The 277,907-nt window shown below is 38.8% G+C and overlaps 50 protein-coding genes across 61 annotated transcripts; 26 read left to right on the plus strand and 24 right to left on the minus strand.

Annotated features, from left to right (window-relative positions):
* Positions 1-2,758: 2,758 nt before the first annotated feature.
* Positions 2,759-4,285, minus strand: BDCG_16373 (uncharacterized protein). Its single transcript, XM_045425616.1, has one exon. It carries the CDS (start codon positions 3,235-3,237, stop codon positions 2,875-2,877), a length of 363 nt encoding a protein of 120 aa, XP_045279618.1. The 5' UTR covers positions 3,238-4,285; the 3' UTR covers positions 2,759-2,874.
* BDCG_01507 lies at positions 4,169-13,156 on the plus strand. 2 transcript variants are annotated; one of them, XM_045417016.1, is made up of 5 exons: positions 4,169-4,997; positions 5,202-5,636; positions 5,720-7,691; positions 7,778-10,394; positions 10,481-13,156. In XM_045417016.1, exons 3-5 carry the CDS (start codon positions 5,875-5,877, stop codon positions 11,108-11,110), a joined length of 5,064 nt encoding a protein of 1,687 aa, XP_045273949.1. In that variant the 5' UTR covers positions 4,169-4,997; positions 5,202-5,636; positions 5,720-5,874; the 3' UTR covers positions 11,111-13,156. The 2 variants fall into 2 exon arrangements, with proteins under 2 accessions (XP_045273949.1, XP_045279619.1); XM_045417017.1 differs by having other exon boundaries at positions 4,281-4,997; positions 5,202-7,691; positions 10,481-12,921.
* BDCG_01506 (uncharacterized protein) lies at positions 4,307-5,074 on the minus strand (the record flags this gene model as incomplete). The annotated part of the gene is made up of 2 exons (XM_045417015.1): positions 4,307-4,968; positions 5,031-5,074. 2 exons carry the CDS (start codon positions 5,072-5,074, stop codon positions 4,788-4,790), a joined length of 225 nt encoding a protein of 74 aa, XP_045273948.1. The 3' UTR covers positions 4,307-4,787.
* Positions 13,157-15,039: 1,883 nt separating the features above from the next.
* BDCG_01508 (uncharacterized protein) lies at positions 15,040-17,806 on the minus strand. The gene is made up of 2 exons (XM_045417018.1): positions 15,776-17,806; positions 15,040-15,630 (listed from the first exon to the last, which is right to left on the minus strand). The coding sequence occupies exon 1, from the start codon at positions 17,715-17,717 to the stop codon at positions 17,490-17,492; it is 228 nt and encodes a 75-aa protein (XP_045273950.1). The 5' UTR covers positions 17,718-17,806; the 3' UTR covers positions 15,040-15,630; positions 15,776-17,489.
* Positions 17,807-18,375: 569 nt separating this feature from the next.
* BDCG_01509 (uncharacterized protein) lies at positions 18,376-19,634 on the plus strand (the record flags this gene model as incomplete). Its single annotated transcript, XM_045417019.1, has 4 exons — positions 18,376-18,500; positions 18,643-18,878; positions 18,931-19,130; positions 19,473-19,634. The coding sequence occupies 4 exons, from the start codon at positions 18,376-18,378 to the stop codon at positions 19,632-19,634; spliced, it is 723 nt and encodes a 240-aa protein (XP_045273951.1).
* A 2,744-nt stretch (positions 19,635-22,378) lies between these two features.
* BDCG_01510 (uncharacterized protein) lies at positions 22,379-22,957 on the plus strand (the record flags this gene model as incomplete). The annotated part of the gene is made up of 2 exons (XM_045417020.1): positions 22,379-22,429; positions 22,625-22,957. 2 exons carry the CDS (start codon positions 22,379-22,381, stop codon positions 22,955-22,957), a joined length of 384 nt encoding a protein of 127 aa, XP_045273952.1.
* Positions 22,958-24,296: 1,339 nt separating this feature from the next.
* Positions 24,297-25,474, minus strand: BDCG_16374 (uncharacterized protein). The gene is made up of 3 exons (XM_045425617.1): positions 25,365-25,474; positions 25,123-25,301; positions 24,297-25,057 (listed from the first exon to the last, which is right to left on the minus strand). The coding sequence occupies exons 2-3, from the start codon at positions 25,144-25,146 to the stop codon at positions 24,758-24,760; spliced, it is 324 nt and encodes a 107-aa protein (XP_045279620.1). The 5' UTR covers positions 25,147-25,301; positions 25,365-25,474; the 3' UTR covers positions 24,297-24,757.
* Positions 25,475-26,001: 527 nt separating this feature from the next.
* Positions 26,002-26,181, plus strand: BDCG_16375 (myb-like DNA-binding protein FlbD; the record flags this gene model as incomplete). The annotated part of the gene is made up of 1 exon (XM_045425618.1): positions 26,002-26,181. One exon carries the CDS (start codon positions 26,002-26,004, stop codon positions 26,179-26,181), a length of 180 nt encoding a protein of 59 aa, XP_045279621.1.
* Positions 26,182-26,206: 25 nt separating this feature from the next.
* Positions 26,207-27,166, plus strand: BDCG_16376 (uncharacterized protein; the record flags this gene model as incomplete). The annotated part of the gene is made up of 1 exon (XM_045425619.1): positions 26,207-27,166. One exon carries the CDS (start codon positions 26,207-26,209, stop codon positions 27,164-27,166), a length of 960 nt encoding a protein of 319 aa, XP_045279622.1.
* Positions 27,167-30,903: 3,737 nt separating this feature from the next.
* On the plus strand, positions 30,904-32,906 carry BDCG_01512 (uncharacterized protein). Its single transcript, XM_045417021.1, has one exon. The coding sequence runs from the start codon at positions 31,381-31,383 to the stop codon at positions 32,185-32,187; it is 807 nt and encodes a 268-aa protein (XP_045273953.1). The 5' UTR covers positions 30,904-31,380; the 3' UTR covers positions 32,188-32,906.
* Positions 32,907-33,306: 400 nt separating this feature from the next.
* BDCG_01513 (arsenical-resistance protein) lies at positions 33,307-37,064 on the plus strand. Its single transcript, XM_045417022.1, has 6 exons — positions 33,307-34,411; positions 34,485-34,739; positions 34,794-35,473; positions 35,553-35,695; positions 35,763-35,849; positions 35,938-37,064. Exons 3-6 carry the CDS (start codon positions 35,194-35,196, stop codon positions 36,592-36,594), a joined length of 1,167 nt encoding a protein of 388 aa, XP_045273954.1. The 5' UTR covers positions 33,307-34,411; positions 34,485-34,739; positions 34,794-35,193; the 3' UTR covers positions 36,595-37,064.
* Positions 37,065-37,206: 142 nt separating this feature from the next.
* Positions 37,207-39,640, plus strand: BDCG_01514. 2 transcript variants are annotated; one of them, XM_045417023.1, is made up of 3 exons: positions 37,207-37,651; positions 37,711-39,570; positions 39,618-39,640. In XM_045417023.1, the coding sequence occupies exons 1-2, from the start codon at positions 37,511-37,513 to the stop codon at positions 39,043-39,045; spliced, it is 1,476 nt and encodes a 491-aa protein (XP_045279623.1). In that variant the 5' UTR covers positions 37,207-37,510; the 3' UTR covers positions 39,046-39,570; positions 39,618-39,640. The 2 variants fall into 2 exon arrangements, with proteins under 2 accessions (XP_045279623.1, XP_045279624.1); XM_045417024.1 differs by having other exon boundaries at positions 37,714-39,570.
* On the plus strand, positions 39,570-41,720 carry BDCG_01515 (the record flags this gene model as incomplete). 2 transcript variants are annotated; one of them, XM_045417025.1, is made up of 2 exons in its annotated part: positions 39,570-39,969; positions 40,286-41,505. In XM_045417025.1, exons 1-2 carry the CDS (start codon positions 39,702-39,704, stop codon positions 41,503-41,505), a joined length of 1,488 nt encoding a protein of 495 aa, XP_045273955.1. In that variant the 5' UTR covers positions 39,570-39,701. The 2 variants fall into 2 exon arrangements, with proteins under 2 accessions (XP_045273955.1, XP_045279625.1); XM_045417026.1 differs by lacking the exon at positions 39,570-39,969 and adding an exon at positions 40,044-40,176 and having other exon boundaries at positions 40,286-41,720.
* A 638-nt stretch (positions 41,721-42,358) lies between these two features.
* Positions 42,359-42,897, minus strand: BDCG_01516 (50S ribosomal protein L29e; the record flags this gene model as incomplete). Its single annotated transcript, XM_045417027.1, has 4 exons — positions 42,359-42,394; positions 42,488-42,590; positions 42,748-42,799; positions 42,891-42,897. The coding sequence occupies 4 exons, from the start codon at positions 42,895-42,897 to the stop codon at positions 42,359-42,361; spliced, it is 198 nt and encodes a 65-aa protein (XP_045273956.1).
* Positions 42,898-51,046: 8,149 nt separating this feature from the next.
* Positions 51,047-53,120, plus strand: BDCG_01517 (ATP synthase subunit delta, mitochondrial). The gene is made up of 6 exons (XM_045417028.1): positions 51,047-51,610; positions 51,706-51,728; positions 51,878-52,008; positions 52,127-52,215; positions 52,321-52,410; positions 52,508-53,120. Exons 1-6 carry the CDS (start codon positions 51,479-51,481, stop codon positions 52,538-52,540), a joined length of 498 nt encoding a protein of 165 aa, XP_045273957.1. The 5' UTR covers positions 51,047-51,478; the 3' UTR covers positions 52,541-53,120.
* On the minus strand, positions 52,623-56,506 carry BDCG_01518 (uncharacterized protein). Its single transcript, XM_045417029.1, has 3 exons — positions 55,878-56,506; positions 55,425-55,789; positions 52,623-55,341 (listed from the first exon to the last, which is right to left on the minus strand). The coding sequence occupies exons 1-3, from the start codon at positions 56,026-56,028 to the stop codon at positions 53,650-53,652; spliced, it is 2,208 nt and encodes a 735-aa protein (XP_045273958.1). The 5' UTR covers positions 56,029-56,506; the 3' UTR covers positions 52,623-53,649.
* Positions 56,507-56,709: 203 nt separating this feature from the next.
* On the plus strand, positions 56,710-58,954 carry BDCG_01519 (cystinosin). The gene is made up of 4 exons (XM_045417030.1): positions 56,710-57,206; positions 57,305-57,322; positions 57,452-57,890; positions 58,048-58,954. The coding sequence occupies exons 1-4, from the start codon at positions 57,166-57,168 to the stop codon at positions 58,459-58,461; spliced, it is 912 nt and encodes a 303-aa protein (XP_045273959.1). The 5' UTR covers positions 56,710-57,165; the 3' UTR covers positions 58,462-58,954.
* Positions 58,516-64,235, minus strand: BDCG_01520. Of its 2 annotated transcripts, none has more exons than XM_045417032.1 (4): positions 62,407-63,755; positions 60,518-62,051; positions 60,196-60,393; positions 58,516-60,096 (listed from the first exon to the last, which is right to left on the minus strand). In XM_045417032.1, exons 2-4 carry the CDS (start codon positions 61,801-61,803, stop codon positions 59,979-59,981), a joined length of 1,602 nt encoding a protein of 533 aa, XP_045279626.1. In that variant the 5' UTR covers positions 61,804-62,051; positions 62,407-63,755; the 3' UTR covers positions 58,516-59,978. The 2 variants fall into 2 exon arrangements, with proteins under 2 accessions (XP_045279626.1, XP_045273960.1); XM_045417031.1 differs by having other exon boundaries at positions 58,659-60,096; positions 62,420-64,235.
* Positions 64,236-64,525: 290 nt separating this feature from the next.
* BDCG_01522 (uncharacterized protein) lies at positions 64,526-65,900 on the minus strand. Its single transcript, XM_045417033.1, has one exon. It carries the CDS (start codon positions 65,526-65,528, stop codon positions 65,163-65,165), a length of 366 nt encoding a protein of 121 aa, XP_045273961.1. The 5' UTR covers positions 65,529-65,900; the 3' UTR covers positions 64,526-65,162.
* A 1,186-nt stretch (positions 65,901-67,086) lies between these two features.
* BDCG_01523 (aminoglycoside phosphotransferase) lies at positions 67,087-69,049 on the minus strand. Its single transcript, XM_045417034.1, has 3 exons — positions 68,715-69,049; positions 68,333-68,628; positions 67,087-68,252 (listed from the first exon to the last, which is right to left on the minus strand). The coding sequence occupies exons 1-3, from the start codon at positions 68,811-68,813 to the stop codon at positions 67,553-67,555; spliced, it is 1,095 nt and encodes a 364-aa protein (XP_045273962.1). The 5' UTR covers positions 68,814-69,049; the 3' UTR covers positions 67,087-67,552.
* Positions 69,050-69,980: 931 nt separating this feature from the next.
* Positions 69,981-72,016, plus strand: BDCG_01524 (dUTP pyrophosphatase). Its single transcript, XM_045417035.1, has 4 exons — positions 69,981-70,560; positions 70,676-70,807; positions 70,930-70,970; positions 71,073-72,016. Exons 1-4 carry the CDS (start codon positions 70,029-70,031, stop codon positions 71,151-71,153), a joined length of 786 nt encoding a protein of 261 aa, XP_045273963.1. The 5' UTR covers positions 69,981-70,028; the 3' UTR covers positions 71,154-72,016.
* On the minus strand, positions 71,395-74,456 carry BDCG_01525 (pyridoxal kinase). The gene is made up of 6 exons (XM_045417036.1): positions 73,801-74,456; positions 73,706-73,716; positions 73,359-73,438; positions 73,027-73,239; positions 72,816-72,933; positions 71,395-72,689 (listed from the first exon to the last, which is right to left on the minus strand). Exons 1-6 carry the CDS (start codon positions 73,852-73,854, stop codon positions 71,840-71,842), a joined length of 1,326 nt encoding a protein of 441 aa, XP_045273964.1. The 5' UTR covers positions 73,855-74,456; the 3' UTR covers positions 71,395-71,839.
* Positions 74,049-76,711, plus strand: BDCG_01526 (phosphoribosylglycinamide formyltransferase). The gene is made up of 2 exons (XM_045417037.1): positions 74,049-75,161; positions 75,266-76,711. Exons 1-2 carry the CDS (start codon positions 74,751-74,753, stop codon positions 75,554-75,556), a joined length of 702 nt encoding a protein of 233 aa, XP_045273965.1. The 5' UTR covers positions 74,049-74,750; the 3' UTR covers positions 75,557-76,711.
* A 632-nt stretch (positions 76,712-77,343) lies between these two features.
* On the plus strand, positions 77,344-80,869 carry BDCG_01527 (uncharacterized protein). The gene has a single exon (XM_045417038.1). It carries the CDS (start codon positions 78,682-78,684, stop codon positions 79,996-79,998), a length of 1,317 nt encoding a protein of 438 aa, XP_045273966.1. The 5' UTR covers positions 77,344-78,681; the 3' UTR covers positions 79,999-80,869.
* A 1,074-nt stretch (positions 80,870-81,943) lies between these two features.
* BDCG_01528 (protein mesA) lies at positions 81,944-85,757 on the minus strand. Its single transcript, XM_045417039.1, has 4 exons — positions 85,585-85,757; positions 84,725-85,475; positions 84,604-84,664; positions 81,944-84,536 (listed from the first exon to the last, which is right to left on the minus strand). Exons 2-4 carry the CDS (start codon positions 85,375-85,377, stop codon positions 82,890-82,892), a joined length of 2,361 nt encoding a protein of 786 aa, XP_045273967.1. The 5' UTR covers positions 85,378-85,475; positions 85,585-85,757; the 3' UTR covers positions 81,944-82,889.
* A 121-nt stretch (positions 85,758-85,878) lies between these two features.
* On the plus strand, positions 85,879-87,406 carry BDCG_01529 (calmodulin). The gene is made up of 3 exons (XM_045417040.1): positions 85,879-86,067; positions 86,139-86,610; positions 86,705-87,406. The coding sequence occupies exons 1-3, from the start codon at positions 86,065-86,067 to the stop codon at positions 87,145-87,147; spliced, it is 918 nt and encodes a 305-aa protein (XP_045273968.1). The 5' UTR covers positions 85,879-86,064; the 3' UTR covers positions 87,148-87,406.
* Positions 87,407-87,555: 149 nt separating this feature from the next.
* BDCG_01530 (cell cycle arrest protein BUB2) lies at positions 87,556-89,829 on the plus strand. The gene is made up of 3 exons (XM_045417041.1): positions 87,556-88,316; positions 88,384-89,150; positions 89,258-89,829. Exons 1-3 carry the CDS (start codon positions 87,798-87,800, stop codon positions 89,379-89,381), a joined length of 1,410 nt encoding a protein of 469 aa, XP_045273969.1. The 5' UTR covers positions 87,556-87,797; the 3' UTR covers positions 89,382-89,829.
* BDCG_01531 (MYND domain-containing protein) lies at positions 89,678-92,280 on the minus strand. Its single transcript, XM_045417042.1, has one exon. It carries the CDS (start codon positions 91,975-91,977, stop codon positions 90,040-90,042), a length of 1,938 nt encoding a protein of 645 aa, XP_045273970.1. The 5' UTR covers positions 91,978-92,280; the 3' UTR covers positions 89,678-90,039.
* Positions 92,281-93,584: 1,304 nt separating this feature from the next.
* BDCG_01532 (WD repeat-containing protein) lies at positions 93,585-98,297 on the minus strand. The gene is made up of 5 exons (XM_045417043.1): positions 97,581-98,297; positions 94,722-97,456; positions 94,374-94,651; positions 94,062-94,181; positions 93,585-93,967 (listed from the first exon to the last, which is right to left on the minus strand). Exons 1-5 carry the CDS (start codon positions 97,736-97,738, stop codon positions 93,959-93,961), a joined length of 3,300 nt encoding a protein of 1,099 aa, XP_045273971.1. The 5' UTR covers positions 97,739-98,297; the 3' UTR covers positions 93,585-93,958.
* Positions 98,298-99,438: 1,141 nt separating this feature from the next.
* On the minus strand, positions 99,439-101,774 carry BDCG_01533 (uncharacterized protein; the record flags this gene model as incomplete). Its single annotated transcript, XM_045417044.1, has 2 exons — positions 99,439-101,556; positions 101,685-101,774. 2 exons carry the CDS (start codon positions 101,772-101,774, stop codon positions 99,439-99,441), a joined length of 2,208 nt encoding a protein of 735 aa, XP_045273972.1.
* Positions 101,775-107,676: 5,902 nt separating this feature from the next.
* BDCG_01534 (6-phosphogluconolactonase) lies at positions 107,677-108,474 on the minus strand (the record flags this gene model as incomplete). Its single annotated transcript, XM_045417045.1, has 1 exon — positions 107,677-108,474. One exon carries the CDS (start codon positions 108,472-108,474, stop codon positions 107,677-107,679), a length of 798 nt encoding a protein of 265 aa, XP_045273973.1.
* A 6,069-nt stretch (positions 108,475-114,543) lies between these two features.
* Positions 114,544-114,840, plus strand: BDCG_16377 (uncharacterized protein; the record flags this gene model as incomplete). Its single annotated transcript, XM_045425620.1, has 1 exon — positions 114,544-114,840. One exon carries the CDS (start codon positions 114,544-114,546, stop codon positions 114,838-114,840), a length of 297 nt encoding a protein of 98 aa, XP_045279627.1.
* Positions 114,841-156,022: 41,182 nt separating this feature from the next.
* Positions 156,023-156,633, minus strand: BDCG_16378 (uncharacterized protein). The gene has a single exon (XM_045425621.1). The coding sequence runs from the start codon at positions 156,576-156,578 to the stop codon at positions 156,114-156,116; it is 465 nt and encodes a 154-aa protein (XP_045279628.1). The 5' UTR covers positions 156,579-156,633; the 3' UTR covers positions 156,023-156,113.
* A 48,553-nt stretch (positions 156,634-205,186) lies between these two features.
* Positions 205,187-205,415, minus strand: BDCG_16379 (uncharacterized protein; the record flags this gene model as incomplete). Its single annotated transcript, XM_045425622.1, has 1 exon — positions 205,187-205,415. One exon carries the CDS (start codon positions 205,413-205,415, stop codon positions 205,227-205,229), a length of 189 nt encoding a protein of 62 aa, XP_045273974.1. The 3' UTR covers positions 205,187-205,226.
* Positions 205,416-207,734: 2,319 nt separating this feature from the next.
* BDCG_01537 (uncharacterized protein) lies at positions 207,735-209,047 on the plus strand. Its single transcript, XM_045417046.1, has 2 exons — positions 207,735-207,982; positions 208,140-209,047. Exons 1-2 carry the CDS (start codon positions 207,901-207,903, stop codon positions 208,610-208,612), a joined length of 555 nt encoding a protein of 184 aa, XP_045273975.1. The 5' UTR covers positions 207,735-207,900; the 3' UTR covers positions 208,613-209,047.
* A 497-nt stretch (positions 209,048-209,544) lies between these two features.
* On the plus strand, positions 209,545-215,608 carry BDCG_01539 (RNA binding protein). 3 transcript variants are annotated; one of them, XM_045417047.1, is made up of 6 exons: positions 209,545-212,026; positions 212,205-212,463; positions 212,558-213,135; positions 213,228-213,384; positions 213,444-213,639; positions 213,718-215,608. In XM_045417047.1, exons 3-6 carry the CDS (start codon positions 213,055-213,057, stop codon positions 214,769-214,771), a joined length of 1,488 nt encoding a protein of 495 aa, XP_045279630.1. In that variant the 5' UTR covers positions 209,545-212,026; positions 212,205-212,463; positions 212,558-213,054; the 3' UTR covers positions 214,772-215,608. The 3 variants fall into 3 exon arrangements, with proteins under 3 accessions (XP_045279630.1, XP_045279629.1, XP_045279631.1); XM_045417049.1 differs by having other exon boundaries at positions 209,612-212,904; positions 212,995-213,135; positions 213,718-214,643; positions 214,791-215,608; XM_045417048.1 differs by having other exon boundaries at positions 209,675-212,330.
* On the minus strand, positions 215,202-219,528 carry BDCG_01540 (pre-mRNA-splicing factor cwc22). Its single transcript, XM_045417050.1, has one exon. It carries the CDS (start codon positions 219,324-219,326, stop codon positions 216,492-216,494), a length of 2,835 nt encoding a protein of 944 aa, XP_045273976.1. The 5' UTR covers positions 219,327-219,528; the 3' UTR covers positions 215,202-216,491.
* Positions 219,529-219,706: 178 nt separating this feature from the next.
* On the plus strand, positions 219,707-220,156 carry BDCG_01541 (dolichyl-phosphate mannosyltransferase polypeptide 2, regulatory subunit; the record flags this gene model as incomplete). The annotated part of the gene is made up of 3 exons (XM_045417051.1): positions 219,707-219,709; positions 219,771-219,851; positions 219,977-220,156. The coding sequence occupies 3 exons, from the start codon at positions 219,707-219,709 to the stop codon at positions 220,154-220,156; spliced, it is 264 nt and encodes an 87-aa protein (XP_045273977.1).
* Positions 220,157-221,495: 1,339 nt separating this feature from the next.
* On the plus strand, positions 221,496-226,168 carry BDCG_01542 (uncharacterized protein). The gene is made up of 2 exons (XM_045417052.1): positions 221,496-222,293; positions 222,419-226,168. The coding sequence occupies exons 1-2, from the start codon at positions 222,103-222,105 to the stop codon at positions 225,552-225,554; spliced, it is 3,327 nt and encodes a 1,108-aa protein (XP_045273978.1). The 5' UTR covers positions 221,496-222,102; the 3' UTR covers positions 225,555-226,168.
* Positions 225,233-227,906, minus strand: BDCG_01543 (HD superfamily hydrolase). Of its 3 annotated transcripts, none has more exons than XM_045417053.1 (2): positions 225,462-227,864; positions 225,233-225,363 (listed from the first exon to the last, which is right to left on the minus strand). In XM_045417053.1, the coding sequence occupies exon 1, from the start codon at positions 227,578-227,580 to the stop codon at positions 226,690-226,692; it is 891 nt and encodes a 296-aa protein (XP_045279632.1). In that variant the 5' UTR covers positions 227,581-227,864; the 3' UTR covers positions 225,233-225,363; positions 225,462-226,689. The 3 variants fall into 3 exon arrangements, with proteins under 3 accessions (XP_045279632.1, XP_045279633.1, XP_045279634.1); XM_045417054.1 differs by lacking the exon at positions 225,233-225,363 and having other exon boundaries at positions 225,410-225,613; positions 225,706-227,864; XM_045417055.1 differs by lacking the exon at positions 225,233-225,363 and having other exon boundaries at positions 226,188-226,457; positions 226,526-227,906.
* A 1-nt stretch (position 227,907) lies between these two features.
* On the minus strand, positions 227,908-230,565 carry BDCG_01544. 3 transcript variants are annotated; one of them, XM_045417056.1, is made up of 4 exons: positions 229,464-230,565; positions 229,189-229,401; positions 228,196-229,071; positions 227,908-228,130 (listed from the first exon to the last, which is right to left on the minus strand). In XM_045417056.1, the coding sequence occupies exons 1-3, from the start codon at positions 229,570-229,572 to the stop codon at positions 228,932-228,934; spliced, it is 462 nt and encodes a 153-aa protein (XP_045273979.1). In that variant the 5' UTR covers positions 229,573-230,565; the 3' UTR covers positions 227,908-228,130; positions 228,196-228,931. The 3 variants fall into 3 exon arrangements, with proteins under 3 accessions (XP_045273979.1, XP_045279636.1, XP_045279635.1); XM_045417058.1 differs by having other exon boundaries at positions 227,908-228,133; positions 229,464-230,479; XM_045417057.1 differs by having other exon boundaries at positions 227,908-229,071; positions 229,464-230,479.
* BDCG_01545 (fanconi anemia group M protein) lies at positions 230,115-234,628 on the plus strand. The gene has a single exon (XM_045417059.1). It carries the CDS (start codon positions 230,984-230,986, stop codon positions 234,440-234,442), a length of 3,459 nt encoding a protein of 1,152 aa, XP_045273980.1. The 5' UTR covers positions 230,115-230,983; the 3' UTR covers positions 234,443-234,628.
* A 69-nt stretch (positions 234,629-234,697) lies between these two features.
* Positions 234,698-236,531, plus strand: BDCG_01546 (F-actin-capping protein subunit beta). Its single transcript, XM_045417060.1, has 5 exons — positions 234,698-234,854; positions 234,948-235,327; positions 235,524-235,793; positions 235,886-235,933; positions 236,029-236,531. Exons 1-5 carry the CDS (start codon positions 234,826-234,828, stop codon positions 236,100-236,102), a joined length of 801 nt encoding a protein of 266 aa, XP_045273981.1. The 5' UTR covers positions 234,698-234,825; the 3' UTR covers positions 236,103-236,531.
* Positions 235,465-237,839, minus strand: BDCG_01547 (uncharacterized protein). Its single transcript, XM_045417061.1, has 2 exons — positions 237,628-237,839; positions 235,465-237,567 (listed from the first exon to the last, which is right to left on the minus strand). The coding sequence occupies exons 1-2, from the start codon at positions 237,697-237,699 to the stop codon at positions 237,073-237,075; spliced, it is 567 nt and encodes a 188-aa protein (XP_045273982.1). The 5' UTR covers positions 237,700-237,839; the 3' UTR covers positions 235,465-237,072.
* Positions 237,840-237,891: 52 nt separating this feature from the next.
* On the plus strand, positions 237,892-243,816 carry BDCG_01548 (transcription initiation factor TFIID subunit 5). The gene is made up of 6 exons (XM_045417062.1): positions 237,892-237,936; positions 237,988-238,364; positions 239,055-239,193; positions 239,250-239,293; positions 239,346-240,160; positions 240,225-243,816. The coding sequence occupies exons 2-6, from the start codon at positions 238,191-238,193 to the stop codon at positions 241,297-241,299; spliced, it is 2,247 nt and encodes a 748-aa protein (XP_045273983.1). The 5' UTR covers positions 237,892-237,936; positions 237,988-238,190; the 3' UTR covers positions 241,300-243,816.
* Positions 241,391-243,999, minus strand: BDCG_01549. Of its 2 annotated transcripts, XM_045417063.1 has the most exons (6): positions 243,533-243,999; positions 242,814-243,325; positions 242,670-242,760; positions 242,329-242,576; positions 241,980-242,207; positions 241,391-241,898 (listed from the first exon to the last, which is right to left on the minus strand). In XM_045417063.1, exons 1-6 carry the CDS (start codon positions 243,757-243,759, stop codon positions 241,879-241,881), a joined length of 1,326 nt encoding a protein of 441 aa, XP_045279637.1. In that variant the 5' UTR covers positions 243,760-243,999; the 3' UTR covers positions 241,391-241,878. The 2 variants fall into 2 exon arrangements, with proteins under 2 accessions (XP_045279637.1, XP_045279638.1); XM_045417064.1 differs by having other exon boundaries at positions 241,391-242,207.
* Positions 244,000-244,709: 710 nt separating this feature from the next.
* On the plus strand, positions 244,710-247,242 carry BDCG_01550 (mitochondrial integral membrane protein). Its single transcript, XM_045417065.1, has 2 exons — positions 244,710-245,116; positions 245,220-247,242. Exons 1-2 carry the CDS (start codon positions 244,958-244,960, stop codon positions 246,636-246,638), a joined length of 1,578 nt encoding a protein of 525 aa, XP_045273984.1. The 5' UTR covers positions 244,710-244,957; the 3' UTR covers positions 246,639-247,242.
* BDCG_01551 (nuclear protein localization protein 4) lies at positions 246,796-249,872 on the minus strand. Its single transcript, XM_045417066.1, has 5 exons — positions 249,582-249,872; positions 249,384-249,514; positions 247,843-249,325; positions 247,658-247,769; positions 246,796-247,512 (listed from the first exon to the last, which is right to left on the minus strand). The coding sequence occupies exons 1-5, from the start codon at positions 249,681-249,683 to the stop codon at positions 247,508-247,510; spliced, it is 1,833 nt and encodes a 610-aa protein (XP_045273985.1). The 5' UTR covers positions 249,684-249,872; the 3' UTR covers positions 246,796-247,507.
* A 75-nt stretch (positions 249,873-249,947) lies between these two features.
* BDCG_01552 (minor allergen Alt a 7) lies at positions 249,948-252,007 on the minus strand. The gene is made up of 5 exons (XM_045417067.1): positions 251,710-252,007; positions 251,177-251,658; positions 251,017-251,102; positions 250,510-250,906; positions 249,948-250,422 (listed from the first exon to the last, which is right to left on the minus strand). Exons 2-5 carry the CDS (start codon positions 251,201-251,203, stop codon positions 250,321-250,323), a joined length of 612 nt encoding a protein of 203 aa, XP_045273986.1. The 5' UTR covers positions 251,204-251,658; positions 251,710-252,007; the 3' UTR covers positions 249,948-250,320.
* BDCG_01554 (short chain dehydrogenase/reductase) lies at positions 251,351-254,566 on the plus strand. Its single transcript, XM_045417068.1, has 2 exons — positions 251,351-251,374; positions 251,523-254,566. The coding sequence occupies exon 2, from the start codon at positions 253,142-253,144 to the stop codon at positions 254,126-254,128; it is 987 nt and encodes a 328-aa protein (XP_045273987.1). The 5' UTR covers positions 251,351-251,374; positions 251,523-253,141; the 3' UTR covers positions 254,129-254,566.
* The last annotated feature ends 23,341 nt before the right edge of the window (positions 254,567-277,907 follow it).

Raw genomic sequence — 277,907 nt, forward strand, 5'->3', positions numbered from 1 at the left:
AGCAGATCTATTTAAAAAATTATGTTCTGATCTTTTATAAAGAGAAAAATAAAAGAATCTTGTTTAAATAAGTGGAATGAAAGCTGGCAGAAACAAAAGAAGAGTATACATTATTCAAGATTTGAAACAAAACCCAAGTGAAAATCTTGTTCAATTAAATGTAAAAAGAAAATATTCTCATCTATAATACAGCTGAAACTAGAACATGGCTATTTCAAATCTTATATACAAAGATTTGATGATAGATTTGACTCAATAGAATGCTCATTCTGCAATATAAATGAGAATTCTGAGCATATTGTAATACACTGTGCATTATACAATAGTCTCAGAGTCAGATTGAAAGAGAAGTATGATCTAAATCAATTAAATATGAGATTCTTATTCTCAACTGAGACAGAAATTAAATACTTAATAGACTTTCTATCAGAAACTCAAGCAGCTATAAGAAAATGACTAAATTCAGAATTATCTGAATATGAAGAGGAGGAAATCAATCAGATATAGTCTGTTAAAACAGCTATATACTCTCTTTTAATAATTTATTTTGTTATAGTCTCTCTTTACTTTATCTTTTTCTTTATCTTTTTCTTTCAATTTCTTTCTATCTATCTATTTAATGTGTCTATCTTTGAGACTGTGTTCTTTTTCTCTTTTCCTTTATCATGATATTATCAAATGGTTTCAAAGTATCAAAAGATGTTAAAACACTACAATTTGTAAACAGTTTTTGTATTCTGGGCTGAAATTTTCTGATTTTGCATATCTGAAATTGATGAATGTATAATAGTTAACTTTACAGACATAGGAAAAACCCTGAGAACTAAAAGTTCTCAGGTAGATATCATAGTCTCTGACTGCATACATCTATAATTGAAGAATAATAATAATAATAGTAATCACTGAATAAACTGAATGAGACTGAATTTAATCTTCAGTTTTAGTCTTATTCTGATTTTGAAAGAATAATTATCTTTTACTATTTATTCTGAGAAATTACTCTTATTTCACTATTCTTGAATTAAATCTAGTTATTTTTCACATTATTTCTGAATGAAATAATTTATTTTCAGCTTTTTTTAATACTCAGTTCTGATGAGACTCATACTAAGAAATATATGAGATCAGATTAAATGAGATTAAATGTGAAATTCATAATTTCATCAGTCAGTCTATCTTGATATAATCTCAACATCTGTATTTTCTTCTGTATAATTAAAACTTGACCTGTATTTAACATTATATAGAAACTCATTATAAGCTCTGCTTGTATATAAGTATAATAAAAGAATAATAATAATAATAATAATTAATTAATCTAATTACACAGTATTAAAATTAGATAGTAGTCTTATACTGTCTCAGTAAGACTTACTATCTACTCTTATTACATTTCTAAAATAAGATTATCATTTTCACTTCTTAATTTAAGTTCATTTTATTACTTTAAATAACTTTAAATCTTATTTAAGTATTATTAAAAATCATTACTTTTTAAAAAATTAAAAATAGTCTAAAAAAAACCTTAAAATGTGTAAAAATAGTAACTTTATACTAAGAATGAGACTAAATAAAATTAAATAAGATCAGTTTCTTATTTTTTCTAAGTTATAGTCTTATTTTAAAATCTGATAAATAGTTACTTTGTATATTTTTTTAATAATTAGTCTTAGTGAGATTCATACTAAGAGATGTATAAGATTAGATTAAATGAGATTAAATATAAAATTTATAGTCTTATTAGCCAGTCTAGAAATAATTATTAATATTATTATTCTTTTATTATACTTATATACAAGTAGAGCTTATAATAGTAAGTTCTTACATAATATTAAATACAGATAAAATGCTAGTTATATAGAAGAAAATACAGATATTAAGACTATATTAAAATAATAAAAATATAGAAAGTATAAATGAGTAATAATTTAATATATATAATAATAACTTCTCAGTTCAGAAATATAGAGTAATTTATTATAATAATTTATACATTTCTATATTTATTAAAAATCTGAAATGTATAAGTTTTGAATTTAATATATTCTCTACAGATTTTAAATCTATATATCTTGATTTCTCACACTGAAATAATATTAAATAACTGTATTAATTATTCCGCTATCAGAATTATAGCAATTAAATTAGTTAATACTAAACTTTATATTTTTATTAAATATCTATTTTAAATTTATGAATTTCTCTTTCACTTTATTATAGTCTAATAGATAATTTATAGACTTATATACTTATATCTTACTCATAGTTTAATAAGAGATGTCAGAATCAGACTAATGAAAAATCATTATACAATTCACAGCAGCTTTGATATACTTAATAAAAAGAGAATAAATGTTAGTATTTAACTGTATTATTCATCTCTTAAGAGCTTTCTTCTAAGTGTTATTCAATGTTCAATTGATTGAAGCTCTTATAGTTTTTGATTTGTTTTCTTTAATTTATTTTATCAAGATTATATATGAAACTTTAAATTCTCATATCATCTTTGCAATTTTTAGTTTGTAATCTACTTTTAATGTGTCAATGGTGTTTTGAAGCTGAGCTTCAGTGAATTTAGATGATTTAGATATAATGGCGGTGATTAATGAATACTTGAAGATGAAGAATGATGATAATTACAGTTGCAGTGATATTACAGTTACACTGGGGTGCACTCACTAATGGTAGTAAGTTGCGCTTGGCACGGTTACTACTACTAGTTACTACTACTAACTTGCACTGCTTCTACAACTCATGGTTCAACAGCCAAGATTTGCATTGAATTAAAATATATTCATGCTGTCTCTATAATACACCGAGATTTTATTTTACAAGTCCTTCAGATAGTGTGATTTAATAATTACATGATGGTTATTAAAATCCGCGGTGTACTTGGCAACTAAGCAATAATAGGATTCTATGTGCGCCAAGTATTTCGTGAGCGCAGTGGTTGCAAAATCCGTCTAATGTCGAGATTTCTCGAATCCTCGGGGAGCTATGTGGGGAAGAAGTCATGGCATCAGCATCATGTTTGTTCTGGGAGGCTCTGTGGAGCCGTCGCCCGCATTGGATTTTACTCAAAAAATTCCAACAGTTTTCCCTGGGGGAAGGAGGAGGATGCTGATAGCAGGAAGGAAGTCGTTGAGCTGGATATGATATATGATTCATTCCTCTGCAGCATATCCAGGGCGACGTCCGTCCCTGGAAAACGGGAGTGTACCAACTTCGCGGGCCCATCGATCTTAAGTTTTGGTTAGGGAAGTTGGCTAGAATCCCGTGAGGATGTATGGACTTTTACAATGGCTGAGAGAGAGCCCATACAAGTGTCATGGAATCTTCCACTGCATAACATCGAAACATGCACGGGTTGGGTTATTCCGATCTAGTCGTAAATGGTAGACTTGACCGCAGACACTTGCTAAGATATTTTGGTGAGCCGTTGGTCGTTTTAATTTTTAAATTTCTTCATCAATAATAACGGTTTTGCCCAGCAGCCAACCCGGCCCGTCGGTCAACACCTACTGCGTAGAACAAACCTGATAAATCAACTGTCCTGTTCTCATCGAGTTTCTCAGAGGTTATCAGTTGCCTGGGGACTCTTCGCTGTTGAAATGGGATTGGGCTGGCCAACGAGTCAACAACTTCATTCCGATGATTCATGACATGGAAGGGCAGCAGGCTCAGCCTCTCTCGAAACAGATACGTGCATTGCATTATTGGGCACAACGTAGGGCTCAAAACATTTTCGAACTTGAAACCCCTTTCATCAAGTCTCAAGCAGGTAAACGTTAGCGATGTCGCGATCTCCTAGATGTCTGTTTTGAGTTTTCCGTAGAGAACGTTGCTTTTTTTTTTTTTTTTTTTTTATCTATATTTTTTATTAGTTACTGCTTTTCTCGAGCGGTGTTGTCATTCGATGGGGCTGGCCAAGCCAACAATCGACGCTTGGGCTCCAGCAGGCTCGAAGGGGACCGGGTCTCCGCAGCCAGGGAGCCCCATAACCAAGCCCTAAAAGGGCCGCCAGTAACAGTCCCCAGCCTAGCGCTCAAGGGCTTTTGACTAGCCCGCTAAACCCTGCCGAGGCGGCCGCCTCCCTGTCCCACCCCTTGTGCAGAAGGCTGACCCCCCTCCGTTGTCGCCCAATGGCTACAGCCCAATAAGCGGGCAGCGCACCCCCCCCCCCCAAAAAGGCCATCCGTTGGGTTGGTTGGCTGCAAGTCTGCAGGTTGGAAAACGACGGGTGTTGACCTGCAAGTTGTGCGTACCTTGGTTTGTCCACCAGAAAAGCCAGAGCAGAGCAGGTGAAGGGGTCTTCAGTTGGCTGTTGGCGGCTCCAGATGACCAAGGCCTTATAGCCAGCGGCGTTGTGGGTGTGTTGCCACTGGCCCACTGGGTGGGTTGGACAATCATATGGGTGGTCGGACGGGGCTTGGTTTCAAAGTTCAGGCGCGAGCTAACCCAGGCTAAGCAAGCCTCTTGTCAAACCCCGGTGGATCCCAACCCACCGCAATCCACTCCAGCGCAACATCCACTACACACCCACCCAAGACATGCAACAACATCCAGCAAAAGATCCTCTCCACCACGTTGTCAATCATCACGTTCTCTCTGCTCCTGTTTCCCTCTCTCTATCCGTCTCTCCGACTGTGGTTCTCTAACTCTGACTCTCTCTGACTCTATCTGCGGTCACTATTCCTCAACTTCTGCATTCCCCACCGCATCTTTCTCCTCTTAACACCGGCTGCCATAGCCACCCTCGATCCCTTCTATTGATTGCCCTTTGCCCGTTAGATTTCCAGTTGATCCGTTTTCCACCTAGCATCGACCTCGTCTCTCCGTTGAATACCGCTATTATTGCGTTTCACCCTCGTAGATCCTTCGGCTTTAGCCTCGTTGGGAGCCTTCATATTTCCCAATATCGCGTTTAACCAGACTCTCCGTCCCTCTCTCTCCTCCACCGCCCTCGCTCTATATATATGTCTCTGTAGTTTTTCGAGGTGAGTGTGGATGACTTTGACCCTTTAGCACACCCACCGGGGAGTTGATAGGCAGCGATCCAAAAGTGCGCCTGCATGATCTCTGGTCACCCTTGGCGTCTCCAGCTTGCTTTTTTTTTCTTCTGACCGCGCCCTTCGTCACTCACTATTTACTCTATTTGCTTCTCATCTTCCATCAACCACATCTGACGTCTATCTCCAAAGGGCCCTAGAAATATAATTTCTTCCGCCTCGCTGGGTATTATCTGTTTTCTCCAGGACGCCTGTAACCTGGATTCCTACACTTAAACTACAACTCTTCTCTGCGTCCACTTCCGCTCTTACATATCCTCCGAACATCGCTCCGAATTCGAATTATCCAGACATCTGTCGAAAATTTACTCCAGACCCCAACCAGCGCTTCCGGCTTGCTCGTATACCAGTTGAAGTGGGTTTTACGGTTCGCCGGACCCGAGACTATAGTCCTTCAGTCGCTCGCTGCTGGTTTGGCGTGTTTTGCACTACGCAGCAGGCCGGGCAATCAATCAATATATCTATTCCAATAGACAGCCTCATCACACAACTATAGCCGAAAACTTTTTGGACAATATTTTGGAACCAGCCATTACCGTGGAAGCTACCCGTCGTTCGTTGTGCTTTGTAAGGGAATGAACTTCATGGATTGATGTGGACTATTTTGATTGGCGTTTAGTGCCCTTTCTAACACTACTGAGTTTGACTAGCCATGGCATGATGCGGTGTCTGAAACGATCAAAAGAACGGTTTTGTCGATAAAGAGTTGGGCAGGCTCCCTGTTGTCCGTTGCTCTTGTCGATCGTTTCTTCCTTTTCCTCTACCCTTCGAGAGAGTGTTCCCCCTTCTTCCACAGACAAGAGCCATGTTACCGTCTGTGGCACAGCAGTCACACCACTTCCTACATCACCATCTGGACCATCAGCCGCCTTTCGACCCATTAGATCCTCTCTATGATCTGGCCGGCAACTCCTTGCGATCGGCTTTCCGCCAGGGTCAGCAGTATGGATACCCAGACCAGCAGCAGCATTCGGTGATGCTACGTCAGCGGGTCCAATACCAGCGACCCATCCAGCGACCAAATGGTCAAGATTTGACGACCGCGTCTTTGGTTCAAAATGGAAACACTGTAGAGAACACGCTGAGGCGGAAAACGCCCAACGGAACGCTGGCGGCTGGATACGACGGCACACTTGGTGATCTATCTATTCAGCGTCCAGCGTTAAAGCATATTTTGGTTTCATCATTGGATAATGGCCAGCCTATATCACCACACTCCGCTCTTCCAACTGAGTCATGGCAATACAAAAGCCTCGAACCGCCTCCGGCGTCCCAATTTCAGAATTTCCCGCCAACCTACAAGTACGAGGGAACCAGATCCACCGGCCTTCCGAGTGGTATGTCCCAAAACACCAATGGCACAAGTTGGATTCGGTCCTTGCACTGTCCGCCTGGCATCGATTCAATGCTAAATCAAACAGCATCGCTGCTTCCGTCACAGAGGTACTATATGCAAAATGGCCCTCCCATCCCGACGGTATTGGCTTCTTCGTTGCAGTCTAATCTTGGCCCAACCGCCTCCGGGGGGGCTGGTCCTTATGGACCCTATTGGCCTGATGGTGCCTACATCCCGTATCGACCTGCTGCGTCTCGCGATGCACGATACCAATCGACACCCGCATTTGGCCCTGTTCAAGATAACTCCGCAGCTTTTGCGTCCCTGCAACAACCCTTTAATAGACAGTCCCTCCCTTCCACGGACCTAATTACTCTAGGATTTTCCTGGAACCCCTTACCAGCCCAACCAACCCAACAAAATCTGCATCAGTTGTATAATTCGGACCCAGTCGTCCAGGAGTCGTTTCCTCGCCATTCGCAACAAAACCAACTAGATACGTTTTGGGAGCAAAATAACGCTCCTTACCACACTAGATCGGCGCAAAATGCACGACACGATACGCTGCAGCAAAGGCAACCCCAATTAGATAACTTCAACTGGCAAGCTCTACCGCAACAGAATGCGTTTCAACGGTCAACGGCGGACGTTAGCTCAAGACCAAGGAATACTGAGTTTAAAGAAAAGATTCTCTCCTGGGCACATAGTGTATATGTTGACCTACTTACTTCACTTCACCATACTAGAAGGAAAAATGCCGCTCTAGGGATCCAAGACAATAATGGCCGTTCCAAACCGAATATATACCCCAAACCCCCAAGACAACCGGCTTCTGACTTCAGCTCACAGTCTGGTAATGCGGATGCTACTTTTCCAAATCAACAGTTCCTTCGAACCCATTCTCGGCCACTGGACTTGATGACACAAAATCAGATGGATGGCAAACAATTTCCTTTGCGCAATTCTACGGTGCCCGGGAACAATCTCATGCGGAACTACCACGACAAACGCGTTAATTTCGGTCAGCATTCGAATCACCGGTTAGCGGATGCTAATGGATTTGATAACCTTCGGCCGATATGTCGCTCTTCCGGTGCTAATGTGTACAGTGAGGCTTCGGTGATGGAGAATGCTGCGTCTGCCCTGGAAATCCTCTCTAGCCTTTGCCTCGAAAGTGGATGGGAATGGATTGATGGAATGCTTGTTGGTGGATGTCTCGCTTACGGCCTTGGGGATTATGATAAAGCCCTTAGGTGGTATACTCGAATACTTAATAAGGATGCTTCGTACGTCTCACCCCCTTATTATTGCTGCTGTGATAGTCGAACAGCCCATTTTGCGTTTGTTGTCCTAACATTTCTCTTTTTGATAGGCACGTTGAGGCGATATCAAATCTTGCGGCGACACTTTTCGCTCTTGATCGTCGTGAGGAGGCGCTCAACCATTGGCTACGGGCTGTCAAGCTGCGTCCAAGTTATTTCGAAGCTGTAGAACACCTCATTGGTCTCCTCTGCAGTAGTCAACGGGGTAAAGAAGCAGTTAATATCATTGAATACGTTGAAACAGCTCTGCGGGTTACGGCGAATGGAGAATGCTTCAAGATGGACGGTCTTATCAGCGAAACAGACAGTGAAACGGAGAGCAGAGAGTCGAGCGTTTCAACTACAGAGTCCATGGACAAAGCAGCATTTGATTATGAAGCGGAACCTGATAGTCCTCCTAGCTTCGGTGCTGGTACAAACAAAAATGCGGCCCCCGGTTTTGGATCAAGCGGATATGCTATACCTGGCTGCGATAATGGAAGAATACTTGCTCTAATACACGCAAAGGGTAATATGCTCTATGCCTTGGGTGATAATAGCGGGGCAGCGTCCGCCTTCGAAGATGCCATTCTCATCGGAGCAGGGAGACGGCGGCGTGGAATTCGAAGTCTTATCAGCCTGATACTGTCGGCTTTTGAGGAGGACAATCGTCATAATTTCCCCGCACCCTCGCAGCGGCGCGACTCTACCAACGCACTGCTTCTTTACCCTGATAAGGCACTGCAAACAGCGACACTCGTTTTCCCTCCCCAAGGGAACCTCCCTGGATTCCAGCACATCCCCGACGGGATTGCCAAAAAGGCAGCTATTTCTACTACCAGCAACTCGTTGCTCTCTTTGGCCAAAATCTATCAAGATGGAATGTCTTCCAGTTCAAGTCTTGGAGGCTCAAAACCCTCTACGGGAGTCCGTGATATTCTTGCTCTTTATTACCTTTCTCTATCACTCCAGCCCAGCCCATCCACGGCCAACAACGTCGGAATTTTGCTCGCGAGCATCCAGCAGATTGGACCACCTAATCCGTCCCATGCATCTGGCGAAAACCAGCTGCCGGATATCCCTGGAGTTGTTCCAGGGAGCGGAATTGCTCTTGCCCTGGCTTATTATAACTACGGGCTGAACCTTGACTCGAAACATGCTCATCTCTATACGAACCTTGGCAGTCTTTTGAAGGACATTGGACAACTCCCAGCCGCAATCAAAATGTATGAACAGGCCGTGCAATGCGACAGTAAATTCGACATTGCGTTGGCCAATTTAGCCAATGCTGTTAAAGATTCAGGGCGGATTAACGATGCGATTGGTTACTATAAAAGGGCCGTTGCTGCTAATCCTGAGTTTGCAGAGGCAGTTTGTGGTCTTGCAAACGCATTGAACTCGGTTTGCAATTGGAGTGGCAGAGGTGGGATAGCAACTGGCAATGGTGCCCGCGACCGATGGCATGTCGATGACAAGGGGATGCTTCGGGATGCGAAGGAAATGGGAGTTGATTCCGGCTGGATTAAACGTGTTGTTGAAATCGTGGATAAGCAGCTCAAGGATGGGGAAACATGGGGAAGTGGTGTGCTAGCTTCCATGCCGCGGGACCAGTTCGGGCTTAGTTTAGCTCTCGTTGGCAAAGACTCGGTTTTGAGCCATTACAATGCTTCTTTGAACGCTCTTCTGAGAAACTGGGCGGGAAAGAAATGGGAAGGCTCGAGAATTGTGAGGCTCGTCGAACGAGCGATAAAGTGGATCGGTTGGCGTTGGTATCAGGATCGATACGTTCATGGCAAAGAGTATCCCCCCTCGAAATACTCCCGGCCGCAACTCCCAGCTAGTTTAGCCGCTCCCAACGCCCCGACCGTTTTACCGTTCCACACTTTTACATGCCCCCTTTCAGCAAAGCAAATCCGTCACATTTCGCAACGCAATGGTCTGCGAATATCGTGCTCGACACTTCGATCTCCTTGGCTGCCTGGAACGGTGTTCCGCCCTCCCCCACCACCTAACCCCCATTTAAACGTCGGGTATGTTTCATCAGATTTCAACAATCATCCGCTTGCGCACTTGATGCAGTCTGTTTTCGGCCTCCATAACCCTTCTCGAGTCAAGGCGTTTTGCTATGCAACAACAGCCAGTGACAACTCCGTGCATCGAAAACAGATAGAACGTGAAGCCCCTGTTTTCCGTGATGTCAGCAGCTGGCCTGTGGATCGACTAGTGGAACAAATCGTCAATGACGAGATACACATTTTGATAAACCTAAATGGTTATACCCGTGGAGCAAGGAATGAGGTTTTCGCCGCCAGGCCGGCACCAATACACATGTCATTTATGGGATTCGCGGGTACACTAGGCGCTGAATGGTGCGACTATATCCTTGCGGACCAGATTTCAATTCCTCCTGAAACCCTCGCTCCAAGGAAACGCATTACTCGGGTCGAAGATCGGTTGGTAGAGGAGGATCATGGCGAAGACCTCGAAGATTGGATCTATGGAGAGAGGATCGTTTTTACCCGTCATACATTTTTCTGCTGTGACCATCGCCAGAGTGCTCCAGATTCGCAGGACAGGCGGTTGACCTGGGAAGAGGAGCAAAGTAACAGGTGGAAAATGCGCAAAGAGATGTTCCCCGATCTCCGTGATGATGCCATAATCCTTGGTAACTTTAATCAACTTTATAAGGTATGAAAACTTCCCGCTATTCAAAAAATGCTTATCCCTTTGGACCAATTTCTCAAATGAAACTAACAATTTTCGAATCGCTTTAGATCGAGCCAACCACGTTTCGTACCTGGCTACGTATTCTTGCCCACATCCCGAACGCAATTCTCTGGCTTCTTCGGTTTCCAGAACTTGGAGAACACAATCTCAAACAGACAGCTGTTGCCTGGGCCGGCGAGGCCACGGCCTCCCGCATCGTTTTCACCGATGTCGCTCCCAAACATGCACATATTTCTCGTGCTCGCATTTGTGATTTGTTCCTTGATACCCCTGAATGCAACGCCCACACAACTGCGGCCGACGTCCTCTGGAGTGGTACCCCACTTCTCACCCTCCCCAGATATAAATATAAAATGTGCTCCCGCATGGCTTCCAGCATCCTCACCAGCGCCCTCCCGCAGACTGAAGCTGGTCGCCAAGCTGCTCATGAGCTCATTGCATCTTCAGATGAGGAGTATGAAAAACGTGCTATAAGTCTTGGCCTGGATCTGAGATATGAACTGGGTGGCCATGGTCGTGCTAGGGGGAGACTGGTTGAATTGAGAAAAATGCTTTTCCTGAATCGATGGGAAAGTAAACTCTTCGATACCAAACGATGGGTGAATGATCTGGAAGATGCGTATGATGCGGTGTGGAGGAAGTGGGTAAGAGGGGAAGAAGGCGATGTGTGGCTGTAGTATTGCGGGGCCTTTTAGGACTGGCTATCAGCGCGGAATTTCGTTACTCTCCAGCCCTGATCGTTACGCACGGATGCTCATTTCGCTATTTATAGGATCACCATCGCTTGGCCTTCGAATCATCCAACGTTTCTCCACACCCCTTACTTCTCCATCTGGATCATAAGTGCGTTTCATTACACCTTTATTAAATCTACCTTGTGATATTTCATGTTTTATTCCCTTTGTTATCGTCACACTTATTTATCGCCACCCTCCTACCTCCTGAAACAACGGGGCTTTGTTTTATGCTAAAACAGTTTTTGTCGATTTTCCCTTTTGTTGTACGACTTCTGGAAGAAGCGTATCTTGTCTGCCAACGGCGTTATCTATTTAATCCTCTATGTATGGCACTTTGGGGCACAAACAGGATATATAGCATGTATTGGACATGGGACTTTTAAGAGCTGGGATGGCATTTTGTCGGGGAAAACATGACTGGAAATGGCAAGCAGGGTGGGCAATATTCTCTGAGCGCAATAAGTTTTTTATCAAATTATTTTTGCCTTGGAGAGTTGACTCCATCCCTGCTCGGCTCGTTTACTTTGTTTTGGTTTGATTTAACTAACTCTTTAGTTATCCTTACTATTTTTATAGTTTTTCGATTTTTTTGGGCCCTCTTATTCATGTATTCTCTCCCACTACACCCTTCTTGGGATAGAGATCCTGTTTTTTGTATATTGAATTCTCGTCCTGGCTCTGCTTTTGCTTCTGCTCTATACCTGACCCCAATTTAACGGGTGTTACTATTTTGGGCGATTCTCTGTTATTTTGCCCCCTTCAGTTGGGTTTAATATTCCCTTCGGTTATCCTTATAACCCTTCTTCCGCCGTCGCCACAACAACATGGTTCCAACTACATCAAATCATGACTGTCAGTTCCAGAGACTCTGGGAAAAATAAGAAACATCATCGTGTCACATCTGTTTTGTTTCCTGGCAGGTAGGATAAGGTACTTAGCCACCTGAACTGTCCAACCAAAAAGGAAAAAAGGGAGGGGGTTATCAGTTAGCTGCCAGCTTGTGGCTATCATTCTAATTATTTTTGTGATGATACTGATGAGTGATGATGAATGATGAATGCCTATTTGAATATTGCTGCGAGTTGGGCATGCTCTTCGCTGTCTGGCTATTTAGTTACCCTTTGCGGGGCGAGGCGTTTGATTCTCTTTTTTGATTTATATGGTTATACTTTTACAATTTGTGATTGATGGGCATATGGATTTGAGCATATGGTACCTGGATTCTATTTTTTTTATTTTTTATTTTTTTCCTTTCTGCCTTCTGTTTCTAGCTCTCCTTTTTTCACCCCTTGTTGTACTCCATGGAACTGGATCATAGGCCCCCTTGAGTTCTTTTGTTTTTTTTACCTTTTTATCTCAGCATAATAGATTACGGATCGCCAGCTTCGCAAGATGGGAAATGGCTATGTTAGGAAAAGAGGGGGGGAAACCAGCCCCCCCCCCACCCCCCTTCCCCCTCAATTAAATATGGGAAATTTAAGATTTATTTAAGTCCTTGACTGAGTAGATAGAAGATGAGTTGGTGGTTGGTGATCGGGATGGGATACTCACTCCTATTTCCTGGTTCTATTTTATTTTTTCTGGAACTTTGTGTATTCGTACACAGAAAAGTAAATGCCTGGCGGTCGGATGGGATTGCTAAGATGTCAATTGTTTGATTATTCGATGGCAATATAAGCTATATCCACTATATATATATAGGTAGATCATTGATTCGTTGTGCAGTGTGTCTCTGAGGCTTTCAAAACTAATTCGACGAAATCTCTTCTTAATATTTGTATGTCTATATGTCTTCTGATTTTCTTTGTACACGGCTTTCTCTCTTCTTTCTAATCATCCCAGACTTGCGCAGGGTGCGTGGTTCCAGCATCCTAGTGTTATCTTATATGTATGTATATATATATATCGAACGAGAGATGCATAAAAATAGATGTGAGTTTGAACGAATGTGTCTACATGTATGTACCGATGCATGTTTTTGTGGAAATATGGCCTATATATCTGGGTTCAATTTAATCTATGTCCGCTTTTACTACGTGTACTCTTGAACATCTGTCGAGTATATTTTTAGAATTATAGATATTTTGATGCATAAATAAACATTTCTTATGCGTAGGACAACAAAAAGGATCCACTGGAGTTTTGTTAGAATATAGAGAAAGAAAAAAGGAAAATCGTAATTCACAAGTTTTTTGCATCTACCCGAGTGCTGTTATTCGGACGACGTATCGTAATAAACGGATGGGACACGGAAGAAAGATACATGGCAACACAGCATTCTTCTTCCCCCAAACATCTTCTGATAGTTATCACGCATATCACATGTCGCAAATATAGTCGCCCCAGGCATCATATACATGTCAAGATAACAACGTGGGAAACATCTCACAGAGGCTCGTGGCGGGCAGTTTCGCGCATTCATGTGCGATTGGCTATTGACAAGGTACTCACTCAGTACACAAGTATTCGGCAGAAAGAGCGCGATATGCCTGGACGGTGGTGCTCTTTCAAGATCTTAGATCCACCACTTTGACAAAAGGAGCAGCAGGTTCCGAAGCTACAAATTCAGGCTCTGATTTTCTGCAGACTTGCGCGTTCAGATTCGCACTTCGTACATGAAGATATTGGACTTGGGCTCATTGAAGTGCGGATATACGCGTGATTCACACAATGATAGCTCCATGAGAGGAGAAAGCATGAAAACAGGGGTAAATAACGGGCAATCTAGCAGACTATCAAAAAAGATCTATGCCTGCGACCTGTGTTCGGGCGCGGTAGCATTTCATGTAAGTTAATGGCTAACTCCGAAATCCTGAAACAGGAGAGCGCATTTGATCTGTTGTTAGAGGTCCAGTTCGTACAGTCACCAGGCATCCAAGACTCCTAATCTCCCCGTACTGCACACACTGCACGCTCATAGCAAGCAGGAAGCAGACACCCGTGGACCTGGACAATCCACGACGTCCTCAAGGGATCTCGGAGCGCAGCACGTGATATCTCAATTCTAGGTACTCATATCCGTGAGCTGCGAGATATCAGGACACACAAAAAAAGTGATTGACATCGGCAATGTGACTAGGAGATAAGATTTGCCTCCTCTCCAGCAGCACATTCATGCAGAGCCAGAGCCAAAACAATTCGAGGGTCGTGGGGACACTGTGGAATCTCCACGTACTGAAAAATCATTCCCAGAAATCGGCATTGCCAGGTGCCCCCTTCAATGTTTGAGAAATGGAGATCAAAACCCTGGACAAGGCTGTCCAAGGTATCAAACCAAAATAAAGGAAAAGGAGAGAAAAACCAAAACAGCCTGCCCCGTCCTCCACACCATGCTCGCCGATAATGTACGCTGTATGTATGTTCTTAGTGGAGTCCATCAGCAGCTGAAATAGGGCGTCAAGTGGATCATTTATCGAACAAATCGGGAACCCCGAGGCAGGGGGATTATTGATTCACGACGGGTGTGTGGAAGGGGTTCGTTGATCGTGCAACATGGCTGGCTGCCCAAGCAGGGCCACCTAACGTGTGATGTTTATGGAGTCTGTTTCTTGAATTGGCTGGCAGGTTGGTGAAAAGTAAAAAAAAAGCCCCTTCGACAGTCCTCGTATGGCAGGTGTGAGGTGAGCTAACTACGGATACACCCTGTCTAGTTTGTGTACTGGGATCAACCCCTCTCGATCGCCAACGGCGGCCTCCTGTTGGACCATATCTGATCCATGTGGCTACCTGTGCATCGGGTTTAAACAAGGTTGAAGCAGGCCCAACTATCGGGTTTTCAGCTCCAGTGCCAAACTACATTTCTCTTCACCTACCTATCCGCTTTAGTCCACACCGTAGTTACCCGCTCCTGTGGATTCTCTATTCTATTACTTGCTCTGGATAGGGAAACATAACCATACCGAGGAAGACATGCATGTAGCATCCTAGCTCCAGAAATCCGACTGACTATTCGTTCTTGCTATCATAACTGTAACGTCCATCCGGCGGCAAGAGATTTTAATTTTGCCACCGTATTTCTTTTCCTAAAGACTGGATGAGAATACGTCACGCCTACATGTGGCATTGTCGGAGTTGGTTAAAAAGAAAAAAAAGAAACCGTTTTGCATAATTAAGCCACAATGTGGTATTTTACATGTCCAGTAACTATCCGACTAATTGTGCATACAAGCTAGGAGGGAACAATTAACGTGCCCTTGAGAATAAAGCCAACGGACATACGTGCATCGCATCGTTGCATGTGTCAGCCCTTTCCGACCGACCATCATTTCTCATCCTGATCCTGCTCAACGGTGAAAATAATAAATACCAGCCTAACAGGGGAGGGGGGGTTTCTGAACGAATGCCACCGTTTGCTGGACGTCCGTCCTGTATGTTCTCCTTGTGGTCTAGATGTGGGTCGACTCGCTTGTCTTGAAGACCGTTTTCTTAGTTACTACACATATTGGCTGGGGTATCTGGGTCTACCATTATTAGCGACCGGAAGTTAGACCGTTAAAAAGCACTGAAATGGGCGCATTTCTCGTCTAACCCACGTTTTGAAAGCAGGCAACTTTCTATGCGTTCCTTCCCTTTTGGGAGTAAGGTTTAGGACCGGCTGAGGCTTACCGACTGGAGTTTTTGATGAGGAAAATTGATCGTCAACCTTTTTTTCCCCCCATCTTTTCGACAGAACCGGGATCAGTTGTTGAGGGCGCGCTGGCTCGCATGTGCAGGATGTCAGCAAATCCAGAGCCCCAGAACTTGGAAGCAAGGACGTGGTACTTGGGTGGGCTTCTATCTTCTTGCACAATTTTCTCCGCTTTCATCAGAAAATGATTTGAGCAGAGCTACGGAGTAGAGTTGCTGATGAATCGTCTCCGCCCGTTTTCTCTGCTAGCTAGCACCTTGAGATTTATCCGAGCCACCAACCAATCGCTTATCGAGGCGAAGAGATCGCTTTAGAACACGCTAATAAAACCATAGCCACAAAGCTTCCCCCTCATGGCATGGTCGTCGCTTCCATCACTTGGGAACATCGTGCAGTGTCTAGTCCTTGATTTGAAATGTCACAATCCCCTCATCGATCAGCTGGTTCGTGAACAAGAAAACTATCCAGCCAAGGTGACCCTGTTGGAAGCTGCCTTAGCGTGACGCAACTGTTGCAAAAGCGCGAGTAACTGTTGGGGGTCCCGGGTCCCGGGTCCCCCTACCATCAGTGCACACTGGTGGTGATTGAGCTCTTTTGCCCCAGTGGCCCAACAGGTTATGAGGCCCTTTAGCATTGAGTCCCACTGGGTGTGTGCCAACATGCTACACAGGTTCAAAGCCAGGAAGGATTAAAAACCCCAACATCAAGATCTTGCCTGGACAAATTCAGTGCCGCATGGAGAGTCAGAGAGGCCCTAGGAGTGAGCCCTAGGAGTGATCTCAGAGAGTTCACTGAGAGGAGCTAGTGCTCTGTGGTAGCTGGCACGGGGGGGATATTGGGGGGGCCCCAGGTCCCCTCTACTATCAGTGCACTTAACAGGAGCAGATCTAAATTGCTATTTTTAGGAACTAGTCGGCAACCGCTTTTCTCCCCCTCCCAAAACGGAAAATTCAGGAGAAAGCCGGGGTGAATGTTGCTGGGTTTAACCCGAACTATCAAAATGGAAGCGATAACACGATTATTGAGCTTAGCTCCAGCTTTCGCCAACCCAGGTTACAGGAGTCTTTTGGAGTATGAAAGTACGATACGCGTATATTTTCCCTCCTCCCCCTCCGCTTGTTCACCAGCCAGAGGGGGGCGCCGTGCCTACTATCAATGATGGTTTCCTTCAGCTTGAATACATTCCATCGGAAGGACATTTCTCCGCCCGTAGTCTGCGAGAGAGCGTTGAATGACCTTTCAGGCGATAGCAATGCACGACAAACACAGAATCTAGAATGGCTTGGACAATGTGCACCAGAAATGGTGGAAGCTAAGGCATGGAGGGAGATGCCTCTATCAAACAGGGTTCATTCCTCCTGTTCGCGCTGCGATTATTGAGCCAAGATATGGGGCCCGTGTTCACGTTTTTTGGAAACCATTACTGCAGTGTGGCCAGACGTTGACAATGAAGGATTGTAGCTAGGTTAGAAGGGGTTGCAGTACACCCAGTGAGCTTTTCTGCGAGGTAGACATGTGTGCAGATTGTTTACTTGTCCGTGTTACTCCGCTGAAAGGTAGCCGGCTGGTGTGTGTGACGTGGCAAAATCTGGAGAATGTGATAAGGCTGTGGCAGTACAGTACTGCATTCGGAAATTCACTGCGCCATTCATGTGTGCGGGATGTACGCACTCAATAAGTTACGAGGAGATATCACGTTGTGCATCTCAGTGGCAAGTGTCCGATAGTAGGCATGTACATGCACATGTATAGGATGCCTAAGGCTTGTGATTGCTCTGCCAGATCTGAGCGCATACTTACTTCCCTCCTGTGATCGAAGCCCTCGACTGAGATGATCCAACTTCCGTGGAATACAGCCAATTGCGAACCTGCCAAGCCAACTGGTTCCTCAGTATCTCTTAGCCGATAGGTGGTAGGCATCTCGTTCGGTTGCCTCGAAATCAATAGCACAATGCCAATAAATGGATTCAGGAGATGTGGTTGGCTGAAATATGGATAAACGAATGGCTAAATGTAGGTTAGCGGGTGAGCTACGAAGGGGAATAGGCGACGGAAAAGGTGGTTACAGCTCATGTGCTGAGAAATAGATCTAGGGAGGAGAGCTAAACAGCATCTAGGGGTGGCAAGATTTGTCAAATTATCCCTCCAAGGGGTTTTTGAAGAGAACATACAGGGGTAGTTTCTCAGGGTTGGTTTTGAAAATTACCTCTTTTTTTTTGGCAAAAAGGGGGATGAATATACCAGGGCATCCGAGATGCGCGCAGCGAAAGCCATGCTGTTGGTATCCGCCTTTGAAACAATATAGGATAGGTAGTTATTCTTCGGCATAGTTGTAGCTGATGGCATTCCGTTGGGAGAGAGGAGTCGGAAGACGACATGGCCAAACACCGGCCAAAACCAACAACTTCGAACTCAAAGAGTTCTGCATCCGTGCATCCACAAGACTTGACACCGCTAGTCTAACTATTCATTCTGATCCTCATGATAAAAATGAGCCTGGCTTGGGCACTCCCCCGCATGGAACCGGCTTTGCACAGGCACAACGAATCTCCAGCACTCTGTACTGTCCAATATCAAAATGGCGGCATTTAGACCTCGGCCAGTCAATGCACATTGGTTCATCCTAGTACTTGAGAAGTTGAGAGCCCCTGAGGGACAGGACAGATGTGACAAATCTTTTCTTTTGGGGTCGATCCGCTTCATGTTTGCGTGACTGTGTCCTCATCCTGATAATATCCATCGGTAATCGCCGCAAAGAGGAGCATATCATTACCTCTCTTCAAACAAAAAAAAAAAAAAAACCCGTCTACGCCACTCGCGGCGGGTTGCGCTAACGATCCGCCAGTCAAATTTTCGAGGGACTCGAGCCCGGCGGACTGGCGACTTTGCGCGTGTCAAAGCATCGCGCTTTGGCAGTCATCAGCAGCCATCATCAGTATAAAATATCCGGTCAAGCTCCGCCTCGAAAATTGGACTCAGTTTTACCAACCAATGATATCGCCTCTACAGATGGGACCAAGGTCATCAGCCAATTATTGGTGCTCTCTGGAAAACGGTTTTTCGAAGAACCTTTTAAGGTTTGTAAGGTTGAGCAGGTTTTGTCCGAATAATTGTTATTTGCGCCGTCTGCTAGTTCGAGGTCTCAGGGCAATATTCAACGACCACATCGCTTTTGGCCTGAGCGTCTATGCGGCAACCCATTTCAACAACAATGAAAGTCAGGTTGGGTTCGGCTTTGAAAAAGATGCGCAAGGGAGGAGAACAATTGTCAGAGCTGGCCTGGAATTATTTCATATCCTGGAAGCAGCTGAGATCGATTGCAGAGAGCCAATAGTAAGCAAGGCGCCTCAGCGAAGCCTGAAATTTTCCTAGCCTGCCTCAGGCGGCAAATTGTGGCGTCCGCAACTCTTCCTTCGCAGTTCCACTCTGATCAGCCACAAGTGATCCACCGAGGCGTTGGCGGTTGAATGCTGCTAGGTGATGTGGAATACCAGACGCCCCGCAGCCGATCCTCAACGAGTGGTCAACACGATGCCACCTAGGTGTCGTTGCTCAAACAAAATTCGAAAGCCATTATTGGCCAATCCCATGCGTGATGGATAGTTGTATGTACCTAGGTATATCTAAGCTAAGACGCCACTGATTCCACCAATTGGTCCGGCTAAAGAACTGCAGTCAGCAATATCTTCAGCACCCCTCAGGAAATTTAATCGAACTATAGTCGCATCACTACAAGCGCGCCAGCGATTATCCCTCGCCAGAGAACGACTGGATGATTTGGTGGCCCAGCTCCAGTTGTGCCGGCGGGCCAGACCTGCTGTCAATATTGCTCAATAGTGATTCGACAAATCTTTTCGCGTGCACGGACTGGGAGACTTTTTTTTTTTACTTTGACTTTTAAAGTGCAACGGTGCAGTTCTAGCGCTCCACCACTCAGATGCTTTCCCCATAGCTCCTCAAACACTCAAGTCACGGCCCACGGGAGTACAATACCCCAAGGCCAGCTCGGTTTTCCTCGGCTAAGAGGATGCTCGAGAAAGAAAGCTTCTCTTTCCACTACTGCCGCCATCTGCCACATCATGTATGTTCCCGATTCGTGCAGGATGAACCTCATATTAAAAGCCGATCGTTCGATTCCTTTTATTCTTCCGACCCTGCAATAATATCCTCAATTATGCATGGGTTTGACGAACGGTTGCGCTTGGTGCGGTGTGCTAAACAATAATTGCTTTTAGGTCCATATGGCTTGGGGATCAAGCTTCCAATTTCCTGAAATGGAATAGCAACTCTCATGAGGTTGAAAGAATGAGAACATAAAGCATGGTGACCCATGTTGCTGCCATGCATGGATTGAAGGGGGGTTACGCATAGTATTGAGAAGAATACCTAGTACTTTGGGTGAGGAGTAGCGAATTACTGGGACCAAAACCGCTCGGCAAATCATCAGGGGAGAACAGCAACCCAGGTCAGCGGCTTTAAAGACCAATAATAACCTAATAGTTTCAGCAGATAACATGAGGAGCGAGAAAGAAATTGTCTTGGATACCCGTTTTCCAGTTTACCTTCAATGGTCTCTGCAGCAGATCGCTTTTTTTCTTTTTAGAAGGCCTCAGATCTGAAAAATGCGGAGTCGTTGATTACTTTCTGCCAGAAGCAACTGAACCGGGGGAGCCGTTGGTTCCAATAATGGTTGCATCCACCAAGCAAGGCACCTGGAAACGGCTCCTATAACCCGGGCGTATGGAGGATTTACTAACTACGGTTGCAAAATAACGACCGTCATCATTTCCGACTTTGGCCCAACTAAAACGCATGATCAATGCTTCAATGGCCATTCGAGGAGGACCATGAATTGATGCGAATGGCAGGCCCCCAGGCGGCTAAATCGTACCAGGATAATTTGACATTGAGCATGGAACTAAGGCGGATTACCAGTAGAATTGAGGAAACCAGCTCTCGCAACGTATGCGTAAAACAACTTTTGATTTTCTTAGTCAACAAGCATTGCAACGCCAATAAGCACTAGCAAGCCTCCACCATCCCAAACGCAACGGCTGAGTTGACGATTCTCGATATGGCCCTGTCGGAACACTCGGTCTCTTCCCCCTCCCGAGAAGGAGAAGAGGGAGTGATCATATCAAGGAAGCCTCATCCAATCAGCCGCTAGTATAAGTGTCTCGGGACGTTTTCATGACCTGCATCTGCACAGAATATAGGTGTGAACTAGCTGTTGGGACTCCTAGCTCAATCAACTCTCCTTGCGTGTCAAGGGGATGATTCCGTGGCCAGTGGGGGAACTATCATAGTATCGCGCAAAAAAAGCCCCATCAACACGACACCTTGGAAAAGAGGCATTGGTTCAGCATGGAGAAATCCTACAATCTGGTAATGAGGGGGCCGGGTTCCCAGGTTATATCCCTTCTTCCTTTCTCTCGAGTCTCTGCTAGTAATTTCTCTCGCCGCATTCCAGGGTAGAGACCGTCAACACTCTGATAGCAGTGAAACCGACTTTGGTTTGGAAACTTCCCGAAGCAGATAGCCAGAAAACAAGGTGATGCTTGATAGCTAATTAGCACAGATAAAATACGCCTTAAGTCGGAGTTAAATCCCTCGCTATGCTACTATGGCGGTCTAAGAAGCTAGCCTAGGTATGGATGATGCGCTGATCACTTTATTACAGGCCCATGTAACATCATGTCAGTGGTAGCAAAAAGAGTGGATTTTCCTTTTGCAGCCACAGTGAAGGCTCGGTAATGTGTATCGATTTTGTGGTGATGGCTCAACACACCCCCAGGAAATATACAGTCTTCGCCTGATAAATGATGATAATGATAGATATATTTGCACGTCTACCTGCACATTTAAGACGTGCAGCATATTAGCGACCAGAAATCGTTTTCTACGCAGTCTAGTGACAAAACATAGCCTGATTTAGCTACACAGCTCAGATTGACCCTGAGTTTCATGGTCGAATAAGAACCGGGCACCATATCCCTGCAAACTCAGACGGTCTATGACGATTGATTAAGCGATCTTCCCCGCCTAGTTAGCGCTTGAGGGTCGCCGGCTGGCACTAAAAGTCGTTCAATTTCGAATTTTTGAATGTTCGATCTACCCGATCAGAAACTGATGTTTTCTCGGCGCAGCAACGCTTGTTGCTAGCTTGCTCCACAGGAATGGCTGGCCTGCTGGTCATCTCACGCTAAGGGTGATGGCTGGCTGAAACGGTTGAAAATCGCATGGAAACTCCGCGCTGTAAAACAACGCCTTTTTCCCTCTTAGCTTTCATTTCTTTTTCCTGTGAGTGGAATCAATTGCACTGGAGTGGAAGTCGTTGGGACAGTTGCCACCAGCACCAGAGAAAGAATTCATGCGCAGGAACAGGGGTCTTTTTGAGTCGCTTGTCTCTACTACGGACTGGGCCAAAGTTTGCGAGTATCTCAATTGAGGGGGGGCGAATTGGATTTCTGTCTCGCAGTGTCTAGTTGTGGCTGTGACCACTGACCAGCAACATACCCTGGTCAGCTCAAAAAGTTGCGTTCTTCTAGGCTACGGTTGTGGTTGTGTCAACTTCACCGAACATGTCAAGGAAAAGAGAAAGAGATTCGGAGCAATCAGCCATCCCTCTAAAAGTATGTACAGTAGTTACATTACATGTACGGAGTACCATCCATCCGTCCCTGAGCAGAATTAGGGCCCCAGCCATTGGCCGCTCGGTCCAGGACTCTGGTGTGGCACCTCGACCAAATCACGTATATCTCGGCATCATCATCCATTATTGGCTGCGCTCTCGAGCTCCGGTATCGACGCTAACTGGCTGTTGTTAGGCTTTGCTGCCTTTGGACCCCACCCACTGGCGCCCTTGGTCTCTATTCCTGGGGCTAATAAATCCTTGTGATGTTCAAGCGGGTGAGCCGTGGAAGGGCCAGGGAGATCCTCCTTTTTCATATTCTCTCGATTTTCGCAAAACATCCTTTGGCGCCCGGAGGCTCGCACCAGCGCCAGATCCATGCACCCGAGCCACAGTGAGATCAGGAGAGAAAGGGGAGGGAAGGGAAAAAAAAGCGATCGCCATCCTCAAGCCGGCTTTGGTCCTTTCTCAAAGCATTGCGGCTTTACAAGCTGTTGGTAGCAACGGGTTTGCTTGTGCTCTAAGTTAACTGTTAATCCCTGGATTTCGTCTGAGCCCCATCCTTTTTTAGGCCTAGTCCTTCTTTCTTAAGTTATTTTTGAAATCAATGTGAATCATAATTTGTGTATTGGATTATTTTTTCCTCAGAGCCCCGTCATCGAGCACAGTACATGCTCCCCAATGCCCTCCAGGCCAAATATGGCAGCATTGTCCGCTTTGAAATCGGCCCCCAGACTTCGCAACAAGGCCATGAAATTGCGCAACTTAACCACGAACGGGTAATTGGAATGCAATCGTACTGATGAAACTTTGTATGACGGCCAGCTTTGATGGAAAGATGACTATTACCACCCCCTTGCTGCTGAATAATGAATCAAACCCTTTTGATGAGCTGGACTCAAAACCAAAATTTCCAAGTTTTCCTTTCACTTTTTTTTTCTTTCTCTTAGATCTCAGCATCATTTATTTCCATCACGAAGCGTTTCAGGAAGTTAAGAATTGTCATTGACGTAGTTGACGTAAAGAAATCGGACTTGGCTATTCCGTATAGTATCTGGACATACTATGGACAGTACCCTGTTTGACACCAGCCACCCAACCCCACCAACCCAACAACAAACAGCCAGCTACCAAAGCAAGGTTGTCAGTCCCGTTGCTCTTCTTCCTCCTGCCAACAGTGTTTATCAATCGGTTCTGGGAGTTTGACGGTAATGCAAGAAAGCCATCACCAACCCAGCCCACCCGAGATCTCCCTGTGAAAGAGGCGAAGCCGATGGTGGGTTCGAGTCAAAGAACCACGCTATTCTCAAACATGGGTATATGCTGCTTTGTATGACCCCGGGGAGGGGGAGGGGGGGAGAATAATAATAATAGTGTTGGGCGGCGTTTCCGAATCATCGTGCAAGCATGGCTGGCCCCCTGCATGCCTGAAGTGAACATGAGGATTGCGATAGTTCCACGCCTTACTTTCTTCCTCCTCCTCCTCTCCTCAGAGAAACGAGAGTGGCTGGGATACTGTGCCGATTCCTGGCAGATTTCTGTATGTACTGTACTTACTTGTACCTTCGGCCCCTAGTACGCATTTGTCAGATTATCACGTAGCAAAGAGTGAACAGCGTAACCAAAAGAAGAACAAGAAGAAGGAAAGTAAAAAAAAGCAAAGGGGTTCTTCCCGTCGGCTGCACCCTGTCACTGGGACTGGGAAGAAAACAGGGGGTTAGAACTTAGCAGGAGGAGGGAAGAAGTTAAGTTACCATTAATCATGTTACCAGACCATCGAGCCCAGACGCAGGGCGTTTCTTTTTTTTTTATTTATTTATTTTTTTTTATTTTTTTTTTTTTGCTTTTATATTATTATTGTTATAATATCGTCTCCTTTTTTTCGCTTCGTTTTGCTAGCTCAAGCGCAATGGAATCCTGACCCACGGCCCCTTAGCCGCTAGACTGCCAGTCTGCCAGTCGCAATGGTCCGCCTCAACCGTATTTCGTGCACAACATCCATTTTGCTAGCCTACCCTTGTTGCGAATCATCGCATCCCTGTTTTACGATGGCAAAACGCAAGTCCCCACGATCTGGAAAAGGTGTGTCCGTGTGTGTGCCATAAGGAGTGACAGCCAACCGGCGTATGGTATCATTGGTAGAGGCTGTTACTGTACGTAACGACCGGCGGGAACCTGGGCCTTCAACCCACAAGTCGATGAAACTAACTGCTGAATCAGTTTTGAGCTTTGTGGTTCCTGTTCTTGCTCCCTTTTTTTTTTTGGCTTTCTTTAATAATATTTTATGCTTTATGCTTCTTTTTTCTTTTTTTTTTTCTTTTTTTTTTTTTTAAACAGTGCATGGCTCGGCTTCGTTGGGTGGTTGGTGGGAACCCTCCTTTTTTGACTTTTGCCCCCGTTCCCTGTCTCGTCTCTGAGTTCGATGTTGGCTTGGATCCCCCAAAACGGACGACGTAAAGTTAAACTGTGTACGACTAAAACTGTGTGAAGGTGGTAGTAGGTATGTATAAGGTGTGCAGGCATTGCAGGCACGAGAGGTGTGTTTTCTGCATGTGGCTATTATGTATCGTGCAAGTAGTCTGCAAAATACATACATGGCATCATCATCATCAGCATCATCATCATCACTCTGTGTGTGTGTAGTTAGTCTGTCTGTGTCTGCGCACGTATCCAAGTACATGTACATGTACATACAAGGCGCATATTCTCGTCTGGCATCTGCTTCAGCTGTTATCTATCCAACTCTCCCCTCCCCAACCCCCCCCTTTCAGGTTGAGGAGTTACATGATACATGCAAGGAGGAGGGACATAGGCCCTGCTCTGCCTTGTCTCCCCCCCAACATGTCTTCTTTTGCATTTCCTAAAAAGGGTCCCTTGTTTGCTTCTTGTATCAGAAAAGCCGAAGAAACTTCCAGTTTGCATGCTTCAAAACGTACCTTCAAGCGCTTCTTTTACATCTGCAGTGTTGTTTGAAGATCCATTTTCGCCTCGTGTCTTAAAAAGACTCAAGCGTGACGATCTCAGATCGAATCTGGCTTGTGGGGTTCTGTCATCAGCAGCAGGAAAAACAAAGCAAAAAGAAACTTTGATAACTAACTAACTCCCCTTCCTTCGCCCCAAGGCCCTAAATCAGGTTGGTCTAGTTTCGTACACTTGTATCGGCTTGTTCTGTCCGGCGCACTATATATGAATCCGCCCACGCCCACCGCCCACTCGTGAGTTGAGACGCTTTTCCCCTCTTGCGCACTCCGCCGAGTGAGTGGGTGCTTTGCTTTACTTCTTCTTGTCCTAGCCACGCCCCATCCATCTATATAATAATTTATTATCATGATAATACCCTCCCATTATTACTCCCCCTTTAACTATAGACCTACCTATCTATATCTATTTCACGTAATTATTGTATTATTGGGCAGGGAGACTAATTCGCTCCTGCTTAGAATTAATACTTACATCTTCTTCACCCTTCTCCTCCTGAAACCACAGTGGAGCTACGCTTCTATTGGCGGGACTATCAAAGCAATTGTTTTATACCCGACCATACTTGGTCCTTTTGTGCAATCCTTTGGAACGATGGCTCCGGCTCAACGACGAGGGCCTTGGGTACCTGAGGAGGATCAAACATTACTGCAGCTGGTACGCAGTCAAGGTCCGAATAACTGGGTGCGCATCTCACAGCACATGCAATATCGATCACCCAAGCAATGCAGAGAACGATTTCACCAGAATCTGAAACCTACACTTGAATCATGAGCCTATCTCGGTTGAGGAGGGCCTGATGATCGAGAGGATGGTGCACGAGATGGGAAAGCGATGGGCGGAAATTGCACGAAGACTAGGGAACCGAAGCGACAATGCCGTTAAGAACTGGTGGAATGGATCGATGAACCGGAAAAGGCGGGGATTAGCAATTCAAGCCAGAGAGAGCCTTACGCCATCTTCCCGCACATTGAACGGTCGAGTCGAACCTCCTTACCCCAAAAGTTCCATGGCGATACACGGCCCGTGTGATCGAAGCCATTACCAGGATCCGAACTTTTCCACTCGAACATCGTCCTGGGTGTCGGTTTCTCAACGTGGGCAGCAGCAACTCCCTCCCAAATTGCTATGCCCTGAGGCCGACGGAAGGCAACGAAGGGAGCCATGTTCGTCGACTGAGTATGAATACGGATCTCCACTGGGATGGTCGAGGCAGATGCTTGACCACCGGTCTCCGATCAGAAACCACCGCCATCTCAGTCCAATCGTCACATATATGCCTCCTACGCATACGGAATTACCTCTCATGTGTTCTCCTTCTACCTCCGAAATGTCAAACTCGACCTCAGCCGGTCCACCCTCAATGGTTTCTGATCACAATTCCATCTGTTCTGCATCTCCTCGAACCGCAGCATCCCCTTCGCTAAATCCAGTGCCTGTCGAAATTCACCCAGGACAAGACGAACGGCGTAGAGGCAGTGCCCCGACCTGTCGATCACCTCCCAACCCGACAGGCCATGACGAAAATTACCACAGCTCTAAAAACGCTGAATATCACCTGGAACCAGCGGTTCCACGCCGATGGGCCCCAGATATCCCTGCTGCATACCCTCAGGAACCTTCACGGCCCCCGCATTGGAAGCACCAACACTCTAATTCCGCCCCTCATAACCAGCTTCCTCCGGCTTCAGAGCCGCGAGCTCATGTCCCATCCCCACCTCGAGACTCGAGAATGGGGCTTGAGACGCTGTTAAATTAATACCCACCTGATTCAACCTTCCAAATTTCTTTACATACTTCATCTCATTTTTAATGAAGCTTTGTAATTTTTCCTTGTTTCGCAATTTTCCTTTGTTGCTGAAATTTCCTTTTGGGTTTCCGCTAGTCGGCGGGGTGTATTTTTGGTCGGCATTTTGTTGTTTTCATCATTCTTTTGGCCAATACGATACGAGGGGAATATGGATTTCTTTCTTTTTTCATATATCACCAGCGCATAATGCCTACCATCTATCTACATCATGATTGCTATATTTTCCTATCTTTTCCTTGCTTGATATGCGGCTTCTAGAGAGCCGCCCGCCGAAAGCGTTCTTTTCTTTCGCGTTATTCTGCACATATACGTTTGAAATTATTTCAGTACATATTTGTTTTTAATTTCCTTGTGTTACTGGCGGAAATGGCATTTGCTCGTGGATTTGGGACGAGCCCGGTGGAAAAAGTATAAGGGCTGGCGGGCGGCATTTGTTTTCTGCTATTTTCACCCTATTTTAACCATCAATTATATTTTCTCTTTACCAGCCCCTTGTTGGGTTTTAATTTATATATCTATTTTCATTTTTCACGCTGCTATCTTGTATTACCACCATTATATCCTTGTCACCACTATTTAAAATTTAATATGTACTGTACCAGCCAGTACATGCATTGTGTTTTTTAACTTTCAATCTCGGGTTGACAGATTCGAAAGTTCAAAAGATCTTCTGAACCCTTCCATGCCACATGCCGGTAGCTCTAACCGCGGTGTTATCTAACTCCAGTCAGTTACCTCATTCTTGAGAACTTACCCTTTCATTCCCTTGCTTACTCAAATCTGACTTGTTCTACAAAACTCACTTCTGTCTACATTGGTTGCCCGCAGCCGCCACGAAACGCCCCATAACCATTCTTTCCTCCGAACTTTACCCTCAGAAAGGCGCGGCGGGATTAAACGGTGTTTGAATCTTTAGAATCAAACTACACTATACCTAATCGCCCTCCCCTTTGGCACGCAGGGCGGCATTTCAAAACGGCATTGGAGACGAGCCACCCTCTAACCCTCCCCCTTCCCACCCAACGTGTCTTCTTTGTTCGCTCCTTGTTCCTCGTTTCGCCGTTTCTGCCATTCCGAAACGAATAAGCGGCTCTTCGTTTTTGCTGATCTTCGCATATTCCGAAGCATGGGCTGCAGCTCTAACCTCGGCGGATTTAAAATAGTTAACCAACCCACGGAGAAACAACGCCCAGAGCCAAAAAGTAAAAATAAAATATCGGAACTGCAACCTCCAGTTTCTTCCTGTCCACTAAGTTAACTAACAAAGCCGCTATGGCATTACTAATAGTTGTGTGTTAGCTAACTAACCCTGTTGCTTTCTCTCCTTCTCATTCCCAAGCCCTTTCCAAGGCTCAGCCCAGCTAACTCCTGCACTACATGTACGCAAATTGCATCTCCTCGTATATGCGTCTGCTGTGGAAGGCTGTAAGAGGGGAAAGAGAACAAGGCAATCGATCCGTTGTCTGATAAACAAACACTCCATCATGAGAGCTCTCGTATATGTAAGTCTGTACTGTCTGTGCCTCTGTATGTATTGAGCCATTTACTTTCCGAAGGACTTAGGCCCTCTTTTCCCCGTAACACAAGACGCACAGAGGGGGAGCGTGGAGAACTCTGGCACATATTTTATGCGGTGTAACCGTCGGCATTTTCCTATTAATTCCTTTATTTAAATATATATATATATTATATATATATATTGTTTTAAAATGGTTTTTATTTGTCGTTACTCGTTACGGAGTAATTAGAAGCAAGAAATGGGAAATAAAAGGCAAAAGGAAAACCACTGGAGTTTCCTCCATACATTTGGTAACTAACGACGTGTTACTTGGATTGAGTGCACTAGATCTACTTCCTTCCTGCAAACTGCCCGTTTGGGTTTCTTGTTTTCAGGCGCCCAGATCTGTCAAAGGGGAGAGGGCTTTGGTGCAATTATTCCGTAAAACAAAACCTTTTACTCGCTATTTTTAATAGCTTCACTTTATCCCGTTTATTTGTACGCCGAAGGGTCTCCGAGAAGTCGGGTTCATGCCAAGCACTTGCTCTGTTCTCATTGTATGTATGTACACTTTTGTAGAAAAAGTAAGTAGTGATTGTTACCACTATGAGTATTATTGCATACCTCAATTCGTCAGCTGCTTGTTCAATTTGCATTTTTTATGTCTCATATTGTTGTATGAATATCGGCTCTTAGTAGTACCCATTGATATCAAACGGTAACAATAGCGATACATGATAGAAATGACAAAGGTTGGCGGGACATTTTGTCTCCGGTCCCATCCGTAATTCTTGTTCAAGATGGAAACAAACGGCATTCAGTTTCCGTTTTTGGAATACGGGGTGTCTTCTGTCAATGGCGGGGTTAGTTCGCGTTCTTCTGGGGGGCAGCTTGGGGGTGGGGGGGGGGTCCTTGCGTCCTACTTAAACCACTATAATTGTTGCGCCAGGATAAATGATTTCAACGGCCGAGGGAGATGGAGGCTAGACCTATCAAAAAAGTTGCATTATCTATTTAATCTCTTATCTCCATTAGGATTATCAAATTGTTGAACACGCTTCAGCGATCACGCCCGAGTCTGTGTAGCGGTTTTTATTTTTATTTTTATTTTTTTTTTTTGTGCATCGGTGCACAGAAGCGTGGAATGTACCGATACAATGCGTAGAGCTCTAAGTTACGGAGTAGGCTCTCGGACTTTTTTTTACGCAGGTAGCAGGTAACCAGCCATATTGCCCAAGGCCCTACGCCGTTTGGATGATAATAAAATAGTTAGCGGGGTTTCGCGTTCATAGAGGTGATATGATGAGATGATTGGGATGTGTTCAGGCGATTGCAATATTCCGTTTCTCCCCTCCCTTTTCGCCAACCAACCCAGATGAAGCGGGAGGGACGGACAAGGTCAGTTTATCCTCAGTCATGTACATGTACACTACTTCCATTATCGACGATGCAAAGAAGTGTACTGAAACTCGTGCTAGGTGGTCCATGCTGGGCATATTTATGACGTTACACACTGTCTACACCTTTTCTAGAGTAATAGTTGGGCCGATAAGGGACACAGAACACATTGAGCACCCCATTCCGCGTCTGGAACCATTGTGTGCGGGAGCCAGGGTAAGGCGGATAAGCCCGCAGTGATCATACCTTCCTCGGATTGGGCCAGGATAGTTCCGTTCCGTCCGTGGGGAAATAAAACGGTATAATGTAACATGTAAAAAAATGGCATTGGCAGTCGAATCGCATTATTCATGCACAGAATCGAATATGATGTCAGACAGACGAGAGCATTACGAGTATAGGGAAGATGTGATAAGAGACATGGGTTTACGGCAGGGACTCAAACGAGGCCACGTTTTCAGAATGCAGCTTGCTCGAAAAAGCGTTTATTCTCGGTCTATAACAACAGAGTAAGGCGTTTGCATCCTCTTTTCTTCCCGCTACGCTATGTTTACATGTTTACTTGCCCAGAATCTGATAGAGGTTCAATAAAATAGAGTTCGAGATGTGGAGAGCTTCTTCGGTGGAGCATCATCATACGAATCCTAATTGGCCTAAACATCCAGAGAACTGATTAAGGTGTACCAAGGGCAATGCTAGCGCAACTTAATTTGGACGTTGGAGATCCTCCGCTCCCGCCCGTTCGAGATGGTGGGTTCTGCCTCGTGTGTCAGAGTCTGTGAGCGTACAACCTATATCAAGCGGTTGTATATCTGTGTTTGGCATTTGCATGGCTTTTCCCGGGAGTACGAAAACTTCCTATCGAAATACCCCTTTGGGACGGCGCCCCCTTTCCTGTGGAACTCTCCAACGCTTTTGCTTGCTAGACCCAGGGCGCTTAACATTGCCACGCCTGATGACAAACAGTGTATCTCAAGGCCCTCCACATGACAAAATGCTATCCAAGCCATGATATACTGCACGTTCCTTATCGAGTCAGTTGTGCTACTTTGTTGGCAATTAGTACATGACGTAGGTGGGGGTACCTCATAATCTTACCGCTCAAGGCTCGATTAGGCAGTTCGACACTGTCCTTTTTGTGCTCCATTCAAAATATTTCGGCGAATGATATTCTACCACCGCCGGATTTTGGAGTGCCAAAATTATACATGCGCATAGTAACGGGTGTATAGCTTTTTACATCCAATTCTGGACCGGAGATGGGTCAATGGAAGCAAAGACCGAGCAAGCAGTTAGCCGCAACAAACGAACGCCACGGTCCATTCAACGAATTTTTAAGCTTTATCTTTCATTGGTCCAATTTACCCCGCGAGGTGATAACCAAAAGATCAGCCCTGGGGAACAAAGAAACCTTCGGCGGATAGTGGCTGAAGAACCCTGGTTCTGGGACCAACGGGTCAACGCCCATGGGAATCTGCGCCTGAACTGCTCTCGGGGGACGCCCAGAAGTTGTATTGTTCCAGATATCTTTCACTCATGCGCACCTTGCATAGGAACCAGGAAACAAGGGTACAGCGTACAGCCGATTACAGGTGAGAAATACCCTAGTGGCTGTCACGAGAATGTAGACCCAATCAGGGTATTTGCTGTTGTGCCTTGCATATCACGACGGGTGGAGATGATAGGTTGGAAAATTAACCTGGCGAGGCCAATCCTCTTCCACTCTTTGCTCCATGAGCCATTTTTGGAGGACGGGGGAGGGAAAAGAAACGGTAAAACCAATTCAGCTATGTATTGTCGTTTTTATTCTGCCAATTATCCATGCTCCAGCCGTCAATCACCATGCCGGTTAACAATAGCTGCTTGCATGTACATGTACATGTACGTTCGCATGGCGAGGAAGATAATGCACATGAACGGCCTCGCGACTATTTACCCCCGTTTGACTGATGCACGATTCACTACGCGATGGCCGAAATTCTTCTTTGAAGGAGCTGACATACAGCTGACAGCTATCCGGGCATCGGCTATTGCCACGCATTCTGTCATTGCGTACTCTCTCAGTCCATACTAGAGATCGAGGCCTCTTTCTGGATCTTTTCCAAATTTGTCAGCGGTAATTCACGGATTGGAGATCTCCAATTAACCTGGTATTCGGAGCCGTTTTCCGCTCCCATAGTCATGGAGCTGGATAATACCAGTTTTTCGGTGTGGCTAAACGCTATCTCTCTTTGGGTATTCAATGAGCCGGAGACAGAGAAAATGAAAGTCAAGCCTAACTTCCAAAGTTCTTTCTTTGGTTCGATTGAACTCACTATGTTTTTGTCTTCTGTGACTTTGGTCAAACAAGTATTAAAGAGGTCTGAATACTTGGGGCTCTTCGCACTACTTTCGCAATGCGAGCAGACCAGTGAGCAGGGCCAGGTAGCGAATAATATCTATTTCCACCTATATAGTTACAGATGTTTGGTAGGCTGACATATAGTTCGATGGTCTCAAATAGCAATTTCCGACTGAGTCGCTAGTTGTTTTGTATTTGTGGCTTTGTATACAACGAATCCTTTGAAACTTGGTAGTAAAAGATTATCAAAATTATCAAAGATGTTGAGTTTCGGGGGAAATCACCAACTCTGTCCGTGCGACTGAGAATAGGATTACGGCAAAATTCTTTTCATTATCAAAAAAATTTCCTATTCACAAGCTTTATTGCGCCATGAATGAACAGGCTTCTGTTTCATTGATATCTGTATGTTATGAGAAACTTATCAATCTACGAGCTTTATTGCGCCATCAGTTGAGGACGATCATTCTATTCAAGAGCTTACTGAACAATTTCCTCTTTTGACTTGTCAGCTGCGTACCTAGAACCTCTGTATACACTACCCGGAAAACCAGAGTTTTCTGGATTCGTCATCTAACTATTCATGATTCGCAAAATGGTTTCCGAATATTTCTTCGACATACACGAACATGCAATACAGGTAGATTTTTAACGGTTCTGTTCCCGTATTAACTGCCTAGCTCTCATCCAGCGTTGAAGGTGCAAGGAATCCTAGTAAACAAAGTTCATACTATTACAACATAAAAACTTTATTTTTACTCGCCGCTTACTTTATTTAGTATCTTAACTACCTCATGACTAAAGCTTAAATTCTGAGAAACCAGCAACAAAGCAAGATTAACGGCTGTTTCCCGACGGGCAGCTGACTAACTACAAGAAAAGAGCTGCATCAACCCTAAGATCAGTCACCTGAGGAGCACGTCAATCCAGTTCGAAAACCCGTTGCTCAGAAGAAAATCGTTTCTCACTAATGGACTAATGGCCCAGATGTTAATATGCCATCCTCGTGAAGCCAGGACTGACGGATTGTCGATACCCTCCCAGTGCCACCCAGTGAGACAAGGCATAACGTACCCATAAAGCGCGGCATGAGAGATTCCATCTCAAGGTGCCAGGCAATCCACCTCGGGATGGGCGAAAAAGCCTCGACTCCCACAGCGTTTGTGATTGAATCAGCATTCTCCACGCCGCCGACTTGGCTAACGTACGTTCCATTTTAGCCAGCAAGATACCACTCACTATCGAATGTACACGTCGTACACTATGCCTTCCCACAATTTCAATCACTCTGAACGGACGAACATTTATTACGTCAATGAAATAGAGAGAGTGTATCCGCCCCCACACGCAGCCACTGATGTGATTAAACAACATCCGTCCGGAGAGCGTCCGATGACGTTTGGGAAAACTTGTTGGATGGTCGACGCCACTTAGTGCTATAGGTTCAAAGATAGATGGTGCGCTTGAAATCAGGCTTTTTAGGGACTTGTTCGTAGTTGGACCTCGAAGAAAGAAGCACAACAAGTACATTCATGCGTGCTCCGTTCCTAGGTATGCGTGAGAAAGATATAGACATAGAACGGAGTTTGGAACATATGATACCTAGCCAGCAGTCTCCGGCATCAAATCAGTTTTGCAACGATGCCATATGCCCGCCAAACTTCTAACTTCTACGAGGTGGGAGAAAAATGATGTGGGTCATGTCCACCCGAAAGTACGCGCGCTTGAGCAGCTGAGCAGCTGAGTATCTGTTGTGATGGTCGTATCTGGGTATTACTAGAGCGACATACGCAGTAGGAAGCTAGTAAGGTTCTGCATGCCATGAAGGCCTCATCTGGAAATCAATTGCGTATTCATAGTATTTGTTCTCCTGTTACGTGACTCCAGACGAACGAGTTGTCGAGAAAAGTCGGCTTACCTAGGTTTAGAAATGCATTTATATCAAATAAAAAGAAAGGTATGGTCAACTTACCACTAGAAAGAACATTCGCACAGCAAATCGTAGCCAACATTTAACTTTCCCATGGCAGAAGTTCTATTCGCATCCATCTCTGAGTGGACTTATCCTCCCAACTCCAAATAGTTCGATTACTCGCTCACAGACAAGACTCACAATTGGAAAATAAACTATTTATCGGCGCAATCTGCGTTAATGTTGAGACAGGTAATCTCAGACGCCTTATTCTGTACCTCACAATCATTGCATTTGCAGGTCGATAAGCGAAATGTCCCATACAAAACAGCCATCATTCGACCAAAGAAAGAGCCTCACAACGCGAAATCCTGTAAGGAATGACATTTCCTCCCTTTTTCTTCTCAGACGCTCACAGTACAAGCAGCAACTCATACTTGTAGACGTTGGCTTTGATGCACGTGGGCGGAATATGAATGATAAACTCGGCTATCTCCCCCCTTAGTGACTATGCCCTTAGTTCGACAAACCAAATGCTTTTGGTGAGCTATCTTCGTTCCGGGCAGGTCCCTCGGGCATTTTCAGGCTTGTAGTAGATGCGTTGTTGTTGTGTCCTGAAAAAAAAAATTTAAGGTTGCAACCTAGTGGGTGTCAGTGAGCTGAACAGCCAATCATGGCTCCTGAGTGACAATCCACCACACGAAGGAGTATATGTATGATGCATTAGTACATGTACATCCACGATTTCATATTCCCTTACTTTGAAAAGTTCACAGCTGTTTCCTATTCCTGGGTCAAACCAAGATTTTTGTCGTCTTTAACTCACCATGTCCCCTTCAGGACATGACACCAATACAGATGAAACACAGATAAATAATCCTCAGGGAATAGTAGAGTCTTCACAACCCAACGTCGAAAAACAGGGCATCGTCGAACCGGACAAGGCTGTCAAGGTGTCCTTGTTTAAGGGCCTTGGGATTCTCGATCGATTTCTTGCACTATGGATATTCCTTGCGATGGCAATCGGCATTATCCTTGGTAATTTTGTCCCCAACACTGGTCCAGCGTTGAGAAAAGGAACATTTGTTGGTGTTTCCGTCCCCATTGGTATGTTCAGGGCATGGCTTTCTTTTCATTTTTCCTTTACCTTCCGTTTCTTTTAGCCAGGTGCTGATGAGGTTTTAAGCAATTGGTCTTTTGGTCATGATGTACCCGATCCTATGCAAAGTGCGCTATGAATCTTTGCACCGCCTCTTCCAAACTCGCCAAATATGGATCCAGATTTCTTTCAGCATTTTTGTCAATTGGGTCATTGCCCCCTTATTAATGGCAAGTGTCGCACCCTCTCTCGTGTGGTCAACAGAACATAGTGGCTAATATGCCATGTCGTCTTTAGTTGGCTTTGGCTTGGGCTTTTTTGCCAGATAAACCGGAGCTTAGAGAGGGTCTTATTATTGTTGGGTTGGCAAGATGCATAGCAATGGTGGGTAGAGGAAAACTCCACCATTATAGCAATTCACGCAAGCTCCGGTTAAAGCTAACGGGTTGGCATCGTGTTCCGTAAACTGTAGGTTTTAATTTGGACGGCCCTTTCTGGCGGTGACGGCGAATATTGTGCTATCCTCGTGGCTGTCAATTCGCTGCTTCAAATGGTCCTCTTCGCGCCACTTGCTATTCTTTTCATCAATATAATCGGCAATTCTGGCAGCCAAGCCACACTATCTTACTCGACTGCAGCCAAAAGTGTTGCAGTTTTCCTTGGAATCCCACTTGGAGCTGCGATCGTGACTCGATTTAGTCTACGGAAACTAGTCGGTCCGGCTTGGTATGAATCCACGCTCTTGAAGTGGATGAGTCCATGGTCTCTCATAGGCCTCCTCTTCACCATCTTCGTGCTGTTTGCCTCCCAGGGTCGGCAGGTTGTTCATCAGATAGTTTCAGTCGTCAGAGTCTCGGCTCCTTTGATTGTCTATTTCGTCATCGTATTCTTTGCGACTTTATTCGTCACCTACAAACTTGGGTTTGGTTACAAACTCTCTTCCACGCAGAGTTTTACTGCCGCCAGCAATAATTTTGAGCTCGCCATTGCTGTTTCTGTTGCGACATTTGGACCCAACAGCAACCAGGCTCTAGCATCAACCGTCGGACCACTGATCGAGGTGCCAGTGTTGCTCGGCCTAGTTTACGTTGTTAAAGCAATCGCGAATCGGGTGGGTTGGAAAGATTGACATTGGAGAAGCCCCTTCGAACATTCGAAAGGATAGGAAAATAGGAGTTGGCTTTGGTCATTGTGACAGTGTTAGATAATGGTTTTCTCAGCGCGAAGGTACTTTCAGGCCTTGATTTGATAATCTAGCGGTTAATGGAGAGACATAAATGTCATTACCGAAATGAATATAAGTAGACTCCAGCGATACACACCTGATTTCACTCTCCCCCATTGGCTGATAATGATTATATGCCCTGTGCCATTTCTAGTTCAATATAGCTAGAAGGTTAATAATTATTTGAGCGACAAAAGGGCGGCCATCCTCCAACCCTGAGAAAGCATTGGGCCCAATCGATAACCATGTAAATTAGTCGAATGACAAGGGTAATTACCGGGTGCCATTTGTGTAGAACATTGGGGCAAAAGAGCTCAATCATCATCATGCTATGGCAACAGTTTATGGTTACTTTGTCTCTCTTCTGGTTTGAAATTTTGAGTTGACTGTTCTGCAAGCCCTTAGGCCAATTGCTTATCGAGCGACAAATAAAGAAGAGCACCAAAAGAAAAAAAATTCATCGCGATAATCATCGAAACAGTGGTATCTGAATTGTTACTATTTGAATGATCTTATCGTATGTACACGCCATGAATATCATTTGGGAGCAGAATTTGGAGGTTGAGGACAACATGACATAAGCAATGACATAATGGGCAACTAGCTTGAGAAGCTTGCGCGCTAGTCTGTTTTTGGAACGCTTGAGCTCACCCGTGTGACGACAAAAAGGCTTCATTGTCAGCAGCGATATTAAACACCAACATACATAAGTGGACGCCTTTCATCAATTGCCCTTTGGCAATTCTTAAAACTAGTATCATCACAGCATCGTACACAACCATATTACAACTTGGTTTAAGAACTTTTGTGCTTTGTCAATATGGAGGTGGCTTCTTCCCTTCACCCGCAGCCTACCAATGGCACAAATCTCAATCCCAGCATGATAGATTCCTCCATGGATATCGACATGGACCTTGATCTAGGTCCTTTACCAGAACCAGAACCAGAACATGTTGGAATTGTTAGTATAATTCACACTGCTCTACTATCACTGTATCTTTCTAATAGCTATCTGTATAGCAGGCGCAAGTTCCATCAGTTACGGCAGAAGAAGCAGTGGCAAGCTCTCACCTCAACGAGGAGCCTCAGTTTGAAAAGGTTCACATCCGGGGAGTTGATGAACTTACCACAGAGGATCTAAAGCGGTACTCAAGTGAGCATTTCGTGACAGAAGAACTCACCCGGATAGAATGGATCGACGACACGTCTGCAAATCTGGTGTACAGCTGTACCGACATCGGGCTACAAGCGCTGGCTACATTTTCACAACAAAATCCCGAGGAGGACCCGTCGCCATTACATTCATTGCGACTACGGACGGCGAAATCCCTATCTACACACCCAGAGTCGGTTTTGCAAGTACGAACAGCGGTGAAGACAGATCGAAAAAGGCAACGAGCCCACGAATCTAGTCGTTTTTATCTTATGCATCCAGAGCATGATCCCCGCGAACGAATGAGGAGAGAGTTTGCCGACAGACGGCGTAGCGGTCGGCGGGACGATAGTGAGAGTGATTACACCAGAAGACGATTCGATGACAGGGAACATAGACGAAGACGGGGTCGTGCCAACGAAGAAAATCTCAGCGAGAGTATGTACGATGATGACGGGGGCCGGAGTAGAGAGAGGAGCGGCTCAAATGAAGGCAGGTTGAATGGAGATAGAGGTAGAGATAGATCGAGACGTGATAGGCGAGATACGATTGAACTTTTTCCTGATGACGGCCCTGGCTCGTCAGGGCGACTTCGGGATCGTAGCGCTTCTCCGCTTAGAATGGAATTCGACCAAGACTCAACGCTAGATAGCCGGGAACGGACCCGTAAATCATTCAGAAACCGCTCTCCAAGAAACAGCCGAAGCAGAGATCTAATGTCACGGGCTAACGAATACGCTACTATCGATGACGGCTCTGGGCGTCCTGAGCTATTCCCGAATAAAACAACATCCAGCTACCTCAAAAGGGAGCTTTTCCCCAAAAAATCCACCTCGAGCAACCATCGCCGTTCGGATGCGTTCGATGCTGCGGACGAAACCGCAGATCTATTTCCTAAACACATGCCTGTTCCATTGATGGATGGCGCCAGTGGTGGCGAGGCATCCGGCAGATCAACAGGTCCGGTTGAATTATTTCCAGATAAAAGTGACAACAATGGTATGAGCATTCATGTTGCTGCCTCGGAGGACCAGGGGATCTCTATACGCGGTGCTGCCCAAGGAATATCTATCAAAGGTGCTGCCTCCGTTAGAGAGCTATTTCCTTCCAAGTATAACAGCAATGAGGGGAAGGAGCTGTTTTCTGACAAGCTTCAAGGCCGAGGGGGCAAGCGTAGGAAAGCGGAGGATATGTTCTCCTAAGGGAATTGACGTTTTTGCTCTTTATTTCCTCCGTTTGCTCGCGATGATTTGATGATAGGTCAGATGTTTGGACAGATAAATATATTTTTATTAGTTTTGTTCCTGTCTCTTCCTTTCGCTTTGGGTAGTTAACTATCATATTCCTTCTGGGTCAATCTGACATGAATTTTTTAATAGAGAGGGTATATTATTAATTTTTTTATTTGTATTTTGGCAATAAATCTCTCAGTTCTCCAGTATGGACAGTGGGTTGTGACGCCATTTAGTAGATACAATAGTTATTAACAAAGGCAGCACGGGGTGCTTCCAACTTCCAAGCGTGAACCTCCATTCCCAGAATCAAAGACTCTTGTCGGAATCATACGCAATTTTCAAGCAATTTTCAATACTATAATTACGTGGTGGACTTCTAAGCCAGTGGTGGAAGATGAATCTGGCATTTACCAGACTCATCAAGCGCCTAGCTGCCGAGAATACGGTATAAATATACAACTATTTCGCCATGTTCCGCTTCATCCTGTCATGGTACGGCTTTTTTGCCTCCCAAGCCTCCCCAGACTGATCATCTCTAGGAAACAAGCCAAAGTTAAAACGGGAAGATGCAAATACTGTAAAATACAGAGAGCACTGCAAGAAATTTCAAAAGGGACTCTCCAATGTCCTCATCTCCATCTCCCCGTCCGCCCTCTTTATCACCATGCGTCCTCGTAGCTCGGTTCCTCAGGTCCAACAATTACGAGCAAACACTAGCAGCATTTCTCGAAGAAACGGGCCTGCCGCCCGACTTAGGTCTCTCGGCTTTGGAGCCAAGGAGTGAGGATTGGACTATTGAGAAAATTCTGGAGGAAAAGATGGTTTTTGATAAATCCCTGGAATTTGAAAGAACTGCCCATGAAGAAGGGCAGGATGGGTGGAGCATTCCTGGTGAGTTTTTCTTTTTCTCTTCTCTCTCTCTCTCTCTCTCTTTTTTTTTTTTTTTTTTTTTTTTTTTTTTTTACAAATTTCGACTTTAAGGAATATTTTATATATCCTCGAAATTTTCTTAATACCCAGATCTTTCCGGCTAAATGTGCTTTATATTCTCGGTTTGCACTCTGTCGCGCCTTGATATATGTTACTGCTGGACGGCAGGTCAGTTTGTTATCCTTATAACGACTCGACGATCCCAAGCTTCATCCCTAGAGTAGAAGAGGCACTCATCTACTTATGTCAGTAAATCATGTACTAAACCAGACCCTAGCACCATCGACACCAAACATCATTGAGACTCCAAGCAAGTCGAACCTAGTCACCGTCACTGTTCAACCCTATATAAAATCATCAGAAGATGGCCATCCGGAAGAATCGTCAGTGATCATTGCTTCGGGGGCGGACAAGCGCGTGAGTCTCTATGAAGTTGACGCCCCCTACTCTGTCATATCTACATTCAAAGACCTAGTAGATTCCCCTCTTCTTTCTGGCACCTGTCTCTACGATGGCGCATACCGAGCCACGACAACGATGTCCGGGCAACTATTGCTATTCCAAGGACAGAAAATTATAGCATCCAGAAAAGATCATACCAAATGTGCCGTAGCGGTGGTGGCGTTCCAGGAAGAGCAGCCGATATTCCAAACCACGTGGCTAGCGACGGCGGGGTGGGATTCGAGAATATATATCTACCGCATCACAATCCCAGATGTAGGTGCGCAGCTCACAATCGGTGAACCGCTAGCGGTTATCAAAACGGCCACGGTACCGGAGTGCATTCTCTTCATGCGCAGCCAGGGTACGGGGGATCTAGTCCTTCTGGCCTCTGTAGCTGATTCAACAAACCTATACTATTACCTCGTCGAATCGCCCCTTAACAGGCTCGAAAGAGGGCATAGAACGATCAACAATCAACCGCACGAATGCCCACTTCTTGGAAAGCAGGATCTATCACCACACTCGAATGCATGGGTTGCGTTCTCCCCCGCCTGTTTTGCTCTTAGTCCGCGAGACCCAACCCTTCTTGCTGTCGCGACGTCAAGCCAGCCGTATATGAAACTCATATTTGTGCGGATTCTCATGCCATCGGCATCACCATCTACACCGCCTGAACGTAGGCAAAGCTCCGGCCAGCGGGTGACACAGGCATTACGCGCGATGGCAGATCTTGGCATCCATAATCGAGAGGACGCTGCCATCCTTGCTCAAGTGAACACGATGGCGCCACAAACAGCATATTCTACCCCGCAGGTTGTTTGGAGGCCCGACGGGTCTGGGGTTTGGGTTAATGGAGAGGATGGGGTGATTAGGGGTATAGACGCTAGGACGGGGAAGCTGGTCGTGTCTTTGACAGGAGGACATGAACCTGATACCAAGGTCAGGAGTATCTGGGCAGGTTGGGTTCGCTTGAATGACGGAGAGAATGAAGAACGGCTGGTTAGTGGTGGATTTGATAAGAAGTTGATTATGTGGACGCCAGAGCGTAGATAATGAATCCAAACCTGAAAAACTTTGTGCATAATGCTGCTCGGGTAAGACTACTTTGGCTCAAGAGAATAGCCCGAGTTTGCCATTAATATATTGGACACTACCAGAGCGCAGGTATCGTTGATATGTGTGTAGATTAAAAGTGGAGATGGAAACCGATGAAATCAGTGTTTTAAAAAAAGTAAACATATAAAAGAAGTAATAATCCAATTGCAAAACATTATGGATAATATAATATATACGTAGTATGTAGCACATCTGTCCATGCACCTTCGCACCATGGGGAGCAAGGAAAAAGGTGTTTGGTAATTAGACGGCAGGGGAATTCGATATCGGCACGAAAAGATAATAATCCTTCAGCAATTGGGCATGGAGAAAAGATCCACTGCTGTACACACATATGCCTGTTTTGTCCCACTAGAGGAAAGGGACCATTCAGAGGAAACGCGCTTACCGGTCGCGAGAACCGCTGACAGCCGCAATGAACCGAAAACCGTCGACAGATTTGTGAAAGTAGCCGGAGAAAAGGAATGGTATTTAGAGACCAGGGTACAAGGTTCAGTTCCGTGGCATTGTGAGCGAACCAAGCTGCCTTCGAATTGGGGAGAATAGTGTCATTCCAACTGCCACCGCTGATCTAAGGCATGGAGCACGACACATACTCCCGAACTCACATAGTTATCAGCTTTTTGGACAGACGTGGAATGAAGCTAGAAGAAGGAAATTTCCGCAGAAAGGCTTAAAGCATTTTCAGGGTTCTCCGATTTTCGAAGCCAGGCTAAAGATCTATCGACATAACACATGGAAGTATAAAACTGGACCGTGACCCGGGAAACAGAAAACAAAAAGAAGTCGTTTATGCGGATTCTCTCTTGCCCTCCCTCATCTCCTTCTGTAATAGTGTGTCAGTTGATGATTTTGAACTGGGTCAGGGAAATACATGTCCTTCATGTGGATGTGAAGTGTCATGAAATCAAACACGTACCAGCGCCTTCATGGTACCATGCAGAGCATGTCTGTGGTTCCGTCGGAACTTAGGATCTGTGCCCCTGAGGGAAGGATAGCGGTGGGTCTTTGGCTTTTTGATCCTGTTAAGAAGAAAGGTCCAGAAATCAGCATTTTGTCCCTTCGCGATGTACCAAAGTAGAGATCATCTGCAGGCAACTTGTAGCTCGAGCTGTCACAATATTCCAGAGGAATATCGAATGCAACATATATGAAGCGGGAAACAAAATGTTCACGTACCCGTTCCGGTGGGCTTTCTTGTTCACCGTTTTCTGCGAGCTGTTCTTGGACTCTGTTACGGAGCGAAGTTGTCAGTACGCAAGGCTCAGCATGCAAATAATGGTGACAAATCTGACAGAGGTAGAGACACGGATGATACATACTGGCCATTTTGACGGGATTGTCGCAACAGAAGCGCTGTTGGAGTCGTAGCTGTGTTGACGGAGGTTGGACTGCCAAATGCTGAAGATGCGCTCGCTTAGGGCGGGAGATTAGTTTGTGTGGGAATGGATGGTTCTCGCTTAGTCACGTGGGCTCTCTCAGCATCCGTCCGACTCTGCGCAGGAAGCAGAAAACTTGACCTCGCTAAGTGCGCCACTTGACCTCGTTACATAATCATGACCCCGACCTCGCACAATACAGTAATAATCAGTTGGTAATTGACTTTCAATCTTTCAATCCACTCATAGTCTCATTGTAAGAAATCCCGCTCCTCGCGGATCCTTTACCCCTATTCCTATCTCTCATGTAACCAATAGGGCTAGCGGCCCTTGGCTACACACAACTATATAGACTGGAGTTCATGAATACTATTCACAACTCAGCTTGAATACTATTATACATTTAATCTCTATATTTATCTTTCTACTATGAACACTTCTAGTAGTTAACAGTATATATCATGTCAAGCTGTAAATATCTGAATAATTGTCTGTAAGTACTTATTCTTACATTTCAAGCTCAGTCAGTCAGCAATTATCTGTTATAACTGAAAGAACTAGAAACTTATATACTTTAATCTCTATAAACTCTACTGCAGACACTTAGAAGCAGTTACTCAAATCATGAATAATCTCTGTAAAAGAAGTCTTAGAGAACTTATCAATTACTTACAGAATATTATTCTCTATATCTGTGATAGAGAAATTCTTCAAATTCATAAATAAATCAATCTTAGTGAAGAATATTCTTAAGTATCTTTCACAGAACTAAGCTATTTTTCTATAAGAAATACTTACTGTCTGTAAATACTCTTAAATCAAGTCTCTAGACATAATCTTCAGAGATACTTATAAACTGAAAAGAAACTTTCTCAAGTTATAATTACTTAAGATTATCTATTGAATCATAATCTATAAAAGCTTTTATAAGTTTGTATTTGAAATTAACTTATAAGTCTGACTGTGTGATATAAAAGATAAAGAAGCTGTTATTTATATAATAACAGATCTCTATTATACTGAAGTTAAGAACTGACTGAATTATCTAGAGAATAATTATAAGAGATTCTGATAATCTATTCTCAAGACTTATTTAGAGAATAAGTTAAGAGACTCTGTGAGTCAGACAGAGAATATCTGAGCTGTAATTATTAATATTAGAAAAAGAGATGAGAAATCTGATAAAGACTACTTACAGCACTTTATAAAATTATAATATGAATTGAGATCTGTGAAAACAGAGCTCTGAAATAAGATCTGAATAATGATATTTATAAAGAAGCTGAATAAAGATATATAGAATAAGCTTATTAAGTAAGACTCTAAGTTCTTAACTCTGAAGAAACTGATAACTCTTATTTATTACTTATGAATTACTGTGAGAGTCACAGACTTATAGAGAGTGAACTATTAACTGACTCTGTAAGAGTCAGAATAACAGAGAACAGATTTATCAGAAAAAGATAATAAAATATAGAGAGATTTATATCTGACTGCTAAGTAGAGAGAAAGAGCTTTATAAGCTTTTATAAACAGAGTGTATAATAGAGAGATTAAGAAAAAGAGACTCTACTTTATCTGTTCTAAATCAGAATATCTTCATATAAACTATTCAGATAAATTAAAATAGAAATTTGAGAAGTTATAAACAGAGTCAGTAATAGTCTTTTTAAGAGTTTTAAAGCTAATATCTGAATCTGTTACTTCTTCAATGAAAATACTTACTTATAGAAAGAGACTGCACTGCAGTACTACTGCTCTATAAGTATAAGAAGTATTAATGAACTCAGAATCTCAGGTCACTGTGATATCTTTAAAGCTTATGAAGTAAATGAGCTGAAAGATAAAGATTGAAAACCTGCTCTTATAATAAGTAGAATATGAGAACTCAGATCTGAGAGCTGAGAAACTTATAAGAGTCATTTTTGAATTACAAGATCTCTCTGAAATCTGAAGAAGATTTGTGAAAACTATGATTATCACAGATATTATAGATAATATGTATTTAAGACTTATATAACTTTAAAGACACAATCTGCACATAGCTGTCTATAAGTCAGGTTTATACTTTTAATCAGTGTTGACAGACTCACTTACAGAGATAGAAGCAGTTAATACTATAGAGTTAATTAGAGAAGATAAGCTCATCTATATAATAACTTTATAAGTATCTGAGAATCTCACAGTTATGAAAACTGAGCTTCAGATATTAGAGAAATACTGAGATCTTATAGAGATGTTCAGTTTAACTAAGATAGCTGAGCTTTCTTCTCACTATAAGAAGAATCTGATAATAAATTTAATAGAAGAGTAGAAACTCTTCTGAGAATTAATTTATAAACTCTCTTATTATAAGACAGAGATCTTACAGATCTATGTGAAGAAGAATCTAAAGAATAACTTTATTTAATCTTTATAGACCTCTGTAAGAGCTTCTGTGATATTTGTAAAGAAGAAGAATGAAGATCTTAGATTATATATAGACTACTATGATCTGAACTTCAAGATAATAAAGAGCTGCTACTTTCTGTCTCTGATTGAGAATGTAATTAACTATCTTATGAAAGCTATTATATTCACATAACTGAATATGATTAATATATATACACAGCTATAAATACAGTCTGAGAATGAATAAAAGACTGTCTTTAAAACTGCACTGAAATTGTTTGAATATTTAGTAATGTCTTTTAATCTGATTAATATCTCTGTAGTATTTCAGTCTTTTATTAATAAAACACTTCACATATATCTGAATGTCTTTATAATAATATATCTGAATAATGTGATAGTATACTCTGTAAAGAAGAAAGAACACACTGAGTATATGTAAAGTATGTTAAAGATCTTAGATGAGACAGAACTGTATATTAAGCTTATAAAGTGTAACTTCAGTGTCTGTTAGATTAATTTTCTAGAATATATAATTACTATAAATAATATTCAGATGAAATCTTCACAGATTAAGACTATTCTATTATAACTAAAGTTAACTAGTATTTATAAGATTCAGATCTTTCTGAGCTTTGTGAATTTCTATAGACAGTTTATCTTTATATTCATGAGAATCTTCTTGACTCTTATAGATATACTGAAGAGTGAAAATAAGAAGAAGTCATTCTATGAATGAAGAATGAAAAGATTATTAAGAAGAGAGAACTGTGAGAACTTTCTTATCTCAAAAGCTTACAGAGTCTTTATAAGATTAAAATAGATATTCATGAATACAGTGATACTGTTTCACTTTAATCTCTTACTCTTAATTAGATTGAAGACAGATGTCTTCTTCTTTATAATTTTAGAAATAGTTTTATAACTACAGTTAAATAAGAACTGAGTTTCAGTGATCTTTTTCTTATAAAAGATATAACTCACAGAGATTAACTATGATATTTATAATTAGAAGCTTTTTATAATAGTGAAATTCTTTCATCACTGATATCACTACTTTAAGAGTCTTATAACAGTGATTACTATTAGAACTGATCATAATAGCTTATAACAGTTTACTTTAATTAAGAAACTCTCACAGTGACAGATTCACTGAACTCAGAGACTAAGTGAGTTCTGATTTAAGATAGAATATATTAAGAGAACTAAGAACTCAGCAGATAGATTCTCTCACAGATCAGACTATGTTAAGAAGATCAGAGTAACAGACATAGAGAGACTAGAGAAGATAGAAAAGCTTTATAAGATGCTCAGACTGAGTGTTATAAAGAGATTGACTGAAGAGTCTCTCAATCTCTTATAAGAGAAGAGAGAAGAGAAAGAGAAGAAGTCTGTATAACTACTTTCTATAACACTGAGAGTTAACACTCTGAGAATCTCTGTGAGAATTCTTGAAGAGAGTATCTATAATCTGAAGAGTTTGTGAGCTTTGAGAAGCACTGTAGAAAATCTGATATAAGAGAAAACAGAGTATAAGTCTTTATAAAATCTTCTATTCAGATTGTCTGAACTGCAACTGAAGAATGAATATACTCAGTATATTTAAAAACTACTCACAGCAGAGATCAATTCTGCAGAAATAAAGAATTAAAGAGATTTAAATAATCTCTTATAAAGAGAGAGCTGAATTTATGTATCTGTAAATGAGTTTCTACATGTAGAACTTATTAAAAGGTATTATAACTCTTCTCTAGTGAGTTATTTTATAGATACTAGAACTTATAAGTTGCTTATAAGAAAATACTTCTAATCAAAGATGTGAGAACTTGTAAAGAAGATAGTAAATTCTTATACTATTTATCAGAGTTTGTGAGTAGTATGATTCAGATTATATGAAGAACTTACTTCTCTATTCATCTTATAAAAACCTTAAAAACAGCTAGAAATGAATGCTCTTGTGAGTCTCTCTAAAAGTAAGAATATATATAATACCTGCTTTGACAGTGTGCTGATAATAGTGAATTACTTTATCAAGATAGCACACTTTATACTCATCTATAAGAACTTGAAGTTAAAGAATTTAACTTATATCTTTATCTGTGATGTGATCTGATTGCATGAATTATCTGTGAACATTGTCTTAGATAAAGAATTAATCTTTGTAGAAGAGTTCTGATCTAATCTGATAACTATACTGAAGATCTCATAAGATCTAAGTACAGTTTTTTATTAACAGACAGATAATCAGATAGAATATTTGATAAGTATATTAAAACAGTATCTGCAGTGCTTTGTCAATTATAATCAGAATGACTGAGTGTATTGATTATTACTTACAGAGTTCATGTATAACAACTTAAAACATGTCAGCACAGATAAAACTCTCTTTGAAATGCTTACTAAGACTTATCTGTGAATAATCTTGATGAACCTGTGAGAGTACACTATAGAGTGTGATAATGCCTGTGAATGAGCTGAGAGAATTCAGAAGATTCAGAAGAAAGTCTATAAATTCTTGAAAAAGACTTAAGAGTATCAGAAGAGATACTATGACTTCAAGCATATTATAAAGAGTTTTAAGAAAGATAATAGAGTCTGACTGAGTCTAGAAAACATTATTATATAAAGATCTAGTAAGAAGCTGAATCTCTTGTGAATAAAGTCTTATAAGATTGTGAAGAAAGTTAGTTCACAGTTCTACAGATTGAAACTGTTATCTAGTTTACAGATATATAATGTTTTTTATATCTCTTTACTCTGTGAATATAAGAAATTCTTAGAAGAGAACTCTGTGACTCATCACTCTGTCTACAAAGTACTAGAGAGTGAAAGAGAATATCAGATCAAAGAGATTATTAACTCAGAGAAGTGAGATTGTAAGCTCTGATTCAAGATTCAGTGATAAGAGTATTCTGATAAGATGAATAAGTTTACTTAGAAATTATCTGAGTAGATAAGATATCTGCAGAAGCTGAGACATGACTTTTATACTATGAATTTTGATAAGTCAGAATAGTGCAGTCTTTGCTAAGAATCTGATTGTGATAAAGATATTAACACTGTCATTTGTAAATTCTAGTCTATAAGATAATGAGTTTCTACTGAGATGAACAGTCTGCAGTGTATATAAGAAAAGAAGAAAATATATTCTTATTAAAGCTAAAAAATAAGAAAATAAACAGAGCTATGAATACAATTTAGAGACTAATAAAGAAAAAATAAAGAAAACTCACACTTACATCATTAATACTCATGACACTTAATTCTCTTATAACTACTAATTTTTCTCTTCAAAGAAGCAGAGAGTATTATATCTGTAGTACAGATAATTATTACATTTGATATAAAGACTGTCAGAAATACACAGACTTCAGAGAAGCTGAATATCAGAGTATATATAGTTATAGCAGAATCTTAAAGACTGATTATCTGCATATATAATCAGATATTTCTTATGAAGCTGTGTCTACTCTCTCAGTTATACTGAAGTATTCAGTCTAAAAATAATGAAGATATGAAGAGAGAGCTCATCTACTCAGATTAACTTTTATTATGAATTCATGATATTTGTATTGTCTTAATTACTCAGATTTTGTGAGTATCTGAAGACTTATCTTTTATTAATAATGAGATTGCAGAAATGCACTGCAGTGTGAGAATCATTAATAGAAAACCTAGACATATTTGTATATACCTGGTCAGAGATTGTGTGAGCAGAGAGAGAGTAATTATAGGTCTATGAGACTGTAGAAGACACTGACAATATCAGAAGCTTTACAAGAACTGTCAGCTAGAGTCTGTAAGAAATTACTTATGAGAAGACTTATAGCAAAGAGAGAGACTGCACTGCTTAAAGTCAGAAGCTGATCTGAGAAAGAAATGAAGTGAGCTGCTGACCTGAAGATCAGATGCAGTGACAGAGCTGAGAGAAATGAAGATACAGTTGTGAGTGACAGTGTCTCTGCTTTATCAGCTGATAAAAAGTAATTAGAGAAGTTATAAAGACACTCACAAGAAGCTCAGCAGTGATCAGATATTATTTATAAAGATATTGAAATTAAAAAATTTTTATTCTTGAGAAGTTCTTGAATTAATATATGAATATTGTCAGAAACACTCTCTCTCTGTCATCTGAGTGAAAATACTTTGTGAATAAATGAGAATACTTACAGTTTGTGAGAATGAAAGCTGTTATAGAAAAAGAGAAAAGAAGATGAGATTCTATGAATAGATCTGAAATATTTATACTACTCTAGAGAGATTTGTTTACACTATAAGTGATTCTATAGAATAGTCAGATCACTCTAGTAAATAAGAGTGATTATGAATTACAGATCTGAATCTTTCTATATAACTATAAAGAGTGATTGCAGACTGCAGATATCTTGATTCTATAATTCTATAGAGTTAATAAAAGAATGAAAAATTTCTCACAATTCTACAGTATCAAAGAGCAATGATTTATAAGAATAAATGAAAGATTAACTTATAAATATTTCTCTTTGATAAGAATAATCTCATAGAGAGTGATTCATCTGTAAGATAAATCTATGTAATAGTTATATAAGAATCTTGTGAAAATGATTGAGAGTCAATCAGAACTCTTCTATATAAAAGATATGAGATGAATCTGTGTAGTAGTTAGAGAAGAATCTGTAAATTACAAAGAATCTCATGAAATAAGAAACTGAGTGACAGACTCTTTTCTCTTTATAATAATAAGAGATTTTTCCTCACTGAGATTTTTTATAGATGTGAAGAGTTTTTAGTAAGTATTACTGCAGTGCTGAGCTGACTATGAAGTCACTCAGTGAAAGGCTTCACAGATGAAGCCTTAGAGAGGAAGAAGTATATAAGAAATCTCACTTCTCATGAATTCTTTATCTCTATTTCTATCTCTTACATAATCAATAGAGCTAGCAGCTCTTGACTACATATAACTATATAGACTGAAGTTCATGAATACTATTCACAACTCAGCTTAAATGCTATTATACATTTAATCTCTACATTTATCTTTCTACTGTGAATACTTCTAGTAGTTAACAGTATATATCATATCAAGCTGCAAACACCTGAATAATTGCCTGCGAGTACTTATTCTTACACTCATTCATTCAGCTCATCAATCAATCAAAGCATGTATAGCTGATTCATAATCAATTAAATGAATAGATAAATTCATATAGAATATAAAGAGATATTTTACAGAATTTTAAAATATATCAAGATAAAAATATTTAATAATTGATTTTAAATTGATTTTAAATTGATTCTAAATTGATTTTAAATTGATTCTGAATTGATTCTGAATTGATTATAGTAATAAAAATAGATTTAATCTATATATTTAAGTAATTAATAATTGATTGAAAATCAGTTGATAATCAATTCAGTATAAATTATATAAATACTTACTTTATTATTAAATTCAAGAATAATTTCAGTATTAAATTGATTTTAAATTGATTTTAAATTGATTTTGAATTGATTGTAGAATTGATGATAAATAATTGAGTGGTTTCAAATTACAAGAAAAGATGTATTGAGCGAGGTCAGGTAGTGGCACAGGCCACATTTGCGAGGTCAGCTTACATAACGAGGTCAAGTGGCGCACTTAGCGAGGTCAAGTTTTCTGTATACACGACTCTGCGCCAACAATGACAGCAACAAAATGTATGATAAAATTCAATAATCAATGCTTGCATTTTGCACCTAGAAATGATACGGATATGTAAAGAAACCAAGTATAAGAATAACTATTTACTGTCTCCTGAGTGTTGTAACATAAAATCACCTGCAATCCTAACATTTTGAGAGGCACTCTTTGTGCTCACCAAGACTTTGTATAAACGCCCCGGGGTGGATCCCGATCTGCCCGGACTCAAAAGAAGTATCCAATATATCTGTAACATCGACATCTAAGACCATAGACCACGATCTTTGATTTTAGAATTATTTGCATCGTGCAAGCATCTAGGCGAACGGAGTCTGCTCTTTCTACAAATCACGTGTCAGCCTAGCCGCATTCGTCCATCTATCCCGAACTAACCAGCCCCAGCTTTCCAACGACCTCAACTTCTGCTCTGTGCAAGACACGCCTCTCCATCTCACATTCCTCTCCTTCCTCCAATTGCACAATGAACTCTTTCCGATTCGCACGGGCTGCTCTCAGAGCAAGCCCCTCTGCATTCAGAGCTCCGCTCCAGCGGAGAGGCTATGCCGATGCCGTGGCAGATAAAATAAAACTTTCCCTTGTTCTCCCGCATGAGGTATGTCTTCTTCCTCCATTCGCGATGCCAGAGCCCAATTGGATACATTATGGTTCGTCATTGGTGACATTCTGCTAATATTATTTGATGTACAGAGCATCTACAAGTCGACGGATGTGTATGTTTTACATCCCCCGCTATTTCCATTTCTTCCTCACTACTCGTTTTCCCCACTGGAACGCCGGAGTCAATGCCAAAATCAAACCAAAAACGTCCTACGTATATAAATCAGAATAAAACTAACCATACGATTTGTCGAAACAACAGCGTCCAGGTTAACATCCCGGCCGAATCTGGTGTCATGGGTGTTCTTGCCAACCACGTCCCATCCATCGAACAATTGAAACCCGGTCTCGTCGAGATCATCGAGGAGTCGGGAGGAACCAAGCAATTCTTCCGTACGTCTAATGAACGTTTTTGAACAATTACTTTTTGAAACGTAAAAGGAGAAGGGAGAAATTATGCATGTTCGCAATGACGATTCTAATATTTTACCTATTTGTTTTTGGCATACAGTGTCCGGCGGCTTCGCTATCGTCCAGCCCGACTCCCAGCTGAGCATCAACGCCGTCGAGGGATTCCCCCTGGACCAATTCAGTGCAGAGGTGAGGAGAAAAACACCCCACCCCTAAAGAACAGCTCGTCTGCAGACATCCATGCATGAATCCAGCGCAAAGGAAGCTGATTTAAAATCGATACCAAAAAACCAGGCCGTGAAAGCGCAGATTGCCGAGGCACAAAAAATTGCCAACGGCAGCGGCAGCGAACAAGATATCGCTGAGGCAAAGATCGAGTTGGAGGTACGGAAAGCAAACCCCACTTGAATAATAATCCCCATATCTGCTGCAACCTCGGAGAGAAGCCACACAGCTAACGTGATTATTTGATTGAATACAGGTGCTGGAGAGCCTGGAAGCTGCGCTCAAATAGATCCGCTTTCTGTACATAAAATAACATTTCCCACCACCCTACCCCTTGTCAAACTAACCACGCCTGGAATTTTTTCCCCTTTTTTTTCCATTATAAAGCGTTGAGCAATGTAGAATTAAAAAATCCAGCAACCACTATCTACTTACATGTCTTCTGTTCAATGACTAAACTTTCAGTTTTAAAAAGCGCTTTATATCTCTATCCTTTGATCTCTCTATATCACTCCTAGCAATCTTTCTAGCGGAACCCTTTTTTTTGCCCTCTTCTCTGTAACTCAGTCAACAGAACAAGTTACATAAAAACTTCTTGTGTTTCATCTTCCGCACGAATTTTAGTAATCTAGTATGAAAAAGCATCACTTCCACTACATTCTTGTTCAGCCATTTATATCTACGCAAATTTTCCGCTCATTTTAATCTCAAACGCATATACATTCTTTTAGATGCAACATATCCTCTCGAAAACTGAATAACAATTGAGTAATGAAAAGAAAAGTTGAGTAATAATACAAAGCACATAAACAGAAAAGATATTTCAATACGAGAGACGCAGAAAGAAAAATGTGAATATAGATGCTGAGATTGATTCTCTAAAGTAGTGTCATGGATCCTGCGCAAAGGAGTTTTTGAGAGCAGTGGGGGGTTGCCAACTTGGAAGAACAGAGAACAAAGAGGGCGAAGATATTCGCAATACAGTGTACGAAAATGTAATGATGAACAAGAATGCCGAGCCAAACTTGGTGTGTTTGGATATCTAGCTTTGATGGGGTATGTAATCGCATCTCTGTATATTTGGAACATGAACGCAAATATATACCTACCAATAGTGGCACAGAATAGAAATAACAAGACTAAATACGGAAGAAGAAAGGCCGGTAGAAGGAATAAAAGCAAGGGGGAATTTGTATAGTTACATTGGAAGTTAGTCATCCAGATCCATAATACGTAAAAAAGAAAGGGGGCGTCAAAAGGCATCAAAAGCGTAGAAAACATCACAAACATAGAGAAAGCTCTCAGAATAAAAAGTCCAAAGATAACATCTCAGAAAGGGAAAAAAGTTGGTAAAGGGGGGGGTTTGCGCAGAATAAACAAACGGATGAATAAACCTTCTCAAGTAAACTCCACATTATGCCTCCCCTGTCTCGACATCGTCCTCCTTTCCGCTCTCCTCCGCTCTCTCTTACTGGCATGACTGCTCAAATCCGTACTACCAGGAGGGGGAGAGGTGAGGTAACTTGAAGGAGTAACACCAGGTATAGGCGGGGGAGGCGGTAATGGGCCAGAGTAACTACTACCACCAGGTGGTGGGACACCGGTGTAGTTCCGGATTGGCGTTGGTGTTGGTGGGCCTATAGTCGATGCTGGCGCGGCAGTGGAAGCACCGCCACCAGCGGCAGCAGCAGCAGCATCCATATCCTCCTGCTGCATGCGTTCCCGCTCTTCGACGCGGCGCCAGTGATCATCCGCTCCCTCATGGCCTGATAGGGAGCTGACACTCCCATGCCGTTGGCGACTAGAGCGGCGAGGATCCTTCCTCTTTGCTCTACGTGACGCAGCTGCTTCCTCTGGTGTTAGGCGGCGGAGCGTGACGCGGCGGCCTTTGTCATTGTGAAATTTTACGTTGATGGAAACGGGCTCGGAGTCGACGGATTGGTCACGACCCCGGCGTCGGCGGCTGGAGTTTGCTGCTGTCGCAGTCGCTGCTGATCCTGCTGATGATCTTTGGGGCTTTTTACCATCACCACCAGCGCCGCCAATTGATGTTACAGTGTCTGATCCAGAGACGGTACGATTATGATGATGATGACGATGGACGGGAGGTACAGGAGGGATATCACTTGGAGGGGGCGCCACGTGGGGGTCTGTACTCTCTGTCATTTCCGTGCTGAATGAGTATCTCCGCCCTGGGGTTCTACGCGACGGCGGAGGTTGGCCATCGCCTGTGTATCTCCGTTGATTTGCGCTCTGTCTCGCTCTTCGCTCATTTTCGATATCCTGCCGTCGAAGCTCTTCGACTCGCTCTTGCTCTTTTCTCTCGCGACTTTTGAAAATTCCTCTCAGCGCGGCAAATGCACCTGCGCCAAAAAGAGCGTTACGGACCCCGTGGCCTCGTTCGCTCTCTTCGAAATACCCGCTGTCAGTATATCCTATGCTTGGTGGGCGGCTAGGAGGCCCATCGTATGCTCGTGGATGGCTAGGTCGTGGCCTCCCTTCCTCGGTATGAGCCAAGGAATCGTCATAGAGACTGTCATGGTGCCCATGTCCATGTCCATGTGCTGGTTCATATCTTCCTGACTCAGTATCACTCTCCCGGTCACGGCGCTTATCAAAGTATTTTTTCGCCAGACCCGCAGCACCCGCAAGGGCACCTATTTGGAGGATGCGTTTCCTCCACCCACTCCCGCCATGGTGGTGATCGCTTTTTTCGTCATCACGATGCGGTCGAGGGGTCATATCTGATTCGTCTATGGAAGTTCTGCTTCGTGACCGATTCCTCATGCGATTTCCAAGCACTCCAAGACCTAGCCCAAGAGCTCCGGCAGTTGCGAGACGGCCGGCGTTGCTGTGACTGTGACCATCTTCAACGATTTCAGGGCCTGACATATAGCTACCACGGCTGTCATAGTCCGCACCTATACGGCGTTCATGGAGGTAGGTGAGGATGAAATAAATGAGGACCAGGGTAAAAACTGCGAGAGCATAGAGGATGAATAGAGCCAATGGCGAACCATAAAGAGCAAGCCCAAGGGGTATTTGGGCAATTCCGAGGAGTGCCAGCGCTCGACCCAGCCATTTATGGAACTAGTCCAAGTCAGCGAATCCATTGATATATATAGACGTGCAAGTAGTCAAGGCTATATGCTAAGTTTTGGAGCTCGACTTACCATAACCTTCAAAGGCATATGGAACAACCGTTTGCCCTTTGTGCGCTTATGTACAAACCAGCCCCAAAAGGTCTGAAAAATGATCATAACATATATCGCCAACCCAATCCCATGATGGGGATTTGTTAAACTCCTGTTAGGTCCGACAGCAAACCATCCTAAAACGAAAACAACAGTCGATAAAAACAGGGAGAGAACGTGGAGCCATATGTGGTATCTTAACGCCCAAAACGGGGATGGAGAATAGAAACGAGCCATTAATATGGCAGTCGGAATGAGGCCTAGGAACGTGATGGCAGCTATAACGCCGTGGGCTCGAATTAAGGAATGGTAGCCGGCCATTTCACGAAATCTGTTCCCCATACCTATTTTAATGATCAGTTCTCTTCTCTTCCTCGTTCTTCTTTACTTTTTGCTTTCAGTATATATTTAAAAGACAAAGCTAAAACCAACCATTATATCGCATCGTTTCGAAATTCAAGCCCATCAAATTCGGCAGAAGGAAGGTATTCCGCTGCGAATCCCATGTTCCATCCCCGACGTTCAGAGTGTTTGACGAGTAGGTACTGGACCCCGGCGGGGCCAGTTGTGGAGAAGGAGACATATTCTGGTTCTCAACTGAGCGATCCAAGGGATAAGGTTAAATAAATTTGCGATGGTCGTCCCTTTTGTCCCCTGCTTTGCAGCTGCCGTTCCACCTATCCTCAGCTCTTTCTATTTTCTTCGTGGTCCCAACGCCGCCGGGGCCCGCAGAGGAGATCTTTACAAGATCCCTCGCCCCGAGGAATGCACCATAAGCCAACCCAAGGAGTATGACGGTCGATACTTCGCAGGAACTGATGTAGCGGCAAATCTGGGCAGATAGCGGTGAGCTCTAAACGAGGGAAATGCCCAATCGCAGCGCAAATCAAAGTGTGAATTGTATAGATAGGTGGTTGAACTCTCCGCCTCCGTCAGTGAGAGGATCAAAAGGATGCGGATGTTTTGAATAGTGAATAGTCGCCACGGTATAAGAGCAAGGGATTAGGGACACTGCATGTATGTATGTTATATGTAGAAGTTGTTATGACAAGTGAGGATAGCCTCAGGGAAACCTGGAACCCAAACGGACTGCTGTTTCCGGCTTAGCGCGGCCAGCTCATAACCAGGACAACGGTACCGAGCTACGGGAAAGATCGCCGTAATTACGGTAAAATAACCGGGCAGATTGGCTTGCTGAGTCAGCAGGTTCGTAGGGTGGGTGGTCTTGTACAAATTTCGCTTTGATACAATAATATCTATCTATGGGCAGAATAATTTACTTAATTTATTTTGAACATCAAATAGGACACAGAGAGCTCATTATCTCTGTATGAATCCTTGTACCATATCATATTTTCTTGTCTATTTCGTTTTGCATTGTCATTTAACTACAGCCCAAGCCCTGTTCCAGCCCTCGTGCAAACTGGGCAAACTCCATGACTTTATCCATGGAATCTGCTGCAACATCCAACATCAACTAACAAGGGACGTGAACCTTGACTTCAAATCTCTACAGACGGCCCTGACCAGGCACCGTCATTCCGTGGAACACTTGTTACCTATATAAGCACCTTTCGCCATGTAGCAGCCCTCTGCTGCGCATTATTCAATAAAGCACAATCTCTTTGCTCCCACCATGCGAAGGTCGTGTATGAAGGACTAAACCCTCTCGGCCTCAATCTCCGTCCCTCTTCCGTCACAGAGCTGCAAATTAGGCGCCATGGGCCCTCAAGGCGAAATATTCATCAGGGCGCTATCACGGTAACTATATCCTCCATAAAATCCTGTAACTAGCGGAAGTAAAAAGGAGAGAGTATGAAGAACTATGCTGATATGATGCCCCATCCATCACACGACAGCCTCCTTGGTTGGATCTAGTATGTCTTCCATCCGGATCCCCACCGCGTGCAGCTGGCCAGCATCACTCCCTGGAACAAAGCCACTTTTAAAACCCAACCAGCAAGCAGAAAACCATACATAGCTAACATACATCCCCTCCTCTCAAGTACCTTCTGCTGGTCCGCCTCCTTCTACCCACAACCAATCTTAAACTACCGCCGACGGTCCACCCAAGGCCTCGCCATCGACTTCCCGACCGTAAACACCCTCGGCTTCATCTGCTACATGATCTACGCCTTCTCCTTCCTCTACTCCCCATTAATCCGCCAACAATACGCCGCCCGCCACCCCATCTCCCCAGAGCCCAGCGTGCGCTTCAATGACCTCGCTTTTGCTGTCCATGCCGTCATCCTCAGCTCGCTGGTCTTCAGCCAGTTCTGGCCGAGTATTTGGGGGTTTAAGGTATCCAAGTTCCAGCGGATAAGTAGGCCTATTGCGGGAGTGTTTTGGGGGTCTATTGTTGCTGTTACGCTATTGATTGTCTTTGTTGCGGCGCGGGGGACGGGGGCTAGTCTTGATCCCGCGGACTGGGCGTGGATTGACGTGGTACGTTCTCCTGTCTCCTTTCTTGTATATTTCCCCCCCCCCAGCTTTTAGTTATCATTTACCCCATTTCCCATCCTTACGATTGATATAACCGGTTCAGTAAGCCCACCAGAAAGGAAAATAAACTAACCAATGAAAACAATCATTTTAACAAAAGACCTACGCCCTCTCCTACGTAAAACTCATCGTAACAATCATAAAATACATCCCACAGGCATGGGTGAACTACAAACGCAAATCAACCGTCGGCTGGAGCATCTCAGCCATCCTGCTCGACTTCTCCGGCGGCATCCTCTCCGTCCTGCAGCTACTTATCGACTCCGCCCTCCAGGACGACTGGAGCGGCATTACAGGTAACCCCATCAAGCTGCTGCTGGGCAATGTTAGTATCTTCTTCGATATCATTTTTATGCTGCAGCATTATGTCCTTTATCGGGGGAAACGGGTGGTAAACAACGCCAGCTGCGGAGGGGATGGAGGTGAGGCTGGGGAGGGTGCGTTCGCGCCCTTGTTGGGTGATCGGGGCCGTGGGGATGGCGGCAGGTCGAGGCTCACGGTTGCACTGCCGTGATGGTAATGCATAATTTCAGTTCCAGGATACCTATTTACCCAGGGTTATCTTGTTTCTCGTCTCAGCATGATCAAAGCGCAATTTACGTCATCTCACGATTTATAACTAACTCACATGCGACACTAGAGGGCTACGCAATTTCATTTTACGCTACAATGTTCCTTTTTTTTCTTTTTCTTTTTTTTTTCGGTCTATCCCAAGCGTTACTTTTACCGCCGACAGCTGACGATAGCAGGATAATGTCCTGGTTTATATATGAAATATAGACATCCGTGGTACTTTAGATAATGGCATGAATGAACATAAACCTTAACTAACATACACGTACAATAGCCCGAAGAGCTATTTAGTTGAGTCATACTTATATTTCTCCCCATTCCTCATCCTTATCGTCATTTTCATCTCTTCATTAGCCCTCTTACCATAAAAAGTTGAAAACCACATAAAACCCAGCAAGGAAATTCACAGCATGAAACTTTTCTTGGGGGGGGGGTATTAACGCAATATCTAGATAATATATGTATATATATATATATATGTACGTATAATATATAATAATAATAGAAGTGAACTAAAAAGAAAACGAAAGAAAAATCGAAGACAAATATATAAACGAATAACAAGGGTCAAACACGCAACAAGGACAGGAATGTAAAGAAATGCAAAGCGTGAAAGCAGAGCAAGATATGCCCCTAGGCGCCAAAACGAAGGAACGAAGAATGATAAAAATCAGCAAGAGGGGGAATCAAGTCATGGCAAAATCAAAGGTCAAAGCAAGTTTAAGTTCCACTAAGCCATCATCTGCTCTGGTCTGTCCGGGGTGATCGTTTCTTGTGTAGCGGAAATAGAATTGAAAGAGTCGTTCGCGGCGTTGATAAAGGGTTTCGTCGGTGGCCGGAACGCAAGAGTAGGGTAAAATAAACAGTATAAAATGTTAAGTATATAAACGGACGTAACTTATGTGCCGCGAAAGGGGGAAATAAAAGAAAAACAAGAAAAATAGGAGAAAAAAAAGGATCAAGATGCCAACAACAAAAAAAGAGAAATAAAAGAAGTTAACAACAATATACGCCGTTTTGCGCCCCTCTTTCGCCCTCCATATGTGTAAAAATAAAATTATGAACAGCGAATGTAAAATATAAAAAGGGCATAAAAAGAAGAATAGAATATAAAAAATATATAACACGAACGAAAGAGAAGAAAGAAAGAAGGAGCAAATGAATTTTTGTATGCACGATACTTGCACCAGGAGGAAAAGTGGGGGATAAAAAATGAATGATAAATGCATGCTTATTGAGAGAGAACTTGGGTTGGAAGAAAAAGAAAAGAGTAAAAGTAAGGATATGTGGGATAGCTGAGAGATTTCCGTCATGACAAGAGTCGAATCAGCAATGAAGGGAAATGAATAAAGATTTTGGGGATAACACGTGTAATAAGAGTCGTCATAGATACGGTTAAAGAATCGTAACGAGAATGAACATATGGTCAAAGCACGAGCAAAAATTGCTCGAGAAATGCTACTGAACTCCGTTGCGGCGTCGTCTGCCCCGCATGCCGCCTTCCGGTCGCTGAGCAAGGACTCGTCTTAGTTCGGGGTCTTCGCGGTCTTTGTCTACATGGTGTACCCGGACATGTCTGTGAGTGATCAAATTAGCGCATTGTTTCCTTACTTTCCTTTTGGTTACTCTCTCTGCTCTCAGGATGTACAAGGGTTTGGAGATAAGTTAGGTTTACCTCTGTAAATTATCCGGGCGCGGATAGGTGTGTTGCTGATCTGGGCAGAATGGGCATACATAACCCGGCGAGTCGTGGACGAGGCCATGGCGTTTCATTTCATTTTTGCGCTTGAAGCCTTTCCCGCCTTCGCCGCGCGGACAGCCTTTTACCGGACAGTAGAATGGACGGTTTTGTGAGTGTACATTTGCGTGTGAACTGTGTTTTTAAGAGTTAGCAAGCCCTGCTTCCCGTTGTCCGTCGTCTCTGTCCCCCCCTCCCCCCCCCCGGGTCCCAAATTGTTCTAATTTAACGTAAAGCCTACTTCCAGAAATGTACGTACTTGAGAAGATATTGTGTTTGAAACGGTTCAGCTTTGCAATCAGGATAATTGCATTTAAAACCGGAAGAATTAAGCGGACCACTAGCTGGCGTGTGTCCGCTTGGATGAATGGGGGGGGAGTCATAGGCACCACCTTTCCCAAGCTCAATTGGTGTTGGATAGCCAGCGCTCGGACTACTGGTGAATTGTGAGCCGTGATCCCCTGGAGAGTGTGAATAAGACCGCCCCTTATCCGCTGTTTGTTGCCAATATGATGGCTGGGCCGGACAAGCCACTGGTGATAGACTAGCAGACATGTCCGTTGAACTTTCCGGAGAAAGAAACGATGGTGATGCTGATGTGAGAGGTGGCGGGATATACTGTTCAGAAAGGCGACGGGGTGGTGGTTCTTGAATATTTCGTGCTTGTGGGGGGAGTGGGTTTACTCCCGGTGAAAATATACGCGGAACCGCGTTTATTGAACCGAGATGACCATTCAATGCGTCTCCTATAGATGGGAGATTCTGACTGTTTTCAGGAGATTTGGCAGAGATAGATTCAGGTCGAGATTGTAATGCGGGGAGTGTTTCTCCCGCAGCGCAATCGGACGTGGATATCGTGTATTTTCTTAACGTAGGAGAAGTAGCCACTGCTTCTTTTACGCACACACGCGGCTGAGATTCCGGTATCGATATCGGTAGTTTTTTAAGCCGAGACCAGTTCGCAATATCTTTATCTATCGGGGAGGAAATCATGGGGCTCTGTAGATGTTGTGGAGAGGCCTGAGGCTCTAAAAAATATGGCGGCCGCGACGGTGCCCGCAACTCTTCGCCAAACGACCTCTCTACTTTCGCGCCTAGTTTCTGGGGCTCCCCTTGCATGTCATCATCCTGCAGAATTAAATTCAAGGCATGTTGGGCTGTTTGTCGCGCGCAGGAGGTATGAACATCTGACATCGAAGTATCCTGGGCATTTCCCGCCTCGTCCACATCACGGTAGTTATCGGGGCTACTAGATTCACGCGGCGAATCGGTTGGTAGAGGTTTCTGTCCAAGCTCATGGGCAAGTTGTGGGTCGGCTAAGGAGCTGAGAATTAGCACGTCGCGATATGCTGGTTGGATTTTCTTGCGACGTCGACGAGGATCCTTACGATCACGCCCCCCAGCACTTCGCTTGCCCGGTGAGTCCGGCTCTTTTAAGAAAGGCGGAGGGGTGACATGGGGTCTATAATCGATTTTTGTAGGTTGAAGGCGAGGAGAAGCATTGCATACATCATCAGAATCGTAAACGTCGTCCATCATCGTCATGGTGGTGATTTCCCCAGACACATTAGAAAATATTAGGCGTCCTTTCTATATATACTTGGGATATATCAGACGGAGATAGCCCTTCTCCGTCACAAGCCTTCCTTCACCTAGTCGAATTCCCGTGTTCGAATTTAGGCGCTTAGAGGCTGTACTATTCGAGTTGATTTCTCAAGCGCTTAGAGCATGTTTAACTGGATTGGTGAGACCAAGGTGAGGAACGATGACGGCGAATAACCAGTTATCTAGGACTGTGCTCCGGACAAACGTCAGTATAAGTCTCAAATAGAAAAAAAGAGTGACCAATACACCACCATATGGGTTGCACAGGGAGTAAAAAGCCATAGCAGAAATAGAAAAAAAGAAAGTCATGGCAGGATGTTAATGATACACGGGAAATAAGGGGGAGAATGTATATGAGTAAACAAATACACGGCTGGCAAGTGGTAGGTAGTGGTGGAATTCGGAGAGCTGTTGGAAGAACGACATGTGGGGGGAGGTTGACCGGGGCAATAATAAGAACTTTCAAGAAGTCGCAGATACAGCTGACATAGAGTGGACCAGGGCAGGCAGATTCGGGGAGGTAGCAAGAAAAGTGGAATGTACCGCTATATCATACCTCCGTCAAGAGGGTGGTGTATCGAGATGAGGAATATACAGAGAGTTTGATATAATATACCGTTCCAGGAGACAAGAGGATCACGGTGGAGGGTAGCCAAGCGTCAAGTGGCCATGCAGCGGTTGAACGATTCGCTCACTAGCATGACGATTTCCACTATGCTCTCCTACTAGGACCAAATAAAGCGTTTCAAGGAGGCTTGCATAGGATCCCGGAGGTGGCTGCGAAAGGGAGGAGACAGCTTGGGGTGTGAAGATAGATAGGCAGATAGATTCCGAAGGTAGAGCGGAGGTTCAGGGGGAGCCACAGCGAAGGAGATGGAGAGGTCCGGGAAAACGAGAAGAGAGGGAGGAGATCGAGTTACTAGGGGATCGAGGGGAACTGTTGGGAGCGTGGGAGTGTTGTGGCCGTTGCGTTGTGGTAGCGGTGGTGGTTGCTCGTATATTTTGTTTTCTCAGCGGCGGCCGAGGGTGCGGGAACCTCGCTGTCACTAGCGGGCGCACTCTAATGCAGAGCCTCACCTGTCGGCTGACTGCACCCGCTTTACCTGGGAATTATGATCAGGGTTCCTTGCTTATGGATGGGCCCAAGCATTGGCAAGCAAATCAAGTTCTTCAAAAAGGGCCTCGAGAGGACAGAAAAGAAAAAGAAAAGAAAAAGAAAAGAAAAGAAGCTTCAAAGTATAAAGAGGGATGTCTGTCCCTTCCGGTTCTTCAACGGTATGTCAACGGTTCGTCAACACCGGTATATCCTGGCTCTCTCCCCTATCTAACTTCTAAACTAGAAAAGACATGAGTCGCTTTCTCCAGCCTGCGGAGTACAGTCCAAATTGGGTCGTTATTCTGTCTAAAACCTCCTTGTCCCTATGAATAGTAGTGGGTGGTGGTGCCCTCAAAAGTTCAGCTCAACCGCCGCTTGGTTGCCAGCCACGCGGTGCAGCCATGCAATGCAAGATAAGAACAAAATTATATTAGAGGGATTGATGTGGCGCCAAACATCGTTGGCGAGACCCAATATATTTATTGTGTGAACATATCGATCTATGCTACGGAGTATGTTTACCTGCCTGCCACAAGCGACAGCAGACAGGACTCCAGGAAACGTCGGAACATCGTACAGGTATCCACCTCCGGATCCACTCCTATCCAGGCATTCGGAGCGTGGCCGGCTGAAAAGTGCGGCTGCTGTGCCAGGTGAGGTAGGCGAGTTCCTCGCTGCGTCCACTACTGGCCGGCCGCTGGTCTTGACAAGAAGGATAAGACCAAATCGCTTCTCTGAACACACATCCAAACGAACTTTCCAATTTCTCTGTCTACGAGAAAATAATGGCTCCCCGCCACCATCTTTATTCTCCGAATGATCATCTCCTACTAGCGATTTGGACTTATGGAGACCGGGGCGGAATAGTGTCCTCACTTTTGCTGTAGAATCAAGGCTTCGCGAACGCTGCGCCACCCCCCCTTCCTGCGGCTCATGCAACCGTCATAATTCAACAAAACCACTCTGTGTAAATAAAATATAAAACCATAGGAAAACCCCTTCCTCTCCTTTTCAAACTCTGGGCCAATCTTCCACGCCCTCCTCTGGAGTTCTCTGAGTAATCACCCAAACCTCCACCCCGTTATTATGATGAAAATGAAGAGCGGTGTTGATCACGGTGACCTGGCATTCCACGCTAAACGGGCAAATGTCTGATGTGGAATGGACATCGTTGTGTTGGGCTATCTTTGGTTTCATAATAATAATAATGGATCAATTATTCTACGCTAACCTTGCGGGATTTCCGCTACAGGGATGAGGTTCGGTCTGAAGGATTTCTCTTGTGGGTTGTGGCTCAGGAGTCAGGACCAAAAAATAAATAAGAAAAACAAATAGGAGACCCGAAACGAAGTTTCGAGGAATCATTCAGCAACACTCATGCGGGGCTTGTTTCAATGGATATGAATAATGCCCTGGGAAATCAGAAATATTCATAAAAAGCTAGTTTTCCATGTCTGGTTCGTGTTCGCTTCGACAATGTTTTGAAACAAATGTCATTTCGACATTTTTATGCTGTCTGTTTCTTCTCCAAGTCCCTCTCTTAAATCTAGCCTGACAATCTGTGCGTTTTAATCCTAACTACATGACTTGCCGTGGAAAACCAGCAATTTCATTGGGCTGCCAAAATACGGGGAAAAACCAAGCTTGTCAATGAAACCTTCTTTTTTCAATCAACGGTGTTTCCTGGGCGGCTTTGTAACGGGAACGTACCAACTTTAAGCAGCTTATTCCATTTTTTAACTAACTTTTTGTGAACTCTCTGGAGTTCCACTCAGGACTCACTTACCCTTCACAATAATGGCTCATTGTCAGCAAATGCTGAACTAGCTAACTATCGCCAGAAATCAAGAGATTGAGTGATGAATAATTTAGCCATAAGAGAACGAAAAAAAAATTGCTCAAACACAAGCCATATCTAACCAGGTGTTGTGATATGATGTCGTTCGTCTCGCGAAATTTTGTTAAGGACCGGTAGCACGCGAAAACACATAACTCCTCGAACGCAAGGAACATTGGAAATCCAATGGTTTGAGATTGCTTAATTTCTTCAAGCTCGAATGTTTGCAATTTACTACCGCTAGCTGGCGAAATGCTCAATATACACATAAAAGTCCAAAGTATATATCTGGTCAACTTGACACGTTTCAACTAGCACGGGCTTGTGATCGGGCAGAAGGATTGGGAATAAAATGGACGTATGCCGTCATTCCGATTGCGAGGCATGCCACCTCATCAGCCATCGCTGATCCGCATCGGATCCTCTCTTCTTCTTTGGGCGTCGGAGCGACGGATACGAGGAATACTGACACGGGCCATATCTGGCTAACGGACGGACATCATGCATCGATCCCGGACCTTCACGAACCATCATTATGATCATCATTAGCACAACAATCAAAAGCTTTATGGGTCCACGACCATGCATACGACCAGATTCCATCCGTTTCGCCCGTCGTTCATCGCCGGACAGGATCAGTGATCTAACAGGGGCGGGGAGGGTGAGAGGCGACGGAAGGGAAGGTTTGCCAAACTGGTCCCAACAGAAGTCGGAATACTCGAATACGGGCATGAGCCAATAGCTGTCAAAAGCGCACAAGCCATCCAGACCGATTTATGTCTGGACACGAGTGGGCCTGCATCCATTTTCTTTTTTCTTTTTTTTTCTCGTCCTCCCGCAGATGCGGCTGAGGGGTCACTCTCTCGTTTTGCAGCTGTGGATGTTGGCAGCCAGTGACTGTAAGCGGCGGAAAATTGCGTGTGGAGGGGCACATAGTGTTCATATTTCCTGAGGATTATTATTTTGTTCTATTTTATATATTTTTATGCTTGCTGGCAGGCTCCGGATGAGGTTTGCTGACTGCTTGCTTGGAGGGAGAATCTCGCTCGCCATGCGGCTGAGGTAGCTAGCTGATCGACGTGTGAGAGACTTTCTCAAGCTGCAAGGTATTTCCTGGCTTTTTCTGGAACACTGCTGTTTGTTCTGGAAGGATTTTCTGTTAGAAAGTCTCTAGCGGCTGAGTGAAGGCGACAGAAACGCAATGCATAAACCCGCTGCCCGAAATGCTAATGTCCGGAATCCGTCTTAATAATATTTCAGGATTCTTTCACGCTGTTTTGTTGACCTCGTGGCACAGCCATCGGCTCGATGACCTCCTTTTGAAAAGAAAACTAGAGCTGGAAAATAGGGAATATTGCCCGATCATTCACGGAGCCACTTGGAGGCTACTCCGTACTCATTAATTTGATAGCCAAGGCTAGAATCCATGACGAATCATAACCAAGCCGTTCAGTGCTGATGATGTGAAGTAGGTATATACTTAACTCCCCGTTCTCTGAAAAGAATGGAGGAGAAGTGATGATCCAATTGGCCTGGAATACTCCGTACTTAGTGTGACTGTATGCATCTGTTTTCTGAGATAGATAGTGATGTGCACGAATGAATGTTGACAATTACATATATACCTTTTGCCTGATTTTGAATGCAGACATGGAAAGCTTCTTAATGGGGATCGTTGTTGAAACTGTAATAATGATTAATTAACAGAGAAAAAGTATAATTGAGCACCAGTTCTAACTCCCCTATGGGTTCATTATTCCAATGGCCAATTCCAAATCAGATCGAAACATATGTGAGAAATGAGAGGTGATGCAATTTTCAGTGATTCGAGTCTCCATAATGTGGTGCGCGTTCACATCCATGGATCCCTCCCGTTTAACCCCCATCTCTCAATAGCTTCACCCTATGAGTCTATGACCACCAGCTCGATTTTTTTTTTTTTTTTTTTTTTTTTTTTTTTTTTTTTTTTTTTTTTGGGTGTCAAAGGAACCTCCCCTCCTCCCCTCCCCCCCCCCGCCCAAAAAAAAAAAAAAAAAAGAGAGAGAGAGAGAGAGAGAGAGAGAGAAATATACGATGATCAAAAGCTTCTCCCTTATCAACTTGAAGTGAACATTGTTGATTGATATCTTCCCTTCTCCCACTTTATTTCCGAACACTTCTTCAACCGTAGGCATGGGATGTTTAGGCTTTTGTACTCTTCTCTCGTGTAGCATTCTAAACGCTCCGAATCCCAGAGCAATTCGTCTTTCCCTTCTAAATGTTGTTGAGAGGCTAGCCGAAGAATAGAGGGTGAAGGGGGGATATGGATCAGGAACTTTATTGAAAAAATAATGGCGGGATGAAATGTTTCGACTCTACCAAAAATAGAAACAAAAAGGAAAAAGAGAAAAGAAAATAGAAAGAAAAGGAAAAGGAAAAGGACAAGAGGGAAAATTATAAAGAAAATAAAAGGAAATGCTAAAAACGTTGTCTATCGAAGCTAAATGCTGCTTAGCAAGGCGTTTTCTACAAGGACGAATCAACAAGGCTGACCAAGGCAAGCCATACTCAAACAGAAAAGAAAAAGAAAAGGACCGAATGACCAGGGAGTATTAGAGACAAAAAATGCACACACACATGCCTGCTCATTTGCACATCATTTCAAAAGTGTGCATGATGGGAGAGAATTGGACCAAGGCGGAACCAGGGGCGAGGGCGGGCGTTAAGCGTTAAGCATTAAGCGTTAAGCGTTTAGCTAAGGCCAATCTCAAAGCTTCTCAAAGCTTCGCCTTGCGCTCCGCATCCTCCTGCAATTTTCTCACTTTATCCCACGTGGCCAATGCAAAAGGCCTCATTTGCTCCGCATATTCGCTTGCCCGAGCGCTGCTCGCCTGTCTCAGTGCATACCGCGCCGCAATACCCTGCATGATCACCGAGCCCCTGAACCCGTGAAAAGCGTCACCCCATGTCATCTCCGCCCGGGGATCCCAACCTGCAGCCTCGCTATACCATCTCATCACATCATCGCGCGTCGGGAGGCCGGGTATAGAATCCGGAGAAAAGGAGGTATTTCCAGGCGCCCCGGCGACATGGGCGTAGGGCGAAACTAGGTTCGCGAGGTCCGAGAGCGGGTGGCCGATCGTGGCCATTTCCCAGTCTAGGACGCCAATGACGCGGTTCTCGGTCTTGTGGAAGACCATGTTGTCGATTTTGTAGTCGCCATGGACGAAAGTGGAGCGGTCGCGGGGATGGGTGGCCTTGTTGGAGAAGAAGCGGACCATGTCGTTGAAGTGCGGAATGTCGCCGACAGGGATCTTGGTGTCCACATCAACGGCCTGGGCTTGGGTTTTGGAGATGACGGAGAACGTGCTTATTTGACGGTCGTAGAAACCGCCGGCTCGCCCGAACTTTTCCATCCCGATTGATTTTGGGTCTACGCGGTGGAATTTGGCAAGAGTACGGGCAGCATCTTTCCATCTGTGGGTGTATGCCTTTCATGTTAGCCTATGATTACTTACACGATGTATGTGTGTGTATGCATGGAGTGGTGGCCGTACAATTCGGTTCGATCCCGGGGGCTTACTCCAGGCATAGCGGGGTCGGTAAACATCCGTCCGTCGAGGAACTCCATGATGTAGAACGCTGTGCCGATAACGCTGTCATCTTCGCAGAGACAGACGGTGCGGGGAACGGGTACGTCTGTCTGCTCGAGTGCGTGAATGATCTCGTACTCTCTCTCTACCCGGTGGGCTGTTTTCGAAAGCAGTTTTCCAGGTGGTTTTTTCCTCAAGACATGTTTTTGGCCATCGGCAGCTGTGATCAGGTAGGTTGGGTTGGATTGGCCGAATCCGAACTGGAAAACTCCAACAAAAGTCCGTATTAGCGAATATTCTTCTGTTTCTGCAAAATCGCAAGAGCGCATAGAATGATATTTCGTACCTGTTTCAAGTCCAAGGGTGTTTTTACAGCCGGGACATGTTGATTGAGATACTGCTCCAGGGAGGGAAGATCGATCGGTTGCCGCACAGCACCAGCCATCTTTGATCGAGGGGAGAAGTAGGAAGTGAGCAACACAGCTGTTGGGAGAATCTTTTTATTTATCAAGCCATACACTCTCAACCAGCTCCAGAGAAGTGCCCACCTATATAATGGAGAAGACAAGACCGGCGCTCCATCCCGATAGTTCGGCTGGCAATAAACCACTGCACTGCGGTTCCGTCGCAGCGCATCAACCGCGAGCCGAGGCTAACAAACGGGCGTTGAGAAGCGTGAGTGCCAAGCCTGGTCTTGCAGAGCTAAACCCAACAAGGCAAGTCGTTGTGATCGGGGTCTAACTCTGAGCGTAGATAGATACGATAGTTACTGCTGGGACATTCTCTTTTCACGCTCTCTATTTTTGTAGATCATTTCGCACGTCGTTTTATTTTGTTTGCGCTGCTATGTATATCCTTTTGATTTTACTCTCATCATTCAGCAGCTGTTTCACCGCTCAGCAGTTTTTCAATTAAATTGCCTAATGTTCGAAGCTGGAATCCTGGCTGCGTGGAATTGAGCCACATCATTTCATTATTGAAATTGAGTGGTAGGCTTGATTAACAGGAGTGAAGCGAGGATTGTCAGAAATGATAATACAGTTGCTTTTACTCAGCGCTCTTAACTTCTGACAGAGTACTCCGTACTCCGTAGTTGGCATCGACTTTACCTGCCACATATTTTGCGCCACAAAGAGGAAGACCGAGGGCTGATAATGGAGGCGATGGCTAGAAAGAACCAGTGCTGGGTGCAAAGAGAAAAAGATGAGTTGGGTGCCTGCTTGTGCGTTGCAATTTGACTGTATAAATAAACACTTGTTGTCTCTACGTAGTAAATGGAAGTTTACCTGTTTCATCATTAACTGCTCGACTCATTGTACGGAGTACTGCACATATTACAAGAGAAATAGCAATACTCAATAAATTGCTCAACAACAAACCGCCACGACACAGCCTTATACTAGCTCATTCTAACGCAATCAATAGCTACAAACATGAGGAGAGCTAATAATGCAGCAGCTATTATGTACGGAGTACTAACGTACGGAGTAATATAAAGAGAGAATATCCGAACTCATGATGACGCTAATGGCTGAGAGAAAGCCAACCTAGCCAGATACAGTTAGTGGGCTCTCGAGGGCGCTTTCCATGTGAATAACAGACGCGCGTGTATTTTCGCGACGTGACGCGGGTTCATCAATGAACGGTTGATTCGTTAACGATGCAGCCCGTTCTGAGGAGAGCCAGAACAACATTCTTCAATTTATACTTCAGATCTTTAACTCCCCTCCGCAATAACCACTCCCTTCCAGGGTCGAATATCAATTGGAGCAAACCAACGTTTTCCCGAAGCCCCAACCCCGAGGATCGCCATACCATGACCAAGGAGGCCACCCCTCCTCCCCCAGCAACCACTACCCGCCAGCCACCTTCTCTACCCAATTCCCCTATAGCCAAACGACCAAAGACAACAGCAACCATGGCCCCCGCAGCTGAATCGGCTGCTGCCCCAGCTCCAGCTCCATCAGAATCTACTACCACCCCCAGCGCAACCCCCGCCGTCACCTCGCTCTCTCAATCGAAGGCTCCCCCTCTCCTGGTCAAAAAGCTTGTTCCCACTGCCCGTGTTCCCACTCGAGGTTCAGCCTTTGCGGCAGGATATGATCTATACTGCGCGAAGCCAATTGTAATCCCAGCCAAAGGGAAGGACCTCGTCAATACCGGACTGGCAATTGCTGTTCCAGAGGGGACTTGTACGTGTCTTCTATCCCTATCTCCGAGTCCTGCGCGTGTATAGATTGGAATATGCGAAGCGATATGATAATGCAGCTTCGCCGCCAGTTAACTCTTCTACCTGCTTGAATATAGACGGGCGTATAGCACCTCGCAGCGGCCTCGCGTCGAAACATTTTATCGATACGGGCGCGGGTGTCATCGATGCGGATTACAGAGGCGAAGTCAAAGTTTTGCTGTTCAATTTCTCGGATACGGATTTTACAAGTATGCTTTTTTTTCGGGCACTTTTTTCCAGCTCCCCCTACCTACACTATATAACAAACATCCTTCTCGTTTCATTTATTTGCAAGATGAGGCTAACATCTGAAATTTGTGCAACATAACAGTCAACGAGGGCGATCGCATTGCCCAATTGGTTCTTGAACGGGTATGTAATCTCGCTTTTTCAAAACAAACAAACAAAATAAAATAAAATAAAATAAAAATTCAGGGCAGAAACATGGCTGGTGCTGACATTTCAATCTTCCAGATTTATACACCTGAGGTAGTAGAGGTGGAGCAGCTGGAAGAGAGTGTCCGTGGTGCCGGTGGCTTCGGAAGCACGGGATAAATAAACATACATTGTGCACTCGAATTTTTTTAGAAGGGGTTGAAGCGTGCATTTTCGTTAGAGGATAATATTTTATGTGACAATTGACTGATGGGTGTGCCTCGTTCCCGCTTCCGCGCGCATGTAGAGAAATATGGAAAATGAGATGGAACAATAGAACCAAGCGGGTGTTACCTGTATGTGACTTGACCCGGGCTAAATCTACCATGATATGTTGTTTCCAACAACTTGAGGGCCGTTTGTTTACTTTCGGAAGATGAAACGAATGAATGGAAGGATGACTGAATGTGAATGTTCGTGGGCTTGGATATCTGACGTTCCCATACAGGAAACCAAATATTGTTGAACTTTTATTTGATGGTAAGGATGAGTCAAACCAGCCTATTTAAGCCAGTTAGTTGCAAGCCAAATATTCATGGGTGAGGAGTAATTTCTTTTCTCTTGATATTTTTCTAAATAAAAATAGATATATTCAACCCGAGTCTATGATATAGCTTAAAATCCAAAAACGAGGGCATATATCCATGCAACTATCACTCTCAATCCACACCGCCGCCTACCCTGGTGCACATCTAGCTCACCAGAAACGAGTAAATCCAAAAATATAGCGAAATAAACCAAACCTCCCACGGAATCTATATATATACATCCTTATCCAACCACCCTCCCCAACCCGGTTGCTAACATCACACCTTCCATTCCTCCGCCACAAACTCTACTCCCCTAGGCTTCTTCAGCAACTCCGCATTTCTCACAAGTTGTATCTCCGCCGCCTTGGTCTGACGAAGATACGCCCTTTTCTCCCGTGCCTCCCGCCGCTCCGCTTCCGACAGCCCCGCAAACTCAACTGCATCTTGCAAACGAGTCACCTCGTCGTCGTCGGACGGGTAACGTGCCAACTCGGCACTCCTCGCCTCCATGGTCTTCTCGAGAATGCAGTGCATGCTTGCGAGGACCTTGACGGTGGACTGGGCGAGGGGCAGTTGGTTGGCGGGGACGAAGTCGGGAGATTGCCAGGATGGCGTGTTGCGGAGGAGGGGGAAGGATGGGGGAGAGGATGCGGATCGGAGCTGGGGCGGTGCTGCTGGTTGTTCCAGATTACTACTACTGGTAGAAGCAGTGGTGGTTCTACTCGCGGGGTTTGTGCTACCGCCAGCTTTCGCATCAGCCTCAGCGTCCGCGTCAGCTACAAATACGGCCTCGCGTAGCCGTGCGACACTCATTGCGGCAAACATGTCTCCCGTGCCGCAGAAGAAGCAGTCTAGACGGGGGACTTCGATTTTGAAGAGGCGCGGGCTCCCATCGGAGCGTGCGGTGGAGCCGATTATGGTTAGTGTGTCCTGTCGGGGGGAGTCTTGGTTGATGGTGCCGCTTTCTGCTTTTGTAGGGCAGGATATTGCTGAAGAATCAGATGAGGAGCTTGTTGGGAAGTGAACGGAGGTTACGATGATGTGTGGGACGTTGTATGTACGATGTAGGGTGGTGATGGCGTCCGCGAGGGTGGAGAGCGATGTTATTTGTATACCGGAGAGGAGTCTGGGGTGAGTAGGTTAGATTTGGGAGCGCTGATACGCATGTTCAACTTTGAAAGATGGGGGGGAATTATATATAAAAAGGGGGCCACATATGGACGTTTCGCAAAATGAACATGTCCCTACTTACTCTGCCTCGAATTGGTTTGGCAATATTAAATCAGCATGAGAAATGAGTTTCTTATACGCGGGCACCACATCCTCATTCACGTAGATCTGCCCTTGGTCACCCATTACCGGGTCGAGAACTAGTATGAATAATCCTGTTAAGTATTTCACCTTCAGAAGCACCAGATGTACCAGAACAAGCGATGTAGGAAATATATTCCATAAAAACGCACCCCAAAAGAATGATCCGGGTTTGTCACGGGATCCCCGCCGTAAATCAAGGGCTATTTCGCCAACAGCCTCTACAGCTGCTGCGCTAGGTGCATATCCAGACAGCAGGACATCGAAATCGGTCAGGTAGTTTAGCTTCAGGCCTTCGTAGAGAGCCGAGATCTCTTGTGCAGTAGATTTCGTGCCTTTCACATGTGTGTAGCCGGTATGATTACCTGTACATGTTTGAAAAACTGTGTCAGACAAAAAAAGGTGACTACGCGGTATCTCCTATAATGAATGTCGAAATGACAAATGTCCCAAGAAAGGGGACATGTATGCTGGGAACCCTCACTAAAATTGACGGTATTTATCGCTGCGACATCGCATCCTAAGGACTGCATGACGAACGTTGCCATCGTATTGCCGACGTATCTGCATGGAGGAATTAGGCTTGAAATCATGATACTTCAAAAAGGCACAAAGCTCGGCAGGCATGTGGGCTTTCGTCAATAATGTAGGATTGGGATACAGCCCAACGCGCATAGTTTCTTCTTTATTGCCATCAACTGAATAAGAAGCTGCAGAGCCCTCAAGTTTTGGCGGTATAGAACAGGGCAAATGAGCAAATCGAGTAGACAGTGGGCTTCACAGAAGAAACGGGGACGAATAAGCGCGATAAAGAAACAGATTCAAACGCACCCATACGTAACCTTTATGTATAGAAAGTCAGTCACTGTCAGTCATAAAGCAAAGGGGACATTTAGTGGATATGAGAATAGCTATATGTGTCATACATGGCTTGCTATGGCCAACACCCGAGTTTCGGGTACCAGCGAATCGGTCGACATCTGAAAATGCCGTGGCCTATGAAACCAGCCTGAAGGAGACGATACGTACAAGTGATAGAAGAGGAATAGATAGATAGATAGATGGGTAGATAGATAGATAATATACACAAAGTAAAATGTGTTGCTTTAAAAGGTCTACATATATCTGAAATTTTTTTGTGTAAGTTGGGATTTGATATCGGCGCTGTCCGGGTGTAACCAGGAAAACGGTTGCCGAGTTGTGGTTTGCATATGCGGGACAAGCTTATATACAAGCTTATATACTCCGTACCCTTCACTCTATTCTCACTACTCTTCTAAAAGTCATTCATTCCTAGGCATATCCACGATGTAACTGCCTCTGATATTCCACCATTACAGATATGGCAGCACCCCACTATAGGTTCGTTTCTGACTTTTCGTATTACTATATCTCCGGAACTTTCATCCACCAATCTACAAATTCTACTACCGAGCCACGATGCTCGCCCAGCACAGGATGATATTAGCAAGACCCCTATCATTTGCCATCAGAGGCTGAATAGCACAATTTGGAGCTACACCTGCTACATTTGAACTCTCAACTCCATAAAGACCTACACAATATACATGCTCTTGCCATTCGGCTGTGGGTTATTATCACGGATCAAATATTTTTGATATTCAGCCGGACCGGAGAAATGTCCATCCCGTGGATCCCCGACCAAACGCGCTTAGTCACCAGGACTTTTCTGGACTTTTCTTTAACTACCCCTCTACAAACACAATCGACGGCAGACAGATTTACAACCTCAATTGCTCTCTTACCTCTCTTTCGTGTTTTCCTACTACTCTTGGGTTCCGCTCATTAAATATATCTAAGCATTGAACCTCTCGACTGCCCGTTCCGTAGCGATCACGCTTTCCATGAAGCCATTATGGATCATATAGCCCCTATCACAGTCCTTATTTCAGGCAATGGGTCGAATTTCCAGGCCGTCATTGACGCAATTCAGGCTGGAGAGCTCCCCGCCAAAATAGTCCGCGTAATATCTAACCGGAGGGATGCTTACGGACTCGAACGGGCCAAAAACGCCAATATCCCCTCCCATTACCACAATCTCGTAAAGTACAAGAAACAGCACCCCGCAACAGAGGAAGGGATTAAACTGGCTCGTGAGGAATATGACAAAGAGCTGGCAAGATTGATTTCGGAAGATTCTCCCGAGCTCGTCGTGTGTCTGGGGTTTATGCATGTTCTTTCTCCCGCCTTCTTGGACCCGGTCAAGGGCGCAAATGTCAAAGTCATCAACCTGCATCCCGCCTTACCTGGCGAGTTTACTGGTGCCGTAAGTGTGGACTCTACGCCTATATGAGGATAACGTGTACTATCTAGCTGTTTCAAATCATCTGAAATATATATATGCTAACCAACGGTTAACTTGGTTGATAGAATGCCATTGAACGCGCCCACGCCGCCTGGCTAGATGGAAAGATCGACCGGACTGGAGTTATGATCCACGACGTAATAGCAGAGGTAGACCTGGGACGCCCCATTCTGGTCAAAGAGATTCCTTTTATCAAAGGAGTCGATGAGGATATAAATGCCCTCAAGCGGAGGATCCACGAGGTGGAGTGGAAAGTCGTTGTCGAAGGCGTGGGAATCGCAATCCGACAACTCCATCCCACCGGGGATCCTTCACCTCCAGAAAACAGAGAGGGCAACCATGGCTCACGAGGGTGAATTCAAATAAAGTACTTGGTAGATTTTGTTATCTAAAGGTTAATTTCATGACTACCCCGTCCCGTCTCTGGCGCGCTTCCGGTGGGAATGGGAATGAAGATAAGGGAATATTATATTGAGCGGAGGTTCGAAAACACTCTCACAAGACGAAATTATGAACATTTTTGGATCCCGGGCATTAACATGTGCTTGCGATTGGCGGCACGTTCACAGAATTGACCGACGACAGATCATTTGCTCCACTTTGGTCTCTCCTCCCAGGGGACCAGGTTAGCATTTTGGGCAGCGTTTGGAATTGGTACCTGCTGGTGGAAATAATACCTCTCTATATCTGAGCCCGACTGGATTGTAATGGGAACAGGAACAAGCAAGGAGAAGAAGTCAAAATCTGCGTGAAAGCAGAGATAGACTCATAATTATTTTCCGTGTCGAATACTATTTGATCAGTGGGTGAATATGTACCAACAGCATAATCATAGAGCGTTGATACGATATCATATCTTCCGTGGTTCCTGGGACTGCCAGGTTAATTTTTTGTTCATCTTCTAGTCGCCATTCCTAGAATCGCGCGAAGATGTCTCTGATGGAGAACTATAATCTCCAGGTTGTTCTCCGTCTATGGAATATTGTCTTTATAAGGAGGAAATGCGGTGAACGGGTGCATATTTGGTCGGATCTGGTCAACTCACCACACCCTCATTTTTCTATGATACCAAATGACTGTTCCACAGGCCTCGTGCGCGCAAAATGCAATCACAGAGGGAATAATGACATAGAAGGACATAATAATGTTTTAGATGGTTAAACCGTTTGTTTTGTATATTAGATTGGGTGGGATAGGCCTTGCTCCTCACCCTGGTCTGCCCGTAACGGAAATGGAGAGTACACCGAGCTCCCGGTGGAAAGTTGCTTGGCTGCATGGCCACGGAGTGCATGTTGTACAGTACCTGCGCATGGATGTATGATTTATGTATAAATGCAGGCGGTATACATATGGCTCTTGGGGCTGTGAAATTGGTGGGGAAGCGAGGCGCTAATGCCACGGGTACAGGCGCATCATGGAAGTGTGATTTGTTTTTGAAAGATGCAGCGACGAAAAGGAGCGGAGATTGTCGAAACCAGGGAGGGAGGGAGAGAGAGAGAGAGAGAGAGAGAGCACGATGCACATAGCTAGTCTCGCACATGCGCCTCGGAGCATCTGATATCGACGCTCGATTTGCCTCCCCTGTCTGCCCGTAGATGGAGGCCGAGACGATATGTTGGGGTGCAGGGCGGATTCTGCCCAGCGCTTATTGAGTCCTGATGAGGGCATTGAGGATAGAAAGGATTAATAGATCCATGGATGTGTGCGATGTCTGGACCTAGGTAGGCAGCCCTCAGCATGTGTAAATATAATTAATGCCTTGGAGTACATATGTACCCCAGCAACGGCTTGAAGTTGTTGATGTCGACAATTAATAATAATGGTGGAACCTTGGAATGGTTGCACTGCCAAAAAACCAGCCCAGCCATTCGCAGCTCAACCCTTGCAACAACATCCCCTTGGAACAGTGAATAGTTTGATTCTCAACCATCCCTCGAGTCTTATAGGGAGATGAATCGCAAATATCCACAGAGGGACTCTGTGCTGGCGTTCCAATAGCGTGCGGATACAGCTGGCGCTCTGCACGAAATCCTTCCAACCAGTGATGGGTTCCTCCGAACCTCCACTTAGTAACTGAAGAACTTTCCTCTCTCGCTTTGGCCAGCCTCCCTAAATATGTAACTACCTGGATGATGATGGATAACTGAAGGCTGACGGTCTCCTCTCCGAATCCTGATGGCCAAGACATAGGGGACGGACGTGGACACTATTGGCCTAAGTGCGCCATAGAATCATTTCGCGTAACAAGCCACAAATCACCCCTTGCGGCAAGTCTATGTCCAAGGGCCTTTGAATAAGGCTCAAAAAATAATCATCCAGCGCACAATGCTAATTAAGCATGTGTACACTTCCTTGTGGTTCTGTGAGTGCTCGGAGGAGTGAAACCCAGCTTACTCTGCACAAACTACGGAGTATGCATTTCGCAGCGGCTTGGATCATGGATCCTTCCAGCGCCATGTGTATACATGTACTCTAGTTAACTACAGAGTACGGAGTAGCTGTACTCTGGATTTGAACCACGAATAACTACAAAACTACACCAGAATTCTTGAGCTTGTCGGGTTGGGACTCTGAGCTTTCTCACATCATCTCAAGCCCAGAAATACCCGATGTAATCTTCAAATTCGATCAAGGGTCTGGTCTCCCTCTCCCATAAGCCTAAATTTTGCCCAGCGCCGGACGACCAAGGATTGTTTAATAATAGACACATCATCCAACGTGATAGTTAACTAGTCCAATCGCAAACCCTAAAAGACACAGGGGGGGATGGATCCAGGTTCCAACTAACCACTCACTCTGCAACTGGGCAGTAGTGGCCATGGCCATGGAGCAATCTGTCGAAGAATCTGTCCATGCACATGGAGATTCGCCCTTATGATGGGATGGATCCCTGGGGTCAGTCGCTTGGCTTGCGGCTGAGTTGGGCTCTCGACCTGCTGAGGCTATTCATCTCCAGATCTATTATAATATTAACTAACAGTTGCCTTTGACATCGCACTTTAGCACCCACCGAGTTCCAGACCATCACAGGCCCCCGCCGTTTAATTGCTCTTGCTGGGCGTTGACGTTTAACCGCTGCCAAACAAAAATCCCTCCGACGTTTCTTTATCAAACGCCGTGGGGCCTCTTTGTTTTGTTCTCTCCGTGCGCTGCAAGGCCGACAAGTCAAGACCCTCAACCTGGCCCACGCTCAATTCTTCTTGTTCCTTTCTTGGGGCCGCTCACAGCAGGAGACACCACGGATGTCTGCGTTTTCCTTTCGCGGGCTCAACTCACAGATGTGATGCAAGTCAATCTCCTCTCGTGCTGTTGATTTGAAGCCCGTTCTACTTCGCGCCACCACCACATTCATTGAAATTCCCACTCTTTATATCCTGCATGAATGCTCTCTCCATATGCGCGGTTGACATCTCAATCCATCTAGCCTTGAAGAGCATTCCCACAATCGTGGTTTTTTGAATTATCTTTCTCCACCTTGTTTATGTCTTTGCTGCGGCGACGGCAGAGACTCAGACCTAGCTGGCGGTGTCCAATGCGAGCATCAACGCTTGCTTCTACTTGTACTCTCTCAATGTCACTTTGGACCTGTTTTCTGCTGGTCTTCCTGTGGTTGCCCTTAGCATCGGCCACGCTACCAGCTGCTCCAGCCGTTGCTGCCCTTCCTAGCGTTATTAGTCGGATCCATTATTTGTTGATCGCAAATAACAACCCTGGAGGTGATCTAGGGAAGATCGTCGTCGATCCACATTCGCCATCCCTCCTGGCACAAGCACACGTAGATGTTCCTCTACAACGACGAAGCTCAGTTGCAGATAGAGCAGTGGATGAAAGCAATGACAAGGACGACAAGACAACTTCAACGACCACCACTAATTATCCGATAAAAACGAAAACTCCATCCCCTTCATCGGAGACGACCGGAGACTCTTCTTCAACTTCTTCCCCCTCAGGAGCGGCGACTTCCAAACCAACCGAAATAGGCTCACCTACTGAGAAGACTAAATCCCCAACCCCAACCGAATCGGATAATAAACCTCTCCCAAGCCCCTTCGACAGTAACCTAGGATCTAATTTTACAAACCCCGCCTGCGAAGGCTTTTTCCACAGCTTCCTCGGCAACACTTCCTTCCAGGACTGTCTCCCCGTTTCCCTCCTCCTCCAATCATCGCTCTCGTTCTTCGAAGCCTCGCGCTCCGTCGTCCGCCTTACCCGCACCCTCGATGCCGCCTGCTCCATACCCCGGGACTCCTGCAGTGCGCTCATGAGCGACCTAGCCACCAAGCTCACCTCCAAGGAGAACTGCGGCGACGACCTCAAACGTGAGCAACCGATCGTCATCCAGGCACACAACGGCCTCCGTTCCTATGGAACAGTCCGTTACGCTACATGCCTTAAAAACCCAGACACGGACAATTACTGCTTCTCCGACTCCATTTCCAACGCCACTAATCCGTCCAATGCGTTTATCTACTATCTGCCCCTGGGTATGCCATTACCCGGGTCCAGCCGGCCAACCTGCAACAAGTGTCTGCAGGCGACAATGCAATCCTTCTCGAACGCGGCGACGACCGATAATCAACCCATCTCTAGGACCTATCTCTCGGCCGCCAATCAGATTAATATTGAATGCGGACCGTCATTCGTGGTCGCGGCTGTGAAGCTTGGGTCGGAGAATGGTGCCAGTGCGACCACGCGGCTGATGCAGGGGTCTTCGTTGTTTGGGTTCAATTTGATAGGGGGGATGGCTTATATACTGCTCTTCTGTGTTGGGATGCCGCTTCTTGGTAATATTCTATGATAATGTGACTTTGTTATTTTTCTTCTTCTTCTTCTTCTTCTCATATTTGTATAGTTCAATATTTGAACTTTTCAATTCTAATTTTATACACATTCTTTTCCCCAACTACTTGGGACATGACTGCATTGCTATTGGGTGCTATTGAGGGATAACTTGCTTTTTCCATTGTATATATTTAAATTTACCATTGTTCCAGGGAGATTTTATTAGTATTACTTACACCCCCCACATTCCACATCTTTTGCAATATATATTCTAGAGGCCGCCCACCCCAACAACCTGATGTGATCCAATATAGAGACCCACCTCCCTTTCGCCATATCTCCTGGATCAAGATGCTCTCTTTACGGAATAATCGGAGAACGGTGAGTGGGCCGCGAGCTCCATTAATGGATCCCTGCTTAAATACATGGCTTGCTGTCAACGGTTACACCGCACCCACCATATATGTATTCATATTGTCGAGCACAACATGCCTGCCGCCGAAATCGCATGTTACTATTATTCAATATGTAATGTTATCTCCCCCTTGTGCATCCATTCTACATTCACGCAGCAGTTACTTCCCCCCCAAAACTCTTCGTTGTGTACATGTATATGTAATCACTAGTAGGGAGGTAGGGTAGAAGAAAAGGGGAAGGGTTGGTGTCGTTGTCCTCGGCCTGTTCTGCGGGGGCGATATGCACTGCACACAGCGATTAAATTTACCGCATAGCGCGCGACGTAGTCATCTTCCGAATATAGCTATAACCTCTCAATCTCCGGCTCCTGCTTCTTTTCTCGCATCATATTATAAACGAAACAAGCCCCCGGGCATATTAAAATTTCAGTAAACCCTCCCTTTTGTGTCAAAACAGAAGAAGGTAGTGCAAATTGGTACATAAGTCAAAGGGGGAAGCTGTCTGTCTGGAGTCTTCCTTCAACTCTCCAACTAAAACATCATATATATATGTATTAATTGTATTACAAACTCCAAGCTTCAAAATTCACCTACCAATTCACTCACTCCCCCCACACCACGTACCTATCAACTGGTACCTCTTAGCGCTTGAAGGCTTTTAGGGGGGAGGCAAGAGTGCCATCCAATATATTCTCGAAAATTCCCTCCACCAAAAGCCTGAAGAGACTCAGTATATATCACAACCACTTTTTACCTCTCCCCCCCAAAGCGCCAGACAGCTGCTGACTACGCGGGAACGTATGATGCAAACGTTTTGTAGCTCGGAACTCTTTCAATGTAGAAGCAGATCTGACACGTTTCTCGAAGTACACATGAATTCGAGAGCTGGATGAGTTAACGCTAATTGGCGTCGAAAGTGATGATGATGGTGATGGTGAACCGGATATAAAAACGGCGCCCACACATCGACGTCGTACCTGACACCGTTTTCCAAGGTATAAGGGTGACACACACCGGCAAAATCCCAAGGAGGAAAGGAGGCTGGAGATGGCGCGGAATAAATTCGACTGGCGTGTGGGGGCGCTCGTATTTGGCGTTAGATTTCACTCATAGATTGTTGAAGCAGAACAGATGTTCGACCTGCTGCTGGCCCGACCAAATGGTGAAAGAAATTAAATCGCCAAAAACTCGCGCTTCGCAGATGGGGGGACTTGAGTAGCCCTGAGAAATATACTCCGTAAACTCTAGCAAATTTAATGTCGAAGACGCCAATGACACAAGTTCAATGCCAACGAATATAGGGATATAAAATTTACAAATGATTTGCTTTGAGTGTTCTCACCTTCGAAAATGATGTGAGGAAAAACTTCAACAAATGCAGTGGGCAAGTCTTTTGGCTGGAATATTATTGTATAGTCGAGTACGCACATCAGCTCATCCATTATAGACACTGACTGAGCCTGGGCGCACTTGGAGTATACGCAGCTTCAGACAGCGTATTATCACGTCCCACTTGGAGTCATAAGAGACTAGATGAATACTGGGCCCTGGTCATCCCTCTGCAAGCGTTCTCTTTTGCTAATAGGGGTAGTCTGCGCGAATGTTCCAATGAGGTTGAGATCATGTAACCGCAGGCTTCGCTGTGCCACGTATATTGTTGTAGAAAGCCTAAGATGGTCAAGATAAACAGAGGCAAATCGGCGCAATCAAGCGCGCTTGATTGTTTTTCTCGATATCGATCGTACCGTGCCGCATTCAGAGTTGAACTTGAGAAACAATGAAGATGAAAATAACAGAATCTTCCAATATTGTTTATTACCAGAGACAGAGAATCTGTTAATGAATATATGAATGGATTTTCAGCAGTTAAGAGATGTGGAAGAAGAATCCAGAGCTGCTTGTGCTTGCTTCTACATGTGTAGTTAACAGTAGCTGCCTGTGCAGAAAGAAGGTGTAGCCTATAACATGTCCCCCTTGCAGTATGCCCTAAGATCAAAGGTTGTTATTTCAAACATTTTATCCGCAAATCGAAACATGGGTGGGGCCAATAAACAAAAATACAAATCGCAACATTCAATTGGATGATCGAATAGACGAATAGATGCATGGGAACTGGAATAACATTGGTTCTTAAGGTTTATGTATGGTAGATGCGAAATAGGAGGGTCATGGCTAATTGCTGTATATATATGGATTATATATATATGAACATTAGATAGCATGGAGTGAGGGTGTGGCAGGATTATCATGTTGAACTCAAAGGGCAAGATGTAGTTGTCATTACAAGCAACAGAAAAAAAATATTGGACATTAGCAGGGAAGGATTATAGAAGAGTGAAATAAAAAAGGAGACTGAGATGGTATGTGGAGCGCTAATCAACAAGGGCATTCATGGAATAAAAGTGCATGTTTCATACGCAGCTTGTATCGGAGTAACAGTAAGTATGGGTATGTGGACACTTTGTCCTAACAATAAGAGAAAAAAACATGTCTAGCTTCTCCTGGCCCATCCCGACCCGGACGAATCGTTCTGTAGATCTCCATTGGGGCTGCCTTTTTCTGACTCTTTCTCTCTTTTTAATCTAAAATAAGCAAGTTTTGTGAACCGGCTTAGCTGTGTCCAAAAATGACGGCCGGCTTCGTGCGCAGAAATACGGTCTAAAAGGCTGATAACAGCTTCTCGTACAGTAGGATTGGGGTGGAAAAGGCCCATGGAGATGTAAAACAGGCCTGCCTGACTTTCCGGCGTTACAGTCAGAAGCTGGCATATGGAATTATAGTCTTGACAAACCTGGGAGAGGGCAAGATAAATCTGTGCTGAATCGGCGTGGCTTAGTTTAAGGGACCGCAGCCTATCATGATGATGATGAATGTCGATGGATTGAACAGGCCTCCCCGTCAGATAGAGTGCTGCAGTATCCTGGATGAAGTAGTAATATGAACGAGTGTTCCTCCAGCCTTCGATTCGAGATACCCAGGCAGTCAGCTCACGCTGTTTGGTAACATCGTCGGGCCATACATAGCCATGCCCGCGCAGAGATTCGTAAGTCCCAAGCTGGCCACCTGGTCGACCGTCCACGGAACCCTCCCCAGGGGCCATGACATAAAGTGCGGTTGCCCCGTATACGGTTTGCTCAAAAGTGGCAGAAATCCGGGTAAATTTAGTGATATAAGCCCGCCACTTTGCGCGGATTGCTCCTTCTCCGTGTCGCGATGCAACACTTCGAAGGATGTCATCCATAAAAAGCGAATCGCCAGTTAGGTCACTTAGCGAAGACGCGGAATTGAGTACTGATGGCTGCGGGGTTAAATTTTGCTGTTGGAAATATAGAGACCCTTCTGTAACCGGAGCTGGTTCAATACGACTGCTTATCTTCATACGGCCACTCGGGAGATCGCATAGAAGATCCCACCACTCGTGATGGTTGGCAAAAGCTGGGTTGGTCACACCGGCCACAAATCCGGGGACTTTCAAGAGTTCATCGATTTTAGTCAGATCGGTGTAAGGGAACGCATGCCGCGTAAAACCGCGGAGAATGCCTCCCGATGCCAAAGAACATGCGGCAAGAACAGCTTCAGCAACCTCTCCAGACGGCCGATTGTGACCCAAAAATATAACGCGTTTTTGAGTAAGCAAAGCATTGACCAAGACAATAATAGGATGCGTGTATGCCCCACTGCTGGTAAGGTGAGGGTGCAACCCAAACGGCTGAGGTGAACTGGCGTGGGGAGCAGAAAATATCTGTATGAGTTTTATGAGAGAGAAGTCGCCGACAGTTTCCGGCGAAATAGCTGATGGAACTTTGACTGGGATTGCAATATCGTTATAAATAATTTTGGACTCAAATTCATGGGTATCTCTGGGCAGGGTGTATTTCGGAGACGGAGAGGAGTGCTTTTGGGGGGATCCCTCGCTGTCATGAAGGAACCGTTCATCCTCCAATCTTTGCTTAATCATCTGCTCGAATTTCTCAATGAACATATCCTTCGAGTCACTAGCCTGTAGGATATGCCGTTCAAGGTAGGTAAATCTGGGTAACAATGAAAGATCCATTGCATTTAGCGAGTTATACAAGGCGGCCAGTGTTTCTGGGAAGGGGGATTTAAAATAATCTTCCAATGCTAGTAGGAGTAAAGGCTATATGGACCAATTAATAAGCTAGGAAAGATCAGCGGAAAGTGGTGTGTTGCATTGTATCACAAACCTTATAGATATGAAGAAAAGAATGCCGTGTACATATGGCCATAGCTTTAACAACAGCTCCCCTAGAACGGTATCAGAATCACATATAATGAACTAAAGATAGATGGAGCCATATCACGTACCGTTTTACTGATGTATCTTGTTTCGTGTTGACAAGATTTAATACATACATAAGCGGTGGGCCTTCCCCATTCTCGTCGTCCTCTTCATCTTCATCAACCACAGATGCCTCAGAACTGTCGTCGTTCAGACCCTCATTTTCTTGACTAATATTATTATATTCGGTCTGTTGGCCTGCAGTGGGTTCCACATATTCATTCTCTTCCTCCGACCCAGCATCCTTGTGAAGGAAAAATATGGTCCAATCTTGACTGCGAACATGTGTTTGATCTGGCAACATGAGTTCCGCTAACATGTGTTCATCTCCGCTGATCGCACTGGGATATTGATGCTCCATAATGGGGCCACGGTCGACATGGAAGGAGGCGACAAGTATATACTCGACGTGTAGCTCTGGAGAGTCTAGAGGGTACTGGGATTTTAGTCTGCGTTGCTTCGCCTGGAAGCTGGTATACGATTTGGTAGATAGCGGGCGGGAGGACGAGAATGAGCTGTTTGGGGATCGTCGACGCAGAGAAGTCTGCGAAGAGAGTTTTCGAGGGACATTGCCAGAGGATTGGCTTGAGGAAGCAGCGGACGTTGGGATAGACGCAAAGGAAGTCCGTCTCTCACGAGACGAGCCGTTTGTACCAGGGCGATGGGAGATAGCACTCATGATTGGAATGAATAGAGAAGAGTATAGCGCCGTCCAGTGGGGAGGGCAGTCGCATATTTATTCACGTCTTGACGATGCATGAGGGTTTAAAATAATGGCTTCGCGATCACGTTAGCGGGTATTTATTTAACGTAAATATTATGACGGGAAGTGCCTGGGGTTTAGAAGAAACGTTCAGGGGCAGCTGGGCAAAAGTTAATAACGCACCACCGTTTCTATCCACTTGAAGAACAATTCGATCAAACCATGGCTCTGCAAACGCTATAATTGATAAAACGAAATACAGAGAGAAGGTCGTACTCCATGATCCAGCAGAATTCCATGAGCCACCAGGAGGAGAGGAATAAGCCGCGAGTCTGACTTCTCTCCTGGACTTTTCGCTATGTTCCGCAGAGTGCACGTGCCATCAAGCCTTACCTGAGTACCCGGGACCGGATTATCTGTATCCGGGTGCGGGGGAAATGGAGGATAAACTTTAATCCGAGTGTTTACTTCTTTCCGGTTTTGGATGGCTTTGGCAGGCAAGGGATGGCAACGGCAGCTACAACCCAATATTCGATATTAAAAGACTTAACAAGTTTTGGTTGACAAACATAGAGAAGGATTGAATTTGAATACTATAATACTACAATACTATATCTGAATGTCCTAGTTCGAAGAACATAGTCATCATCATCATCATCAATCATGGTATGTTACCCGCTTAGTTAGTTCGTCCTGCTTTTTCCCTCTCCGCTAAATGCCATCTCTCTACATCCTAGGTCACACCTAACACAACCCCCTACAAACCCTCCCCTCTTTCCTTCGGCTCTCCTCGTACTTCTCCCTTTCGGCGTCCCTCCGTTGCTGCTCCTAACACGGGCATTCGTCCCAATACACCGGGAAGCCCTGGCAGCAAAGGGCCAACAACGCCTGTCCAGTCCCCGAGCAAACTAAAGCAGTCGCACATTGCAGAGGATGGATCCGTCTTCTCAGATAGTCAGATATCACCTTTAGATTCAGTGCGCAGAGAAATCACATCGTCACCAACTAGGGCATCCCACAGACAAAATGAGAGCACATCTTCAATGATGGGATCGAAGTTGCCAGAGAGATCAGTTGCGAACGGTGACACACTGAGCAGATTACCACAAGCCCAACTACGTGAAATGAGAGAGGCGTTTCAAGTTCTAGATCGCGATAACGACGGGAAGGTCAATAGAGAGGATGTTGCTGATATTCTACTGAACTTAGGTAGTAATTACCTTACCACATTATTTATCCAGCCCCGTGTTTTATTAATGCCGTCCATGAGCATTTCTCACATAAAGTGTTTCTTGATGTTTAGGACAAGACTCCTCCTCCGCAGCTACTTCTCTCTATTTTCCTTCCGGAGGGCCACAGACGCTTAATCTACACACGTATCTAAACTCGATTGCGAACCTGCTCGCCCCTCTTTCGTCTCCACAGGAACTCCTCAACGCCTTCGCGGCTTTTGACGAAGATGACAGCGGCCAGATAGATATGGATGAGCTTCGCGATGCCCTCCTTAATACAAGCCCCGACGCAGACGAGATTCCCCTGACAGAAAGAGAAGTCAGAGAAGTAGTTAATGGTTTTACGGGAAGACGGGCGTTTGGAGCGAAAGGAGCAAAACCAGGAGGTTTTGGAGGAGCAGGAAAAAGATCGGAGGTATTTCGTTATCAGGAATTCGTTGAGAGTCTGACTGGCGGTACAGCAATTGCGAGTGGTGTTGGACAGGGGCACGACAACAAAAGGGACAATGAATAATGCCTGACAACATATTATGTACGAAATACCATTTCATGTCATACTTGGATGTGCATAGGCGAATTGGTGTATTTGGGTTGATCGAGTTTCATCATTGTTGTTTGGTTCCTACGCTTTAGGGATTGGACCATATTTTCAGGGTCTTAAGCCCCACTCTATTGTTTGAGAAATAAATAATTGGATGCATGTCTTATCGAAATCTACTCTGTACAGAGCAGAGTAACCATTGCTACATGAACACAGCATATCCAGGCACAGACGATACAGTTTCTCCTTCCCATGGGTAATTCGGTAGGTAGCAACGTAACGATCCCTAACCTTGCTACATCGCGTCGCGTGTATTATTTAAGCACGGCGCCAAGACAAGCGCCAACCACCGATTTTGGCGCCGATTTGAAGTTCCCCACAGCAGCATCGATCAACCAACAACATCAACGCCAGCGATTTTGCCAGGATGAAGGCTGGACAACGAAGCTGCCACGATATACTCCGTACAGCCATTGCAACCGGTGCACTTACAACAACGATAACCACCTCTCCCTTTTAATCAACGCCCACTTTCACCCAGGAACCATGACTTGGCCCGGTTCCTCTCTATTCTGGCATCACTGATTCCATTACTATTCTCGCCGCACTCGCCTCCAGCAAGAATGAGCCCAAAAGGGTTTTCTCAGTTCCAGTTCCCGCCACCTTCGGGTGCTCCACCATCATCCCAGACCACTCGAACCCTCCGTAGATACCAATCGCACCAAAGTCTCTCATCGCATTCCCCAACTTTCCCACCTCAACCCCGCCCACCCCTCCACCGCAATACCGCCAGCCACCGGGAGCGTACAGAAGAAAATGCGGCCTCCCAAAATATGCAACCACATGTGCCAATGACACGTACTCGAGCTCGAACTCGATCGAATAGCGATGTCACCGCTAATAGCCTCGCCGCTTTCCAGCAACAACATCAGCAGTACCACGACCACGAGCATCACCAACCCCAGCCTCATAAGCGACCTACTGGTGGAAGAAAGTCAGGGTCATTGGGACTCCAAGGGAAGCGGTCTGGTTTGGATGCTTTGCTACGGGAAGGCCCGCCGGAAGACAGCATTGCAAGTGGTTTACAGGACCTAAGATATCTTGTTCTGTCCAATAGGGTTGATTCTGACAGCGATGGAATGGTATGATATTTTCATGTCATTTGAAACACTCAATCATGTAGCTCACTAGTTGACCTCATTGCCTCAGTCCCCGAATCGCATTTACCTTTGGCTAGCCCTTCTTAACGTTGCACCTCTGCCAACGGATGAATATCTTTCGCTTGTCCATCGAGGACGTTCTCCGGCATATACAAAAATCCGCAATGATACTTTCCGCACTTTAGCTACAGACCCTCTTTTCAAGCGCCGTGTCACAGAGGCGAGTTTGATTCGCCTGCTCAATGCCGTTGCCTGGAAAATCCACGACTCGAAAGAAGAAACCGCAAAACTCTCTTCCTTATACCAACAATCATGTCATCCCAGAAACCCCTCACCAGAGCCCTCGCCGTCCACAACAGACGGTTTCTCCTCCGCCCCTTGTAACACCCCTTCTACAACTTCACATGCAACCTCTGAATCCGCAATCTACGTACAAGGAATGAATGTCCTCTGCGCCCCATTTTTATACGCTTCCAGGAGTGAAGTAGAAGCATTTGCTCTTTTTCATTATTTTGTCACCCGAGAATGTCCTGGGTATGTTAGAGGCACTATGGACGGGGTACATAAAGGACTTAAGCTTGTGGATAGATGTTTGGAGGTCGTCGAACCCAAACTAGCAAACCACCTGTTTAGGAAGGGAATGTATGCTGAATTGTATGCATTCCCCTCTGTTCTCACGCTATGTGCCTGCACTCCGCCGCTGCCTGAGGTCTTGCACCTCTGGGATTTCCTTTTCGCTTACGGACCGCATCTAAATATTCTGTGCATTGTTGCTCAGCTAATTAGGTTGCGGGATACAATTTTGGCAAGTCCAAGGTATGTCTGGGGATCCAGCGAACCAAAATTTCTGGATTGATTACTTGTTATCTCCCCTTCCCTTTAACTATATACATGTTTCATTTGCTGACATTTTGGTTTTATAGTCCAAACAAAATTCTACGGTCGCTTCCTGCACTAGATGCCAAAGAAATCATTGCTCTTACTGTCTTGATCGTACGAAAAATTCCTGACAACCTGTACGAGGAACTTGTTACTCATGCTCAATAAACTCTCCCACCTATTAGAACGACTTTTCTTTCTGATTGTTTTCCTCGTTTTCGTTCTTCCATTCCCTCGATCTATTTTTTTGATTCCTCCATCCAAAGGGGTTCTATTGATATTTTACTACTTATCTTTGGTCCCCATTTCTTGGCCATTTGGACCACCCAAATGCCTCAACATTGCTTATTTGATGGTTATTTTCACTTATCTCCTCAATAAGTTTTTTAGCCTTGTGTCCTGTTGTCTTTGCCTAGTTTTACACAAGGCTCGGGAATTTAGTAGCCCGGATGGCTTGATACAAGAGAAGTATTTTCTTTGTTTTGTTTGAGTGGATGAAGAAAACGAATATATGTGTATATTAGATTCCATAATGCTGCTGATGATTATTATGAAAATATAATGAGAAAGATGGGCGGGGGTTATTTAGCTATCAATATCAGTTTCTCTCACTGAATTTTAATTTTTTGTGTAATCGATAGTTAACTCATTGGACAAGATATAATCCTAGTATGCAAGGTAGCGGATTAAATGTAAGATCCATTCTAAGCTCAGGATGAGGAACAGCCGCAGCAAAGCTAGGAAAGGGGCGGGGAGGGGGGGAAAATATAAAGACGAGGTATCCGAGGAAAATAATATTTTTTTCAATCCTCTAATAGACCCTCCCTCACCTTTCGTCCGGGTCTATCTGTTTCTCCTCCCACAGACACCTTTCACATCGACAGGCACCCCCCAACGCTCCCATGGCCCACTCCCTTCTCTCCTTTACCCCCAAGCCCACATCACAGTAATGATTCAAAATCTCCTCCCCACGCTTAATCCCCGTCCACTTCTCATCCCCCGCATCCCCGCCCTTCCTCCCACCCCACTTAAACCTCTCATCCTCCCGCCTAACCGTGAACGTAATCTCCCCACCCCACTCCCAACGGACGTTAGGATCACACGAATGGTTCGCCAAACACCAGAGTGGGTGTACAGCAGAGACCTCCGGCCCGCCATCCCATGTCGATAAGCGGCCAGACGCCGTGCCGCGGAATTTGGCGTAGAGAGTGTTTAGCACCCAGGTGTCGTACGTGGGCAAGGTGGCGAAGGGATCCAGACCCATTTCCTCGAGGATGCGGGTGGGTTGGAGGATTGATAGATGGAAGGAGAAGGGAAGGGTTGCGGAAGGGGGTTGGAGGTTGGCGGTGTTGTTATTGTTACTTGACGCTGAGACTGCCGTTGGAGGAAGCATGCCGTCGTCCAGCGGGTGGAAATCGCCCCAGATATACTTCACCTCTGGTAGGTCTAATGGATGTATGCCCTGCGTAGCAGCCATGGCAATGGCGCGGCCTAACAATAGCAGGTAGAGGTAATCAGCTTTATCTTTGGGATCCTGTATGTCCTTTCCAATGGACTCAAGACCCTCCTGTCCGCACTCGGCCGCGTGGTAGACTTCCTGAGCGAGATCGTGACATTCCTGGCTGCAGAAGATGGTATCTTCGCAATCTCCGCAGGCGACAGAGGAATTAGCCGCAGAGAGATAGGGGATCGGTCCGTTGCAGGCATCACATAGGCTATCATGTAGACGATTCGTGGCAGTTAGGAGGGAGGATTCGTGCAGGAATGTCTCGCCGGGGGCGATGTCTTCGGTAGCTACGAGGCCAAGTTGGATGGAGGTCTCTTCTTCCTGTTCTTCCTGTTTACTCGATGGATCCCCACCAACTGTGTTGTGGTACAATGCAGGGAGCGCGACAGCGCGCACTTCGCACTTGGGCGCTATTTTCTTGAGTCTTTCATTAAGAAGTTGCAGAGTTTCAGGCGCGCTGCGATCTGGCTCGTGTGTATTCCATGGATAGAGAACTCTCCTTGCGTATCCTTGTGCATCAAGGTCAGCAGGTTGGAGTCTGGCCAGCAGCCCCTCGTCCGTTCCTTGGTCTTGATTGTCAGCGGAACCTCCACGCCCTTCCTTCTGCTGCCGCGATCGCTGGCGATCTACAAACGAGCGCTTTATGATAGAGAGTTGTTCTTCGAACACACTGAGGCTTGATTTAAGCTCCGAGTCCGGGAGGTCCATGGCCTGAACGCAGAAGTTATATGCGTCTCTCATGCAGCCGCACTGAACGAGACTTTGGACGAGCAATATGTACACATGTCGTATATTTTCCCTATATTCGTCTTGAGAAATGGATTCGAAGCCCTCTTCTTCATCTCCATCTTCGTCTTCTTCCATATGCCCGTCATCATCTGCATCATCGTCGTAATTCTCGGGCCCGCCATGATCACTTCCACCGCGAATACTTATGGCGGCAACACCATCCACAAGCCCAGAAGAACCCATTAACTCCATGGCATCCAGCCCCACCTTTTTACGAGCCCTATACTCGCTAGAGTCCGGATCAATCACCGCCTCAAACAGCGCCAGCGCGCGATATGCATCCGCCGCTGCGAGGTCGGGATACCCAAGCTTCGAATGTATGATCCCGCGCTGAAGATGGCGGATGGGATTATGAGGATCCACATAAAGCAAAGCCGTGGCATCCTCTCGCTGCATAAGGAGAGTTAAGCTAGGGCTTTTGCTATCATTCAGGTTGTTATGCCCGTTGCACTTGGTTTTGGCCGCCATATTGCACAGTTGGATCCTGTTTCACGAACAGCAGAGGGACAGAAGAGCTGAAGATGTTGCAGAACTGGACATCTCCTAGTTACTGGGTATTTTCAGGGAAATAGAAGGAAAAGGAAGATCAGCTCCTGTCCGTTCTTAAAAGCAGTAGCCGTTCTCTTTCTTGTTTTGGTGGATATATCTACACTGGCGAACCCCTCAGCTTATACGCCAACAAGCCTATCTCAATGTTGGCATAATCCACTAGTTGCCGATATCGTAAGACAATCATTAACTCCTCATTAAGAACTCCAGGATGGATGCAATCACCTTTTCTGGGAGGGGAATTTTTCAATATCATGTGACCTGTAAACCCTAAAACATACAGAAATAGTTATCTCAGCGGGCTCAGACCTCTGGCTCGGTTTGAACGGGTTGCAGCATTATTATTAACTAGTTAATCCGGCATGACACTAACCTACTTTTGATACAAGTCATGTGCTCAGAGCAATCCTCGCCAGAGGATCTGAGAAGAAATGATTCCATCTTCAATGAAGATTTCTGAGATTTACAAGGATTTTTCAGATTCTTTAACTTTGACTTTCTATTACTATATATCCATATATCTTTGAGATTTGAAAATCACCTTAGCTTATAGCTAAAGAGAAGAAGAATAGAAATATTTCTTTAATATTTCAAAAAAATCTATATTTAAGATAGATGTATACTCTTGAAAATGATCATATTTTTTGATCTCAGAATTTCTAAGAGCTTTTTTTTGTATGAGAAATTGAATCAAAATTCCTGTGTTCAAAAACACACTGGTCAACTTTGAGATGATACTTCTATTCTAAGAACTTGAGATATGAATATAAAAATCAGATACATCGCGAGAACATTGTTATTCTAAGGTTTCAAGGTGATACAGAAATGATGAATCTATGAAGTTGAGTTGGAATTCTCTTCCATACTCAGGGTACTGAGTAAATCCTTCCTGTGTTACTAACAATCAGAAACTGTTTCTTCTGTAGGCTACTGGGGCAAAAGAGCTCAATCACCACCAGCGCCTGCTGGTAGAAGGGCCGACCAACCGCGGGACCCCCAACACCCCCCCTCGGACCAGCTACCACAGAGTACAGTACTTCCCCTCAGTGGCTCTCTTCAGTGGCCTCCCCACAATGGCTCCTTTTAATAATGGACTGGACCACTCAGTCCTAGGGCTCATGGGACTTCTAGGGCACACTCCTGGGATGTCTCTTGGCACTGTTAAAATGTTCAAGGGTATTTGTTAGGAATTTTTAAGTCCATTCTGGGATTGAACCCATGCATGTTGACCACAGCGGGGCTCACGCTCAACGGTCTCATAACCTGTAGGCTACTGGGGCAAAAGAGCTCAATCACCACCAGCGCCTGCTGGTAGAAGGGCCGACCAACCGCGGGACCCCCAACATCTTCTCAGACACTTTGCAAGATATCATCACTCACATGACCTGATTTTACTATTTGGGTTAGCTTATTGCTTATTTGAGATTAGCTCATGACATAATCATCAATCCAGTGTTAAAACAGCAATGATATCTGGAGAAGCGTCTGAGCTTGCTGAGATAACAGAAATAGAATTGTTCTGTGATCGTTTATCAAGGGCCCTCTCTAATATTCTAAGGTTTATTTGACACGTTCATAAAAACAGCTTAGTAGTATTTAGACTATAGGTTAAATATAAGAATAAGCATGTTAAATATCTGAGGTTTGTAGTATTTTAATTCCTCCTTACTTCTCTCCACTCATTTCTTGTTCCACACAGCATCAACATACTATCCTTGCTGGCTGATTTTAGTAACCGAGACGAAAGAACTTTTAAGTGTCGTGATTTTCGTAATTATATGAGCATTGAAAGGTATACAGATATCGCGGTGCGAAATTTGCAGTAATCAAATAAGTGAAGGCATCGACTCCCCCTGGCTTCCATGCTGAAAGGAATAGACAGCGACATGACGAAACGGATTCACATAACCTAATGGTGCAAACAGTCAACAACTACGTCGCTTATTTTACAAACAGATTACTGTAGGAAAGGAATGACCAGTTTAAAAAATGCCCGTACTTACATTGCAATTCTCATCCAAGATGATGGTACCCCCTTCGCCCCCTTCTGTGCTTGCTTCTATGGTGCCTCGGACAACGTGTCTTTCTCTCAGCGTGGCTGCCAGGCGCGCTAGCATACCTCTCTATATAGCACAAGACATAAGTAAGTATTAGAAAAAGACCCCAAGGATGCCAAAGAGCCAAGGAAGGAAATGGGCACCGAGTACAAGCGTGATTTAACGGAACTACTGTTTCTTTCTTTATGAAAACCACGAGTTCCATTCAGAGAATGATACTCTCGTTCTGTACTCGGTGAGCGATTGAATCCCACGTACCGTGATGAAAGCTTCGTTCATCCCCCCTTGCCGGTTGATGTCATTTTGACTCATTATCTGGTAGCTGTCGTGCATGCACTTTCGACTTTTGAGCCCAATGTCTCGACGGTCAGTTTGGTTTCCTCCGAGGTGATTTTCAGAAACGATATTGGCGCTCGCGTCCGGGTCCGCAATGTTAATCCCTAGGCGGGCATTGTGCTGAGCTCGAATGTCCGGAGAAAATATCTTGATGGTTCGATCGATCCCAGAGACCGCGAGGGTTGGTTCGTACGGGTGGCCTATAGAATTCCAAGTAAGTTGCCTGAGGTTTGTACTAGAAAGATATTTGGATTGAGTTAAAAATCTTACCTTGAACCACGTTGACAACATCACTATCTCCCTCCAAAATATTAACCAAATCCGAGGTCTTCCGGTCCCAGATAAATACATGCCCGGAATCACTGCCACTGACTACATATTCGTCGTCCAATCCAAAATAATTCACATCTTTGATCGTTTTGACATTGCAATGTCCCCGATAAACATTTACATGCGATGAACAGGGGACGTTACTTTCAACGGCATTCCGTCGATTGCCACCCCGGATAAACAAACGGCCAGCGGACCCGCCAAACTCGCCACTATCATCAGAGTCGAGAGCGTGGCCGTCGTCATCTGAATCTGAGAGGTAATCATGAGCGTCGTCCGAACCCTCATCATCTGTTCCGGAGTCATCTTCCTCATTGGAATCATCATCTGTCTGGTGTTGTTCCAGCGAGCCGGCTACTGGTGACTCTTGGCCACGTGGAGGTTGGTCACTCATAGCAGTTTCCGCTTCCCGCTGCTCCCTGCTACTCTCTCGATGCGTAGAAGTTACTAGTCTAACCTCCTCGATCTGCTCCTCTTCCTCGTCAGGATCGATGTCCTCCTGTATTCTTTCCCTTTGATCGTCATCTTCATCCTCCTCCTCCACAGTAGTTCGAATACCACCAAAGGCACGGTTAACAAATTCAAAGTTGACACCCTCGCCCACATCCATAAGTATTCCTCTGCCCACCTTAAGGCCCCAGAATCTAAAGGACGCACGGCGGTCCAAAGCTTGTAAATTCGGCCGTCCCTCACTTCCCTCACCATCCTCTTCTTCCATAGAAGCAGCAGCGCTTCCAGAAAGGTCGACTAGAGACAATTTAACAGATTCCGCAAATGCGTTAACAGCAGCTAGTTGTGAGCCGAACAAGACGCGAGATGAATCGTGCTCAAATCTCGACGCATCCACATTTTTGATGGCATCATCACCTGCCAGATTTCGGAGGTATGGAATTAATATAGTTTCGATAGAATCGTCGCCAGCGTCTTCAGGTATGGGGAATCTGTCACTATCATGGCGACGGGCACGATTCCATTTGAAACCCTGCAACATAGCCTGTCGTCCGCCCTCGAGCCAGAGGAGAATGGCTTTTAGGAAATCGTATCCAAATTGGGAGGAAGGATCTATCATTCCGTTTTCCGTTGGGGCGGGTACAATTTGGCGGAATAATTCCAGCTGAGGACTATCCGAATCCGAAGGTGTTTGAAGCCGACCTCCGAGTACTCTGGCTAGCGTACCCGACGCTTGTACAAAGCGCCGGGAGGTTTCACGGTTCCTCCGCAGTGCCTGCTGGAATATAACATCATCATGGGATGGGTTGAGAGGATATCTCCATGTTCTGATGACTTCGTCCATTTCAGATAGGCATGTCGCAGCATGTCCTAAGGTAGAAATAAAGGAGGCCGTGTATGGTGTCAATTCGGACTCAGCAGCCACTCTTATGGATGAATCAACCGAAAAGAGGAGCTTTCGGATTTCAACGAGAGTCTTTGCGATTTTTAAGCTTAATTTTTGGGCCTCGTTGAGGACTGACTCCCGTGCTCTTTCTATCAGATCGGAAGGGGCGTCAGGTATACCACCTGGGAGGGAATCGAGTGGAATATCCTCTGACCGGCCATTGCCATATCGGACTCTGAAGGACATATCTTCATCTTCTTGGATACTGCCAGACCTTCGCCGTAGGTTATATCTATTACTACTCGCCCTGGATGCGGGGTTGGCATTCTCTCGCTTCCGCTTTCGGGTCCTACCCTTCTTTGTCTTGTTAGTACGAGTGCCATCTTGAATGGTCGGCTCCTCAGGCTTCTTGGCATCCCTAGCATCAGGGCTGCGCATAATATCGAAGCTATAGATGTGATCCCCGGACCAGCTGACCACTATTTCATTAGGATTGGCATCGCTTATCTTGCATGCTGTGATATGACCGTTATCTCTAGCTCTGACTCGTTTCTGACCGTTTGGGGCGAACCGTCGGACACATCTGGTTGCCTGACCCATCGCGTCGTCATCAGAACTCCCAGGTACAGGCGATAGACTTCCCATCTGGCCTCGTTCAGCAAGGAAGTCACGCCCCAGCATTCGCCTGTCATGAAGGAAGCAGTGTAAATGGGCTCCTCCGAGGGCTATATATTGAGGCTGGCTCGAAGAACAGGATATACTGTTCAAGTCGATGTGATACCGCTTGTATGATATTAACGGGGGGGGAACATTGGAATCGTCATGGTTAAGGCCCGGCCTATAAGCCATAAAGCCTTGGCCGCCACGAGGCGAAGGATATGCAGAAGACGGCTGCCGTAGATCCCACTGTCGAACTTCACCGTCTTCAGAGCAAGTGAGGAACAGATAGGGCGAGGACTCGGTGACGATACGTTTCACTCGGTCAGCATGGGATCTATAGACACGAGCATTCGTGTTCGCCTCTGTGAGGTACCACATCCCATTAAAAAAGTTATTGAACCGACGGCCTCTAGGGGGGGAGGCAAATTCCGATGCCGCAGATGTTCGACCCGAGTGCTCAATGTCAAAAACACGAACTTCCGAATCGCCTGCACACGAGACAAGTGTCCGATCATTGGAGTGTGGCATAAATTTTACAGAAAAAATGTTCGCGGAATGTCCAGTTTGTATGGTAGTATTGAGGAAGAAGGGTGCGGTGGATGAATCAGGCTGATAGGAGTAAATATTCAAGTGCTGATCGTCGGAGCCAGAGGCCAGGAGTTTCCCGGAAGTAGACCAACTAGAGGCATATAAGTTCAGCTTATATTCTGTTTAAGAGATCCATACGTAGAGATGGGTAGTCATCCACCCATCTATCCACAGAGCTCCAAGCTTCGAGAATCTAGCTAATAGGCATACTATACCTTAAGGCATTAACGCAACCAGTATGACCACCCAGTTCATTCACAATATCCATATCATCTATCCAAATTTTATCTCCATAGATTCCCGAGATACTCGAGTAGGGCGTATAGTCCCCAAGCTCACGCCTAAGGAGGCGCTTTTCCAAAACCGACTTCATGTTGCAAGATCAAGCCAACACAGCCCGCAACGAGTTAGGAGAAAGCTTTTCAGTTTCCAAGCATTATCAGTACAGAGATCACGCCTCCCGGGATTGACACAACACGGATATGTCAGATTCGTCAAGGTATATTTGTCACAATCGTCGGGCTTGGGTTTTCGGTGGCGGCAGCTGCGGATTTCTTGAGGTTGACGAGGCTTTTTGTTCGTGGGTTTATGGCTAGAGCGAAACTTAAGTACGATGACTTTAAGCTTCTGGTCAAATGAATACAATGCTCGCAAAGTTCCCCTTGTTAGGGATGAAGTTCTGGGAGCTATCGATCGTCAAGCGGAGTTGTTGAAGTGGAAAAAAAGGATGAACAAGCGACCAAGGACACAGTCACATAAAAATACGTTGGAAGTTTGGGGGAATCCAATATTACACTTTCACAAAAGTAGCGGTTGTCTTCGATGTCGACAGGAAGATTGCAGCCCAAGGGGCGTCCTGAGGTTCTTATCAGTCAGTCCCGTCCGTCTTCTTCCTCTTGCGATTGATTCCAGGTCTGGTCTGTCTGCTGCTGCTTGACCCCACTCTCCCGCCCTTGGGGCTTAAGCCCGCGGCATCATCGACAACATCACGTGATTGGCTGCTTATGACATCAGTATCCAAGACCCTATGGAAGTTACTACGCTTGTCGTCGAGTTTGGGTCTGATAACAGCCTGTGTCTATAGTAGGGATGTATGTACAATTGGATGTAAAAGCACTTTTCCCTTGCTATGTGCGGATCAGACGAATGGCCGCCGGAGTCCCCCAATATACAACTTCACCGCCACTGTCTCTCAGGTTGAGAGGCATCGTGGCTTACCTTTGGGGGTAATATACCTGCCCTTCTTTGGATAGTAAACCTATTGATATAGCCTTACGCCCATCCATCCTATTACTCTATTGTCCCCTTTCAGCTCTTCGCTTCCAGCATTTGTCATGTATATGCCATCTCCACCACCCCAGAGATATCGGAAGCATTCAGATGGCTATAATCAGTATATGTCAATCGCCGTCAGAAGCAGCCTACTGATGGGATTTGTCCTCTCCTTTTCCTTGCTTCGCTTCTATCAACCTAAGAATTCAAGACTAGGTTTACGATTCTCTTGTGGCCGGCAAGTCGGTTTCCCCCTCCCCACCTGGACAGTCCAGTGTAGCCATTATTTCTTTTACCTAGCCACTCTAGGAAAAAGTAGAAAGAAAGGGGGAAAAAATCGAAAAGCGGAAAAATTGATCCAGTGCAGTTTGGAGACCCGCAAAGGATGGGAATACGAGAAGTAGGTAACTTGCATGTTTGCGTAGGGTTAGTGACAGAGTTTCCATGGGGGCGAAGGTAACTTTCTCAGTTACTCCCAAACCAGCCCCGGGCTTGTGTGTAGATCTCCCGCACCCTCAAAAAAACATCCAGCGCTTCGGGGGAAAAATGAGTTGTATCATGACATATCATTAATTAACTTATATATTAGTTCGTGGGAAGTATAGAAATAAAATAAAATCACTCTTGCCTGCGCCAATCATCGTCAAAAGGGATATGAGATCAAGTCACGTTCAATCATCATCCATAACATTACTCTTCAAGGGAAAAAAAACGATAAGAAATAACAATAAAGAAAAGGAAAGCATGACAATGCTCACTGTTCAATTCAGCGCCGCAAGAGAAAGCATGGGTGTGTTCAACTCACCCAACAACCCAAACCGGCCGTCTCGCTTCCTTTCCACCACTAGCAATAGTAGTAGTAGCAACACCACCACCAGAATCCAACCGATCAACCGCACCCCGAACCCACAGCCTCTCCAACTTCCCAACATCCGCCTCAACCGCACTCATAACCTCCAACTCGTCAATCATCGACGCCAATAGCATCTTATGCCCCCGTACAGCGCGAACCAGCGCTGACGATGGCGGACATCCATCACCACCTTCGCTATGCATACTCACATCCGAATCGACACCTTTGGCTTGTTGTCCGTCCGCCATACGTCCGTTAACAACATCAACATCAACGTCAAGACAATCCAGCTCTCTAGCGCAGAGTTCCAACTTCACGCCCAGCGCAGCGACTTCTTCCTTCCACTTGAAGCCAAGGGAGTCTATGAATTCGTACTCGCAGCTGCTTTTGGAATTATCATTATCATTATTGTTATTGCTGCCCTGGTCTGCGTCATCATCGTCGCCGTATTTGTTAAGAGCTGGTTCTTGGGACCGGGCCGGATTCTGGCTTCCGGTCCTGCCCTGTCTCACCCTCGCCACGTGTTCGAACCATTTCTCAAAGGTGCGGACGCAGGAGATATATCTGCCCCCGTGCATATCCGTAAGAGTTGCAACATCCTGTATCACGCGCGACAATACCTGGATTTGCTGCGAGAAGTCGTAGGGACTGCTGCTGCTGCTATAATTATAATTATAATTATAATTATTATTCCTGGTGCTTCTGCTCGTATGTGTCTTGTTATCTGCCGCGAGTTTGTTAAGGGCGAGGTTGTTGATATGACGCTGTGCTGCTTGCTCCTGAGCAAGCAGCGTGCGGTACTTGGACACCACTGATTTGTGCTGTTTGTGGAGTTGTTGCTCAGCACTGGATTCCCATTCTCGTCTAGCGAGTATAGAGTCGGCGTGGAGGAGATGGAGCTGAAGGAGTTCCACTTGTAAGGCTGCTATGTGTGGATGGATCGGTGTCGATGGCTCATTTCCAGTTCCGGTCGCAGTTGCAGTTGCGGTTGCGGTTGTAGGGGATGTCAAGGCAGGAGGGATAGGCGGCTTCGTTTTCGGCCCCTTTTTAGGACTGAAATGTTGCTGGAAAGTAGAGAATTGCGGCTTGTTCACTTTGAATGGAGTGGGGCTTGTGCTGCCCTCGCCCTGTTTCACACCTGCATAAGCATAACCCTTCGTCAAGCCTACAAGATGACTTTGGTGTCGCGAATGATTCGCAGTGGTGGTCACTCTCGACGTAATGGGTTGCCTTAATGATGCGGACCTCTCCAATCGTGTTGCATTTGCTGGTTGAGGCCTCGGGGCGTCCGGTTTAGGCCTGTGCCCTGATCCAGGTCTCTCAGGTCTCTCAATGCGCTGTGTAGGTTTACTTTGATGTCTCGATCCCTGTGTGATTGTGCTTGAAGAGCGAGGCCTTTGAGCTTTTGTCAGAATATGTCCGCTTTGCGGTCTCGACAGTTGCGAGCTGGTCGTGCTGGACGACTCTGGTCTTTCGGAGCCGGGGGGAGGTCCATCCAGAGGTTTCGATGCATCCAATTTGGGTGCATTCGCTGATCCCGGTCGTTCCAACCGGCTCATACCTGCAGCTTGGGCGCGTGTAGGACTGGTCGCCGGTCTGGATAGCTTTGACGGCGACAACGGAGGAGGTGGCTGACCATGGTCTGGTGCTGGAGCGGAGGTTTCAACATGTCGCGCTAATACAGGTGACTTGGGCGCTGGGGCCTGAGCTTCTTGAGTATGGGCATCTCGTAGCCGTTGTAATTGACTATCCTGCAGCTGCAGCTGCGATCTGCCCGAAAGAACGCCCCCTGCACCGCCCTTTTGCCAACTGCTACGCTGTGGCAAGAGACTGCGACGACGAGCTGCACGGGTACCGTCACCACCATTGCCACCATTACCTCTAGAGTTTGTCTGTGCTGTTGTGGTCGTGGCTGGCTGAGGAAGACCCGAGGTTGGCTGGTTATGGGAAGACAGATTTGAGCTCCGGGTTGGTGCGGATGTCAATGCCGACGAAGATGTTGTGGCAGTGGACGATACAGTGTTTGAACGGGGTTTTGTTGGTCGGGGGCTCTCAATTTCGGGGATCTGTGCTATGTGCATACGTAGGTTAGAGAAGGGATGCCTTGTTTTTCCTTTTTACTTTCTGCACAGTTCACGTATCAATTGCCTTCTTTTTAATTTCACGGGGATGGGTAAAGTTTCGTGTAGCGTACCGTAGCTTCGCGATCCAGATCAGGAGGAGGCTTCCGTTGCTGGCCGATGCGAGGTTCACGGAGGGAGAGTCTCCGCGTAGGGATTGGCATTGTTTCAAACCACTGGTTCAACAGTGGCATATATCATGGGAGAGAGATTGGCTACGTCCCCGAGCAGCTGTGGTCGAGGATAATGGCATTGACTTTGTCTGGGAAAGGTAAACAAAACTTAACTACATGTAGGAGGTGATTGTCGGGCTTGGCATAAATATGGCAATTTTAAATAAACCAAAACCATGCCTAGCTAACTAGTTATTTGGTGAACGACATGGAGCCAGCACCAGACCCAGCACAATTGCGGGCTTTGTAAGATGTAACTAATAATATCAAAAATGGAACGAGTGGTGAGGATACGCGAAGAAGACCTCGGCAAATTTTAAAGTACAGGACAATTGGTCTCACTATTTTTGACTGCGACATTGCCTCGCCTGCCAATCCTTAACTAGTTAGTTACCCCAATGAAAGCAAAGCTAGATTTATGTAGGATAGTTGAAGGTTGTATTGATAGATCTATCTACAGGAACATAATATAGTGGTGGGTCACGTGATCTAGTGGGATCGCTAACCGCAACGGCCGTAAGGGCCAACACCCCCCCTCGAGATAACAAGAATCACATACAAAAACACCCAAACCACCAAGATAGTCTGTCAAAACCAAATACAAATGTAAAATTAAACATTTCCAACTTTTATATCTGTAAGACCTAGCAAAATCATGAATTGCACAAATGTCACAGTGTCTAGAGGTTTAGTGAGTTCATCTGCTATCATCTAAGCAGTGAGAATGTATTCTAAATCAATGACTCTCTGATTCAACTGTCAACATAAAAAATGAAAATGTGTGTCAATGTGCTTACTTTGAGCTGTAATGACTGCCATCTTTGTGAGATCTATGACACTCTTATTATCAGTGAGAATCTGTATCAGAGATGTAGTGATAAAGCTGAGCTCAATCATGAGGTTTCAGATTCATATTGCCTTGTGAACTGTCTCACTAAGAGTCACATATTCAGCCTCATTGAAACTTAGAGATATATAAGATTGCTTTGCTGAACATCATGAAATCAGGCTGTCTGTGAGCTTAAAAATGTAGCTGAATGTTGATTTTCTATTATTATTTAAGAGATCAGCTCAATCGGAATCTGAGTAGCTGAAGAGTAGGTAGAAATCATCAGGGAAATCAGAGATAACAGAGAGATCAGTAGAAACAGTAGAAACAGTAGAAATGAACTTCTTATACAGACTGCATTTGTAGAAAATGCTCAGATTCATAATCTCTTTCAAATAATATATAACATGTAACAGAGTCTTTCAATATTGAGATGTTAGATTAATGTTCTGTTGAGTGAGTAGTGAGACAGTGTGAGTGATATCAGAATGTGTTTTGACTGTGAGATATTGCAAATAACTCATATCATATTAATATCACTGAATTGTGAAATCAGTCTCTTTCTCAGATATAGAGAAATCATTAATACAGAATTCATTCTTCATTAATATTCTAATGACAGCTGTATTATCAAGATAGAAATCTTCAACAAGGCATTTGATATATTGATAATATATTAAATCAATTCTCTTGTCTGAATAATTGATCTTCATACTCAAATACTTAATTGACTGATATAGATTCTTAACTTTCAATTTCTCACTGAGTATACTCACTAGTCAATCAGCATTCTCAGAAGCTTCAGATATGATGTTGAGATCATCAATATAGATTATTATATAGAGGTGACATCTGAATATATGATATCAGAGTGCTGAATCATGAGTGCTGACTGTAAATTCAAGATTGCTTAACAGAGCTGTTAAGTAATCATATCAGATCTTCACTGTGAGGTTCAGATTATATAGACTACTCTCAATTATACAGACAAGCATTTTCAGTGAACCTGTCTCAAATTCAGTGAATTGTCTCATATAGACCTTCTTAGTAAGATGTTTATGAAGATATGCTATCACTATATTCACTTGACAGAGTGTTCAACTGTGTAGTACTGCTATTGTAAAAAGAATATGATTAGCAGTATCAGTAATAACAGAAGTGTAGATCTCTTCTCTAGAACTCTTCTTAAGTCAGTTATTACAAATCACTTAATGTGATTTTCTAAGAATATTATCAGAATCAGTATTCAGGTCTGCAGGCCTATCTTTCTTAAGAAACACTCAACAGTCTGAAGCAATCAGTTCACTTCTTGAAATGTCAGATCTAGAAATCAAACTTCATGTATTGTGTCTCTTCAGATTGATAATCTCATGTTGTATGAACTTCTTTCAATAATCTTCTACTCTCTCTGACTGTGATGCAGCATTTTTGTAGAACTTCAGAAGGTTATCTGTAACAGAGTTTGAAGTGTAAGTAGCTAGTGATTTCACAGGCTGCAATCATGTAGAATTCAGATCATCAATGTCAGAAGCATCTTCATTATCAATCAGATAAATATCAGGTTTCAGTTCACTGATATTATTAATAAGTGTCACAGATGTGACAACTGGTTTTTCAGTGATCAGAAACCTCACATCACTACTGACAATAATCTTATCAGATTTGAAATACTATAGACAATATATTGATGTGCCACTGAATTCAATGATACAATAGGAATTGACATGTGAAGAAAGCTTATCCGCGGGTCACTGAGATTTATGCAAGTGAATAAAAACCTCTGCACTCAATCAGCAAAAATGCCTTACATTTGATGAGATATTTGTAAGTGCATATCAAGAAATCTTATATGAACTTGAAATCACAGAGATCTCTGTAGTAGAGGGTCAAAATTTTGAGTTGTAAAGAACTGTAGATGTGAGAGTATTATTGATTATTGCAATCACTGTCTCTAGAACATCTGTTCAGAACTTCTTAGAAAGATTACCTTTCAAAAGAGCAGCTCTAACCTGTTCTATGATAGTATGAATTCCATGTTCAGAAATGTCATTCTGATGTGATGAGTGTGATGCTGTTGATTCTCATTTGATATCATATGAATTTATAACTGTGTGCATATGTGTGAATTGGAAAACATCATCAATATCAGTCTGTAGAAAAGCAGGGACTGTATACTCAAGATTATTCATGAATCTGAGTCACAACTCAAAGTATTGAACAGTCTCATTCTTGAACTTTAAAAAATATACTCAATGATAGTGAGTTGTATTACAGATGATGAGTATTCAGTATTTGATTCTCTGATGAAACTCTAAGAGATGATCAGAGAGGTCTTTCAATGTACATCTGTCATCTGCAAGGTTAATATGAACCTTCTCAATGAGTTGAATAGATCTAGGCATCAGTGTTTTCAAATAATCTCATGTCATATCAGTCTTGACACATTCCTTACAAAAGAACTTAGTCTTAGAACTCTTAATTGTGACTTTAGTATGGGAATTCTTGGCCATAGCAATTATAGCATCAGCATGAATGTGACTGAGGTCACAGTGCCAGTTTAAAAGAGTCTTTGATATTCTTGTATTCTTGAGGCCTGTATTCATGTCTGCAGAATTGACATTATTAACAGTAGTGACAGCAGTCACAGAAAGATCAACTTTTTGATCAAAATTGTACTTATAAGACATCATTGCAATATACTTGACTGCTCTGTTTAAATGATTGAAATTCTCATTGAACTTCTGTTTATTGATCTTATATATATTGTTCTGAGCAGTTTGAACTGTATGAAAAATAACATCATTCAGAGCTCTGCAAATGAAAAATGAGGAAATAGTGAAAGATAATGTAAATTAAAATCTCTGATCTTCAAGCTTTGCAAATGAGAGTAGATTAACTGTAATATTAGAAATATAGTGAATATTCTGCAAGTTAACATCATCACTCTCAATCTTCAAGATGACAGTTTCAATCTTCTTGATAAATTCAGTTTTCTCAGTTGCAGAATTGACAGAGATATTATCATTAAAAGATTTGATGTTTGAAAAAGAATAAAGCTCACCTGTTATATTCAGGCTTGCACATGTGTTCAAATATCAAGATCTAGAGGATGATTTTTCAGTGACTGTGAAGAAGAAGTAGAACTCAATCTTTGTAATTACTGCATTCACTACTGATTGAGAACTCATTAAGTCATTCTTCTTCTCTTTCTTCTTGTCATTCTTCTTGTCATTCTTCTTTTTCTTTTTATCAGAGTGTAAGATGAAACATCTGTCAACAGTATGTTCATATCTTCTGCAGTGAGTGCACTTTCATACAGATGTGCTTTTATTCTCATCTTTGTCCTTGTTCTTCTTTGCAGTCACAGAATCAGCCTGAGACTGCTTTTTTCACTCAGTGATGATCTTCTTGAATGTATGATTGATCAGTTGCTTCATCAAATCATTAATATCAATGTTGACAATGAGTCTCTGATCAGTGAAGAAAAACTCATTCAAATATGTCTTAACAAACAGTCTTTAGTAATCTTGTAGATTGTTGAGAAAAAGATTATAGTATACATTCTCAGTACTCTGACAGAGCTCTTTGTGATGAGTAATAAGATAGTGAAAATATCTCTGAAAAGTAAGATAATCATTCTTCTTAACTTGTAATTTTATCAATTTCTTGAAGACATTAACTCATTCTTCAGTCAGTGATATCATATATTTCACATTGATCTTGTCTCACAGGGCTGCAGCATTGTCAGCTTTCAAGGTTTCAATAGTGATTTGAATGTTTTCAATAAGACTTGATAGTATACATTTATATAGAGACTTGAAATGAATTCTCCACTTCTCAGAGTTGATATGACATGTAAAAGAGAATTCTCATTGAGTTCTCAATAGAATGTCAGTTTCATTAATAACTTCTGCATCAGTCAATATATCAACACATCAGACTTCATAATTAGAGTCATCAAATGTAGTCACTGATTTGATATCTAGTATATATTTGACTTTCTTCTGATATTTCTGTAACTCATCTCTTATAGTGTCTCTTTATACAGAGACAGATGTAGTGAGATGTTAAGCAGTTTCAGCTGCAGTCATTTAATTCTGTAGCATTATCTGCATAAGATTTATAAGATTGCCTGCGATGCAATAGATAGATTGATTCAGATCATCATTAAAAGTCAGTATTTCAGAGATAAGAAACAGTGAAGAATTCAAAGAATTGAAATGAACAGATTCTGCAGATGAATGTTAATATTAACTCTGCTTTTCTTTATTCTGAAGTTTCTCTGTTGTCTCATCATCAAATTTCATACTCTGGTGAAAACTGATCTCAGTCTCATCTTGCAAGTCAGAAGCTTTCTCATAATGAGTGATTATTCTATCAATAAGTCATCTAGTGAAGCATGTAATTCTGGGCCTTGAGCTGAACTCTGAAGTAACAGGTGTATCACTTATATTGAGATGACTCTGCTTCTTCTAGATGTGTAAAAAAAAAATAAAAAGTGATATTCTTCACAATGAAGAACATACTTTCTCAAAAATATAAAGTATATGAATTCACTGACTGGCAGATTCAGGGAAAATGAAATATCTCTTATAAAGAGTAAGAGTCTTTTCAAAAAAGATGAACTATCTGTGTCAAAAATATGTTGGTACAATGTTCTAAAAAGAAAAATGTGCCATCCAGGCTATAACCTGTAGAATAGTTGAAGGTTGTATTGATAGATCTATCTACAGGAACATAATATAGTGGTGGGTCACGTGATCTAGTGGGATCGCTAACCGCAACGGCCGTAAGGGCCAACAATTTATGGATAGATATTGGTCACCAAAACCGGCGACGACGAGAATTATCGCCCGAACATTTCAGTGGGATAAGGACTTGTACAGTGCCTGAAACTCTGGGGGTAAAATAAGGCAGTTACATTCTAGTATTCAATCAAATTGGTTAGGCTCGGGGGAATCGCACGGAAAGAAAAAAAAATAAAAATTGTGAGGCGTACATTCAAAGATGCAGGTTTAAAGTAGCTAAGGTGCCCTTTTTATTATATTGCCAACTCAGCTCATTTCAAAGATTCCCCTTCGAAGGAAACGCAATCCCCTCAATAGCCGGAGTATCCGTAAACCAGCTTACTTTCTCTGCACCGGCCGTATTCACCAATGCGCACGGGAGACTCCGCCCTTCCTCTGTATCAAAGATCTTCTTCATGATCTCTTTCTTCCCAGCACCCGTCGCCACAAACGCAATTCTCAGTCCGTGTGTAACAACAGGCAAGGTGAGCGTGATGCGTTTAGGTGGGGGCTTGGGCGAATCCGAAATCGGAGCGACCCAGGCATCTGATTCGCGGAGGAGTTCGTGGTCAGGGAACAGACTGCAGGTATGCCCATCTGGGCCGCAGCCGAGCAGCAGGAGGTCGAAAACGGGTAACTTCACGCTATCCTTGGCGGCGAAGGAGCGCATCAGCTCTTCCTGATACTGGTCTGCCACTTCCTGCGGATCATCGTCGTTGATATGCGTAACATCGATTGGGTGGACTTTGGGCGTTCCCAGCTCTGCGGGGATCTTATCGATTAGCTCAGCTTTCACGAGGCGGTAATTGCTATCTTCGTGGTCGAGCGGTACGACTCGCTCGTCGGCGAAGAAGATATCCCAGGTGGAAAAACGGGGGGTGTCTTCGTCACTGCCGTCGCTGGGGGCGAGGAGCGCTTTAGCCAGGATGGCGGGCAGCGAGCCGCCAGAGACAGCTACGCGGAAAACGTCATGCCTGGCGATGGCTATGTTCTGAGATTGCAAAACATACTTCCGAAGATGCTTTGCAAGAGTGTCCGTGTCAAGGAATGCGTAAAGATTCGGAGATCCCGCCATGGTTGAGATGAAGCTGTCGTGGTGGGGTTGATGAAGCTAGTAGCGGGGTATGAAGGACGGAGAGTAACGGTGTTCTGGAGAAGCTATTTGTGGAAAGCTGATAGGCTTTCGGAATATGTGTATCGAGCTCACGGGTTAATAGGAAGAAAATGGCTTGGGGACGACGACGTGCATACGTAAGGAGAGCAGCGGAGGTTGAAAGTTGCATTCAACAGCAAAAGTTCAGCCAAAACTATCTCGAACTGCTCCTGAACTAAACCGATGACGCACTGCACTGGGCGTTACATAAACATGGCTCGACTTCTTCACCATCCCGCGAAGAAGAGGCAAACTCCTTGGTGTCCTTGATCTGTATGTGGCTTAATTATTTTTTACATAGTATATACGATTCAATGACATGCCTACTACTCGATAGGAGCTTAGAAGTAGTTGTCGACAACGATTGCAGACCATAACTGACATACGCCTCAACAAGTGGATGGAGGGGCAAGACAAGTCAAGTCGAAAACAATAACATACATAGCATAACAAATTCGAATATAATTAATTCCCATATAGCCAAATCTCAACATGGCACACAAGTAAAACTCTTCATTCCATCTACATATTATCTGAATGCCAACTTGATGCAAGAAAAGCCACGTTACCCATTTCTCTTTGCTTCATCTCAGCTTATAGTAGTATGCAAGACCCCGCTGCCCCTGTAGCATCTCAAAACGGAGCTTCCTTCTGCCCAAAGATTCCAGGGCTGCATTTGATATATAACGCAGTTACATACATTAAGGACTTGGTGACACCAAAAACAGGGGGAGATTTTCTACTGCTATCTATCTATCTCCTACAATTTCTAAAAGCAATGTCTGGGTGTAACATGCTAGCATTCACTACTGGAAAACCAGACCATGCAAGGCAGCAAGGCACTGAGATGTGGCAGATACAGCTCATTCAGCTCATCCATTGAAAGAGAGATGAAAGAGAGAATATACAAGAACTGAGAATTCATGTAACTGTTTAGGGCTGATCATGGGTAAGTTTCTGTTCAGTTACTCATTGACTCAAACTGAATCCCGTTCTAGATGTATGTACTCATAATAGTAATCTCAAACCCAGTGAAGCTTACTCTTCTTATAATCTTCAGGCTTCAGAGCACTGTCAGTAGCAAAATAGAATTATAATGATAGAAAGACCTACTAAATTTCTATGTAAGAAATCCCGCTCCTCGCGGATCCTTTACCCCTATTCCTATCTCTCGCGTAACCAATAGGGCTAGCGGCCCTTGGCTACACACAACTATATAGACTGGAGTTCGCGAATACTATTCACAACTCAGCTTGAATGCTATTATACATTTGATCTCTACATTTATCTTTCTACCGCAAACACTTCTAGTAGTTAACAGTACATATCATGCCAAGCTGCAAACACCTGAATAATCGCCTGCGAGCACTTATTCTTACATTTCAAGCTCAGTCAGTCAGCAATCACCTGTTATGACTGGAAGAACTAGAAACTCGCGTGCTCCAACCCCTGCGAACCCTACTGCAGGCACCCAGGAGCAGCCACCCGAACCATGGATAACCCCCATGGAAGAAGTCCCAGAGGACTTACCAACCACTCGCGGGACACCATCCTCTGCATCTGTGACAGGGGAACCCTCTGAACCCACGAACGAACCAATCTCAGTGGAGAACATTCTTGAGCACCTCCCGCGGGACCAAGCTATTTTTCTACAAGGAATGCTGCTGCCCCGCAAGCATGGGAAGCATTGGTGGACTCAGGATCCCAGGCCACTGTGGTGTCCCTAAAGCTCGCGGAGCGAATGGGCTGGAAGGTGGAGACTGGGAACCTGCTCTTGCAACAAGCAGGGCGTGAGAACTCAGACCTGAGGGCTGAGGGACTTGTGAGAGCCACCTTTGAATTGCAAGATCTCTCTGGAACCTGAAGGAGATTTGTGGAAACTGTGATTGTCATGAACATCACAGATGACATGTATTTGAGACTTGCATGACTTCAAAGACACAATCCGCACATAGCTGTCCATGAGTCAGGTTTATACTTTCAATCAGTGTTGGCAGACTCACTCATGAAGGTAGAAGCAGTTGATGCTGCAGAGTTGGTTAGAGGAGGCAAGCTCATCTATATGATGACTTTGTGAGTGTCTGAGAACCTTGCAGTCATGAAAACTGAGCTTCAGATATCAGAGAAATACTGAGATCTTGCAGAGGTGTTCAGCTCAGCTAAGGCAGCTGAGCTTCCTTCTCACTGTGAGGAGAATCTGGTAATAGATTTGATAGAAGAGCAGAAACCCTTCTGGGAATCAATCTATAAGCTCTCTCATCACAAGACAGAGGTCTTGTGAACCTATGTGAAGAAGAATCTGAAGAATGACTTCATTCAATCTTCACAGGCCTCTGTGAGAGTCTCTGTGATGTTTGTGAAGAAGAAGAATGAAGATCTCAGATTGTGTGTAGACTATCACAATCTGAACTTCAAGACAATAAAGAGTCACTACTCTCTGTCTCTGATTGAGAATGTGATCAATCATCTTGCAGAAGCTGTCATATTCACACAACTGAATGTGATCAATGCATATACACAGCTGTGAATACAGTCTGAAGATGAATGAAAGACTGTCTTTAGAACTGCACTGAGATTGTTTGAATATCTAGTGATGTCTTTTGGTCTGACTAATGTCTCTGCAGCATTTCAGTCTTTCATCAACAAAACACTTTGTGCATATCTGAATGTCTTTGTGATAATATATCTGGATGATGTGGTGGTGTACTTCATAAAGAAGAAAGAACACACTGAGCATGTGTGAAGTGTGTTGAAGGTCTTAGATGAGGCAGAACTGTATGTTAAGCTCATGAAGTGCAACTTCAGTGCCCACTGGATTAATTTCCTAGGATATGTAATCACTGTGAATGATATTCAGATGGAATCTTTGCAGATTGAGACTATTCTATCATGGCTGGAGTCAACTAGTATTCATGAGATTCAGATCTTTCTGAGCTTTGTGAATTTCTATAGACAGTTTATCTTTGTATTCATGAGGATCTTCTTGACTCTTACAGACATGCTGAAGAATGAAAACAAGAAGAAGTCATCCTGCAAACAGAGGATGGAAAGGTTGTTGAGAAGGGAGAACTGTGAGGACTTTCTTACCTCAGAAGCTCACAGGGCCTTTGCAAGGTTGAAACAGATATTCACAGACATAGTGATGCTGTTCCACTTTGATTCCTTACTCTTAATCAGATTGAAGACAGATGCCTTCTTCTTTGCAATTTCAGGAATAGTCTCACAACTACAGTTAAATGAAAACTGGGTTTCAGTGGTCTTTTTCTCGCGGAAGATGCAACCTGTGAAGATCAACTATGGCATTCATGATCAGGAGCTTCTTGTGATAGTGGAATTCTTTCATCACTGATGTCACTACTTTGAGAGCCTCATGACAGTGATTACTGTTAGAACTGATCATGACAGCTTGCAACAGTTTACTTCAATCAAGAAACTCTCACAGTAGCAGGTTCACTGGGCTCAGAGACTGAGTGAGTTCTGGTTCAAGATAGAACATATCAAGGGAACTAAGAACTCAGTGAATAGACCCTCTCACAGGCCAGACTATGTTAAGAAGGCCAGGGTGACAGACACAGAGGGGCTAGAGAAGGCAGAAAAGCTTCATGGAATGCTCAGACTGAGTGTTGTAAAGAGATTGACTGAAGAGTCTTTCAATCCCCTGTGAGAGAAGGGGGAGAAGGAAGGGAAGAAGTCTGTGCAACTACTCTCTGTGACACTGAGAGTCAACACTCTGAGAATCTCTGTGAGGATTCTTGAAGAGGGTATCTATAATCTGAAGAGTTTGCAGGCTTTGAGAAGCACTGTGAAAGACCTGGTGCAAGGGGAAACAGAGCATAAGTCTTTGCAAGATCTTCTATTCAGATTGTCTGAACTGCAACTGAAGAATGAATATACTCAGTATATTCAGAAACTGCTCACAGCAGGGATCAATCCTGCAGAAACAAAGAGTTGAAGAGACTTAAATGACCTCTTGCAAAGAGAGGGCTGGATTTATGTGCCTGCAAATGAGTTTCTATGTGTAGAACTCATTAAAAGACATCATGACTCTTCTCTAGCAGGTCATTTTGCAGACACTAGAACTCATGAGTTGCTTATAAGGAAATACTTCTGGCTGAAGATGCAAGGACTTGTGAAGGAGATAGTGAATTCTTGTGCTGTTTGTCAGGGTTCGCAGGTAGTGCAGTTCAGGTCATATGAAGAACTCACTTCTCTACTCATTCTGTGAGAACCTTGGGAACAGCTAGGAATGAATGCCCTTGTGAGCCTCTCTGAAAGCAAGGACATATATGATGCCTGTTTTGACAGTGTGCTGGTGATAGTGAATTGCTTTACTAAGATGACACACTTTATACTCACCTGCAAGGACTTGAAGTCAAAGGATTTGACTCACATCTTCATCTGCAATGTGATTCAGTTGCATGAATTGCCTGTGAACATTGTCTCAGACAGAGAATCAATCTTTGCAGGAGAGTTCTGATCTGATCTGATAACTATACTGAAGATCTCATGAGATCTAAGCACAGCTTTTCATCAACAGACAGATGATCAGACAGAATGCCTGATGAGTATATTGAAACAGTATCTGCAGTGCTTTGTCAATTACAATCAGAATGACTGAGTGCATTGATTGTCACTTGCAGAGTTCATATACAACAACTCAAAGCATGTCAGCACAGACAAAACCCTCTTTGAGATGCTCACTGAGACTCATTTGTGAATGACCTTGATGGACCCGCGAGAGTACACTATAGAGTGTGATGATGTCTGTGAACAGGCTGAGAGAATTCAGGAGATCTGGGAGGAAGCCTGTGAATCCTTGAGAAAGGCTCAAGAGTATCAGAAGAGATACTATGACTTCAAGCATATTGTAAAGAGTTTCAAGAAAGATGATAGAGTCTGACTGAGTCTAGAAAACATCATCATATGAAGATCTAGCAAGAAGCTGAATCTCTTGTAAACAGGGCCTTGCAAGATTGTGGAGAAAGTTAGCTCACAGTTCTACAGATTGAAACTGTCACCTGAGTTGCAGATGTACAATGTTTTTCATGTCTCTTTGCTCTGTGAATATAAGGAATTCTCAGAAGAGAATTCTGTGACTCATCACTCTGTCTGTGAAGCACTAGAGAGTGAAAGAGAATACCAGGTCAAAGGAATTATTGACTCAGAGAAGTGAGGTCATGAGCTCTGATTCAAGGTTCAGTGATAAGAATATTCTGACAAGATGAATGAGTTCACTTGAGAATCATCTGAGCAGATAAGACATCTGCAGAAGCTGAGACATGACTTTTATACTGTGAATTCTGATAAGTCAGAATGGCATGATCTTTGCTAAGAATCTGGTTGTGACAAAGACATTAACACTGTCATTTGCAAACCCTAGTCTACAAGATGATGAGTTTCTACTGAGATGAACAGTCTGCAGTGTATGCAAGGGAAGAAGAAAACATGTTCTCATTAAAGCTAAAAAACAAGAAAATAAACAGGGCCATGAATGCAATTTAGAGATTAATAAAGAAAAAACAAAGAAAACTCATACTCACATCATCAACATCTGCAACACTCAATCCCTCTACAACTATCAATTTTTCTCTTCAAAGGAGCAGAGAGCATCATGCCTGTGGTACAGACAATTGTTGCATTTGGTGTGAAGGCTGTCAGAAATGCACAGACTTCAGAGAAGCTGAACATCAGAACACATGCAGTTGCAGCAGGACCTTGAAGGCTGGCCATCTGTGCATGTGATCAGATATCTCTCATAAAGCTGTGTTCACTCTCTCAGTTGTGCTGGAGTATTCAGCCTGGAAACAATGAGAACACAGAGAGAGGGCTCATCTGTCCAGATCAACTTCTGTCATGAATTCATGACATTCACATTGCCTTGATTACCTGAATTTTGTGAGTACTCAGGGATCCATCTCCCATTAACAATGGGATTGTGGAAATGCACTGCGGCGTGAGGATCATTGACAGGGAATCTAGGCATATTCACATATGCCTGGTCAGAGATTGTGTGGGCAGGGGGGGGGTGGTTGTAGGCCTGCAGGACTGCAGGAGACACTGGCAACACTGAGAGCTTTGCAAGAACTGTCAGCTAGAATCTGTAAGGAATTACTTGTGAGAAGACTTACAGCAAAGGGGGAGACTGTGCTGCTTGGAGCCAGGGGCTGGCCTGGGGGAGGGATGGGGTGGGCCGCTGGCCTGAAGATCGGGTGTGATGGCGGGGCTGAGAGGGATGGAGGCGCGGTTGTGGGCGGCAGCGCCCCTGCTTCATCAGCTGGCAAAAAGTGATTAGAGGAGTTGCAGGGACGCTCATGAGAAGCTCAGTGATGATCAGACATTGTTTGCAAAGATATTGAAATTGAAAAATTTTTATTCTTGAGAAGTTCTTGAATCAATATATGAACATTGTCAGGAACACTCTCTCTCTGTCATCTGAGTGGAAACACTTTGTGAATGAATGAGAATACTCACAGTTTGTGAGGATGAGAGCTGTTACAGAAAAAGGAAAAAGAAGATGAGATTCTGCAGACAGATCTGAGGTATTTATACTACTCTAGAGAGGTTTACTTGCACTGTGAGTGATTCTGTGAAACAGTCAGATCACTCTAGCAAATAAGAGTGATTGTGAATTACAGGCCTGAATTCTTCTATGTGACTATAAAGGGTGATTGCAGACTGCAGATATCTTGATTCTACAATTCTACAGAGTTAGTGAAAGAATGGAAAATTCCTCACAATTCTACAGTGTCAAAGAGCAATGATTTGCAAGAATGAATGAAAGATCAACTCATGAATGTTTCTCTTTGATGAGGGTGATCTCACAGAGAGTGATTCACCTGTGAGATGGATCTGTGTGATGGTCACACAAGAATCTCATGGAAATGATTGAGAGTCAACTGGAACCCTTCTGTATGAAAGGTACAAGATGGATCTGTGTGGTAGTCAGAGAAGGATCTGTAGGTCACAAAGAACCTTGTGGAATAAGAAACTGAGTGACAGACTCTTTTCTCTTCATGATAACAAGGGATTTTTCCTCACTGAGGTTTTTTATAGATATGAAGGGTTTTTAGTGAGTATCACTGCAGTGCTGAGCTGACTATGAAGTCACTCAGTGAAAGGCTTCATGGATGAAGCCTTAGAGAGAGGGGGATATGTAAGAAATTCTGCTCCTTGCAGATTCTTTACCCCTATTCCTATCTCTCACATAATCAATAGGGCTAGCGGCCCTTGGCTACACACAACTATATAGACTGGAGTTCATGAATACTATTCATAACTCAGCTTGAATGCTATTATACATTTGACCTCTATATTTATCTTTCTACTGTGAACACTTCTAGTAGTTAACAGTACATATCACGCCAAGCTGCAAACACCTGAATAATCGCCTGCGAGCACTTATTCTTACATTCTAACAAAGTAATCATTCAGTGCACTCTGCTAGTTGTTTTTCCCGCTGAAATCATTATATTTCTCAGGTATGAATAGACTGGCCGCTGGAACCACGAATTTCATGTTTGATCTCATTTAATCTGATCTCATACATTTCTTGATGTGAATCTCACTGAGACTAGTCATTAAAAAAACATGCAAAGTGACTATATATGAGATCTTAAAATGAAATCATGACTTGAAAAAAATGAGAAAGTGATTTCATTTAGTCTCATTTAATCTTATTCTTAGTATAAAGTTACTATTTTTAGATATTTTAAGGTTTTTTTTAGACTATTTTTAATTTTTTTAAAAGTAACACTTTTTAATAACACTTAAATAAGATTTAAAGTTATTTAAAGTAATAAAAATAATTTAAATTAAGAAGTAAAAATTATAATCTTATTTGAAAAATGTGATAAAATGTAAGAGACTTACACTGAATAAATCAGTATAATATTGATAAATCTTATATAATAAAGAGAAAAACATTAGAGAAGAAAAGAAAGAGAAAGTGTGAGAATCAGTGATTAAAGTGAATATTTATATATATATGCAGTAATGTATGCAGTAGAACTTTGAGATGAAAGAATAGAGATTTTTACATATAGTAAAGCTTTGAGATGAAAGAATAGAAATTCTGTAAATTTTCAGCTGAGAATTAATAACTGAGAATCAGAGTAGTAGAAATCTATAAATATAAGAGATCTACACTGAATAGATCAGTATAATATTAATAGATCTTATATAATAAAGAGAAAAACATTAGAGAAGAAAAGAAAGAGAAAGTGTAGAAATCAGTGATTAGAGTGAATATTTATACATATATATAATAATGTATATAGTGAAGCTTCAGAGTGAAAGAATCTATATGTGTTTATAATAATCAAGAATCAGTGATTAAGAATGACTGAGTATCAGAGTATATATATTCAAGAGTGAAGTAGAAGAATCTATGAAGTATAATAAAATAGTCTATATAATTAATTAGACACAGTCTGCTATATTAGTTTCTCTCTTTTAAAAGCAGTTCTTATCAGTCAAGAACTTCTGTTTCAGATAACACAGAACTCAGAGTTCAGATCAGTTGATTATAACTAACTTATTTTATAAGATATTATCAGTTACAGCTGCAGAATCTCTTATCAAGAATATTCTCAATCTCTCACTCAAGCTTATTATCTTCTTCTATAATATCTGATAACTGTCAGTTAGAAGTCAGTTGAGAAGAGAACAGATCAGTGACAGTATAGTAAAGTAAGCTTATATAAAATATATTATAAATCTCTGATAATGTGTTAAGACAGTAGTTATAACTATCTAGAACTTCTATTACTTTATATCTGATATAGCAGTAATCTAGTATATAAGATAAATATGTGATTTGTATATTCTTAAGATTTAATTATATCAGATCTTCTATCTTATATTATTTAGCAGAGTCTCAGTGAATATTCATTTAATTCTCTTAATCTTGTTTCACAGTTATTATAAAGATCTCTGTTTAATTACAGATATCTCAGAGCTTTATTACTATATTATTAGCAATCTGAATTAAACTGTAAGAGTTCAGTGTGAACTGTGTAGTCTCTAAAAGATCTAACATCTTCATGTAATAACTGTGTGTAAGAAAGAACAGACTTATATCTATTAAAACAGTATCTTATTTATTGATAGCAATCTCTGTATATAGAAGTAGATCATATTCATTATCTTATAAGTGATTATAGAACTTACAGAGATAGTTCTTTACAGTCTGAATTATCTATTCTGATGTATTATCAGTCTCAGAGTGATAAGCAGTTAACAGACAGTGTATAATCTTAAGAACTTAACAGATTCTTATTCAGAAAGTACTTATAAATTAACAGTCTTAATTTAATACTATTAATCTCAGTAACTCATACATTTAATAGAATAAACTTCATAAGAAGACTTTAGCTAGACTGATTATATAACTGTGTCTAAGATCAGAATTAAACTTTATAGTTATTATATTATCTAAAAGTATTACTTCTGATCATGATTTATATTCATTACATTAATCTCAAATCATATTATTTCAAATATTAAAGATCTCAGATTCACTTTTCAAATAAAAATCTAGTCTCAGATAAAGAATATATTTGAATTCTTAGTCATATTTTCATTCTGATCTCATTATTGAGAATGATATTAAATAAGATTATGAAATTATTTCTTACTTACATAATATTATAACATAGTACTTATTTATTGAAAATTTAACAGAGAGTATTATTAAATATCATTACTTTTCTTAATATAGATTATAATTCATATAATTTTAATTATGAAAAAAATATAAAATATAAAAAAAAACAAAAAACAAAAAATAAAAACAAAAACAAGAAAAAATCACAATAAAAAAAGAAAAAAAAAGAGAAAGAAAAAAAAATAAAAGAAAAAGAAAAAAAGAAAAAATAAAAATAAAAAAAATCAAGATTGCAGAGCTGCAGTATTTTCAAAATACTTACTTCTTAGAGTCTTTGTAATAATCATTATTAACTGTGTATTTCTCACAGTGAGAGTAACACAGTTATGATGAGTTATTATCTTAATATTATCTAATAAATAATCAGTATATATCTGTATAAATGTGAATAATTAGAAAATATATACTTAAAAAGTATGATTAGAGTGAACTCTGCTATCACTTGAATAATATTAAGAGCAGAATGCTGAAATTGATAATTCTTCTCATTGATTTCACAGATAAGATATGTGAAGATAATCTTAAAAAATATAAGATTCTCTGACTTCTGATAAAAATAAATCTTATCAAGAGACTCTATTTTCATGATATTAGAGACTGAGTGTTATTAAAAAGTATTATTTTTATATAATATACATGCACTTACTGCAGTAATTCACTCTCTGTACATGTGACTGAGAGTTACAGCTTTCTCACACTGTATAACTCTTTCTGAGATACTGCTGTCAGTTTACAACTTATGCAGTCTCTCAGTTCAGTATACACTGTGTGTATACAGCTCTGTATACTGAGACTGTATTAATTATTATGATCTGACATGATACTCACTTTTTACAGATTATGTTTTGTTTGAGAAGAAAGAGAAAGACATGACTGTTATTTTATTAAAGAGAGAATAAATAATTAGTATTATTAAATATAATTTAATTCATCTATATTTAAAATTTAATTAGTCTATACTCTTCAATTTGAGAATTTCTAAGAGTGTTTTAATAGTTTTTATATTAGCTTGAACTTAGTAGTGAATTGAAGAAGAAGAGAAAAGAGAGAAGAAAGAAATGAGAATAACTTATCTTTATAATATAAAAACAGAGAATCACTGTAATTATTCTCTCTAGTAATAAAGATCTGTTTTCTGCATGTATCTCTGATATAGATTATATGATAAATGCATACAAAGAATATCAATAGTATATGTATTAAATGAAGATAATATTACTATGCAATACTGTAGCTGTTTCTGTACATCTCTGAAAGCTGTTAATAGTTTCTTTATCTCTTTATATTTGATAAGTCAATAATATATTCTGATACACTTTCTCTTTTATTATTATTATCATTACTATTATCATCATCATTATCATCATCATTATCATCATTATTATTACTATTATTATTATATTATTATCTGTCTTTATCTCTCTCTTAATACTTATTAAAATTAATTATATCATTTCTCTTCAAATATTCTGCGGTTCTGCAGATCATCAAGGCACGTGAGTACTATTACAGATTGAAGAGAGAGAAGAAGAAGATGTTTAAGTATAAGAAGACAGATTGTAAGACATGTTATAATACCTTGAAGAGACTCTGTAAAAAAGTAGAATAATAATGATTTTAAGTAATGCTTCTGATAGATTTAGACTGAACTAAGTATAGAAATAATGTGAATAACACTGTCTGTGAGAGATTGAAAAAGAAGATAGTGAAAAGTCTTATATAGTAGTGATAAGATCAGAAGAAGTTCTGAGAATAATTTAAAATCAAGATAAAGAGAGAGAGAGAGAAGAAGAGTATTACTATAAATAAGTAATAATAGAAGAAGATTGAGAAGGTATTAAAGTAAGAGATAAAGAAGTCAAAACTGATAAGTTTTTTATTAAGAGATAATAATTTTTAATAATACTTCTGTTCTTTAATTGATTAGCAGAAGCTGACAGAGAAGAAGAAAATTAAGATCTTATTCAAATCTTAAATGCACTTTATAATTCAGAATATTGAGAAGATAGCTCTACTCTCTGAGCATGTTAATCTGCTTACTACTGAGATGAAACTCAAGACAGCAGATCAGAAAATATGAGATTTTGAGACACAGATTAATCTGACTGAGAGAGAGTAGTAGAAACTCTTCTCTGAGAAGACAGTAGAGAAAGATTTTGAGATGATTATCATCTCAGATGAGAAGAAGAAGAAGAAGAATAAGAATAAAAAGTGAATTATAAAGAATAATGAGAAGAATGAGAAAGAGAAGAAAGATAATGAGTAGAAAAAGTTTTTTTCTTTTTATATTAGTTAATTATAAGTAGACTGATTACTGAGATTATAAATTTCATATTTGATCTCATTTGATCTGATCTCATACATTTCTTGGCGTGAATCCCGCTGGGACTGACTATTAAAAAAACATATAAAGTGACTATATATCAGATCTTAAAATAGAATCATGACTTGAAAAAAATGAGAAAGTAGTCTCATTTAATCTCATTTAGTCTCATTCTGAGTATAAAGTTACTATTTTTAGACATTTTAAGGTTTTTTTTAGACTATTTTTAATTTTTTAAAAAGTAACACTTTTTGATAATGCTCAAATGAGATGTAAAGTCATTTAAAGCAATAAAAATAATTTAAATTGAGAAGTGAAAATCATGATCTCATTTAAAAAATGTAATAAGAGTAGACAGTAAGTCTCACTGAGACAGTATAGACTACTATCTAATGTTAAAACTGTGTAATGAAATCAGTCAAATTGATAATGAGACTATCAAAAAATCTGATTCTGGTCTCAGACACGGTCACACAGTCAGTCTAGTTATAAGTTTGTAACTATTAGTTAATAATTGAAATTAATTTTGAGTTTTTAAAAATTATTGTACAAGTTGTAATCAATTATCAATGTCAGAAATAATATATATATATATATTCAACTATCATGTCATGCTACTATAATGTATAAGTATCAACATTTTTTCAACATTGATATTCACAATATTAATATATTTTTAATGATATTATCTGATAATGTAATTTGATAACACTCTCTTTTATAATATTAATATATTTCAAGAAATATGACAGAGATTAATCAAGATTGTTTATTTACTTTTATACATTGATGATATTCAATCTGAGTTAGTACTAAAAATATAACTAAGCTAAGAAAGAAGATTATTTTCTCTTATATTAATTCTTCTTACACACATCAGTGATTAGTTATTGAAAATAAATTATTATCTTTCTTAAATTATTATCATGTCTTCTGAATTCACTTCTTTCACTTCTTTTATTTCTATTGAAGATTTATAAACTCTTTAAGAAATCACTGTAAATCACAAAGTCTATGTTGTTTACAATTGAACACAGAATACTCTCTTTCAATTATAATGAATAACTACTTCATTCTTCATATCTGATTCCAGGTCATGAAATTTATAAAAAACTCATTATAAATACTGAGATGAACTATGAAATAATTATCAACAGATTGTATTACAGATTACTGAAGAGTTATCTCTCTACTACAATCACTATAACTTTATTCAGAAATATGCATTATAAACTGATTATAACTCTGAAGAAATTTTCTGACATCTGAAGTTATCAGAATGCAGATAATAAAAGAAAAATAATCAGAAAATTACTACTGAGCTGATAAGTTACTCTATCAGATAATAATTTTTGATAATACTAACTTTCTAATTTGAAGAAAATTATATGAAAATGATTATATATTAGTACTCTGATTTTATAACTCTCATCTAATAACTTCTGTGAATAATTACTTTATATATATATATCTCTGAATCTTTCTCTTTGATCAATTGAAAACTCTGAATTCTGAACACTTCTTCAAATACTTAATTCAAATCTTCATATTTCATATTAATTCTGTCTTCAGTTCAATCTTGAGATATACTACAAAGTTAATATACAATATCTAGAATCAGAGTTGAAGAATCATTGAAGAGTGTCTCTCATAGTGAATGCATGAACTAGTATAAACAATCTTATATTTATAAGAGTTATATATTATTACATTGATAAGAACTGAACTTATTAAGAGATATTAATTGAATTTGAATCATTGATCAGTAGTCATACTGAGAATTATATAACAGAGATATTAATAACTGTGATTAAAAATAACTATTGAGATATTAGTCTCAGTCTTCTTATAATTACAACTGATAATACTGTGAATAACTACACTATGATGAACAGCTTGAAGCAAAAATTAACTTTGTATTTCTGAAATAATAAATAAGATCATATTCTCTGTATTACTCATATGATTCAACTTGTAATGCAAACACTGATAAAGAATTTTAATATTGAGATAAAGAATAATGAGATGACTGATTCTTGAGATAAGAATAAGATAAAAGTGATTACTCAAGTAACTTTTACATTCACTTTACAAAAGATAATGTTTTTTAATAATACTTTTTAATATTGTTTTTTGATAATATTTTTTAATAATACTACTGTTAATTTTAAATAGATTGACTAATAATTTAAATATTACAGATTTAAAACATTACTAATGTGATTTATATCTTCTCTAAACAATAATAATGATTTCATAATATTCAATAAATAAATAAATCAGTCACATCACTGAATATGATACAGAATATTAGAATATAATGAAGTTTAATATATAAGATAACTGTTCAGACTTTTTAATTATATCAGATAATTAATTATTGAGTATAACACTCTGATCAGAAAAAGATTCAGACATTGAAACTTTCTAATATAAAGTGAACTCAGTTGAAATATGTGATTGATTTACTGTTTCAGTTTTATAAGATAATAAAGACAGTCTCAATCACTTATACACTAATACTGCAGTCAGTCTGATAAGTGTATAATAGTTTATTTACTTATTTTAAGAAGCAGTTGAATCACTTAAAAAGAAATTCAGTCTGAGATAATACTATAATGCAGGCTATTATTACTGTAAGAGATAAACTGATATATTACTACAGTAAAACTGAACAATCTTTTGCAGAGTTCTATACTGTAGCAGCTCTACTAGATTTCTTCTATTGAGTTAATATCTACACTTCTCAAGATTAAATAGAGAAGAAATGAGACTTATATATTAAATTAGTCTGAGACTACTATAATATCAACTATCAGAGATTTGAATGAGCAGATGTTAGAGATATGAAGACAGTGAAATATAATTCTCTAGTAAGTAATAATCTTTGATAATACTTCATATTATATAGAACTATAATACTAACTTTGAAACAGAACTTATATACATTAATTACAACTGAAAATCAGGTAAAACTATATACTTATAAAACTGAATTTGATTACTATCTTCAAGATAATTCAATAAATTTACATGCTAAATTAATTCTAGAGTTATAAAAAATTATTGAGAGTATATATTTAACTATTACATTGATGACATGTGATATTCTGATAATTTCATTAACAGAGATGAGAATGAAGTGAAAGTTCAACTCAAGCTGAGATATTTATCACTATTATCAGAGACAATTACAAGAAGAAACAATCAAGAAACTTATAATTATAAAATATAGAATTATCAGATAGTTTAATATCTCTGATCACAGTATATTAGAGAAGTGTAGTTTTCATAAGAAAGTGAAGAATAAACTTGTACAAGAATGTATTTAGTTATTTCATAAGTATTATCAATAATCATTATTGAATTCTGATTATATAAGCAATCACTGAATGAACTGAATAAGACTGAATTTAATCTTTAATCTCAGTCTTATTCTGATTTTGAAAGAATGATCATCTTTTACAGTTTATTCTGAGAAATTACTCTCATTTCACTGTTTTTGAATTAAATCTGATTATTTTTCATGTCATTTCTCTCAGAAATGATTCATTTTCAGATTTTTTTAAGGCTTGATTCTGATGAAACTCACGCCAAGAAATGTATAAGACCAGATTAAATGAAATTAAATGTGAAATTCATGATCTCAGCGGCCAGTCTAGTAATAATGATAATAATAATAATAATAGTAATAATGATAATAATGATGATAATAATGAAAGAGAGAGTGTATTGAAATATATTACTAACTTATCAAATATAAAGAGATAAAGAAAATATTAACAGCTTTCAGAGATATACAGAAACAGCTACAGTGTTATATAGTAATATTATCTTCATTTAATACATACAGTGTTGATATTCTTTGTATGCAGTTATTATATAATCTATATAAGAGATACATGCAGAAAACAGATCTTTATTACTAGAAAGAATAATTACAGTGATTCTCTGTTTTCATATTATAAAGATAAGTTATTCTCATTTCTTTCTTCTCTCTTTTCTCTTCTTCTTCAACTCATCACTAAGTTCAAGCTAGTATAAAAACTATTAAAACACTCTTAGAAACTCTTAAATTAAAGAGTATAGACTAATCAAATTTTAAATACAGAAGAATTAAATTATATTTAATATTACTAATTATTCATCTCTTTTTAATAAAACTATAGTTATGTCTTCTCTCTTTCTCTCTTAAATAAAATATAATCTGTGAAAAGTGAGTATTATATTAGATTATAATGACTAATACAGTCTCAGCATGCAGAGCTGTATACACACAGTATATACTAAACTAAGAGACTATATAAGTTGTAAATCAGTGTCAGTATCTCAGAGAGAGCTGTGTAGTATAAGAAAGCTATAACTCTGTAAGAAATCTCACTTCTTATGAATTCTTTATCTCTATTTCTATCTCTCGCATAATCAATAGAGCTAGCGGCCCTTGACTACACACAACTATATAGACTGAAGTTCATGAATACTATTCATAACTCAGCTTGAATACTATGATACATTTGACTTCTATATTTTATCTTTCTACTGTAAATACTTCTAGTAGTTAACAGTACATATTATATCAAGCTGTAAACATCTGAATAATCATCTGTGAGTACTTATTCTTACATTTCAAGCTCAGTCAGTCAGTAATCACTCATTATAACTGAAAGAACTAGAAACTTATATACTTCAATCTCTGTAAACTCTACTACAGACACTCAGAAGCAGTCACTTGAATCATGAATAATCTCTATAAAAGAAGTCTCAGAGAACTTATCAATTACTTATAGAATATTATTCTCTACATCTGTAACAGAGAAACTCTCTGAACTCATAAATAAATCAATCTCAGTGAAGAATATTCTTGAGTATCTTCTACAGAATTAAGCTATTTTTCTATAAGAAATACTTACTATCTGCAAACATTCTCAAACTGAGTTTCTAGACATAATCTTCAAAGATATCTATAAACTGAAAAGAAACTTTCTTAAGCTGTAATTACTTAAGATTACTTATCAAATCACAATCTATAAAAGCTTTTATAAGTTTGTATTTGAAATTAACTCATAAGTCTGACTGTGTGATATAAAAGATGAAGAAGCTGTTATCTATATAATAACAGATCTCTATTATACTAAAGTTAAGAACTGACTAAACTATCTAGAGAATGATTATAAGAGATCTCACTAATCTATACTTAAGATCTATCTAGAGAATAAGTTAAGAAACTTTATAAGCTAAACAGAGAATATCTGAGCTGTGATTATTAATATTAGAAAAAGAGATAAGAAATCTGATGAAGACTACTTACAGTACTTTATAAAATTATGATATAAATTAAGATCTGTAAAAACAGAGCTCTGAAACAAGACCTGAATAATAATATTTATAAAAAAGCTGAATAAAAATATGCAGAATAAGCTTATTAAGTAAAACTCTAAGTTCTTAACTCTGAAGAAACTGATGACTCTTATTCATCACTTATGAATCACTGTGAGAGTCATAGACTTATAAAGAGTAAACTATCAATCAGCTCTATAAGAGTCAGAATAATAGAGAATAGATTTATCAAAAAAAGATAATAAGATATAGAGAAATTTATATCTGACTACTGAGTAGAGAGAGAGAGCTTCACAAGCTTCTATAAAAAGAGTATATAATAGAAAGATTAAGAAAAAGAGACTCTGCTTCATCTATTTTAAATTAGAATATCTTCACATAAACTGTTCAGATAAATTAAAATAGAAATTTAAGAAGTTATAAACAGAGTCAGTAACAGTCATTTTAAGAGTTTTAAAGCTGATATCTGAATCTGTTACTTTCTCAATGAAAATGCTTACTCATAGAGAGAGACTGTGCTGCAGTACTGCTGCTTTATAAGTATGAGAAGTATTGATGAACTCAGAATCTCAGATCACTATAGTGTCTCTAAAGCTTGCAGAGTGAATAGACTGAATAATAAACACTGAGAATCTGCTCTTATAATAAGCAGAGTGTGAGAACTTGAATCTAAGAACTGAGAGACTTATAAGAGTTATCTTTGAATTACAAGATCTCTCTGAAATCTGAAGAAGATTTATAGAAACTGTGATCATCACAGATATCACAGATAACATGTACTTAAGACTTATATAACTTTAAAGATATAATTTATACATAGCTGTCTGTGAGTCAGGTTTATACTTCTGATCAGTATTAACAGACTTACTCACAGAGATAGAATCAGTTGATACTACAGAGTTGATTAGAGAAGATAAGCTTATCTATGTAATAACTTTGTAAGTGTGTAAGAAATCCCGCTTCTTGCGGATTCTTTACCTCTATTTCTATTCCTCGCGTAATCAATAGAGCTAGCGGCCCTTGACTACACACAATTATATAGACTGAAGTTCATGAATACTATTCATAACTCAGCTTGAATACTATTATACATTTAATCTCTACATTTTATCTTTCTATCATGAATACTTCTAGTAGTTAATAGTATATATCATATCAAGCTGCAAACATCTGAATAATCACCTGTGAGTACTTATTCTTATATTTCAAGCTCAGTCAGTCAGCAACTATCTATTATAACTGAAAGAACTAGAAACTTGTATACTTCAATCTCTGTGAACTCTACTATAAGCACTCAGAAGCAGTTATCTGAATCATGAATAATCTTTATAAAAGAAGTTTCAGAGAACTTATCAATCACTTACAGAATATTATTCTCTACATTTGTGACAGAGAAACTCTCTGAACTTATGAATAAATCAATCTTAGTGAAGAACATTCTTGAGCATCTTCTATAAGACTAAGCTATTTTTCTATAAGAAATGCTTACTATCTGTAAACACTCTTAAACTGAGTCTCTAAATATAATCTTCAGAAATATCTACAAACTGAAAAGAAACTTTCTTAAGCTGTAATTACTTAAGGCCACTTATTGAACTATAATCTATAAAAGCTTTTACAAGTTTGTATTTAAAATTGACTTACAAGCTCAGCTGTGTGATATAAAAGATGAAAAAGCTGTTATCTATACAATGACAGATCTCTATTACACTGAAGTCAAGAACTGACTGAATTATCTAGAGAATAATTATAAGAGATTCTACTGATCTGTTCTCAAGATCTATCTAGAGAATAAGTTGAGAAACTTTATAAGCTGAATAGAGAATATCTGAATCACAATCATTAATATTAGAAAAAGAGGTGAGAAATCTGATAAAGACTACTCACAGTGCTTCATGAAATTATAATATAAATTAAGATCTGTGAAAACAGAGCTCTGAAACAAGATCTGAATAATAATATTTATAAAGAGACTGAATAAAGATATGCAGAATAAGCTTATTAAGTAAGACTCTAAGTTCTTAACTCTGAAGAAACTGATGACTCTCATTCATCACTTATAAATCACTGTGAGAGTCACAGATCTGTAAAGAGCAGATCACTGACTGACTCTGTGAGAGTCAGAACAATAGAGAACAGATTTATCAGAAAAAGATAATAAGATACAGAGAGATTTATATCTGACTACTGAGCAGAGAGAAAGAGCTTTACAAGCTCTTATAAACAGAGTATATAATAGAGAGATCAAGAAAAAGAGACTCTACTTCATCTATTCTAAATCAGAACATCTCTGTGCAAACTGTCTGAATAAATTAAAATAGAAATTTGAGAAGTTATGAACAGAGTCAGTAACAGCCTTCTTAAGAGTCTTAAAGCTGATATCTGAATCTGTTAATTCTTCAATGAAAATGCTTACATATGAGAAGAGACTGTATCACAGTACTACTACTCTGTAAGTATAAAAAGTATTAATAAACTCAGAATCTCAGATCACTGTGATGTCTCTAAAGCTCACAGAGTAAATAAACTGAAAGATGAAGACTGAGAATCTACTCTTATAATAAGCAGAGTATGAGAACTCAGATCTGAGAACTGAAAAACTTGTAAGAGTTATTCTTGAATTACAAGATCTCTCTGAAATCTGAAGAAGATTTATAGAAACTGTGATTATTATAAATATCACAGATAATATGTACTTGAGACTTGTATAACTTCAAAGATATAATTCATATATAGCTGTTCATAAGTCAGATTTATACTTCTGATTAGTGTTAATAGACTCACTTATAAAGATAGAATCAGTTGATACTATAGAGTTAATTAGAGAAGATAAGTTTATTTATATGATAACTTTGTAAGTATCTGAGAATTTTACAGTTATGAAAACTAAGCTTCAGATATCAGAGAAATACTGAGATCTTATAGAGATATTCAGGTTAGTAAAGACAGCTGAGCTTTCTTCTCACTATAAGAAGAATCTGATAATAGATTTAATAGAAGAGTAGAAACTCTTCTGAGAATCAATCTATAAGCTCTCTTATCATGAGACAGAGGTCTTATAAATCTATGTAAAGAAGAATCTGAAGAATAACTTTATTCAATCTTCACAGGCCTCTGTGAAAGTCTCTGTAATATTTATAGAGAAGAAGAATAAAGATCTCAGATTATGTATAAACTACTATAATCTGAACTTTAAGATAATAAAGAGCTGCTACTCTCTGTCTCTGATTAAGAATGCAATCAACTATCTCATGAAAGCTGTCATATTCATACAACTGAATATAATTAATATATATACATAACTGTGAATACAGTCTGAGAATGAATGAAAGACTGTCTTTGAAACTGTATTAAAATTATTTAAATATCTAGTAATGTCTTTTGATCTGATTAATATCTCTATAATATTTCAGTCTTTCATTAATAAAATACTTTGTATATATCTGAATATCTTCATAATAATATATCTGAATAATATGATAGTGTACTTTATAAAGAAGAAAGAATACACTGAGTATATATAAAGTATGTTAAAGATCTTAGATAAGACAGAACTGTATATTAAGCTTGTAAAGTACAACTTCAGTACTCACTGAATTAATTTTCTAGAATATATAATTATCACAGATGATATTCAGATAAAATCTTCACAGATTGAGACTATTCTATCATAACTAGAGTTAACTAGTATTTATAAGATTCAGATCTTTCTGAGCTTTGTGAATTTCTATAGATAGTTTATCTTTGTATTTATAAGAATCTTCTTAACTCTTACAGACATACTGAAGAGTGAAAATAAGAAGAAGTCATTCTATAAATGAAAAATGAAAAGATTATTAAGAAGAGAGAACTGTAAGAACTTTCTTATCTAAGAAGCTTACAGAGTCTTTATAAGATTAAAATAGATATTTATAGATACAGTGATACTGTTTCACTTTGATCTCTTACTCTTAATCAGATTAAAGATAGATATTTTCTTCTTTATAATTTCAGAAATAGTCTTATAACTACAGTCAAATGAGAACTGAGTTTCAGTGATCTTTTTCTTATGAAAGATATAACTCACAGAGATTAACTATAACATTTATAATCAGAAGCTTCTTATAATAGTGAAATTCTTTCATCACTGATATTACTACTTTGAGAGTCTCATAACAGTGATTACTGTTAGAACTGATTATAACAGCTTATAATAGTTTACTTTAATTAAGAAACTCTTATAATAACAGATTCACTGAGCTCAGAGACTGAGTGAGTTCTGATTCAAGATAGAACATATTAAGAGAACTAAGAACTCAGTGAATGAACTCTCTCACAGATCAGACTATGTTAAGAAGATTAGAGTGACAGATATAGAGAGACTAGAGAAGACAGAAAAGCTTCACAGAATACTTAAACTGAGTATTATAAAGAGATTGACTGAAGAGTCTCTCAATCTCTTATAAAAGAAGAGAGAAGAGAGAGAGAAGAAGTCTGTACAACTACTCTCTACAACACTAAGAGTCAACACTCTGAGAATCTTTACAAGAATTCTTGAAGAGAGTATCTATAATCTTGTAAGAGGTCTACGCTGAATAGATCGGTATAATATTGATAGGTCTTATATAACAAAGATAAAAATGTTAAAGAAGAAAGAAAAGAGAAAGTGCAAGAATCAGCAATTGAGGTGAATATTTATACATGTATGTGGTGGAGCTTTGAGGCGGAAGAATATACACATGTTCATAGCAGCTGAGAATTGGCAATTGAGAATGGCCGAGAATCGGAGTGTACGCGTTTGTGGCGGCCGAGGATCGGCGATCGAGAATGGCTGAGAATCGGAGCATACAAAGTGTACATGGAATCTGTGAAGTGTAACAGAATAGTCTATATGATTGATCAGGCGCAGCCCGCCACATTAGCCCCCTCTTTTCAGAAGCAGTTCTCATTGGTCAAGAGCCACTGTTTCAGATAATGTGGAACTCAGAGTTCAGATCAGTTGATTATAGTTAACTCATTTCACAAGATATTGTCAGCTGCAGCTGTATAATCTCTTATCAAGAATTTCTTCAATCTCTCACTCAAGTTCATTATCTTCTTCTATAATCTCTGACAGTTGTCAGTCAGAAGTCAGTTGAGAAGGAAATGAATCAGTGACAGTGAGGCAGAGCAAGCTTGTGTGAAATACATCATGAATCTCTGATAATATGTTAAGGCAATAGTTGTGACTACCTAGAACTTCTATTACTTTATACCTGATGTGGTGATAATCTAGTGTACAGAATGAATGTGTGATTTATATATTCTTAAGATTCAATCATATCAGATCTTCTATCTTATATTATTTAGTAGAGTCTCAGTGAACATTGATTTAATTCTCTTAATCTTGTTTCACAGTTGTCATAGAGACCTCTGCTCAATCACAGGCATCTCAGAGCTTCATTACTATATTATCAGTGATCTGAATTAAACTGTAGAGATTCAGTGTGAACTGTGTGATCTCTAGAAGATTCAACACTTTTATATGATATTTATATGTAAGAAAGAACAGACTTACATCTGTTGAAACAGTATCTTGACTGTTAATAGTAATCTCTATGTATAGAAGAAGATCATGTTAATTATCTTGTAAATAATTACAGAACTTATAAAGATAATTCTTTACAGTCTGAATTATCTATTCTGATGCATTATCAGTTTCAGAGTGATAGACAGTTGACAGACAGTATATAATTTTAAGAACTTGACAGATTCTAGTTCAGAGAGTACTCACAAATTAACAGTCTTAATCTGATACTATGAATCTCAGTAATTCATATATTCAATAGAATAAGCTCTGTAGAAAGACTTCAGTAACTTGTTCAGTATTTATCTTATTACAAGATTTCAATATTATATCTTTACTCAATCAATTCACAATGATCAGAATGTTTCTACAATTCTTACTCTTAGATAGATTAACAGTGAAGTCAATTATCACATCTCATCAGATTCTATTAGAAATATTAAGTGATTTCAGTAGATCTTTTCTATGATTCTTTCATAAGATAATGAAAGAATAGCAGTTGCAGTTTCAGACAAAGCATCTGATGCTGTTTGATATTTTAAATTAATAGAATTCTCAGAAGATCATTCTATACAGTTGTTCACAGTCTGAATGATCAGTCATACATGAATCATGCATCTCTTACATTATTCAGATGTATAAGAGTTCAGAGTGAGAGACTCAGTGTCATTTACAGAATCATAGAGTGTTATTATCATTGATTGAATATTCTGAGATGTCAGTTCTTACTTGTAATTCTGAGAGAAATCAGAGTGCTTCTTGTCATACTGCTTCAGTGAGTGTTTGAAGAAGTTCATCAGTTTAAGCTGCTGTATGTCATAGCTTATCTAATGTAGGTTCAGAAGAAGTTAAGATATCAGTGACAGTTCTAATCAGAGAAGCATGTATAGTGTTATAAGCTGTTTCATCTTGATCAACTAGTATCTTCAGATTCAAGAGTCAGTGCTCTCAGTTCATTCAGTGAGTATCTGTTATATTGAATGATATATCTTGCTCTTGTTATGAGAGAGTATCTGCCATTGAGTTCTAGCTGTCAGAACAGTAGTGTATTGTAAAATGAAAGCAGCTTAAGAACTCAGATCATCACATCTGTTATTCAGTAAGTTTACAGATAGTTATGAAGTATTTGAGATTCTTATAATCTATGACTATCTTAAACTCAGAGATACTTCAGAGTTCAGAGTCTCATTCTTCTAAACAGTATACAATTGCAAGGAGTTTCTTATCATAGATCTCATAATTATATTCAGTGAGACTCAGTTTCTTAAATATGAAGATACATAATTATAGAACATCTTCATCATTATATTGTAATATCATTTCTTCTGTTATATAGTCAGAGAAATCAGCTTCAATAACTATCTCACAATCAGAATCAAAGATTATCAGTAGAGAAGTATTAATAAATATCTTCTTTATTTGTGTAAATACAGCTTCAGTGTCTGCTGATTATTGAAATACTGAGTCTTTCTTAATGAGATCTGTAAGTGATCTTACAATATCTGAGAAGTTTTGTATAAATCATTGATAGAAGTTAGTAAATCTGATGAAGCTTCATATATCTTTCACAGTACATAGAGCTTCTCATTCAAGAATAGTGAAGACTTTCTCAGAATTCATTCAAATTCTCTTACCAGCTTCTATAATAAAACTCAGATACTTGATACTCTTGATTTCAAAATCACACTTATCAATATCTATCAGTAGTTCTGCTTCTCATAGTCATTGTAATACTTTTTACACATATTCTTGATACTCTTTTCTGAATTCATCAGTGAAGATGAGAATGTCATCTAGATAAGTAGATACAAACTTATCAAGAAAATCTCAGAGTACTCAGTTGATATACTTCTGAAATGTACTGAGAGCATTAGTCAGTTCAAAGAATGTAACTATTTATTCAAAGAGGTTATAATATGTTCAGAATGCTGTAAGTTATTCATCTTCTTCAGTAATACAAATCTTATGAAATGTGGTAATAACATCTAGTTTTATAAACTATTGAGCTCATCTGATCTGTGCTAAAGTTTCATTAATAAGAGATAAGAGATATCAATCTTTCTTTGTCAATCTGTTCAGATCTCAGTAGTTCATGCAGAATCAGAGTTCTTCATCTGATTTCTTTGCAAAGAGAATAGAAGCTGCAGTGAAAGAGTTGCTAATATATATGAATTCTTTATTCAACAGATCATTAAGTGTCTTTTGAAGAAGAAGAAGTTCATCTCAGAACATATTATAAAGAGAGTCTCATAATAATTCAGAGTTCTTATCATTCTTTTTCTCTAACTTGATACTGTGATTCACTTCAGAATCTTATAAGAGAGGTATATTTATAATATTATCTTATCAGAAGACATCTAGATATTCATAATATTATTGAGAGAGTTTCATACAAGGATTTGTTATTATAACACAGAATAACTTTTCTAGAGTCTTTTTAATATCAGTCAGACTGATGGAATAGATTGATACATAGTCTTACTATTAGTGACTCTGTCAGTGGTTTTGATAATGACTTCTTTTTCAGAGTATTTCATACATGTTGACAGAGATCTGTGTCAGATTCATGATCTTGTGAATATTATCTTCATGAACTCTATCATTGTTAGAGAATATCAAGCTTCTGTTTCAAGCATTCAACAAGATACCTTGTTCAGATAGTCAGACAAGTTTTAATATAAAATTATAATCAAGATTATCAACTTCATACACATAGACATCTTCATATTAATGTTCTTCTACATCTATGATCAGCTTCATTATGTAATAGATACAAATGTCTTTTAGATTATTAAATTCTGTGAGAAGTCAGGGTTTTGATAGAGAGATATACTGAAGATTATGATATCTTACAACTGAAGATTTTATCATTGTATAGTGACATAGATCACTGTCTATCATGGCCTTTATATTATACATGTTATTAATCACAGTAGATACAAGAATCACATTCATTATCATCTTCTCTTCAAATCATTGTTGTCTGACCTCTTCAAGCTTCTGTTTGTGAATTTGAACAGAAGCTAATCTTTTCTCTGTTTCATCAGAGCATTCTCATAGTTATTCTCTGAATCTTTCTCTAATGCAACATGATTGGCGCAGACAGGCACTGATTCATTCTTTAAATAAGAAAACACATAGATTGATCAGCAGTTGAATGCAATGTATTCTGATCAGTTACAGTTAATATATACTCTACATTGACATTGATCAGTGACTTCTTCAGAAGTGATCTCAGAGACTCAGAAGCCTGTTCAGATAATGAAGACTCTTGCTTATGTATAGATATTCAAGTCTACTCAATTCATGATATCTGCATCATTATTATTCCTCAGTGTGAGTGTATGAGTTGCTGAGATATAACATCTTCTGCTATTATTCTGTATATTCTTGAGCTTGATAAGACAGTTATTCATTGTTCAGAGCTGTGTGTAGAAGTCTTTATAAGTTGAGTCTTTATCTGCACTTACAAGAGTCTGTAAGAGTTTAAAAGTCAATGTCTTCTTAAGCATGCTAATCTTCATTCAATTCTCTCAAGACTGATCACCTGCTTCTAGAATCTTGATGTTGAAGTCAGAGATAAATGTTGTAAGAGAAGTGTTTCTCTGTCAGATACTCTGTAATTAATCTAATGCTTTCTGTTGCATGACAGTGTCTCAGAACAGAATATCAAGATGTTTTATAATATTATCAGATATTCACAACACTGATTCACATGCTTTCATTTATGAATGAAACTTCTGTTTCACACAATTCTTCAATTATTCATTGATATATCAATCTTGATTGATTAACAAACTGATGAAATCTTCATCTACACTCAGTTTCATGAGTATTTCCATTCTTCATAATGAGTAGAGGGTGAGATCAGAAGTATTGAAATATATAGAAGTATTTAAGTATTCTTTCAGTGCTTTTATATTTGATTCTGTAGATGCTAGAATTGCATGAGTTTCTTGTTATGATAATCATTGAATCTCTTTATATTAATGTTGTTGAGTTGCATGCATATTAGCTATTTATTATTGTTGTAGTTTCAACATTGCTCAGAGTCACTGTGACACTGCATCTATACTTATATTTGAGAGTTTCATATTATCATTAGACATAATTATATTGATTGTCAGATGTGTAATTATATGAATATCTTATACATCTGAGTGTCAGAACTCTCAGGTCTTTCACTGACATTCTTTTATAAGATTTTATTCTCTTCATAAGATCTTGTTATGAGGCCAGAGCGACTGATAAGCAAGCTTCTATCTGAGAACTATCTGAGAACTCAGTGTTCACTTAACTATTTGACTGTTTCTCTATTTCTTACGCGTCATTATGTGTTTGAATATCTCTTGATGAATAATTGTTTCTAATGAGAAGACAATACTGGATAATTGTTTTCTAATAAGAAGACAATGAACATTTTTATAGTGTAAGAGGCCTACACTGAATAAATCAGTATAATATTGATAGGTCTTATATAACAAAGATAAAAATGTTAAAGAAGAAAGGAAAGAGAAAGTGTGAGAATCAGTAATTAAGGTGGATATTTATACATGTATGTGGTGGAGCTTCAGGGCAGAAGAATATACACATGTTTGTAGCGGCTGAGAATCGGCAATCAAGAATGACCGAGAATCGAAGCGTACGCGTTCGTGGCGGCCGAGGATCGGCGATCGAGAATGGCCGAGGATCGGAGCGTACGGAGCGTACGTGGAATCTGTGGAGTGTAACGGAATAGTCCATATAATTGATCGGGCGCAGCCCGCCACAAATCTGAAGAGTTTACAGACTTTGAGAAGTACTGTGAAAGACCTGATGTAAGAGAAAACAGAGTATAAGTCTTTGTAAGATCTTCTATTCAGATTGTCTGAACTGTAACTGAAGAATGAATATACTCAGTATATTCAGAAACTGCTCACAGCAGAAACTAACTCTGCAGAAATAAAGAATTGAAAAGACTTAAATAATCTCTTATGAAGAGAGAGTTGAATTTATATACTTATAAATAAGTTTCTATACATAGAACTTATTAAAAGATATCATGACTCTTCTCTAGCAGGTCATTTTACAGATACTAGAACTCATGAGTTACTTATAAGAAAATACTTCTGACTGAAGATGTAAGAACTTGTGAAGAAGATAGTGAATTCTTATACTATTTATCAGAATTCACAGATAGTGTGATTCAGATTATATAAAGAACTTACTTCTCTACTTATTCTGCAGAAATCTTGAAAATAGCTAGAAATAAATACTCTTATAAGTCTCTCTGAAAGTAAGAACATATATAATGCCTGCTTTAACAGTGTGCTGATGATAGTGAATCACTTCATTAAGATAACACACTTTATACTCACTCACAAGAACTTAAAGTCAAAGAATTTGACTCATATCTTCATTTACAATGTAATTCAGTTACATGAATTGTCTGTAAATATTGTCTTAGATAGAGAATTAATCTTTATAGAAGAGTTCTGATCTGATCTGATAACTATACTGAAGATCTTATAAGATTTAAGCACAGCTTTTCATCAATAGACAGATAATCAGACAGAACATCTGATAAGTATATTAAAACAGTATCTGTAATACTTTGTTAATTATAATCAGAATAACTGAGTGCATTGATTATTACTTACAGAGTTTATATACAATAACTTAAAACATGTCAGTATAGATAAAACTCTCTTTGAGATGCTCACTAAGACTTATCTGTGAATAATCTTAATAAACTCATGAGAGTACACTATAAAGTGTGATGATATCTGTGAATAAGCTGAGAGAATTCAGAATATCTGAGAGAAAGCTCATGAATTCTTGAGAAAGACTCAAGAGTATTAGAAGAGATACTATGACTTTAAGTATATTATAAAAAGTTTTAAGAAAGATGATAGAGTCTGACTGAGTCTAGAAAATATTATTATATAGAGATTTAGTAAGAAGCTGAATCTCTTACAGACAGAGTCTTATAAGATTATGAAGAAAGTTAGTTTATAGTTCTACAGATTGAAACTGTTATCTGAGTTATAGATATACAATATTTTTTATATCTCTTTGCTTTATAAATATAAGAAATTCTCAGAGAAGAACTCTGTAACTCATCACTCTATCTACAAAGTATTAAAGAGTAAAAGAGAATATCAGATTAAAGAAATTATTAACTCAGAGAAGCAAGATTATAAGCTCTGATTCAAGATTCAGTGATAAGAGTATTCTGATAAGATGAATAAGTTCACTTAAGAATTATTTAAGTAGATAAGACATCTGCAGAAGCTAAGACATGACTTTCATACTGTAAATTCTGATAAGTCAGAATAACACAGTCTTCACTAAGAATCTGATTATAATAAAGATATTAATATTATCATTTATGAATTCTAATCTATAAGATGATGAGTTTCTACTGAGATGAACAGTCTGCAGTATATATAAGAGAAGAAGAAATCATATTCTTATTAAAGCTAAAAAACAAGAAAATAAACAGAACTGTGAATATAATTTAGAGATTAATAAAGAAAAAATAAAGAAAATTCATACTCACACTCTTAATATCTGTAACACTCAATTCTCTCATAACTATCAATTTCTCTCTTCAAAGAAGCAGAGAGTATTATATCTATGATACAGACAATTGTTACATTTGATATGAAGACTGTCAGAAATGTACAGACTTCAGAGAAGTCAGATATCAGAGTGTATATATGATTCGGAAGAACGAACGACCGTCGGATAATAACGCGGCCGCTTCCGAACTACTAGTGTACGAATGTAAAGGGGGCTCTAGCGGCCACTAATTAATTTAGTGTATGAGATTCAATATATAAGAAGCCGGTGTACGCCTGTAATTGTATGCTGGCTTAAGCAACGTTTGAATCACATCTGATAGCATGTCTAAAAACTGGTGAGAAGCACAGGCTTCTCCAGAGTGTGATAATTCTGTCTACAAAGCAATTCATAGTTATCATGCCAGTGTGGTTCTAGAATGTCTCAAAAGATAGTGTACAAAGAGTGATGAGTGAAAGAGCATCTGATTGATGCTGCTTTACTTATTGAGGGAAAAACTCCATACTCAGATGAATGCCATGTATGTGAACAGATGAGATGTGAGAAAGGAAATGAGAGTGATGAATGAGATTTAAAAAAGTTCACTTCCTACTCAAAAGAAGAATAAAAGAGAGAAGTGATCATCATCAGAGTCATACAATGATAACAGAAATCATATAATAATATAATAATACAGTGATAACAATAGACATTGTACAATCAACAATAAAATCATTAAAATGAATACCTTTTCTAGCTGATACAAATAACACTCTTCTCTGCTATCTGAACTGAAAGATATGCAGAACTTCTCAGAGAGTTTACTTAAAGCAGTAAGAAAAGTAACTGAGACTGCTGAACTGAAATTGAAGCTTTATACATATATAAGGATTCTAAATGAGATCAAGGCCTTGTGTATGCAGTGGCAGACTGAGGCAGAAGTCAAATAACAATTAATATTTGCTATGAATCAAGCATTCACTATGAAGAGCTTCACTGACACAATCATCATCATCAATAAGAATAGAGAAAACCAGATCTTAGGTCTGCAGCAGAAGATTAAACATTTATACAGATAGATAACTACACTGAATCTGAAGATCTTATTACAATCATTCATAATCTCTTCAGAAGTGTACACATCATCAGAGATCACTGTGCAGAATGAGAATTCAAGTATGAAATATATCAAATCAGAAAATCTGTCAGAGTCACTAAGCTTTAATAACAACTGAAAAAATGATGCTGTAATCAGCTAGCTAAGTCAGATGCAATTATATTATCAGATCAAATATGAACTCACAGACAGACAGTTAACAGAATTTCAACAAGTCTTAAGATCTGCTGTGTTTCTACATGAAAAAGTGAAGTTATTATAGATGACTGATAAAAAGATGAATCTCACAGATCTGAAGTGATATTCATTTTCACAAACATGAAATGAGTTTTTCAAATGAATCTTGCACAACTTTGAGAAAGTGAATACATGAGATAAGTGTTACAAATGCTTCACTGAGTGTAGACAAGTGAGTGATCTTACATTATACTTCACACACTTCAGTTTACACTATCTTACATTAAATGAAGAGCTTTCAACATCTTTCTGTTTATAGATCTTCATTCATGATCTTATACCTGAGTTGAGAGCAGAATGAAAATGCTTAATCTTATAATCAGGCACAGTGAAGAAAGCATACAATATTCTCATTATACAGGAACAAGTGAGTCAATTGCAATAGAAAATACTGCAATCAAGTATATCTCAGTGAAGAACAGATAATCAGACTTCTACAACACAAGTCACACATCTGAATGTGATGAATCTAGATCTGAATGTCATTGCTAAAGCACTGAATTCCCTGAAAAAGAAATCCTCTGAATGAAAATCTTGATATTATGAGCATCAAGCTTGCTTCAACTGTGAATATTAAAATCATGATGTAAAAGATTGCACTCAGCATACACAGTCAAGAGAAGCAAGAGAGTCAAAAAACTAGCAGAATCAGTGAGCTCAGAGACACTCACTGATATTCTATGAAAAGTCTTCAAAGTGAAAGAGATGCTCATATTAGATGACTCTCTGAATTCTGCAAATGTCAAGAGAAAGCAGGCTTCTGACTGAGATGTAAGTGAGAATGAAGTGAATACTCATCTCAATGTCTTGAGACCTGAAATGTTAATGTATAAAGAACACTTGAGTAAGAATCAAGAGATGACTGTAAAAGTGTTAGCAGATACAGAAGCTTCTATATAATATATTAATGATTATATGATCTGAAGATTGAAAGAGGTCTGCTGAGTAAAGAATCTCTGATATATAAGATTATCTGATAATTAATATTTAATATCACCTGTAAAAGTAAGAGTTTCCTTGCACTTCAGAGAATGATCTTGCTATATTTGAGTGTAAGAGCTGCAGAATGTGAAATACAACCTTATTCTCAGACTTGATTGATTTCAAAGATTCAATTCACAGATTCAATAGTATACATGCTATATACAGTTAACTGATAGAAAGAAAATGATTCATACAATTCTATTAACTGATATGAGAAGAACATTTCACATCTCTGATATAGAAGAATTAAATCTGCTTATACATTAATAAGCAAAGAGAATGATTTGTAAGATCTTATCTGAAAGCATTCTGTATATCATACAGGACCTGAAAGCAGAGAAAACCAAGATAAAAAATATATAGAAGAACAAGTGTATGAAGAAGCTTCTGAAGAAGTATAAAAAGATCTTTTAAACAGATTTTTCATCAGAATTACTGCTGAAAAAAGGATTTGTACATGAGATTGACACAGAGGATATAAAACCAGTCAATCAGAATGTGTACTCTCTGTCACAAACACATCTCAAAGAACAGAAGTATCAGATCATCAATCTTCTAGAACATGATCTCATACAACTCTCATTAAGCGCGTGGGGCTTTCCAGTTCTATTCATGAAAAAGGCGGGAGAGGAGTGACAGATGTGTATCAATTATCAAGCACTTAATAAGCTTATGATTAAGAATGAATATTCACTGTCATAGATTCAACAACAGTTGAATACAGTCAGAAACATCTGATATCTATCAAAGATCAATCTTCTCTCAGAATACTGACAGATCTGTGTAGATAAACTATCAGTCTCACAAACTGCATTTAATACACAATGAGAGAAGTTCAAATTCCTGACAATGTCATTCAGTCTGACAAATACATCTGTTATCTTTCAAATAATGATAAATACAATTCTTCATAAACAGAATGAAATCTCATGTCTTATATATCTCAATAACATTCTAGTCTTTTCAAACTCATATAATGAATATCTGAAGTATCTCAATAAAGTGCTTATAACTCTGACAGAGCATAAGCTCTACACTACATCAATCAAGTGTGTGTTTGAAATGAAAGAGTTGAAGTTCATAGAACATGTAGTGAGTGATGACTATATACACCTCATTTCAGAGAAATTGAATATCATAGTGAATTGACTGCAGCTGAGAAATATATATCATGTATAACAGTTTCTTAAGTTGATCTCATACTACTGCAGATTCATCAAGAATTTCATACAAATATCTGCATCACTCTCAGATCTCTTAAGAGAAATGAATGCAAATCTGCAAAAGAAGAAGTTTCATTCAATTATCTGAAATACTGTGTGCAAAGAGGCTTTTCTCACACTGAGAGAATGTGTAACAACATTCTCAGTACTTATTCAATCAGATCATAATAAATCTTTCTACATTGAGACAGACACATTCAAATGAGCTATCAGAGATGCTCTTCTACAGATGAGTAAGAACAGCAAGCTGCACTCAGTGATGTATAATGATAGAAAACTATCAGATACTGAGCTCAATTACTCAGTATATGAAAAGAAATTGTTAGCAATCAAACACACACTGGCATTGTAAGATAGATATATCAATAACAAGTATATGACAACAGTAATCACAGATCATGAAAGCCTTGTCTATCTACAATTGATGATAAAACCTTTCAAACACTTAGCACATTGAATCTCAGAGTTTCAAGTGTACAATCTTCATATCAAATACTGAAAGAGATTAGATACAGTGATATCTGATACAATCAGTTACAGACTCAATTTCATAAGTGAGAGTTCTGTGAACCAGGCATAAGAAATGTTCATGTTAAACACACTGAGAAAATACAAGAAATCAGAATGAGTGAACATCATAATCTCTCACTTGAAGAATGACAAGATGTCAGATAATAAGTATCTTATGAAAGTAGTAGAAGAGATGCTTTCAAACTTCAAGCTAAGGAAATTAAAAAATGATGTTATGCTTTATCACAATCTAGAATATGCAGAAGTGCTCTATCTAGAATCTTCATTTCAATGCAACTTGATAACTCACATACACAAGGAATTCAGTCACTTAGAAAGCTCTGAACTCATGAATATACTTGAATCAAGAGCATACTGGCCAAGCATGACTGAGAATATTCAGGTGTACACTCACAAGTACCTGAATTACCAGGTTGTGAAAGAATCTAAGAAAGGGTTAGAATACAAGAAAGCATAATATCAGATAGAGTGTATGATACAATCATTTAAATGATGAGAAATGAATCTCATAGACATATTGCTGTGAACATCAAGTGGAAATTGATGAATAATCACTGCTATTGATTACACTACTGACTGGCCAGTTGCAAAAGCAGTTTCAGAGATGACAGAGAAGATGATAGTGAAGTTTCTACATGATGAGATCTATGTCAACTATGAAATGCCGTGTGAGATTCTAACTGATAACAGTGTGAACCTTGTGAGAGAAGCAGTGAGGCATTTCATGAGCCAGTTATAGACAAGACATCATAGAACAACATCATATCATTCGCGGATGAATAAGAAGATGAAACACTTGAATGCACTATTCTACCTGTTGTATGAATTGCATCCGCGCATCCTGGAGAATGCTTTGAAAAAGGTAAGAGAGAGAACAGCAGTTGCAGACACAGCAGAAACAGCAGTTGTGAACACAATAGTCACAGACACAGAACCAAGATTGAAAGAGATCAGCCACACATGTGCAAAAGCTAATAAGTTACTCCTGAACTGAGCAATTCAATTGAAAAGAATACAAGACTCACTTGTTAAGAAATTGAGTCTCAAGATGAGAATATAAGTTCTTATATATAATGAGAGTTCTGAGAAGTTTCAACCTAGATAATTTAAGCTATATAAAATACTCAAATCACATTCTCTGAGAACATACACATTGAAAGAATCAGAGGAATGAGTCTTATATAACTTAATCAATAATTCATAACTTATGAAAGTAAAGATACAAGATCTGAGTGAATTATAATTATCTGCAGCACTATCATCAGTGTTGAAAAAGAAGAAACTTATAATTGAAAAGTCTTGTGATGTAAGAGAAATTATAGATATTTACAAATCAGATAATCTCACTTATTCTGATCTTTTCATAATTATAAGAAAAGAATGAGAAGTAATGAAGAAATCAGATGAATATCATACTTTAATAAGTGATAAGACTGTAGCTGATTGTATGATAACACACTGCAGACAGCAGATGCAACATGATAAAGAGCAGTCTCAGAGTGACAGACTTATATGTGAGTCAGATCACAGAAGAAAAAGAAATTCAAAGTTGAATTTAACTGTTTACATCAGTTCAATTGCAGAGATCACAGAGAATGAACTATCTAAAACATTCACAGATATATGAGACCAAGTTATCTCAATCTCTGAGAATACTCAGAGATCAGATGAGGTTAGTTTTGATGAGTTATTCACTGTAGTGATCTGAGTGAGTGAAGAGAGACAGTATAATATATGAGACAGAATCATAAAAGATGAAAGCTACTGAATCTAGTCACTGAACACTGTATTATATAGAGATTGTGTAAGAATAGTGACTAGCAGATAAAGAAAAAGTATAAGAAAAGAAAAGAAATAATGAATTAATTATCAACTGTAAGAATCAGCTGTAAAAGACAAATATTATCATACACACTTCATTCATTTTCATACATCACATATTTAATCTATTTTCAACATCACATCATCTGAAAAACATCAAAAACAAAGGAAATTTCAAAACTCAAGATCTGTAAGAAATTCAAGAGCTGTAAGCCACTCTTATAACAATATTATACATATCTCTGATTCCTCTACCACTCTGTATATAACATTAATGTCATTTATCACAAGATTGACTGAAATGCCAATATAGAAATATGCATACATATGTATAGAGAAATTGAAGAAGAGTGTGAGATCTACAGAATCAGAAGCCAGAGCAGAGAGAGCAGAGACAGAAGAAACAGAAGAAGAAGAAGACACAGAACTGAATGAATAACAGTGAGAGTCATTCAGAGCTGAACACTTATAACTCAGTATGTGCACAATCTTCTCTGCAGAAGAGGGAGAGAAAGCAATGAAAGAAGCTTAAGAGCAGAAGAGAGTAGTCTCAGCAGTGTTATTATCTTTAATCAGAATAATCTCTGATATCAGAGTAACTAAGAATCATTATTAGTATACAAAAATTGCAAAATCAGAGATGAAAACAGTTACTGAATAAACACTCACTGATCTTAGAGTTGTACATATAAAACAACATACACAAGGCTTCTCAGAAAGAGAGAGAGAGACATGAGAAAATGCAGAAAGCAGAACACAGCATGTGAACAGCTTATTTTCATAATAATATCTCAGACAAGATGTACAAGCCTCACATCTGTAAGTGTAAAAGAGTATAATATCTGCATTTCTGTTTCTAAAAACATAGATATTCTTCATCTGCATCATGAAGTCAGATGATAAATATCAGAGAATAGGCTGATACAGATCAATCATGCTGAAGATATTCACTAGAGCAGATATATCTGCAATATTGAATTTAACAGTTATAAAAAGTTTCTTGATATCTGTAAATATCATGACTTTGTGCACAGCAAAACTCATAATAATTTTCTCTAAAAACAGAAAAATCAGTGTCAGAAAGAAAAGATGAAAAAGAAAAAGACTTATAATTTCAACACTGTTGAAGAGAAGAGTAATTCTCTGATATAAATGAATAATTATCTCATTACAAATATTTAAAATGAATATAATAATCAGCATCTGTGACTGAGCTTCAGATAGTTGTGTTATACACAGTCTTTATACAATAAATTATTCTGAGAGTTGATAAGAAGAGCAGAAGTGTATGCACTGAGAGATATAATTTATTAAGTCTACATAACATCTTCTTGAAATGAGAAGAGCTGGTTATGAAAGCAGAGACAGTAAAATCAGAAGTAACAGAAGTGAGAATCACAGGAACAGAAGTAGCAGAAGCGGGAGAATCAGACACAGAAGCAGGTGTAGAAGATTGAGAGAAAGTGACAGAGAAAGAAACAGAGAGAGTAGAGAGAAATGTGAGAGACTCAGTCACACATAACATGAGTAATTTCTTCATTATCACATTCTTCAAGTTCTCAATCAATGATTCAACATTGAGTTCACTATCATCAGTGAACACAGATCTGTCAATGTATGAAGATTCTATGTAAATAAAAACAATATATCAGCATCTGTGTTCATATAAAATCATGCTAGAAAACATGATCAGAAACTCACTGAGAAGAGAAACAGTTGAGAGTGTATGAGAAGATGAAGAAGATGTATCATTCATAATAATACATCATTCTGATAATTATTAGAAGATAAACAAGTCCTGATCATATTTCACAACATATTACACTTACTGCTAACAAACTGCCTGATATGAGTACTATGATGATACTTGTTATAAGAACAGAGAGCCATTGCTAGAAATGTGTATAATGTGATAGATGAACAGATAGAAAGAGTTGAACAGAAGAAGAAGTAGAAATCTGAGATAATAATAATATTCAATGATAACAATGATAAAGATAATGATTGAAGAATGAGAAAAGTTAGTGAATAAGTGATGTAATATAGTGAAAGTTTCTTTATGAGAGTGTACACAGAATGCTAGCTGAATCAGAAATAGGTCACACAATTGTGAAATGCTAGTGATGAGCTAATCCGCATGAAGCTAGAGTGTATGACATAGTCATGTGAGTATGACTGAATCTGATGAGAGAGAATGTGATTCAGAAGAATGTATGACTGTCAGATAATAACGCGGCCGCTTTCAAACTACTAGTGTACAAATGTAAAGAGGGCTCTAGCGGCCACTAATTAATTTAGCATACGAGATTCAATATATAAGAAGCCGGCGTACGCCTGTAATCGTACGCTGGCTTAAGCAACCTTTGAATCACATATATAGTTGTGACAGAGTCTTGAGAGTTAACTGCCTGCATGTATAATCAGATACTTCTTATGAAGCTGTGTTCACTTTCTCAGTTATACTGAAGTATTCAGCCTGGAAATAATTGAGATGTAAAGAGAGAGCTCATCTACTCAGATTAACTCTCATCATAAATTCATAATATTCACATTGTCTTGATTACTCAGATTTTACAGGTACTCAGAGACCTATCTCTCATTAATAATGAGATTGTGAAAATGTGCTGTGATGTGAGAATTATTAATAGAGAATCTAGACATATTCACATATATCTGATCAGAGATTGTGCAGGCAGAGAAGAGATGATTGTAGGCCTGTAAGACTGCAGAAGACACTGATAACACTGAGAGCTTTATAAGAACTGTTAGCTAGAGTCTGTGAGGAATTACTTATAAGAAGACTTACAGCAAAGAGAGAGACTATACTGCTTGAAGTCAGAAGCTAGTTTAAGAAAGATATGAGATTGACTGCTAATCTGAAGATCGGGTGTGATGACAGAACTGAGAGAAGTGAAGATATAATTATAAGTGATAGTGTTCCTGCTTCATCAGCTGATAAAAAGTAATTAGAGAAGTTACAGAGACACTCATAAGAAGCTCAGCAGTAGTCAGATATTGTTTATAAAGATATTGAAATTAAAAAAATTTTCATTCTTGAGAAGTTCTTGAATTAATATATAGATATTGTTAGAAACACTCTCTCTCTATTATCTGAATGAAAACACTTTGCAGATGAATAAAGATACTTACAGTTTATAAGAATAAAAGCTGTTACAGAAAAAGAAAAAAGAAGATAAGATTTTATAAATAGATCTGAGATATTTATACTACTCTAGAGAGATTTACTTACACTGTGAGTGATTCTATGAAATAGTCAGATCACTCTAGTAAATAAGAGTGATTGTGAATTGCAGGTCTAAATCTTTCTATATAATTATAAAAAGTGATTACAGACTGTAGATATCTTAATTCTATAATTCTACAGAGTTGATGAAAGAATGAAAAATTCCTTACAATTCTACAGTGTCAAAGAACAATGATTTATGAGAATAAGTGAAAGATTAACTTATAAATACTTCTCTTTGATAAAGATAATCTCACAGAGAGTGATTCATCTGTAAGATGAATCTGTGTAATAATTATACAAGAATCTCATGAAAATAATTGAGAGTTAACTGAAACTCTTCTGTATGAAAGATGTGAGATGAATCTGTATAATAGTTAGAGAAGAATCTGTAGATCATAAAGAATTTTACAGAATAAGAAACTGAGTGATAGACTCTTTTTTCTTTACAGTAATAAAGAATTTTTTCTCACTGAGATTTTTTATAGATGTAAAGAGTTTTTAGTGAGTATCACTGCAGTACTGAGCTGATTCTATGAAGTCACTCAGTGAAAGGCTTCACAGATGAAGTCTTAGAGAGAGAGAAGTATGTAAGAAATTCTGCTTCTTATAGATTCTTTATCTCTATTTCTATCTCTTATGTAATTAATAGAGCTAGCAGCCCTTGACTACACACAACTATATAGACTGAAGTTCATGAATACTATTCATAACTCAGTCTGAATGCTATTATATATTTAATCTCTACATTTTATCTTTCTATTATAAATACTTCTAGTAGTTAACAGTACATATCACGTCAAGCTGCAAACATCTGAATAATCGCCTGTGAGCACTTATTCTTACAAAGTGTCTGAGAATCTTGTGATTATAAAAACTGAGCTTCAGATATCAGAGAAATACTGAGATCTTATAGAAATATTCAGCTCAGTAAAGACAGCTGAGCTTTCTTCTCACTGTAAGAAGAATCTGATAATAGATTTAATAGAAGAATAGAAACTCTTCTGAGAATCAATCTATAAGCTCTCTCATTATGAGACAGAGATCTTACAGGCCTATGTAAAGAAGAATCTGAAGAATAACTTTATTCAATCTTCACAGGCCTTCATGGAAGCCTCTGTGATATTTGTGAAGAAGAAGAATGAAGATCTCAGATTATATATAAACTATTATAATCTAAACTTCAAGATAATAAAGAGCTGCTATTCTCTGTCTCTGATTGAGAATGTAATTAATCATCTCACAGAAGCTGTCATATTCACACAACTGAATATAATTAATATATATATATAACTGTGAATATAGTCTGAGAATGAATGAAAGACTGTCTTTAGAACTGTACTGAGATTATTTGAATATCTAGTAATGTCTTTTAATCTGATTAATATCTCTGCAGTATTTCAGTCTTTTATTAATAAAATACTTCATATATATCTGAATATCTTTGTGATAATATATCTGAATGATGTGATAATGTACTTCATGAAGAAGAAAGAACACACTGAGTATATATAAAGTGTGTTAAAGGTCTTAGATGAGACAGAACTGTATATTAAGCTTATAAAGTATAACTTTAGTATCTATCAGATTAATTTTCTAGAATATGTAATTATCACAGATAATATTCAGATGAAATCTTTATAAATTAAGACTATTCTATTATAATCAGAGTTAACTAGTATTTATAAGATTTAAATCTTTCTGAGCTTTGTAAATTTCTATAGATAATTTATCTTTGTATTTATAAGAATCTTCTTAACTCTTACAGACATACTGAAGAGTGAGAATAAGAAAAAATCATTCTATAAATAAAGAATAAAAAGATTGTTAAGAAGAGAGAACTATAAGAACTTTCTTATCTCAGAAGCTTACAGAGTCTTTACAAGATTAAAATAGATATTCACAGATACAGTAATACTGTTTCACTTTAATTTCTTACTCTTAATCAGATTGAAGACAGATGTCTTCTTCTTTATAATTTCAGAAATAGTCTCACAATTATAGTTAAATGAGAACTGAGTTTGAGTGATCTTTTTCTCATGAAAGATGTAACTTATGAAGATCAACTATGATATTTATAATCAGAAGCTTCTTATAATAGTGAAATTCTTTCATCACTAGTGTCACTACTTTGAGAGTCTTGTGATAGTAATTACTGTTAGAACTAAGTATAATAGCTTATAACAGTTTACTTCAATTAAGAAACTCTTACAGTGACAGATTCACTGAGCTCAGAGACTGAGTAAGTTCTGATTTAAGATAGAATATATTAAGAAAACTAAGAACTCAGCAGATGAACTTTCTTACAGATCAGACTATATTAAGAAGATCAGAGTGATAGATACAGAGAGACTAGAGAAGATAGAAAAGCTTCACAGAATACTTAGACTGAGTATTATAAAGAGATTGACTGAAGAGTCTCTCAATTCTCTGTAAGAGAAGAGAAAGAAGAAAGAGAAGAAGTCTGTATAACTACTCTCTATAACACTAAGAGTCAACACTCTGAGAATCTCTGTGAGAATTCTTGAAGAGAGTATCTATAATCTGAAGAGTTTGCAGTCTTTAAGAAGTACTACAGAAGATCTGATGTAAGAAGAAACAGAGTATAAGTCTTTATAAGATCTTCTATTCAGATTGTCTGAACTGCAACTGAAGAATGAATATACTTAGTATATTTAAAAACTGCTTATAACAGAGATCAACTCTGCAGAAATAAAGAGTTGAAGAGACTTAAATAATCTCTTATAAAGAGAGAACTGAATTTATATATCTGTAAATAAGTTTCTATGTATAGAACTTATTAAAAGATATCATAACTCTTCTTGAATAAGTCATTTTACAGATACTAGAACTCATGAGTTACTCATAAGAAAATACTTCTGACTGAAGATATGAGAACTTGTGAAGAAGATAGTGAATTCTTATACTGTTTATCAGAGTTCACAGATAGTGTGATTCAGATTATATGAAGAACTTACTTCTCTACTCATTTCATAGAAACCTTGAGAACAGCTAGAAATGAATATTCTTATAAGTCTCTCTGAAAGTAAGAACATATATAATGCCTGCTTTGACAGTGTGCTGATGATAGTGAATCACTTCATCAAGATAACACACTTTATACTCATTTATAAGAACTTAAAGTTAAAGAATTTAACTTATATCTTTGTCTGCAATGTGATTCAGTTGCATGAATTATCTATAAACATTATCTTAGACAGAGAATCAATCTTCACAGAAGAGTTCTAATCTAATCTGATGACTATACTGAAGATCTTATGAGATCTAAGCATGACTTTTTATTAATAGACAGATGATCAGATAGAATATCTGATAAGTATATTAAAACAGTATCTACAGTACTTTGTTAATTATAATCAGAATAACTGAGTGTATTGATTATCACTCATAGAGTTTGTGTATAATAACTCAAAACATATCAGTACAGATAAAATCCTCTTTAAAATACTTACTGAGACTCATCTGCAGATAATCTTGATAAACTCATGAGAGTATACTATAAAGTGTGATGATATCTGTGAACAGATTGAGAGAATTCAGAAGATTCAGAAGAAAGCTTATAAATTCTTGAGAAAGACTCAAGAGTATCAGAAGAGATACTATAACTTTAAGTATATTATAAAGAGTTTCAAGAAAGATAATAGAGTCTGACTGAGTCTAGAAAATATTATTATATGAAGATCTAGTAAGAAGCTGAATCTCTTACAGACAGAGTCTTATAAGATAATGAAGAAAATTAGCTTATAGTTCTACAGATTGAAACTGTTATCTGAGTTATAGATATATAATGTTTTTCATGTCTCTTTACTTTATAAATATAAGAAATTCTCAGAAGAGAATTCTGTGACTTATCACTCTATCTATAAAGTACTAAAGAGTGAAAGAGAATATCAGATTAAAGAGATTATTAACTTAGAGAAGTAAGATTATAAGCTCTGATTCAAGATTCAGTGATAAGAGTATTCTGATAAGATGAATAAGTTCACTTAAGAATCATTCAGACAGATAAGATATCTGTAGAAGCTGAGATATGACTTTCATACTATAAATTCTGATAAGTCAGAATAATGCAGTCTTTACTAAGAATCTGATTATAATAAAGATATTAACACTGTTATTTACAAGCTCTAGTCTATAAGATGATAAGTTTCTACTGAGATGAACAGTCTATAGTATATATAAGAAAAGAAGAAATTATACTCTTATTAAAGCTAAAAAATAAGAAAATAAAAACAGAACTGTGAACATAATTTAGAGATTAATAAAGAAAAAATAAAGAAAACTCAAATTCACACTCTCAATATCTGTAATACTCAATTTTCTCACAACTATCAACTTTCTTCTTTAAAAAAGTAGAAAGTATTATATCTGCAGTACAGATAATTGTTGCATTTGATATAAAGACTGTCAGAAATGCACAGACTTCAGAGAAGCTGAATATCAAAGTGTATACAGTTGTAACAGAGTCTTGAGAGCTGATCATCTGCATATGTAATCAGATATCTCTTATAAAGCTGTGTTCACTCTCTCAGTTATACTGAAGTATTCAGTCTGAAAATAATTGAGATATGAAGAGAGAGCTCATCTGCTCAGATCAACTCTTATCACAAATTCATAATATTTACATTGTCTTAATTACTCAGATTTTACAGATACTCAGAGACTTATCTCTCATTAACAATGAGATTGTGAAAATGCACTGTGATATGAGAATCATTGATAGAAAATCTAGACATATTTATATATACCTGATCAGAGATTGTGTGAGTAGAGAAAGAGTAATTATAGACCTGTGAGATCACAGAAGACACTGACAACACTGAGAGCTTTATAAGAACTGTCAGCTAGAGTCTGTAAGAAATTACTTATAAGAAGACTTACAGTAAAGAGAGAGACTGCACTGCTTAAAGTCAGAAACTGATCTGAAAGAGATATGAAGTTGACTACTGATCTGAAGATCAGATACAGTGATAGAACTGAGAGAGATAAAGATACTATTATAAGTGATAATATCTCTACTTCATCAGTCAGTAAAAAGTGATTAGAGAAGTTACAGAAATACTTATAAGAAGCTCAGCAGTGATCAGATATTATTTATAAAGATATTAAAATTGAAAAATTTTTATTCTTAAGAAGTTCTTGAATTAATATATGAATATTATCAGAAACACTCTCTCTCTGTCATCTGAATAAAAATACTTTATAAATGAATGAGAATACTTACAGTTTGTAAAGATGAGAGCTGTTACAGAAAAAGAAAAAAGAAGATAAAGTTCTGTGAAGAGATCTGAAGTATTTATACTACTCTAGAGAGATTTACTTATACTGTGAGTGATTTCACAGAATAGTCAGATCACTCTAGTAAATAAGAGTGATTGTGAATCACAGGCCTGAATCTTTCTATATAATTACAAAGAGTGATTGTAAACTGTGAATATCTTGATTCTACAATTCTACAGAGTTGATAAAAGAATGAAAAATTCCTCACAATTCTACAGTGTCAAAGAACAATGATTCATAAGAATGAGTGAAAGATTAACTTGTAAATACTTCTTTTTAATAAGAGTGATCTCACAGAGAGTGATTCATCTGTAAGATGAATCTGTATAATAATTATATAAAAATCTCATGAAAATAATTGAGAGTCAACTGAAACTCTTCTATATAAAAGATATGAGATGAATCTGTGTGATAGTCAGAGAAGAATCTGTAGATTATAAAGAATCTTATGAAATAAGAAACTGAGTGACAGACTCTTTTCTCTTTATAGTAATAAGAGATTTTTTTTCCTCACTGAGGTTTTTTATAGATATGAAGAGTTTTTAGTGAGTATTACTACAGTGCTGAGCTGATTCTATGAAGTCACTCAGTGAAAGACTTTACAGACAAAGTCTTAGAGAGAAAGAGATATATAAGAAATCTCACTTCTTACAGATTCTTTATCTCTATTTCTATCTTTTATATAATCAATATAGCTAGCAGCTCTTGACTACACACAACTATATAGACTGAAGTTCATGAATATTATTTATAACTCAGCTTGAATGCTATGATACATTTAATCTCTACATTTTATCTTTCTACTGTGAATACTTCTAGTAGTTAACAGTACATATCACATCAAGCTGCAAACACTCAAATAATTACCTGCGAGCACTTATTCTTACAAACTCTTAATCACATGTATAGAGAGTGAATCATTACAGTAAGTATATATATATTGTATAAAAGTAACACTTTTTAATAATACTCAGTCTCTGATATTATAAAAATAGAGTCTCTCTGTGAGATCTGTTTTTATTAGAAGTCAGAGAATCTTATATTTTTTAAAATTATCTTTATATATCTTATCTGTGAAATTAATGAGAAGAATCATTAATTTCAGTATTCTACTCTTGATATTATTCAAGTGATAGCAGAGTTCATTCTGATCACACTTTTTAAGTGTATATTTTCTAAATATTCACATTTATACAGATATATACTGATTATTTATTAGATAATATTAAGATAATAACTTATTATAACTGTGTTACTCTCACTGTGAGAGATATATAGTTAATAATAAACATTGTAAAGACTCTGAAAAAAGAGTATTTTAAAAATACCGCAGCTCTATGATCTTGATTTTTTTTATTTATATTTTTTATTTTTTTCTTTTTCTTTTATTTTTTTTTTCTTTCTCTTTTTTTTTCATTCTGATTTTTTCTTTTTTTTGTTTTATTTTTTATTTTTTGTTGTGTTTTTTTATATTTTATATTTTTTTCATAATTAAAATTATATGAATTATAATCTATGTTCAGAAAAGTAATAATATTTAATAATACTCTCTATTAAATTTTCAACAAATGAGTACTATGTTATAATATTATGTAAGTGAGAAGTGATTTCATAGTCTTATTTAATATCATTCTCAATATTGAAATCAGAATAAAAATATGACTAAGAATTTAAATATATTTTTTATCTGAGACTAGATTTTTATTTAAAAAGTAAATCTGAGATCTTTAGTATTTGAAATAACATGATTTGAAATCAATGTAATGAATACAAATTATAATCAGAAGTAATACTTTTAGATAATGTAATAACTGTAAGTTTAATTCTGATCTCAGACACAGTTACACAGTCAGTCTATTTACAGCTGACTCTTATAATTGATAATTAATTCATTATCTCTTCAGTCATTTTCTTTTCTTTTCTTACACTTTTTCTTTATCTGCTGATCACTACTAGACTGACTGCTAAGATTATAAATTTCATATTTAATCTCATTTAATCTGATCTCATACATTTCTTGATATAAGTTTCATCAGAATCAAGTCTTAAAAAAATCTGAAAATGAATTATTTCTGAGAGAAATGATGTGAAAAATGATCAGATTTAATTCAAGAACAGTGAAATGAAAGTAATTTCTCAGAATAAACTATGAAAGATAATTATTCTTTCAAAATCAGAATGAGACTGAGACTGAAGATTAAATTCAGTCTTATTCAGTTCATTCAGTGATTGCTTATATAATCAGAATTTAATAATGATTATTGATAATACTTATGAAATAACTAAATATATTCTTATACAAGTTTATTCTTTACTTTCTTATAAAAACTACACTTCTTTGATATACTGTGATCAGAGATCTTAAATGTTTAATAATTTCATATTTTATAATTATAAGTTTCTTGATTATTTCTTCTTATAATTATCTAGAATAATAGTGATAAATATCTCAGCTTGAGTTGAACTTTCACTTCATTCTTATCTCTATTAATAAAATTATCAGAATATCACATATTATCAGTGTAATAGTTGAATATATACTCTTAATAATTTTTTATAACTCTAGAATTGACTTAATATGTAAATTCATTAAATTATCTTGAAGATAGCAGTCAAATTCAGTTTTATAAGTATGTAGTTTTATTTGATTTTCAGTTGTAATTAATATATGTAAGTTTTGTTTTAAAGTTAGTATTATAGTTCTTAGACTGGCCGCTGAGACTATGAATTTCACATTTGATTTCATTTAGTCTGATCTCATACATTTCTTGTTGTGAATTTCACTGAAACTAGTCATTAAAAAAACATGCAAAGTGACTATGTATCATATCTTAAAATGAAACTATGACTTGAAAAAAATAAGAAAGTGATTTCATTTGATCTTATTTAGTTTCATTCTTGACATACAGTTACTATTTTTAGACATTTTAAGGTTTTTTTTAGACTATTTTTAATTTTTTAAAAAGTAACACTTTTTGATAATACTCAAATGAGATTTAAAGTCATTTAAAGCAATAAAAATAATTTAATTTAAGAAGTGAAAATCATGATCTCATTTGAAAAATGTGATAAGAGTAGACAGTAAGTCTCACTGAGACAGTATGAAACTACTATCTAATGTTAAAACTGTGTAATGAAATCAGTTGAATTGATAATGAGACTATCAAAAAATCTGATTCTGATCTCAGACATAGTTATACAGTCAGTTTAATAGTTCTATATAATATGAAGTGTTATTAAAGATTATTACTTACTAAAGAATTATATTTCACTATCTTCATATCTCTAATATCTGCTTATTCAAATCTCTGATTGCTGACATTATAGTAGTCTCAGACTAATTTAATATATGAGTCTTATTTCTTCTCTGTTTAATCTTGATAAGTATAGATATTAACTTGATAAGAGAGATCTAATAGAGCTGCTACAGCATAGTACTATGTAAAAGATTGTTCAGTTTTGCTGTAGTAATATATTAGTTTATCTCTTATAGTAATAATAGCCTGTGCTATAGTATCATCTCAGACTGAATTTCTTTTTAAGTGATTCAACTACTTTTCAAGATAAATAAATAAACTGTTATATATTTATCAGACTGACTGTAGTATTAGTGTATAAGTGATTGAGACTGTCTTTATTATCTTATAAAACTGAAACAGTAAATCAATTACATATTTCAACTGAGTTCACTTTATATCACATATTTGAAAGATTTTATCATTAATTGTAGATAGATGAGCAGTTGCAAAAACCGCTCCACCACGAACTCGCTCGATTTTTCGAATAAGAACCCGCCGATAGATTCATCGAAAAGCCCTCGATCATACGAGCATTCTGACCCCATCGCCGACCGCATACCCTGTGTGGTGGTGGAGTTATCCAGCCAAACGTGAACCAGACGTTGTTCGAAACTCCTGTGTGGGATTATCCCCCGTTCTCCCCTATCACACCACAACCCCGGGCCAAATTGCCATACAAATTGTAAGGTGAAGAGACCTAGCCATATGCACCAATCTTCTCGATTTTGGAAGATCCCCGACCTGTAGTTGTGGAGATATCCGAGGAGCGACCTCCGCGAAAACCCTGTCCATCTTTGATGTTTCAAAACACCAACGCCAAGTCCCACCCTCGTACCGCCCTTCCTAATCTGGCCCATCCCCGGCAGAAAAATACAAAAAGATACCTCGGCGATAATATCAAGCACATAATCAACAGCCACTTCTGAAGTGCAATCTCCGTGGTCTGTCTTCAGTGTATCTAGACATCAACACCAAGTCTCACCCTCGTACCACCTCTCTCAATCTGGCTCATCCCCGGCAGAAAAGTACAAAAAGATATCTCAGCAACTGTATTTGATACACAATCAGCAGACACAACAACTATAAAATCAGTATATTTCAAGATCTGACTGAGCCTTTGATCTTGTAAGAATAAGTGCTCACAGGCGATTATTCAGGTGTTTGCAGCTTGGCGTGATATGTACTGTTAACTACTAGAAGTATTCATGATAGAAAGATAAAATGTAGAGATTAAATGTATAATAGCATTTAAGCTGAGTTATGAATAGTATTTATGAACTTCAGTCTATATAGTTGTGTGTAGTCAAGGGCTGCTAGCTCTATTAATTACATGAGAGATAGAAATAGAGATAAAGAATCTGTGAGAAGCAGAATTTCTTACATATTTTCTTCTCTCTAAGACTTCATCTGTGAAGCCTTTCACTGAGTGACTTTATAGAATCAGCTCAGCACTGCAGTAATACTCACTAAAAACTCTTCATATCTATAAAAAATCTTAGTGAGGATAAATTCCTTATTATTATAAAGAAAAAAGAGTCTGTCACTCAGTTTCTTATTTTATAAGATTCTTTATAATCTACAGATTCTTTTCTGACTATCACACAGATTCATCTCATATCTTTTATACAGAAGAATTCTGATTGACTTTCAATCATTTCTATAAGATTCTTGTGTGATCATTACACAGATTCATCTTATATCTTTCATATAGAAGAGTTTCAGTTGACTCTCAATTATTTTTATAAGATTCTTATATAATCATTACATAGATTCATCTCACAGGTGAATCACTCTCTGTGAGATCATTCTTATTAAAGAGAAGTATTTGTGAGTTGATCTTTCACTTATTCTTATAAATCATTGTTCTTTGACACTGTAGAATTATAAGAAATTTTTCATTCTTTCATTAACTCTGTAGAATTGTAAAATCAAGATGTTCATGATCTGCAATCACTCTTTATAGTTATATAAAAAGATTCAGACCTGCAATTTATAATCACTCTTATTTACTAGAGTGATCTGACTGTTCTGCAGAATCACTCACAGTGTAAGTAAATCTCTCTAGAGTAGTATAAATACTTCAAATCTGTTCACAGAATCTCATCTTCTTTTCTCTTTTTCTATAACAGCTTTCATTCTTATAAACTGTGAGTATCTTCATTTATCTATGAAGTGTTTTCACTCAGATGACAGAGAGAGAGTGTTTCTAACAATATTCATATATTGATTCAAGAACTTCTCAAGAATAAAAATTTTTCAATTTCAATATCTTTATAAATAATATCTGATCACTGCTGAGCTTCTTATGAGTGTTTCTGTGACTTCTCTGATCACTTTTTACTAGCTGATGAAGCAGAAGTACTGCTGCTCATAATTAGACTGACCGTGTGACCGTGTCTGAGACCAGGATCAGATTTTTTGATAGTCTCATTACCAATTCGACTGATCTCATTACACGGTTTTAACATTAGATAGTGGTCTCATACTGTCTCAGTGGAACTTACTGTCTACTCTTGTCACATTTTCCAAATGAGACCATGATTTCCACTTCTCAATTTAAATTATTTTTATTGCTTTAAATGACTTTAAATCTCATTTGAGTGTTATCAAAAAGCATTACTTTTTAAAAAATTAAAAATAGTCTAAAAAAAATCTTAAAATGTCTAAAAATAGTAACTTTATGCTAAGAATGGGACTAAATGGAACCAAATGAGATCACTTTCTCATTTTTTTCAAGTCATGGTTTCATTTTAAAATCTGATATATAGTCACTTTACATGTTTTTTTGATAGCAAGTCCCAGCGGGATTCACGCCAAGAAATGTATGAGACCAGACCAAATGAGACCAAACGTGAAATTCATGATCTCAGCGGCCAGTCTACTTATAATCATATCTTCATTCTTCTCAGTCTCATCATCACATCTGATCTTTGAGTCAGCAGTTCATCTCATGTCTTTCTCAGGCCAGTCTCTGGCTTCAAGCAGTGCAGTTTCTTTCTTTGCTGTAAGTCTTCTCATAAGTAATTTCTTACAGACTCTAGCTAATAGTTCTTATAAAGCTCTTAGTATTGTCAGTGTCTTCTGCAGCTCTGCAGGTCTATAATCACTTCTTTTCTGTCTACACAATCTCTGACCAGGTATATACAAATATGTCTAGGTTCTCTATCAATGATTCTCACACTGCAGTGCATTTTCACAATCTCATTGTTAATAGAAGATGAGTCTCTGAGTATCTGTAAAATCTGAGTAATCAAGATAATGTAAATGCTATAAATTCATAACAGAAGTTAATCTGAGTAGATAAGCTCTCTCTTCACATCTCAATTATTTTCAGACTGAATATCTCAGTATAACTAAGAGAGTGAACACAGCTTCATAAGAAGTATCTAATCACATACACAGACAGTCAGCTCTTAAGACTCTGTTATAACTGTATATACTCTGATATTCAGCTTCTCTGAAGTCTGTGCATTTCTGATAATCTTTATATTAAATATAACAATTGTCTGTACTGTGAGTATAATGCTCTCTGCTTCTTTGAAGAGAGAAATTGATAGTTATGAGAAGATTGAGTGTTACAAATGATGAGAATGTGAGTTTGAGTTTTCTTTATTTTTTCTTTATTAATCTTCAAATTGTGTTCACAGCGCTGTTTATTTTCTTATTTTTTAACTTTAATAAGAATATGATTTCTTCTTTTCTTATATACACTACAGACTGTTCATCTCAGTAGAAACTTATTATCTTATAGACTAGAATTTATAAATGACAGTGTTAATATCTTTATTACAATCAGATACTTAGCAAAGACTGTGTCATTCTGACTTATCAGAATTCACAGTATAAAAGTCATGTCTCAGCTTCTGCAGATATCTTATCTGCTCAGATAATTCTTAAGTAAACTCATTTATCTTGTTAGAATACTCTTATCACTGAATCTTGAATCAGAGCTTATAATCTTACTTCTCTGAGTTAACAATCTTTTTAATCTGATATTCTCTTTCACTCTCTAGTACTTCATAGACAGAGTGATGAGTCACAGAGTTCTCTTCTAAGAATTTCTTATATTTATAGAGTAAAGAGATATGAAAAACATTGTATATCTGTAACTTAGATAACAGTTCTAATCTATAGAACTGCAAGCTAACTTTCTCTATAATCTTATAAAACTCTATTCATAAGAGATTCAGCTTCTTACTAGATCTCTGTATAATGATATTTTCTAGACTCAGTCAGACTCTATTATCTTTCTTGAAACTCTTTATAATATACTTGAAGTCATAATATCTCTTCTGATACTCTTAAGTCTTTTTCAAGAATTGATGAACTTTCTCCCAGATCTTCTGAATTCTCTCAGCTTATTCACAAGTATCACTACACTCTATAGTATACTCTCACAGATTCATCAAGATTATCTGTGAATAAGTTTCAGTGAGTATCTCAAAGAAGGTTTTATCTGTGCTGATATGTTTTAAGTTGTTATATATAAACTCTGTAAGTGATAATCAATATACTCAGTTATTCTAATTGTAATTGATAAAGCACTGCAGATACTGTTTTAATATACTCATTAGATATTCTATCTGATTATCTGTCTGTTAATGAAAAGTCATGCTTAGATCTTATAAGATCTTCAGTATAGTTATCAGATCAGATTAGAACTCTTCTATAAAGATTGATTCTCTGTCTGAGATAATATTTACAGATAACTCATGTAATTAAATCATATTATAAACAAAGATATGAGTTAAATTCTTTGACTTCAAGTTCTTACAGATGAATATAAAGTATATTATCTTGATAAAGTAATTCACTATCATCAGTACACTGTCAAAGCAGGTATTATATATGTTCTTACTTTTCAGAAGACTCATAAGAGCATTCATTTCTAGCTGTTCTCAAGATTCTTATAGAATGAGTAGAGAAGTAAGTTCTTCATATAATCTGAATCACACTATCTGTGAATTCTGATAAACAGTATAAGAATTCACTATCTTCTTCACAAGTTCTCATATCTTCAGTCAGAAGTATTTTCTTATAAGTAACTTATGAGTTCTAGTATCTGTAAAATGACTCACTAGAGAAGAGTTATAATATCTTTTGATAAATTCTATACATAGAAACTTATTCACAGATATATAAATTCAGCTCTCTCTTTATAAGAGATTATTTAAGTCTCTTCAATTCTTTATTTCTGCAGAATTGATCTCTGCTGTGAGTAGTTTTTAAATATACTAAGTATATTCATTCTTCAGTTGCAGTTCAGACAATCTGAATAGAAGATCTTATAAAGACTTATATTCTGTTTTCTCTTACATCAGGTCTTCTACAGTACTTCTCAAAGCCTGCAAACTCTTCAGATTATAGATACTCTCTTCAAGAATTCTCACAGAGATTCTCAGAGTGTTAACTCTCAGTGTTATAGAGAGTAGTTATACAGACTTTTTTTCTCTCTCTTCTCTCTTCTCTTATAGAGAATTGAGAGACTCTTCAGTTAATCTCTTTATAACACTCAGTTTAAGCATTCTGTAAAGCTTTTCTGTCTTCTCTAATCTCTCTATATCTGTCATTCTGATCTTCTTAATATAGTCTAGTCTGTAAGAGAATTCATTCACTGAGTTCTTAGTTTTCTTAATATATTCTATCTTGAATCAGAACTCACTCAGTCTCTGAGCTCAGTGAATCTGTCATTACAAGAGTTTCTTAATTGAAGTAAACTATTATAAGCTGTTATAATCAGTTCTAACAGTAATCACTGTTACAAGACTCTTAAAGTAGTAATATCAGTGACAGAAGAATCTCACTATTATAAGAAGCTTCTGATTATAAATGCTATAGTTAATCTCTACAGATTATATCTTTTATAAGAAAAAGATCACTGAAACTCAGTTCTTATTTAACTATAGTTACAAGACTATTTCTGAAATTATAAAGAAGAAGATATCTGTCTTCAATCTGATTAAGAGTAAGAGATTAAAGTGAGACAGTATCACTATATCTGTGAATATCTATTTCAATCTTATAAAGACTCTGTAAGCTTCTGAAATAAGAAAGTTCTTATAGTTCTTTCTTCTTAATAATCTTTTCATTCTCTATTTACAGAATGACTTCTTCTTATTTTCATTCTTCAGTATGTCTGTAAGAGTCAAGAAGATTCTTATAAATGTAAAGATAAATCATCTATAGAAATTCATAAAGCTCAGAAAGATCTGAATCTCATGAATACTAGTTAGCTTCAGTTATGATAGAATAGTCTTAACTTATAAAGATTTCATCTGAATATCATTTACAGTGATTATATATTCTAGAAAATTAATTCAGTGAGCACTGAAGTTATACTTTGTAAGCTTAATATACAGTTCTGTCTCATCTAAGATCTTTAACATACTTTATATATACTCAGTGTGTTCTTTCTTCTTCATAGAGTACACTATCACATTATTCAGATATATTATCATGAAGACATTTAGATATGCATGAAGTGTTTTATTAATAAAAGACTGAAATACTGTGAGAGCATTAGTCAGATCAAAAGGCATTACTAGATATTTAAACAATCTTAATATAGTTCTAAAGACAGTCTTTTATTCATTCTCAGATTATATTCACAGTTATGTATATACATTAATTATATTCAGTTGTGTGAATATGACAGCTCTTATAAAACAGTTAATTATATTCTCAATCAGAGACAGAGAATAGCAGCTCTTTATTATCTTAGAGTTCAGATTATAGTAGTTTACACATAATCTGAGATCTTTATTCTTCTTCTTTATAAATATCACAGAGGCTTTCACAGAGGTCTGTGAAGATCAGATAAAGTCATTCTTCAGATTCTTCTTTACATAGATTTACAAGATCTCTGTTTTATAATGAAAGAGCTTATAGATTGATTCTCAGAAGAGTTTCTATTCTTCTATTAAATCTATTATCAGATTCTTCTCACAGTGAGAAGAAAGCTCAGCTGTCTTTACTAAGCTGAATATCTCTGTAAGGTCTCAGTATTTCTCTGATATCTGAAGCTCAGTTTTCATAATCACAAGATTCTCAGACACTTGTAAAGTTATTATATAGATGAGCTTGTCTTCTCTAATTAACTCTGTAGTATCAACTGATTCTATCTCTGTGAGTGAGTCTGTTAACACTGATCAGAAGTATAAACCTGACTTATAGACAGCTATGTACAGATTATGTCTTTAAAGTTATACAAGTTTCAAGTACATATCATCTGTGATGTTTATGATAATCACAGTTTCTGTAAATCTTCTTCAGATTTCAGAGAGATCTTGCAATTCAAAGATAACTCTTGTAAGTCTCTTAGCTCTCAGATCTGAGTTCTTATACTCTGCTTATTATAAGAGCAGATTTTCAGTTTTTATCTTTCAGCTTATTCACTTCATGAGCTTTAAAGATATCACAGTGACCTGAGATTCTGAGTTCATCAATACTTGTTATACTTGTGAGATAGCAGTATCACAGTGCAGTCTCTTCTCATGAGTAAGTATTTTCATCAGAGAAGTAACAGATTCAGGTGTTAGCTTTAAAACTCTTAAGAAGGCTGTTACTGACTCTGTCTATAACTCTTTAAATTTCTATTTTGATTTGTTCAGACAGTTTACACAGAGATATTCTGATTTAGAACAGATAAAGCAGAGTCTCTTTTTCTTAATCTCTCTGTTATATACTCTGTTTACAGAAGCTTATAAAGCTCTCTCTCTCTGCTCAGCAGTCAGATATAAATCTCTCTATATTTTATCATCTTTTTCTGATAAATCTGTTCTCTGTTATTCTAGCTCTTATGAGACTGATCAGTGATTCACTCTTCATGAGTCTGTAACTCTCACAGTGATTCATAAGTGATAAATGAGAGTTATCAGTTTCTTCAGAGTTAAGAACTTAGAGTCTTACTCAATAAGCTTGTTCTGTATATCTTTATTCAACTTCTTTATAAATATCATTATTCAGATCTTGTTTCAGAGCTCTGTTTTCACAGATCTCAATTCACATTATAATTCTATGAAGTACTATGAGTAGTCTTCATCAGATTTCTCATCTCTTTTTCTAATATTGATGATTACAGTTCAGATGTTCTCTATTCAGCTTGTAAAGTCTCTTAACTTACTCTCTAAATAGATCTTGAGAACAGATTAGTAGAATCTCTTATAATCATTCTCTAGATAATTCAGTCAGTTCTTTACTTCAGTGTAATAGAGATCTGTCATCACATAGATAACAGCTTCTTCATCTTTCATGTCATACAGTCAGACTTATGAGTCAATTTTAAATACAAACTTACAAAAGCTTTTATAGATTGTGATTTAATAAGTAATGTTAAGTGATTATAACTTAAGAAAGTTTCTTTTCAGTTCACAGATATCTCTGAAGATCATGTCTAGAGACTCAGTTTAAGAGTGTTTACAGATAGTAAGCATTTCTTGTAGAAAAATAGCTTAATTCTGTAAGAGATGCTCAAGAATGTTCTTTACTAAGATTAATTCATTCATAGATTTAAAGAGTTTCTCTGTCACAGATACAGAGAATGATGTCTCATAAGTGATTAATAAGTTCTCTGAGACTTCTTTCATAAGAATTATTCATGATTCAGATGACTGCTTCTGAGTGTCTGCAGTAGAGTTCACAGAGATTGAAGTATATAAGTTTCTAGTTCTTTCAGTTATAACAGATGATTGCTGACTAACTGAGCTTGAAATGTAAGAATAAGTGCTCACAGACAATTATTCAGATGTTTGCAGCTTGACATGATATGTACTGTTAACTACTAGAAGTATTCACAGTAGAAAGATAAAATGTAGAGGTTAAATATATAATAGTATTCAAGCTGAGTTGTAAATAGTATTCGTGAACTCCAGTCTATATAGTTGTGTGTAGCCAAGAGCTGCTAGCCCTATTGATTACATGAGAGATAGAAATAGAGGTAAAGAATCCGCGAGAAGCAGGATTTCTTACAGATCTCTGCATAGTGAGATATATTAAATATAGTTTTAATATCTCAATATTCATTAGATTCTGCAAGGAATTGAGAACAGTAACACTAGATTTCTATTAAATTTAAGAATTAACTCTATATTAATATAATCATTGACAAAGTCTTCTATTTTAAGATATAAATAATCAGTTCCTCTACATCTCACTAGCAATATTTATATTATTATATAGAAACAGACTTATATTCTCTATAATATCAAGACTCTGAAGAGGGAAAGTCTTGATAGAAGATATATAGTAGTGCATATCTTAGCAGTTTCTATCTCATTCTTCTACAGCAGTTAGTGTAAAAAAAAGATCTTAGAAATAGTTTTTTACTTCTCTTGAAAAAGTAAGATATTTTTCTCTGAGTTTTATACAATATTCTTATAAAGAATTAAAAACAGAGCTGTTTTCTGACATAATTTCATATTCTTTTAAGTAAGAATTACTTTTTCAGTGACTGAAGATCTTTCATTAATACTTAATTCTTTTTTACACTCTTTATTAACTGATTTGAGTTGCACACTTGTTGTGTGAGAAGAATTGAATGATTTAGAATAAAATTGAATAGTTTTAATTAATTTCTCTGTAAAAAATTAATTTATTTTTTATCAGTTTTTCTCTCAAAAACTGTCATATTATCTGATTTATTATCAATTGATATCATACTTTTTCTCACTGTATCTCAAGAAAGAGATTGTAAAGATTTTATTAATTTATCTCAAAAATTAATTTTAGTTTATTAGATTCTTTTTAAAAATCTAATCTAGTTACTGAACTAGTGTGAAAAATATCAGGTGTTTTATACACAAAAGTCTTTTATTCTTCTTTTGAAACAGTCTAACCAACTTTTCAATTGAAAATAGACTTAGAAACCTCTTAATTGAAAAAGTCTGATTAACTTTTCAAAAGAGTTTAATACATATCTCAATTGAAATAGTCTGATCAACTTTTCATTGAGTAAGAACAATAAGTTCAAAAATACACTCTGTTGATATGGAAAAAGATGCTTTCTCAAATACTATTTCTGAGATTGAAATTCTGAAGAGAAGAAAGAAAGAAGAAATAGAGATATAATAAGTTCTTGAAATACAGAAACTTGAAAAAGTAAGCAAGATTCTTAAAAAGCAATGTCTGAGTGAGATAAATGAAGAAGTTCTGTTAATTCTTCACACTCAGAATAGACAACTACAGAAGATGATCAAGTTCAAACTTGAAATTTCAAACACAGTTTAAAAAACATTGAAAATTTCTAGTACAATCACTGACTTCTTATCTTGCTCTTCTTCCTTCTTTTCTACTTCTTCTTCTTTGAATCAGAAGAAAATATATGCTCAAGCAGCTGAATCTGCTATCTCTAAACCTGCTATCTCAAAACATGCTTAAAATCCTGAGAAAACTGAGAAGAATAATGCTCATACTTCTATTGATAGAAAAGTGAAGAAAAAAATGTAAAAGAAGAAAAACTTTCAAATCTTCAGAAATAGAAGACTTATTCTCAAAGTCTCAAATCAGGACATCTTGCAAAGGAACAAGCTAAACTCAAATCTCATTTTCAGAATCAGAAATGAAATTAATCAGCAGTTCTTTTCTCAGTTAATAACTGATATTAAAGTTCAAAAATCAGTTATAGCTTCAATTGAGTCATTCTTCTTTGAAAACTCTATCATTTTGACTACAATGCCTGAATTCAGTGTAGAATTTCTTATTCAGAATGAGAATCTCTGAAAATCAGCAGTAGAATCTTTATTAAACACAAAAATTCTATCTGAGAGAGATGAAAAGTTAGACAAATTCATTCTTCATAATATTTCAGTTGAAATTTTTGACTGTGAAGAAGAAATGCTACTTCTCAAAAATGAATTAGAAGAATACAACTCTATTCAACTGAGAAAAGAGCCTGTATGACTAAATTCAATTGAGTTTAGATAAAGCAGAAGAAATGCCTCTGTTCTAGTATATATAAAGACACTTGAACAGTCAAAGATCTCTGAAGTAAGAGTAACAGATTTAAAAATGAGAGTTCATGAATACAAAGACTCAAGAATGAATCTCAAAGCTCAAACACAGTATTCAAACTGTCAAAGATATAAACACTTTACAATCTTCTGTTTCAGAGACTCAAAATGTGCATTCTATGCCAGAGATTATAAAACTAGTGAGCATAAATGTGAAACATGCTTAAAAAGAGATGAAATATGTCATCACACTCTGCTTAAATGCTCTAATTGTAAAGAAAAATATGTATCTAGCTCAAAAGAATGTATGTTTACTTCAAGAACTCAAAAGAACTGAAGAAAAGATGAAGCTCAAAGCAAATCTAAAACTGAAGAGAATAGTTAAGTCAGTAAACTCACAACTACAAGCTTAAAAAGAAGAAACTCTCAACTATCTAAATCTTCAAACTTTAATTCTCCAGCTAAATGTAAACAGAATTTGAATTCTCAAACTTCTGTTAAGATTAGAGAATTGAGAAATGACTCTGATGATAAACTAGATATAATGCAAGCAGTTCAGATTCCTACTTTTCAGAATAGTTATAATCTGACTCAGTGGCTGAATGATTAATGCAGTCACCTGATAGCACCTTGGCATGGAAAACCAAGATGCATGGGTTCGAAACCCGCAGAGAATACATTAAATCTGAAACTCAAGCACCTCAGATTTCTAATAAATACAGAGGTGTACAAATTGCTTTAATGAATTGCTCTATGTTTCTGAGCTGGGAAGTTATTATTGCATGTATCTAATTGTCACTTCTTTGTATTTTCCTATGTTCTTGTTATCTTGATGTGGTCTCAACACCTGTATTTCCTCCTGTATAACTAACACTTGACCTGTATTTAACATCATGCAAGGACTCATGATAAGCTCTGCTTGTATATGAGTATAATGAAAGAATAATAATAATAATAATAATAATAATAATAGTTATAATCTACTATCTGATAATAGTGATTAGATTCTACTCTACTCTCTTTTAGTATAAATATACAATAAAAACAATAAAAAAAGTTTAAAAACTCTTCAAAAATCACATTTATTTAAAATAATGTGAATAGAAACTCAAATTGTATTTATTCTTGTCTTCAAATTGCATTTGAATAAAAAGTTGATTTTATACTGCTTCAGAAGCTGAATTTTGATACTGAGTAAAAATATATTATTTCTCATTCAAGCTACTACTGCTTTTTACCTCAAAAGTCTGAGATAAAGTCAAGAGTAGTGATCTATGAAAGAAAGAGATCAAGATATCAATTTAATCTAAGATTTAATATCATATCTGACTCTGATATTCTGGTGAATGATATTATAGATAAAGAGAATAAGTTTGATACTATACAGCTTATAAATATCTATAATGAAAAGTCTTTGAAGAAAAATAATAACATCTGAACAATTGATAGAGAATTTCTGAACATAACTCTATGAAGAAACTCTATAATTGCAGGAGATTTCAATGCACATCATCTCTGATGAAATTCAGAATATAAAAGAGCAGTAAGAGCTGATAATCTGATTGAATGAATCTTTGAGCATTTAATAGATTTAGTTAACAAGTCTGATCAATAAACATTCTTTAGAAAAGGCATGAAACAGAAATCTATTATAGATCTAATCTTCATGTCACAAAATCTAATAGAAAAAAGACTTGTAAACTGATTTATTGATTCAAATGAGACATCAGAATCAGATCATGAGATTATTCAATTTAATATTGAACTGAGTGAGAAATAAATGAGTGAAAATCCTCTTCTCTGTAATCAGTTTAACTTTGAAAAAGCTGACTGAAAGGCAGTTGAAGAAAGTATAAAACTGTTAAAATCTAAAAGACAGAGTGAGCTGTATTGAAATCCTGATCAAGATATCTCAAATGAAATGCTTAAGAATAGAGTGAAGCTCATTACATCTATTATTCTAGCAAGTGTTAAAGATAATATTTCAAAGAGAAAGTCTTCTGAGTATTCAAAATCTTAATGAAATGAGAATATCACATCTAAAAGAAAACAATTGACTACTGCTAGAAGAGATTGAAAGAATGATATAATTTCTGATAAAGAGTTCAAAGCTGTCAGAAATGAACATTTTTCAGATATTAAAAAAGCTAAAACAGACTGCTGAAATAAATTTCTTGAAGAAGTATAAGAAAAAGAAGTTTTTAAAGCTTTTAACTATACTAAAACAAGAAGTGTAGCAAAACTTTCAACCTTAGAATATGAGTTTCAGAATGAATCATATACAGTAAACTCTTTTAAGAAAAAATATCAAGCTTTTATAAGAACTCTCTTTCAAAACTCATCAGATTCAGATTCAGAGGAAGAGAATATATCACTTCTTAACTATATGAATGAAAATGACTGAGAATGGCCTGATCTTACTCAAGATGAATTAGAGTCAGCTATTTTCTCAAGTTCAGTTAAGACTGCTGCAGGGCCTGATTCAATTAATCACTTAATTATTCAAAATATATACATCTACTTAAAGAATGAATATTTTGAGCTCTTTTTCAATCTCTTGAAAAATGAATATCATTCTGAATGCTGAAGAGAAGTCACTGAAGTGATTCTTACAAAATCTAATAGAAAAACTTCAATTCTTAAGTTATATAGAGTAATATCTCTATTGAACTGTCTAGAAAAGGTTTTAGAAAAGATAATAGCTACTTAACTATCTTTTATAAGCTCTATCAGTAATTCTCTTTTATTCAGTGAATAAATGAGAGATAGAAAACAGTGTTCTACAATTGACACTGTTCTCTCAGTTATTCATAATATTTAAATAGTAAAGCATGAAGATCTGATCTCAACTGCAGTTTTTATTGATATAAAAGAAGCATTTAATCATATTTCAAAGTCAAAGTTAATTCAGACATTGAAGATGTTAAAACTGTCACTTTCTCTAATAAAATGAGTTAACTGTTTTATATCTAAAAGAATTATATAACTTTTCTTTGATGAAATAAAACAAGATAAGACTGAGATAAAAATAGAAGTATCACAAGAATCTTCAATCTCACTCATTTTATTTGCAATATACACTGCATATCTATTCAAGAATAGAAATATGAGAATAGTGAGATCTCTGAGTTATATGAATGATATTGATCTAGTCTACAGCTCAAAAACTATCAAAGAGAATTTGAAAGTGATTGAAGAAGCTGTAAAGAAAATCTTTGTTAGAGCAGATATCAATCAAATTCAATTTAATATAAATAAAACTGAGTTAATTCATTTCTTTTCTAGATTCAATGAGAAAGAACTATCTCTAACTCTTTTAAATAGAGAGATTAAACTCAGTGTAAATGTTAAATAATTAGAAGTATGATTAAACTCCAAGTTGAATTTTAAATATTATATTCAACAAAGAACTGTTAAGACAGAAAGACTATTAAATAACATAATCAGACTATTAAATACAGAGAGAGATCTATTCTTCCAGACTATGAGACAGTTATATATAGTCTGTATTACATCAGTAGCTGATTATGAAGTTCAAGTTTGATAAAATAATCAAGAGAATTTCACTGAACTCTTTCAAAGTCTGTAAAACAGAGTCTTGAGAAGAATTCTGAGAGCATTCAAATCATCTTCTATTAAAGCAATGAAAATTGAAGCTTCAATTTCTTCTTCTGTTATTAAATTTGAAAAGATCTGTATGAACTATGCTCTGAGAGTTGTAAAGATGAGCTCAAATTATATAATCAGAGAAAGAGTCTCTTCTTCATTTTCATCAATTAACTCTGAAAATGAACTGAATTGAAATAGATTTCTTGATTGAAATGAAAATAATTCTTCAAAGAAAATACCTTCTCAACTGTACAGACTATGCTCTCTGATTAAAAATCAATTTTCTTCTTTAAATGTTGAAAATGTTGATCATGAGAAGTTATCTCTCTGAAGAGAAAAGCTTGAATCTCTTATAGACTTATAAATAAGTGAACTATCAAAAGAGAAAGAATATGAACAGCATTTGAAGAGAATTTCTACAATTAATATAAAAGACTCTATTCTGATTTATTCAGATGGCTTAAAAAATGAGAATTTAAATAGATTAGACACAGACATTGCTTATACTGAAGATAATATCAATTTTATCTCAGATTTCTGAAATCTAGGCTGTGAATCTGAAGTCTTTGATACTGAACTATTTATAATAGTGAAAGCTTTCAAACTCATTGAAATAAAATCTCATTAAAGAGGAAATTGTTTGAAAGAGATATGAATATTCTCTGATAGTCAAGCTGCTTTAAAAAGACTTAGAAATAGTCAGATTTATAATGATCAAATGAATCTTTAACTGATCTTAAACTCTGTTTTGAAAATTCAAAAGAGAAGAATATTAAAGCTGATAATTCATCTGCACTGAGTTTCTGCTTATATGAATATTCATGATAATGAAATGACTGATTCAGCTGTAAAAAAGAGTGCAGAATTAAGCAGATTTATTCAAAAAATTATATTCTAGTCTTTTATAAAGAGAAAAATAAAAGAATCTTGTTTAGACAAGTGAAATGAAAGCTAGCAGAAATAAAAGAAGAGTATACATTATTCAAGATTTGAAATAAAACCCAAGTGGAAATCTTGTTCAATTAAATGTAAAAAGAAAATATTCTCATCTATAATACAGCTGAAACTAGGACATGGCTATTTCAAATCTTATATACAAAGATTTGATGATAGATTTGACTCAATAGAATGCTCATTCTGTAATATAAATGAGAATTCTGAGTATATTATAATGCACTGTGCATTATACAATAGGTCTCAGAGCCAGATTGAAAGAGAAGTATGATCTAAATTAATTAAATATAAGATTCTTATTCTTAACTGAGACAGGAATTAAATACTTAATAGACTTTCTATTAGAAACTCAAGCGGCTATAAGAAAATGACTAAATTCAGAATTATCTGAATATGAAGAGGAGAAAATCAATCAGATATAGTCTGTTAAAACAGCTATATACTATCTTTTAATAATTTGTTTTATTACAGTATTTCTTTACTTTATCTTTTCCTTTCAATTCCTTTCTATCTATCTATTTAATGTGTCTATCTTTAAGACTGTGTTCTCTTTTCCTTTGTCATGATATTGTCAAATGATTTCAAAGTATCAGAAGATGTTAAAACACTGTAATTTGTAAACAGTTTTTGTATTCTGAGCTGAAATTTTCTGATTTTACATATCTGAAATTGATGAATGTATAATAGTTAACTTTACAGATATAGGAAAAACTCTGAGAACTAAAAGTTCTCAGGTAGATGTCATAGTCTCTGACTGCATATATCTATAATTGAAGAATAATAATAATAATAATAATAAAAGAAGTGAAAGAAGTGAATTTAAAAGAAATAATAATAATTTAAAAAAGATAATAATTTATTTTTAATAACTGATCACTGATGTGTATAAGAAGAATTAATATAAGAGAAAATAATCTTCTTTCTTAACTTAGTTATAATTTTAATACTAACTCAGATTGAATATCATCAATGTATAAAAGTAAATAAATAATCTTGATTAATCTCTGTTATATTTATTGAAATATATTAATATTGTGAAAGAGAGTATTATTAAATTACATTATCAGATAATATTATTAAAAATATATTAATATTATAAATATCAATATTGAAAAAATGTTAATACTTAAATATTATAGTGACATGATAGTTATATATATATATTATTTCTGATATTAATAATTGATTACAACTTATACAATAATTTTTAAAAACTCAAAATTAATTTTAATTATTAACTAATAGTTATGAACTTATAACTAACTAATATAAAAAGAAAAAAACTTTTTCTACTCATTATCTTTCTTCTCTTTCTCATTCTTCTTATTATTCTTTATAATTTACTTCTCATTCTTATTCTTCTTCTTCTTCTTCTTATCTGAGATGATAATCATCTTAAAATCTCTCTCTGCTACCTTCTTAGAGAAGGGTTCTCACTGCTCTCTCTTAGCCAGATCAATCTATACTTCAAAATCCTGCATTTTCTGATCTGCTGTCTCGGGTTTCATCTCAGTGATAAGTAGACTGACTGCCGGGATCATGAATTTCATATTTGATTTCATTTGATCTGATTTCATACATTTCTTAGCATGAATCCCGCTGGGACTAGTCATTAAAAAAACATGCAAAATGACTATATATGAGACCTTAAAATGAAATCATAACTTGAAAAAAATAAGAAAGTGATTTCATTTGATCTTGTTTAATCTCATTCTTAGCATAAAGTTACTATTTTTAGACATTTTAAGGTTTTTTTTAGACTATTTTTAATTTTTTAAAAAGTAACACTTTTTGATAATACTTAAATCAGATTTAAAGTTATTTAAAGCAATAAAAATAATTTAAATTGAGAAGTAGAAATCATGATCTCATTTAGAAAATGTGATAAGAGTAGATAGTAAGTCTCACTGAAACAGTATAAAACTACTATCTAATGTTAAAACTGTGTAATGAGATCAGTTAAATTGATAATGAAACTATCAAAAAATCTGATTCTGGTCTCAGACACGGTTACACTATCAGTCTAGTGATAAGCAGATTGACATGCTCAGAGAGCAGAGCTGCCTTCTTAATATTCTGAATCATGAAGTGTATTTAAGATCTGAATAAGACCTTAATTCTCTTCTTCTCTACCAGCTTCTGTTAATTAATTAGAGAACAGAAGTGTTATTAAAAATTATTATCTCTTAATAAAAAACTTATCAGTTTTGACTTCTTTATCTCTTACTTTAATATCTTCTCAATCTTCTTCTATTACTGCTTATTTACAGTAATACTCTTCTTCTCTCTCTCTCTCTTTATCTTGATTTTAAATCATTCTCAGAACTTCTTCTAATCTTACTACTACTGTATAAGACTCTTCACTGTCTTCTTTTTCAATCTCTCATAGACAGTGTCATCTGTATTATTTCTATACTTAGTTCAGTCTAAATCTATCAGCAGTGTTACTTAAAATCATTATCATTCTACTCTCTTATAGACTGGTCAGTGGGACTATGAATTTCACATTTAATCTCATTTGATCTGATCTCATACATTTCTTGACATGAGTCTCACCAGAATCAAGCCTCAAAAAAATCTGAAAATGAATCATTTCTGAGAGAAATGATGTGAAAAATGACTAGATTTAATTCAAGAACAGTGAAATGAGAGTAATATCTCAGAATAAACTGTGAAAGATGATCATTCTTTTAAAATCAGAATGAGACTGAGACTGAAGATCAAAATCAGTCTCATTCAGTTCATTCAGTGATTGCTTATATAATCAGAATTTGATAATGATTATTGATAACACTTATGAAATAACTAAATACATTCTTGTACAAGTTTATTCTTCACTTTCTTATGAAAACTACACTTCTCTGATATACTGTGATCAGAGGTATTAAACTGTCTGATAATTTCATATTTTATAATCATGAGTTTCTTGAATATTTCTTCTTATAATTGTTCTCAGTGATAGTGATAAATATCTTAACTTAAGTTAAACTTTCACTTCATTCTCATCTCTGTTAATGAAATTATCAGAATATCACACATCATCAGTGTAATAGTTAAATATATACTCTTAACAATTTTTTATAACTCTAGAATTGATTTGATATGTAAATTTATCAGATCATCTTGAAGATAGTGATTAAATTCAGTTTTATAAGTATGTAGTTTTATCTGATTTTCAGTTGTAATCAATGTATATAAGTTCTGTTTCAAAGTTAGTATTATAGTTCTATGAAATATGAAGTGTTATCAAAGATTATTACTTATTAGAGAATTGTATTTCACTGTCTTCACATCTCAAACATCTGCTTATTCAAATCTCTGATAGTTGATATTGTAGTAGTCTTAAGCTAATTTGATATATAAGTCTTATTTCTTCTCTGTTCAATTTTGAGAAGTATAGATATTAACTTAACAGAAGAGATCTAATAGAGCTGCTACAGTATAGTACTCTGTAAAAGATTGTTCAGTTTTACTGTAGTAATATACTAGTTTATTTCTTATAGCAATAATAGCCTGCACTATAGTATTATCTCAGACTGAATTTCTTTTTGAGTGATTTAACTGCTTCTCAAGATAAGTAAATAAACTATTATATATTCATCAGACTAACTGCAGCATTGATGTATGAGTGATTGAGACTGTCTTTATTATCTTATAAAACTGAAACAGTAAATCAATCACATATTTCAACTGAGTTTACTTTATATCAGAAAGTTTCAATATCTGAATCTTTTCTCAATCAGAGTGTTGCACTCAATGATCAATTATCTGATACAATTAAAGAGTCTGAATAGTTATCTTATATATTAAACTTCACTATATTCTAACATTCTGTATCATATTCAGTGATATGACTGATTTATTTATTTATTGAATATTATGAAATCATTGTTATTGTTTAGAGAAGATATAAATCATTTTAACAATGTTTCAAATCTGTGATATTTAAATTATTAATCAATCTATTCAAAATTAACAGTAGTATTATCAAAAAGCATTATTAAAAAGTAATATTAAAAAGTGTTATCAGAAAACATTATCTTTTGTAAAGTGAATATAAAAGTTACTTGAGTAATCACTTTCATCTCATTCTTATCTCAAGAATCAGTCATCTTATTATTCTTTATCTTGATATTAAGATTCTTTATCAGTGTTTGTATCACAAGTTGAACTATATAAATAATGCAGAGAATATGACCTTATTTATCATTTTAGAAATGCAAAGTCAATTTTTGCTTCAAGCTCTTTATTATAGTATAGTTATTCACAGCATTATCAGTTATAATTGTAAGAAGACTGAGATTAATATTTCAATAGTTATTTTTAATCACAGTTATTAATATCTCTGTTATATAATTCTCAGTATGACTACTGATCAATGATTCAAATTCAATTAATATCTCTTAATAAGTTTAGTTCTCATCAATGTAATAACATATAACTCTTATAAATGTAAGATTGTTTATACTAGTTTATACATTCACTGTGAGAGACACTCTTCAATGATTCTTCAACTCTGATTCTAGATATTGTATATTAACTTTGTAGTGTGTCTCAAGATTGAACTGAAGACAGAATCAATGTGAAATATGAAGATTTGAATTAAGTATTTGAAGAAGTGTTCAGAATTCAGAGTTTTCAATTAATTAAAGAGAAAGATTCAGAGATATATATATACAAAGTAATTATTCACAGAAGTTATTAGATAAGAGTTGTGAAATCAGAGTACTGATATATAATTGTTTTCACATGATTTTCTTTAAATTAGAAAGTTAGTGTTATTAAAAATTATTATCTGATAGAGTAACTTATCAGCTCAGTAGTAATTTTCTGATTATTTTTCTTTTATTATCTACATTCTGATGACTTCAGATGTTGAGAAATTTCTTCAGAGTTATAATCAGTTTATAATAAATATTTCTGAATAAAGTTACAGTGATTGCAGTAGAGAGATGACTCTTCAGTAATCTATAATATAATCTATTAATAATTATTTCATAGTTCATCTCAGTATTTGTGTTGAGTTTTTCATACATTTCATGACCTGAAATCAGATGTGAAGAATGAAGTGATTATTCATTATAATTGAAAGAGAGCATTCTGTGTTAAATTGTAAATAATATAGACTTTGTAATTCACAGTGATTTCTTGAAGAGTTTATAAATCTTCAATAGAAGTAAAAGAAGTAAAAGAAGTGAATTCAGAAGATATAATAATAATTTAAGAAAGATAATAATTTATTTCAATAACTAATCACTGATGTGTATAAGAAGAATTAATATAAGAGAAAATAATCTTATTTCTTAGCTTAGTTATAATTTTAGTACTAACTTAGATTGAATATTATTAATGTATAAAAGTAAATAAACAATCTTGATTAATCTCTATTATATTTCTTGAAATATATTAATATTGTAAAAGAGAGTGTTATCAAATTATATTATCAGATAATATCATTAAAAATATGTTAATATTATGAATATTAATGTTGAAAAAATGTTGATACTTATACATTATAGTGATTTGTGAATCATGATAGTTAAATATATATATATATATATATCATTTCTGACTTGATTACAACTTGTACAATAATTTTTGAAAACTTAAAATCAATTTTAATTATTAATAATTATGAACTTAAACTTATAATTAACTAATATAAAAAGAAAAAAATCTACTTCTTCTCTTTCTTATTCTTCTTATTATTCTTCATAATTCACTTCTTATTCTTCTTCTTCTTCTTCTTCTTCTCATCTGAGATGATAATCATCTCAAAATCTCTCTTCACTGCCTTCTCAGAGAAGAATTTTCACTGCTTCTTCTCAGTCAGATTAATCTATGTCTCAAAATCCTGCATTTTCTGATCTGCTGTCTCAGGTTTAATTTCAGTGATAAGCAGATTAACATGCTCAGAGAGCAGAGCTGTCTTCTCAATGTTCTGAATTATGAAGTGTATTCAAGATCTGAATAAGATCTCAATTCTCTTCTTCTCTGCCAGCTTCTGCTAATCAATTAGAGAACAGAAGTATTATCAAAAATCATTATTTCTCAATAAATAAAAAACTTATCAGTTTTGACTTCTTTGTCTTCTACTTCAATACTCTCTCAATCTTCTTCTACTATTACTTATTTATAGTAACACTCTTCTTCTCTCTCTCTCTCTTCATCTTAAACTCAAATTATTCTCAGAACTTCTTCTGATTTTATCACTACTATATAAGACTCTTCACTGTCTTCTTCTTCAATCTCTTATAGATAGTGCTATCTGCATTATTTCTATACTTAGTTCAGTCTAAATCTATCAGAAGTATTACTTAAAATTATTATCATTCTACTCTCTTACAGAGTCTTTTCAAGACATTATAACATGTCTTATAATCTATCTTCTCTCACTTGAATATCTTCTTCTTCTCTCTCTTCAATCTGTGACAGTACTCACGCGCCTTGATGATCTGCAGAACCGCAGAATATTTAAAGAGCGATGATATAATTAATTTCAGTGAGTATTGAAGAGAGATAAAGATAAAAGAGACAGTCAGAAATAATATAATAATAATAATAATAATAATAATAATAATAATAATAATAATAATAGTAATGATGATAATGATAGTGATAATATTAATGATAATAATGATGATAATAATGAAAGAGAGAGTGTATTGAAATATATTACTAACTTATCAAATATAAAGAGATAAAGAAAATATTAACAGCTTTCAGAGATATATGAAAACAGCTACAGTGTTGCATAGTAGCATTATCTTTATTCAATGCATACAGTGTTGATATTCTTTGTATGCAGTTATTATATAATCTATATCAGAGATACATGCAGAAAACAGATCTTTATTACTAGAGAGAATGATTACAGTGATTCTCTATTTTTATATTATAAAGATAAGTTATTCTTATTTCTTTCTTCTCTCTTTTCTCTTCTTCTTCAACTCATCACTAAGTTCAAGCTGGTATGAAAACTATTAAAACACTCTTAGAAATTCTTAAATTGAAGAGTATAGATTAATCAAATTTTAAATACAGAAGAATTAAATTACATTCAATATTACTAATTATTCATTCTCTTTCAATAAAATCACAGTCATGTCTTTTCCTCTTCTTCTTTCTCAAATGAAATATGGCTCATGAAAAGTGAGTATCATACCAGGCTATAATAATCAACATAGTTTCAGTATGCAGAACAGTATATATGCAGTGCATGCTGAACTGAGAGACTGTATGAATTGTAAATTAATATCAGCATTTCAGAGAGAGCTGTGTGATGTGAGAAAGTTATAACTCTCAGTCACATATACAGAGAGTGAATTGTTGCAGTAAGTGTATATACATTGTATAAAAGTAATACTTTTTGATAATACTCAGTCTCTGATATTATGAAAATAGAGTCTCTTCATGAGATTTATTTTTATCAGAAGTCAGAGAATTTTATATTTCTCAAGATTATCTTCATCTGTCTTATCTGTGAAATTGATGAAGAGAATCATCAATTTCAGCATTCTGTTCTTAATATTATTCAAGTGACAGTAGAGTTCACTCTGATTACACTTTTTAAGTGTATGTTTTCTAAAATTCACATTTATACAGATATATACTGATTATTTATTAGATAATATTAAGATAATAACTCATCACAGCTGTATTACTCTCACTGTGAGAAATACACAGTTAATGATGAATATTGTAAAGACTCTGAGAAGTAAGTATTTTAAGAGTACTGTGACTCTATAACCTTGATTTTTTTTATTTTTATTTTTTGTTTTTTTATTCATTCTGATTTTTTCTTGTTTGTGTTTTATTTTTTATTTTTTGTTTTTTTTTTGTATTTTATATTTTTTTCATAATTAAAATTATATGAATTATAATCTGTGTTTAGAAAAGTAATAATATTTGATAACACTCTCTATTGAATTTTCAACAAATGAGTACTATATTATAATATTATGTAAGTGAGAAGTGATTTCATAATCTCATTTAATATTATTCTCAATAATAAGATCAGAATGAAAATGTAATTAAGAATTTAAATATATTCTTTATCTGAGACTAGATTTTTATTTGAAAAGTGAATCTGAAATCTTTAATATTTAAAATAATGTAATTTGAGATCAATGTAATGAACACAAATTATAATCAGAAGTAATACTTTTAGATAATATAATAACTGTAAAGTTTGATTCTGATCTCAGACACAGTTACACAATCAGTCTATCTGTATTCATAGCATGCGCTGTTAAATACTCTGTAACATAATCTTATATAATTAAACTAATTATATAACTGTGTCTGAGATCAGAACTAGATTTTTTAATAGTTTTATTATCAATTTAACTAATCTTATTACATGATTTTAATATTAAATAGTAGTTTTATACTATTTTAGTAAGACTTACTATCTACTCTTATCATATTTTTTAAATAAGATCATGATTTTCACTTCTCAATTTAAATTATTTTTATTACTTTAAATAACTTTAAATCTCATTTAAATATTATTAAAAAGTGTTACTTTTTAAAAAATTAAAAATAGTCTAAAAAAACCTTAAAATGTCTAAAAATAGTAACTTTATATCAAGAATGAAACTAAATGAGATCAAATGAAATCACTTTTTCATTTTTTTCAAGTCATGATTTCATTTTAAGATCTCATATATAGTCACTTTACATGTTTTTTTAATAACTAGTCTCAGTGAGATTCATATTAAGAAATGTATGAGATCAGATTAAATGAGATCAAATGTAAAATTCATAGTTTCAGTGATCAGTCTACATGTGATGTAATATGCACTTTTTTAAATTTGAATAAGATTGAACAGCTGACTCTGCAGTCTGTATGACTCTGATTAATCTGATAATGATGATAGAGATGATACAGAGTGAAAGTAGACTGGCCGCTGAGATCATGAATTTCACATTTGATCTCATTTGATCTGATTTCATACATTTCTTGACATGAGTCTCATCAGGACCAAGTCTCAAAAAAATCTGAAAATGAATCATTTCTGAGAGAAATTGTAAGAAATCCCGCTCCTTGTGAATTCTTTACCTCTATTTCTATCTCTTGTGTAATCAATAGGGCTAGCGGCCCTTGACTACACACAACTATATAGACTGGAGTTTGTGAATACTATTCATAACTCAGCTTGAATACTATTATACATTTGATCTCTACATTTTATCTTTCTACTGTGAATACTTCTAGTAGTTAACAGTACATATCATGTCAAGCTGCAAACACTTAAATAATCACCTGCAAGTACTTATTCTTACATTTCAAGCTCAGTCAGTCAGCAATCATCTGTTATAACTGAAAGAACTAGAAACTCATATACTTCAATCTCTGCAAACTCTACTGCAGACACTCAGAAGCAGTCACTCAAATCATGAATAACTCTCATGAAAGAAGTCTCAGAGAACTTACTAACTACTCACAGAACATCATTCTCTGCATCTGTGACAGAGAAACCCTCTGAACTCATAAATGAATTAATCTCAGTGAAGAACATTCTTGAGTATCTTTCATAAGATTAAGCTATTTTTCTACAAGAAATGCTTACTGTCTGTAAACACTCTTAAATCAAGTCTCTAGACATGATCTTCAGAGACATCTATGAACTGAAAAGAAACTTTCTTAAGTTACAATCACTTAAGATCACTTATTAAATCACAATCTATAAAAGCTTTTACAAGTTTGCATTTGAAATTGACTCATAAGCCTGACTGTGTGACATGAAAGATGAAGAAGCTGTTATCTATCTAATAACAGGCCTCTATTACACTGAAGCCAAGAACTGGCTGAATTATCTAGAGAATGATTATAAGAGATCTCACTGATCTGTTCTCAAGACCTATCTAGAGAATAAGTTGAGAGACTCTGTGAGCTGAACAGAGAATACCTGAGCTGTAATCATCAATATTAGAAAAAGAGATGAGAAATCTGATAAAGACTACTCACAATACTTCATAGAATTATGATATGAATTGAAATCTGTGAAAACAGAGCTCTAAAACAAGACCTGAATAATAATGTTTACAAAGAGACTGAATAAAGACATGCAGAATAAGCTTATTAAGTAAGACTCTAAGCTCTTAACTCTGAAGAAACTGATGACTCTTATTCATCACTTGCAGATTACTGTGAGAGTCACAGATCTGTGAAGAGTGAATCATCAATCAGCTCTGCAAGAGTCAGAACAACAGAGAACAGATTTATCAGAAAAAGATAATAAGATACAGAGAGATTTGTGTCTGACTGCTGAGTAGAGAGAGAGAGCTTTATAAGCTTCTATAAACAGAGTATATAACAGAAAGATTAAGAAAAAGAAACTCTGCTTTATCTGTTCTAAATCAGAATATCTTCACACAAACTGTTCAGACAAATCAAAATAGAAATTTGAGAAGTCATGAACAGAGTCAGTAACAGTCTTCTTAAGAGTCTTGAAGCTGACACCTGAATCTGTTACTTTCTCAATGAAAATGCTTGCTCATGAGAAGAGATCACACTGCAGTGCTACTATCTCACAAGTATAAGAAGCATTGATAAACTCAGAATCTCAGGTTACTGTGATGTCTCTGAAGCTCACAGAGTGAATGAGCTGAAAGATGAAGACTGAGAATCTGCTCTTATAATAAGCAGGATGTGAGAACTCAGATCTGAGAGCTGAGAAACTCATAAGAGTCATCTTTGAATTACAAGATCTCTCTGAAATCTGAAGAAGATTTGTAGAAACTGTGATTATCACAGATATCATAGATAACATATACTTGAGACTTATATAACTTCAAAGACATAATTCATACATAGCTGTTCATGAGTCAGGTTTATACTTCTGATCAGTGTTAGCAGACTTACTTATGAAGATAGAATCAGTTGATGCTGCAGAGTTAATCAGAGAAGACAAGCTCATCTATATAATAACTTTGTAAGTGTCTGAGAATCTCACAGTTATGAAAACTGAGCTTCAGATATCAGAGAAATACTAAGATCTCACAGAGATGTTCAGCTCAGCAAAGACAGCTGAGCTTTCTTCTCATTATAAGAAGAATCTGATAATAGATTTGATAGAAGAATAGAAACTCTTCTGAGAATCAATCTATAAGCTCTTTTATTATAAGACAGAGGTCTTGTGAATCTATATAAAGAAGAATCTAAAGAATGACTTTATCTGATCTTCACAGATCTTCACAGAAGCCTCTGTGATGTTTATAAAGAAGAAGAATGAAGATCTCAGATTATATATAAACTATTATAATCTGAACTTCAAGATAATAAAGAGTTACTACTCTCTGTCTCTGATTAAGAATGTGATCAACTGTCTTATAAGAGCTGTTATATTCACATAACTGAATATAATCAATATATATACATGACTGTGAATACAGTCTGAAGATGAATGAAAGACTGTCTTTAGAACTGCACTGAGATTGTTTAAATATCTAGTGATATCTTTTAATCTGACTAATACTCTTGCAGCATTTCAGTCTTTTATCAATAAAACACTTTATACATATCTGAATGTCTTCATGATAATATATCTGAATAATGTAATAATGTACTTTATGAAGAAGAAAGAACACACTGAGCATGTACAAAGTGTATTGAAGATCTTAGATGAGACAGAACTATATATTAAGTTTATAAAGTGCAACTTCAGTGTCTGCTTAATTAATTTCCTAGAATATGTAATCACTGCAGATGATATTCAGATGAAATCTTCACAGATTGAGACTATTCTATTATAGCTAAAGTCAACTAGTATTCATAAGATTCAGATCTTTCTGAGCTTTGTGAATTTCTATAGATAATTTATCTTTGTATTCATAAGAATCTTCTTGACTCTTACAGATATACTGAAGAATGAAAACAAGAAGAAGTCATTCTATAAATAAAGAATAAAAAGATTGTTGAGAAGAAAGAACTGTGAGAACTTTCTTATCTCAGAAGCTCATGAGATCTTTGTAAGATTGAAATAGATATTCATAGATACAGTAATACTGTTTCACTTTAATCTCTTACTCTTAATCAGATTGAAGACAGATGTCTTCTTCTTTATAATTTCAGAAATAGTCTCACAACTACAGTTAAATAAGAACTGAGTTTCAGTGATCTTTTTCTTATGAAAGATGCAACTCACAGAGATCAACTATAACATTCATGATTAGAAGCTTCTCATAATAGTGAAATTCTTTCATTACTGATATCACTACTTCAAGAGTCTTACAACAGTGATTACTATTAGAACTGATTATAATAACTTACAACAGTTTGCTTCAATCAAGAAACTCTCATAGTAGCAGATTCACTGAGCTCAGAGACTGAGTGAGTTCTGATTCAAGATAGAACATATCAAGGAAACTAAGAACTCAGTGAATAAACTCTCTCACAGATCAGACTATGTTAAGAAGGTCAGAATAACAGATACAGAGAGACTAGAGAAGTCAGAAAAGCTTTATAAAATACTCAAACTGAGTGTTATAAAGAGATTGACTGAAGAGTCTCTCAATTCTTCATAAGAGAAGAGAGAGAAAAGAGAGAAGAAGTCTGTATAACTACTCTCTATAATATTAAGAGTCAACACTTTGAGAATCTTTATAAGAATTCTTGAAGAGAGTATCTATAATCTGAAGAGTTTGCAGGCTTTGAGAAGCACTGTGAAAGATCTGATATAAGAGAAAACAGAGTACAAGTCTTCACAAGATCTTCTATTCAGATTGTCTGAACTATAACTGAAGAATGAATATACTCAGTATATTCAGAAACTACTCATAACAGAGATCAACTCTGCAGAAACAAAGAATTGAAGAGACTTAAATAACCTCTTATAAAGAGAGAGCTGAATTTATATACCTGTAAATAAGTTTCTATGTGTAGAACTCATTAAAAGGCATCATAACTCTTCTCTAACAGATTATTTTACAGACACTAGAACTTATAAGTTGCTTATAAGAAAATACTTCTAACTGAAGATATAAGAACTTATGAAGAAGATAGTGAATTCTTATACTGTTTATCAGAGTTTGCAGATAGTGTAGTTCAGATTATATGAAGAACTTACTTCTCTATTCATTCTGCAGAAATCTTAAGAACAGCTAGAAATGAATACTCTTATAAGTTTCTCTGAAAGCAAGAACATATATAATACCTGCTTTGACAGTATGCTGATAATAGTGAATCACTTTATCAAGATAACACACTTTATACTCATCTGCAAGAACTTGAAGTCAAAGAATTTGACTCATATTTTTATCTGTAATATGATTCAGTTGCATGAATTGCCTGTAAACATTGTCTCAGATAAAGAATCAATCTTCACAGAAGAGTTCTGATCTGATCTGATAACTATACTGAAGATCTCATGAGATCTAAGTACAGCTTTTCATCAACAGATAGATGATCAGATAGAACATCTGATAAGTATATTGAAACAGTATCTGTAATACTTTGTCAATTACAATCAGAATGACTGAGTGCATTGATTATCACTTACAGAGTTCATATACAACAACTCAAAGCATGTCAGTATAGATAAAACTCTCTTTGAGATGCTCATTAAGACTTATTCATGAATAATCTTAATAAATTCATGAGAGTACACTATAGAGTGTGATAATACTTATGAACAGACTGAGAGAATTCAGAATATTCAGAAGAAAGTCTGTGAATTCTTGAGAAAGACTCAAGAGTATCAGAAGAGATACTATGACTTCAAGTATATTATAAAGAGTTTTAAGAAAGATGATAGAGTCTGACTGAGTCTAGAAAATATCATTATATAGAGATCTAGCAAGAAGCTGAATCTCTTACAGATAGAGTCTTGTAAGATTATGAAGAAAGTTAGCTCACAGCTCTATAGATTGAAACTGTTATCTGAGTTGCAGATATATAATGTTTTTCATATCTCTTTACTCTGTGAATATAAGAAATTCTTAGAAGAGAATTCTGTGACTTATCACTCTATTTATAAAGTACTAGAGAGTGAAAGAGAATATCAGATTAAAGAAATTATTGACTCAGAGAAGTGAGATTACAAGCTCTGATTCAAGATTCAGTGATAAGAGTATTCTGACAAGATAAATGAGTTCACTTGAAAATCATTCAAGCAGATAAGACATCTGCAGAAGCTGAGATATGACTTTTATATTATAAATTCTGATAAGTCAGAATAATACAGTCTTCACTAAGAATCTGATTGTAATAAAGATATTAACACTGTCATTTGCAAATCCTAGTCTATAAGATAATAAGTTTCTACTGAGATGAACAGTCTGCAGTGTACATAAGAAAAGAAGAAATTATATTCTTATTAAGCTAAAAAACAAGAAAATAAACAGAACTGTGAACACAATTTGAAGATTAATAAAGAAAAAATAAAGAAAACTCAAATTCACACTCTTAATACTTATGATACTCAATCTCTTCACAACTATCAATTTCTCTCTTCAAAGAAGTAGAGAGTATCATGTCTGTGATACAGATAATTATTACATTTAATATAAAGACTGTCAGAAATGCACAGACTTCAGAGAAGCTGAACATCAGAGTATATATAGTTGTGACAGAGTCTTGAGAGCTGATTATCTGTGTATGTGATCAGATATTTCTCATAAAGCTGTGTTCACTTTCTCAGTTATACTGAAGTATTCAGCCTGGAAATAATTAAGATATGAAGAGAGAGCTCATCTGTTCAGATCAACTCTCATCACAAATTCATAGTATTCACATTGCCTTGATTATCTGAATTTTGCAGGTATCTGAGAACTCATCTCTCATTGATAATGAGATTGCAGAAATGCGCCGCGGCGTGAGAATCATTGATAGAGAATCTAGGCATATTCACATATACCTGATCAGTGATTGTGCAGGCAGAGAAAGAATGATTATAGGTCTGCAGAACTGCAGAAGACACTGACAACATAGAAAGCTTCACAAGAACTATCAGCTAGAATCTGCAAGGAATTACTTATAAGAAGACTTACAGTAAAGAGAGAGACTGCACTACTTAAAGTCAGAGACTGGTCTGAAGAAGACAGAGAGTTGACTGCCAGCCTGAAGATTGAGTGCAGTGATAAGGCTGAGAGAAGTGAAGACATAATCATAAGCAGCAGTGCTTCTGCTTCATCAGTCAGTAAAAAGTAATCAGAGAAGTCACAGAGACATTCATAAGAAGCTCAGTGATGATCAGATATTATTATAAAGATATTGAAATTGAAAAATTTTTATTCTTGAGAAGTTCTTGAATTAATATATAAACATTGTTAGAAACACTCTCTCTCTGTTATCTGAGTGAAAACACTTTGTGAATAAATGAAAATACTCACAGTTTGTAAGAATAAGAGCTGTTACAGAGAAAAGAGAAAAGAAGATAAGATTTCATGAACAGATCTGTGATATTTATACTACTCTAGAGAGATTTACTTACACTGTGAGTGATTCTGCAGAACAGTCAGATCACTCTAGTAAATAAGAGTGATTATGAATCATAGACCTGAATCTTTCTATATGACTATAAAGAGTGATTGCAGACTGTAGATATCTTGATTCTATAATTCTATAGAGTTAATGAAAGAATGAAAAATTTCTCACAATTCTACAGTGTCAAAGAACAATGATTCATAAGAATAAGTAAAAGATCAACTTATAAATATTTCTCTTTGATAAGAATAATCTCATAGAGAGTGATTCATCTGTAAGATGAATCTGTGTGATGATTACATAAGAATCTCATAAAAATAATTGAGAGTCAACTGAAACTCTTCTGTATGAAAGATGTAAGATGAATCTATGTAATAGTCAGAGAAGAATCTGTAGATTATAAAGAACCTCATAGAATAAGAAACTAAGTGACAGACTCTTTTCTCTTCACAGTAATAAGGGATTTTTCCTCACTAAGGTTTTTTATAAATATGAAGAGTTTTTAGTGAGTATCACTGCAGTGCTGAGCTGACTATAAAGTCACTCAGTGAAAGACTTCACAGACAAAGCCTTAGAGAGAAGAGAGTATGTAAGAAATCTCACTTCTTATAAATTCTTTACTTCTATTTCTATCTCTCATGTAATTAATAGAGCTAGCAGCTCTTGACTACACACAACTATATAGACTGGAGTTCATGAATACTATTCACAACTCAGCTTAAATGCTATTATACATTTGATCTCTACATTTTATCTTCCTACTGCAAATACTTCTAGTAGTTAACAGTACATATCACGCCAAGCTGCAAACACCTGAATAATCGCCTGCGAGCACTTATTCTTACAGAAATGGCATAAAAAATGACCAGATTTAATTCAAGAACAGTGAAATGAGAGTAATTTCTCAGAATAAACTGTGAAAGATGATCATTCTTTTAAAATCAGAATAAAACTGAGACTGAAGATCAAAATCAGTCTCATTCAGTTCATTCAGTAATTGCTTATGTAATCAGAATTTGATAACAATTATTAATAACACTTATGAAACAACTAAATACATTCTTGTACAAGTTTATTCTTCACTTTCTTATGAAAACTACACTTCTCTGATATACTGTGATCAGAGATATTAAACTGTCTGATAATTTCATGTTTTATAATCATGAGTTTCTTGATTATTTCTTCTTATAATTGTTCTCAGTGATAGTGATTGTAAGAATAAGTGCTCGCAGGCGATTATTCAGGTGTTTGCAGCTTGGTGTGATATGTACTGTTAACTACTAAAAGTATTCACAGTAGAAAGATAAAATGTAGAGATTAAATGTATAATAGTATTCAAGCTGAGTTATAAATAGTATTTGTGAACTTCAGTCTATATAGTTATATATAGCCAAGGGCTGCTAGCTCTATTAATTACATAAGAGATAGAAATAAAGATAAAGAATCTATGAGAAGCAGAATTTCTTACATATCTCTCTCTCTCTAAGACTTCATCTGCAAAGCCTTTCACTGAGTGACTTCATAGAATCAGCTCAGCACTGCAGTGATACTTACTAAAAACTCTTCATATCTATAAAAAATCTCAGTGAGGAAAAATTTCTTATTATTATAAAGAAAAAAGAGTCTGTCACTCAGTTTCTTATTCTGTAAGATTTTTTGTAATCTACAGATTCTTCTCTGATTATTATGCAGATTCATCTCACATCTTTCATATAGAAGAATTTCAGTTAACTCTCAATCATTTCTATGAGATTCTTGTGTGATTATTACACAGATTCATCTCACATCTTTCATACAGAAGAGTTCTGATTGACTCTTAATCATTTTCATGAAATTCTTGTGTGATTATTACACAGATTCATCTCATAGATGAATCACTCTCTGTAAGATTACTCTCATCAAAGAGAAGTATTTATGAGTTAATCTTTCATACATTCTTATAAATCATTATTCTTTGATACTGTAGAATTGTGAGGAATTTTCCATTCTTTCATTAACTCTGTAGAATTGTAGAATAAAGATGTTTGCAGTCTGCAATCACTCTTTATAGTTATATAGAAAGATTCAGATCTGTAATTCATAATCACTCTTATTTACTAGAGTAATCTAATTGTTCTGTGAAATCATTCACAGTGTAAATAAATCTCTCTAGAGTAGTATAAATATCTTATATCTATTTATCAAATCTCATCTTCTTTTCTCTTTTTTTATAACAGTTCTCATTCTTATAAACTGTGAGTATTCTTATTCATTCATGAAGTGTTTTCACTCAGATAATAGAGAGAGAGTGTTTCTAACAATATCTGCATATTAATTCAAGAACTTCTCAAGAATAAACATTTTTTCAATTTCAATATCTTTATAAATGATGTCTGACTGCTACTGAGCTTCTTATAAGTGTCTCTGTAACTTCTCTAATCACTTTTTATCAGCTAATGAAGTAGAGATACTGCTGCTCACAACTGTGTCTTCACTTCTCTCAGCTCTGTCACTGTATTCAATCTTCAGGCCAGCAGCTCATCTCATGCCTTCTTCAGACCAGTTTCTGACTTCAAGCAGTGTAGTTCCTCTCTTTACTATAAGTCTTTTTATAAGTAATTTCTTACAGACTCTAGCTGACAGTTCTTGTAAAGCTCTCAGTGTTATCAGTGTCTTCTACAGTCTCATGAGTCTACAATCACTCTCTCTCTGTCTACACAATCTCTGATCAGACATATGCAAATATGTCTAGATTTTCTATCAATGATTCTTACACTGCAGTGCATTTTCACAATTTCATTATCAATGAGAGATAAGTCTTCAGATATCTGCAAAATTCAGATAATCAAGACAATGCAAATATTATGAATTTGTGATAGAAGTTAATCTGAACAGATGAGCTCTCTCTTCACATCTCAATTGTTTTCAGACTGAATACTTCAGTATAACTGAGAGAGTGAATATAGCTTTATAAGAGATATCTGATTATATATATAGACAGTCAGTTCTCAAGATTCTGCTGCAACTGTATATACTCTGATATCTGACTTCTCTGAAGTTTGTGCATTTCTGACAGTCTTCATATCAAATGTAATAATTATCTGTATCACAGATATAATACTTTCTACTTCTTTAAAGAAGAAAATTAGTAGTTGTGAAGAGATTAAGTGTTATAAGTGATAAGAATATAAGTTTGAGTTTTCTTTATTTTTTCTTTATTAATCTTCAAATTGTGTTCACAGCTCTGTTTATTTTCTTATTTTTTAGCTTTAATAAGAATATAATTTCTTCTTTTCTTATATACACTGCAGACTGTTTATCTCAGTAGAAACTCATCATTTTATAGACTAGAATTTATAAATGACAGTATTAATATCTTTATTATAATCAGGTGCTTAGTGAAGACTGTATTATTCTAACTTATCAGAATTTACAGTATAAAAGTTATGTCTCAGCTTCTGCAGATATCTTATCTATCTAAATAATTCTCAAGTGAACTCATTTATCTTATCAGAATATTCTTATCACTGAACTTTGAATCAGAGCTTATAGTATTACTTCTCTAAGTTAATAATTTCTTTAATCTGATATTCTCTTTCACTCTCTAGTGTTTTATAAACAGAGTGATGAGTCACAGAGTTCTCTTCTAAGAATTTCTTATATTCACAGAGTAAAGAGATATGAAAAATATTATATATCTATAACTCAGATAACAGTTTCAATCTATAGAACTATAAGCTAACTTTCTTCATAATCTTATAAGACTCTGTCTGTAAGAGATTCAGCTTCTTACTAGATCTTTATATAATAATATTTTCTAGACTCAGTCAGACTCTATTATCTTTCTTAAAACTCTTTATAATATACTTAAAGTCATAGTATCTCTTCTAATACTCTTGAGTCTTTTTCAAGAATTTACAGACTTTCTCTCAGATCTTCTGAATTCTCTCAGTCTGTTCACAGACATTATCTCACTCTATAGTGTACTCTCACAGATTCATCAAGATTATTCATGAATAAGTCTCAGTGAGTATCTCAAAGAGAGTTTTATCTATACTAACATACTTTAAGTTGTTATATATAAACTCTGAAAGTAATAATCAATGCATTCAGTTATTCTGATTATAATTGACAAAGCACTGCAGATACTGTTTTAATATACTTATCAGACATTCTGTCTAATCATCTGTCTATTGATGAAAAGTCATACTTAAATCTTATAAGATCTTCAGTATAGTTATCAGATCAGATCAGAACTCTTCTGTGAAGATTAATTCTCTATCTGAGATAATATTCATAGATAATTCATGCAACTGAATCATATTATGAATAAAGATATGAGTTAAATTCTTTAACTTCAAGTTCTTGCAGATGAGTATAAAGTGTGTTATCTTGATAAAGTAATTCACTATCATCAGCACACTGTCAAAGCAGGTATTATATATGTTCTTACTTTTCAAGAGACTCATAAGAGTATTTATTTCTAGCTGTTTTCAAGGTTTCTATAAGATGAGTAGAGAAGTAAGTTCTTTATATAGTCTGAATTACACTATCTGTAAATTCTGATAAACAGTATAAGAATTCACTATCTTCTTCACAAGTTCTCATATCTTCAGTCAGAAGTATTTTCTTATGAGTAACTCATGAGTTCTAGTATCTATAAAATGACCTGCTAGAGAAGAGTTATAATATCTTTTAATAAGTTCTATACATAGAAACTTATTCACAGACATATAAATTCAGTTCTCTCTTTGTAAGAGATTATTTAAGTCTCTTTAATTCTTTATTTCTGCAGAGTTGATCTCTGTTATAAGCAGTTTCTGAATATACTGAGTATATTCATTCTTCAGTTGCAGTTCAGATAATCTGAATAGAAGATCTTATAAAGACTTATACTCTGTTTCTTCTTACATCAGGTCTTTCACAGTGCTTTTCAAAGTCTGCAAACTCTTCAGATTATAGATATTCTCTTCAAGAATTTTCACAGAGATTTTCAGAGTGTTAACTCTCAGTGTTATAGAAAGTAGTTGTACAGACTTCTTTTCTCTCTTTCTCTTCTTCTCTTATAGAGAATTGAAAGACTCTTTAGTCAATCTCTTTATAACACTCAGTCTGAGTATTCTGTGAAGCTTTTCTGTCTTCTCTAACTTCTCTGTATCTATCATTCTGATCTTCTTAATATAGTCTGATCTATGAGAGAGTCTGTCTACTGAGTTCTTAGTTCTCTTGATATGTTCTATCTTGAATCAGAACTCACTCAGTTTCTGAACTCAGTGAATCTGCTACTGTAAGAGTTTCTTCATTGAAGTAAACTGTTATAAGCTATTATAATCAGTTCTAACAGTAATCACTGTTACATGACTCTCAAAGTAGTGATATTAGTGATGAAAGAATTTCACTATTGTAAGAAGCTTCTAATTATGAATATCATAGTTGATCTCTGCAGATTGCATCTTTCATAAGAAAAAGATCACTGAAACTCAGTTCTTATTTAACTGTAGTTACAAGACTATTTCTGAAATTATAAAGAAGAAGATATCTGTCTTCAATCTGATTAAGAGTAAGAGATCAAAGTGAAACAGTATCACTGTATTCATGAATATCTATTTCAATCTTATAAAAATCTCATGAGCTTCTAAAGTAAGAAAGTTCTCACAGTTCTTTCTTCTTAATAATCTTTTTATTCTCTATTTATAAGATGATTTCTTCTTATTTTCACTCTTCAGCATGTCTGTAAGAGTTAAGAAGATTCTTATGAATATAAAGATAAATTATTTATAGAAATTCACAAAGCTCAGAAAGATCTGAATCTTATAAATACTAATTAACTTCAGCTATGATAGAATAATCTCAACTTATGAAGATTTCATCTGAATATTATCTGCAGTAATTATATATTCTAGAAAATTAATTTAGCAAACACTGAAGTTGTACTTTATAAGCTTAATATACAGTTCTGTCTCATCTAAGACCTTTAATATACTTTGTACATGCTCAGTGTGTTCTTTCTTCTTTACAGAGTATATTATTACATTATTCAGATATATTATTACAAAGACATTCAGATATACATGAAGTGTTTTATTAATAAAAGACTGAAATACTATAAGAGTATTAGTCAGATCAAAAGACATCACTAGATATTTAAATAATCTCAGTGCAGTTCTAAAGACAGTCTTTCATTTATTCTCAGACTGTATTTACAGTTATGTATATATATTGATTACATTCAGTTGTATGAATATAACAGCTTCTGTAAGATAGTTGATTATATTCTTAATTAGAGACAGAGAATAGCAGCTCTTTATTATCTTAAAGTTCAGATTATGATAATTTACATATAATCTAAGACCTTTATTCTTCTTCTTTATAAATATTACAGAGGCTTTCACAGAGGTCTATGAAGATCAGATAAAGTCATTCTTCAGATTCTTCTTTATATAGATCTGTAAGATCTCTGTCTCATAATAAGAGAGTTTATAGATTAATTCTTAGAAGGATTTCTACTCTTCTATCAAATCTATTATCAGATTCTTCTTATAGTAAGAGAGAAGCTCAGCTGCCTTTACTAAGCTGAATATCTCTGTGAGATCTTGATATTTCTCTGATATCTGAAGCTCAGTTTTCATAATCACAAGATTCTCAGACACTTATAAAGTTATTATATAGATGAGCTTGTCTTCTCTAATCAACTCTACAGCATCAACTGATTCTATCTTTATAAGTGAGTCTATTAACACTGATCAGAAGTATAAACCTGACTTACAGACAGCTATGTATGAATTATGTCTTTGAAGTTATATAAGTCTCAAGTATATATTATCTGTGATATCTGTGATAATCACAGTTTCTGCAAATCTTCTTCAGATTTCAGAGAGATCTTGTAATTCAAAGATGACTCTTATAAGTCTCTCAGCTCTCAGATCTGAGTTCTCATACTCTGCTTATTATAAGAGCAGATTCTCAGTTTTTATCTTTCAGCTTATTCACTTCATGAGCTTTAGAAACATCACAGTGATCTGAGATTCTGAGTTTATTAATACTTTTTATACTTGCAGAGCAGCAGTATCACAGCACAGTCTCTTCTCATAAGTAAGTATTTTCATTAAGAAAGTAACAGATTCAGATATCAGCTTTAAGACTCTTAAGAAGACTATTACTGACTCTGTCTGTAACTTCTCAAATTTCTATTTTAATTTATCTGAACAGTTTATACAGAGATATTCTGATTTAGAATAGATGAAGTAGAGTCTCTTTTTCTTAGTCTCTCTATTATATACTTTATTTATAGAAGCTTATGAAGCTCTCTCTCTCTACTCAGTAGTCAGATATGAATCTCTCTATATCTTATTATCTTTTTTTAATAAATCTGTTCTCTGTTATTCTGACTCTTACAGAGTTAATTAGTGATTCACTCTTCACAGATCTGTGACTCTCACAGCAATCTGTAAGCAGTGAATAAGAGTTATTAGTTTCTTCAGAATTAAGAGCTTAGAGTCTTATTTAATGAGCTTGTTCTGTATATCTTTATTCAGTCTCTTTATAAATATCATTATTCAGGTCTTATTTCAGAGCTCTGTTTTTACAGATCTTAATTCACATTATAATTTTATAAAGTGCTGTGAGTAGTTTTCATCAGATTTCTCATCTCTCTTTCTAATATTAATGATTATAGCTCAGATGTTCTCTGTCTGACTCACAGAGTTTCTTAACTTATTCTCTAGATAGATCTTAAGAACAGATCAGTGAGATCTTTTATAATCATTCTCTAGATAATTCAGTCAGTTCTTAACTTCAGTGTAATAGAGATCTGTTATTATATAGATAATAGCTTCTTCATCTTTCATGTCACACAGTCAGACTTGTAAGTTAATTTCAAATACAAACTTATAAAAGCTTTTATAGATTGTGATTTAATAAGTAATCTTAAGTGATTATAACTTAAGAAAGTTTCTTTTTAATTTATAAGTGTCTCTGAAGATCATGTCTAGAGACTCAGTTCAAGAGTGTTTACAGACAGTAAGCATTTCTTATAGAAAAATAGCTTGATTCTGTGAGAGATACTCAAGAATATTCTTCACTGAGATTGATTTATTCAGAAGTTTGAAGAGATTCTCTGTCACAGATGCAGAGAATAATATCTTATAAGTAATTGATAAGTTCTCTGAGACTTCTTCTATGAGAGTTATTCATGATTCAGATGACTGCTTCTGAGTGTCTATAGTAGAGTTTGTAGAGATTAAAGCATGTAAGTTTCTAGTTCTTTCAGTCATAATAGGTGATTGCTGACTGACTGAGCTTGAAATGTAAGAATAAGTGCTTACAGGTGATTATTCAGGTTTTTGCAGCTTGATATAATATATACTGTTAACTACTAGAAGTATTCACAGTAGAAAGATAAAATGTAGAAGTTAAATATATAATAGTATTCAAGCTGAGTTATGAATAGTATTCACAAACTCCAGTCTATATAGTTGTGTGTAGTCAAGGGCCGCTAGCCCTATTGATTACATGAGAGATAGAAATAGAGGTAAAGAATCCGTGAGAAGCGGGATTTCTTACAGTAATAAATATCTTGACTTGAGTTGAACTTTCACTTCATTCTCATCTCTGTCAATGAAATTGTCAGAATATCATGCATCATCAGTGTAACAGTTGAATATATACTCTCAACAATTTTTCATAACTTTAGAATTGATTTGATATATAAATTCATTGAATTATCTTGAAGATAGTAGTTAAATTCAGTTTTATAAGTATGTAGTTTTACCTGATTTTCAGTTGTAATCAATGTATACAAGTTCTGTTTCAAAGTTAGTATTATAGTTCTATGTGATATGAAGTATTATCAAAGATTGTTACTTACTAGAGAATTGTATTTCACTGTCTTCACATCTTGAATATCTGCTTATTCAAATCTCTGATAGTTGACATTGTAGTAGTCTCAGATTAATTTAATATATAAGTCTCATTTCTTCTCTGTTCAATCTTGAGAAGTGTAGATATTAACTTAATAAGAGAGATCTAGTAGAGCTGCTACAGCATAGTACTCTGTAAAAGATTGTTCAGTTTTACTGTAGTAATATGCCAGTTTATCTCTTGCAGCAACAATAGTCTGCACTATAGCATTATTTCAGACTGAATTTCTTTTTGAGTGATTCAACTGCTTCTTAGAATGAGTAAATAAACTATTATATATTCATCAGGCTGACTGCAGCATTGATGTACAAGTGATGAAGACTGTCTTTGTTATCTTATAAAACTGAAACAGTAAATCAATCACATATTTTAACTGAGTTCACTTCATATCAGAAAGTTTCAATATCTGAATCTTTTCTCAATTAGAGTGTTGCACTTAATGATTAATTGTCTGACACAATTGAAAAGTCTGAACAGCTATCTTATATATTGAACTTCACTGTGTTCTAATATTCTGTATCATATTCAGTGATGTGACTGATTTATTTGTTTATTAAATATCATAAAATCATTGTTATTATTTAGAAGAGGTATAAATTATATTAATAATGTTTCAAATCTGTGATATTTAAATTATTAGTCAATCTATTCAAAATTAACAGTAGTGTTATTAAAAAGTATTATCAAAAAGCAATATTAAAAAGTGTTATCAAAAAACATTATCTTTTATAAAGTAAATGTAAAAGTTACTTAAGTAATCACTTTCATCTCATTCTCATCTCAAGAATCAGCTATCTCATTATTCTTCATCTTGATATTAAGATTCTTTATCAGTGTTTGCATCACAAGTTGAATCACATAAGTAATGTAGAGAATATAACCTTATTTATCATTTCAGAAATGCAAAGTCAATTTTTACTTCAAGCTCTTCATTATAGTGTAGTTATTTGCAGCATTATCAGTTGTAATTATAAGAAGACTGAGACTAATATCTTAATAGTCATTTTTAATCACAGTTATTAATATCTCTACTATATAATTCTCAGTATAACTACTGATCAATAATTTAAATTCAATTAATATCTCTTGATAAGTTCAGTTCTCATCAATGTAATAACATGTAACTCTTATAAATGTAAGATTATTTATACTAGTTCATGTATTCACTGTAAGAGACACTCTTTGATGATTCTTTAACTCTGATTCTAGATATTATATATTGACTTTGTAGTGTGTCTCAAGATTGAACTGAAGACAGAATTAATGTGAAATATAAAGATTTGAATTAAGCATTTGAAGAAGTGTTCAGAATTTAAGATTTTCAATTGATTGAAGAGAAAGATTCAGAGATATATATATATAAAGTAATTATTCATAGAAGTTATTAGATGAGAGTTGTGAAATCAGAGTACTGATACAGAGTCATTTTCACATGATTTTCTTCAAATTAGAAAGTTAATATTATCAAAAATTATTATCTGATAGAGTAACTTATCAGCTCAGTAGTAATTTTCTAATTATTTTTCTTTTATTATCTGTATTCTGATGACTTCAGATATCAGGAAATTTCTTCAGAGTTATAACTAGTTTATAATGAATGTTTCTGAATAAAGTTACAGTAATTGTAGTATAGAGATAACTCTTCACTAATCTACAATATAATCTATTAAGAATTATTTCATAGTTCATCTCAGTGTTTATATTAAGTTTTTCATAAATTTCATGATCTGAAATCAGATGTGAAGAATGAAGTGATTATTCATTATAATTAAAACAGAGTATTCTGTGTTGAATTGTAAATAATATAGACTTTGTAATTCACAGTGATTTCTTAACCGACCTTTATGAATCTTTAATAGAAGTAAAAGAAGTGAAAGAAGTGAATTCAGAAGACATGATAATAATTTAAGAAAGATAATAATTTATTTTCAATAACTGATCACTGATGTGTATAAGAAGAATTAATATAAGAGAAAATAATCTTATTTCTTAACTTAGTTATAATTTTAGTACTAACTCAGATTGAATATTATCAATGTATGAAAGTAAATAAATAATCTTGATTAAACTCTGTTATATTTCTTGAAATATATTAATATTGTGAAAGAGAGTGTTACTAAATTATATTATCAGATAATATTATTAAAAATATATTAATATTATAAATATCAATGTTGAAAAAATGTTGATACTTATACATTATAGTGATTTATGAATCATGATAGTTAAATATATATATATATATATATATTGTTTCTGACTTGATTACAACTTGTATAATAATTTTTAAAAACTCAAAATTAATTTCAATTATTAATAATTATGAACTTATAACTAACTAATATAAAAAGAAAAAAACTTTTTCTACTTATTATCTTTCTTCTCTTTCTCATTCTTCTTATCATTCTTTATAATTTACTTCTTATTCTTCTTCTTCTTCTTCTTCTTCTTCTTATCTGAGATGATAATCATCTCAAAATCTCTCTTCACTGTCTTCTCAGAGAAGAGTTTTCACTGCTTCTTTTCAGTCAGATTAATCTGTATCTCAAAATCCTGCATTTTCTGATCTGTTATCTCAGGGTTCATCTCAGTAGTAAGCAGATTGACATGCTCAGAGAGCAGAGCTGTCTTCTCAATATTCTAAATTATGAAGTATATTCAAGACCTGAATAAGATCTTAATTCTCTTCTTCTCTGCCAGCTTCTGCTAATCAATTAGAGAATAGAAGTATTATTAAAAATTATTATCTCTTAATAAATAAAAAACTTATCAGTTTTAACTTCTTTATCTTCTACTTTAATATCTTCTTAATCTTCTTCTACTGCTGCTTATTTATAGTAATACTTTTCTTCTCTCTCTCTCTCTTTATCTTAGTCTTAAATCATTCTCAGAACTTCTTCTGATCTCACTGCTACTGTATAAGACTCTTCACTATCTTCTTCTTCAATCTCTTATAAGTAGTATTATCTGTATTATTTCTATACTTAGTTCAGTCTAAATCTATCAGAAGTATTACTTAAAATTATTATTATTCTACTCTCTTACAGAGCCTCTTCAAGGTATTATAACATGTCTTATAATCTGTCTTCTCTTACTTAAATATCTTCTTCTTCTCTCTCTTCAATCTGTGACAGTGCTTATGTATAGACTGACCGTGTGACCGTGTCTGAGATCAGGACCAGAATTTTTGATAGTTTCATTGTCAATTTGACAGATTTCATTACATGGTTCTAATATTAGATAGTAGTCTCATACTGTCTCAGTGAGACTTACTGTCTACTCTTGTCACATTTTTCAAATGAGATCATGATTTTCACTTCTCAATTTAAATTATTTTTATTGCTTTAAATGACTTTAAATCTCATTTGAGTATTATCAAAAAGTGTTACTTTTTAAAAAATTAAAAATAGTCTAAAAAAAACCTTAAAATGTCTAAAAATAGTAACTTTATATCAAGAATGAGACTAAATGAAACCAAATGAAATCACTTTCTCATTTTTTTCAAGTCATGATTTCATTTTGAGACCTGATATATAGTCAATTTGCATGTTTATTTAATAATTAGTCTCAGCAGAATTCATACTAAGAAATGTATAAGATCAGATCAAATGGAACCAAACATGAAATTCATGATCCCAGCGGCCAGTCTACTCACGTGCCTTGATAATCCGCAGAACCGCAGAATATTTGAAGAGAAATAACATGATTGATTTCAGTGAGTGTTAAAGAGAAGTAAAGACAGAAGAGATAATTAGAAATAATATAATAATAATAATAATAGTAATGATGATAATGATAATAATGATAATAATAGTGATAATAATAATAATAATAATAATAATAATAATAATAATGATAGTAATAATGATAATAATAATAATAATAATAATGATAATAATAAAAGAGAGAGTGTATTGAAATATATTACTAACTTATCAAATATAAAGAGACTTAAAGAAAATATTAACAGCTTTCAGTAATGTATAGAAACAGCTACAGTGTTATATAGTAATATTATCTTTATTCAATACATGCACTGTTGATATTCTTTGTATACAGTTATTATATAATCTGTATCAAAGATACATGTAGAAAACAGATCTTTATTACTAGAATAAATAATTGCAGCAATTCTCTGTTTTTATATTATAAAGATAAGTTATTCTTATTTCTTTCTTCTCTCTTTTCTGTTCTTTAATCAATCACTAATTTCAAGCTGGTATGAAAACTATTAAAACACTCTCAGAAACTCTTAAATTAAAGAGTATAGACTAATTAAATTTTAAATACAGAAGAAATCAAATTATCTTCTCTAGATTCAATTATTCATCTTCTCTCTTAAATAAAACAGTAGTTATGTTTCTTTCTTTCTCTCAATCAAATGAAATATGATCTATGAAAAGTGAGTATTATATCAGATTATAATGATTAACACAGTCTCAGCATGCAGAGCTGTATATATACAGTGTGTACTGAACTGAAAAACTGTGTAAATTATAAACTAGTAGCAGCATCTCAGAGAGAGCTATATAGTGTGAAAAAGCTACAACTCTCAGTTATATATATAGAGAATGAATTGTTATAGTAAGTATATATGCATTAAAGTAACACTTTTTAATAACACTCAGTCTCTGATATAATAAAAATAGAGTCTCTTTATGAGATTCATTTCTATCAGAAGTTAGAAGATCTTATATTTCTCAAGATTATCTTTATATATCTTATCTGTGAAATTAATAAGAGAAATCATTGATTTCAGTATTCTATTCTTGATATTATTTAAGTAGCAGCAGAGTTCACTCTGATCATACTTTTTAAATGTATATTTTCTAATTATTAATATTTATATAGATATATACTGATTATTTATTAGATAATATTAAGATAATAACTTATCACAACTGTGTTATTCTCACTATGAGAAATACATAATTAATAATAAATATTATAAAGACTCTGAGAAGTAAGTATTTTAAAAGTACTGTAACTCTGTAATCTTGATTTTTTTTTATTTTTTTTTTTTCTTTTTTTTTTTTTTCTTTTCTTTTTTTTTATTTTTTTTTCTCTTTCTATCTCTTTTTTTCTTTCTCTTCTTTTTTTCTTTCTCTTTTTTTTTTATTGTGATTTTTTCTTGTTATTTTATTTTTTATTTTTTTATTATTTTTTATATTTTACATTTTTTTTTAATTAAAATGATATTAATTATAATCTGTGTTTAGAAAAGTAATAATATTTAATAACACTCTCTATTGAATTTTCAATAAATGAGTACTATATTATGATATTATGTAAGTAAGAAATGATTTCATAGTCTTATTTAATATCATTTTCAATAATGAGATCAGAATGAAAATGTGACTAAGAATTCAAACATATTCTTTATCTGAAACTAGATTTTTATTTGAAAAGTGAATCTGAGATCTTTAATATTTAAAATAATGAAATTTGAGATCAATGTGATGAATACAAATCATGATCAGAAGTAATGCTTTTAGACAACATGACAACTGTAAAGTTTGGTCCTGGTCCCAGACACGGTCACACGGTCAGTCTAGGTGAAAGAGAGTGATAGAGGGGGAGGGTAATAGAGGCAGTAGAGAGAGTAGAGAGTGGAAGAGGTGAAAGAAATGGAAGAGATGAAAGGGGTGAAAGGGGTGATAGGAGTGATAGAGGTGATAGGGGTTGGTAGGGGTGATACGGGGTGGAAGAGGGTTGTAGAGGGAGAGAGTGATAGGGGGCGGTAGAGGTGGTGGTGGTGGGTAGAGGGGGGTAGGGGGGTGAAAGGGGAGAGGGTGGGAAGTGGTAGAGGCCCTAGGGGGGCTTGTTAATAATTAATATCCTCTCACTACTTGAATAGGTGTAGATTTTGATCGGGGTTGCCAACACTTCTGTGGAGCGATGTATTTTCAGACGGAATCCCCGTTCCGATTCCGATGCAGGTTAATCCGATTTGGGGTGGTTTTCCGTGACCAAACATGTCCCCTGAAGCAACAGGTTGTGCCCCCGGAGGAATGATGTGGGGAGTGAGGGTGGGGGTCATCATTATAATTAATATCTGCGTGCATATACTCCGTACATCCTGTCAAACGGATGCATTGTATATCATCCCCGCCTGCCGATCTTCCGCCGTGCATGCCACGTCCGTGGGTTCAATCGAGTGTACGCTGTAGTTTCTGCAAGGCAGTGGAAAGAAATAAAAACGTACAGAGTATTCCTATGTACCCTGTAAAACCCAAAAAAATAAAATAACAAAAATAAAATTACAAGAGAGATGGATAATCCCTGATATGCATTCATTCCCTGTTCCCTGCATTCTGCATTCTGCATCCTGCATCCCGCATCCCGCATCTCACAGGAGATGAAATTGATCAAAGGCAAGCAGGAGAGAAGAGAGTTGCTCAAGCTGAAACAAGATATATCTACATTCAAATGAAAGAATGAAAGAATGCTTTTGCTTTTTCTTCATTGCATTAAAAGAACAAATCATAGTAAGTAATATATTTAATCACAGACTCATATTTTGACTGACATCATATTATTGACTTTTGTGAAGAATAGATTGAATCAAGTGTTTTCACCCTGCTATGATTGATCACTTTGAACTTCTCTTCAAGCCTATTCATAAATGAGATAGTCACTTTATCTGAACAAATTGAATGACATATATTATATCTATATTTCGCCTCCTCCATTTCGCCTCCTCCATTTCCCACCTCACATCCATGGATTTCCCCCGTGTCTGTCAAAAGGTGGAGCGAGTGGAGAAAATCTGGGTAGTTTTTAGCTTTATTAGATGCAAACCAAACAGCTTGACTGCGCTTGGGTTCGTCCTCTAGGCAATTAATTATATATCCTTTATTAGTTATCCCGGAATCTTGAGAACAGAATCCCCAAAAGCGCCCAGCAAATCTACAGAAGGGATCTCTGCACGTGATCCAGGCATTAATTGGCGGGAGTTTTAAAGCGTGGGATTTTGAATATTATTGATGGTGGGTGTGAGAGCGGGTTATTTCCTCAACAAGACACAGTGCAGGGTTAGTACAAGTACATACATACAGTGGCACTGGAATAATAAGAAATATTGGGGGCATGCAGAGGAGAAGCAGGGGAGGAGAGAAGTGGGGTGTTTTTTTAAGGTTTTAAACATTTATTTTCCTTTCTTCATTATTTTTAATTCTATATATAGTTATATTTTCCTCCCCTCATTCTTATTGATACATACCTTGCTCTGATCCAACGACCTCTTTGATACAACTCTAATAAGCGACGAACATCAAACATCAAGAAAGATGCCGGCCGGGATCCGCGGAGAGAATCCTCGGTGTACTCTGCCTTTTGTATCTCGCGATCCGGGGATTCTGAGTCACATCCTCTACGGATTACGGTGTAGATTTCACAGGGAGTCGGCGGAACGAAGAGTGAGGCTGTGGGCGTAACTATTGTTTAAGCGAAGAACAGACAGAATAAACACCCAAGACACCGTAGCTATCAGCCATCGGTCGGGGAATTGGCAGGAAAGCAAGACCTTTTCTCTTTTTTTTACCTCTTTCAGGGAGCAAGCCACTACTGGCGGGCAGCACACCTTTTTGTTTTTATTATTATTATTATTTACTTAGGTTGCCTAATGCTTTTCGACTTTCCACTTTTCCTTTTTTTTCCTCTTCCTGCGTTGTTGGACCGCCAGAAAACACCGCCGCCGCCGTCGCCGCCGCCGCATGCGGGATTTGTGTTTTAGTTATGTACGCTTATGCTTATGTACAGTGTTGTCATCCTGCATCGCCATGTTTTCCCCCTATTTCAGGGTCCTCAGATAATTTTTCACTCCCCCCACTCCCCTCCCCTTCCCTCGCCTCCAACAACCCTTCGAGACATGCATGCATGCATCAAGGGGCTGGCTGGCTACCTAGGTAATTTTGAGAATTTAGTAAGTAAGTAACTAACTAGGTAGTAAACAGCGAAGCCTGAGCGACAGCCCACTCAAAACGCCAGAATTGAGTGAGTCTCAGGCCCGAATGGCCACCCGACGCACAGAGAGGGCCCGCATTGCGGCGCGGGCCAGCTTGCCAGGGCGATGCTTTCTCACCCAGAGCAAAACACAGCGCTGGTTTCTTCTGTCTGGATGTTTTGCTGCGCGCTGCACGAGGCCTGAGAACGAGCGTGATGGCTCTGTAGGCTAGATGACCGGAGGGGGAGGAGAAGGGGGGGGGGGGGTGGAGTGGAACTTCACCTCGGCGCCCTTTCGACGACAACTGATCATAAATTTATTTATTATTATTCATTTGAGATTGGAGCAAATCTCGAGCGAAGTTTATTTAAAAAGAAACCAAAAAAGTACTTTTTGGTAAACATCTAATTAATAATAAGTAACCGACCCCAATCCATGACGCTTCGATTTTATTTACATTCTGAACCATGGTTGCGAGATTGGGGTTAAGTGATTTATAAAAACAAATGCCTGAGAATAATAATTCAAAATGATAAATATCAACAAGAGATAGGTGAATTTTATGAAACACAAGATGCTACGACAGTCAGGCATCCAGATTCGCAACGGGCAACTCGCCGTTGTCTGACTCGATTCTGCTGTCGTCGTCTTCTGGTTGCTCATCCGGCGTCTCCACTCTCGGCCGCGCCTCTGCCTGCGACTGGCTGCGGATGCTCGTCATTTTTGTCCTCCCCAGGATATCCAATTCTTGCTTGCCCCAAAGAGCCGGCCAGAGACGAGAGAGTCTTGGATTTGTTTTGGTGGGTTTATTGTTTATTTAACTGGTTTTTTTTTTTTTTTTTTTTAAACTATCGTGTTTTATCGCTGCCTTGTCGCCCACGCGCTTCTGACAGCTTTCTCGTTCTCTAACCAACTTTTTATCATTAACTAACCTGTTAACCTGTTGTTAACCTGTTATTCTTATAACCGCCTCCTCCCCCTTGGACTTATTAATGTTGTTCAAACCCTCCACCAAATCTCATCAGCAGCAAAATAATTTTCTCAAATAGAGTCCCGCCGACGCCCTATTTACTTCTTGTACCCACCCACAGCCCCATTGAAACGCTGAAACATTGAAACATTGACACATTGAAACAAAGTCATCTCCTTTCGTTTCCTCGCTTGCTTATGCTGTAGATTTTGCAGCCCGACACCTGCACGAAATCAGAATCAGAAAATCCCTGCATGCATTACGGCCGCACATCTGGCTCCACTGGTCAGCGAGAGAAGAGGCGGCTTGCTTGTCAGGCCGGGAAGAAGAACAAGTAAAACACACACACACACAGAGAGAGAGAGGGAGAGAGAGACACACAAAATTCAGCAGTCAGGGATCAAGGCCGTTGTTGACTGTTGTTTTTTTAGTCTTTTAGTCTTTTATTAGTTTTTTAGGCTTTTTCTTTTTTCCTGCCAGCCGCCTTTTCCACCCCTTGTCGATGCTTGGCCCGCCCTGTTTTGCTCGATCTTGACCAGAAAACCGCCCTGGGCATTGCTCGCCTGAACACCGCCATTGCCGAATCCCCTGGGTACAAGTAGTGTCCAGTGCCGACGCTTTTTCTCCCTGCTTGGTTTACAGTGCTATATTACTACTCCTCTCCAAGGTCCTCCTTGCTAACGACAACACTTCTTCTCTCTCTCCTTTTCAAATCTCGCTCTATCTGACTCTCTATCACTCCTCCGTCGCCTCTCACATACTCTTCAGATATCTCTCCAAGCAACATCCCGACGTCTCTCTGGACCAATCACCATCCCCCCGATCGACCATGAGCTCAACTTCAGCACCAATGCAAGAGTCATCCTCCAATACCTCGGGCGCAGGACTGACTCCCCGCACCTCCTCTGATTCTACAACCCCTGCTGCGTCCACCTTCGACATTGTTCGCTGCTCAAGATGCCAGCGATCTCTTTGCCTCGAACATTCCTCCTCCTGCGGCGTTGTTCGATTCGGTATCAACTCTTACTACTGCGGCCGCTGCGCGTCGATGGTTGGTTTCAATAATCGCTGAGAGGAGCCCTGCAACAGGGAAACCAACCACTTGACAGGGCCATATCAAAAAAGAAACAACAACATCAACCATACGTTTTCTACGCGCAACAAAATAGCAGCATGAAAAATATAACAACCTCCAAAAAATCTCAAACCAACACGACAGAAAATTCTTACCTCGAACCAAATCCAGTAGCTTTTTCATTTCAAAGGAGACAAAATCTACCTTGTCGCCCCGCCGATGGACGATAGGGAACAATGGAAGAAAAGGCCAACCAAATATCAAAAAAGGAATATTTTGGACGAGATTGAAATCTGCGAATCCTCAATCCTCAGATCAGGACAAACTCACTGATACCGGCCAATCGAAACACGAGAATGCCATCGTTATCACCCCAAGGCAAAATGACAAGAAGTATGCCTGACCAATTGTATACTAATCAATGTGAAATGTAAGGGAGGGGGGTGGATTTGACAACCCAACTGCCTAGGGTCAAAAACAAATAAAAAAACAAAAAGCAAAAAGAGAAACGGCCGTTGGAGACCGAACCAACTACCCCTCACGCGACAGCAACGTTTTTCGCATGTCGCCCTCGCCTTTTTTTCGAGCTTCACCCTCCGCCAATCTCCGCGCGAACCATCCCCGACGGGGCCCAGCCATCCTCGCAACTGGTAATGCCATTTGAATTTCAAAATTTATCACTCACCGCCTATTACATATATCCCTATGATGATATACTTCTTCCCTTCTTCGTCGCTGGCGGTGAAAAAGAAAAAAAAAAATCAAATATCTATAAAACTCCCCAGCCTATCACAGACTCCGGAGATTGGGGGAATGGCGGGGTTTTGCGTGTTGTGTTTGTTCTGTCGGCGACTATTCCGAAACTCCAGGGCCGGTCGTGACGGAAATAAGCTACGGCGAAACACAACGTCACGGGATCCTGCAACCAAGCATTCGGTTACTGTATTCGGAAACAAGCCAAAAGCACTCAGTCCGCAGGTCTCAGATCAGGCCTCAGCTCAGCCTATTTTTCAGCCATTCTTATCTATTCCAGTTTTATAAACCGAGATGAATATCATCGCGCCAAAAAAATAACCTTCTAGGCATTTAAAAAAAAAAAAAAAAATATTAAAAAAATTAAAAAAAAAGAATGTGACAGCTCCAACAACTTAACTTGTCCGGGCTTTATTTTTGCTACCCTTTTTCCCCTGATATTAGCAATTTTTCAAAAAGGAAATGGAAAGAAAAGGGAAAGAAACTCCCATGCTGCATTTCGGCCTCATTCGTGATCTCCCGGTGGTAATCATCGCCCAATTGACTGACGCCTTCCGCATCCATCGCATCGGTTGTTACATTAATATTATCACACAGCCGCACCATCATCAGCTGACTGACTTTGCCCTCTCTTCTCACCGCAAAACAACTGTTTGAGATCCACAGATGGGATTTTGCCAGTTTAGTTTCAGATATTTGGTAGATCAGTGATCAGCGGGACAGATGGCAAAATCTTTTTTTTTTTTTTTTTTTTTTTTTTTTAATTCTTTTTTCCGACTTTTTACATACTATATCTCTCAGGTTTACTCAAATACATACCATACCACCTATTTCTATGTTTTAGTTTAGTTTCATTTCTCCTTTTCTTTTTTTTTTTCCTTTTTCTCTCGCCTAGCAGACATGGGGGCATCTTATTACAATCTCTCGTGCGTGAGACCGAAAAAAAAAAAAAAAAAAAAAAAAAAAAGAAACAATAAACGTCATTTGTAAGAGGGGAGCTGGGTGGTGCAAAAAACACAATGTCATGTCATGCAAACAGCAGAGAGCTGATTTTATATTCATATCCTCTATCGCCATGCAATTCACATACAAATAATAAAGAAAAAATATTGTAATGGATATATTCAATTTCAAATCGCGTGTGGTGGGAGTAGAAGTTTGTGTGTCATTCAAAAGAGAATTGAGGTCTAGTTAGAAAAGGAATCCTTGAGATGCATTCGAGGTTCGAGGTGATTGTGATGTTGAAAAAAAAAAAAAAAAAAAAAAAAAAAAAAAAAAAAAAAAAAGAGGTTAACGGCCACGAATGTTTCTGATAGCCAAAGAATCGCGGAATTGCGCCTGTTGACGATATGATATGTTGATGCGACACACACTGCAAAGACCATACGCAAAATTTTAAAAGGTTAGCTTTGCGGAGTTCATGGCCTGCCTAGTGACGTCATAATACTAACTTTTCCTGGATATTGTTTGTCCAGGCAGCAGAATAAAAGAGCAGCGCCATCAACCACCCAAGCTAAAGTATCTCTGGAAAGTATTCCAGCAAAAATTTCTGCTCGACGAGAAACAATCATCAGCTCTAGTTTTAAACCAGGCTCAACAATGACCACCAACATGGCCTCTTGTCCAGTTGCTTTCCGCGTCGCCCAAGCAGTTGGCTTATCTGGCGCAGCCTGGCTCTCCGGTAAGCAAAGACGTCAATGACGTTTGCTTGATGGATAATGCGGAGAGATGAAATGATCATTATATCAACATCTCATATATACGCATCATATCCAAAAAGGCAAATGCGCCAAAAAAAAGAACCACATGTGTCAAATGCTAATATATCGATCGACCAGGCAACATCGCCGCCTACAGCCTAAACGTCGCACCCTCCCTCCTCACCTCCGCCAAAGAAAGCAACTTACCCCCCTCTACACTTGCAAAACTATGGCGAAACATTTATCACCTAGGCTCAGTACAGAACCCACCCATCGCCCTCACCACTGCCGCCGCATTCTTCTACCTCGCCTGGTCCGTCCGTTCCGGAACCGCCCTTTTCCGCCAGACAGCTGAAAACGCAGCAACGTTATACTGCGCTGCCGCTGTGCTCACTTTATCCATTGTCCCGTTCACCCTAATTGCGATGACGAAGACGAATAGGGCACTGCTGGAGCAGGCGAAGGTGGTCGAGTCGGAGCCGACGGTGGTCAAGGTGGGCGCGAGGGAGGAGACGGAGCAACTTATTTGTCGTTGGATAGGACTTAATGGAGCGCGAAGCTTATTTCCGTTGGCTGGGGTTTTGGTGGGTTTGTATGCCGCCTTATGGTGAGGGGGTCCGGCATTTTTATAGTGCTTCTGTAGGGAACCATCGGGCTGTGGAGATGGTGGGTTTGGGATCCCCTTCGGTGATTGTCATTTTGACATTGACTTTTGGTCATTTTTGTTTTGTTCCTCGGGAATGGCACAAGAAAGCCGGGCTTATTCGAACAATTAGTCTAGATTGTATATTAAACGCGGTAACAAAATTTTGATGTTTGATGCTCTTTTATAATTGTATTAAGAATGAAGATAAATCTGGACTCCAATAAGCAATCAGGCATCCTTCCGCTCGGTAATAATAATATGTAGCAGGTTGTTAAATCGTAGTTTAGCGGCGGACGGTTCGCTCATCACATCAGTGCTATCAATGAGATGATCGCGTCCCACTCCCACCACAACATTCTGCGTTGTATTTGGGTTTATCAAAGAGTATCTATCCGCGAGAGATACGTGGGGGGCTGTGAAATCAAGATGATAGCAAAGGGGGGGAACAAAGGATGGAGAAGAAATAACCAGACGATTTATTGAGTTTGCATGATTTCTAGCCCGGTTGACAACGTTCAGGACTGAATGAACCACTTATTTAGCGTAGATGCGGCCATCAAGGCGTTAGAATCTTAACTAGTAGCCAGACATATGCGTATTTCCTCATGCTACTGTTCCACCTACCTCCTGAGGGTTTGATACCCCAGAATTCAAACGCCGGTGGGCGTCCTGAGCGGTAATGAGGATCTTCATTTGGTGTCGTTTCAGCTCAAGCGGAAGATCCGTCCGAGTCCAATAACAGCAGCTTGTTGGTGGTCAGGCTATGGAGAGCAGCGTCACATCCCAAATTTCGGAACGCCCGGGGCTTTTCGATCGACTGGAAGCCTCAGGACCTCGCGGGGTCAGCTAGTCTAGTCTGGAATATACTCGTTCGTTGCCCGTGCGGGCGTCCTGAGTATAAGAGCGGCTTCAGGATATTTGCATCGCCGCATCAGCATTCTGGTTCGACGCTGGGGGCCCTCTGTTCGTCCCTGGGGAGACAAGAGATAGAAATGGATTCAATTTGCTGAGCGTAGAACAAGGTGCATGTGTAATGAAGGGGAACATCCAACATTTTAGGCCCTGGAAAATAGTCCAAAATAAGCGCTCAAGGAGCGGGGAATTAAAGCGGGAGGCAGCATGATCGGCGGATAAGATGAAGAAAAATGAGTGATGGCGATTGTTCGTCTGAAGGGTTCTAAGGCAATGTTCAGTTCGGATACCTAACTGCGCTCCTATTTTCACTAGTGCTGCAAGTCACTTCAAGATCTTGCAATTGGAGAGTAACTTAGCCTGAGCTGGAACCTTGGAAATATTGGCAACCACTCAGAAATGACATGGCATATGCTGCGTACGTGCATATACTCCGCGATCTTTCTTCAGCAGCAACCGGGGAACGGTTCACCAGCTTCTTCTCCTGAAGTCCTGGTACGATCCTGGGACCTGGAAAGCAATGAGCAGCCTTTGTGACTTGTCATTTCTCGTAACCCCGACAGCTCCACCGCCCCGGCAGCCAGCCACATTTGGCCTGCACAGTGGCAAGAGGTTCCTGTACATCTACATGGGTGGGCTGTATAGACTGTATGAGTAAATGATCTACTCTTCAAGCGATGTACTCGGCTACTTGCCGCTCCAATATATATCTGCAGAACCGTCTCGTTGCCACACTGCGAGCGAAATTAAGATATCATTTGGAATCATATCCGCGAGTTGGGCCTGAGGCCGACTAGGAGTCCCAAGCCGAAACACACGCGCTAACAACTTGTCGACGACACCTCGAGCATATTTGAGGCGCAAAGGTTATTGGAATTCGGTGCTCGCTGATTCACGCCCTGACCTGACATCAAATTTGGCATGCGGATGGGCCCTGTCCGTTGGTGACTACTCGCATATTTATGCCGCTAGAGTTGCTGCGGGACAAAGTAATAGACCCATTAATATTATTATTGTCTTCGCCCTCACCTCCGACCATTTTGGCGCATTTCCTGAACCACCAGACTATTAGCCCGTTGGGGAGACGTTTGTGCATCATGATGGGCATCTCCCCTCGAGCCGCCGCTCGAGGCTTGCTGATGGGACTATTGATTCGTTCTTACTTGTTAATCCCAGTTTCTGCAGCACCAACCCTGGGCAAGAGGCCTATCCTATCCCCAGGCATTGATTTCTACGAATCCCCAGCATCGGTTTTTTCAGATAACTTCGAGACATGTTGTTTTTCCTCCTTCTCTTTGCGAAACGCCATACTGTGTTTTCCCCTGAATTGGTGTCTCCCTCCCACTAAAGCTCTTCTGTCGTCGCAGGTGTACTTTTTTTTTGCGTCAGAAATATACGTCGTGCTTCCCACGTCCCATTTAAGCGCTGCCAAATGGGGTGGGGAGGGAGGAGTAAAAGAAGGATAGTCATCCACGGATATGTGTGCGGCACCGCACCGTGCATGTATTAGACACCTCATACTCATATGCACTGCATTTGGATGGCGCACAGCAGTGCCAACAGATGAACCCTGGCGGACTGGGACCTCCCAGAAGATCGTCCCACCCAAAAGGAAAAAAAAAAAAAAAAAAAAAGAAAGAAAAAGCAAAACGAGATCATCGGTCGATTGATCTAAGATCGATTTCATCCCATTATTATTCTTACTTTCAGCCATTTCAGGGTTCCAGAACACCAGTGGTACGACCCTGGTCTAAGCAAATGGATACCTGTTTTAATCTTTAATTCTTGTGAGGATTTGGTCGGAACCTGCTGACTTCATGATCACTTCCCTTCCTGACGTCCGGCTACTGGTCGCTGCTGTTGCCAAACTTCTCTGGAGGGTGGATTTGAGGGGTTTGAAGCTTTTATATCCGTCAAATCACAGACCGGGAAACTCTAACAATCAGGGCAAGCCCCGACTCAGTCGATTTACTTCCGTATCTGCTAAGGTCTCTTGGCCGATAACAGCAGTTCTTTGTCTTGGTTCTAACCTAAGGAAAAAGCAAAGAAACAGGCGAGCATCAGCCATATCACCCACACTCTGGTCAAGGCTCAAAATAGACTGACAGATTCCAATCTCGCTCGGGAGGACTAGCTTTTCAAAGTTGATCAAGATGGTTTTGTCAAAGTGCCTCTTTCAGCACCGCCTGGAAACTTGTGGATAGGCGTGTTTTCTCTTTTTCTTTTCTTTTTATTCTGATGTTCAGCGAGAACTCCTTCCCCTTTGGCTCTTGCATAACCAATGACAGGCCACATACTTGCCAGTGGTATGGGCACTCCTCATTCGTCCTCCCCTCCGTTCCTGTCAGGCATCGGGAACTGGTAACGCTGCAAAAAGCCTCCGCACGTAATGGAATTGTGAGGATTATGTCAATGTGGCTGCAAAAACGGATTCCCCCGAATGATATGTGTTTGTGCATCCATCACGGTAAGATGTGATACTGATCTTTGGCAAATACCTAGCTTGTCACTTCTTGTTATTATTTCATACCTCAATGCCTTGCGAAACCATTTTATACATGCCCGTATACAACCTTTGGCACCACCCTTGAAGGGGGATCACAAATATTGTTTTCTAATAAACTGACTGCTCGATGCATGAAAAGGGAACTAGAGTTGGAGAGGGTTGCCTTATTTTTCGAATAATATTTAGCTGCCTTTCATTTGACGATAAACGCACTGTGGCTGCTGCCAACCATCCCGCCATTCCCACCGAATAGCCTTATTTTGTAGTGGGTATTGAAATATCCTGATCTTGAAAGGGTTGGCTACCTGCAATCCGCAAAAACACCGAAGACAGAACCCCTCCTTAGAAAGGATCATCTTTCGAGAGTACCGATCTTTGAGCCCTTTTTTATACATTCCGTGGGGTAGCTCCGTCCTTCTGCGGCCATTTCCTCACGTTTTGACAGACATTTGCTTGTATACCCTATCCGTACTCGCTGACGTTTCGAAACAGCCAGCCTTGGCCACAGTGTATCTCCCGTCATACGATTTTCTTTTATGTGTTGCATTGCCCTTCTCTTGATTCTACTCTCTCCGCCTGGGACTCTCCTATTGCGCTGCTAGCTCCGACCTGCTCTGCTTGTTCATGAAAGCGTCTTAACCTCCCCGCCCCAGTTCTTCCCTCTGGAGTCACGGATGGAAGGGCGCCAGCGTCGGAAACCGCAACACATATACTTAAGACCGTCCGATATTACTATTTCGGAGCAAATATCGTGCATTTTCTTTGCGACCGACCGCTTGGAACTTCATTCATTGGGCTTGTTCTCGGGCCCAACAACTAGCAAACCGCCACCCACAGAGGTAAGCTCTAAACCAAACGCCCGCGAATGGGCTTTCCTTACTGCATTCGGAGTCTCTTGATCTAAAATAATTCATCCTTGATCGTTTTAGAAAAGTATTTAGTATATATATGCGATCAGATTTGGGATTCTTAGCTTCCGAAGGATAATCATGCCGATTTCACCAAGGCAACGAGATGGCCGGAGGAATTCTCGGTCAACGGATGAAGAATATGTCGTATTTCTCCAAGGTGTAAGCTTCATCTGTTCTTATTTCTCAGCCTCACTGTCCATTTCGAGTTTTGGGGGGAAAGAAGTGTTGATTATCTGACCTTTGTGGGATAGATTCCGCCTCAATGTCGATGGCAGGAACTGAAAGATCTTGTTCGCCAAACTGCTTTGCATATACGGCAGGCTGTAGTTTACGATGATAGCCACGGCCATCCAACTGGGCTTGGTCAAATAATAGTTAAAAATGAAGACGAAGCGTGGCGCACTTATAGTAAGTATTGGCCTGTAAATCGCCCATCACAACGGGCTTTTTCTGACAAACCCCAAAAGACAGGCTGTCAACGAACGGATGGAATGGTAATAGTTTGACTGTAACGCTTTCGCTCGCAAGTGCGCCGACCGAACCCATTGCTGGCCCGACCAAGAGTCTACCAGTAAGCCGAATACCATATGCTGGGGGTGGATACTCGAGTCCTCCAAGATGCGCACCGCTTGTCTCCTCCCCGACGAGCACTATGCCCCCTGAGTATGTTTGGTTTTGGAGAGCTAATATCCCTTTGTCCACTTTTTATTAAGAAACATATAGGCTCACAAACAAGCGCAGGAACTTCCCGGCCCCCCAGCCTTACGCTACCTCATTAGACTATACACACTTCACCACTCCTGTAAACCTACACGCCCAGCATCAGCATCCCCTCGTCCCCCTTGTGACGGACCCGCTAGCCTACCACTTTCCATTAATTTACCCAAGCGATGTTCATTTCCCAATGCAAACGACAATTCTGGGTCAGCAATTCGAACACTCACCAGCTACAATCCACCGATACTCCACATCATTGTGCATCCAGCCCCTTTACGAACTTCATAGTGCCAATATGCCTCGCCTAACTAACAACAATAACAACATTCGCATGTTCCGCGATGATTCAGGTGTACATTCATGCAGCATTTTCATCCAAAATCTTACTATCGACACCACCTGTCAGAATTTGAAGGACCATCTCCGTACGGCTGGTATCGTGGAGCGATGCGATGTTCGTGAAGATCGTAAAGGGGGAGGTCGCTACCCAAGAGCCTATGCAATTGCTACTTTTCGAACCAAGGAAGAGGCGCGGAGAGCTGTCACCCTACTTGACAATTCGTATTTCAAAGGGTCCAGAATTCGAATTCGATTTGACCGAGATTGTGGAGGAAGCAGGAGTGGTAGTGGTAATTGGGTCGATATCAATGGCCATGGTGCGGTATTTACACCATATCGAATTGCTAGAAACAAAAATCTCAATGAGAATGGAAATGGAAATGGTGGAAGTAGGATGGAAACTGGGACGGCCGTCGGCAACGGGAATGGCGGGAAGGCGGTGACAGCAGCGCCAATATCGACAGATCTGAAGTCACCCACGGACTCGACCGATCTTTCTCCCAGATCTAGTCAAGATGGTTCCCCAAAGAGAAGCGAACCGCTGGTAGTCAATGGGTCAAGGGTTGGATTGAAAGCTGGACGAGCTAGCGGCGAGACGGTTGGCTCTGAAGGTATGTCTTGCCTGCTTCTTATGCTGCCTCCTTTCAATCTATTCCCCGGGATTGAATCCCAACCCTATCCGTCACCCTCGATTCTACATCCGAAAAGTTATTTATCATATGCTAATGCCCATATTTAATCTATCGTTGCACATCCAGCTGACCTTTCCCGGAGAATCCAGGAGATTCGGCTGTAAAACGAGCCAGTTAAATTTATGAGAACAGGCGATGATCGACGTACCCACCACTGCTTTTGTCCTGTGAAGGACATCATCGATGAGAAATACACGAACTCCCTGAGAGAGATCATTCACTCGCTTGCATACGGTTTTAGCAAAACCATCTATTTCTGAAAGAAGGGGGAACACGGGTTGAGGGTGATTCAATCAGCGCAGACAGGGGAGCAGGTCAGTTGGGATGCGAGGAGAAGGTAATCAACTGATCGCGGAATATGGCAAAATTCTAATCTACATTATGAACACGATATGCCCTAGGATGAGATCTACTTGGACGATCTTTCACTCTTATTCATTTATCTTCCATTTAATGAACTCGCTTCGTCTCTAGGATGGAATATAGGGGTTTATTACTTTTTTTGCTTTCTTTTCTTCTTTTCCCATCTTCACTTATCATCTTCTGCTTTTATGATTCATCTATTCCCCCATTTTTTTTCAGTTCTGCAATTCTATTATTTGTTCTATTCTCTGATATCATTTTCCCCTCAGTTTACATCTAAGGATAACAAGCACAAACCCTGAATTTGCCAACCTGCCATAGTCAGCCATAGCAGCGCAAGCCATTCAAAATACCCCAACGCCCATTTCAGAAACCATTTAACCCTCCGTTGTTGTGTTTAGTAGCATAATTTATACATTTAACTTAGGCAGTAGAATTATCCACAAACCGACTTCCTGCTTCATCCTCAATTATACTTCAGCCCCTTTCTCATCATGTTAGAAAAGAATAGAACTGCGGTAAATCTAACCCTTTTTTTCCTGTTCCACTAGACAACACTACGGGCATGTCAGTTTTCAGGCCCTTCATTACGTCGCGTTGGCCACACGTCAACATCAATGACATTGTTAGGTCTCCCGCTCTCCTTCATTTCCCAAAGGGGAACCCAAGTTCCACAGGAAAAACTCAGATAAATTTTCCATGTTGTATTGGAATTCAATTGTGTAGCATTAAAAGCATGAAAAATTGCTGTTGCTTCTTGCCACTTCCTCCGAGCGTGTCATCTAGAGAACCTAGACGTCTATTTAAATGCTTTGTGGAGAGATGTAGTGGGAAATAAGAGAAAATAATATGTAAATAAAAATAATAAAGGAAACCATCTTGATCACATGGATTTCTTATTTCAAATGTCAGGTTGTAAAATATAGATATAGATGATGACAAGCCCCAATTAAACATAACATTCTCTTTTTCTGAAGAAAGAAAAATAACAACAGAAAATAAAATACAGGAAAAGAAGACGAAAAAGGACTCAAGTTGTTTAGTTTTAGTACAACGAGGAAAAAAAGCAAGACCATGTTGACTAGCCGTGTCACGAGAAATAGCTATGTCCGAACATGGAGTATATGCGCCAACCAAACTAAACACCCTTCAAGCTATGAAAACGGCAGAATGTCAAGCACAAGAAGAATCAAAAGAGCAAATAATGGGAAGGAAACATTGATTTCAAAAGTGCAGACCATAAAAACCTCAAAACGTACATCGTTTATTCTTCTAATACTAGTATGTCTTGTTAACCATAGGCCAATAGCGAACGAAAGCTTTAATATTTCTCTTTTCCCTCCAAAGAAGCCACATTATAAGAAAGAAAATAAAAAAGTGAAAAGAATAAAATAATGGATACGATTACAAGAAATCAGATGCCCTAGCGCGTCCACCGGATGGTGCTGTTCGCACCGGAGACCGTGGTCGGGATCGGGATCGAGATCTGGACCGGGACCGAGAAACACCAGGCGGAAGCGACCGTTTCCGGCCACCACGACCGCCTCCGCGACTATCACGTCGCGGACGTGCACGTCTTGGTGGAGTCCGCGAGCGGCGAGGGGATCGAGAACGAGAAACGGATGCAGGAGACCGGCTATATCTATGTCTATAGCGCGGGGAGGGAGAAGGGGAGCGTGACGGGGATTTGGACGAGTGTCTATTCCTGCTCCGGCCCCTGTGCGCCCTGGCGCGAGGAGGTGGTGTGGCGGATCGAGAGGGGGATCGTCGCCTATCCTTGTGTGGTTTGCGAGGCAGGGGAATTCGTGAGCGCGACAAGGACGGAGGGCTTCGTCGCCTTCCTCTACTTGAGCGAGGCGGAGGGGACGGGGAGCGTGAGTAGCTTGTCGACCTGTCGCGGCCGCCGTTGGCCCGTCCGCGACGGGGAGGGGTGATTGAACGGGATAGAGAGCGTCTGCTGCCTCCCCTCACAGCGACTGCTTTGCCCTTACCACGCGAATCTGGTCGTCTGAGCGGCGAAGAGCGGCGACGGTCGGGAGAATATGATACAGATCGAGACCTATAGCTGGCGGGAGATGGCGACCGAGAGTATGAAGGTTGTCTACCCCGACGCCTCGGCGGAGGGGTCGGTGAACGGGATGGTGTGTAGCTATGGCTTCTGCTCCTGCTTCTGCTGAAGCTTCTTCCCCTAGATGAGGGAGAGCGAGAGAACGACGCTGACCGTCTTCGGCCACGAGAAGGTGAACGAGAGTGAGAATACGAGCGGGACCTGGAAGAACCAGTATATGACGAATAGCTTGAATATGAGCTGACTGACTCTGAGTCTGATTCTGCTTCTCGCGCCGGTAGCGCCGGAATCGTGGGTTTGGGCAGATTTTTCAAATGCTCGCGCATCCCTTCTGTGAGAACACCCATACCAATACTAGTGAAGTAATTGATTGAGAAGCGAGTGTTTCTCGGATTGTCAGTCGGGAACAAGCCCTCAAAACTAGGTTGAAGTATTTCATCTCTGAAGATTCCCTGAAGTTTCGCCATTCCAAGAACCTCAGCAAGTTCCTGAAAGAGGATTTTAACAAAGATACGGCTGCTAGATGTTGTCTCTTCCTCATTAAGATGAATAATAGACAGTGCGTGCCAGCCAATCGCGTCCGAGCTGAGCATGTGCCCGAAGAATTTTGCAATGTTCCGTAGGCGATTTGTTTCGTAGCGATGGATGGTATCGTAATACTTGATGAAGGCCTCCTCAAACAGGTCGGCCCAAAGACGGTTGAGTTTCGCAAAACGCTCCCCAATCAAACCATAAAACTTGGAATAAGTCCGTTCCTGCGAGCAACATTCAATGATCATGGACGGTAGCTCCGATTCATGTCCTGGTGGCAGAGTGATCTTCATGAGTTTGTGGCAACATTCTTCAAAATCAATACTCGACATAATAGTCAAATAGATCGTCCTTCGGAGGTTAACAAGATCTGTATTGCTCTGGTCCTTAATATCCATTTGTTGGTCCTTATCGTCTTCCTCATTTTCATCGGAGCTCTCATCTGTTTCGTACCCGTCCTCGTCTTCCTCATCGCTACCTTCGCCCAGAATCTCGGCTTTTAGCTTCTTATATGCATTCTCATGTTCCTCCCACTGCGCATCATACTTGAAGATATTTAGGCCATCTTGGACATCGATTTCATCATCCAGACTAACGCGATGGGTAATCTGGTCTTCCTCCTCCACGAGATCTAGCTCTTCCTTGATAGCAGGGTTGTCTTTGTAATGATCCTTGCGGACTTGAAATAACACTTCGATCATATATTGTACGCGCTTATCAATATCCGCCTCGTGGAGGATATTCCTGAACTGGTCAAACACAGCCAGCGCGATAGGCCCGCCCATTTCCTCCAAGTACTGACCAACCTCCCTTGTAAGGCCAACAGCAATCTCCACACTATCATCCGTAGGTTTGTGTAGCAAAAGCAGGAGAATTTGAGCCGCTACCATCTCATGCGCTACCTGCTGATTGCACAAGTGGGCAATAAATGTTGTTGATGAGATGCATACAGCTTTGTCATTTCGCTTGAAGGCCTTGCGGAACTGGACTATGAGTCGGTTTAGCAATAGCTCCCCGACCTGTGGAAGTTTCGTGTTGACAATCGCGGCCATTGCAGCATATATCGGTGTAAACGGCAAACTGGCAGCTTGAGCTTTCATAATACTTCGGCAAAAGAGACCTCTTCCGCGGACGAGATTTTCGCCAAAAAGCTCAGGAACAATAAACTTGATATTTGAGACGTTGACTTTGTTGATCAGACCGTTGATGGATTTCTTCAGGGCCTCCCATGCCATCCGTTGGTATTCCTTGCTGGTCTTGTCGGTGATCTGAGCTTGGAGTGCTCTGAGTTTTGCTGGAGGAATATATGTTCCACCGGAGCGCATATTCAGCAGCTTTTCATATTCTGCCTTCGCAGCAGCTTGCTTCTCTTCTTCAGTTAGAGACTTTGCGGGAGCCTCGCGTTTTCGAAGCCGTTCAGTAAGTTGCTGCTCCCTCTCCATATAACGAGCCGACTCTTCATGTGGCTGGTCAGGCCCATCCCGAGAAGTGCCGTTTGGGGGAGAACGACGTCGGTCAGGTGAAGGGGAGCGGGAGGGTGGTGACCTTTTCCGAGTCCCTGAAGGCTGGGGAGAGTAAGAGGTGCCGGGGGGAGGTGTAGGCAGGCGAACTGCTGACTGCAGCATCACTGGATCTTCCATTTTCGAGCAATAGGTGATATGTTTGTCGTTATGCCCAAGTCATATTCAGGTATTATAATCGCTCGCGTGGCTGAGAGCGATGTTTGCGCAGCGAGGTTGCGAGTTGGTGAACGCCATCCGGCGCGCAGCATAAGGTGGATGATGCTTTTGGTCAAAAAAGGTTTTAGCGCGCCGATTGACTAATCACGTGACATTTAGTTACAGTCGCGACAGCCGGGGAGAATTGACCTTGATCACCCTTACTACTCTACTCAACAGCTACGGCGGTGGCCGTTTTCTATATCTATACATCATTCCTTCGTCAACCGTTTCCAGGAATTAACCTACCGCGTCTCGTAACTTAATTCCCAGACAGGTGCTACGTTCTACTCGTCGCAGGGATGGTAATTCCTCACCGTCATTTATAAACTTTAGGAATCTTCCTAACCGTTCATACGCAACCAGTTCGGACGACTCATTGGATTAGGCATGCTTTTAGTGGCAACCGCTGTTTACCTTTACTATACGGCATGGACTCTACTCATGGTAAGAAAATTCCAACTGCCCTTCACGACCCGCTGAGGGAGAAAAGGGGGATGAGGCCACGCAGCGAAACCAAAGTCGCAAAACGAAACCACCTACTGATCAACTTTTTTGATTGGCAAATATAGCCCTTTGTTGATGATGGCCACCCCCTCCATGACCTCTTCCCACCACGTGTCTGGGCAATCCGTATCCCCGTTATCCTGACGTTACTCGGTTCCGCGGTCGTGGGCTCATTCCTTGGTGTTGTGATGATTCGAAGTAACCGGAAAAAAGCCGCTAAAGTAGCATCGAAGAAGAAAGCGTGACGCCTCTATCTCCCCTGATATTTTATTTCATACATTTGTTCTTCTTGTCGGGTTTGATACACGCAAGCGGGTATGAGAATTGCACATAAATAAGGCCAGATCGCATACCCTTCGCCGATGGATTCCTGGCATGGTGCTAGAGTAAAACCTGTGATATCGTTATATATGTTAATAATGGGACTTGATTAGAGCGCATCATCCTGCAAAAAGGTTTCGAAAATTGATATATAATATTTGTCAGGACTCAGGGGTTCGACCTTTGAGCGTTGGGCTTGTGCATCGCGAACTATTGGAGATGTTTATATGACGCTTCTGTCTACGACAATACACTGCCAGGTCAGAAGCAACATACCATTTATCCGACCGCCTTACCACCGGAATGGCTATATGTCACCAGGATGGTGTTCCTATGTTGATTATTGGGGCCTAAAGCCACATATCCTCTACCGACAATATTCCCCTAGCCATATCATCTCATTTCAGCACGTGGGATTTATAAATACTTGTGATCAGGGCATCCAGTATCTCGCGGTCACATGATCTAAGTCCCACTCTACACCAGCATAACTTAGGGGATATCCGTACATCAAGTTGATTTTTGAATCTGGTCTTTTTCTAATGAAAAATATGCGTGCTACACCTTTTCTCGGCGATATATAATATGATACCTGATCTTAAACCCAACGGGAAATGGGAACTTGGAGGGCACATAGATGGAAAGAGAAGCCTGACATTTTCCATTTGCCCACTGGCTCCTAACCTGCTCTTGAATTTGACTTTGAGAATCCCGAGAAACAGGGTTTTCTCTGAATACAAGCATAGTATAGACTACAGGGCACGAATCCGAAACCTGATGGGAAGCCCCATCCATTTGGAAACTAGGTCTACCTCCCCTCAGCCTTGCCCGCAGGAGGGACCAGTAATGAATGGCATTGTGTTTTCTATCATTTCACACAATGTTTTACCTGGCAGGTAGATTCTCTCAGTATTCAAAGCCTGTCGAGCAAGTCAAATTGTGAAGAGAACCAAGCACACATACCATGTTCGACCATAAATTGGATTCAAACAAATCTAGGCACTTTGTAATAGGGTACATTCAGTACGCTGCAGAATTGCTTGAATCCCTGAAAGTCTGGAACGGACAAATGACGTAAGGCGCAAGCCAGCCATGTTGCGTTGTTTGCATTGTTTGCCCTATTTAGTCCTGCCAGTCTCACCCTAGATCGGGCCTAGTCTTTCTTGGCACGCACTTTACCTTACCTAGCTATTCTTCCCCATGACATAGTAGTGCGTAGCCAATCACAAGTCGTCCCTTGTCACCTGGGCCGGGCTGGATGTGTCATCGTCCACGGGTATCCGAACTTGCCCCTCTTGACGCTCCTCTCCTGACTCTCGTGTCTACAACACCTATACAACAACTACAACTACAACTCAGCTTTCTACCACAGCAGCTACTTTGATAATAACTTATGGAACTGTCTCGCTGCATCTACCAGCAGCTTGTTCGTGTCTAGTGAACCGTCTTGTCGTTTGTTTGCCTTGAGAAGCAAGCAGCTTGCTCTGGCGCTCCTTTCCTCTATCCATCCGCTCCCCTACCTCCCACTTGGTTCCCCGCTCTCACTTGTTTATATACACCTTAATACCTATAGCTATCCCGTATTCATATTCTGCGATATCTGGCATATCTGGAATATCACTCTGTTATTTATTATTATTAGTCATATCTTCCTTAAGTGTCGTCCTTCCTTGATCGTTTCGTCGTCGCCTCAAATTGACAATTGACCTTCTTGTCCCCTGCCTGAGCTATCTCATTGCAGACGTGAGAACTGCAAAGAGAGTGGTACGCTTATTTATATTACTCTTCACATACCGCTCCAGACTTTCCTGCACAGGTTACGGCCCTTTGGTGGCCACCTCTCATCGACCAGATTTCAGCCGCCTTTTGGATGCCCCCAGCGTCTAACCCCTCGCGCCAGCAAAGTCGGTCCCCGGCGACCAAGTCCCCCTTGTCCCAGCAGCTCACAACTTCAAAACAATCAGGTCTTGGTCGTCAATCTAAGAAAAAGGCAAGAAATGTTGTCGAGCGAGAGGATGGGGCAGTCAAAGCTGAAACGAAAGCGTATCCGGACGATACCCAGTATGTGACCTATTTTCCGCTTCCTTGGAGTTTTTTTTTTTTCCTTCCATTTGGAAACACTCATAACTGCGATTCAACATAGAATTTATGTTTCTAATGATGATCATATCCTCCCGTGTACTTAGAGCTAGATCCTCCCCAGCTGCTGACCCGGAAGATATCAACCCGCAATCTCATCCTGTTGCCGTACAGCAACATCCAATCCACATCACTTCGCCAGACTTGGATGCTTTGAACTCGTTTGGTGGCCACGTCAATAGCGATTCTGTCCATCGAACTGATTCCTGGGCTAGGTCGATTCCGTTTGGAAAAAGTCCACCCAATGATCTTATGGATGGCCTGAGCATTGGCGAATCGCCACCAAATTTTGCTGCACTTGGAGAAAAGGGGGGCTTCAGCTATAGCCCTTCACCAGCCTCACCACCGCTAGGGAAGCCTCGGCCCTTGAGCTATGGGAATGGCCACCCGAATTACACGCCAGCGAGATATCGATCAGCGGATAGACAACGTTCCTCGAGTAGTCATCAGAGGAACCAGATTCCTTTGCCTCATTTGCCCCAACCACACTTCTATTCTGCTCCTGACATCGACATACCGCATTTTCCAAATCCGAATATGCGACCTACAGGGGAAGATGGTTACACTTTCTGTGCGTTCGATGCGCTTGCGAATCCATATTCAAAACCAAATAATAAATTTGGCGGAAATGTCATGTTGATTGGCCATGATGGGTATCTGGACATTCTTCACGTGGAGAGCGATAGAGCCAAAGAAGTTGGGAAGCTTGACGGACTGAATGGAAGAGTGCTGGATGCCAAGATCTTGACCTGGGCGTCTGGGATCGATCCTTTCGCATCTTGTCGGCCGCTTGTTGCCATATCGATACATGGTCCTGCACAGACAGCTGACGATGGCGGTGCTTCGTCTTCCGCAGATTCAGATCGGGTCGAAATAGTACCTACAGTACCAAATTCGCGGTCAAAGCGTGAAGAGCCCCCACAGGTGCAGACTCGAGTTCAAGTGTACTCTCTCAAAACGCAGGAGCACATTACAACTCTCTATTCAACGAAACCTGTTCCTTGCTTCGATCACCAGTTCCCTGGCTTACCCGTTTCCGCGTCGTCACCTGTAGGAAACTTGAAAATATATGCCAGTGGAAATTTTGTTGTTATCGCTTCCGGAACGAGTGGCGAGGTTTTCATTTATAGTATAATCCCCCAGTCGTCACGCGGTTCCTTTCAGTGCCTTGGAAAAACGTGGACTAGTATGCAATGGAAAGATGTTCGCAGGTATTCTAGCTCGTCGAACTCGACAAATGACCCGGACGACTTTCAATCCGATACTAGCCGCCCTTCGTCAAATCCAGATACCCCAATCCTATCTCTCAGTGGCCGATGGCTCGCTGTTGTTGCGCCCTCTGCATCGCACCGAGTGTCCCTCCATGGAACCATCCCTTCCCATCTAATCCAGAAGAAAACTTATGGATTAGACAGTCATACACCTCCTTCACGCCCTTCAATTACGTGTGCAGTTGATTCTGGAGAAGGAGAAAGCCTTCTCAATAAGGTTGCAAGGGGAGTTACGCAAGAACTATTCAAGGGTGCTCGATGGATCGGAGATCAAAGCATCCAAACTTGGAATACCTACTGGAACAAAGACGCTCAGCTAACGCAAGCGACTCCTCGCCGCTCTCACCAATTTGATACACAAACGGGATACAATATTCTTCCTCCAACGCATGCTCCTGATACTCAGTCAGGGCTGGTAGGCGAACCTGATCTTGTATCGATCATCGATTTGAAGAGATTAGAGGAAGCGCATGATATAAAATCGGCTTTTCCCGCCCCGATAGCCACGTTCCAACCACCTAATGGATGTAGTTTCCTTTCCTTCGCACCAAACGGCCTCATGCTGCTAACCGCCAGTAAAAAGGGGGATATACAGCATATTTGGGATCTCATGCAGATAAAGCACTGTAGAGCCAGGGCATTTATATCGGATGATCCGACTTCTATCGGAGTGGCCTCCAATCCCCCAGCACTTCATGTACGACAAGTCGCGAGATACGCCCGACTAACTACGTCAAGCATCGTTGACACTATCTGGACCGCTCCCATTGGAGAGCGTTTGGCGATTATCACTAAGAAAGGCACTGTTCATGTCTATGATCTTCCCCGCGTTGCATTCCAATGGCCACCTCTGCGCCGAGTTACACCATCCAAGATGAACCAAAAGGATACTTCCGCTGCTGAAGATCATGAAGAGGCCGCTCCAAGTAATCCATTCTCTGCTGCCATGAAACTTGTTGGTGGCACAACTCAACCTATTCTCGCAGCTGTACGCGGTCGTGCACCGAGTGTCGGAGCAGCTTTTCAAGGAGGTGCAGGGGCATTTGGAATTTCAGCTGCAACGGGGGTTCGTGGTGGTGGTAAGGTTGTCGCTGCTGGTTTGAGTAAGTCAATGGGCGCAGCGACCGGTACCGTTAACACCCTTCGTCGGGTGGGTGAAAACCGTTTGCATCTTTCTGCTTTTTCCAGAGACGCTGCTCGGTCTCGAGTCACCTGGCTTGGCACGGAAGAGGAGCCCTTATTGGGAGTAATTGAGGGCGGCAGGTTTACATCATACAAAATTCGACGGAGTGTTTCGGTGGGAAAGAACAAACAAAGCCATTCTGTTGTTGGAAGTAAATCAGCAGAGATCCGTTTACCCGCTAATGCCCAGTTACCCAGCGGGCGTGAGCAGCCAATGCCCATGCCGACAGAAACCCAAGTTTCTGGATTCTGGTCCATGTCTTCATCTACACTCGTACGACGATCGAGCGGTAAGCTTAAATCTCAACCTCTTTCCCAGGCCGAAATCGAGGCCAATGCTCCATATCAGCCATTCCATACCGACCGCAGAGTGAATCTCATGGTATATCCTCCAGGTTATGAGGAGCAAGATGCCATTCAGTCGCAGCAACAATGGGCTTTTGGGAACGATATTCCCGCGATAAGACTCAATTTGCGCCCGGCCACACGCAGCGACGAAGATGACGAAGATAATACTGGCATCGGACAGAACACAAGTGCTGGTGAGATAGAGAATTTGATCAGTCTCGGAAACGGTGGGGATGACGTTGAGCATGTAGTGATAACAGCCCGACGGAAGAAGCGGGGGACAGCTTACTCCTCCGCCATCAGTGGTGGTGCTGCAGCTGATGAAGATGGCTTCTTTGAAGATGATTGTGATGTTTTGGACTTCGCACGGGATCGAGTGTGATATGAAATATATTGTTGCGGTGTAAATCCGTTCTTTGTTTACTTGCTTATTGATTTACTCTGCTCTCTTTTCATTAGTTATACATTTTTCTTTCGACACTTGTCGGTAACGATATCAGGACATGGCGCCCACTTTGCTTTTTAAATCATACATTTTCCCTTTGTTTGCTAACTATTCCCCCAATTTTTCTGCATGCGGGAAGGCTAGATTTGATCCTGGTGTTGTGCGGACCTGCTTTCATATTTTTCATGTGGTGGCATCGGCGTTCTTGAGAGAACATACCCCTAGTTTAAGACATGGCCCTCTGGATTTGGCGCATTCGCAATATTTTGGATGCAACGCATGTAGATTTCGCCCTCCGTTCCCCGCCCACCCCTGCACTATGATCTAGATCTAATACTCAGAGCTGCGCGACTAACAGAGCACTCACTATCAACGTGTTTTAGTGATGTTAAGGGTGTGGCTTTCTATTTTCGTTCCTTTTTATTTTATTTTTTTCTTTCCCTTTTCTTTTTTGTTCTTGTGAGATTACCTGTGTGTAGTGAATTTGTATATCTGTGCATATTTATTTCCGGCTTATTTTAGTTGTTGGCACCGCTGTTACAATTTTTTTTTTTTTTTTATTTTTCATTGTCGGACAGCTATATTCCCCAACTGAACATTGCTTAATTGGAAGCCATTTTGCTTCATCTAACACTTGAACAGCTCCACATCCAACAAGGACATTGGGTGGTTTTAAATTGCCCCTTTCTCGAGTATCGCGCAGGCCCGCATTTTGCAGAGCCCAACGACAATGGGGATTTGGGCAGTGGATGTCTATATGCTCGTGGATCTTCGGTCTATATATATAGCTAGATATAATTATATTGACTTGTGTATCTTCGAGAACATGCTACACTGTATCTGTACAGGGTTGGTCCACTCGATCTAACTACATCCAAGATCAATGATGAACTGGGGTATAGACGTACCTCATAAACAATGTATCTCATGGGTAGATACGTAATTCTGGATCCAGGGAGTAGGCGTTGAATTCCCATGCCACCCAAAATGGGGTAAATTGACATTACATTCCTCGCGTGAAAATGTTCAGTTCCGCCCTTCGTTCTCAGCACACTTTTTCATATATGCAACCTCACCCTATTTCATTCTCGTCAACCCACCACCTCCTAAACTCCCTCAACCTCTCCGTCCTCACCCTCGCCATCTCCCTCCCAGACTCCGTCTTCATCATTCCCTCCAACCTCTCCAATTTCTCTCCAAAATGTTCAATTGCCTCATCTAGCTCCCAGCTCCCTTGCCCCTGGCCCTTAGCACCCAGGTACGTAAAACACCTCCCAATCCCCACCGCACCCAGGGCATCCAGTCTATCCGCATCCTGCACGATAGCTAGCTCCGGATACCCTTCCTCAAAAATGAGCCGGCGGATTAGGTCCGGGTCTTTCATTTCTGTGGAAAAGGAAACGTGAGAGACTACCATTCGTACTCTGGCGGCGAGACAGGGGTCTGCGCCGTTGGAGAGCAGTGCATCATAAACGATGGTTGTTGCGGTGGTGGGGTTGGGAGCAGGGAGATACTTCCTATCCCCGATATCGTGGAGCAGGGCTGCGAGCGTGACGACGGTGTCGTCGTATGTGGTTGTGGATTGGGGAAGATTTTCGCGCTCGGAGGCTAGGAGCTTATGTGCGAGGTGCACGACGCGGTGGACGTGGTGGGGGTTGTGGGAAGGGTCGTGGTTGCGCATGCATTGGATCATGTAAGTGGTCATCCGGGTGATGAGAGTGTCGATGTCGGTGGATCTGGTGGTGTCGGTATCTGTATGTTTGTTTGCGATGGATTTGATCGCGTTGGATGGAGGGGAATCCATTGTTTGCTTGCTTGAGGAACGGCGGCTGCGCGTGAGTGGGCGATGATTGAAGGAGGAGTGGTTGGGGTAGACGCGTTTTGATATGAAGCTGTGCCAGCCAAATAGCCGTGTACACGGTAAAATGTTTGGAGTGTGGGTGGTACTGAAAATTTTCAGCATGGTGGTTGGATTGTATTTTAGACGGGTTGCATGAGAGGTTGCAGAGTGCTGTGGAATAACACATTAATTCACCCAATTCATGCAACTGATGCTGTAAATTGTGGGTTTATATAGATTGCAGGTTGGTTTTTCTATACAAAGAAATGTTGATGGGGTGAGGCAGGTGATGATGCACAGGAGGAGGACAACATCATCTTTTAATACTAAATAGTCAACATCATGAATATTGTGTTATATGAATACAGATCTGAGTTTCTTACAGAAATGTATTTAAGCAATTCTCACAATGATTTTCACTTACTCATCAGATGAAAATCTCTTCTCTCTCTTTATTATAGAAAAACCAACTTTTCCATGCAAAAAATGCTGTATAATGTGACATCATATGCATCTCAATGCCTGGCTCTGCTCTCTGGCCTGTATGGCTCAGATCAATCTTCAAATCTTCATTCTTTTTTTCATTCTGCTCTTTTCATACATTCTCTACAGTATTTATGTTTCTTATACTCTTCTCTACATTCACTTTTGGTCTCTGTGTTCATGGCATGCGCTGCTGTTCATTTCAAATTATAAGCTAAGAAATATCATCTCTCTCTTTATTATAGAAAAACCAACTTTTCCGTGCAAAATGCACTGTAATGTGACCTCATGTGATGTCATGTGCACCCCTTTGAATTCATGGGATTGAACAGCCGGCTCTGCGGCCTGTACGGCTCTGATTAATCTGATGATGGCGATAGGATAGGGGTGGTAGGGGGTGGAAGGGGGTGGTAGGGGGAGAGGGTGGTAGGGGCGGTAGGGGCGGTAGAGGCGGTGGTGGTGGTAGAGGGGGCTGCGCAAGCAGCAAAGCGAGCGTAAGCGAGCGTTTGATGCTTGTATTCAATGAGAAAATTGATGATCATCAGCTTTCAAGCTCACTGGATCAAAGCACAAGTTAGACAGCTGATGAGGGTTCTAATGTAAAGCTGGGAGCTGTTTATGAGTGCATGCAGATGCATACAAAGAATTAGATTAAAGGATATCAAATTTCCAGGCCATGCCACAAAGCAGGCCTGAAGCATTACTACCAAGTATACAAATCCAATTTCTGCAAACAAAGAAAAAGGGAAAAAAGGAACCAAACCATGACAATTAATTTCTGGCATGGACAGGAGTGATTAATTATTCAAGTTGGCAAATTAATAGACCAACAAGAGAGCACAGTATTTGTCTGCTGAAAGGGGTGGACGGGGAGAGTATTCCCTGTCCTACACGATTGAATTGTCCGCTATTTCCGGTTAATTGTTAACTTCTTACAACTCGGGAACCCGTCAAGGTCGTGTTGCAGTATTCTTCGCTAAGTTTGACACGTTTACAGAGCCAAGGCAGCCATGAGGATACCGACAATGCCAGCGGCAGAGGATCCGAGTTGGGCGTTAATCGCAGCACCGCCGGCAGATGGGGATGGAGAAGAAGTAGAATCGCCAGTCGGGCTACCAGTGCCAGTTGCTTCTACATTCATTATTAGTATTTTTCACTAGACATTTATGCACATAGCATAGCTGAGGTAGCCGCCAGAAGCTCTATCACCCAACCAAAACTTTAAAGAAATAAATGGAAATGACATACCGCCAGTTTTAGTAGGATTTGGAATGACCGTGGTCCCTTCCAAAAAGAAGGCGTTGATGCACTTGGTCTGGCAATCAGCATAGTTGATAGCGTCGTCGGGAGTTCCACTGCCTTGAGGGCAGTCCATCGCGCATTGGGTGGTCTGGTTGACCATGTTCTCGCTAGGGCAGGGGACTTTGAAGCATTTTGCTGTACAGCAAATATCGCTGCCGCCTGGAGTGGAACAATTAGTACGCGCTCAAGCCAGGAGGTGTGTAGGTATTAAGTGAACATACAATCAGTAGCACACTGGTTAGCTTGGGAGACCGGAGCGGTGGTCTCTTGAGGCAGGGCGCAGACAGAGCCCAGGAGGCCAACAAGGGCAAAGAATGTGAAGACCTTCATGGTGGCTTGTCGGAGAAAAGCGTAGTTGTAAAAGAGGGTAAACAAAATTTAATGAAAACTATCTGTACGTTGGGTATTAGAATAGGCAAAGAATGTGAGAAAAAATAAAATCAGATTTGAAGATAACGAATGACTGTCTGGATTTTGGGAGGAGGAGAGAAAGAGAGTTTTCGACTGAAGTTACTCCGCAGTAAGTCCTCCTGTCCTGTCTTATATGATGCAAAGCCAAGCAGGCAAAACTCTGGTCACTTGCATTGCATGGCGTGTAAACATATCCAAGCAGTCAGTTCAGGAACAACTTTTGGAGCCAATCGAGGCCTCTGGGGGGTCAGATCCTGGCGTAGGTTTGGTGTCCATACCCCTTTAAAACTAGCTAGTTCCCTGGGAACTTGGAAAGCAAACCAATGGCTTGTCGTGTGGCGTACCGTACATGATCAAATGCCCGGGGGGGGGGGGAAGAAAACCTGATAGCTCCATTTTATGGACCACCCATTTCGGGACGGCCCAGGCTCGTGTTTTGTGTGTTGGGCGTGAAGAATAATGGTGGCACAAAGTTTTGAGCACTGGCATGAAAGAGGCCCTGGTGGGTGGGCGAAACCGCGAATTCCTTGAATTCCTTGGTGATGGCTATTTAATTTTGTTTCTCCGTTCCCAGCTTGTTCCTAGACACAAAAAATATATACTCCACAGTCTTTGCGAGAAAGCTCCTCTGTTTTCCGAGGTTTGTGTCGATTTCGCCACTGGATCCAATATCGGTTGCTTGCGCTGTCTCAAACATTCCCCCCCCAACCTAGCAACTGAAAGCCGCTATTTTGTTCCAATAGGCACTTGGCGAATGCTGATCTGATTGGGTCGCTCGCTCAAGAGGAGCCGGGCGCTCCCAAGGGCCAGTGTTTTTTGGTTTTTGGTTGGGTCCAGCTGGGACATGTCTCCTCAACTTTCAGCGGGTTTTACAACGGTCTTGCAGCCAGACATGCAGGCTTGTTCCTCGGCACCATATGTCAAGCATGTCATCATTACTTTCAATTTGTCTCTCCTAAACGAAGGGATATTGGGAGTCCAAGCAGGTGACCAACTTGCAGCCAGCTGCCTCCTCGTTAGAAATAGTGTGAAAGTCGTACATCCATACAAATAATAAATAAAAATGAAGGAATACCCGATTCGGACGAGATCAGATCACGATCACGTGGACCCGTGTTACATCCATGTATCAGTCAGTCCCCTCGACGCGCCTGCGTCACCATCAACATCGAAAAGTCGCCCCCCAAGGCAAACTGAACCACTTCGACGATTTGGAACTCGATGAAATGTGGTGTAGATAAACGTGTTCCTGACTACAGACTGTAGTTACTAGGACATTTGGTTGTTTATCCCTGTACTCTTTTGTTTTTCTTGAGTTAGAACATAGTACATGTACTATACAGTACATACAATGTCGAGCTGCTCCTATGGTAGCGAATTTAGTGACTTCGATGATCGAGACATCCTCACCGTTGCCGCCTCTGCTAATCTTTCAGCCACCACCTCCGACAGCCCTCCAGCCCGCAAACGAAGACGCTTGAGTCATGTTGGAGCGAGTGACACACGAGAACCGACTTCTTCTTGGGACGAAAATGGTAGTGGAGGGGACGACGGGAGCGGCCATGAATCAGGTCAGAACCTGGGTACCCTACCTTCGCGTCATCGAGCACCGACAGTCAGATACAAGAATGAAGTAAATACAAAGCCAACCGCTTCAAAATACAAAATATATCAACCTAAACGCCCACTTGCCCAAGAACCGACTTTCGTGACCCAGTTGACCCAGCCTCCTTCGAGCCCTTCAATGATTCGTGGGCCTCGGTGGAAAAAGCCTGACCCAGAGGTTCTTGCTGCGAAACCAGTTCCGACCCGCGTGAATGTCGAGAGATGGAATATTATAGAGACGGAGAATAACGACATGGACGAGGATCTGAAAGCTGCCATTGCTGCATCTCTGGATTCGTTTCGAGGGGAAAACAACGGAGACATGGAACCGTCGCCTAATTCCGGCAAACAGAAAAATCCCAGCTCTACCAAGTCTAGTTTTGGGCCTCAGGATATGCTTTTTGATATTGGAGATATCCCTGAAGACGCTTTCGACTCTTCCCTAGATTCATCATCTGATTCGCCTACGAAAGCTCCCGTTTTAATTTCATCCTCCGAGCCGTTTCCTTCTCAATCTTCATTCCGCCGACATGGAAGTTCTCAGCAAAAGAACTTACGGCAGATGACTCTCTTTGGTGGACCTTCTCAAACTGGCAAGCCATCATTGTCATCGCAATCTGGGTCCCACAATTGGCCCTTAGCAAACAACAATGAACCTCCAACACATCATAAACTAGATTCTACCGCTGTAAGATCTTGGATATATCCAATAAACTTGGGCAAGAAAAGAGAGTACCAATTTAATATCACCCAGCGTGCTCTTTTTCACAATTTACTTGTTGCACTTCCGACCGGTCTTGGAAAAACTTTCATTGCTGCTACCGTCATGTTAAATTGGTTTCGGTGGACCACAGATGCCCAGATAATTTTCGTTGCTCCAACAAAACCATTGGTCTCCCAGCAAGTTGCCGCATGTTTTGGTATTGCGGGAATACCTCGCTCACAAACTGTTATGCTCACTGGCAGTACGGTGCCAGCAATCCGTGCTGAAGAATGGCAGAGCAAACGGGTCTTCTTCATGACGCCTCAGACTCTTGTTAACGACCTCAAAAGTGGACATGCTGATCCAAAGCGGATAGTACTGCTTGTTGTTGACGAGGCCCATCGTGCCACCGGTAGCTATGCCTATGTTGAAGCGGTGAAACTTTTACAAAAATACAACACCAGCTTTAGGGTCCTCGCGTTAACAGCAACTCCTGGGTCAACAGTGGAAGCTGTACAAGGAGTTATTGATGGTTTGAATATATCTAGAGTTGAAATACGAACAGAGGAGTCTCTCGACATCAGTGAATACGTTCACTCGCGAAATGTTGAAATAAAGACGTTTGAAAACTCCGACGAAATGGTCATGTGCATGGACTTGTTCGGAAAGTCCTTGCAGCCCGTTTTAGATAAACTTCGCGCCCAGAATGCGTACTGGGCCAAGGACCCAATGACTCTCACGCCATACGGACTTAGGGTTGCCAGCCAGGAGTGGATGAATTCACCCGCTGGGAGAAATGCAAACTACTCATTCAAGGGCATGATACTCAATATATTTTCGGTGCTTTCGAGTTTAGCCCATGCAATAGACCTTCTGAAATTTCATGGGATCGGGCCGTTTTACCGCAATCTCGTTGCATTCCAGAGCTCCTTGAGTGATGGAGGCGGTGGTAAATACCGCCGTCAAGTCGCAGATAATGAGAATTTCAAGACCCTGATGAATCGACTGAGGACGTGGACCAATAATGAAGATTTTATTGGACACCCAAAATTGCAATACCTAAAGCAGGTTGTGCTTAACCATTTTATGGATGCCGAGGTTAATGGCGACACTCCTTCTGCAAATAGACGCCCGTCAAATACGCGAATAATGGTATTTGCTCATTTTCGTGACAGTGCAGAAGAGATCGTGAGGGTGTTGGCGAGACACGGGCCCATGATCCGTCCACATGTGTTTGTTGGTCAAGCCGCTGCAAAAGGATCAGAAGGGATGGACCAAAAGACCCAACTCGATATCATCGAGAAATTTAAAAAGGGGACATACAACACAATTGTCGCTACCTCCATCGGTGAGGAAGGCCTTGACATTGGGGAGGTTGACCTTATAGTGTGTTACGACTCTTCCGCCTCGCCCATCAGAATGTTACAAAGGATGGGTCGAACCGGAAGGAAAAGAAGAGGGAATATTGTCCTTCTTTTGATGAAAGGCAAGGAAGAGGATTCGTTCACAAAAGCAAAGGATAATTACGAAAAAATGCAGCGGATGATTGCTAGCGGAACTCGTTTCACATTCCACGATGATAAGTCACCACGAATACTTCCACGAGAAATACAACCTTCAGTGGACGAAAGACAAATAGACATCCCAGCTGAAAATTCCCAGGCGGATCTACCCGAACCGGCCAAGCGTGCGAGAGTTCCTAAACGACCCCCCAAGAAATTCCACATGCCTGATGGTGTTGAAACTGGATTCACCAAGGTATCTCGCATCAAGGGTACGAATGCGGGCCGTAAAGCTACAAATGAACTTCCCCGCACACCACCGCCCAGAGTTGTCGAAACGCTTGGTATCCCACAATTGGATGAAGTTCTCCTTTCCAAGGACGAGCAGAGAGAGCTAGAGCAAAGATATTGCAATATCGGAGCTACCTCTCCGCAGTTTGTTTGTCGACCACGAATCGACGCCTATCCAGAGCTGCAAAGGTCTTACCGCCCAATAAAATTTGTGAAGCACGGGACTGTCACCCGCCGGCTGGTTAAGGCTTGCCGGAACATGAATGCTTTAACAATTGACTGCGAGAACCATTTTAGAGATCATCTACACCCCGATGACTTATTACCTGAGCGTCATGAAGCTCCAGCCTCCAAAGGCACGAGAAGAACGAGACATTCTGCTCCAAAAGTTAGCGAAGAGCGTCCCGACTCACCCGAATTTGGGCGACAGTTACGTCGCTCCAACAATACATCTCATCCTTTTTCTCCGTTGATGTGTTCTTCATTCTCGCCGAAGCGTCCGGAGAGGAACTCGTTTCCCAATTCCCAAGGCAGTGCAGGAGATGATCTTGAGCTTCCAGACGTCGAAACGCTCTTCAACCAGCTGACTAGGAAGCGGATGTCCGAACAGGAGCAACAAAGTCCATCAAGGGGAGCACGAAGGAAACGCCTTATAGTTTGCCATGACAGCGATGATTTTGATATTTAGAATTACAATTGTCTATGATTTGGCCGGAAGGATGTTGCCTTGGGGCGTGATCGATACAACACTATCCTGTATTTTTAGGGTATTGGACAGGCCTTATTCAGCTGGCGTTTGTATATAGATACTGTGGTAGTAGATGCGCAGTAGTATATATTACATAGAGATATCCAATTGACTAAATTTTGTGCATTAAATTGGTAGGAACTAAAGCTTGTAGATTGTCATTTTTTTAGCCTGCATTCGTCATTGCCACGCCCAGATTTTTGCCCCACGCACTTAAATAACTTCCGTCGATCATCATCGAAGCCTCCGCGATTGCACCCACCACTCGAACAGATAGATCTCGTCCCCGTATCTGCCATCACCACTATACAACTCCTACAATCATGGCAGATACACAGTTTGACAGTGCCCTGTAAGCATTGGACCCGTAAATCCTGTCACCTTTCCCCATCATCTATCTCCACTCCTTAAACCCAACCCACCCCGCGTTTCTAACCGTCACCAGTGACCTCCTCCGCCGCCTCTCACCGCGCGACACCAAACAAAACCTCCAATACATCACCACTCTCGTCCCCGATCTAACCGAAGACCTCCTTGCCTCCGTCGACCAACCGCTGGAAATCCGCCGATGCGCCCAAACAAAGCGTGATTACCTCCTCTGCGACTACAACAGGGACGGCGACAGCTACCGCAGCCCGTGGAGCAATGAGTTCGACCCGCCGATTGAAGATGGGACTGTACCTAGCGAGCGAGTGCGGAAGTTAGAGGTAGCAGCCAATGAAGCTTTCGACGTCTACCGGGAGCTGTATTATGAGGGCGGGGTCGGGAGTGTGTATTTTTGGGATTTGGATGATGGGTTTGCTGGTGTTGTTTTGTTGAAGAAAGGTGCGGGGTTTACTTTATTTTATTGGTTTGCTTTTCTACCATTGGCGAGATCTCATATTACTCTATATAACTTCGTGGTATTCTTGTTTATTTCTCTGTCCTTGTTGGGGACAATGCAGCGGTGGATATTCCCCTCTCGCAAAACACAGCCATCTTTCACCTCTATCCTGAACGACTGGCTGACCGTTTCCTCCAGCAATTACTCCTGGCTCCAAAAACTCTGGTGCCTGGGATAGTATCCACGTCTTTGAAGCCACAGACCGCGCGCGGACATGCCACTATAAACTAACGAGCACCGTCATCCTACATTTATCAACCGGTTCAGAAGGATTGGGTGAGATGGACCTCAGTGGAAATATGACGAGACAGATCGAGGCAGACATGGCCGTCGATGGAGACGCTAGTCATGTTGCGAATGTCGGGCGGTTGGTTGAGGATATGGAGTTGAAGATGCGGAATCTTCTTCGTATGCACACCTTTTTGCTTAAATTTACACCAACCGTAACCGTTTTATGATATAAAACGCATCTTCTTACTAATATTGGAATCTATCTGCAGAGGAGGTCTACTTTGGGAAAGCGAAGGATATCGTTTCCGACTTGAGAAGTGAGTGCTAGACTACTTTTGGCTCCTCCCGGCAACATTGCTGCTCGGTTTGATTTTATTCCTTCTGCTAATATAATGATTTTCCTTTTGCATAGGTATCCAACCCCTTTCCGAGACAAATAGAGATCAAGCTACCCATCGGGAGATGATCAATTCAATGAAGAGGTAGCATTAGTTACGGCCTTTGTTCGTCTTATAGAAAGTACCAACCGCGCAAATTCAGATGGGTTGCATTTTGCAGCAGTATTAACTTATCGTTTCTGGTTTCGGCGATAACGCGAGCGGCCCATGTATTTTCGTTCGTCCTTTATATCTTGTTTCTATCTCCTTTATTTATTCTCGGACGAGTGATAAGATATTTATGACTCTCCGAATGTAAAGAATCCAAATTATCTTCTCCATTGCTATTAATACCAGAGTCAGGGGATCTAACTAAAGATAAATCGGCACCTGGGGAAAGCTGCAAGTCAGAGAGCCCGTCCAGTTTGTCAAAATACATTACCGCGTGAGTCGTGCTAGCACGGTTTATATAGACAAGACACTGCAGCTCTCTTCAATCAAGTACACGAGCGCCCCAACTGTGCATAGCATCTCTTCCCAATTCCCTCGCATTGTGTAAGGATCCTATCCCGTTGAACAGCGCATACGGCTCCGTAATTTAGAAAGCAAAGGCGCTATTCGTCTGTCCTCTATCTGCAATATAAATCCCATGGCATCTTAGCGGATAACAGGGTTGTTCCAGTCCTAGAAGCATATCTGCTTTATCGTCACATGCGGTCGGGTCACACAGGAGTTTCCCAAAGAGCTATCCCTCAATTCCAATGGTGTAATGCCTTTACAAGAGTGGGCGTTATTTGTGCTGACAACCTTCGGGGGCGGTTTCCGCTATATACCAGCCAGTAGAAAATGCATGAACGTCACTAGCATGGTTAATTGCGGCGCGCATGGGAAGTCTTGGCTTCAACTTGACATTCGAATATCGGTATGTCGTACCGTGCAATATATGGAAATATTCATGAAACAGCGGGAATCGATTGACCACGCTATATTTTCGTAGCGTTGGTGGAGGAGGTTGATTGTATTTCACCCCAATGTCGCGCTGACGGAGACAATGCATGCAACCCGGCCCCGAATCAACTTCAATCAGCTTCCATATTTCTTTCGAAAGCCCCTTTCCTATCCAATACGCCAGATTCGTTCCTGTAAGAACCTTTGTCTTTATCCAGCTGAGCAGCAAGCCTGCTAGCCTCCGCCCACAACTCCGCCTCCTTATCCTTTCCGACAGTATCCTTCCGGCTATTAAGCCAGCTAGAATCGAGAGGGTTAACTCCTCCTGACGAAGCAGCAGCAGCAATTGTTGTTGTTGTAGTACCCCCGCCTGCAGTCTCAGCAGATTCAGGCTTGATTATAGACGCTTCTTCCAGAGCATACACCTGCCGTCGGAGATGCACATCGATCGAGGAGAGGAGAGCGAAGTATTGCGAGCTTGCAGCTCTGAAAGCTGCTTGATGCGATTCTAGGGTCCCATCGATTTTGGGAATATCACTGGACTGCTGTCCTAGTGCTATGGAAGAAGAATTGGTAGTGAGCGACCTGATCGCAACGCCCGCGGCGTTGAGGAGTTTTGTTACATCCTGCGAACCTACTGTCAGGGAAACAGGTCAGAGTTCACGGAGGATATAGGGAGGACAAACCTTGTCGATATCATTGAGTTGACGGATTCGATCAGCAGGGCTAAAGACATCGCCGGGTTCTTGTGGATGCATGGTTTCTCACTCAACGATTGAGGAAGTGTCGATATAGAGCTGCTGTATGGTGTTGTTAGAGCTTAAGAGCGCGGCTAACTCACTAGAGTGAGTGCGCTTGGCAACGGTTACTTAACAAACAACCACTTTTTGGATCACTTTATGTACCTCTGCACTAATTTAGTATGAGAAGGTACCTTATGGCTGTGAACCAGGTAACTAACTCCCTTTAAGTTAGCCCCAGATCTCCATGATTAGGTAAGCTGTCTCGAAGCTCCCTTCTCACTACACTAACCTGATTTGTGATAGCGTAATATCAAACAACCTACCCGTGATTTCGCTCGAATCTCCGCCGTTCCAAGCAACTATACCGTCAATGTCCAATGCCACTCTTATCATAATCATCCGGCCCGCCCTAGAGCTGGGTCAGACTCATTGCAGCCATATCAGCTTTTAGCTTTTCTTCTGTGTATACCCCATTACTCTCGCTATAGAAGAGGAACACACCCAACATGTCCGGTCCGGGAGCTCCTAGCCCGGGGCCGAGGAGCGGCAGCATGGGCCCAGGGGGCGGGATGCCAATGTCCCAGCAACAGCAGGTCAATGGCGGGCCTCCTTCAGCGGGGAGCCCGGCAACCTCTGGGCCGCCGTCGGGGGTCATGTCCCAGCAGAACTTGAATCAGATTGTAGGTCAAAACTTGTCTTATGTCTTATCTGGGGCAGTTCTTTGCCGTTTCTATGTATTTGTTATTACTGATTTCTTTGTCTCCCACCACCTTTCATTTTGCTAAATTCTCTGTTTCTTCCCATGCAACAAACAACAAGAGCTTGTTTCTAAGCTTTGTGTGAGTTATCTCTTTGCTGGCATTCATTATGTTTGCTAAGCTAGAGATATCATTGTGAGGAATGCAGAGCAGAGCCAATTCTGTGGTGAGACTGAGTGTCGCTTTACATTCCTATAAAAGCTGTTCTTCATCTTTCTGCGTTGAAAATCGGTTCATTTGGGGTATGAGTTTCACCAATTTTGTGCTTTTGCTCTACTTCCCGCCCAAACCCCTTCGTGGTTGCTTTTATTTTTGCTAGAACAAAGAAATCGTTTCGTGCTTTACAACAAGCTAGCTAGGCTATACAACAGACTCAAAATATGGGACGTCCAAGTCCTGGACATTCTCCGTATGGAGACCCTTCTGTTGGAGGTGACCAGGGCCTTGTAGGAGCAGTAGGTTCTGTGTGGCTGCTGCGGCCTTGTTTCTAGTGGTTGCGGTTTCATTTTCATTACAGTAGTTTAGGTTGCTATTTTGCATGCGCTGTTTCGTGTTTTTTTGGATTCCTAACCATTCATGTCACGAGTAATAACTAATATGTCTTTGCTTTAGGTTATCGATTACTTGGCAAAAAAAGGATACAGCAGAACCGAAGCAATGCTTCGAATGGAGTCCGCGAACCAAGAAATCGATGGACGTCCTCTTCCTCCTGCCAGCGAGGACTCACGCCCAAAGTTCAAGTTAGCATTTGGTAAGTGTATTTATATCCACAGTTACGCAATCAATCTTGCTAACTTAACTTGGCAGATGTGACCAGAAAATGGGTCGAGGACAATTTGGATATCTATAAGGTATTGTCCTCTTGACATGTAGATTTATTCAGTCTTTTAACATAATGTGCAGCCGGAGCTCCGACGTGTCCTATGGCCTCTGTTCGTCTACTCATATCTTAATCTCATCACGTCCTTAGTGCCACTGGAGGGTCGTCAGTTTTTCGAGGCAAACAAGAGCTTGTTTCTTCCCGAACATAGCGAGGATATCCGCGCTTTGGAGCCAATAAGCCTCCCTGAACATGTACAGGAGAATAGCGTTGCAAAGCTATACCGTAACAATAAATATCGCCTTACCTTGAGCAATCCAGCATTTTCAAACCTTATGCAGTTCCTTGAAAGCAAGCAAAAGGAGGGAGGAACTGTGATGTCGGCTATTCTTAGCAGCTATTGCACAATAATTACTAAAGATCGAGCCGCGGATGATCGCTTCAGCTTTGCTGCGATGCTTGGAAGAGCGAACAATTCTTCCGGGATGCCTGCGGAGGACGAAGGAATACCAGGCCACCACCCGGGATCTGCATATACCGGTGATAACCCTGCAATGGCAGGAACGCTTCCCAGGCTCAAGCTTGGAAAACTACCGATGGAGCCACTCCTTGAAGGAGATGTAAGGGCTGAACTTGAGGAGGCAGACGTGAAAGACCCTCCAACCGGAGGTCGCCCATCTCTTGTTCAACACTTTGAACAAATGATCAAACGAGAAGAAGATGAAGAGGCTCCAACACGCGCTGAAATACCATATCCGCCCTCAATGGCCCGTGATGTCGCCATGGAAGTGCAAAAGGTTAAAGAAAACCGTGATAGATTCAAAATCGAAGGGCGAACTGGAGGTGTTGGCCCTGCCATCAGTGTTTGCATGTTCACTTTTCACAATACTTACGATAGGTACGCTAACAGCAACTTATGACGTCCCCCTCTTCTGACTGTCTGTGCTCTAACCGGCCTCTAGCATCAACTGCATAGATTTCTCTGGCGATAGTATGTTGGTTGCCGCTGGGACACAAGATTCTTATATTCGTGTTTGGAGTCTTGATGGTTTACCCATTCCACCAACCTACCCAGACTCAGAAGATTCTGCCCCTACAAACTCCCACCGTCTCTTTGGCCATTCCGGACCGGTCTATGCAGTGGCATTTGCCCCCTCTATCGCCAGTCCGGAGGATGAAGAAGTCAAGACGAATACGCGCTGGCTTCTGTCATCATCGGCTGATAAAACCATCCGTTTATGGTCTCTTGATCTCTGGCAATGTATGGTCGTCTACAAGGGCCACGCACAGCCGGTGTGGGATATCGCTTGGGGTCCTTATGGCCATTATTTTGTCTCTGGCAGCCACGACAAAACTGCACGCTTGTGGGTGACAGATAGAATACGACAGCAGCGGATCTTCGCCGGACATGATCAAGACGTGGACTGTGTATGCTTCCACCCAAATTCAGCTTATGTTTTCACTGGTAGCTCCGATCATACTGTGCGGATGTGGGCCGTAACCACTGGAAACGCCGTTCGCATGTTTACTGGCCACACTGGTAACATCACCGCATTGGCATGCAGCAACAATGGCAAAATTCTTGCGTCGGCTGATGATCATGGCTCCATCTTCCTGTGGGATCTAGCTCCTGGTAGACTCTTAAAGCGTATGCGTGGCCACGGGAAGGGTGGTATTTGGTCTCTCACGTGGAGTGCTGAGTCGACAGTCCTGGTCTCCGGTGGTGCGGACGGTACTGTTCGTGTTTGGGATGTGGCAGGGCCGGCTCAGGATCCGTCCACTGGCCAAGGGCGTGTTATAAGCGAGGGCGGCGCTGGGACAAAGATTGATGCTGGAAACCCTGCCGCTTCATCAAGCGCTCAGGCCTCGGCTGCAGGTGTTCCCAGTGTTGGCACAGGCACGACGAAGAAGAAAAGCAAGGAGGTTGTCGTAACCCCTGACCAGATCAGTGCGTTCCCCACCAAAAAGAGCCCTGTTTACAAAACGCGATTTACAGGAATGAACCTGGTCGTTGCGGGCGGCGCATATATGCCATGAATAAAGGCGGCAGATCTCATAGCATTTAACGCATGTACGACCGCTTTTCCCTTTTTGTTTCCCTACCATTTCTTATTTGCGATGTTTAGATCTCCTCTTGACTTTTACATTTTAATTTGGAATTTTCCCGCAAAAATGATCAGCTACCTTGTTTATACATGTTTTCTCCATCTTTGGCGTAAAGGCAGAGATCAAACCTTGGGCACTTTACTATTTATGGGAAGGGCGAAGAAGGGGGGGGGGCGGTAATTTTGTTTTTATGAGATTTCTTTAGGCTTTTCATTCCCGTGGGTATGGTCGCTTCCTTTCAAAATGATTTTTTCCCTTCTTTTCCTAGCCTCCGCCCCATGGAAGTTTTTAGCAACGTATCTTTATTTTATCTCAACGCGACAACAATTGGTTCTATAATATAGTCGCGCGAGTCGCTCACAAAGTAAACTGACAATAGAATGAGGGTCCTTCCTGCCGTCATCCCTTCCGCGCGCGGATGTTGGCGCGTCCATAGTTCTTTCAAATTTTCTGGTATGAAGCAGAGGCCACAGGCAGCTTTCGGTAATACGATGCCGCCTATGTCAATATTCATGCAGAAATGCGCTTCACTAAAAGGAGTTAAAAATGCATTCATGCTTTCGCCCGCAAAACAACTCCCTGAATTAGGTACAGTTAATCAGGGGTCTGACTTTGTCCAGTTGCTTGGTGGGAATCCGCCCCCATGCCCCCATGCCCGCCGGCCCCAACTCCTTTCGCCATAGCCTGTGCCGCCAACACATCACCGACTTTGGGCGGAAGGACGAGAGCGCTTCTGTCATTTCGCTTATAGAAGTCGACGAGGATCTGTGCTGTCTTTGCGGGCTGGTCTTCCTGGATAAAGTGGCCTGATTCGGGGAACACTTGGAGTTGATATTTGCCTTGATTGTTTTTTGAGAAGATTTGGGGAAGCATGATTTAGTATGGTAAAATAGTTGTTGGGAGTCTAGAAGTTTCAAAAGGACTTTTTATAAAAAGAAAAAGAGAAGAAAAAAAACCTACCCTGCATTTGCCCGATCATAAGCTCTTTGTCAAGACGGTCCGTTCCAGCAAGCAGCAGCAGTTTGCCCCCGCGGGCTTGGAGAAACTTCTTGCTAAGGCCTATGAACCAATTCTCCCAAAATGGTTTCGTAGCGGCTAGGTCTGTGCGCCACTTCCACGGTCTAGACGTATCGGAAGGATCTTCACGGAGGAGGGATGGTACAGACACTCGTGCAGACAAGGTATTGCGGATAGTTCGTGATCGGGTGCTATACAACGTTATTTAGTTTCAATTAAATTAATGGAACCGGTCGCTCTGGAAACTACGAGCGAAGGGGAAGAAACTTATATGTGCAACATACTACCAACTAATCCCGGAAGCCAAGGAGGGAAAGCTAGACGGCCGGGTAGAAAGGTATGTTTCCATACTTTGAAGCCCATCCATCGCGGAACCTGAAGTTCATCAGCAATATTCCGATGATATAAAAATTCTGAATCTTCGCTACCTTCAACGACGTCTAAAACGGCATAAGCCAGGAGCTTCGATCCAAGTTCACCTTTCTTCGCAGCTTCGGTGACCACAGCTCCGCCCAAGCTGTGGCCAACGAAAACGACGTCCGGGAGCGATTCCCAGTTCATCTTTATTCGGGTTTGGTCGATCACGAAGAGTAAATCACGAGATAACGTCTCGAGGCTTAGATCTATCTCTACCTGTGAATTGTCTTCCGCACCTTGACTCTTTCTTCTGACGGAGGTACTTCCATGGTTTCGCGCATCTAGAGATAATACGCCAGCAGTAGGGAGGATCTTCTTAATTTCCGCTGCACAGGCAGCAAATGAAAGGCCGGACGATCCAGCACCGTGGTGGGTGACGAACAAAGGGCCGGACTCTGAAGGGGCACTGATGTACGCATGGTGGGAGATGTGTAAACCCTCGATATCCTCTTCTAGGAAAAGCTCCTGGTCAAAGAAGTCTATCCATGGTAATGGAGTAGCTTCTGATCTTGCGGATGCCGACCTGTTAGCAGAATGTAGAAATTAGGATGTGTTCATATGGAAATTAAAAACGGAAGGGTTAGGAGGGACACCTAAAACCCTGATTAATAAAAAGCATGGAATAGCTTATTTCAAACACCAAAGGCAAAAAATAAATTAAATACTGACAAACAAATATAAAAAAGCCAAATTCACAGAAGAGGACTCTAAAAAGAGACGACCAACCTACCTGGGTGGACGTGCAAATAAGTTTTGGCTTGCGGATGGTATCACTGTTCCCGTGGAGGATACGGATGAAGCTGAGGACGAATCATCATCTTGACGTTCGTGATGTATGGAGGTGGTACTACCATCATGATCATTCTCTCTATCCTCACCTAGTCCATCAAATACCAGTACCTCCGGAGGTAATCTAGTCAATCGAGATTTTGCAAAGTTTTTCTGAAGATCGCTCATATCTGGAGTGATGGCGACAGGATGAAATAAGTGGTGGTATAAAATTCGAGAATACGGAGCTGTGTAGAAATCAGCGCATCGATGTGATGCGCCTCCTGATTACAGACCACACAGCCTTCAGATTCTGTTCTATCGTGCAAGTGAGGAAGAGCTGCCGCAGTTGAAGCAGATAAATGAAGTAAATAGTTCTGAGCTGTTGTTTGCCAGGCGCAAGTTTGCAGATGAGTCGCAGTAACTTCATCATACACATCCATGGCCATGGATCCCCTGTAGAGTTATCACGTTACCGTACCGTATCTATCGTTTCTTACAACATCGGGTAATTTCCGACCAACAACAAATATCAGACGGCCAGAAAAATTGAGTAAAACGTGAACTCCAAACTTTGTTGCTAGTTTGTTGTACTGTTTCATACACGGACTCTTCAAAAGTTGCATTTATTGGCTCCGATCATTGCAAGTATCTACTACCCATTAAGCTATGGACAATTCCAGCGTTATTGTCATTATTATATGTGAACAAAACCGATGATGGAAACGTACGTGACGGTCCACGAAATTATCCATATGGGGTCATATCCCAATGATGGGATGACAGGAAGCCTTTCAAGTTGGACCCTTAAGGTAAAAAGCATTATCATATCACAGTTTATTTATGTTGCTATTTTAATTGGTCGAATAACCCGGATACTGTTGTGTAAAGCTCAATTTTGAGGCAGGAGAGAGAAACATAGGCTCTGGATTGAGGGGGAACGTGTGGAACAGATATATTTTCCTGGCAGCAACATTGTTTCAAAGATGAAAAAAAGCATGGAAAGGAAGCTGTATAGAGTATATTATTGTTATGCTTTGATGCGGCGGTTGGAGATAGAAAATAAAAATGATATCACGGGAGCAACCTTATTTAAAGCTTAGAACTCCTCGATGACATCACATCATCCTGCCAATGACGATATCAGCAACTCTCTCGAAAACCGGGTCTGGTAGAAGAAGGTCTCTTCGCCACGGCAAAAAACAAATTATGAATCAAATCACCTTTGTATTGCATTCCTTAATATCTAAATTTTGGTTTTATGGACTCCGTTTGCTCTCTAGGTCGTCTACTTACGAAAGGGCCTACCAGCGCCCTGTGATATCTCTTGTTGACAACTTCGATAACTCTTTATTTCTAGTGAGCTAGGGGGACTTTTTCTCACACAATGTCTCCGCTATGGGGTTTGAGAACGCGCGAGGAGCACAGCGAGGGAGAAGAACATGGTGAAGATGAAGGCGCAGGAAGAGGGCATCGGAGAGAGGAGCCAACAGAACGATCTCGCCTGCTACCACGGGGTGGATATCTAGATCCTGACGACCCAGCAGTAAGTCTTCAATTTCTTCTCTCTTAACCTTCCCAGAATAATCCTCCATGGACGTTTATTGCCCAAAAGAGGAAAAAGAAAAGAAAAGGCTGATCACAAACAGGTCTCTCCATACAACCTCTGGAGCGTCCGGGCGCTGCGAAGCTTCACCATCCTCTTCCTGGTAGTAAACCTGATCTGGTGGATTCTACTGCTCGCATCGACTTTCGTCAGTCCACCGGGTATGAACAGCCGCGGCTCCGGTTTCCTCGATTTCTCCTTCACCACCCTGACCATGGCCAACCTGTTAATTGCCCTAATATTTTTTTCCGTCCCTTCGAGGCCCATGACCATATGGGGCGCGGTCCTCTCCCTCTTCCTAGCAGTAAACTTGTTCATCATAGTCGGCGTGCCCCGTCTCCGCGTCGAGGAGGGATGGGTAGGTATTGCCTCCGCCGCATGGGCGACGATGATCAGCCTGTACCTATTAGCCCAAACCCGTTTCGTCGCATGGGGCAAGCGTGAGGAGGAGGAGCGCTTGACGGGAAGACAAGAAACGCGGCGAACGCTGCGAGAGTGGTTTGCCGTCCTGGTCGAGACTATAGTTACCACCGTAACGGTTCTCGTGGCCATTTTGCTCATGGCCACTTTGATCCTGCGCGCCAAGGATGCCGGCCTCCCTGCTCCCGGGAAGAAATATTACGTCGACAACGACAAATACCAAATCCACCTAGATTGCGTTGGTACGATCCCCTCCTCAAAAGCGGATAATCGCAGCGCAACTGTCCTACTGGAAGCCGGCGAAATGCCCGTCGAAGACAGTTTTCGAAGCTGGGTACATGAGGCGTATCGCAATGGCTCAATTGATCGATACTGCTACTGGGACAGACCCGGCATGGGGTGGTCGGACAATGCCCCATCTCCACACTCTGCAGGCATGTCCGCCGACGTCCTCTCTGAAACTCTAGCTCTAGCAGACGAGGAAGGTCCATGGGTCGTCGTATCCGCTGGCGTCGGGGGGATATACAGCCGCATTTTCGCCAGTCGACATGCCGGCGACATCACGGGTCTGATGCTAATTGACGCCTTGCACGAGGACCTGTTGCCGGAGATAGGCAAACCAGGTCGTGGCTTCAAGCTCTGGCTGCGCGGGATATTCTCCCCGCTTGGACTGGATAGGTTGGCTGGGGCGATATTCAAGCGCCGCACGAGGGAAGACCGCGTGTACGGTAAAGTGGCGTACCAGAATGGAAGATTCATCAAAGCGAAGTTGCAGGAGAACCTTGTTGCGGATTCGACGACGAAAAGCGAGATTGCCAGCGCGAAGCACATTCAGTCTCCGTCCATGCGGTTGGTTGTTGTTAGTTCTGGTATTGAAGTTAGGAGGAGCCAGAGGTGGGCAGATAAGCAGAAGGATCTGACCAATATAACTAATAATTTGGTAGCGTGGGATGTGGTCAAAGGTGCGCCACATGAGGTTTGGCGAACGGATAAGGGCAAGGCTTTGCTAGGAGACAGGCTGAAGAAGTTGGCCAAGCTGTGAGTTGAGGTTTATGAAAAGCAGATTCAGCCTCTTCCTGAGGGAAAATTGTACTCCTGTGGCTTTCCATTTCGCTCTTTCGGCTATTAATTTGTTCTATCCAAAGGCGCAATTTTCTGTTTTCTTTTCTTTTCTTTTCTTTTCTTTTCTTTTCTTTTCTTTTCTTTTCTTTTCTTTTCTTTTTTTCTTTTCTCTCTTTTTTTCCTTTTTTTTCTTTTTTTCCTTTTTTCCCTTTTTTTCCTTTTTTTTCCTTTTCTATTTTTTTATTCAATTGCGTAACCCGAGCAAGGCGCATGTTTGGGCAAGTGGATCTAAACTGTAAATATTAAAGTCTTGAGCTAATTGGTGTAAATAAATGTCATCCTGCTCGATCTCTAAAATGCCATGATAAATGATAAATGATAAATCCAAGAGGGAAAGGGGTAATCGGAGATAAAATTCACGGAAGCTCCAAATTCTCATCAGCATTACATTGATCATTTACTATTATTCAATGATGCTCAAGCTGACTATGTTCGGTTTATCTTTTTTAATAAAAACCACAGAAGTTCCGAGTGCATAGCTTCAGGCTATTCTGACCCCCAATCTCCTTGCGCTTCCATTCATCGCTATCAGGACAAGGCGCGGTTTTAGTTGGGTTTGAAAGGAATGACTGTGAAGAGAAAGCTATGCCAGTAGTAAGAGATAGAGGTGCAGGTAGACGCGGTGCTAGCGAAGCATCTCGAAGTAGGATGGTAAATAGAAAGATGGGTTGGCAAAGGTTCGTGAACGTATATGCACCATATTGTATTTAAACTGCAAATCCGATTTTCGTAACGAGAGCAAGGAAATTCTATCACGAGAGGGTGGATATGGTTTGGGAAAATGCTATCCTAAGCTAGCCCCCTTAAACCTCTTAGCAAGTTGTTCACCATCCGATTGGGGATGTTCCGACTTAAGGGTTTTTGTATGGCTTGAGAGTTGATGGGAAGAGATGGATGTTTTTGGCTGGAAGGGCCAAGGGCGCTTGGGGGGCCGCTCACCGCTCTCCTGAAGTATTGTAACCAAGGTGGCCCAGCCGGGTGTGTTGACTAATTGCATGCCATCCGCGGGATCATGGGTCCGGGCAACGGTACATAAAAGAGATTCTTCGTCCTATAGCCGGAGGAACGTGAAGGTTAATAAACATGACAAATATAACTCTAGACAATATTGAAGACAACTCTACCTTATTTAAGATTCCAAGCCCATGGAGGAAGCAAAGGAGATGGAAGTCCGATACAGCACATATCGCCTTGTTAGGGTCACCGTGCGACACCAGCTTATTAGCGAGCGTTCTCAAATCCTGGCTCTCTCCAATGACCTCGCGGTTTTCGATTGGGAAAGTCGAATCGTTGAACATAACGTCAGGGTCAGTTGGGAACCCATGGGTTAGAGTGACAAGGAGGTATTCAACAGGGAAACTCGGTTTCGCATTTTCCTGGACATTGGCGCCATACTCGTTGACTCTGCGGTAAAATACCTCGGGAATATACCGAGCTTTGCTCAGATCATCATCAGGTTCGTTTTCTTGTTGTACAAGCATAACCCCGGGATCTGCAGAGGGCTCAATTATATCGGCTTTCACCATTTCAACTGCGGAGTTAGATGCTTGGTATGCGCTAATCGAAATTGCACCGTCCTCATCTCCGCTAAGCACACAAGTGACAAAATTCGATCCAAACTGGCCCGTTTCACTCCATTTTGTTGCTTTTGGGTATCTGGCTTGCAGTTGTGCTGCAAAAATAATTTCCAGAGAAGAGAGATAGTAAGAGTCAATATGCCGTTTGCAAATAACTGTACCATCCCCAGCTCTGGCGTCCATGAGGTCTGTGAATATGACACCAATTTTCTCCAATCCACATAATTTGGCAACTTCGTCAACATCCTTTTCGTTACTCCATTCGTGAAGCGTCACACCATCTATTTCACCGAGTTGTGGTGGTTCATAGATTGCTTGGACGACAGCCTTTATCCCAAGAGGAACTTCGGTATACTCCTCATAAGTTCCGTATAAAAAGCCAAGTCGTTGAGCTCCAGATTTTCGCCAAAAGTCCAATAAACAATTAATCAGGTCAGGAGAAGAAAACTCAACGTGATCAACCATACGAAATGGTTGGGGCTGCAGCGTGATCGCACTTGGTTGGCACTTGGTGCAGATCCCCTCTGGCCAAGCGGGATGGCCGGATGGACAGTCTCTTTTCACCCTGTAGTCGGGTTCTGTGAGAGGGGGAATATAGGAACTCTTTAACTCCGGCTTATTTGTAGATGAATTTATTTTCCTGAGATATGAGTGAAATGAGAGGTGTTTTATCTTCTTCTCCACAAGATACTCAGGTGCATATGGCTCCAAGGGCATACAATAATCGCACATGCCTTTTGGTCCATGCCTGCACATTTTGTAATCTAGGCCACGACTTATTTTTCCATCCTTTCCATCCAATCGATCATCGAGGGGTGACTGCTTAACAACCTCCCACGGGGTCTTAATAAGCGTCGTAGATGTTATCGCCTGAGCAGGAGGAGGAACTGGTTCTTGTTGCCTCACCGCAACGCCGTCTAGGCGACGTGATCCGTTCTGTGGTCGGGAGGTAGAGGATGGATGGTCACTCGAGCTGCCATTTACCACAGCGGTCTCTTCTTCATAACCAACGAAAAGTTTGTCTCCGTGACTGGATTTATGAGCCTTCATGACAGGAGTAAACAGGTATATCGAGATGGTTGACTCACGATAGTCCAACCCGCTGGATAGTAAGCCCCTTCAGAGTTGAGATATTTCTTTCCTGGCCTCCAGTCCCTATCGGTTTGTTCGAAAGTACAACAGATGGAGGAGCAGTATTCTTGGGAAGGTTATCCAGCACCTATTTTAATAAAAGTTGAACATTAGCTCTACGCCAACACAACAAACCTCTAATATGCGAGCCTAACCTTTGGCAGAAGGGATGGGAATTCGTCTGTCGGGTTCACCGTTAACCTGAACTGGCCGTTCCGGCTCTCGAACCGTAGCAGTATAGGTCTTGCCGGCGCCATGATTGTGATGTGTGGGTGAGGGGAGGTAAGGGCCGGGAGTGCACCGGAGGATCAAAGATAATATTCAATCAAAAATGGAATACTCAGGCCATGGTGAGGATACAAAAATATTCAGCAGTGGAGGTGAAGTCGGGGCCTGCCAGTGGGAAGTTGCCTGGAGGTTGCAATAAGAGAAGAAGCTGATCGAAGTTGGCGGAGACAAGAGCTCCTTGACTAGTTACGTCAATGGGAGCCTCAAAGGGCCACTCAATGTCACGTGGTTGGTCTGACTTTTTCCGACTCCTGTGGACGCGGATTGTATGACTGACATTCAGTGGAATCAGCAGGGCTACGGATTACATATAACGATATAAAGCGTTTTGCTCATGATTTCTTTCATTTCCCATAGCTAACTAAGTCAGTGCTATCATAGAGGCGCTCCTCAAGAATTAAACAGAATATCAAAACTACTTTGGAAAGAAAAAAAAAAATCCCGTCGCCTGAGCTCCTTTCAGCTGACAACACATTTCGGCAGCCCACATGGCCCAGATTTCTCACCCTGCCTAGCTGTTTCAGTAGGTTTTTGCTTCGGTACGGCTGTTGACTGTGGTTGGCTGGCCGTGGGTTCATTCCCGGAGGTATTGGTGACAGAGGATAGTCATTCAAACTTGACCTTGGAGACTGTCTTGTAGAACTGCGTGCCCTGCTCTTCGGCAAGTTGAATCTCAAGAGCAGATGGTTGACGCGAGCCATCAATACCCTAAAAGTCAAAAATTCATACGTTAGTTTCCCTTCCGAACACTTTCCCTAGCAAAGTACGCCAAAGAGGAGCAAACGGGCGATTTACAGCAAAAGTCCCAGCTCCCCACGCACTACCACCCCTCACTTCACTGAGGTTCGCCAAGATGGGCATCACAGTCTTGTATCCCAGAGGGACATAGATGAATCCGTGATGGGCCAGCGTGCTCATCGCAGCGATGTTGGTAGACTCCTGTCCACCACCTGGAGTTCCAGTCGAGACGAACAGGCCAACATATTTGCCCCAATAGCCGCCAGAAGCCCAGATACCGCCGGTTTTATCCCAGAACGCCTTCCACTGAGCGGGGAAGTTCCCGTAACGGGTTGGGATGCCCAACAGGACAGCATCGTAGTCCAGAAGGGTACTTGGTTCAGCAATTGGGTAGGACGATTTCGCCGGAGCCCGCATTTTATCGAGGACATCCTGTGTGAGGGTTTCGGCGATTCTATAAGGTGCGCAAAAACATGTTAGCTATCATTGGAGAGGAGCTAGCTCATTTACTGCTTTGTCCAGTTTGCGGTTTTCCTGAGCTGCTTTATCGCATGGGGCTCATACTGGTAAACATCTGCTGTACCTCCAGCAGCCTCAATGCCTCTTTTCTCAGCTTCTGCTAGCTGCTGGATATGTCCATACATGGAGTACTAAGCGTATCATGATCTCGTTAGCGTCGAAGAGGGTAAGAAACATATATGCTGGGTGGGAAGAGCAGACATACGAAAACAATAGCGATCTTGGGCGCCATATTGATTTTGGATGTTGAATGAAGAGATCTAGATATCAATTGAGAGTGATAATGTCACTTGTATACAATGCGCTCGGATTTTTGCAGTCAGCCGTGGGATTGTGTACTGTACTGGGGGAAGTGAGGGGAAGGGAAGGAGACGTGTATTAAATAGCAACCCCGATCTAAACCGTAAAGTTGATCTACTTCCGCACGGTATGACGTGATCTTTTCCCTCTTAACCTTGGAAATCCTTCTGTGCCTCCCTTCTCGTTAACAGTGCTGTCTATTCGTTCTCCCATCTAATAATCTCCGTAATTCCAAGCCATTATTGCTGCAGATAAACACATTTTCCGCAGTCCTTCCCCAAATTACCTAATCCAACGGATCTCTGTCTCCCGCTTCCCGGTGTCCACGGGCGCTAACACATTTGGTGGCAAGCGCTAGCGGGCGCCACTCCACTGTCGCCAAGCAGCCTGATTAGTGATCAATAAATGTTGCTCTGCTGGGGGATTACAGCGTCTTACTAATCCCGGTTTCACCAGATTAATTGTTCGGTCTCTCACTTGTACCACCACCGGCGACCCGTGCAACCTCATCCCTGCTCCCAGTTAAATCGCGGAAAAATAATACTGACCCCTCGCCGTCCATGCAATATACGCGTATTTCGAGGGGGCTGAAGAATTCTCAGTGTCATTAAGACCAACTGATTGGCCATTGATCAAGATCACGCACAGCCAGGCCCGATTCGGCGCACCATTCTCGGCGCACGCACTAAAAAAATCATACGAGGGAACAGAACTAGACCGCGCCGGAACCAAGTTGCTGGGCACTTGGTTGAAGTTTAAAATTCAGTGAACAATCCAATCAGCAAGATGCGGAAGCATCCCACAATTATTAAATAAGTTACTGCCCGCGTGGCGAGTATCTACATAATAACAGAGAATAATTATATATCACAACACACTTTGGATCCGTGAGATCTCCCTGTGATGTTTGAGAGATGTCTATGGGCAGAAATGGTTGATCGAAAAGATTGAAACCAGAAAAGAGGACGAAAGATTTAAAAATATACATTATTGATTGCCCTGGCCCAAATTTGAGGAACAAAACTCTTCTTCTGAAGCAAGATTTCCTCTTCTAAAATGGATATTTTAACCTAATTTCCCTCCTCAACCTCTGACCCTTCCTAATTAACAGTTCAATGGATGCACATTGCGTGAAACAAAAGAAGTAACAAGATATCAATCGCATAGTCAGCCCACTCGATAGGAAAGAGGACGTCAAGGGCAAGAAACAATCTCGAAAGGTCTTCAGTAATACAATTGCCCGTTCCGCTGGAACCAAATACAGGTGGGAGCAGTTTTGCTTGCTGGGCTCGGGTAGAGTTAGAGAGACATAAACATACTAAACTACAGAATTTTAATCAGGAACTGGCGATCTAATTCAAGCTCACTACACTACGATATATGAACCTTCCACCGCGTTGTCGGGCCCCTCTACTATAGGTAGATTAAATTGCTCATGAGTCGTTGTGTCAGGCGCTTATAAGTCTTGCACAAGCCAGGCTCGTTTGACATAAAGGTATTTGTTTTTGCTTGTTCTTTTGTTGTGGAGGATAAACATGTATGGATGACGACATCGATTAAATATATGTCAGTCAAATTGAACCGACATTGCTAAAGGCACAGACGGTTATAACAAAACAAATTCGAATTTGCCTAATATGCAAGTATAATTACCAAATAGCCTGCAACAAAATTGCTACTTTGTATGTATGTACATATATGTATGTACATCCCTTCTCCCATTTACACTTTGGCTGTTGGCGTGCGATTACCTCTTACAGTAACCACTGTCGCCACCCTGGAATCATGGATATTGGGACAGTGAATCAACAAACATCTCGAATACATAGAAAAGACTTATCCAGGTATACGTACAATATTGCTCGATATCATGGATTTCACAATGACGGTTCTATCTGTATTTACCGCTTTCGGTGCCCTCGCGATCTTATACGTCTTTATCAAAGTTTGCCACGTCCTCTACATATTCTGCCACCCTTCCACCCTTCCAAAATACCTAGATAAAACTAAAGGCTCGTATGCGCTAGTCACGGGCTCCACGGAAGGGATAGGGACTGCCTTTGCCAGAGAGCTCTGCAAATATGGCTTCAACATCGTTCTTCACGGCAGAAACCCGGAGAAACTATCGCGTATCGAGAATAATCTCAAGCATGAATTCCCGCACATCAAATTCCGACAATTCATCTTCGACGCCTCCCAGCCCACCGAATCTCTCGAAAAAGTTGTTGACAGAATGTTCAATGATATCCCCCTCACAGTCCTCGTGAACAACGTAGGTGGAACAGCTGGTCAGACAAGTTCGCAGTTCATGACTTTGAAGGACCATACGAATGAAGAGGTAGACCGCGTCATTAACGTAAACATGCGCTTCATGACGCAGTTGACGCGTGTGCTCCTTCCACATCTCGAGCGCAACTCTCCAGCACTCATCATAAACATCTCATCCGTATCCTCTATCGGCATGCCGTATTTGACCATCTATGCCGCCACTAAGGCGTACATCCAGTCGTTCACTAACGGGTTGAATATGGAAATGAAGGCTGAGGGCAAACACATCGACGTGATGTCCATGGTCGTCGCGAGCACGCAGACGGCTGGAAACCCTCGGAGACTCAGTTTCTTCGTTCCGACGGCTGATAAAATTGCGAGGTCCTCTCTAGCGCGAGTTGGCTGTGGGGGGGTGTCAGTAACCCCATACTGGCGACACTGGCTCCAGAAATTGACGGTTGATATTCTCCCTGAGAAAATGGTGCAGTGGTTGGTCGTTTACAATATTGAGCCTCTCAAGGGGGAGTCTGATCAAGAACTCGAGTGGAGTAAAGGAACAGCACAGAAACCACCCAAGGGAGGTGGCTAATTTCTTTTCCCAAAGAAATTTCTCTGGGGTAGCTTGAGCACACAATACGATTAGTGTAGCAACTAAGCTATTAACTAGTGAAGAGATATCAACCAATAATTTTTGTTGATACATATTCACGATCTCATGTTTTCTGCTCTAAGTGTACGCAGTATGCATGTAATGCCAGATACCAACCGAGGCCTAACCCAGGCCTAACCCAGGCCTAATCCTAGTGTATTCAGGCCTATATTAAGGTTTACATTTAAGCAAATCACACACGCCTATAAATTAGCACTGAAGAAGTCTGAGAGAAATACTTCTCTTCTCTTTACTTCTTCAGTGATTAGCCCCAGCCCCATATCTAAAAGTTAGGCAATAGAGCATCGAACACCACAAAGCCACTGCTCCTTGGCACACCAAATCAGACTTGGCGTACTAGTGACCCTGCTAGGAGCAACCCCTGCTAAAATGAATGTTCTTCATTAAAATCTTAGCTGTCAGAGAGATACATTGATTGTCTATAAAAGAAGGGCCTAGAGAATTATATACAATTAAGATACAGGCAAAGGGTTCACCCAGCCATCAAGTCATAAACTAATAATGTGTCTCAACTTTGTTGAGCCATCTGCTCTCACATCATCAACCTTCTTCAAGTCTTGGAGAATTGTGTCTATATATTCGCCTGTGCTGCTAAGTTTCATAATCTTTGCAATGACTCAATGAATATCAAGAAGCCGAGCTGATGATGAATCAATGATATGATTGAGACTAAGAGTGAGTGTGTGAGTAATGAGAAACAGTGAATCACATAGAAAGAGTCTTTGCTTCATTGAATGAATTCTATACTCATATGATTTACTTGTTGATTTAAAATATATCTGAAATTCACTAAATGATCAATGATGATCATGTGTCAAGATAAGAGTATTCAACAGACTGTCAATCTTCAGGTCATCAATGAGATGAATAATATCAGAGTTAAACATATTTAAAATCTGAAGTACATTCTTCTTTGAGTCACTCTAAAGCCTTGCATCAGTTATTCTAGTCAGTCAGAGACTCAGAGATATAAGATACATTCATAGCAGATATATCAGATTAGTGTTTCAGAAAGAAAGCATAGTTAGACAATGTGACAGAATATGAGCAATCTTCAGATATTGAAATTGATCACTCGATTTATTTTTCAATGAATTTTTATTATCATTCTTGCAATCTTCTCTGTCCTGCTTTCACTGCTTGCTGACTTCATTTTTATCAAACTTTTAAGAAATCTGTCACGCCCCTGGCCGCGTTAAGGCCCTGCTGCAGTTTCATACGGTTCATCACTTCCATGCGGATGATTTCATTCATCTCACAGGCCGTCCGAACTGGTTTCCAACTACCTTATGACATCATTTGAATATATCATAGAAAGATTCGATTGATGAGTATGAGAACCCTGCTTCTATATGAGGCCAGCAGATTACTCTTTCTTGATAATGAGATACTGCTGAGGTATCACTCTAGCTATTCTTACTCATGAAATGAGAGAAGAGTATCTGCTCATTATCTATATAGAATAGCTAGATGCTGACTTCTAGACTGATTATGTGATTATGTCTGAGATCAGAATCAGATTTTTTAATAGTCTTATTATCAATTTAACTGATCTTATTACACAGTTTTAACATTAGATAGTAGTCTCATACTGTTTCAGTGAGACTTACTGTCTACTCTTATTACATTTTTCAAATGAAATCATGATTTTCACTTCTCAATTTAAATTATTTTTATTACTTTAAATGACTTTAAATCTTATTTAAGTGTTATCAAAAAGTGTTACTTTTTAAAAAATTAAAAATAGTCTAAAAAAAACCTTAAAATGTCTAAAAATAGTAACTTTATATCAAGAATGAGACTAAATGAGATCAAATGAAATTACTTTCTCATTTTTTCAAGTCATGGTTTCATTTTAAGATCTGATATATAGTCACTTTACATGTTTTTTTGATAGCCAGTCTCAGCAGGATTCACACCAAGAAATGTATGAGATCAGATCAAATGAAATTAAATGTGAAATTCATAGTTCTGACAGTCAGTCTACTGACTTCTAATCAAAGAAGTCAGTGATTCATTTTTCTTCTACTGAAATATATATGAGAGTTACTGCATGTCTTATACAATCTTCTTAGTATACTAAGTATTATATCTGTGATATTCTCATAATAACTCTGTAGTCTATAAGCTCACTATTCAAGCAAGATAGTCAAGCTTACTTATATAGCTTCTTAAAATAATTATCTCTATATAATATCACTGACTAGTCACTACTTCAGTTCTGTTATATTACAATTCAAATTACTTAATCTGATTACATGTTTAAATCAGTCAAGCTTTAACAGACTGATATAATCTCACATATCTGTACTAAGATCAACTCAATCTCACTCTCTGAGAGAAACACTATATCATTCTCTAAAGTATGTACATCTCTACTCTGACAGAAATCTGAGATTTCTGAAATCACTGTATATTTTAGTATAAGCTCTTCAACTGCTTTATCACTGCTGCAGTCTCTATACATCTATATCTATTATAAAGATAGAGAGATTAAGATCAGAGATTCTCTGAGATATAAGAGAAATATCTTATCTAAATTTCACAGCTTTATCTGTATTCTTGAATGAAAATTTCACCTTAATTCAAGCCAGTATAATACTTATAAGATATAAGTAATATACACTATCAATCTTCTTAAAGATATCTCTGCAACTACTTGAGTCATTAAGAAGAGAGAGCTTGAGTATATTAATACTATCATAACTTGAGAAGAATTCAAGAACTTTTTACTAGATCAAATTGAAGATTACTACAATTATAACTTCACAGTGATATAGTAGTTTAACTTATTATATTAATAAGATAATGAGAATTCTTTCAATTTCAATATAAGATTTGAAGAATATTGAGAGAAATTAACTGATAATTTGAATCAATTAAAAACACAGCTTTATCTTATGAAGCTGACTTATAAGATGCAGATAATGATATTATAATATCAGAGTTTATCAATTAATTGCACTGAGCTTGTCAACCTGACTTTTCAGATCTATTTAAATAATCAATTCTCTGAGAAAAAGATTAATAAGATCTCTTCTAAGTAATTAATAATAAGATCTAAACAGTGCTGTGACAGCTTCAGTGTGAAGAAAGTAAAGAAGAATTTCAAGTATTCTGATTCTTCACTCACTGTAAAAAAATATTAAAAAAGATTTGATAAAGATCTCTGTTTTAACTGCAGAGCTGATAATTACTATATCAGTGATTGTAAGAAGCTGAAGAAGAGAAGAAACTGAGAAGATATCTTCTTAAAATTAACTTCTCTTCTGATAAATGTATCTGTGAAAGATAAAGAAGAGAAAGAAAAGAATTGACAATTCTCATATCTCTGAGTTCATGTTATAATTACAATGCATACTCTGAATGAGAAGATATCAGTAAGATGTCTACTCAACTTCAGAACAGATATTAACTTCATATTCTATTTCTTTTCTTTGATGAAGAGTTGAAAGAAGATAGATCTGTCAGATTATATAAAATTTACAGATGAAATGAAATATTATTATTTTAACATAATTCAAGCAAAGTGTGTAGTCACAGACTCAGAAGAAATCTTTAAGAAGAGCAGTCTGCTTCTTCATATAGTTAATATTATAGCTAAGAATATTATTCTAGATCTTTTATAATTAAGAGAAAATAATTCTCTTATTGACTGAGTTACTCAGATATAATGATATTATCTCACTGATAAAGAGATAGTAATAGAGAAATCTGAAGAGTTTTATTGAAAAAATCTTGAGAAAAAGATTGAGTTGATATACTGCATAGCAGGTGATTGAGACTTGAGAATAGATGAAGAAGTCATTACTCTCACTGCAAGATTAACAGTAGTATTCATTATTGAAGATGAATATACACAATATCTCTTTACAGATTTTAAGAATATCTTTTCAGAAAGAGAAGCAGTGAAGTTTTCTGATATCAAGATATAATATAAGATTTATCTTGAAGATAATGCAATAGTATTATACAGATCTCTTTACAACTTATCTGTAAAGAAATTGAATGTTCTATATAAATATCTTGAAGAAGTACAATCAAAGAACTGAATACATTTATCAAAGAGTTCAGCAGAGACATCTATACTCTTTATACTTAAGAAGAATGATAGACTATATCTATATATAGACTACAGAGGTCTTAATAAGATAATAATTAAGAATCACTATTCACTACTATTAATTAATAAGATGATTGATTGATTATCTGAAGCAAAGATGTTCTTAAAGATTAATATACAGAATATCTATCATAGAATCAGAGTTAATAAAGATAATGTTTGAAAAATAACTTTTCATATCAAGTACAGTAATTTTGAATATCTTGTTTTATCTTTTAATCTTTGTAACACTTCAGTCATCTTTCAGATCTATATAAATGAGACACTGCAGAGTCTTGTTAACATCTTCTGTATAGTATACTTAAATAACATTCTAATCTTCTCAAAAATGAAGAAAGAATATAATACTTATATTTGAGAAGTATTAAGTTGCTTGAGACAGTATCAACTCTATACAAACACTGAAAAATGCTCATTCTATATACAGAAGATTGATTTCTTAGATTATATTATTAAGATGAATAGCATTTCAATGAACAGAAGCTGAGTCTTTATCATTGAGAACTGATCAGTGCTGTGAATATACTGTGAGATACAGATATTTCTAGAATTTATGAATTTCTACAGATAATTTATCTATGTATATTCATGAATTACTGTCTCTCTTACAGATCTGTTGAAGAGAAGTGTGAAAGACAGAAAAACAAAACTGTTTACTCTCACTCAAGACACTGCATAGATATTTGCAGAATTGAAACAAGCTTTCATAGATGTTATAATACTGAATCATTTTAACTCTGACTTACTCAGTCAGTGTGAGACTGATGTATTCAGAAATAGAGTCTGTGAAATCTTTTCATAGTTGATACTGAAGATCTTTCAACATTGAAAGAATCAGAGAATAATTATCTCTGAGAAAATAGATAATAAATTGTCTATAAGAGAAGACTTTTTCACAGAGTCTATAAGATACTATGAATAAAGATCAGTGATCTTCTTCTTCAAGAAGTTATCACTCATATAGAGAAGATATGATACTCATAATCAGAAGATATTAATAATTATTGAATTCTTTAAGATCTGATAACATTATCTTCAGAGTAGTAAGTACTCAGTGTAAGTTCTCACTAATTATACAAATCTGTGTTATTTCTTGATAACAAAGAGCTTGATAGAATATTAAGTCAGATAAGTGAAGCTGCTTTCAAAGTATAATTTCTATATCTGATACTGTTCAGATCAGCTTAATCTTACTGATATGTTATTTAAACAGTCTGATTATAATATCATTGATACAGAGAAGAATTCTATAAAAGAATCTCTATCATCACTGCAGAAGAAGCTGACTGCAGAGAGTTAAGATTCTTTAAAGCTCAGAAATGACACTGAAGAGACAGCTGTGTGACTCAGTATAGAAGATAAAAGAGAATCTGAGTCTCTGTAAGAGACTGATACTGAAGATCATAAGCTTCTTATGTTATATCTTACAATTATTGAATTGATAAAGAATGAAACAGTCTATAATCTTTCAATCTGACTACTTTTAAAATTTATTGATAAGTTACAGAAGAGGAATATCTCTACTGCAGCTTGAATTTAAAAGTTAAAGAAGAAAGAATTCAGTTTAAACTTGAAAGAGACAGACTCTGAGTGAGATGATACTGCTAAGAAATCAAGTTACTGATAACTAGAAGAATGTGAACTTTTACTGCTGAATAATTTAGTCTTTGTTTCTTATAGCAGAGCAGTGTGTCAGAAGTTATTGAGAATTTATTATAATAATCTTCATACAGAGCACTTTAGATTAGAGAAGACTGAGAAGCTTCTAAAATATAAATATATTTAAGACAAGCTTTAGACAGATATTAAAGAGTATGTTAAGACTTACAATATCTGTTAAAGAATAAAGATCTCATGATATAAGTAATACAGTGAGTTGATATCACTGTCTATTTTAAAAAGCTTATGATAGAATCTATCAATGAATTTCATAGTTGATCTACTGAAGTTGACAAGAGTTAAAGAATATAACTCAATTTTAATCATTATTAATCACTTCATAAAGATGATCAGATATATCTCTATTTATAAAAAGATTAAAGCCTCTGAATTGACTGATCTATTTTTAGATATCATCATTTATAATCACAGTGCTCTGAAATTATTAATAATAGATTAAGAATCTCTCTCTATTAGTAAATACTGATCAGCTTTTTACTATTATCTTATAATAAGATATCTTCTCAGTATCACATTTCATCTGCAGACTGATGATCAGACTGAATATCAGAATCAGACACTAGAACAGCATCTTTAAGTATTCTATTCATATTATTAGAATGATTGACTTAAATATCTTTTAATTATTAAATTCATATATAATAATGCAAAGAATGCAATCTTAAAAGTATCTTCTTTCTATACTTATTATAAATATAATTCTTCATTACTCAGTGATATTGCAGACAATATTTCAAAGAGAGAAATAGACAGTCAGAATATTGAATAGATACAGAGAACAGAGTATTTCTCAGTATCAGAAGTAAAAGTGAGATTGAAACTTTTAAATAAAATTCATAAGAAGATGATGAAAAGTATTTACTGCACTTAGAAGCAGTAGATAAAATACTATAATTAAAAATATCTTTTAATAAAGTTCTTGATAGAGAATTAAGTACTACTTTTAACAAAGAATATCAAGATAATGAGACTGTATAAGAAGCTCAGTGAGTGATAGCTAGAATCTTTCTCAGTAATAAGAGTGATGAGTAAGCAGATATATAAGTTGAAATTACTTATAGAATTGAAATCAATTCATTCTATTTTTCACATTTTCTATTTAAAGCTCTATAAGTAATATCTCAGAGTGAAGCTGTCTTAACTGAATAATATCAAGATCAAGAGTGATACTGAATATCTTATAAAGAAAATATTGAATAAGTGAACACATTACAGTAAGCTTCAATATCTTATTAAATAAGAAGATTATTTATTATCAGAGAATTCATGAGAACTGCTTAAGTATTTGAAAAATACTGAGAAAGAGATTGCAATCTATGAGATGACTAGTAGAGACTGTCTTATTATATATCAGAGATGTTAAGTAAGAAATACTGTTTAAAACTTCTCATTTTTCTTAAAGAATTTTTTAGAGATAATCTCATAATAATGAGTTAATATCTTATAGACTCTGTAGCACTCTTCTTTTATTTTCTCTTAAAGAGTTTTTTAGAAGTTTAATAAGACTATACAAGTGTAAAATTTCTGAAACAGTTAATAAGAAAAGAAAGAGATATTTAAAATTAATAAAAAGATTAATATTAATCAATCTACAGACTGCTGCTAATCTAATAAGATTACAGCTCACTGAAAAAAGTAAAAAGAGAAAATCTCAGAGTATACTCATTAATAATTACACTTTTATTAAACTTATTCTTCACTGTTGAAGTCTTCAGTATCAGCATCTTTATCTATTAAAAAGTTAGCACTGTAACACTGCAGAGAAGCATGCTGCAGAAGAGTATAAAAGATACTGAAAGTATTAACTTATTAACTTATAAAATATCTCAGTTATCTGCTTCAACTGAAGTAAGATTCTCTTTAATCAGTAATTAATCTCTACAGTGCTTTCAACAGCAGTATTAACTGATCTCTTCTTAAAATCAGTCATTCTGAGATATTTTTTTATCTTGAAGATTCACACTTTTATCTTCTTTTATAAATGAGTAAGAGAGATCTTCTCAGTCTTAATGAAATTTATTAATACTTAAAGCTTCAAGACTCTCACTCTGTACTACTTAAGTATCTAGACTTCTTATCAGAGCTGATACAATATCTTTCTATAAAGTAATACTTACAGAGAGATAGAAGTTATTGTTACAGATATAATAAAAATAATAAGAGTAAGAGAAGAAGTAAGTGTATAAAATTCTTCTCTTCTTCAGCTGCTTGATGCAGTGTAGATAAGTAGCAGTACTAGTCAGAGACTGTATCAGAGTCTTCTTACAGAGAGAAGATGAAGAAATTACAGAACTCTGCAGACTTAACTCAGCAGTATTCTGAGCAGAGCTCAGACATGCTGTGAGAGAGAAACTATGAATTGAGCTTCTCAAAGTCACTGTTTTCAGAATCAAGCTCTTCTCAGATTTCTCTTTAAATAATCACACAGAGTCATATATCACTGTATTGACTGAAAGAAGAAGCAGTGTTGCAACAGTGATGAGAGAAGCAGAGAATAGATTAGATACAGACACATCAGCTGGCAGAAGAGACAACATCTCACTGCAAGGCACAGCAACTATCACCACAGCTGTAAGAGAAGCAGGAGAAGATGTGACAATGAGAGCAGTGCTTTCACAGCTCATTGACATCACTGCCTTCAATCTGGCTTTCTTAACAGTCACAGAGACCGCAGCTGCATCACAAAGACATTTATTATTTACTAGAAAATATCAGAATAAGCCTCTTATTATCTCTCAAGAATGATACTCTCATACACTCACTATTACAGATGAAGAGAGAGAGAGAAAAATGTATCACAGAGAGAGAGATCTTTTCAAAAAATTCTATCACTACTGTTAGCTTTGTCTCTAAAAACACATCACTTTTACAGGAAATTTCATATATAGAATGAAATATGTTGAGAGATCTGTAAGTCACTTATTAACTATATTTTTCACATTTTAAATTAATATATAAGAAACTCACTTATCATACATTTGAATTGAATGAAGATGAGAAAAGAAAGATCTACACAGTCAGCAGAAAAACTCATCTATTTCTTTATATTATATATAGCACATATGCTGTCAAATCAGTTGACAACTATTGCTATATAACAAAGATAACTTCTAATTCAGTAATTTTAAGAGTATTAAGACTATGCTCTTAAAGAGAAGAGTATTATCATATCTCTGACTGTATCAAGATCTTACTGCAGTTTCATACAGCTTATTACTTTTATACAGATGATTTCATTCATTCTGCAGATTATCTGAACTGGTTTTCAATCATCTTATAACATTATTCAAATATATTATAGAAAGATCTGATTGATGAATATAAGAACCTCACTTCTATACAAGATCAGCAGATTACTCTTTCTTAATAATAAGACACTGCTGAGGTATCACTTCAGCTATTCTCACTTATAAAATGAGAGAAGAGTATCTATTCATTGTCTATATAGAATAGCTAGATGCTGGCTTCTTATTAAAGAAGTCAGTAATTTGTTTTTCTTCTATTGAAATATATACAAGAGTTACTGCATGTCTTATACAATCTTCTTAGTATATTAAGTATTATATCTGTGATATTCTCACAATAACTCTGTAGTCTACAAGCTCACTATTCAAGTAAGATAGTCAAGCTTACTCATACAGCTTCTTAAAACAATTATCTCTACATAATACTGCTAACTAGTCACTGCTTCAGTTCTGTCATGTTACAAAATCACAGACTGATGATAATCATATATAAGACAACTTTGTTATAGAATAGATACACATTGTGTCATTTCAGTAGATATGAATATCTGTATTAAGAACAATGACTTTGATATTACTTACAGAGTCTTCACAGAGAAAGCACTGACTAAATTATTCATATTAACATATGATTCTGATGATGAGAAAGTATCTTGATAGTATACATGAAAGAAGAAAGTTTTCAATAATATACTCAGTAAAACTTTCAATAATATTATCAGCATTCTGCTTTTAATTCTGATCTCAGCTAGAGAAATCATTGAACAAGAATAAGATAACTACAATGTCAGAGTCAATTGAATTTACTACTTCCGTGGTTCGGAAGAACGTACGACCGTTGAATAATAACACAGCCGCTTCTGAACTACTAGCTTACAAGTATAAAGAGGTCATAGCGGCCGCTAATTAATTTAGCATACAATATTACAATATATAAGAAGTCAGTGTATATCTGTAATTATACACTGACTTAAGCAATCTTTGAATCACATCTGATAGTATGTCTAAAAAACTGGTGAGAAGCACAGACTTCTTCAGAATGTGATAATTCTGTCTATGAAGTGATTCATAGTTATTATATCAGTGTGATTCTAGAATATCTTAAAAGATAGTATATAAAGAGTAGTGAGTGAAAGAGCATTTGATTGATACTGCTTTGCTTATTGAGGAAAAACTTCACACTCAGATAAATGTTATGTATGTGAACAGATGAGATATGAGAAAAGAAATAAGAGTGATGAATAAGATTCAAAGAAATTCACTTTCTACTTAAAGAAAGAATAAAAGAGAAGATTGATTATCACTGAAATTGTACAATGACAACAGAAATTATATAATGATATAGCAATATAACAATATAATAATATAATAATATAGTGATATAATAATATAGTAATATAATAATACAGTAATATAATAATAAACATTGTATAATTAATGAGAAATCACTGAAATAAATACCTTCTCTAGTTAATATGAATAATACTCTTCTCTGCTATCTGAACTGAAAGATATACAGAACCTCTCAGAGAGTTTACTTGAAGTAGTAAGAAAAGCAGCTGAAACTGCTGAACTGAAATTGAAGCTCTGTATATATATAAGAATTCTAAATAAGATCAAGATCTTGTATACACAGTGACAGACTGAGACAGAAGTTAAATAATACTTAGCATTTACTGTGAATCAAGCATTTACTATGAAGAGCTTTGCTGACATAATCATCATTATTAATAAGAATAGAGAAAATCAGATCTTAGATCTGCAGCAGAAGATTAAATGTTTACACAGATAGATAACTACATTAAATCTGAAGATCTTATCACAATTGTTCATAATCTCTTCAGAAGTGTACATATTATCAGTAAACTGGCCGCCGGGATCATGAATTTCACATTTGATTTCATTTGGTCTAGTCTCATACATTTCTTGACGTGAATCCCGCTGGGACTGGCTATCAAAAAAACAGGTAAAGTGACTATATATCAGATCTTAAAATGAAACCATGACTTGAAAAAAATAAGAAAGTGATTTCATTTGGTCTCATTTAGTCTCATTCTTGACATAAAGTTACTATTTTTAGACATTTTAAGGTTTTTTTTAGACTATTTTTAATTTTTTAAAAAGTAACACTTTTTGATACCACTTAAATGAGATTTAAAGTCATTTAAAGCAATAAAAATAATTTAAATTGAGAAGTGAAAATCATGGTCTCATTTGAAAAATGTGACAAGAGTAGACAGTAAGTCTCACTGAGACAGTATGAAACTACTATCTAATGTTAAAACTGTGTAATGGAATCAGTCAAATTGATAATGAAACTATCAAAAAATCTGATCCTGGTTCCAGACACGGTTACACGGTCAGTCTAATTATCAGAGACTGCTGTGCAGAATGAGAATCTGAGTATGAAATATATTAAGTCAGAAGATCTGTTGAAGTTATTAAGCTTTAATAATAACTGAAAAAATAATACTGTAATTAGCTAGCTAAGTCAGATGCAATTATATTATTGAATTGAATATGAACTCACAGACAGATAGTTAATGAAATTTCAACAAGTCTTAAGATCTGCTGTATTTCTATATGAAAAAGTGAAGTTATTATGAATAACTGATGAAAAGATGAATCTTACAGACTCAGAGTAATATTTATTTTTATAAATATGAAATAAGTTTTTCAAATGAATCTTGTATAACTTTGAGAAAGTGAATATATAAGATAAGTGTTATAAACACTTCACTGAGTGTAGATAAGTAAGTGATTTTATATTATACTTCACATACTTCAGCTTACACTATCTTATGTTAAATGAAGAACTTTCAATATCTTTCTATTTACAGATCTTCATTCATGATCTTATATCTAAGTTAAGAGTGAAATGAAAATGCTTAATCTTATAATCAGACACAGTGAAAGAAGTATACAATATTCTCATTATATAGAAATAAGTAAGTCAATTACAATAGAAAATACTACAATCAAGTATATCTCAGTGAAGAACAGATAATCAGACTTCTATAATACAAGTTATACATCTGAATGCAATGAATCTAGATCTGAATATCATTGCTAAAGTGCTGAATTCTCTGAAAAAGAAATTCTCTGAGTGAAAATCTTGATATTACAAGCATCAAGCTTACTTCAACTGTGAATGCTAAAATCATGATATAAAAGATTACACTCAGTATACACAGTTAAAAGAAGTAAGAGAGTTAAAAAACTAGCAGAATCAGTGAGTTTAAAGACACTCACTGATATTCTATGAAAAGTCTTCAAAGTGAAAGAGATGTCTGTATTAAATGACTCTCTGAATTCTATGAATGCAAAGAAGAAGCAGGCTTCTAAATGAGATGCAGATGAGAATGATGAAGTGAATACTTATCTCAATGTCTTGAGATCTGAAATGTTAATGTATAAGAGACACTTGAGTAAGAATTGAGAGATGACTGCAAAAGTATTAGCAGACACAGAAGCTTCTATATAATATATTAATGATTATATAATCTGAAGATTGAAAGAGGTCTGCTGAGTGAAGAATTTCTGATGTATAAGATTATCTGATAACTGATATTTAATATCATCTGTAAGAGTAAGAGTTCTCTTGCACTTCAGAGAATGATCTTGCTATATTTAAGTGTGCGAGCTGCAGAACATGAAATATGATCTTATTCTCAGACTTGATTAATTTCAAAGATTTAATTTGCAGATTCAATGATGTACATGCTATATGCAGTTGACTGATAGGAAGAAAAAGGTTCATATAATCTATCAACTGATATGAGAAGGACATTTCACATCTCTGATATAGAAGAATTAAATCTGCTTATACATTAACAAGTAAAGAGAATGATTTATAAGACCTCATCTGAAAGTATTCTGTATATCATACAGAATCTGAAAGTGAAGAAAATCAAGATAAAAGATATACAGAAGAATAAGTAGACTGACCGTGTAACCGTGTCTGAGACTAGAACTAGATTTTTTAATAGTCTCATTATCAATTTGACTGATCTCATTACACGGTTTTAACATTAGATAGTAGTCTTATACTGTTTCAGTGAGACTTACTGTCTACTCTTGTCACATTTTTCAAATGAGATCATGATTTTCACTTCTCAATTTAAATTATTTTTATTGCTTTAAATGACTTTAAATCTCATTTGAGTGTTATCAAAAAGTGTTACTTTTTAAAAAATTAAAAATAGTCTAAAAAAAACCTTAAAATGTTTAAAAATAGTAACTTTATGCTAAGAATGAGACTAAATGGAATCAAATGAGATCACTTTCTCATTTTTTTCAAGTCATGATTTCATTTTAAGATCTGATATATAGTCACTTTATATGTTTTTTTGATAGTCAGTCCCAGCGGGATTCACGCCAAGAAATGTATGAGATCAGATCAAATGAAATCAAATGTGAAATTCATAGTTTCAGCAGCCAGTCTAAGAACAAGTGTATGAAGAAGCTTCTGAAGAAGTATAAGAAGATCTTCTAAACAGATCTTTCACTGAAATTACTGTCAGAACAAGAATTCATATATAAGATTAACATGAGAAACACAAAACCAGTCAATCAGAATGTGTATTCTCTGTCACAAATACATCTTGAAGAACAGAAGCATCAGATCACTGACCTTCTAAAATATAATCTTATACAACTCTTATCAAGTACATGAAACTTTTCAGTTCTATTTGTGAAAAAGACAGATGAGAAGTGACAGATGTGTATCAATTATCAAGTACTTAACAAGCTTACAATCAAGAATAGATATTCACTGTCACAGATTCAACAACAGTTGAATATAGTTAAAAATGCTTAATATCTATTGAAGATTAATCTTCTCTCAGAATACTGACAGATCTGTGTAGATGAACTGTTAGTTCTGTGAACTGTGTTTAATATATAATAAGAAAAGTTTGAATTTCTGACAATGTCATTCAGTCTGATAAATGCATCTGTTATCTTTCAAATGATAATGAATATGATTCTTCATAAATAGAATGAAACCTCATGTCTTATATATCTCAATGATATTCTAGTCTTTTCAAACTCATATAATAAACATCTGAAGCATCTTAATGAAGTGCTTATAACTCTGACAGAGTGTAAGCTCTACATCAAATCAATCAAGTATGTGTTTGAAACAGAAGAGTTGAAGTTTGTAGAACATGTAGTAGATGATAACTGTATATATCTCATTCTGAAGAAATTGAATGTTATAGTGAATTGATCACAGCTGAGAAACATATATCATGTATAACAGTTTCTTGAATTGATCTCATACTACTGCAGATTTATCAAGAATTTCACACAAATATCTGTATCACTCTCAAATCTCTTAAGAGAAATGAATGCAAATCTGCAAAAGAAGAAGTTTTATTCAATTATCTGAAATACTGTATATGAAGAGGCTTTTCTCACACTGAGAGAATGTGTAATAACATTCTCAGTACTTATTCAATCAGATTGTGATAAACCTTTCTACATTGAGACAGACATATCTGAATAAGCTATCAGAGACATTCTTCTATAGATGAGTAAGAATAGCAAGCTGCATCTGATAATATATAATAATAGAAAACTATCAGACACTGAGCTCAATTACTCAGTGCATGAAAAGAAATTGCTAGTAATTAAACACACACTGATATTGTAAGATAGATATATTGATAACAGATATATAATAATAATGATTATGAATTATGAAAGTCTCATCTATCTACAATCAATCATAAAATCTTTCAAATGCTTAGTATGTTGAATCTCAGAGTTTCAAGTGTATAATCTTCATATCAAATACTGAAAGAGATCAGACACTGTGATATCTGATACAATCAGTTACAGATCTGATTTCATGAGTGAGAGTTCTGTGAATCAGATATAAGAGACATTCATATTAAACACACTGAGAAAATGCAAGGAATTAGAATGAGTGAATGTCATGATCTCTCACTTGAAGAATGACAAGATATCAGATAATAAACATCTTATAAAAGTAGTAGAAGAGATGCTTCTGAACTTCAAGCTGAGAAAATTGAAAAATAACATTACACTTTATCACAATCTAGAATATGTAGAAGCTCTCTATCTAGAATCTTCATTTTAATATGACTTGATGACTTATATATACAAGGAATTCAGTCACTTAGAAAGCTCTGAACTCATGAGTGTACTTAAATCAAGAGTATACTGACTAAGCATGACTGAGAACATTCAGATGTACACTCATAAGTGTTTGAATTATCAGGTCATGAAAGAATCTAAGAAAGAATTAGAATGTGAGAAAGTACAATATCAGATAAAGTATATGATACAACTATTCAAATAATGAGAGATGAATCTTATAGATATATTACTACAAACATCAAATGAAAACTGATGAATAATTACTGCTATTGATTACACTACTGACTGATCAGTCATGAAAGCAGTTTTAGAGATGATAGAGAAGATGATAATGAAGTTTCTACATAATAAGATCTATATCAACTATAAAATACTGTGTGAGATTCTAACTGATAACAGTGTGAATCTTGTAGAAGTGTAAGAAATCCCGCTTCTCGCGGATTCTTTACCTCTATTTCTATCTCTCGCGTAATCAATAGGGCTAGCGGCCCTTGGCTACACATAACTATATAGACTGGAGTTCGCGAATACTATTTATAACTCAGCTTGAATACTATTATACATTTTATCTTTCTACTGTGAATACTTCTAGTAGTTAACAGTACATATCACATCAAGCTGCAAACACCTGAATAATCACCTGTGAGCACTTATTCTTACATTTCAAGCTCAGTCAGTCAGCAACTGCCTGCTATGACTGAAAGAACTAGAAACTTATATACTTCAACCTCTGCAAACTCTACTGCAGACACTCAGAAGCAGTCATCTGAATCATAAATAATCTCTATAAAAGAAGTCTCAGAGAACTTATCAATTACTTACAGAACATTATTCTCTACATCTGTGACAGAGAAACTCTTTGAACTTATAAATAAATCAATCTCAGTGAAGAACATTCTTAAGCATCTTCTGTAAGATCAAGCTATTTTTCTATAAGAAATACTTACTGTCTATAAACACTCTTGAACTGAGTCTCTAGACATAATCTTCAGAGATACTTGTGAATTAAAAAGAAACTTTCTTAAGTTATAATCACTTAAGATCACTTATTAAATCATAATCTATAAAAGCTTTTACAAGTTTGTATTTGAAATTGACTTGTAAGTCTGACTGTGTGATATAAAAGATGAAGAAGCTGTTATCTATACAATGACAGACCTCTATTATACTGAAGTCAAGAACTGACTGAATCATCTAGAGAATGATTATAAGAGATCTCATTAATCTATTCTCAAGATCTATCTAGAGAATAAGTTGAGAGACTCTGTAAGTCAGATAGAGAATATCTGAGCTGTGATTATTAATATTAGAAAAAGAGATAAGAAATCTGATAAAAACTACTTATAATACTTTATGAAATTATGATATGAATTGAAATCTGTGAAAACAGAGTTCTGAAACAAGATCTGAATGATGATATTTATAAAGAGACTGAATAAAGATATGCAGAACAAGCTCATTGAGTAAGACTCTAAGCTCTTGATTCTGAAGAAACTGATGACTCTCATTTATCACTTACAGATCACTGTGAAAGTCACAGACTCATAGAGAGTGAATTATCAATCAGCTCTGCAAGAATCAGAACAACAAAGAACAGATTTATCAGAAAAGAATAATAAGACACAGAGAGATTCATATCTGACTACTGAGTAGAGAGAGAGAGCTTCATAAGCTTCTGTAAACAGAGTACATAATAGAGAGATTAAGAAAAAGAAACTCTGTTTCATCTATTCTAAATCAGAACATCTTTATATAAACTATCTGAACAAATTAAAATAGAAATTTAAGAAGTTGTGAATGAAGTCAGTAACAGTCTTCTTAAGAGTCTTGAAGCTAACATCTGAATCTGTTACTCTCTTAATGAAAATACTTGTTTATAAAGAGAGACTGCATCATGATATTACTGTCTCACAAGTATAGAAAGTATTAATGAACTCAGAATCTCAGGTCACTGTAATGTCTCTAAAGCTCACAGAGTGAATAAGCTAAAAGATGAAAACTAGAAATCTGCTCTTATAATAAGCAGAGTATGAGAACTCAGATCTGAGAGTTAAGAGATTTATAAGAATTATCTTTGAATTGCAAGATCTCTCTGAAATCTGAAGATGATTTATAGAAACTGTGATTATCACAGATATCACAGATAATATGTACTTGAAACTTATATAACTTCAAAGATATAATTCATATATAGCTGTTCATAAGTCAGATTTATACTTCTGATCAGTATTAATAGACTCACTTATAAAGATAGAATCAGTTGATGCTGTAGAGTTAATTAGAGAAGATAAGCTCATCTATATAATAACTTTATAAGTGTCTGAGAATCTTACAGTCATGAAAACTGAGCTTCAGATATCAGAGAAATACTGAGATCTTACAGAGATATTCAGCTCAGTGAAGACAGCTAAGCTTTCTTCTCACTGTGAGAAGAATCTGATAATAGATTTAATAGAAAAGTAGAAACTCTTCTGAGAATCAATCTATAAGCTCTCTTATCATGAGACAGAGATTTTACAGATCTATGTAAAGAAGAATCTGAAGAATGATTTTATTTAATCTTTACAGATCTCTGCAGAAGTCTCTGTGATATTTATGAAGAAAAAGAATGAAGATCTCAGATTGTGTATAGACTATTATAATCTGAACTTCAAGATAATAAAGAGCTGCTATTTTCTATCTCTGATTAAGAATATGATTAACTGTCTCACAGAAGCTGTTATATTCATACAACTGAATATGATTAATGTATATACATAGCTATGAATACAGTCTGAGAATGAATGAAAGACTGTCTTTAGAACTGTACTGAAATTATTTGAATATCTAGTAATGTCTTTTAATCTGACTAATATTTCTGCAGTATTTCAGTCTTTTATTAATAAAATACTTCATATATATCTGAATATCTTTATAATAATATATCTGAATAATGTAATAATGTACTTCATAAAGAAGAAAGAACATACTGAGCATGTACAAAGTATGTTAAAGATCTTAGATAAGACAGAACTGTATATTAAGCTTATAAAGTATAACTTCAGTGCTCATTAGATTAATTTTCTAGAATATGTAATCACTGCAGATGATATTCAGATGAAATCTTCATAAATTAAGACTATTCTATCATGACTGAAGTTAACTAGTATTTATGAGATTCAGATCTTTCTGAGCTTTGTGAATTTCTATAGATAATTTATCTTTACATTTGTAAGAATCTTCTTAACTCTTACAGACATACTGAAGAGTGAAAATAAGAAGAAGTTATTCTATAAATAGAGAATGAAAAGATTGTTAAGAAGAGAGAACTGTAAGAACTTTCTTATCTCAGAAGCTTACAGAGTCTTTATAAGATTGAAATAGATATTTACAGACACAGTGATACTATTTCACTTTGATTTCTTACTTTTAATCAGATTAAAGACAGATGCTTTCTTCTTTATAATTTCAGAAATAGTCTTATAATTATAGTTAAATAAGAACTGAGTTTCAGTGGCCTTTTTCTCACAGAAGATACAATCTGTAAAGATTAATAATGACATTCATGATCAGAAGCTTCTTATAATAGTGAAATTCTTTCATCATTAATATCACTACTTTGAGAGTCTTATAACAGTGATTACTGTTAGAACTGATTATAATAGCTTACAATAGTTCACTTCAATTAAGAAACTCTCACAGTGACAGATTCACTGAGCTCAGAGACTGAGTGAGTTCTGATTTAAGATAGAATATATTAAAAAAACTAAGAACTCAGTGAACAGACTCTCTCATAGATCAGACTATATTAAGAAGATCAGAATGACAGATATAGAGAGACTAGAGAAGACAGAAAAGCTTTATAAGATACTTGAACTGAGTGTTGTAAAGAGATTGACTGAAGAGTCTCTCAATTTCTTATAAGAGAAGAAAGAAGAGAGAGAGAAGAAGTCTGTATAACTACTCTCTATAACACTGAGAGTTAACACTCTGAAGATCTCTGTAAGAATTCTTGAAGAGAGTATCTATAATCTGAAAAGTTTACAGACTTTGAGAAGTGCTATAAAAGATCTGATATAAGAGAAAACAGAGTATAAGTCTTTATAAGATCTTCTATTCAGATTGTCTGAACTGTAACTGAAGAATAAATATACTCAGTATATTCAGAAACTGCTTATAACAGAAATCAATTCTACAGAAATAAAGAATTGAAGAGACTTAAATAACTTCTTATAAAGAGAGAGCTGAATTTATATATCTGTAAATGAGTTTCTATGCATAGAACTTATTAAAAGATATTATGACTCTTCTCTAGTAGATTATTTTATAGATACTAGAACTTATAAGTTACTCATAAGAAAATACTTCTGACTGAAGATGTGAGAACTTATAAAGAAGATAGTGAATTCTTGTACTGTTTATCAGGATTTACAGATAGTGCAGTTCAAGTTATATAAAGAACTTACTTCTCTATTTATTCTGCAGAAACCTTGAAAACAGCTAGAAATAAATACTCTTATAAGCCTCTCTGAAAGTAAGAACATATATGATGCCTGCTTTGACAGTGTACTGTACTGATGATAGTAAATCACTTTATTAAGATAACACACTTTATACTCATCTGTAAGAACTTAAAGTTAAAGAATTTGACTTATATCTTCATCTGCAATGTGATCTGATTGCATGAATTATTTATAAATATTATCTCAGACAGAGAATTAATCTTTATAGAAGAGTTCTGATCTGATCTGATAACTATACTGAAAATCTTATAAGATCTAAGCACAGCTTTTCATTAACAGACAGATAATTAAATAGAATATCTAATAAGTATATTAAAACAGTATCTGTGATGCTTTGTCAATTACAATCAGAATGACTGAATGTATTGATTATCACTCACAGAGTTCATGTATAACAACTCAAAGTATATCAGTATAGATAAAACTCTCTTTGAGATACTTACTGAGACTTATCTGCAGATGATCTTGATGAACCTGTAAGAGTATACTATAGAGTATAATGATATCTGTGAATAAGCTGAGAGAATTCAGAATATTCAAAAGAAAGCCTGTGAATTCTTGAGAAAGACTTAAGAGTATTAGAAGAGATACTATAACTTTAAGTATATTATAAAGAGTTTTAAGAAAGATGATAGAGTCTGACTGAGTCTAGAAAATATCATTATATAGAGATCTAGTAAGAAGCTGAATCTCTTATAAATAGAGTCTTATAAGATTATGAAGAAAGTTAGCTTATAGTTCTACAGATTGAAACTGTTATCTGAGTTACAGATATACAATATTTTTCATATCTCTTTACTTCATAAATATAAGAAATTTTTAGAAGAAAATTCTATGACTTATTATTCTATTTATAAAGCACTAGAGAGTGAAAGAGAATATCAGATTAAAGAAATTATTAACTCAGAGAAGTGAGATTACAAGCTCTGATTCAAGATTCAGTGATAAGAGTATTCTAATAAGATAAATAAGTTCACTTAAGAATTATTCAGATGTGGTTCGGAAGAACGTATGACTGTCGGATAATAACGCGGCCGCTTCCGAACTACTAGCGTACGCGTACGAGTGTAAAGGGGCCATAGCGGCCGCTAATTATAATTAGCGTATGATATTACAATATATAAGAAGCCGGCGTATGCCTGTAATCATATGCTGGCTTAAGCACCTTTGAATCACATCTAATAGCATGTCTAAAAACTGGTGAGAAGTGCAGACTTCTTCAGAGTGTGATAATTCCATCTACAAAGTGATTTATAGTTATCATGTCAGTGTGGTCCTAGAAACACCTCAAAAGATAGTGTATGAAGAGTGATGAGTGAAAGAGCATCTGATTGATGCTGCTTCACTTGTTGAAGAAAAACTCCACACTCAGGTGAATGCCACATATGTGAATAGATGAGATGTGAGAAAGAGAATGAAAGTGATAAACCAGATTCAAAGAAGTTCACTCCCTACTCAAAAGAAGAATAAAAAGAAGAGGTGACTATCACTGAAGTCATACAATGATAACAGAAATCATATAACAATATAGTGATAGAACAATATAGTAATATAATGATAGACATTGTACAATCAATCAGAAATCACTGAAATGAATATCTTCTCTAGCTGATATGAACAACACTCTTCTCTGCTACCTGAACTGAAAGATATACAGAACCTCTCAGAGAGTTTACTTAAAGTAGTAAGAAAAGCAGCTGAGACTGCTGAACCAGAATTGAAGCTCTGTATATATATGAGAATTCTAAATGAGATTGAGGTCTTGTATACACAGTGACAGACTGAGGCAGAAGTCAAGCAACAATTGACATTCACTGTGAATTAAGCATTCACTATGAAGAGCTTCATCAACACAATTATCATCATCAATAAGAATAGAGAAAACCAGATCTTAGATCTGCAGCAGAAGATTGAATGTTTACACAGATAGATAACTACATCAAATCTGAAGATCTCATTATAATTATTCACAATCTCTTCAGAAGTATACATATTATCAGAGACTGCTGTGCAGAATGAGAATCTGAGTATGAAATATATTAAGCTGAGAGATCTGCTGAAGCTATTAAGCTTTAATAGCAACTGAAAAAATGATACTGCAATCAGCTGGCTAAGTCAGATGCAATTATATTATCAGATTGAATATGAACTCACAGACAGACAGTCAATGAAATTTTAACAAGTCTTAAGATCTACTGTATTTCTACACAGAAAAGTGAAGTTATTATAAATAGCTGATAAAAAGATGAATCTCACAGATTTGAAGCAATATTCATTTCTATAAATATGAAATGAGTTTTTCAAGTGAATCTTGCACAACTTTGAGAAAGTGAATGTATAAGACAAGTATTATGAATACTTCACTGAGTGTAGATAAGTAAGTAATCTTATATTATACTTCACACACTTCAGCTTATACTATCTCATATTAAATGAAGAGCTTCTAACATCTTTCTGTTTACAGATCTTCATTCATGATCTTACATCTGAGTTGAGAGCAGAATAAAAATGCTTAATCTCACAGCCAGGCATGATGAAAGAAGTATATAACATTCTCATTGTACAGAAACAAGTGAGTCAATTGTAACAGAAAATACTGCAATCAAGTATATCTCAGTGAAGAATGAGTAATCAGACTTCTATAACACAAGTCATACATCTGAATGTGATGAATCTAGATCTGAATGTCATTGCTAAAGTGCTGAATTCTCTGAAAAAGAAATTCTCTGAGTGAAAACCTTGATATTATGAGCATCAAGCTTACTTCAACTGTGAATGTCAAAATCATAGTGTAAAAGATTGCATTCAACATACATAGTTAAAAAACTAGCAGAATCAGTGAGCTCAGAGACACTCACTGATATTCTATGAAAAGTCTTCAAAGTGAAAGAGATATCTGTATTAGATGACTCTCTGAATTCTATAAATGCAAAGAAGAAGCAGGCTTCTGAATGAGATGCAGGTGAGGATAAAGTGAACACTTATCTCAATGCCTTGAGACCTGAAATGTTAATGTATAGAGAACACTTAGATAAGAATTGAGAAATAGCTGTAAAAGTGTTAGCAGACACAGAAGCTTCTACACAATATATTAATAATTATATGATTTGAAGATTGAAAGGGATTCACTGAGTGAAGAATTTCTGACATATAAGATTATCTGATAACTGATATCTGATATCACCTGCAAAAGTAAGAGTTCTCTTGTACTTCAGAGAATAATCTTGCTATATTTAGATGCAAGAGCTGCAGAATGTGAAATATGATCTTATTCTCAGACTCAATTGATTTCAAAGATTCAACCTGCAGATTCAATGACATACATGCTATATACAGTTGACTGATAGGAAGAAAATGGTTCATACAATTCTATTAACTGATATGAGAAGAACATTCCATGCCTCTGATATAGAAGGGTTAAATCTGCTTATACATTAACAAGTAAGAAGAATGATTCACAAGACCTTATCTGAAAGCATTCTGTATGTTATACAGAATCTGAAAGCAGAGAAAATCAAGATAAAGAATATGCAGAAGAATAAGTGTATAAAGAAGCTTCTGAAGAAGTATGAAAAGATCTTCTGAACAGATCTTTCACTGAAATTACTGCCAGAACAAGGATTTGTATATGAGATTAACACAGAGAATGCAAAATCAGTCAATCAGAATGCATATTCTCTGTCACAAATGCATCTTAAAGAACAGAAGTGTCAGATTACAGATCTTCTAGAACATGGTCTCATATACTTCTCATCAAGTGTGTGAGGCTTTTCAGTTCTATTCATGAAAAAGGCAGATGAAAAGTGACAGATGTGTATTAATTATTGAGCACTCAATAAGCTTACAATCAAGAATGAATATTCACTGCTATGAATTCAACAACAGTTGAATACAGTTAGAAACACCTGATATCTATTGAAGATTGATCTTCTCTCAGAATACTGACAGATCTATGTAGATGAACTGTCAGTTCTGTGAACTACATTTAATACACAATGAGAGAAGTTCAAATTCCTGGTAAT

The sequence above is a fragment of the Blastomyces dermatitidis genome, assembly GCF_000003525.1.
Source record: "Blastomyces dermatitidis ER-3 genomic scaffold supercont1.2, whole genome shotgun sequence".
In the NCBI taxonomy this organism is placed as follows: domain Eukaryota; kingdom Fungi; phylum Ascomycota; class Eurotiomycetes; order Onygenales; family Ajellomycetaceae; genus Blastomyces; species Blastomyces dermatitidis.

Excerpts from the sequence above, each read along its gene's own strand:
- BDCG_01523 (XM_045417034.1), bottom strand. The coding sequence starts at position 68,813 with ATGGCTGGTGCTGTGCGGCAACCGATCGATCTTCCCTCCCTGGAGCAG. Across the intron at positions 68,629-68,714 it reads CACCCTTGGACTTGAAACAG|TTCGGATTCGGCCAATCCAA; the intron begins GTACGAAATATC and ends GGAGTTTTCCAG. Across the intron at positions 68,253-68,332 it reads CCCCGGGATCGAACCGAATT|ATGGAAAGATGCTGCCCGTA; the intron begins GTACGGCCACCA and ends ATACACCCACAG.
- BDCG_01513 (XM_045417022.1), top strand. The coding sequence starts at position 35,194 with ATGTCCCCTTCAGGACATGACACCAATACAGATGAAACACAGATAAAT. Across the intron at positions 35,474-35,552 it reads TGGTGTTTCCGTCCCCATTG|CAATTGGTCTTTTGGTCATG; the intron begins GTATGTTCAGGG and ends TGAGGTTTTAAG. Across the intron at positions 35,696-35,762 it reads TCATTGCCCCCTTATTAATG|TTGGCTTTGGCTTGGGCTTT; the intron begins GCAAGTGTCGCA and ends TGTCGTCTTTAG.
- BDCG_01519 (XM_045417030.1), top strand. The coding sequence starts at position 57,166 with ATGGGCCCTCAAGGCGAAATATTCATCAGGGCGCTATCACG. Across the intron at positions 57,891-58,047 it reads ACTGGGCGTGGATTGACGTG|ACCTACGCCCTCTCCTACGT; the intron begins GTACGTTCTCCT and ends TTTTAACAAAAG.
- BDCG_01528 (XM_045417039.1), bottom strand. The coding sequence starts at position 85,377 with ATGAGTGCTATCTCCCATCGCCCTGGTACAAACGGCTCGTCTCGTGAG. Across the intron at positions 84,665-84,724 it reads CAAGATACATCAGTAAAACG|GGGAGCTGTTGTTAAAGCTA; the intron begins GTACGTGATATG and ends ATACCGTTCTAG. Across the intron at positions 84,537-84,603 it reads CTTTTCTTCATATCTATAAG|CCTTTACTCCTACTAGCATT; the intron begins GTTTGTGATACA and ends TGGTCCATATAG.
- BDCG_01508 (XM_045417018.1), bottom strand. The coding sequence starts at position 17,717 with ATGCCTACCACCTATCGGCTAAGAGATACTGAGGAACCAGTTGGCTTG.
- BDCG_01545 (XM_045417059.1), top strand. The coding sequence starts at position 230,984 with ATGTACTATACAGTACATACAATGTCGAGCTGCTCCTATGGTAGCGAA.
- BDCG_01551 (XM_045417066.1), bottom strand. The coding sequence starts at position 249,683 with ATGGCGCCGGCAAGACCTATACTGCTACGGTTCGAGAGCCGGAACGGC. Across the intron at positions 249,515-249,581 it reads TCCCATCCCTTCTGCCAAAG|GTGCTGGATAACCTTCCCAA; the intron begins GTTAGGCTCGCA and ends TTATTAAAATAG. Across the intron at positions 247,770-247,842 it reads GGCTTGGAATCTTAAATAAG|GACGAAGAATCTCTTTTATG; the intron begins GTAGAGTTGTCT and ends CTCCGGCTATAG.
- BDCG_01532 (XM_045417043.1), bottom strand. The coding sequence starts at position 97,738 with ATGAAGTCGGTTTTGGAAAAGCGCCTCCTTAGGCGTGAGCTTGGGGAC. Across the intron at positions 94,652-94,721 it reads TGTTGTCAACGTGGTTCAAG|GCCACCCGTACGAACCAACC; the intron begins GTAAGATTTTTA and ends GGAATTCTATAG. Across the intron at positions 94,182-94,373 it reads TGAACGAAGCTTTCATCACG|AGAGGTATGCTAGCGCGCCT; the intron begins GTACGTGGGATT and ends TGTGCTATATAG.
- BDCG_16374 (XM_045425617.1), bottom strand. The coding sequence starts at position 25,146 with ATGCCAGACGAGAATATGCGCCTT. Across the intron at positions 25,058-25,122 it reads CAGACGAGAATATGCGCCTT|AGTGATGATGATGATGCTGA; the intron begins GTATGTACATGT and ends ACACACACACAG.
- BDCG_01526 (XM_045417037.1), top strand. The coding sequence starts at position 74,751 with ATGGATCATATAGCCCCTATCACAGTCCTTATTTCAGGCAATGGGTCG. Across the intron at positions 75,162-75,265 it reads CTGGCGAGTTTACTGGTGCC|AATGCCATTGAACGCGCCCA; the intron begins GTAAGTGTGGAC and ends CTTGGTTGATAG.
- BDCG_01550 (XM_045417065.1), top strand. The coding sequence starts at position 244,958 with ATGTCTCCGCTATGGGGTTTGAGAACGCGCGAGGAGCACAGCGAGGGA. Across the intron at positions 245,117-245,219 it reads TAGATCCTGACGACCCAGCA|GTCTCTCCATACAACCTCTG; the intron begins GTAAGTCTTCAA and ends GATCACAAACAG.
- BDCG_01531 (XM_045417042.1), bottom strand. The coding sequence starts at position 91,977 with ATGGCGGCCAAAACCAAGTGCAACGGGCATAACAACCTGAATGATAGC.
- BDCG_01527 (XM_045417038.1), top strand. The coding sequence starts at position 78,682 with ATGTCTTTGCTGCGGCGACGGCAGAGACTCAGACCTAGCTGGCGGTGT.
- BDCG_01547 (XM_045417061.1), bottom strand. The coding sequence starts at position 237,699 with ATGCATCCACAAGAACCCGGCGATGTCTTTAGCCCTGCTGATCGAATC. Across the intron at positions 237,568-237,627 it reads AACTCAATGATATCGACAAG|GATGTAACAAAACTCCTCAA; the intron begins GTTTGTCCTCCC and ends GTAGGTTCGCAG.
- BDCG_01520 (XM_045417032.1), bottom strand. The coding sequence starts at position 61,803 with ATGACGATGATGGACGACGTTTACGATTCTGATGATGTATGCAATGCT. Across the intron at positions 60,394-60,517 it reads CAAACACAATATCTTCTCAA|TTCACACGCAAATGTACACT; the intron begins GTACGTACATTT and ends TTAAAAACACAG. Across the intron at positions 60,097-60,195 it reads CGCCCGGATAATTTACAGAG|ACATGTCCGGGTACACCATG; the intron begins GTAAACCTAACT and ends GATCACTCACAG.
- BDCG_01539 (XM_045417047.1), top strand. The coding sequence starts at position 213,055 with ATGCCGATTTCACCAAGGCAACGAGATGGCCGGAGGAATTCTCGGTCA. Across the intron at positions 213,136-213,227 it reads ATGTCGTATTTCTCCAAGGT|ATTCCGCCTCAATGTCGATG; the intron begins GTAAGCTTCATC and ends TTTGTGGGATAG. Across the intron at positions 213,640-213,717 it reads ACGAGCACTATGCCCCCTGA|GAACTTCCCGGCCCCCCAGC; the intron begins GTATGTTTGGTT and ends AAACAAGCGCAG.
- BDCG_01530 (XM_045417041.1), top strand. The coding sequence starts at position 87,798 with ATGAGCCCAAAAGGGTTTTCTCAGTTCCAGTTCCCGCCACCTTCGGGT. Across the intron at positions 88,317-88,383 it reads ATTCTGACAGCGATGGAATG|TCCCCGAATCGCATTTACCT; the intron begins GTATGATATTTT and ends TCATTGCCTCAG. Across the intron at positions 89,151-89,257 it reads ACAATTTTGGCAAGTCCAAG|TCCAAACAAAATTCTACGGT; the intron begins GTATGTCTGGGG and ends TTGGTTTTATAG.
- BDCG_01524 (XM_045417035.1), top strand. The coding sequence starts at position 70,029 with ATGCAGCCCGTTCTGAGGAGAGCCAGAACAACATTCTTCAATTTATAC. Across the intron at positions 70,808-70,929 it reads CTCGGATACGGATTTTACAA|TCAACGAGGGCGATCGCATT; the intron begins GTATGCTTTTTT and ends GCAACATAACAG. Across the intron at positions 70,971-71,072 it reads CCCAATTGGTTCTTGAACGG|ATTTATACACCTGAGGTAGT; the intron begins GTATGTAATCTC and ends TCAATCTTCCAG.
- BDCG_01507 (XM_045417016.1), top strand. The coding sequence starts at position 5,875 with ATGTTACCGTCTGTGGCACAGCAGTCACACCACTTCCTACATCACCAT. Across the intron at positions 7,692-7,777 it reads ATACTTAATAAGGATGCTTC|GCACGTTGAGGCGATATCAA; the intron begins GTACGTCTCACC and ends TCTTTTTGATAG. Across the intron at positions 10,395-10,480 it reads ACTTTAATCAACTTTATAAG|ATCGAGCCAACCACGTTTCG; the intron begins GTATGAAAACTT and ends GAATCGCTTTAG.
- BDCG_01514 (XM_045417023.1), top strand. The coding sequence starts at position 37,511 with ATGGAGGTGGCTTCTTCCCTTCACCCGCAGCCTACCAATGGCACAAAT. Across the intron at positions 37,652-37,710 it reads AACCAGAACATGTTGGAATT|CAGGCGCAAGTTCCATCAGT; the intron begins GTTAGTATAATT and ends CTATCTGTATAG.
- BDCG_01517 (XM_045417028.1), top strand. The coding sequence starts at position 51,479 with ATGAACTCTTTCCGATTCGCACGGGCTGCTCTCAGAGCAAGCCCCTCT. Across the intron at positions 51,611-51,705 it reads CCCTTGTTCTCCCGCATGAG|AGCATCTACAAGTCGACGGA; the intron begins GTATGTCTTCTT and ends TTTGATGTACAG. Across the intron at positions 52,216-52,320 it reads TGGACCAATTCAGTGCAGAG|GCCGTGAAAGCGCAGATTGC; the intron begins GTGAGGAGAAAA and ends CCAAAAAACCAG.
- BDCG_16378 (XM_045425621.1), bottom strand. The coding sequence starts at position 156,578 with ATGGGCCAGATTAGGAAGGGCGGTACGAGGGTGGGACTTGGCGTTGGT.
- BDCG_01529 (XM_045417040.1), top strand. Across the intron at positions 86,611-86,704 it reads TGATATTCTACTGAACTTAG|GACAAGACTCCTCCTCCGCA; the intron begins GTAGTAATTACC and ends CTTGATGTTTAG.
- BDCG_01522 (XM_045417033.1), bottom strand. The coding sequence starts at position 65,528 with ATGCCCGTATTCGAGTATTCCGACTTCTGTTGGGACCAGTTTGGCAAA.
- BDCG_01543 (XM_045417053.1), bottom strand. The coding sequence starts at position 227,580 with ATGCTGAAAATTTTCAGTACCACCCACACTCCAAACATTTTACCGTGT.
- BDCG_16373 (XM_045425616.1), bottom strand. The coding sequence starts at position 3,237 with ATGGGCCCGCGAAGTTGGTACACTCCCGTTTTCCAGGGACGGACGTCG.
- BDCG_01518 (XM_045417029.1), bottom strand. The coding sequence starts at position 56,028 with ATGTCTCCTTCTCCACAACTGGCCCCGCCGGGGTCCAGTACCTACTCG. Across the intron at positions 55,790-55,877 it reads CGAAACGATGCGATATAATG|GTATGGGGAACAGATTTCGT; the intron begins GTTGGTTTTAGC and ends TCATTAAAATAG. Across the intron at positions 55,342-55,424 it reads ATATGCCTTTGAAGGTTATG|TTCCATAAATGGCTGGGTCG; the intron begins GTAAGTCGAGCT and ends GACTTGGACTAG.
- BDCG_01552 (XM_045417067.1), bottom strand. The coding sequence starts at position 251,203 with ATGGCGCCCAAGATCGCTATTGTTTTC. Across the intron at positions 250,907-251,016 it reads GGTACAGCAGATGTTTACCA|AATCGCCGAAACCCTCACAC; the intron begins GTATGAGCCCCA and ends CGCACCTTATAG. Across the intron at positions 250,423-250,509 it reads GGGGAGCTGGGACTTTTGCT|GGTATTGATGGCTCGCGTCA; the intron begins GTAAATCGCCCG and ends TTTGACTTTTAG.
- BDCG_01542 (XM_045417052.1), top strand. The coding sequence starts at position 222,103 with ATGCCCCCAGCGTCTAACCCCTCGCGCCAGCAAAGTCGGTCCCCGGCG. Across the intron at positions 222,294-222,418 it reads GCGTATCCGGACGATACCCA|AGCTAGATCCTCCCCAGCTG; the intron begins GTATGTGACCTA and ends CCGTGTACTTAG.
- BDCG_01544 (XM_045417056.1), bottom strand. The coding sequence starts at position 229,572 with ATGAAGGTCTTCACATTCTTTGCCCTTGTTGGCCTCCTGGGCTCTGTC. Across the intron at positions 229,402-229,463 it reads TAACCAGTGTGCTACTGATT|GCGGCAGCGATATTTGCTGT; the intron begins GTATGTTCACTT and ends GTTCCACTCCAG. Across the intron at positions 229,072-229,188 it reads AAATCCTACTAAAACTGGCG|AAGCAACTGGCACTGGTAGC; the intron begins GTATGTCATTTC and ends TAATGAATGTAG.
- BDCG_01549 (XM_045417063.1), bottom strand. The coding sequence starts at position 243,759 with ATGAGCGATCTTCAGAAAAACTTTGCAAAATCTCGATTGACTAGATTA. Across the intron at positions 242,761-242,813 it reads CGTTTTAGACGTCGTTGAAG|GTTCCGCGATGGATGGGCTT; the intron begins GTAGCGAAGATT and ends GATGAACTTCAG. Across the intron at positions 242,208-242,328 it reads TATGATCGGGCAAATGCAGG|GCAAATATCAACTCCAAGTG; the intron begins GTAGGTTTTTTT and ends AAAACAATCAAG.
- BDCG_01512 (XM_045417021.1), top strand. The coding sequence starts at position 31,381 with ATGGAAGCAAAGACCGAGCAAGCAGTTAGCCGCAACAAACGAACGCCA.
- BDCG_01546 (XM_045417060.1), top strand. The coding sequence starts at position 234,826 with ATGGCAGATACACAGTTTGACAGTGCCCT. Across the intron at positions 235,794-235,885 it reads GAAGATGCGGAATCTTCTTC|AGGAGGTCTACTTTGGGAAA; the intron begins GTATGCACACCT and ends ATCTATCTGCAG. Across the intron at positions 235,934-236,028 it reads TATCGTTTCCGACTTGAGAA|GTATCCAACCCCTTTCCGAG; the intron begins GTGAGTGCTAGA and ends CCTTTTGCATAG.
- BDCG_01537 (XM_045417046.1), top strand. The coding sequence starts at position 207,901 with ATGACCACCAACATGGCCTCTTGTCCAGTTGCTTTCCGCGTCGCCCAA. Across the intron at positions 207,983-208,139 it reads TGGCGCAGCCTGGCTCTCCG|GCAACATCGCCGCCTACAGC; the intron begins GTAAGCAAAGAC and ends TCGATCGACCAG.
- BDCG_01525 (XM_045417036.1), bottom strand. The coding sequence starts at position 73,854 with ATGTCGACCGATTCGCTGGTACCCGAAACTCGGGTGTTGGCCATAGCA. Across the intron at positions 72,934-73,026 it reads ACCCGGATCATTCTTTTGGG|TTCTCGACCCGGTAATGGGT; the intron begins GTGCGTTTTTAT and ends TATTCATACTAG. Across the intron at positions 72,690-72,815 it reads CCAAACCAATTCGAGGCAGA|ACTCCTCTCCGGTATACAAA; the intron begins GTAAGTAGGGAC and ends TACTCACCCCAG.
- BDCG_01548 (XM_045417062.1), top strand. The coding sequence starts at position 238,191 with ATGTCCGGTCCGGGAGCTCCTAGCCCGGGGCCGAGGAGCGGCAGCATG. Across the intron at positions 238,365-239,054 it reads AGCAGAACTTGAATCAGATT|GTTATCGATTACTTGGCAAA; the intron begins GTAGGTCAAAAC and ends TCTTTGCTTTAG. Across the intron at positions 240,161-240,224 it reads TTTCACAATACTTACGATAG|CATCAACTGCATAGATTTCT; the intron begins GTACGCTAACAG and ends ACCGGCCTCTAG.
- BDCG_01540 (XM_045417050.1), bottom strand. The coding sequence starts at position 219,326 with ATGGAAGATCCAGTGATGCTGCAGTCAGCAGTTCGCCTGCCTACACCT.
- BDCG_01554 (XM_045417068.1), top strand. The coding sequence starts at position 253,142 with ATGGATTTCACAATGACGGTTCTATCTGTATTTACCGCTTTCGGTGCC.